Source organism: Epargyreus clarus, unplaced genomic scaffold, assembly GCF_041222505.1.
Source record: "Epargyreus clarus isolate Ecla_fem2 unplaced genomic scaffold, WU_Ecla_fem_2.2 ptg000010l, whole genome shotgun sequence".
In the NCBI taxonomy this organism is placed as follows: Eukaryota; Metazoa; Arthropoda; class Insecta; order Lepidoptera; family Hesperiidae; genus Epargyreus; species Epargyreus clarus.
This window is the reverse complement of record NW_027332218.1, coordinates 12,280,980-12,525,249: the sequence shown is the minus strand read 5'-3', so window position 1 is coordinate 12,525,249 and position 244,270 is coordinate 12,280,980. Positions and strand designations below refer to the sequence as shown.

The 244,270-nt window shown below is 35.3% G+C and overlaps 8 protein-coding genes across 16 annotated transcripts; 7 read left to right on the top strand and 1 right to left on the bottom strand.

Annotated features, from left to right (window-relative positions):
- Positions 1–10,980: 10,980 nt before the first annotated feature.
- On the top strand, positions 10,981–14,133 carry LOC140745231 (transient receptor potential channel pyrexia). Its single transcript, XM_073076966.1, has one exon. It carries the CDS (start codon positions 10,981–10,983, stop codon positions 13,948–13,950), a length of 2,970 nt encoding a protein of 989 aa, XP_072933067.1. The 3' UTR covers positions 13,951–14,133.
- A 9,435-nt stretch (positions 14,134–23,568) lies between these two features.
- On the top strand, positions 23,569–24,801 carry LOC140745647 (trypsin, alkaline C-like). Its single transcript, XM_073077586.1, has 3 exons — positions 23,569–23,608; positions 24,156–24,303; positions 24,537–24,801. Exons 1-3 carry the CDS (start codon positions 23,569–23,571, stop codon positions 24,799–24,801), a joined length of 453 nt encoding a protein of 150 aa, XP_072933687.1.
- A 503-nt stretch (positions 24,802–25,304) lies between these two features.
- On the top strand, positions 25,305–47,640 carry LOC140745646 (transmembrane protease serine 9-like). Its single transcript, XM_073077585.1, has 9 exons — positions 25,305–25,518; positions 37,245–37,329; positions 37,783–37,960; positions 38,441–38,696; positions 39,104–39,400; positions 45,331–45,446; positions 45,949–46,213; positions 47,058–47,196; positions 47,477–47,640. Exons 1-9 carry the CDS (start codon positions 25,345–25,347, stop codon positions 47,638–47,640), a joined length of 1,674 nt encoding a protein of 557 aa, XP_072933686.1. The 5' UTR covers positions 25,305–25,344.
- Positions 47,641–48,694: 1,054 nt separating this feature from the next.
- On the top strand, positions 48,695–49,887 carry LOC140745230 (uncharacterized). Its single transcript, XM_073076965.1, has 2 exons — positions 48,695–48,790; positions 49,348–49,887. The coding sequence occupies exons 1-2, from the start codon at positions 48,766–48,768 to the stop codon at positions 49,623–49,625; spliced, it is 303 nt and encodes a 100-aa protein (XP_072933066.1). The 5' UTR covers positions 48,695–48,765; the 3' UTR covers positions 49,626–49,887.
- A 9,753-nt stretch (positions 49,888–59,640) lies between these two features.
- LOC140745565 (IDLSRF-like peptide) lies at positions 59,641–164,856 on the top strand. The gene is made up of 5 exons (XM_073077502.1): positions 59,641–59,779; positions 147,267–147,386; positions 157,196–157,324; positions 162,131–162,283; positions 162,547–164,856. The coding sequence occupies exons 2-5, from the start codon at positions 147,269–147,271 to the stop codon at positions 162,738–162,740; spliced, it is 594 nt and encodes a 197-aa protein (XP_072933603.1). The 5' UTR covers positions 59,641–59,779; positions 147,267–147,268; the 3' UTR covers positions 162,741–164,856.
- Positions 164,857–165,790: 934 nt separating this feature from the next.
- On the bottom strand, positions 165,791–173,014 carry LOC140745564 (uncharacterized). Its single transcript, XM_073077501.1, has 2 exons — positions 172,488–173,014; positions 165,791–170,218 (listed from the first exon to the last, which is right to left on the bottom strand). The coding sequence occupies exons 1-2, from the start codon at positions 172,728–172,730 to the stop codon at positions 168,278–168,280; spliced, it is 2,184 nt and encodes a 727-aa protein (XP_072933602.1). The 5' UTR covers positions 172,731–173,014; the 3' UTR covers positions 165,791–168,277.
- Positions 173,015–173,479: 465 nt separating this feature from the next.
- Positions 173,480–218,985, top strand: lap (phosphatidylinositol-binding clathrin assembly protein lap). Of its 9 annotated transcripts, XM_073077486.1 has the most exons (17): positions 173,480–173,765; positions 185,138–185,280; positions 194,958–195,033; positions 203,021–203,041; positions 205,487–205,589; positions 205,983–206,150; positions 206,970–207,108; positions 207,285–207,430; positions 208,471–208,645; positions 209,128–209,184; positions 210,569–210,746; positions 211,955–212,113; positions 213,118–213,429; positions 214,072–214,180; positions 216,669–216,759; positions 217,930–218,001; positions 218,718–218,985. In XM_073077486.1, the coding sequence occupies exons 1-17, from the start codon at positions 173,636–173,638 to the stop codon at positions 218,826–218,828; spliced, it is 2,190 nt and encodes a 729-aa protein (XP_072933587.1). In that variant the 5' UTR covers positions 173,480–173,635; the 3' UTR covers positions 218,829–218,985. The 9 variants fall into 9 exon arrangements, with proteins under 9 accessions (XP_072933587.1, XP_072933588.1, XP_072933590.1 ...); XM_073077487.1 differs by lacking the exon at positions 203,021–203,041; XM_073077489.1 differs by lacking the exon at positions 217,930–218,001.
- Positions 218,986–225,461: 6,476 nt separating this feature from the next.
- On the top strand, positions 225,462–241,145 carry alphaSnap (Alpha-soluble NSF attachment protein). The gene is made up of 6 exons (XM_073077485.1): positions 225,462–225,698; positions 230,958–231,154; positions 235,906–235,985; positions 237,016–237,201; positions 238,550–238,723; positions 239,706–241,145. Exons 1-6 carry the CDS (start codon positions 225,607–225,609, stop codon positions 239,853–239,855), a joined length of 879 nt encoding a protein of 292 aa, XP_072933586.1. The 5' UTR covers positions 225,462–225,606; the 3' UTR covers positions 239,856–241,145.
- Positions 241,146–244,270: the final 3,125 nt, after the last annotated feature.

The window sequence follows — 244,270 nt, the reverse complement described above, 5'->3', positions numbered from 1 at the left end:
CCTCTCAGAATGAGAAGGATTTGGCCATAGTCCACCGCGCTGGCCAAGTGCGTATTGGTAGACTTCACATACCTTTTGATTTTTTTTAATCTCTCAAGTATGCAGGTTTCCTCACGATGTTTTCCTTCACCGTTTAGCAAGTGATAATTATTTTTTAGTACGCACATAACTTTGAAAAATCAGAGGCCTGGGATTTGAACCTCAGCCCCATCGATCGATAGGCCGAGTTTCTTAACCACTAGGCTATCATTGCTTAAAAGTCGATTTGAATTTTCAAAATTACAGATGTCTCAGAGAGACTTATTCGCAGACAAATATGTCAGTAATAGTGGAGAGTGATAGTGATGTAACTATGTCAGTGATAGTGATAGTGATGAGTGATAGTGATAGTGATGTAACTATGTCAGTGATAGTGGTGAGTCCAGCGAACTTTATTTTTGCGGATTTACACACATTTCACAGACTGTTTGGTTCTGACGACCTTCTTTTTGCTAATAGCACATTACGTACAAAATATTTCCTAATGTCTAGTTTAACCACTAGGCACTAACTTAAGTGGTACCTTTACCTAAACAGTTAAATTATTAAAATACCTGTATAAAGTTAAACTAATGTACGACCCAGTTCGTCTGAGTTCCCGCTATTTATAGACAGATCGTGATCGAAATCTTGTAATTAATTCTATTTCTAGACCGCAGGGTGTCTATATGTCAGCAATTTCAATCTTCGTTAGGGCCTAATAAAAGTTGCTACTGGAATCTATTTAGAATTCCTATTACCATAGATCAAACATAGATTAGAAATGGTATGAAGGTGGATATGTCAGTGGTGACAAATCTCTGCATGCATAGAGTTTCTATTTTAAGAGATAGTTCTCGATATTACGAGATATTACGACAATTTCAATTGTCAAAAATGATTAAATTTTCTTGTTAGGAGTGAGTTATCTTTACTAATCTATGCATGAAGCTATCAATGTAAAAATCGTTATTTCGATTCATCATCATCATCAATCCATTACTGTCCCACTGCTGGGCACGGGTCTCCTCTCAGAATGAAAAGGATTAGGCCATAGTCCATCGCGCTGGTCAAGTGCGTATTGGTAGGATTCACATACTTTTGAAATTTAAGATTTCTCGGGTATGCAGATTGCAGGTTTCCTCATGATGTTTTCCTTCGCCGTCTAAAGTGATAATTAATTTTGATTTAGATAATTTATTTCGTTGACGAATGCCATTTCTATTCCTTACACAGTCTGTGGTAATTACCTTAACGAGGCCTACCTCGTGGCCTGATTAACTCTCCGCATTCATTCTACTTGTACCAAATTGTTGCAGTAAAAAGATATGGCTCTGACAGCGTTATTAGGGTTTATTAAAGATAAATGGATTATTCATTTGCTCTGTAATGATTTTATAACAGACCTTATCGACCCTTGAGTATTCCACTATGGTTCCCGCGCTAAATGCATTGTTTTTTATAATATAGGAGTAGCAGACGAGCATGCAGTCCACCTGATGGTAAGTGGCTACTGCCGCCAAGGACATCCGTAATCAACCCCAGATAGGATTAGAAATTCCTACCTGAGGTCGGCCACAGATGCGCCGCTACCCTCGAGGACTAAGCTGGAACGCCTCTGAAAAGTATGTCTCCCTTAAATATTGCATTATAAATAAGCATTGTGGCTTACACGCAGTGGCGGGCTCAGGTCGTCGGAGGCCCGGGGGGCCCTTTGAATGGAGATACCCAGTGTAAAAAGTTGTTTTGATTTTACAAAATCACAAATGTATTTATATTCGCCTGTGATTCGATGACGTTTTCTTCTCGCTATACACATTTCATAGATTGTTTCGTTCTGACGACCTTTTATTTACCAAATGTGTTTGGGGGCCCCCCAGGATCAGAGGCCCGGGGCGGACCTCCTTCCGCCCGACCCTTAATTCGTTAGAGCTTACACGGTCCAACAGTCTAAGTGCACATATACAGTAGTATACGTGCCTCTGTGAAAGAGTGATAGAGTAGTGGTTAAAACTTGACCTTTCGATCGATTAGTCCAAGGTTCGAATCCCAGGCTCCCATTTTTCAAGTAATGTGTCAGTCAAAAAAAAAAACAATATCCCCGTTTCAAGATTCAAAAGTTGTTTTTTTTTTTTAAAAAGTAGCCTGTAACTTTCTTTGTTGATTAAACTTTCTCCAAATTAAAAACAGCAGATCACTTCTAAAAACTGTCAGAGTTACTTCCGCTATTAGGTACATAGTGGATTGTTCAGTCTGCTGCAAGTAAAAACATGTCCTGTTAACCAAATCGTAATATGTTTGATTTGATGACAAATCTGTCGTTTTGTCAATAATCTTGTTTTACGGTGCGCCAGCTTAGCCGACTGAAATAGGGATGTGACTTGAAGAAATCATCGATATAATTATCGATATATTGGTCGTCTGAAATATCAATGTACCGATAATGTCGAACATTTAAACGAGATATTGTCGATGGATGACCTTTGTTGCTAACGAAACAAACATATTTTTATACAAAGCAAAGCCTAGACCTAGTCATATTAGGTACATATTACAATTTAACATATTACAACATATAAAAATAACAACATCATATCGGGTGAGAATATATGTTCTAGGCAAGAGAATACGTTCGAGATCGGTAAATCACCGATAATTCAGGTTCGACATTATGACATATATCGTCACATCCCTGGTCCGAAAACACTTTACCGTTGCAGTATTTGCTTCCGTATATATGAACGTTATTTCTGGCGCGAACCCGATCAGAACGTTGACCTTGGCGCCAGTATGCTATGCTCTTCAAATTTGGTGTTTCATGTCTTAAAAAGAACATAATTTCGATTTAATGATGCTTAATCATATCGACATATTGGTAAAAAATCAAGAGTATGGAAAAGATATGATCGTTGTTAAATTGTTTGTCTGTCTGTCTGCAAGGCTCCATTTTAGATACAAATGCATTAACCATAATGAAACTTTTACGCATGCTTTTATCTAGAAAGTACATATATAGGTTAAGAATGGAATTTGAAAAATATGATACTTAATATAATCTAGATATTATAAGGTTCTTAGTTCCTAGTTCCAATATGTTAGTATTCAATAGTTCCAATATATTCTAGTTCCAATATGTTCTATAGCCATTCCATATGTTCATATGTAATTTAACAAATTGAGGAAGCCATGTATGGGTTCATACAAGTTGACATAGTTTCTGACTGTGACTAGGTTGGAACGCCTCACATACCATAATAGCACATATTATTCTGTGTAATAGTCTTATCATACATTCCACACTTAAAAACAACACCGCAGGCGTACCTAGTTTTAAAACTAACTATCATACTTGATTGCTATTCTGTTTTAAAATTATACATAATTTTATATAATACTAGCTGACAAATAAAATTTGCCATATTTAAAAATGTTAATGGTGAACAACCCTTATCACTTAGGGGTATGCAAAATAGATAGTAGCCGATTCTCAGACCTACTGAATATGCATAATTATAAAATTTGGTGAAAATCGGTAAAGCCGTTTCGGAGGAGTACGGTAACTAACATTGTGACACGAGAATTTTATATATAAGATAAGAATAGCACACGAGCATACAGTACACTTGTTGGTAAGTGGCTACGGCAGTCCATGGACATCTGCAGTCAACCCCGGATAGGATTAGATATTCCTACCTGAGGTCGGCAACAGCTTAGTCCCTAAGGACTAAGCTGGAACGCCTCGGAAAAGTATGTTTCCCTTGGCACGCACTTCAAACCAGAACACAGAAGCGCTAAATACTGCTGTTATAAGGTAGAAATAGATGTGGCGGGGGTGCTGCCGGAGTCGAACCAAAAAGGCTTCTACCACCTTTAAAAATACTATTTTTAGTATGTAGGTCGTCGAATTCCGTTTGTTTTCCACAGGTTCCAAAATAAAAATAACGCGTAAGCATTTTGATTGACAGTTGATTGCATTCATTTTATTTGTTTTTTTTTTTGTCAAAATAAAATCGCATTATGATTTATGATTTCCGTGTCTTGATAATGACTCAGTTCTTTTAAATATTTATTTGATCGAGTCGATTAATCACGGCATCGCCCCACTTCATTATTTCAATTTTAAATAAAAGATTTAGGGCTAAACATAATGTAATAAGATTTACTTATAGCGCAAGTTATTTTAATTATTACTTGCAGTCGTCAATGCCATTTGCTATTTTATATTTAAAGGCACTAAAGTATTTTATAAGTAGAACAAGGTATACTTTTTTATTAATTTTAATTCATAGAAAATAACCATATAATGCGATAAACATCAACTGTTTCTTTTTAGTTCCTTACCCAAATAGTAAAAATGGGACGTAGTTACTAAATCTCCAATATTCGCGCGGCGTTTTGTCTTGAAGCATAATAAATTGATTCAGATTTGTTTCAGATTTGCTACAGCCGCAAGAAATATGAATAAAATGATCTTATAGAAGAAACTGATAATTTTCGGCGTTAAACAGTGTTATAACGTAATAAGTAATGCTCAAACAATAAAAATACTGTTTTAAAAATGTGTCAAGTTAAATATTTTATCGTGGTACAGGGCCTTCCTCATGCGAGTTCAATTCGCACTTTCTCGATTATTTCTAGTCGAACTAAATAAAATTTTATAGGCAAATGCACTATAAAATCAAATCGAATCTCAACTTGCATTTGTTTGCACAGCACAAATAATTACAGATCGCTATCAAACATGGTTTAACGGATCGAATGGACGCATCACTAACCGACCTATTTATCACTTCACACGTTATAATCAGAGATCACACTTCCGGCGAAGAAATCTTTATCCTTTATCTATTGGAGTTTAATTAAAATCAGCCACAGTTAAACGGATGGGCAGATACCATCGCGTTTTTAATAAATAGATTAATGAATGATTGCATTTTTGTTTGGTTTACATTGCGTGCTACATGTTACATTTAAATTATAAATTATTAAGGTTACCGGCCATGGGCACCTGTAACAGTCGCCACTACTTGACGTCGATCAAATGGTCATTAATATTTAGGGGAGCCCTCTAAATACTAAGTTGGAACGTCTTACATTCATTTTTAATTATAAACATATAAAGTATGGATATACCGACATTATGCACATGCGTAAAAAGCTATCCTTCTTTGGCGAAATAAATAAAATAATATAATGTGTTACACTTACATCGGCGTGTGTAACTTCGTCCCACGCTAAAAGTACACTCTGATTGGTTATTTCAATTTATGTGTTACATTGGGTCGCGTAACTTCGTTCTACGCTAATGTATTTTTCGAATCTCGCCATCTACATCACTATAATTATTGTTCTACAACTTAGAAGTGGCGACAAAATATGAAAATAAGGCAGAATCGTAGTCGAGCAATTAGATTTTTTGCCTACATTCGTGTCTGAAGAATTTTGATATTATGCATATATACCATTATACAATATTTAACGCCCTGAACGTAAATTTTAATATGTTTTCGAAACATATATTTCACTTGCCTTAATTCGACACTGTAACGTAACGAGATTCGAATTCGTGTTACTATACAGAATAGCTACATTTATCAGTATCCTGTTCTTACCGAGCGATGTATTACAGCCACAATAAATTATAAATCTCGCGTTAAAGACGTTTAAAGGAAATAATTGATCACGGGAGTGTCTGGGAAGTATTACGTGTTAAATATAATAAGATATTACAGTAAAGTATGCGAGAATTTGGCAGGAGTCCGTTATAATCGTAAATTGTAATTCGCTTGTTTTAAATGCGTAAAGTATCAGTAATTTGCCAGTCAATTTACATGATTATATGTAATTAAAGAAAATCAAGTTGAATTCATTCGTATTAAGAGTATTTTTAGGTGTTTTATACAATATGTTGTTATCTTAACAACAATATATTTTTCTTATAGTCGTTCCGTGGGTCCATGACTTTTAGAATTACTTATTTTATATGAAGCGTTGTTATGTTTTTCCAATTTGGTTATCGCGGTAGTAGCCAATATGTATACAGTTTTAAATGGACCCGTGGTGTCTGCAGTCATTCATATATCTTGCTCTACCTATTACATAAAAACGTAAAATTATGGATACAAATTAAATACCTCTTCAATAATTTATTTTTGATGTAAGATTTTTCTTGGTTCCATTTTGAAAGCATAATGTCACATTATGTATATATTTCTTATAAAAGTAAACATCTTTATTCACTAATATATAATTCTTATAAAAGTAATGTTCTATTGAAGGGTGAGGTGAGAGATCATTAGGCATTTCAGTTCAGTCGTCAGGAGTAGCAACATATCTGTAGCCGACTTCATTGTAGAGACCAGTCCTATTTGGCGTAGATAACAGATGTCCATGAGAATCGGGACCACATACTCAGGTGGATTACTCTCGTCGCTACTTCAATAAAAAATAAAAAAAACTAAAGTACTCATAGTAATTAACTGTAAACCGGTGTTTACATTTGGAAGTTGTCCAAATGTCGGTTGGGTTGCCACCAACTGGTAGTAATGTGGCGGAAAATGGTTGCGTTACGCGCCATTAATACTTTAATGTGTTCCTTTGAATTAATTACGAATTATTGCTTCGGTAATGCACTTTGTTCGTGCTACTATTTTAGCACGGTGTACTTATATTGATGAGATATGCAACTTTGAGAATATACAGCAAACGTTCAATAAAATGTTTTATCTGTTACTAAATGTGTAGTAAAATATTCGTCGTCAATCCATGTCCCACAGCTGGGCACGGGCCTCCTCTGTGAGTGCGAGTTAGGCCATAAATCACGGTGGCCAAATGCGAAAGGGTAGACTTCATTCAGCCTTTAAGATATTTTTAAGAAGTTTCAAGCGTCATAGTTTCCCAACAATGATTTTTTTCGCATTTCAAGAAGTAATGATATATTTGTAATACGCGCATAACTTTGAAAAAGCGGAGATGCGTAATAATTTAAATCCTGGAATTCAATTTGAAAAATCAGCAATTCAAAGCCTGGTACTTAGTTAAAGAATAGTCGTAAATTACGATTATAAAGCCTTCTGTACTGCAAATGTACCTAAGCTACGATCTAGCACGTAATGGTCGCGTTGATCCCGGTTCGTCACGTCGGGTCGGATGACTCCTATCGGCACGACGTAACGGCACGCGACGCTGCCAGTCCGATGTGACAGTCTTAGGTCTACATCGTAATAACTGCATACGAATGTATGATTTTATCGCATAGGTATTTATGCAATTAGGCAAGTATGTGATTTGAAGTGAGATATAAAAGTCCTGCTATATTAAGTTATAATAAGTTTTGCATTCGAAAACGCTAGTCTACGCAAACGCATATTTTATAGGTAGTCACTACTTGTTGCTCGTATGCGACATAGACGCAGAGCCGCGACTTATGCACGTGGCGCATCTAGTCGCTTCTTATGAGACCAGTCGGGAATCGCGACTAGTTCCCTATACATGGCTATGTACCTATAGCGAACTAGTCGCGTATATTACGGCTGTATTATCCATGTTATAACGGTCGCGTCGATCCCGATCGGTCACGTCGGGTCGGTTGACACCCATCGCGTCGTAACGGCACGCGACGCTGCCGGCACGACGCGATCATCTGACGTTGACGTAAATAACCTGAATCATATGATCTGACATTAGTTGGACTCTGTTGATATATGATTTAAGACGAACATTATCGTGAAATTCAGACATTTTAATATGTAACGAGTACTCGCGATCTGAGATTATTTTTTTACTGCCTTTACTAATAAAATATCACAAGCAAGGAAGTTGAAATCACATAGTGTGAGTACCTGTTGCATACTAAAATGTTTTTTAAGACTTAAGTCATATTTAGATTTACAACATTTTGAAATTACTTGCCGCGTTAAGTGATAACTTCTAAAGTGTGTTTTCAGCTATTTGTACCAATGTAATGATATTATTTTTTTACAAGTATTTTTTGTAACTAGCAAAACTTATCTATGCTAGCAAATATACATAATGTTTTTATCAAAATATCAAATATCTTTTAAAATAATAGTGATATCATCCTTATACAAACACATAGAAAATTGACACCCAAACATAATTATGATTCTTGACGAAAAATCCCCATACAAATGAATGATCGTATATATACTCCAGCGCGAAACACACTAAAGATGTAAATGCACTTGTCTACTGCTCTCGTCGTAAAATATCCCTTATTACGTGTCGAAACCTAACCCGTGGACATAGCAGATAGTATCCTTCGATAGCATTTTGTAGGCTGGTGTTAGGTTATTTTATTGTCGCGATTACGTATGGAAAGTTAGCGGATAGAATTAAATAGAGCCTATCTGATTTTAGTCTCGAAAACAGGTGTGTAATTTTACTATTTGCTATTGAAATAAATTTAAACGTACTAATATTATAATGTGTTTTAGAAACTAAGATTTTACGATATAAATAGATATTTTGCTGTGGAATGGTGTATTCCTAATAAAGGTTATAGCAGCGAGGTCTAACAAAATAAAGTTCTGTTCTTTAAGCTCGCAATGTATTCACGGCTTTTCTGGTAGTGCATACACATCTGAAACCTCACGATTTTAACAGAGAGTACTCATGATTGTAGTGTTATCTTTATTATTGGTTATAATAACCTTGGCTACCTTGGAAATTTACCTTCTTACGACAGTAAATAATTTGACTTATTAAAAAAATATGGTATACTAACTTATGGTCTATACAAATTGCATATCGGAGAAACTAATCGTACTAAAATTTCGGTCACAGAAAAGATTTTTCTTTTTTTATTTTAACAGGCATCGAACTTCAGCCTTAATCATAGTTACCACGTCTCTGCACGCGTCGTCAATCATCACAATGAAAATGTTATTATGAATTCGTCCTTAGTTCATCACACTGACAAACAGTGGTACAGTCAACAGCGTGACAGACAAAGACACGGGGACAAACAAATGCACGTGTTTACAGTGTCAGTGTGTATGTAGGTTGACGGCCTGTCGTAACTACACATAGGCACGACACCAAATAATACCATTTCAATTAAGAAAACCATGTTTTACTACTTATGTACTAATATGGTAGAGAATGCTCAAAGCATTAAGTTCTACCAGATTTAGGTAAATAAAGAATAAATAAATAAATAAAAAATAATATGGCACAAGTATAATTATACGATTTTTGAAATGAAATTTTTTTTATCGGCGTTGCGCACATTTTGTGATAGGTATAAAATGTTACACTCGTGTCAGGACACGTGGCCTGATGGAAAATTCGTAAGACGGCAAAGTAAACTGCAAAATTCAAGATGTCTTCCGGTGTCAGCATAGAAAAATATGCCAATGAATGTCAGTTTCCTATGAGCAAGAAAAAAACGTATTTTTATTTCCAATCCAGAAAGGGATGCAATATGAGACAAAACTTATAAGAAAAAAAATGTTTTTTTTTTTTTATAAATTAGCCTTTTAGGTAATTTAGTTTGTCATTATTCGTTTTATTTATCCTTTCCTTCCCAGAATGATATCCTTATAAGCGACACGATGGAGGGATAAAACAAGGTGCACCCGTTTTTCAAAATCAACTCGTTCGATTCCCGAGTAGAGAAAGAGATTTAAAAAAAAAAACGAATGATGCAGTTTTAATTTTTATCAAAAATTGGCCTCGTAAATCCTTTCAGCATTTTTCGCTAATCCTTATAGTTTCGGATTTAGCCCTGAAGGCCCATTTGAAAAATTCACCCTGTTTACATACATACTGTATACATGATGTATTGTATCTGTATTGTGTTTTTACGGTCGATTCTCGAGAATAGTGCGACGGATATTTATAAACATGATATTACGTACTAATAATTTTCTAAGAAATTACTTAATGTAGATATGACATGATGCAGTATCTTATTAAAATTCCGATAATTAATGTAAATTTATCTTAGGAAAGTACCTATTTGAGTATATTTGAATATCATTAGAAAGATATATTTTCCTTTACACTTATAATAAGAAAAACGTTATGTATGTATATATTTATACAGAATAGTGATATGTAGGTATGTAGGGTAGGGTTGTTGAGTGACCGTTTGGTTTAAAATTATAAGTGCTATGGTGCATCGGAGATATCGGAGTATATGTGAATATAAATATTGCCGAAAGCTTAAATGTCGTTTGAAAACCGAATGGGCTGTCTAAATACTTGAAACTACCATGTATGGTTCACTTCAGGTCTTATCTAATTAAAAAAATCTGGTAAAAATTACTATTGAAGTATATTACGAATATATTAAAAGTATTACTTTCAGCAAACATTTTCTATTTACCAAGATAAGGTAATTACCGTACCTGCATTGCACGAAACTGCTTTATCAGCTTTTTCAAGATTATTTTTAGGTATGCCTAAGCAAATTCGCACGTAATTTCGTAGGAGTATTCGAATAGGCTAGTATGTGCTAGTATCTTTTACTTTGTCGTCAAGCTGTTACATTCCCACTGCTGGGCACGGTTCTCTCAAAGTGAGTTTAGGCTTTACTTCACCGTGCTAAGTGTAAATTGATAGTACCTACCATCTACACACCGCCTAAAACTCCAGTACAAAATTGATACAAGTTATAATTCTAAGTAATATAGTTAATAAATATGTCATTCAAGATGAGATTTTAAGCGCTACGTAATGATAAGCATAAGAATACGTACGCAGTAGTGAATGATAATATAACAATACTTCTATATATAACAATACCAAACAACAATGGAGCCATCTATAGTTCTAAAATATTTTGTTACGCATATAATAAAAACTGCTTATTTAATTAATATATACTGAGCAAAAATAGCATCATAAATCACAAAGTCAAACAAACGTCTTGTTGTTAGAGCTGATGTAAAAATCTGATAAGATAACGCCCAACTTGCAATCAGTCACTCTCCGGCCATGGACAACTTTGGATACCGCGAGATGGGGTGGCCGTCCCCTCTCCAGACACCCTCGCAAACCCCCTCGCGTAGCCGTCTCATCAGCAGCTTCACCACGAGCTCCGGCAGGACAAGGGATCCCGAAGAATTTCCTCTAAGAAACAGCTTCAGACATGTCCGGAACATTGATTTACTCGAATCAGCACAAGACCCGAATAAAGCCAAGGAGTATTTATTTGTGGGCCCCTCACCTCCAGCAGACGATGCACCCAACATGTATCACAGTTTCGACATTCTCGCCCCAGACCCCGAGGCCCGACTTACTGAGGACATGGTCCGAAGAGCTCTATGTGAAAGGGCACTTACTTTGGGAGCAGGAAGATTTTTTGACGACCTTGAGTGTGGACTGATTACGGCAGACAACATCGAGGAACACATTTGCTCCGCACCAGTGGTGGTTGTGAATCTTACGCTTTTGTGGGCCGCATTTCTAACTCGTGACGAGTTATTGCCTCTAATTTTAGAATCGGGTGCTGATATACATAATTCGGAACCGATTGGGTTGACAGCCTTACACGTCGCTGCATTCAGTGGTGCTAGCAGATCCGTGAGCTACTTACTCTCCATGGGCGCTGATGTCGATTATATTCCCAAGTATTTCAGTCCTTTACATTGCGCTGCATTTGGGAACTCACTAGAGTGTGCTGAAATATTAATTGCAAGTGGAGCTTCGTTGCATGCAGTAGTTCAAAGGGCTGGTTGCGAAGACAACCTCGTTCATTGTGCCGTGAGAAATGATGCTTTAGAGTGTATGGAATTGTTTATAAATAAGGGCGTAGATCCCGCTTACATAACCTCAGGTGGACTTAACGCGTTGCATTTAGCCGCAGAACTAAGCGCAGTGCGTTGTCTAGGATATCTTTTGAAAGAAACTAAAATAAGTGTGAACGGTGGTACTAAGCAAAGAGATAAGGAATGCACAGCATTGCATCTGGCAGCAACTAGAGGTTATGCTGAGTGTGTTGAACTTCTATTAGCAGAAGGTGCAAAAGCTAATACGAAAAATTATAGAGGTTTTACTGCCCTTCACCTCGCTGCAAGGTGTTCGAGTATAGAAACTGTTGAGGTGCTATTAAGAGATGGAAACGCAGATCCGAATGCAGAAGATTCTGATAAAAGGACACCTTTACATGCTGCTGTGTGTCGCTCGGAACAGGCGGTCGATATTATAGACATGATGGTCAGTTGGGGAGCGCAAGTGAATAAAAAAGACGAATACGGTTATTCACCTTTGCATCTCGCAGCTATGGACGGACTAACACAATGCGTCGAAACATTGATTTTCCTGGGAGCAGATGTGACATCCAAATCAAAAAAAGGTCACACGGCATTAAGCGTCATAGTTAGGAAAACACCAAAATCATTAGCAATCTTGAAACACAATTTAGACAGTGGGATATCCATAAGTTCTGCGGAAGGAAATGAGGAGGTGCAAATTGAGTTTAATTTCGGAAAAATTCTGAAATATTCCTATCCGCGCGAGATCACGTATTTAAATAGTTTGATTGATGAAGGCCAAAAAGATGTTTTGCAACACCCATTGTGTTCAGCATTCTTGTTTATGAAGTGGAAAAAGATAAGAAAGTTTTACCTAGCGAGACTCATCTTTTGTTTTCTGTTTGTTACTTTCTTGTCAACCTATGTATTAACAACAGTGGTGAAGACATGCAAAGGTGAACATTCAAAGAAATACGGTGTTCTAAACGAATTATGTCAACAACAATCGATACTAGGAGATTTTCTGCAGAACAGTCCTATAGAATTTGAACGATGGCTTCTTATAGCTATTACTTCCTTTGAAATTGTTAGAAAATTAACTGGGATTACGGGATATTCAAGCCTATATCAATACTTTACAACTTTTGAGAACTTGATGGAATGGTTTGTTTTATTGTCAGTGTTTTCACTTTATAACATACGACGTGATTACAGTTGGCAGAATCACGTTGGTGGTTATGCTGTGTTAGGTGCTTGGACCAACTTAATGTTGATGATGGGCCAACTTCCAATGTTCGGCGACTACGTGGCCATGTATCAAAAGGTACTAAAGGAATTTCTGAAGCTTTTATTAGCGTATGTTTGCCTCCTGCTTGGATTCGCGATATGTTTTTGTGTAGTTTTTCCTAATGAGGAGATGTTTTCAAATCCTCTAACGGGATTGATAAGTATACTGTCTATGATGGTCGGTGAACTCAATTTGAACATTGTTCTAAACGATCCGACGAAGGATGATCCTCCATTAATATTCGAATTATCATCACAGATCATATTTATTTTGTTTCTTATGTTTGTAACGATTATATTAATGAATCTACTCGTCGGTATTGCGGTACACGATATTCAGGGTCTAAGAAAAACTGCCGGCTTGTCAAAGCTAGTGCGTCAAACAAAGTTGATTCTATTCGTTGAAATGGGGATGTTCAGTGCATGGCTACCGAATTGTCTACACAAATATGTTTACAGAACTGCGCTGGTGTCTCCGGAAGCTGGTAAAGTTATATTGAGCGTAAAACCGTTAAATCCACATGAGAAACGATTGCCAACGGATATAATGATGGCAGCGTACGAATTAGCGCAACTAAATAAATTAAAATCAGGACGATCTGTTAAAGAGATGTTGCACAAGAGTAACTATGTGTCGAAGATGAAGAACGAAGGGCAATCGAACGAACAAAATTTTAACATTGAAATTCGAGGTATGCAGGAGAAAATCGATCAAACGACATTCAGTTTAAAGAAGATAGATCAGGAGATGAGGCATTTGAAGATGTTGTTGATAGAACAGCACAGTTTGATGCAAAGCTTGTTCAAATCAAACGACAGAGCGTATTTACATTCAAATTCATACTATCCGGAATCTCCAGTCTTCTTTCAAAGTAAATCAGATCTCACAAGTATCACGAAATGCTCAGAATATAAAGGAAATTGATAATTAATTTTTAATACTTCAAGACGACTTTTTAAAATGTTATACGTATCTTATAAGCATATAACAAATGTTTTGTTTGAAATAATAATTCTCCGTAAAATGTTATCTTAAAGATTATGTCGTGGGTTTTTGTATGTTTATTTTTCTGTTTGATGCAGGGTAGTATATTGAGGAGAGATTAGTTGTTATAATAAGGTTAATGTTTTTTTTATAATAAACTTCACTAAAGTGACACGTATTGTTTTATTTTCCTCTTTCTCACTTACATTTCACAGTTAGGATTCTCTATATTACATAACATTTTGGTATTTACGTGTAAAGTTTATGTGCAAAGTGTAAATTTATTTTAATTTAAAACATAATTGAAATATCTCTTATATTGTCCTAGTAATACAGTAGCAGTGTCGCAAACATTTTTAATTTACACTTCATAGTGATATCAAGGCTAGATTTCTATATAAGGTATTTGTAGACTTACACAAAACATTTCAAAGTAATACTTAATCAATTGTACTTAATTTTATGTAACTATATATTTGATCAAGATAGAGCGGTCACCATAAATAGCTTGTCGCGCAAATAACAATTTGGGTTCTATCCCCGCCTAGGCGGATCATCCGGGTTCTATCCCCGCCAGAGAGATATCTAATAATGAATTTAGATATCTAGTATACCAAATTGATGGGTACTTGTCCAACTGTGGGACAATAACGTGCATAAGCACGTGAAGTAGCGCCATCCGCAATATTTGCGCAGCACTAAGCCGTAAGATAAGATCTTGATTACATTAGATTTTTGTGGGCAAAATACGAGATTGTTTATACAAACTGACGCAGTTTCACGATCAAGGCAAGTGTTGTTCTTGTGATAATTCTGTAACATAAAACGTGATATTTAATTTTTTATGAGAATTTCATTCAACGTTTGTCTACATTTTCAGTTAAAAACGCTTTCTACACTCACAGCATTCTACGCTCAAAGCCCCACACTAGGATTCCCTGTGTCGTGGGCGCTATGGACACACAAACGAATAGAAAGTGTATGAACACTTTCCTAATCCTTTTTCATCAACGAAATGTATATTATATTTATGTGTGTATATTCAGATCAAGGTTCTTCAATTGTCAGATTATTTTGTCGTGATATTAACAAATAATAGTTGTTTATAATTAGATAACAAATTCTCTCCTTACATTGTTGTGTCTGATTTACTGCGGGATCACAAAATGCAGTGTAAGATACAACGAATCACCGCAATATGAATGACATCTTGGTGAATTTATTTTTGATAAGTTCAAATAGTCTCAGGCTAATAAGTATTGCGATGGTGTTAGAACCTTTTGCGTTTCGATTTTACAGGCACCACTGCCACAACAATTTCTACCTAATAGCAACAGTGTTAAATGCAGCAGTAGCTACTTACCATCAAGAAGACTCTTAGTTTATCCCTCGAGCAGTGTCTTATGTCACGCATACCATTGTCTACCGCTTTCAAAATACTATACCTATCTATAATGCGTTCCAGCATATGATCACCTGGTCAGCTGAGTGTGAGCGCGGCCGCACGCGTCGCGCCCGTGCGCCGGGGGGACAAGTCAACCATAACACACGCGTAACGCATGTGTTGCTTACGTTATAAATAACGGGAACTTGGGTTGTATCGTAATTTGAATATCAGTTTTTCTTTATTGTAACCTTTTTTTTGTTAGAAATAGTACTTAATATCAGTTTATATTTATTTGTCTTCATAAGGTCATTATTTTACAGAATAATATGTATGTATACATTTATGTACGTTTTCTTTGGCACGTCTTTCTTAATATAGATACTAAAGCCAATAATATAATATTTTTCACCAGATTCCTGGGTGTGAGTGCGGCCGCACGCGTCGCGTCCGCGTGCCGGTACCACTCAACCTTAACGCACGTCATATTATAACTTGTCACTTATGTTATAAAATAGCGGGAGTTGAAGTAGTGTCGTAAAATGACGATACTACTTCAACTTTACAACTCTACAATAACACTTTTTCCTTACCTTCTTCCGCTAGAAGTGGTAATATTAATGTAACAAATTATTTTCAAGATGATCATGTTTTTTTACCTGACTGCGGACGGTAATGTTTTTCGAGCGTATGTTTGTATGAATTTATGTATTTATGTATATCTCATTCTTTGGCACGTCTTAATTAAAATACTAGGGATGTAACATTTTCCAGCAGATGGTCAACTGGGAGCGCGACCGCACGCGTCGCGCCCGCGTGCCCCGACCACTCAACCTTAACGCACGTCATATTATAACGTGTCGCTTACATTATAAAATAGCGGAAAACGGGATTTATCGCTTTATACTTTATAATAAATTAGTTTAACAAAAGTTTTTCCTCTTATTATACCGTTAGAAATGGTAATATCCGTTTATCCCTTTTTCTTAGCGAAAGTTTTAAAAAAATATAAGAATTCGCCTTCGTTTTTAATGTCCGATCAGTCCACCTATTGCTTATAATTAACCCTTTGACTCCGGCAGCACCACCGCCACACCTATTTCTGCCTCATAAAAGCAGTGTTAAACGCTGCTATGTTCTGGTTTAATGGGTGTGGTAAGGGAGACTTACTTTTCCGAATCGATCCAGCTTAGTCCTTAGGGGTAGCGGTGCATCTGAGGCCGACTTCAGATAGGAATATCTAATCCTATCTGGGGTTGGTTACAGATGTCCATGGTACTTGGGCGTGTTAAACTGTAAGCCGTCATGACGATTTTTGATAATATACTGAATAGTGGAAATTACTAAGGTAAGGGTACTTTATTCAGTGTAGTGGATATACTGTGTAAACACATAATTCATATTATAAAATGAGTACACTAATAGAATTCCCACAGCTACCAGAGCAAGTAATATGAAGTGGCAGCGACCCGGTCATATTGTTCAAGAATCTGACATGCATTGGCTGAGAAAGGCTCTCAAGTGGCAATCATTTCTACGTAAAATGAGCGCAGGGCGCCCCTGACTATTAACCGTTGACTTAAGAACAGTCGCAAACCTACTGTAAAGATAAATTATCTTGGTTTTCTATAAGATTAAGTATGCAATCCACCTGATGGTGAGTACCAACTGCTGCCCGTGGCGATCCATAATCGACTCTAGAAGTGGGGTTCGATCTGAAACCGATCACTGATACTTTGCCATTCCAAAAGACAATCATGGTTACCTCACGTGGTACTACCTTTCATGTATTATATAATATATCTACGTATACTTTCATACACCTGTAGTATCACATATGAGAAGATAATTTAGGTATGCACATAACTTAAGATAGTACCTAAAGGAGTTATGAAGAACTAAATTATAATTCTAAAATAAATACTGTATTCCTTTTACGATAAAAATGTTACTTATGTTTTGTACGTCGTATTTTAATGGCGTTTAACACAAGTCGTTATAATTCTTTATCTAATTATATCAATAGATATTATGATATGTTTGTATCACTGGACCCACTATCTTCATAACTTTTTCTTATAATATAGAAGCAGCAAACGAGCATGCAGTTCATGTGGTGGTAAGCGGCCACAGTAATCGCCAGATATGATCAGACAAACCAAAAATCGGCTGGTAATGTCGCTACACCTGACGACTTAGTTGTCTCGTATAAGCATTCCCTAACCAAACCCTTCTTATTTTTCGCGAGATTGCGGCTACTTAATCATTACACCCAGTTGACTGCACCGGCCAGGTGGCCATGCTGCGCCGGAACGAAAGCTGATACTAATTGGTAAGCTCCTATCGCAAAATTCCTTTCCTCAACTACTTAAGTGATGAGCAATAACTTGTATAATGTCTCATTTTATTTTTATATCCAAGGAGCAAATATGTTAGTAATTTGGAAAGATTTTTGTGTTTTTCTTGTGTGTAAAAACAATAACAACGTAATGATTTAAAACGGGTCTTTCGATCCCAGTACGAATCAAAACCTCTGATTTAAAAAAAGTGTGATTCGATCTTGATATTTTCTTTAAACAGTAATTAAGATTTATATATCTTGTATTTTTATATTTTGTAAATATTTTTTGTGTACATATTTAATTAGTTATTTAATTTTATAAAAGATTTATTTTTAGGTTATTGGAATACATAACCTATTATCTAACTCTAATCTATCTAAATCTAAACTTAGATTTGTTCTCGAGTTACCTGTTCTCAACAAAGTTGTATAAAAGCTAAAGAAATCGCCTGGCATCTTTATTTATGGTCTATAAATAAGGTCTAACGAGTAATATTCTCCATGCTTAGATCGAAGATTGCGTTTTCCGGAATCGGTCGGCGTTTGCAGAAGTAAAGCAGGCCCGATGACAATTAAACTAAAATGCGGTTGGTGCGGCTTCGTATACAGCCGACCTTAGATATGTAGGTACAGACGTTAGCAAAAGTGCCGTATTAATTAGAAAAATAAACAGACTGATAAAATATAAAGCATCCCTCGTCAGATTCTAATTCCTGATATTTGTACTAAGTGTACATGAAGTTCCTCGAGTTCTCTAGGTAGCGTTAAAACATAGGTAAACTATAGGTGGCTAGGGTTTTTTGTGGATAAAAGTCCCACATAATGTAGTGTCACTCCCGCGCCATCCGATGTCATTTGAAGGTTCAAGGGCATCCGGAGACGTAGAAGGTCAACAATAAATGTAACTCACCAAATGGCTTAGGACAGCTTACTCCTCAAAACGTATAACTAAACGCAGGACTCTAACTTTACTTTGGATTGTTTACAGGCCTACATAGTGCTATACATGAGCGGCAGTGAAAACATACCCTCAGATGGACTACAAGCTTCTTTGCAACTTTTATAGATATTATAAAAAATAGACAGTGAAATAATTCACTCCACACATGGATGTGTCGTGGAGTGTCCAGCCAGTAATTAAGCGAGCGTGGCGCCGCCCCGCGCGCTTCAAACGCGCCGCAAGGTGCCGGCGAACTACCCCCATTCCTGCGATTGTTGCATTCTAGTCCCTTATTATCACATAGCTTTGCTTTTATTCTATTAATCTACGAACGTGGCTACATAGTACGTATTCATACAATATAATGGCTACATACTGTGTGTTTTTTTTTGTTTCCAAAATAAACTAAATAAATAAAAATAAACCGTAATAATCATAAAAGTTTTGAGCAGTTGTAGCGCTGGTAAGTTCTGGTTTGTTCTGGTTTGTCCAAACGTATTTAAAATATACCTCATTAGAAACTATGAAACATAATTCAATTCGTTTATATTAGACATATTCGACAATGTGTATAACATCCAACTTGAAATAGGTAATTAAACTATGTTATGTATATTAAAGTGTTACTTTTATAACAATAAGTTCTCATATATATATATATATATAGTCACTGGCTGGTACAATTGTATGAGTAAGCCATAGATTAGTAAAGATTACTCACTCCTAACAAGAAAATGTACCCAGTTTTGAGAATTGAAATAGTTGCGTAAAAAAGTTTTGCCACGTCTCCTTGCTAAAATGTCCCTAAAATATTTGAAATAATTATTTGTTTATTATGTTAATTACGCAGTATTAGTTATTTATTCGTAAATTTTCTCTAAAAATGATTTTATTTGTCAAGAATTCAAAAAAAGAACTTACTAATAAGCCGTTTTTGGCTTCATTCAATTTCAAGGCGACGAAGTATCCTTACTAATCTATGGAGTAAGCATAAAAAATAAAAAATAACGCTCTTGACGTTTGAGTTGTAATTTGAGCGGGAATAATAAAAGTTGTAAATTGCTCAAAGAAGTAGTTTTAATCTTTAACTAGAAACAGATATATTATCACATATACTCATATGAATCACTGAGTTATTGACTCCAGCGTATGTAACTACATCTGTAAATCGTATGTCGGATTGATTAATGTCTCTAAGCGACCTGCATACCCGAGAATTATCTCAGGAAGCATGCCAAAGCTATGTTGACGAGAATCCTCATAAACATACGCGAACGTCACTTCGTCTTCTGTACTGTATATTTCATTGACCTAAGAGTAGTTATAAATTGTCAGTTAGAATTTATTTGTTGTACTACTTAGGCATTGATTTTCTGTGGACTGATGATCGATGACCTAAGAGGACGGTAGGAAATCGCTGGATTCACACGGCTCAAGATTGGTTGGAGAGACGTAGAGTAGGGGAGGCCTATGTCCAGCAGTGGATTTTAAAAAAACTGATGGATGGATTTGGGATCTTTATTAATATGTCCTATTAAGATTCTTTGAGGGAGTTTTCTTTTACATTGAGACGATGGAGGCCAGGCAGATTTATAGATGTATCGCTCCAAATTTCTCAGTTCTTTGTAGGTGTTTCTATACTCGTCTATTTATGTGTCAAGTATTGCTGTGCTTTAGTTTAAAGGGTGTGGTACGAAAAAAAAACTAACACGAAACATTCAATTTTACCCTTGAAGCGTAACAAGTGTAGCAAATATCAGTTACCCACCTCGAGTCGGTAACTTATCCATATTTTGGGTACATTACAGATCGTATTCGGCAGTGACATTGCTACCAATGGACTACAAGCAAGTTTGCCACTTTAAGAACACGGAAATCCAAATTATATGGAAAAATGTCAAATACAGAAGTAACTATGATTTACAATACATACTCGTAAGGTATGCAAAAACGTTGACAGCAACAGCTTCACCCGACGCGTGCGATCAAACACATTCTGTACACGACGCGAGATATAATCTAATTAGCGCTCACCTGGCTTATTAGCTAACGTAAATACCCGGGAATGCGGGATTGACGGTCGGCGGGACATGTGCGGAACGGAATTAGATTGTATAATTATATAAATGGCCCGCCAGGCGCCGGTTTAGGCGGCATTGGCTGCTCTACTGTACTGGAGTCTAGTTAGCTTATAATAGTGCGCTATGACATGGGGCTCCTCAAGAGGGGTGCAATAAGAGCTCTGCTACAAAGCCGGCGATGCATTGCCGACTCTTCTGGTGTTGCAATAGTCCACAGGCTACGTTGACTGCTTTCCATCATGTAGCCCGTCTGCCTTTTCTTTAGTTTTAAATATAATAAAATATACAGAGATAGCAAGTGAGCATGTTTTATAAAATCATCTGAGACCAGTGCCCAGCAATGGGACAGTAATTGACGACGAACCAAGCAAGCAGTTCAAGTGATGGTGATGTTATTGCCGTCAGTTGACATCTTTAACCAGAGATAGAATAAGAATCCTTTCTGAAGTATCTCAAAGATTGGCCGCTTTCGGGCTAAGTTGAAATGCATTTGCCTTAAAACAATAGTATTAAAATTGTTGGGTATAGCATGTTTTTGCCTTATAACAGCAGTGTTAAGTGTAGCTATGTTCCGCTTTGAAGGTTGTGGTAAGGGAGACATACTAATACGAGGCTACTATTACCTAATTGTAATCTGGCAAATAAGCTTGCTTTCATCTTTAGTTACATTGTAAAATATAAATGGCTCGTCAGATGCCGGCTTAGGTGGCATTATAAAGTTATCCATGGTTTCTCAATTCAAACAGTATTTTACAAGATTCTATTTGACTTATCAATTGACTTGTGACATTTGTGTTTCTTTTGAACATCAGCTAATTACAATCTCTCCATAAACGGCTCTACAAAGAAAGGGCACAAGATACGAGTAACAAACGAATTATAAACGTCTATAAATAAAATAATCCATCTTATTATAATTCCAGATACTGCACGATGCAATAATAATTAGAATTAGGCGCGTGTGTATAAATAATTAATCAGTGGCTCGTCACCGCGATCTATAAATACAGCGCAACTGATTCAGGGAGCGCAAATAGATGCGCGTACGCATCCCGTAGCGCACATGCCATTTTTAGTCACCGCCGTTTACTGATGTTGACTATGAGAAATTAACTAAAATAGCAGTTTATATAATCGAATGTAAGCTTTGTCTTATTTGAGAAAGAGATTATTTTTGTAAACAGTACATAAGCACCGGATTTGTTTAGAAAATAGGTCAGTAATAAGTATATACGAGTAGTAGTACTTAAAAACACATATTAAAATATACAAACACACGAAAAGTAAAGTTAAAAAATCAAATGCAGCGTATAATAGACTATTCCGCTAATTTAGAGAGACTTTACTTATCATATATACTAGATTTCAGGCACCTGCATTTTTTTTTATATTATAGGAGTAGCAGACGAGCATGCAGTCCTCCTGATGGTAAGTGGCTACTGCCGCCCATGGACATTTGTCCTCCCTGAGGTCGGCACAGATGCGCCGCTACCCCTGAGGACTAAGCTGGAACGCCTCGGAAAAGTCTGTCTCCCTTACCACACCCCTCAAACCGGAACACAGCAGCGCCTAACACTGCTCTTATTAGGTAGAAATAGGTGTGGCGGTGGTGCCGCCGGAATCGAACCACAAAGAGTTCTACCACCTTCAAAATCATATGCTCGAAAATCTGCATTTTATTTTGGTAGCCTCAAAACCTCCTTCACACAAATGCATATCCGTGTATAACATCAAACATATAAACGATTTGAAAAGACTCAAAAGTCAATATCTCGTTGAGCAACGAATCTGTAAATGAAGAGCCTTTTCATTAAGGATTGGTAAAGATTATTTGATAACACATGCGATTTTTGGAAGACTTTAGACAAGACTAAAGAGATATATCCAACGATAACAAATGGAATAAATCCAGCTAATCCAGTTGTATAATGATAATCTTTGTGAATTAATTTTGTGTTAATTAGAAAGCAAATAACCCTAAAAGTTTTAAAATTAGGTTCCGTTACGAATAATAATAATGAAAAATAGGATAGATTATATCCCTTTTTTGGCTACCAAATATTGAAGTTTGAAGTTTGGAAATGTCAAGTAGGCCGTAAATATGTATCAGATCTTTTGAAGGCAAAACATCGGATAGATCGATTATTAATAACGATTTATCGTCATCAATTTGAACCACTGTCTTTTCATAGCTATGTCATTTTCTGCATTAAAATTTGACGCAAAAGAACATGATGCTAGTCAAGTGCGGGTTGGGCCACCTCATACAGTTTAGGGGACATTGTATAACTCTGAGACAAGGTTTTCATTATAATATAGTAGTAGCAGACGAGCATGCATTCCATTTTATAGTTAGTAAATACTAACTACTGCCACCCATGAATATTTGTAATAAGCCCCAGAAAGGATTGGTCTCCTGAGGTCGGCCACAGATGTGCCGCTGCCCGTAAGCACTAAGCAGGAACGCCTCGGAAAAGTGTGTCTTCTTTACCACATTAAACCATTAAACCGTTAAACCAGAGCACAGCAGCGCTTAAAACGGCTGTTATAAATTAGAAATAGGTGTAGTGGTGCCGTCGAAGTCGAACCACAAAAAGGTCTACCACCGTCATACAAGATAAGAACAAAATAACTTCTTTCCTCGAATGACGGTCTTAGTAGATAATGTATTCGCAAACGGCTTATGTTACTTGCGGACAGAAACATAAATATTAAAATGACATGATAATAGCATAGATAATAATTAATTGTGCATATACGAGTATAAAACCGATATAACGTATTTTATACCCAGTGGTGGTAATTAAGACAAATGACTGCCATGTGGTTCCTAGTTCTTACTCTTTTAGGAGGTAATTTTATATAATACTAGCTGACCCGGCAAACTTTGTACCGCCTCAAAATCTATTTATCAAATATATTTCATATAAAATATAGCCTATGTTACTCGTGGATAATGTAGCTTTCGAATGGTGACAGAATTTTTAAAATCGGTCCAGTAGTTTTTGCGCCTATTCATTACAACCAAACAAACAAATAAAGTTTTCCTCTTTATAATATTAGTGTAGAAAATATGCGATTTTTATATAATTTAGAAATAACAGACAGACCTACGTAGTTTTATTAGATCGTCCACGGACAAAATGCCAACGGTCAGATAGCAAAGGAGTCCTGCATGACATCAGCTATAGATACGTTGCTATCCCTATGGACTAAATTGGAATGTCTTGTGTGTCGCTTGTCACTCAAACAAAAAAAAAACTTTTTTTTGCTGTTATATGGAAGAAATTTTGACGGTGTTACCCCCGGAATTATGCTATAATTGGTCGTGTAACATTCACATTTTTAAAGTGAGACCAAGTAGGCTATATCAATATAGTATGTGATACGATTTTTCAGGTGCTTCGGCATCTAGCAACCACAGGATCGTAGGTGGCAATCCTACGACAATCGAGAAGTATCCCGCGCTCGTGCAAGTGGAAGTGTTCTTCATCCATTTCTGGTCCCAAGCCTGCGCGGCTAACATCCTCACACCTCGCTATGTCCTGTCTGCTGCTCACTGCTTCTATGGGGTCTAAGTGTTAGTAGTTAGTACTAAGTATAAATCTTAAAGATGAGTGAAGTATATTAATTCGCACTTAATTCCACAAAGAACACTCCAAGCCCAATCCATTTGATGACGATTGTTATATTTGAAACTGGTAGAATTTTTTAAGACTTTGTGATGACGTCTTAGTATGTTCAATATTTATTTAAATCATATAAATTCTTAAATTTCAGGACGTATCTCCCAAGGTTCCGTCGAATCAGAGCCGGTAGCACTTACCGCAATATCGATGGCATAGTCAGCTACGTGGATATAGAGTTCAACCACCCCTCTTATGGCCAATACGGTTTTGATGGCGATATTAGTGTCATAAGGCTATTGACTCCATTGGTCTACTCTCCTGTGATCCAGCAAGGAACTATCATCGCTCAGGGATATAATGTTCCTGATAACTCTCCTGTAGTTCAAGTTGGATGGGGGAACACTTCAGTAAGTTGATATAGCTCAAAGAGATTTAATAAAAGGATATAGAGCAGACATTGTCACGATTTTTTATACTTTTTATTTCGCATTGACACCATCTTGGATTGACTGACGTTAGAAATAAAATGTTTAAAATTGTTACCAATTGGTAGTAATATATAAAATTTGCTTACCATGTCAGGTTTACTGCTGATGTATGACTTCGATGTAGCTTTTATAATTTAGGATGTGTATAAAATCCTGGAATAATGTAATATTTGCATCCGTCAGTTGTTCTGTAAGGTTTTGAAGTGCATACACAAAAAGATTCTGTCGAATTAAGATTTTCGTCCTATTTTTAAAGTTAGTTAAACTCGTTAACTCATTTATTTTATTAATTAACATAAAAAATTCAAACAACTTACGTAATTAGTCCTTAACCGAGAACATCTTAATAATTTACAGGAAGGTGGCACTCCCTCTGACATTCTTCTCGACATAAACGTCTACACCATCAACAATGAGCTTTGCAGGCGACGGTACCTGCAGCTGCCCATACCAGGCACTGTGACCCGGAACATGATCTGCGTGGGTCTCCTCGACGTCGGCGGTACAGGCACTTGCCAGGGCGACTCCGGCGGTCCGCTGTACTATCGGAACATCATCGTGGGCATCACGTCCTGGGGCCGGGGCTGTGCAAACGCCACTTTCCCCGGCGTCACCGCCGCCGTTTCTCCTTACACTAACTGGATTGTAGCCCAAGTTGTTTAATTTGAAGACTTTTGGAATGTAAATAAATAAAAATATGAAGCGTCAATTATAATTAATGGAAATCTGGTTTTTTTCCTCGAAGATATATTAGTATTATGATATATTTTCAATGTTAAGAAGAATTGAGGGTGAGACCCCTGTATACAGTATCAACTTTTCCATACTTTGCTTGTTATTCATGAGCAATCCGAGAGATAAGGATACCTAAGAGATATCTAAATAACGTTGGATTTGTAATTTGTAAGTGAGCAGTGATAGCCTAGTGGTTAAGAAACTCGGCCTCTCAATCGAGGGGTCCGAGGTTCGAATCCCAGGCACGCCTGGCACCAGGCCAGGCACCTCTGATTTTTCAAAGTTATGTGCGTATTAGAAATTAATTATCACTTGCTAAACGGTGAAGGAAAACATCGTGAGGAAACCTGCATACCTGAGAGATGTATAAAAAAAAAAAAAAACAATCTCAAAGGTATGTGAAGTCTACCAATACGCACTTGGCCAGCGCGGTGGACTATGGCCTAATCCTTCTCATTATGAGAAGAGACCCGTGCCCAGCAGTGGGACAGTAATGGGTTGATGATGATGATGATGATGAATTCATTCAGATAATATCTTCAAAACTTTGGATAGCAATTATGAGATCGTATTTAACCACCACACACAGAGCAGACTCAGGAAGTGCAAATAGATGCGCGTACGCATTTGGTTACGTATATGCCATTTTTGTCATCGATGTTTACTGACAGTTTACTACTACTAGTTTTTTAATTAAACAAAACATTTGAATGCATTTCTTTGAGGTAATTTTGAACAGTTAAAATAAGGTATTATCGCAGTATCCAAATCCTAAACACAACGTATAATAATATATTAAGTCAAGAAGGCAAACTAAGGATATTATCCTTAGTAGTAGTAGTGTAGATTTTATTTATGAAGTTTTATTTTATGTTATAATAGTAGCAAATAAGCATGGTGTCAAGGTAAACTTACCATCTTAGTGGTAATTGCCTTTATGTGCAAAGTAGAGTCAGTCTTCAATATCGATTATTGGTAAGGATACCTCGATAGTTAAGTTGCTACATCTAACTAATATAACAACCTGTGTAATGTCTCATCGCAAAATGGTATTTCCGTTAAATCAATAACGTGGCGATGAGTCGTGATAGTCGCTAAATAAATGTGAGGTAAAACTAAAAAATCATTACTTTAACAGTGTTAAGCGCTGCTGTTACGACTTAAACTCAAGGGTAGCAATGCAACTATTGCTTTCTTTTTTGTAAATATCCATGGTTGCAACTATATCCTAAAGAAAATGATATACGTACCACAACTTTAAAAAAAAATACGAAAATGCTAAGTGAAATTCTAAGCTCACCAGCTCATAATACGGATAAACTTCCGAAAAGCGCATACCGCCGATCAATCTGAAATTTGGTAGACTAACGTATTTTGACCTATTCAAAATAACTTCATTGAACCGATTCGTCGAATATTTTAAATCTCATTGATTAACTTTAACACTTTAACACGCACACACACACACACCCTTTCTGGGGAAAGCTAAAAAAAATAGTCTAAATCGGTTAGGAATGCGCGATCACGCACACCGAACTGTTATATTCAATATTCCTTAGCAATATACTGCCGACCTCATCATTTTAATTAATATATAACGCCTTCCAACCATGTGGCCGGCAGTTGCACCTAATCCGCGTTCGCGAAACATTTAAATTCAATATTATAAAAGAAAAGTGAGGGGATATTTTTTCTGTAGTTTTTCGAGACATTAAACCAGTAGCGACATCAGTGTGTGTGTGTTTTTTTTTGTCTTTTTAAAAAGACAATCGGGGGCTGCCGCGCAACAGAACGAAAAGAGGTTCTCCTTCGTTTTTCTTATTCAAAATGGCGTTTGCGCCAATTTTCGTTACGATATTTGTGATCAGGAGGTCAAAATACATTAGTCTACCAAATTTTAGGTCGATCGGCGGTATGCGCTTTTCGGAAGTACACTCCATAATAAATACCAGCTTATATGCCATATAACGTTGGCAAACTACTCGTCTTGAAATATTATCTATCACTTAAACAGCAACACAAAATGGAAACATGAATCGAAATATAATTTTAAACAAGATAAACGTATTTATGACATCCTGTATAAAGATAATGAGGATAAAAGAGATAAGATAAAGGAACGGTGGAATTTGATTGTTATTATTTTATAACTAAAGTTATTGAGTAATGTACCCAATATTATTTATCAGATATATTTATTTAAATAGAAATAAATTAGAAGTCCTAAACATAGATTATGTAAGGTCGCTAGATCTTTCATGGGTAACTGTATCCGCTACTACAATAAAATACCTGACCACATTTTGCATCTCACAGAAAAAAAGTTCTAACATGTCGTTAAACAAACGCTATGTAAGAAAGCGTACTATAAACTAAGTGATAATTTGACTGACAAAACGGTGTGGTCTGAAGTAGTTCCAGCTCCACATGTACCATTCATCATCAACCCATTAACGTCCCACTGCTGGGCACGGGTCTCCTCTCATAATGAGAAGGATTATGCCATAATCTACTGCGCTGGCCTAGTGCGTATTGGTAGACTTCACATACCTTTGAGATTTTCTTGTTTTTTTTTTTTAATAAATCTCTCAGGTATGCAGGTTTCCTCACGATGTTTTCCTTCGCCGTTTAGCGAGTGATAATTAATTTCTAATACGCACATAACTTTGAAAAATCAGAGGTGCATGCCTGGGATTTGAACCTCGGACCGCTCGATCGAGAGTCCGAGTTTCTTAACCACTAGGCTATCACTGCCTTGTACATGTACCATTAGGTGAAGTTTAACATTGTAAAAAACATATATATTTTTTAAAAGATGTGTGTTATGGAGTTTCTTTCGCCGCTTCTTCTCCATAACAAAAAACCTTGTGAAGTGGTGGTAGTTGTACTGACATTCAAAAAGTGCTCTGTAAAGAAACTATTTTGAATAAAAAAATTTGATTGGAAAAAAAAAAATAAAAAATGTTGCTTAAAGATTTAAATTTGGCCATTTCTAGTTCAAAAGACTGCCGATCTCTGTTTACGTACCTATTTTAAGAAGTTGGATAGTTAAAAAAAGATCCTGACATAAACGGAAAAATTAGAACAAAAACGCTTAAATTTTTGAAACCATACTTATATATATTAAACATACGATTTTTTGTTACATTGATTTAACGCCGATCATCATTATGCCACTGTGTAGCTGCTACGAAATGTTATAGTTGCCACTGGAAAGTCACTTGTTTAGATATAAAATCCGTTGGATAAAAATTAATAAATAAAATTCTAGGAAATCAACTTTTCGTTGATTTCTAAGAATTTTATACGATTGTTACTTAACATGTTTTTTTTTAATTTCTTTACCCCAATAGTTTTTTAGTTATTAACGAATATCTAGTATTTTTATTTTCTAATAATTTTAACCTCCTGGGTACATTTGTACTTTCCATAGTACGCAAGAAATAAAAAAATATTTTGTACGTTTTTTAAATTGAAACAATGTAATATTACCACCACGACATCTATTGGCCTCTTGAGGTATGTTTTAGAATTCAAACGTCAAATGTTAACTTATCTGTTTTTTTTTTAAATACGACGGAAATGAGACGTAGAGCGTGCGCCCGCGCAAAAGAAAGTTAATATGTATTTATCTCATTATTTCTCAAATAAATATTTAATAATATGTTATAATTAACTATATAACAGTTCAATCTCATAGTTTAGAACTTTAGAGTATTTTTACTCAAAATATGTCAAACCTTTCTGACGTCGCGTTTCATTGTTATGTTCTGTATAAAGTACAACAGAATGTAGTAATGTTTATTTGTATCTGTATCCTGCTGTACTATATATAGTACATTGTGTGATTTCCTCTTGATTTTACCACTACGGGTGGCAGAAATCTTTCTAAGCTTACAAGAGTCAGAGTTAGATTAATCTGGTGACGATTCCGAGTAAGTTCCGGAATATATTCCGCTGCGATTATCCTCTAGATATAATAACCATCTTAATATTATATCGCTATCTTAAATCGGAAAGCTTTGATTTAATGACAGGACATCTTTCTCACCATCAAGACCGCATAACTACGAGCGCGCGTTCGTCGTTAACTTGGCCGTGGCCGTGGTCAGCCTTGAGTAGCACAACCGACAGACAGACTAGTCGACAGATTGACATAAGAAATCGACAGAATAATGCTAAGTTCCAAAACGCCTTTTTTTCTTTACGAGGGGGAACCTTCGAAATGTAACCGACGACGTGGGGGCCACGGCGGGTTATTTGGGATTTTTACCACACTAAAACAGGGTTTGACCGTCCTCATCACTTGTTGAAGAACGACGGGATCTCCAACGGAACACAGGACACCGGAGTCCTCAAGTGCTCCAAAATCGCTCCAAATCAGGCTTTGAACGTTGTTTACGACGGTATGCGACCACACATACCGTCGTCCTTCGCGGGCTCGCTTACTGCAAGGTTCGAACTCCCACTCTTGCCGACCGCAACCCCGAAAGTACACTTTTAGTCGCTCCTTACGACAGGCAGGGCGTACCGTAACCCTATTCTAGTCCTGGAACTAACTTCCAACACACCTGGAAACATGATACGCTTAATACGTAAGTTAATTATTTAATGCAACCGGCTTATATCCAGAAGAAAATTGATGAATGGGAGTAGTTCCAATTTTTTGATCAATACTTTTTTGTAATACTTTTAGAAAGATGTATATTTTGCGTTGATTTTAAAGATTATAATAAAAAATAATGAATACAAGCCTAAATGTATTTTAATTTAATTTAAGTGACACAATTTAAACCAAAATATTCTTATTTACTTTACAGAAAACATATAAAATACATTCCCTTGTTCTTTATAAAGGACATAGGTGAAAATCCAGATTTTCCGGAAAAATATTTTAATCGATGCTAAGCAATTGTTAGCTGTTCAGTCGTGGGTTATGCACAATGAAACGCAGAGTTGATTCTTAGACACACCGTATATTGCTCGGGCAGAGTAACGTCCTACACAATGATCGTATCTCGAATGTTCTGTAATAATCTTCTACCCTATTTATATAATTTCATCATTGAGTCAAATATCGACTAATTAGATTTAAAAATACAAAATAAATATAAAATGCCAATTACAATGACTAAATAACTTAAAAAATAATTAAGAATGCTAATCAATAATTATAGTAATAATCACAATGTAAATATTTAATTATTAATAAACAGATCAACTATAATACGACATATCCGTTGTAACTCTATTGAGTAGTTGGTAACATTCGGCCATCCTGTGTAGGCCGTGTCCCTCGGCTCGCATTCTGCTGTGTTTCAGAGCTGACACCAAAGACCTGAAATGGAAATAAGATTCAGCAGTAACTTATTACGTGACGAATATTTTAAAGACTTAATTAATAGATAGATTGTTCATTTGTAGTTTTATTTTCTTTTTATTTCTGCAGCAGGTATGTAATGATATTCATGTAAGCCACTGAGATTTATTCAATTCAGTTATTTTCATCTTTCTAAAGTCTTGTATATATAATAAAGAATGAATTGTATAATTGCATTAGTCTTTGTATCAAATATGTCAAGCAGTCTGTCTACTAAAACACACAGTCTACATGTTTAATAATATAATCACACCCTATTTACATAGACTTTTGATCCCCTAGCCGTCTCTATATAGAAAATATAATCACACAGAGACTTGATCACACAGCCGTCTTTATATAGAAAATATATTCACACAGATAGACTTGATCACACAGCCGTCTATATAGAAAATATATTCACACAGATAGACTTGATCACACAGCCGTCTATATAGAAAATATATTCACACAGATAGACTTGATCACACAGCCGTCTTTATATAGAAAATATATTCACACAGATAGACTTGATCACACAGCCGTCTATATAGAAAATATATTCACACAGATAGACTTGATCACACAGCCGTCTATATAGAAAATATATTCACACAGATAGACTTGATCACATAGCCATCTATATTCATGTAAACTGGTTCACATAGCTGTTCATACGAGGATTTAAGGACTCGAACACTCAGCTTTCCTTACTTACATAAACTTGATCACTTAGCTGTCTTTACTAATATTAACACAAAAATAAAAGTGTATACATGTAAATTTTGTAAATAAGTTATTTTATAGTTATAGTTTAATTTATTATTTTTAATTTAATGTAAATTTAATTATAATCAACTCATTTCGTCTTGGTCAAACATATAGCTAATTTATAATGAAACCAGTTATTAGGTATGTTATATAAGTTATCATTTTTTTAAATTATAATTGTAAATATTTTCAGTAATAAAGTAAAATATATTTAATAAAAGTGTTATTTAATTATGTTTATAAGTAGGATATGGAGAAACAGTTATTTACAATTTTATAATGTAGTAACTTAAATGCATACTATACTTCATTGACAATACTTAATTAAGAATCACACATCTGTAACGATCACGTTATTTATCGAATATAATTGTGAAATCAAACACTGATAAATGTATATCAATTAACTTTCAAGAAGATCAATCAGATCATCCCTATCTACCTCTCGGTCACTGTCTGAACTATCATCCTCTGACATAGTAGGTTTGTATGGCCGTAGAGTCTCACCACGTACTATGGCATCGAACCTTTTGTACCCTTTCATGCCCTTTATACTCGTGATTGTGTATCGGTCTATTGAGCTATCTGCCTTACATATTCTGTAGGGACCTGTGTATAATCCGTTTAATTTTTTAGTGACACCAGTAACTGCATCCCTAGCTACACCACCTTTCCAAAGGACTAATTGACCTATAGTATATTTAATACACTTTTTATGCTTTTTATCGAATTGTCTTTTCATGGTAGTCATATTTCTATCAATCCGAAGCTTAGCAGTTTCCCTATTAGCCTGTAGTTCTTTTAGCTGAGTCTCAGAGACAGAAGGTGCATCTGAAGGAAAGGACGGATATCTAGAATTTTTATGACCGAACATAAGATTGAATGGCGAGAACCCAGTAGTGGCGTTGGGTGCGTTATTAATTCCCCAAACTATATCATCTAGATTATTGTCCCACGTACATTCGCTTTCGGACATAGTGTTAAGACCATTTAACAATGTGCGATTAACTCGTTCTACTTGACCATTCGAGCGAGGGCTGGCTATTGCATTTAAAATGTGTTTAAATTGATTTTCTTCAGAAAATTGCTTAAAATATCTACTCGTAAAAGCTTTACCTCTATCTGTTATTATTCTAACCGGATAACCAAACTGCATGATAATTTCCTTTAGCAACCGAATAGTCTCTACCGAACTGCAATTTTTAGCAGGACGAGCGAATACAAATTTAGTAAAAGCGTCGATTATGACAAGAATATAGGTGTTTCCCTTACGGGTTTTAGCAAAAGGACCTAAATGATCTACGTGCAACGTATGCATAGGTACTCCAGGCTTGTTAATTGGATGTAATTCGCCTTCCAACCTACCATAATTGCCCTTATTAAATGCACATTGTAAGCATGAATTAACATATTTCCTTATAAATCGTGTCATCCCTTCAAACCAAAATTGACTTTTAATAGAACTTTCACATTTTTCAAATCCGGGATGTCCTATTTGATCGTGAAGTTTTTGCAATAGACCATATTTAGCTAACTTTGGGATCACAAAACGTTCACCAGCAACAGTTTTTCTAAAAAGTATATTATCTTTAACAATGTAATTTGCAGATAAATTTGAATCTGATTTATCGCGTAGTCTAGTAATAATGTTTTGTATATTGTCATCTTGTAACTGCAAAGTTATTAGCCAATCGGAATTGTCAATCATGAGTATAGTACTAGTCGCGGGGTTTCTACTTAATGCATCTACGTGCTTCATGCGTTCGCCCGGCCTATATTCAATATCAATATCAAATTCCTGAATAGTGAGCCACCAACGAGCTATTCGAGGAACTAAATCACGTTTCACAAGGGTGGCTCTTAAGGCCGAACAATCAGTAATAACTCTAACTTTAATGCCTGTAAAATAAATTCGGAAACGTTTGAGGGATTCAACGACAGCAAGTGTTTCGAGCTCGTAACTATGATAATGTTTTTCTTCGTTAGTAGTTACCCTACTGAAATAAGCCACGGGTTTTAAGCTACCATCGCTCTGATATTGTAAAAAGATACCACCTAAGCCTACTTTACTGGCGTCAGTATGCAATTCTGTTCTAGCATCGGCGTTGTAAATGGCTAAGACTGGTTTTTCAATTAAACGCTGCTTGAGGGTTTTAAAAGCATTTTCTTGGTCAGAGCCCCAATACCATTTTACATCGTTTTTAGTAAGTAAGGTAAGAGGGCGAGCAATTTGAGCAAAATTTCGAACGAATTTTCTGAAATACGACGTTAATCCAATAAATTGCCTAATTTCGTGTACGTTTCGTGGTCTATTATATTCAGCAACACATTTAACCTTAGCCTGGCCTGGTTGTATCGTTCCAGCTGAGATTTCATGGCCTAGATAAGTTGCAGTTTGCTTTAGAAAAGAACATTTATTCAGATTTAATTTTAAATTTGCCTGTGTCAGTAATTGTAAGACTTTTTCTAACAACACTAAACCTTCCTGCACAGTTGTTGTAGGCAACATTACGTCATCCAAATACAAAGCGATGTTTTGATCGATTCTACCTAGTGTCATCTGTATTAACCGTGAAAAAACAGCCGGACCGTTAGCCAACCCGAAGGGCATTTTTAAAAACTCATATTGACCTGATGGAGTTACGAATGCAGTTTTAGGTATTGAATCTTCATCAAGACTAATCTGATAATAACCTTGAGCGAGATCAAGGGTTGTAAAGAAGAATTTACCTGATAGCTTATTGACCTGATCCTCAATGTGTGGCAAAGGATACCTATCTTTTACAGTTTTAGAATTTAAAGCCCTATAATCAACACAGAGTCTAAAGTCCCCACCCTTTTTCTTAACCAAAACTACAGGACTAGCATAATCGGACATGGATTCCCTGATTATACCTGCCTCTAATAAGTCTTTGATTTTTCCGTTTACTATTTCGTTTTCTTTATGTGATAATCTATAAGGTTTGCAATAAACAGGCTGGTTATTAAATGTTCGAATGTGCATTTTTATAAGATCAGTGCAACCTAAGTCCTTGGTACTTCTAGCAAATGAGTGACCGTATTTGTTTAAAAGTAATAATAGTTGTTTGTTTTCCGAATCACTAAGTTGACCCTTCTCAATGTCAGTTAAGTTTATGCTAATATTCTCCCTTTCCGAACTATCTATAGTTAGTATTCTAGACTCATTATTGCACACCGGTATTGTCACTAATTCTGCCCTAGCTATTAACCTATGAGCCCCCCATACTACATCTGTACAGCCCAAATTAATAACTTTCAAATGAGAATGATATTTGTTAATAGTAGCCGAGGGTATGAAATAGGTTATGTTTCCTAACTGTACCCATACTGTATTCGTTAAAAATGTGTGCTCCTTTACACTAATTCCCTGACAGTCAACATAGACCTCTACATATACTTGACTTTGTTTAGGTATTATAACTTTATTTTTTAAATAAACTGGAAACTTTATAAGAAAATCAGATCCCTCTAGATTCAAGTCTGTAAATACATTCTGTACATCTTGGCTTTGAACAAAACGTGTAGCAGATGCCGATGTCACTAAACTAACATTTTTACTATTAATCATTGTTTGTCCAATTAATAAATCGATATCAGATGCTATATAATTAGTTAATTCAACAATACCGTTTAGTTGTACATCATCTATCAAAATATTTAAGCGACACGAACCCAGTGAATTTACGTGTGCTCCACCAAAACCTTTCATAATAACAACGCTAGGCTCAATTTTAAGTTGTAAGTTCTCAACTTGCGACACACAGAGTACATTAATTTTACTGCCAGTATCTATATATGCTCTAAGTCGATGTCCATTTACTATCACTGTTCTTTTGTATATATCAGCATAAATATCGTAGGTAATGCATAATATTTGACTAACCTTATGTGGTTGGTGTCGCGATGTCCCGGTACTCCCGGCGCCAAACCAGCAAGCCGCAGTGGTGTGCCCGCTGCGTCGGCAATTGTCACAGCGCTCCTTTTGTCTGCAGTCCCGCGCCTCGTGACCCGGCCGCCGACACATGTAACATATCTTCGACTGCAGCTGTTGGGTTGTCGTTGAAGTTGGTGTACTATTGCTGGCTCCTCTTCTCCACACGGATTTTCGGCTAGTATATGGTTCCAATCGTTTGTAATTTTCCAAGGAGGACAGATAGCCATAATAAAGTTGTTCAGGAGTTTCACAACTGTAGGCTTTAGCGTTGGCTATCAATTCAGAAGGCAGTCCCCGGATTATACATGAAATGGCGTCCTCACCGGTGATGTCGCATTTCTTCAACAAGGATAATTTTTCGTGATAGTACTTCGTCATAGTTTCCTTATCTTCTTTAGTCCTCGCCAGCATACGTTCCAATTTGTCGGCGTAGTCAGTAGATCGTGGAAATGCGGTTCGTAACATCTGCTTCCACTCATCCCATGTTAGATCGTAGTTTTCGAGATCGTCGTACCATTCTCGAGCGGAGCCACGTAGACGCAGTTGCATTATAAATGTGCGATCAATGGGGTCCCAGCCGTAAACGTCGCCGAGCTGGTCAATTTTGTGAAGCCACGCTATTACGTTGCTGTTGCTGTCTTCCGGCCGAAATTTAGGAATTACTTCGGCATCGCTGGGGGCCACGTGTCGTTTCTTCTTTTTATTCGTTTGTCGTGCTTCCGAGAAAAAATTAGCACTATTTTCATCTTCCGGGCTTGAGCTTGAGTAGCACTGTTTGCGTTTGCGTCGTCCCAAACCGCCAAGATATGGTCCAGACATTGTGAGCAAATCCCACTTCTGAAATTGTTAGCTGTTCAGTCGTGGGTTATGCACAATGAAACGCAGAGTTGATTCTTAGACACACCGTATATTGCTCGGGCAGAGTAACGTCCTACACAATGATCGTATCTCGAATGTTCTGTAATAATCTTCTACCCTATTTATATAATTTCATCATTGAGTCAAATATCGACTAATTAGATTTAAAAATACAAAATAAATATAAAATGCCAATTACAATGACTAAATAACTTAAAAAATAATTAAGAATGCTAATCAATAATTATAGTAATAATCACAATGTAAATATTTAATTATTAATAAACAGATCAACTATAATACGACATATCCGTTGTAACTCTATTGAGTAGTTGGTAACACCTTACTAAAGAAATGCACTATAAAAGTTTCAATCAAAATCACGCAAAAAAGTTTGTCTGGAACTCAGGAGGTTAAAGAGCTTAATCGCAATTTTTACGTTTTTTGAACTTGTTAACTACACTACGAACTCAATATATTATAATAACGTAATTATAAGACAGATACAGGTATCTAATATGTAGATATAGATCGATACAGCTATCTAATATTTAAGCTCTCAATGACGATTTCTAGTCGGTGTTTCTAGTAGTTAAACAATTAAAGGATTTAGATAGGTTTTCAGTGGCCGGAAACCTTAATCATTTGAATATTACTACAATAAAACCGATAATAATATCTTTATATATAAAGACGATAAAACTTATTTTTTATGGTTTAGCGCTGGCTGTGGCAAATATGGTGACCATGTGGATCTTAGCCCTTACGTTGTTTGCAGGTAATTTAAGAAAATTTTTGAACATATACTTAGTAAAATCCATTGATTAATTGCAATTTTATCGGATTAGTTTATATATCTAGAAATCCAGACTTTAAATTGATAATATTGCCAGTGTAGTGATAGCACATTTGTTGAAACCCTGCTTCTGTATCATGGGCTTGAGGTTCAAATCTCAGGCACGTATCTTTGAGTTTTCAAAATTATATATCTATATTTATATAGGAATTAATTACTTCTTGCTGTAACTTGGTAGAAAAACATGCAAGGGGAAAACTACAAGTCATAGTCTGAGTTTTTTTTTAATTTTGAAATGTGTACCTACTATGCCTATCCATCCTCACTTGACGGACTAAATTCCACTCTATTTTAAAGGCGATTCGAACCCAGTAATGGAACAATATTTTAAAGACATTAAATCCTAATACCTAGTCCTATTCTGATATTCCTCAGGTGCTTCGGCAGGCAGCAACAGAATCGTAGGTGGCAATCCTACGACAATCGAGCAGTACCCGTCCATCGTCCAGGTGGAGTCCCTGGGTGTGTTCACCCAGGTGTGGTCGCAATCCTGCGCAGCTAACATCCTCACGCGATACTATGTTCTCACCGCTGCTCATTGCTTCGATGGCCCGTGAGCAAATTACTAGTATTGTTTTATAATAGCTATAAAGTCAATTTGATAAAAATATTTAAGTAGCAATCGAAAATGCAGTCCACCTGATAATAAATGGCTTTTTTTAATCAATCAATGAACCCCAAAAAGATTGAATTTCAAATTAAGGTCAACCATAGATGCGTTGCATGTTGCTACCGCAGAGGACTGAGTTGGGCACTCCTGGAGTTCTCAAACTTGACTTTTGTCTAAATTCTTTTTTAAATGATCGTTGCGTTTCTGGTCCTTAAAATAAACGCTAAACGATTCCCTGTGTCGTGGCTGCCTTGGACACACCCATGCAAATACACAAACACCCAGACCCAGCAACAGAAATCTAAATTCATCATTTAGATATCTGTCTGGCCGGGGATCGAACCCGGGACCGGGTATGGTGACCTTTCCGCCACGCGGTATTCTGAGAAAATTCAAGCCTGAGTGTTTTCCTCTATTTTTCAGACTCTACAACCCTCGCAACCGTCGTATACGCGGGGGTACCACCCAGCGCAGCTACGGTGGTATTGTCAGCTACGTGCAACAAGAGTTCAATCATCCATCGTACGGCGTTCTTGGCTTTGACGGCGACATCTCCGTGATCAGGCTTTTGAACCCGCTGATCTACTCTCCCGTGGTCCAGCAAGGAACCATTGTCGCTCAAAGCACAAGGATCCCTGACAACTCTCCCGTGGTCCACGCTGGTTGGGGTGCGATTTCGGTAAGTTTATGCTGTTTATACTTAACTTTTTCGATGAAACTAGAACGTTTTGGCGTTTGCCTGAAACGGCACTACCAACAAACGAAAGTACTTCCGCTTAATATATATTGTGTAGTGGTGCTGTGTATTGGTGTTAAAGGTGTAAACATATTCTCCTTTTCTAGACACGTTATGGATATCTTCAGGGGTAGTAAAGCATTTATGTTAATTATCAGATAGTACTCATGTCTTTCACATCAAGCACTCATATGCTCATTTTTTACTCCTGGTGCATAAAGAACTCTTGTATTTTGCAATTTGCTGTTTCGATGCAGCAGATAATAAAGGTACTTTTCTGGAGCATGCACAAACGTATACTAGACAACATGAAGTCGCTGTTACGTAATCTTTGTATCTTTAACTTGCAGCAAGGTGGCCCTGCGTCTCCTATCCTCCTCGACACGACCATCTACACCATCAACAATGAGCTCTGCGCCCAACGCTACCTGGAGCTGCCCAGACCAGGCATTGTGACTCCTAACATGATCTGCGCTGGTCTCCTCGACATCGGTGGTCGTGACGCCTGCCAGGGTGACTCTGGCGGTCCCTTGTACTACGGCACCATTATCATCGGCGTCGTGTCCTGGGGTCACGGCTGCGCCAATGCCACCTTCCCTGGAATCAGCACCGCCGTTTCACCTTACACTGACTGGATCGTGTCCAAAGTTGTTTAAGCTTAAGTTTTTAGTATAGTGACCTTTGTAATCTGTGAGATAAAGCATCTTTATACTTAGTATAGTCTAAGCGAACGAACTTTTGTCGGTCGGCTTTACCGCATTAAATTATAAAAATGCCATACGAATATCTACAGCAGTAAATGAATGCATATTTTATAGAATTATTGTTTTTTTATTATCATTCCCTCGTCCTGAAATCTATTCCAATTCACGGATTAAGAGAGATGGCGTTAGAGAATCTTGAAAACTCTAAATTTACTAAACATCTTGTATTACATAAAAAGATCAGAACTAAAACTAGCACGGATTGCCTAGCATATAATATATTATGACAAAATCTAAGTTATAAATGAATAATATTAACTAAATTTATTTATAAAATCACACAATACAATTATAAAAATATCTTAAAATTAACAATGAGCAAAAGGAAGTCACTGAACTTTTGCTGACGAAGATTGTGACCTTATCCAGTGCTGATTGGCAGTCATCTGCTTCTGAATCTGAACCCAAACACAAATACATGCCACCCTAGCAGATTAAGCAAATTATCGTCTCATTTCATATGAGCCGGCACCCCATTATACATTACATATGGTTTTGGAGGTGGTAGAACCCTTTGAGGTTCGACTCCGGCGGCACCACTGCCACACCTATTTCTGCCTAATAACAACAGTGTTAGATGCTGCTGTGTTCCGTTTTGAAGGGTGTGTTAAGGGAGACACACTTTTTCGAGGCGTTCCAGCTTAGTCCTCAGGGGTAGCGGCGCATCTGTGGCCGAACTCAGGTAAGAATATCTAATCCTATCTGGGGTTGACAGACGTCAATGGGCGGCAGTAGCCACTTACCATCAGGTGGAGTGCATGCTCGTCTGCTACTCCTATATTATACAAAAACACCCCTCCACCGAAACGCAGAAGTGCTTATCCCTCGAAATATGTGTGGCGGTGGTAACTTCACGACCATTCCCGTTTTACCACTTCCCACTAAGATATGTTAAAATTCGTTTTCACATAAATAATTAAAACAATTTTGCGGTATTACAAACTAACCAACGCTATCTCGAGTTATCAGTGTGATATTAGCTGTATTACAACATTAGATAACTACATAATGTCAAGACAAGACGAATTAGGTATTTATCAATTTCAGTTGAGGTTTGGGCACTACTTAGTCATCTAGCTATTTCAAGTTTACATAAAATGTCCCACCCAGGGCTTTTCCCTTAATACGAGCCATTTAGATGGAGAGAGTTTCTCGCACACTTCGGCTCGAAAAATCGTAAGCAACTATCCAAGTAATAATCGCCATAACATAATCGTATCAAAATGATTACACACGGGCAGCAACAAAAACACGCCAACGATTATGTCCATGGAAGAGAAAAGCATTTTATGTTCCATGATATCGACCACGCCAGTGCACATATAATTATTTTGGTAGGGAAGAGGTTTGAAGGGCTAAACTGGCCAAACTTCATCCTGACTACGGCCATGCCATCATGAAGTCCAATAGTTGGTTTAATCTCTTAATCAGACAAATAAAACAGTTATTTCTTGTGTAATATAGCGCCATCTCTGGAAATAATTCTAAACTCTTTAGACGAGCTAGCTCTAAGCTCTTTAGACGACAAACAGCTACGTGTAATATAGCAAGCGTAATGTTGTAAAAGTGTCAGCAGGAATAATAGATGTCGCTGTTTTCCATACATAGATTGAAACTGAATTATTGTACTCGTTTGTATAATTACTTCCATAATGTTTAATTTTACAAGTATGTTATGATTTTTTAAATTATTTTAATTGATAGACATAAAAAATATTGGTCACTGTCACATATAACTAATCGATTAAATAGAGTATACAATAATAGTGTCCAGTCATAGATTAGTAAAGATTACTCACTCCTAACAAGAAAATGTACCCAGTTTTGAATTGAAATAGTTGCCTAAAAAAACTTTTGCCACGTCTCCGTGCTAAAATGTCTCTAAAATATTTGAAATAATTATTTATTTATTACGTAAATTACGCAGTTTTAGTTATTTATTCGTAAATTTTCTCTAAAAAATGTTTTTATTTGTCAAGAATTAAAAAAAAAGAACTTACAAATAAGCCGTTTCTGGCTTTCTGGCTTCATTCAATTTCACGGCGGCGAAGTATCTTTACTAATCTATGTGTCCAATATACAATGCATTATACAATAATGTTTTTTTTGTAATATTAAAAATTCAATCATTGTGTTATTTTGTTACGTTAATTTTGCTTTCATCTGTTTTTTACATTTTAATATTGGAAACTATTCCTTTGTGTAACCTATATTAGGTGGCGGAATTGCTCTTTTATCCTTACTTCCCAGAATTTGATCCTTATAAGCGATACTATCCAATGATGGAATAATACCGGATGTGATAATTTTTGTTTTTCAAAATGAACTCGTCCAATTTCCGGCTAGGGAAAAAGATATTTAAAAAAACGAATCATTTAGTTTTTATCAAAATCGGCCTCGTATAAACTCCTTTCAGCATTTTTCGCTAATACTTATAATTTTGGATGAAGGCCCATTTGAAAAATTCACCCGTATATCGTGAATTGTTTGAATAACTTTTAAATAAGCATAAAACATCTACTACCAATTTCGGATATATTTTATTTATTTTATGAATGCTTACCTGACGTGAGTCACAGATATATTGCTGCCGCTAAGGACTACATTAAAATATTCATATTAAGTACCTTTAAATCGTACTGTAGATCCTTAAAACCAGTGTTCTCGAACGTTATTATACGAAATCGGTACAGATGCCCACTGAATCGGTATATTTGTATTTCGTACCCAAAATTAGTATTTGACAAAATATTCCATTTTTGCGAACTTTATTTTTATAATTCACAAATTGTTTCTTAACTGATTGATGACTATCTATCTATTTAGAAAACTGACTTCATCCCAAAATAGTTCTAAATTGTCGTTTCTTAATAAGCACCACTCTGTATCAAAAGTCGGTAATAATATAGGTATAATTTCCATTCTCTGAAATCGTGGAATATTCAATGCATTTCGGACCAATATCTAGAAATGCTGAAATATCGGTAGTTTCGAGACCACAGCTGAAACTAGTGTCTTAAAACAAGTCCTCAAATCCAGAATACAAATACGCAAGCACGAAAATCTTTTAAATTTCCTTAAAAACTAACTTTCTAGATACAACAGTTACCAAAGTTTAGTACCTACATATATTTTATAGCAAAGTAGGTCGTTTATTGTACAAGATAACCATATCTGGGTCATTAAAGTGGTGCCAGATAAAGAACAATAAAATAAATCGCGTATTAATCAGATAAGTGAAGCGTAGCTACCTTACTTACCTATATTCCACGGTAGTAAATCCCTTATATCATGTGGGGTAATTTGAGAGAAATTTACTTATCAAGAAAGTTGGAGTTCCGCAACATATATTTTTATCTTTTTTTTTATAATATTGTAGTAGTAACGAGCATGCAGTCCACCTAAGTGGCTACTGCCGCCCATGGACATTTGTAATCAACCCCAGATAGGATTAGATATTCCTACCTGAGGTCGGCCACAGATGCGCTGACTAAGCCGTCACGCCTCGTTAAAATATGTCTCCCTTACCACACCTTTCAAACCAGAATACAGCAGCGCTTAACACTGCTGTTTGAGACAGAAATAGGTGTGGCGGCTGGTGGTGCCGCCGGAGTCACAAAGGGTTCTACCACTTTCAAAGGGTGCTATGCTATTAACCCCATTTATGTCTTTTTCTGTTTTTTTTAGGTTTATTTTGACAATGATGTAGCATTACATATTCGTCATTTGTTTAATCCTAAGATTTGTTAAACTAATCCGTATTTATTGATCACCTTATCAATGAGTTTAATTGTAATAGTTGATAAGCTTTTTATCAATAAGTGTTAGTTATTAAATCTATCGCTGTAACATAGCTTCGATAATAGAAACGATAGGTAACCATAAAAATGTTACTATTTTGATGGCAAGGTTGTTTACAACAATAAATATAGAAACACAATTGTTGATAATTCAATTTGAGACTGTAATTGTTGTAACATTTTGTGTGAGACCAATACTTTGCCTGATAAAGGGTAAACCCTTTTTCAAGTTGGCAGCCGAGAGTCAACAGTTGCGACGCCACTAAGTAGGAATTTTACACTAACTGCCCCGTGACTCCTTTTGTCCTCTGACAATTGCAACCAAAATTTAAAATTTCAATGGACTATTACTTCAATTTTTAATGCAGTATGATCGTGCTTCAAATCTTCTTATAGTACCGAGGACTACTTAATCTAATACCTACAGTATTTTTAAAATTATGGAAAGCGATCTCTTGGGTGGTCATAAAGTCTTTACAGTGGACCCATGGGAAGTCGCGAAATTACTAATAAAATGCCTTTGGCGATATAATCAACGTATATTTTTTTAGTACTTAATTATGTATTTAACTGATACTTTTGAAATTAAAATAAGGCTGTTAGATAATGAAATATGTACATGAAAGAAATGACAAAGCATGGAGGGGTTCTGGGTCGTCATGACAAATGTTGAAAACCACTTTATTTTAATTGATTTGAATTGAGCGGTTGTCGGAACTACTAGAAACATTTTATTCGTTGTAAATTAAATATAGCTACTTATCTGAGTAACATATAACACTTCGGGAAGTTCGGTATATAGAATAGTTATATTTTAGGATCATTGCTTAGAATCTCGTTCGTTCATTATTTTACAGGAATCTTCTGTTGTCACTTAGGAAATAATTGCATTTAAAGGGTTCAGATCTCATAAATACAGAAAACAAATAATATGGTTACGTATATAGTTTAGTTAAAATTATTAATTAAAATTGCATTTTATTAATTACGGATTCCTAAGATTATGTAATATCCGCAGGTGTACGTCATATCATTGATTTAAGGATGTTTGACGTAAATGGAGACAATTATAGAGTATTAGTATTATAAGTTTTATCGGATAAGACTTCATATAAAAGAGTGAGGAAGTGTCGGAAAAGTATCCAGAAAACAATTCGGAAGCAAAATGGTGCGACTGGCTTGTGCTCTTCTGCTTGTAGCAGGTAATTATTGCTATTTTGTGTTATGGTGTTTCTTCCGCCGCTTCTTCTCCATAACGGAACACCTTGTGAAGTGTACTGACATTCAAAAAGTGCTCCGTAAAGAATCTATTTTGAATAATAAAAATGATTTGATTTTGATATTTGTATTCAACTGCGGGGATAACATTTTCAGAGTGTACCTATATATGCCTCATGCCTATATGTCTCATTTTTTTCTAATTTTTTTGTACGTCCTGCAGCCTTAGATGAGTAAAATACATAGATCGATCGCTCCTAACAGAAAAGTGAAACCAGTTTTGAGAATTGAAATTGTTGCGTAAATAAAGTTTTGCCACGTCTCCGTACTAAACCCTAAAATGTTTATTTATTACGTGCATTGCGTAGTATTCGTTATTTATACACACATTTTCTCAAAAATAATTGTCAAATCGGGTTGATTTTGTGGCTTTCTTCAATTTTAAGGCGATGAAGTATCTTTCTATTTTACTTATCAAAGTCTGCAGCCCAAAAGGCTTAACAGAATTTAACAAACCTATGAGATGTTGTTGGACTCGTCTATATCGTGGTAACATAGACTATATTTTCAAGGAATTTTTAGTTGTTAAAGTAATTACTGACAAGTAGCGTCTGACAATTATAATTATTTTTCATATTGTCTTTAACTACTTCAATCTTATAAAAAAAGTTAATCAGGGTCGGCGGGTCGCGAAAAATGGACGTACTATTTAAGTTTCCACTTAAAATGAAGGCCTAAAATTAAATTAAGCCGCTCATTGAAAATATATTTTAATAACAAATTGTTTTCTTCCAGTGGCTACTTGCTCTGCATCTCAGAGCAGGATCGTGGGTGGGGAATCCACCACGGTGGAGCAGTACCCCTCGGTCGTGCAGATTCAAGCCCGACTGGTTCCCGGTGTGTGGACCCAGGTTTGCGGCGGTACGATTCTCACTCGCCTGCACGTCTTGTCTGCTTGCACCTGCTTCACGCTCCCGTGAGTTATTTTTTTGGGTTAAAGTGAGAATAAGGATGGAGGTAAACAGTCCATCGACCATCTTAGTGCTAAGGTTTGAAGTAGCGAACGAGCAAGCCATCTGACCGTCTTTCCGACAGATGGCTTGCTCGTTTCTTACTTTCAGTATCCAATTCAGTAGTATGTCGGTAACTAACGACGCTTAAAATAAGGTATCTTAAGCAAGCTACTTCAAGTTTATAAAGTTTAGTTCGAAGGAGTAAGAAATCTTTGCGGGTCGATTCTGATGGCAACAGCTCAAATTCAAACTAGAGTATATGTCTGAGTAGGTTAAATAGAACTGCAATCCCATCGGGAGTTGATAAGAGATTAATTTGCGCCAATGGACCACCATCAGCTGGATTGGTATTTCGATTAAATAAACGATAAAATTGAAACAAATATTTCGTTTACTACAGTCGTGTGTCCACTCGTCGCCGCCGCATTATAGCTGGCAGCAGCTACCGTAACACCGGTGGTATCAGAAGCAACGTCGTGCGTATTGCCTGCCATCCTTCCTTCAACGAGGACCGTGGCTACGATGGTAACATCGCTGTCGTTCAGCTCGAGTATCCCCTGGCTTTCTCCAACATCATCCAACAGGGCACCATTATCGGCCAGGGAGTCGCTGTTCCTGACAACATGCGCGTCGTCCAGGTTGGATACGGTGTGACACTTGAAGAGGTTAGTCTTTCGAATTTTATTTAAAGTAAACATTAACAATTGCACCTAGACAGAAACTTGAGTTTATTACTTTACGGATTAATCAGCCGCGATTTCCCGGAAAGCCGAGAAAAATATATTTTTTTCTAATCCACGTAGATTCAAAATAGAATTCTTTAACGTTAACACCCTGCCAACACTTCAGTATTATTAGCACCGGTTTATCATTTCATGTAAAATTGACAAAGACTTTACTCAAGCGTCAGTAACCAACACTGACGAATCTGTACTCCAAGCACGAATTTTAGTTTCGTCCAAATATTCGGGCATTTCCTATTCCTGCCCGTTCTTAATATTAATAAAACAATTGTTTCATCGGCTAAGGTACTTTGCGAGTCTGTAGTTCCGGGAGTAGAATAGGACTACGGTATCTCCTGCCTGTCGTAAGAGGCAACTAAAAGGGGGCTTCTGGGGTTGCGGGTGGCAAGAGTGGGAGCTCGAACCGCCGGTCAGCGACCCCGGGAAGGACGGCTGTATGTGTGGTCGCATACCGTTGTACACACCAGACGCTGTGGCGAGCGACAAGCTCACCTGGGCGGAGCCCGACGGCTATGCGCTAAGAGGACCCCGGTTGCGTTCCTTTGGAGATCCCGTAGTCCTCTACGCAGCGCCGAGGACGGCCACCGGGTGGTTTTAGTGCGGTAAAAGTCCCACATAACCCAGCGTCACTCCCATAACGTCGGGTACCTTTTGAAGGTTTCCCCCTCTTAAAAAAAAAGGTACTTTGGGAGTACCCATTCAGAATTTTGTGTTTATAATACACCTCCTGTTTCTATGAAGATTGTAAACCCTTTTTCCTTGTCAGGTGCCCGATATCCGCGCAGACCAGCTGCAAGCCGTCAGCGTCTACACCGTCAACAACGCTGTATGCGCCGCCAACTACGCCGGTCTTCTCATCCCTCGTGAAGTCACCTCCAACATGATCTGCGCTGGTCATCCTGAGGGTACGTGTTAAGTAACTTCCACCATCAGATGGAATCATCGTTGCAGTGATTCGAGGTTTTGTTAAGTGGTCGTAGTAGTAGTAGTAACTATATTAGTTAGCGAAAAAACGGATCAGTCAAATACCGTTAAAACTTAACCTTATAACTACTTAACAACCTAATAATATTATCACACTGGCCAAAATACAGCAAACCTATTGCATAAAAGAGAAATAAATTTCCTGATTTCATATACTCCTAACACCAGATGATGCTGATTTTCATGTTTCTACTTTCCTAGGTGGTGTCGGCGCGTGCGTCGGTGACACCGGTGGTCCTCTCTACTTCAGCAACATCGTTGTGGGCGTCATCTCCTTCGGTTTTGGCTGCACCAACGCCACCTTCCCCCGTGTCCACACCGCTGTATCTCCCTACACCAACTGGATCGTACAAACCGCTGTGTAATATGTTCCTAGGGCTATTGTCTTGTAGAAATATGTTTCACAATAAATTGTTCGTAAGTTATATTGTTTCTCCATTAACCACCAAACCTGTTTTGAAAAATGTTAATACTTTCTGAAGCAGTTATATCGCAGGCTTATTTTTTCACCACTTGTTCATAAAAAAAGACTTAACGAAGACAATTGATGTTCGGAGGACACAGAATAGTGTGAAGGATCCACTACTTTTTGATTTATATAGACAAAAATGTCAAATCCCTATATTGACATAACAAATCTATGATAATGGAAAAACGAAAATGAGGTACTCAATAGTAGTTTTTGTTTGCAATATGCTTATATTTGTGTATATCTACTACAATTTTATTTGGCGATCAATTCTTGTATATATTGTATATCTCTGCATGAATTCAAGCAAGCTACATGACCCATATTCTTTTCATTTTAAACTCAGGATCAGTATTCTATTTGTTTATTTTTTTAAGTAAATTGTCTAATCTACGATTAGTCTGCAATTGGTCACAATGAAATCAACGAATTGAAGTCAATAATATGATCTATTGCCGTATATTTTTTATTTAATGGATTATAGATACCTTTTATGATAGTACATTTTGTACAACCACAATAAAAGGTTAATAAAATAAACTTCTGTAAACTTCTGTTTGTAATCTTAGAATACGCCTATTCATCATATCGCCATATTCATAGATAAGCATAGAAAAACAAGATTATCTAAATACATAATAAGTTTTGTCACATAATACTAATCCTCATAAACATTTAAGGAAATATGTTTTTCTGTGTTTCCTTATTCAGCGTAGTTAGTTTTGACCGGATGTTCATTTTATATTTTATAGTTATATTAATTAAAAAAGTATATTCAAGTCAATATTTTGAGGAAAGTGTGCGCTAATAAAAGCTTCGTAAAGCTGTAAAAAGATATTACAATTTCGATAAATAAAATGAACAGCATCAAACGAGTCATTTGGGGGCAAATGAATCAATCTAGACATTACGGCTATCCCGAGCTAGGTCCCGAGTCGATCGATAAGAGCTGCTCACAGCGCATGCTCGGCGGCCATTTGCATTCGCAAGGATTGCCGTACAAGAGTAAATATTCGAAAACATGAGCCCGGAGCGAGAATTTCAAGGTATTTATCTATTTATCAATCAATTAGTGCAATTAAGTGCATCTATACTGAATGAATTGTGTTGGTTCTGTTGTGAATTGTTGTTTGTTGTTGTTTCCTTTATTGGTGTTGTTGATGATCGAACAGATGACTGACGAGTAATTTTGAGGTTCAGTTTTCATTTGTTATTCCTGTTTAGTGCTTCATCTTTTTGTATTAATATTTTTTTAAAAACAAGTGTGTTGTTACCTAGTGACATTCTGCACTTATTATTAATTGATTATACCGGTGACTATAACTTATTGTGTTGTTACGATCATATGTGTGATGACAGTGATTAAAAACAAGCCCAATAAGCTGTTTTATAAAAAAGTGCCGTCTAAATAAGAATAACTTAAAAATAACACTTTGTCGTAATATTTCAAGATATTTTTAAGCTATAAAATAGCATCATGTTGATGAAAAAATAAAATTTGTTTTTAGGAATTGTTTGCTTTAATTCAACATACCTTCTAGTCTTTTCAGTAGTATATAGTATCTTTGAACAAGTGCTTATAGAAAATATTGATCAATTTCAGAAACCGAAGATGTGATGGAATCGATAGACGAGCTCAAAGAGCGTCTATCTTCCATGAAGAGGCTGATGGAGGAACGCAAGTCTGCAGGATCAGGGACGAAGGACCTGTTCCAAGGGCAGGCGAGGAGTCTCCAAGGCACCAACATGATTGATGGCAACTTCCTAAGCTTCGTATTCGGCGGCTCTCTAATCGTGATCCTGAGTGTCTCTGCATATGCCTTCTACAACCTGTACCATGCTGTTTTAAAGAAGTTCCCATCGAGTCACACTGAGTTGTAATCTCCTTTTTTAATATAACGTGCCAACTGACCGTGAAAACTAATTAATCAGTTAATGACGAAGACAATACTCGTATATCGAATATTAAAGATATTTGCCCTTTTTTGTTAAGTAAATAATCCGCGGTGAAGGCGTTTGTAAATCTAAGGATTGATGCCCTGTATTCCTGTTGTACTAGATATCATATAAATATGGGCAACGGGTCAATATAATCTCACTCTGAAGTTACGTTATTTAGTTTAAATACATAGTTTTAAGTATATGTCTTGTTTTATTTACCTTGTTTGTTTTTAATAATATATTTTTTTTTATAATGTTAGAGTAGCAGATGAGCACGCAGTCCACCTGATGGTAAGTGGCTACTGTCGCATGGACATCTGTAATCAACCTCAGATAAGATAAGATATTCCTACCAGAGGTCGGCCACAGATGCGCCGCTACCCCTGAGGACTAAGCTGGAACGCCTTGGAAAAGTGTATCTCCCTTTGATAATAGTTAATTTATTTGGTACAAAATTATCTTACTTAAAACTACCTATCTTAAAACTATCTTACTTACTACTTATTCTTACTTACTTCATAAGTAATAATTAAGTTTACCAGGTAGATACAATATTTATAAAATTGAAAATAAACTTTTACATTACCTATTTAATAATAATTTTCAGGCCACATTTAAATCATTAATAATGTTTAAAAACAATAATTAATATTAATAAAAAAAATTGATTATCTATAGTTAATAGAATTTTATTCAGGAATTCTGATAACCCAACACTTTTGCATTTTAACACTTTACTCTTACATGTTTTATACAAGTATGTAATAATATAATTTGTAGATATCACTTTGTTATGTTATCACCAAGTTAATAGCTAATATATATTAAAATGACGGAATAAAATTATTCATTTATTTCTCACAAGAAATAAATGAATAATTTTATTCCGTCATTTTAATTTCATGTTTAATTAGCTGTTTCTATTAGGTTTTATAATTCTGTCATAAACAAGTCTAATACATTTTAATTCCTATAAAATGTTAATATATATTAGCTATTAACTTGGTGGTGGTCACAACCACTGCTCAGTTAAACATAGATCATTCTCCATTAGGACTAAATTGTGATGTTGTAGAAATAGGTCGTCCCTGTAGTCTCGGGACTAGAATAGGGCTACGGTATCCCCTGCCTGTCGGAAGAGGCGACTAAAAGGGGGCTTCTGGGGTTGCGGGCAGCAAGAGTGGGAGCTCGAACCGTCCAGCAAGTAACCCAGGGAAGGACGATGGTTTGTATGGCAGTATCCATACCCTTGTAAACACCAGGTGTGTGGGAGGAGCGTAAACTGCTCCCCCAGGGAAAAGCTCGATTGGGGCATTGCGTTCGGAGGACTCCGGTTGTGTTCCATCGGAGATCCCGGAATTCTCCACCAGCGCTGAGGACGGCCACCTTGGGGGTTTACGAGTAGTGCGGTAAAAATCCCACATAACCCGGCGTCGCTCCCACGTCGTCGGATACTTTTTGAAGGTATCTCCCTCGTAAACAAAAAAACAAAGTATCAAAGCAAAAATCGAACCACAATATGTTCCACCTTCAAATTCTATGTAATCAACCCTAGATAAGATTAGAATCCTTACTCCTACCTAGTTGACTAAAGATGCGATGCTCTCATGCCTAAGTCGGAACGCCTCAGACAAGTGTATCTTCTTTACATACCTTTCAAAGCGGAACACAGCTTCACTTAAAACTGTTATTATAAGGCAAAAATAGATATGGTATTGGTGCCTCTGGAGTTGAACCACAAAGGGTTCTACCACCTTCAATGCTACTTAGCTGTAATACCAATTACACAGTCATAATTATCTTTGAATAATTTGATTATATTCTATAAAAAGCAATGAAGTAAGAAAGATAACTAGAAAGGCTATAAATGTTATATTGCCCACATCTGAACCTTGACTGATAAAACGAAGGCCTTTTATTATCAGATATAAATAAGCTGGCAACAGTTTAGAACAGATTATAAAGTAATCTTAATGCATAACTTTATGGTTATCGATGAGAGGGATTACGGAAGATTTTAAATAAATAAAAAAACGATATAAATAAATAAAAATAAGATATGGTAGTTTCTATCGTATCGTATCTTTATATGTGGAATGTTCCATATAATTTTACGAACGGCAGTCAGCTATTTACATAATGTTAGTACATGGAAATATAGTCCATCCATTTCGTGAAGAGTGGACGATGTTAGGATATAACATAGATTAGTAAAGATTACTCACTCCTAACAAGAAAACGTAACCAGTTTTGACAATTGAAATAGTTGCGTAACAAACCACATTTTGCCACGTCTCCGTGCTAAAATGTCCCTAAAATATTTGAAATAATTATTTATTTATTATGTAAATTACGCAGTATTCGTTATTTATTCGTAAATTTTCTCTAAAAATGTTTTTATTTGTCAAGAATTCAAAAAAAGAACTTACGAATAAGCCGTTTGTGGCTTCATTCAATTTCAAGGCGGCGAAGTATCTTTACTAATCTATGGGATACAACGTAAATTTTGTAATGTCTGTGCGGACTTTATCTATACTAATATTATAAAGAGGAAAACTTTGTTTGTTTGTTTGATTGTATTGAAAAACTACTGGACCGATTTTAAAAATTCTTTCACCATTCGAAAGCTACATTATCCACGAGTAACATAGGCTATATTTTATGTGAAATATATTTGATAAATAGGTTTTGAGGCAGTACAAAGTTTGCCGGGTCAGCTAGTTGGTTATATAGTAATAATTCGTTTTGTAAGTAGTAAGCGAATGGATTAACTAATTATAAACTGGCAACTGTTCCGACTTGGCTTCTCGATCGAGGGGTCCGAGGTTCGAAATCCCGGCCTTAAAAACTGATGTGCATATTATAAATTATCACTTGTTTTAACGTTGAAAGAAAACATCGTGAGAAAACCTACTTAGAGAGATTAAAAAAGTTCTCAAGGGTATGTGCAATCTATCAATACGCAGTTGGCCGGCGCGGTGGACTTAACGAAACGAAACAAACGCTTTCTACACTCACAGCCCACACTAGGATTCCCTGTGTCGTGGGTGCCATGGACACACACATAGACGAATACACAAACACCCAGACCCAGAAACAGAAATCTAAATTCATCATTTAGATATCTGTTTGGTCGGGGATCGAACCCGGGACCCTTTGCGCGTCAGACCGGTATGGTGACCGCTCCGCCACGCGGGTTGTCGTATACGAACAGTCGCCCGTATATGAGCTTATTGTATAGTGTAGCTGACCATCACTGACTGGCTTTAATTTTTAAATCAGTGACAATGAGGACAACACGCGATGAATTGGAGTTCCAGTGGTAAATAGTTCTGCCGTCTACGGATATCAGTAGGTTACCCGCACAAATACTGGTCACAGATATCAACCACAAATACGATGCTACCTTTTAGGACTTAGTTGACTCGTTTATATTAGTGTCACTGACTTACCATGCTCTTAAAACCAGAATACATAAGGTTATCTCTTAAAGGAAATTAATTGGTAGCTCCGCGGTCGTCCCACGAATTGATCTACCACAACTGAACCTTTAGATAATAAGTAGTTCGTAAAGGAAAATGAACTTTCCACCTTTCCATTTCCACCAGTTTTCTGTAAATCTAAAATGTCGTATAACAGGTGTTCAGGCATTAAATTACAAAGAACCGTACCGCCTTTGACCTTTCCTCGACATAAAACAAAGTACTGCTTGCAACTTAGGCTCCGTCCGCACTTGAGATTTTTAATCACGTTTTTATTTTTTGTCTTCAATGTGACTTGGTATTCTATAGCAAGATTTTATTTTTGTTCTATTTTAATAATTTAGTAATTGTTTATCTTAGTTTCGTAATTTATTGATATTCTTTTCATATCTCCTCAATAGAAATTATTTAATACTAAAATACATAGACTTAGTGAAACTAAAATGTCGAATTTACAGGAACGGGAAAATATGATTCACATTTTCCTAGCGGTGGGAGCCTGAGCTCAGCAGCGGGGCATAAAGCTATCATATAATTACAATTGCTACAATATTACATATAATTACATTAATAAGATTTTTATTAAATGATTATCGTCAGTAGTATAGTCCGCGCCAAACTGCTAGTCCGTTCTGAAGTTGTTGCGAGTAGGTGTAGTTATACAATTTACTATGGCGATGCGATTCATTTCTATATTCAGAGTGGACTAGCAGTTTTACGCGAACACATAACATGTTATTTATATTATGACGACTCTTCGCCACTCCGTCAAGAGATGGCGCCACAAGTATGTTGAATTGCTATAGAAGTTTTCTAAATATCGAATATTTTAAACTAATATCTCTGATCCAAGACACGTTCGACATTACATTTACATTACATTCGCCATTACATTAGACACGGTAACTTGACACATTTTGTCATAGTATAGAAAATATTTTACATAAAAAATCTCTGGTATTAGAGCACGATATAAACACGCCTTTAGTTCCGTTCCTACAATACACCTACGTGTAAGCAAACTTGATAATGCCGCGTACTATACGTGTAAAGGTTGTATTACGTATTTCGGGGGCGGTTATGTTGGATTTATTCAAGGAATATTTTTACATTTTCGTTTGTGTTTTTAAAGTAGAATGAAAGTAGGTAATAATGGCGATATTTTGGGGTGTAGTTCCGAAAAGCGCATACCGCCGATCGACCAAAAATTTGGTAGACTAACGTATTTTGACCTCCTGATTACGAATATCATAACGAAAATTGGCGCAAACGAATCATTAATTTTAAGAGGTTCTCCTTCGTTTTTCTTATTCAAAATGGCGTTTGCGCCAATTTTCGTTATGATATTCGTGATCAGGAGGTCAAAACACGTTAGTCTACCAAATTTCAGATTGATCGGCGGTATGCGCTTTTCGGAAGTTTATCCTTAAATTGTTAATAAGAACATTTCCTAACAGTGTATACGAGCTTATTTTGGTATGTTCTTCTTATTCGTAAGTTCTTTGTAAATATGAAAGGAAGCTCGTTTTTGCTTCTATTTCACATACCAAAAATGTTATACTACGATATAATATTAACTTTTCATGACATTAAAATAGGAAACATGAACAGTGGAAAGGTGAGGTACATACCTAATAATGAACACTCATTGTTGCCCATAGATTTGTCGACACTAAAATTAAATGCTAAAAACGATGTTTGAGATAATGTTCCTAATGTAAAGTAACGAAAGTATACATATAACGGCAATATCAGTAAAGCCGTAACATTAAATGATTTTGATCCGTCATTAATTTATTATTCATTAAAATTTAATGATTTGTTGAAATTTTATTTGATCTGTCAAATACACAAAATTAATTGGATGAATGAAAAACGTATAATCCCTCAGAAAATATGTTACAGAGACTCTACCACAGTGCACGTTAATATCATTGTAAAGGCACGGCTAACATTCAACTAAATCTAGCGAAACAAGCAATTCTAAACCGCTGTTTAAAATTCCTGTAATTTGATACATACAGATGGAAAATCTAAACGGTTCAACACATAAAAGGCTTTCGCTCAAAGTCGTAAGGTTGCTTTGAGCGAACCATTTCCATCAGAGGTAGGGCTATAATAAATGCATAATGCAATTTGCAAATTGCCCTAATGCTTTGAATACAGAACGCGGTGGCTTTGTTAATATTACATCAGCTTCAGAAATTTCCACTTAATTATATTCAGTGAGCGAGTACGTTAATGTTCAATGTACGTTAATAGCGTGCAGTTCAGTACCCTTACCATGAGTTTTTAAAATATCCCACAATTTTACGTTACGTTTACTCAATCCAATATTCTGTTCCGTTTGCTTAGTAGACTGAGTAAACGTAACAATAAGTAAGTGCTCAAGTCTTTCTGTCTGCCTCACATGTTCGCAAAAAAGAGAGACAAAACATAAAGCGCCATTTTGTCAATTTAGACATTTAATGTTACGTTACTGACACTATAGTCCTGATACAATCTTACTACAGTTCAGTCCTCGACAAATATTTTGTTAAGTTCCGTTTAATATTTCATAGTTTTCATCGGTCGTCGAGTATTATTTCTACCTACATATTTTAATTTCAAAGCGGGTTTATTTTGTACTAGCTCATGTTTTTCGTTAATTCTTGTGTTGAAAATTAAGTTCACTTACTTGAACTTAAGGGTGAACGTAAACATACTATGTAATAAATCTATCCCTAAAAGTTTTCTGAAAAGAAGTTCTCATAGGTATACAACAGTGCATTTGTTGTGTGGTCAAAACCCTTTTCACTCTGAGACAATAGCCGCGGTCATAGATTTTATCTAACTTAGTCGTTAATTAATTAAAAATGTTTTAGATACTTATGTTTCTTAACTGCCTTCAAAATACAAGCCTAGAAGGTTAACATTTTGGCTCGCAACTGTCATATATATCATAATTCGAATTTTGCAATATTCATATATGACATCTTCTGAACAAATACAACTTTTACTAGCTGACCCGGCAAAAGTTGTGTTGCCATATAAATAAAAAATGTTAAGGGTTAACAACCCTTATTACTTAGGGGTATGAAAAATAGATAGTAGCCGATTCTCAGTCCAAAAAAGTATGCATATAAAATTTGGTGAAAATCGGTAAAGCCGTTTCGGAGGAGTACGGTAACTAACATTGTGACACGAGAATTTTATACATAAGATATGCTTGGCCATTTATTTTTCATAAAGTGAACTAGTGTTACTATTACGTCATGACACTCATAAAGGTAAAATGAAATATTCATCAGGAGCTTATACTTAATGTCATCATGTCTCTGATTCAGAAAACCGTCATTAAGTAATTCTCACATTATATTTGCAAATAAAACATGAGGACCTGAAATATCCTCATAAACTCATAAAAGTGCACGCCATAATAGTAATTGCTACCTACACAATAAGCCCCAATTTCGTATGCACTGTAAATGATATCATAGAACCTATTTTGACATTCGTACTCTACGTATTCCAGAAAATCAACATATTCCCGTAACGAAGACTCTCAGTCCATTCATTAACGTGAATCAGACAGCTAGCCGTCCCTCTCACACTCATTGAAATATCCATTCATAACCTATGTGCGAAAGAGACGAAGGGTGGATGCGTCACAGGCACAGGGCGGGAAAATGTTAACGTGAAATATGGCTCCGGCAAAGATTATGAATGCCAGAAGGATTATTTGAAGGAAATAGGAGAAATACAAACTAGGGAGCAATGCAATTTGTATAATACAATATATCTATTCTTTATGAAACAAGAATATACGAGAGATGAGTTTTTAGCCCACAGCCTATGTACATATTTAATCAATTACCAATAAAACAAATGTTCTACTTATGGTTGGCCACAGATGGATCACCCCTGTGGACTAAAGGAGGAAGTAAGCCTCGTGTAACTTGTATATTCCGTACCACTCTCATACCCAGACCAAAACAGCAATTCCTGGATTGAATCAAAAGGGCTCTATCACCTTTAGTTAACTTTTTTACACATGATCGTCGTCATCATATTCCATTTTTGGGGTTAAATGCAGTGGCGGACTAAGGTCTAAAAGTGTAAAAAGTCTATTTTTTGATTTTACAAAATGAGTCATAGAATCAAATCAAAAAATCATATCAAAAAAGGTCATAGAATTATTCGCCTGTGATTCGGTAACCTTTTTTTTCGCTGAGTGATACACATTTCATAGATTGTTTGGTTCTGACGTCCTCTGTTTTAGCAACTGTGTTTAGAGGCCCCCGAGGATCGGAGGCCCAGCTCGGACCACCCCTTCCGCCCCCCCTTTAAGCCGCTAGAGCTTAAATGCACACTTGCACGACATATTAGACGACTATCTTAGTCCTTAGAAGGAAACGCATCTAAGATTGGTTCCAGTAGAATATGTTTTAGTTGGTATAGCTGTCCTTGATTAGCAGAGTCAACTTACCATTAGGTGGAGTGCAAGCTCATTAGCAACATTTTTATAAAAAATATGGTTGGTACAATCTTGCAACGCATGCCAGACGCATACCTATAACATACGTGATTATGGTTATATACCTTAAAATACATACATTTCATTTAATTAAAAATTGTTGAGACATATAGCCATATAGGATTATTTTTTTCGGGGAGAAATTCTCATGGATTCTTTCCCGCCCGGGGAGCAGAAAGGGTATGTTGTCGCGGGGCGCTGTGTTCGGCGGTGTGGTGGTATGCCACGCCGCCACCTAACCTGCGACCGTATAGGGGTGCGGGCGTGATGTTGTACGGACGGCCTTCTTCCGTCCGGCGCCGGAAGCCCGCTCGTGGTGATAGTCGTCGCGTCGGGGAGTTGCGCCTGTCCCGTGCCGTAGAGAGGGTAGGTGCGGGGAAGGGGTGACGTGCAATAGAAACAATAATTGACGTGCAATAGAAACAAGAGTGTAGGCCAGCCAAAGCCTCTTCCCTATCCCGACCTAACCCCTACTTCCTCTTCTTGCGCAGGAACGCTTCCGTCTTCAGATTTTCCTTCTTCTTCCCCAGGAGTCTTCTTCTTCTCCAGGAGTCTTCTTCTTCTCCAGGAGTCTTCTTCTTCTTCAGGAGTCTTCTTCTTCTTCGGGAGTCTTCTTCTTCTTCAAGAGTCTTCTTCGTATTCTTCTCTGCTGAGACCATGCTTAAGCCGGAAAACTGGTTTTCTGAGCTACCCCAGAGCAATACCGTAAAGAGAGCCGCGCTTCTTTAGGCCCATTTTCGTGTCATTTTCACTTTGGCTGACCTAGTTTTCACCCTTTCTTTATTTAATTCCCAAAATTTACACATATGTATTATACATCGTTGGAATCCTCATAATTAGCCCTATTTAGCTACATAAGTTACATTATCATACCTTAATTAGTTATAAAGTTATTCGTAAAAATATTCCAAAAATGTACATCTTACGTAATTTCACATGTCAATATTCCTAATTATCTCGAAATTATCACAATTGATTCTTACTATTCTTACATCAATACGAAGCTAGAAACATATTCTAGGAGATAACATTAACTTTAGAAATATAAAACATGTATAAAACTGAAAAACTTAACCCATAATACAATTTTCATAAAAATACCTGAAAACTCTAATAAATTACAAGAAATGCGACCGATAGCGCCATCTACCGTGTCTTATCCCTAAACTTAAAACTTACGTAATGTATTTTCTTATTAAACTTATATAAACATATTCAGTCAGACTTAAAACACAAGTTAATTACAATTATTCATAAAATATTCTTAGTCAGTCGCCGACAGGGTATGTCGGACTCCTACCGACTAAAACATATAGGAATGGAACAACTGTCTAGTTTTTATAATCTGTGACAGGATACATGATGGCGATTGGTGTGGTGGGAACACGACGCTAATTAATAGAATACATGATAATTAATATCACTATCCAGATTTCGTCCACAATGAAAAACAAAATAGAAAATATTTCTTTGTGTTAAGAATTACTTTGATACTTATTACTTATTACTATTATTACTGGCATATTATGCACTTTTCTATTTAGTTAAAAACATTGGATGACTTCAAGTTCTTTTTTCTGAAAACTATATTAAAAATAACCGAATATATTATTATTAAAATATTTAATAAAAAATCTACATTGAGGAATACAATGTTTCTCAATTCACATATACTATTTGTTTATTATTGTTAACAATTTTCATTAAAACGTACGATTTGTCATTATTTCTTAATTTTCCATTACATATTGACATTTATTTTACCATCATACTGTTACTTTGTTCGTTATTGATTCCAGAATTACATATAACGAGAACTTAAAACTCAACAGTTTTCGATAACTCAGACTGAAAAAAGCTCTCGAAAGCCCTAAAAGCTGCACTAGAGACAAAAGGGTAACAGAATAAAGATTTCCTGCTTTTTCAGTGACAATCAGGTCATCAAAGCGCCCAACCCCACCCAACGAGTAACAGGTAACGCTGGGGTCTTTCAGTGTGGCCGAAGCCGCCCTACCGAGCGGTCGTTTCAGAAACCACCCTTGAATGTTTCTAAACCTTTCACTGTGAATCTACCTACGAGCGATCAACAATTTAAGGTAAGATTTTCTTACTTACTAAAAATTTTCTGTGTAACTTATTTTATAGGGATCAACAATGAATGTCATTGAAAATAAATTAAGTTGATTGGTGGTAATAACAGCGGTATATAATTATTTTTTAATCGGGTAAAAGCCGCAGTTCCCGACAACAAAGGAAATCCAAACTGTTGCGCGTTCAACAAGTAAACAGCCGATGTTTTTCGCTATAGGTAAAGATAAAAATTAAATAAAATGTAGGTTATTTACTAAGATTATGTGCAAATTGTTATATTGTTATTATTATGTATGTACCCCGCGGCGAAACGCGTGACACCTACCCCTCTTGGACCCATTTGCACGGTTTTGCATTTTTGTTCATTTAAATGTATTTTTTATTTCAAAATCATTTACTTTTACGATTACTATCGGATAAAATCGTTAAAGGCGGTTCGGAGATAAAATAACCAGAAAAAAATATAGATTCCGGTTTTAACCTTGTTAAAATTATAACTTTATTTATTTGTACATGTGATATTTTTTGTAATCTCCTGTTCAAGCGATAATGATACATACCCGTTATAAATACTCAACCTATCGAAGTTTTGATTACCAAATATCGAAATAAACAATGTCTAGTAAGCAGACCTTGTCAAATGACGAACTTTGGTAATGAAAATAATGGATAAATTATTGATAACGTTAGGGTGATAATGGTATATCTGTGAACAAAGTCTAGTAAGCACAAATTGTCAAACGGTTAATGATATATCTGTGTAACCAAGATAAAAATTGTTCAAAGAAATTTCAAAATTCTACACTATTTATTTTTTATAAAACTCACCGTAAAAGTGACATGTGAAAAATGTAAAAAAAATACGGAAAGTTTATTACCAACCTGCTGATGGTATCAACGCAATATTTCTTTTTGCCGCGCAACGTTACACCATTATTCTTTCGTTGGGAATAAAAGTATGTGTTTTCTACTTAACCTTTATTTAAATATTCGAGTGATACGGTGAATAAGTGGAAGAAAAATATAGCGTAGGGACTTTTATGAGTAATGCGAATTTAATGGTGATTAGAAAAAACTATAAAGTTATTTTTAAGATCAGTTCAGCTAATAGCGATATTTAGGGATATTTGTTTTTTTTAAAGATTAATATCGTTATAAGTGTAATATCCTAAAGACGTGCTCGAGCCCAGTTAATAGAACGCTATGTGGCTCGCCTCCGGTGGCACCACCGCCACACCTATTTCTGCTTATTAGGTAATCTGCTTGTTATGCTTATACGAGACGTTCTAACGTAGTCCTCTGAGGTTAAAATGGATCCGTGGGCAACCTCAAATGGGAATCTAATCTCATGTGGGTTGATTATAGATGTCCATGGGCGGCAGTAGCCACTTGCCATCAGGTGGACTGGATACTCGTTCCTCCTTTAATATTATATATAAAGAACAATAGGATTGCTTGCTTTTCATTTAACGATTTTTCATAGAATGCATATCAAATAAATAAAAAAGCCGATTTACCAAGTATAGCTTAAGTACTGCATAAATTTCTCTTAAAAAGGCACCCTTACTCCTCAATAATTTTAACAAAGTACAATAAAACATTTTTTGCATTTTGGTAAAAGAGTAGATGCTGGCTGACTTACATATGAGGCGACTCTCTTAGTCCTCAGACCAAAACATCTTATTTCTAACTAGGGAGTGATCCTTAGTTTGAATAGCAACAAAGGATGTTTCCCTTATCTTTAGTAATTTAAAAAAAAAATCAAGATGAAAATTCCTTTGGACTAATCCCAACGGACAAGTCGAGGTCCGACATAGCCAAAATTCGTGACCAAATTTACTAAAAGTAAAAAAATTCCCAACGTTATGAAAAAAAATATTTTTGTCATTTATATTATTTGCCTAAATGTCGGGTACATAAAAATAAAGTAGTAACAGAATAATCTCGCAGAATCCTAACATTTGTTCGTTTATCTTTAACGTGTACATTGTACAGTAACAATACATTCATTACACTAATTAGAGAACATACGAGATATGAAAGTAATTAATTATTTTTACCCAATTTAATAAAATGAACACCGAATTACACACAACAACCAATTCTAACTAAGCACAACTTGAAAATTTTAAACTTATATATGAAATACGCTATGAATGTATTTTTTTAAATTTTACCCCTGAGGGGCTCAATTTTTAAATTGCAAACTCATTTCAGTCCCATCGAATAATTAAAAATAAAAGAACAGTTTACATACGATGTTTGACCTCAATCCTATGTACATTGTACATGAATAAGAGCACACATAAGTACCTACATTTATTCTAGTTAAACAGAAATGTTACGCAAGATACTTCAATTACACTGATTAGAGACATGTTCCTCCTACGTACACGAAATATTATGATACAGTTTTATTGGTATACAACTTCAGGATAATAATATATTTTTGCTAACAAAATAAAAAAGCTGCTGTCTTCTGGTTTCAAAAGTGTGTTGAAATAGAAACAGGAGTCTTTTCAATTTAATTCTCAACGCATTAATTAGCAACGTATCTGAGATTATAGATGTCCATGAAATAAACTATTTGATTTGATTTGATTTGATGCGCAGCAGTAGCCACTTTCAACTTTTGCTATTTCTCTAGTTTTGTTTATAATATAGGAGTAGCAGACGAGCATGCAGTCCATCTGATGGTACTCTACTGCCGCCCATGGACGTTTTTTTTTATAATGTAGGAGTAGCAGACGAGCATGCAGTCCACCTGATGGTAAGTGGCTACTGCCGCTCGTGGACATCTGTAATCAACCCCAGATAGGGTTAGATATTCCTGCCTGAGGTCGGCCACAGATGCGCCAGTACCCCTGAGGACTAAGCTGAAACGCCTCGGAAAATATGTACGGAAAGTATGTCTCCCTTACCACACCTTTCAAAACGGAACACAGCAGCGCCTGCTGTTATTAGGCAGAAATTGGTGTAGCGGTGGTTCCGCCAGAGTTGAACCACAAAGGGTTCTACCACCTTTGCTTCGTTTGCTAATTCGGTATAAAAATACACATTTTTAAACAAAGCATTTCAACTTAGTCTTCATAAGTAACAATAAATCAGCGAACAACCCGAGATAGAACCATAACTATTTTTTGTGATCATAAAATAATAGTCAAAATCTTGTTTTCCAAACATGTTATTTACATCACAAATAAATCTAACACCAAATCGAGTTACGCAAATTTATTCGCCTTCAATTTACCTTTTACCTGAAAATCGGAAAACATACAAAGAATTCCCATTAGCAATTCCTAGACGGAATTTTCGCCAACTGGCGATGCGGTAACGAACCTGCGCATATTTAATGGCTGTTGGCTGAAGGTGTATTGGATTTGGCTTGGAAACTTATCTTCAAGTCTTGTTTAAATCTTAATATTTATAAACATACGATATGTGTTATTGTCTTTGAAGATAAGCTACAAGTTTATCAAAGCGCTTAACCGATATCAATTATTCTTTTTTTGTGAAATATGTTTAGATTTTGAAGCGAAATATGATTAGATTTTAAGGTCACGGTAAGCTCTGTAAGGTCTGAATATAATAGGATTAGAGTTTCTTATTTAATGTTAATGAGCACGAATAAATATTTTTTTGCTATAATAGAATAAAATAATTTATTTGCATAGAATAGGTACATAATCAGGTGTTACAAAATTTAGGTTCGCTTATTCTGCTAACAATACAGTAGCGTGCTAATTAAATAGCTTAGTTTAACCCCAGAGGGGACAAAACTTATATTTCACGAAACAAAACCAAATTTGGAACCCACAATAAAGAAGCTCTTTTTACAAGAACATGAACGCTGTAGGTAAAATAAAAAATCAACCGAAAAGCCTACTAAGGGAAATCCCAATTCTACCGCACTGTACTTAACCGCAAAGCAATTATAGTGGGAGACACTACAGATGGATACAATTGGGATTCAGTTAACTGTGTTGCGGTTAATGCCAGCGCCACTGCCGACACTGCAGCAATGAGCTGAGTTGTGGTAGTTTATCAAGTATCAGGTCAAATGTTTGACTAAATTCTGATTGAGATTTAAAAAATGAAACTCTGATTTGAGTCTATCTGATAGATACCTAGATAGAGTTGAGGTCGGTGAAAAGTTTGAGTCTTATCTGACTTCGGTTACTTCTGTAGACAATTTGACCTCATGGAACAAAGTTGAAACGTCATTTGTAATCATATGTAGCATATATGATGAAAAATCTACTTTTTCTGGAATTACATTTATTTAATAAATATTTTTTTCTATAAAATTTTGTGCGGACCGCGATGGTCATTTCATTTATCAAAACGGACTCCGAAAATGGAATTGGCACCCCTGACATATACCTTCAAACTAGTACTTGTATATAGCATCGCTTATCTGTCATCATCAACCCATTACTGTACCATTGCTGGGCACGGGTCTCCTCTCATAATGAGAAGGATAAGGCCATAGTCCAGCGCGCTGGCCAAGTTGGTAGACTTCACATACCTTTTTTTTTTATAAATCTCTCAGTATACAGGTTTCCTCACGATGTTTGTATGTATAATAAGTATATTAATAAACAAAAATAGGTATAACCACGAAAGATTCTACTATATTTTCGAATGACTACCCTTTAAATCGCCTTTCGCTACATAACAGTACCCGTATATAAGTATGTTAACCTTATAAATGACCTATAACATTGTATTAACCCTTTCACTGCGGATCACCCAGAATAGGCCCGATGCAAAATACTAGATAAAAATAATTTTCGGTCATGCGGAATAATTTTCCTGGACATTTTTAGGGGTATGCCAAAGATAAATATAGTTTTCGAGTTGTTGACGAAAATATAAATAAATTGTATAAAAATATCGCCACAATTTTAGGCCACCACTGTACGCACCTCTGATTTTTGAAAGATTTCATTAGAAATTAATTACCAGTTTCTACCATCAAATGTGTTCCATCATACAGACAGTGTACATACCCTAGGGTTTTTAAACAAAGCTCAAAAATGTATGAAGTCTTCCAATCAGCACTTGCACAGTACGGTAAATTATGGCCTAAGCTTAGAGAAGAGGCCTTTGTTCAGAATTGAGACAGTAATGGGTAGACGCCGTTATGGCAGGCCTTGGCCTTAGCTTAGAGAAGAGACTTGTGTCCAGAATAGGATCGCGACGGCAGGCCTCTTTTGGTAGATGACCGCCAACGACCCATCGTAAAATTTACTGATATTTTACTGCCGTGAACGTGTTAACCGTTAGTAACTCAGCCGTAAACAAGCGGGTCCTCAAGAATCGATACCCTCGCGTGAGTGCCTCTCATTTGCATGCAGACACTGGATGAGACCTGCTTTTGTTGTGAGGAAGTGGAAATATATTATGCTGTTCAGTCACTGTATTTGATGATAAATTATGGTTTAAAACAGATGTATCCACATATACTTACTAAGGCAGTAAAATTAAACTTTAACCGTTCTTTTGGCTTTGTGACAGCCGGTTAATTAAAATGTACAAAGTAGGAAGCGACACGCTTTTTTAATAGAAGATGAGCATTTTTTTTATAATATGAGAGTAGCAGAACATGCAGTCCACCTGATGGTAAGTTGCTACTGCCGCCCATGGACATCTGTTATCAACCCCAAATAGGATTACATATTCCTACCTAGAGTCGGTCACAGGTGCTCCGCTACCCCTGAGGACTAAGCTGGAACGCCTCGGAAAAGTATGTTTCCCTTACCACACCCTTCAAACCAGAGTAATTAACCGGAATAATTTATCTCAAAACTGCTGTTATGAGGCAGAAATTAGTGTGGCGGTGGTGCTACCGGAGTCGAACCACTAAGGGTTCTACCATCTTCAAGACTACTTAACTTCAGCTACTACTTGATTATAGGATTATGCATTGACGATTTTGAGGTCTAACACACTATAAGGTATAAGTAGCTCATTATACCTACTATACCATTGGTGTTTCTGTCTTATCATTCCTTCGTTGCCTTATAATGTGTAAGTCAGTCGGTTAATGACAGTAATTTCGCAATTGCTATCATAAGCATCAAATTTACTATTTTATATAACTACTTATTTTTATAATGCCTACTACATAACTACAACAATTTTATAACTGTGTAGTTTGGCGAATGACGTGGCAAACCAAATAAACACAATTTTAACACACAAATTAACAATTTCCAGCTACGAGTTGATCGATGGAGCTTTGATATCATAGCAGCGTGTCCCCACAATGAATAATGCATAACGCACTAATTAATTTGACGAGCACGTGATATTGCCGTACATAATACATGTAGGTAATAATGTGCATAAAGTAATATTGTAATTAACATATTTCCATAATTATAATAAACATATTGATACTATATTTTTAATTTATTTACAACATTAAATTTATTTTATTTACAATATTTGTTAAGATAATTATTGCTGCCTTTAGGTATTTTAGTGTCTATAGTATATTTATAGTATCTATAGTAGTCCTTTAAGTAATTAGGTAACTTTGACTTCAAAAAATAGCGAAACAGACAGACAGACTGGAGGTTTTGAATATGGTAGAACCCTTTGTGGTTCGACTCCGGCGGCACCACCGCCACACCTATTTCTGCCTAATAACAGCAGTGTTAAGCGTTGCTGTGTTCCGTTTTGAAGGGTGTGGTAAGGGAGACATACTTTTTCGAGGGGTTCCAGCTTAGTCCTCAGGAGTAGCGGCGCATCTGGCTGACCTCAAGTAGGAATATCTAATCCCATCTGGGGTTGTTTACAAATGTCCATGGGCGGCAGTAGCCACTTACCATCAGGTGGACTGCATGCTCGTCTGCTACTCGTATACTATAAAAAAGACTGATGAATAGAAAACAAACAAAAACATATAACAAATAGACAAAGAAATAAAAAAGACAGAATAAAACAGACAAACAATCAAGCAAACAAACAGATAAAAAGACGACACGTAGACACATCCCAAGACAAAATTAAAAAACGGAAATATGAAAAGTACCAATATACGCTACAATTTTATACATTTGTAACCATAAAGTATAGTGTATTACCTGAAACTTGGCCGTCTATAAAATTGGTTAACTGAGTGAGTAGGGGTAAAGAGGGTTAACTCAAGAAGGGTGACATTCCTACGATCGATTTTTATTATACCCATTTGTAGGTAGATTTAGGGAGAATTCATAAAGGGATCCTTTCAAAGGTGAAGGTTAAGCCTCGCTATTTTAAACTGTTCTTAGGTTCATACCTACTCCACTTTTCATATATACTTTTTTTTTGTAAGCTTTCAGAAACTCGTTTGCGTTAAGAACATTCTGCTCCTCATAACGGTACTAATACTGCTAAAGGTATTAGAACTTTTTACCCGATTGTGGAGGGTAATGTTCTTCGAACATATGTATGTATGTCTCTTTGTCTGATGACCTGTATCTTTCACGGATTTTAAAAAGTGAGGCGTCGATGTATTCTTCAAAATTGTGGGAGTGGCATAGGCCATATTTTTAAGCCGTCGGGTTTTTTTTATATAATAATTCTCGAGTTATAAGTATTTTTAAAAATACTTCAAGTGACAATCTAAATATATATAACTCAAAGGTGACTGACTGACATAGTGATCTATCAACGCAAAGCCCAAACCACTGAATAGATCGGGGTGAAATTTGGCATGCAGGTAGATGTTATGACGTAGGCATCCGCTAAGAAAGGATTTTGATCAATTCTACCCCCAAGGGGATAAAATAGGGGATGAAAATATTACTTCGTAACGCGGGCTCGTCAACAATAAAATTAGATTAATCATCATCGTGATTAATCTAATACTATTATTTAAAATTATTCTTAGTAATCTTACATTAATCTGTGTTAATTCCACAAATAATTCAAATAATGCTGGTGTCACAAGCGAATTTATTTAAATTAAACTAGCCGTTCAAATCTGTCAAAAGATTGAAGATTAGAAGTTTTATTTATCGCTTTGTTTAACCACAAGAGATAAACGATTTTCTAGTTTGACAAAAAATGGTTATGGTAATGTAGACAAACTTTCCCGAAGCATTCCAGCTTGGTACTCAGAGAGTAGCCGCTCTTGTGTGGCCGACCTCAGGTGGGAATCTTTATCTTATCTAGGGTTGATTATAAGTGTCCATGGGCGGCAGTAGCCACTTACCATCAACAAGTTAAAAAGCGCTCTTCCGAACTAGTTCGTTCGCGATCTTCACAAGACTAATAGTGACACAAAAGCCAATAACCAAATGAATCTTCATTGTATCGTTATTCCTCGGTGGTGGTGAAACAAATCCTTTAATCCGGACTTTAGTGAAATCCGCGGATATCCGTGTATTTTATTCGGAGCTATAAATTCGGTTAATCTTGACGGAGTGACGGGAAAATCGATTTTCCGATTAACAAGGAAATGTTTTAGCGTATTTTACAAGTCATACAGTGTGTATCGGTAATTTCTTACACATTCGTCTACGTAAATATTTTGATACCCCAGAGGACTAAACTGGAACGCCACGGATTAGTATTCCTCCCTTACAACACCAAGCAAACCCGAACACAACAGCGCTTAACACTGCCGTTATTAGAACCACAAAGGGTTCCACAAGAAGTACCTTAAAGTTATCGAAGGACGAGAAATATTCCTAAATATTAGTGAGTAACTAACTTAGTAATAGTAATAATAGTAGTAATAATAATAATAGCAATCATCATAGTTTAGATGATGTTTATACAAATTTTAAATATAAAAATTGATAACTGTTCTTTTACTTCAAGTACGGAATCCTTCATGTGTGATCCGACTTGCACTTAACACTCTTTTCTCAATGCAAATTTCTTTGATTGAAGGGTGAATGTTCATTTCTGGTCTGAGGTTTCCGGGTCACCGCTAAACGCAGGACATAATTAATTGACTTCAAGTCATTTACAACAATTTTCTTTTGTTCTGCCATGACAAAACACTTTTCTTACAAATGTTTTTGTAATTTGTTTTTAATTAGTCCGTGGCTACTTTAATTTTTGTTCTTTGTTTTCGGCTACAACTTTTTCTTTGTCTAAATTGTAATAGGCGTTGTAAATTAATTATAAAGTTTTTGAGTGGCGTAGGGTGTAAATATCTTTTTTGTTTTTGTAGAAGCTATTGTTAAAATACTTTTGGTTATTCCATTTAGTGATTATTTTTAAAAATGGAGTTGACGATAATTTCCTTAAATTAAATTGTATACCTGCCATACTTTTTATTGGACTATATATAATATAGGGGAAGCAGAAAATGTAAAAATAGCTACTGTAAATACATTTATCATCGCGTGCGTTCTCTTACACATTACATTTGTGTTTTAACATATTTCATTATTCTAGTACTCGTTTTTCTCTACTCAATTAATTGTTTTTAAGCGGTCTAGTTTTTCGTGTTTTTAATTTTTTGTTTTTTATTAAAGATAAAGATAAATATTTCTTCTATTTCGTAAAAGTAACGATTTTTCCGTGGAACGTGTTTTACACAAAGTAGGGGTCTTAAAGGTAAGCAAGTTACTCTCGAATGAAAAACACACTTACGGTAATGGAAACGTGACGAAACGTCGCTTCCCGGAATTTTCTGAACCAATAAAGTTTTCGTCGAAATTAGATACCTTGTCTACCATCCACTTTGTCTCTGTTTTAGTTAGTTTATAAGCACTAGGCTTTACCTGCTTTGTGTATCGAAATAAGGTTCCGTATTACCCTTAAATTAAATTTACTTAATAAAGTAATTTTCGATAGATTAAGAATTAATAATGGGCGTGTATCTACATACACATACGTGGCTAGGCACGGGGCCGTGGCAGAAAAAATATATTTTTCAATACCTACAATATAGAAATTCCAATAAATGTTTTATTTGCTTAGTGACGTCATTCTAAATTACTTACCATTACAATACTTACCATGAGTTTTTACGTTTTGACAAATATTTTGTTTTTGACAAATATGACTGTTTTGGTATTTATTTACGTATTTGCCCATACAATTTCCAATCAGCACCCCTAGCGGATTGTATCAGAACTATAGTGTCAGTAACGTAACATTAAATGTCTAAATTGACAAAATCGCGCTTTATATTTTATCTCTTTTTTGCGAACATATTAGGTAAACAAAAAGGACTTGAGCACTTACTTATTATTACGTTTACTCAGTCTACTAAGCAAACGGAACAGAATAATGGATTGAGTAAACGTACCGTAAAATTGTGGGATGTTTTGAAAACTCATGGTAAGGGTAAAGCGGACGCCACAAGATGGTGGACCATGAAGTTTTTGAGAATAATATAATAAAATTGTTTAATATGAATTTTCTTTTCTAGATAATATAATATAGTATTTGTAGTGTCTGATAAAACAAGTATTAAAATGTAAGCAAACAAACGTCTATATTTAAACCATTGTAGACGACCAAATTAACCCTACATCTGTATACTTAGTACGAGTTTTCTCAAAACAACCCACATTTTTACGTTCTATTTGCTCAATACATTCTGTAACCGTAAAAAATGGGTAGGTACTTCGACCTTTATTGTGATAAAACGACTGACTGTAGCCTTTTCTTAAAATAAATCACACCAATCCATCACCCTTGAACAAATATATTATTATAATGTCGCGTAGAATCCAACTTCGCAAAAATGTCGCGTCTTAGCGCCAACAGAACTATAAATCTTCATTTTCTTACTAAAACTGTTATGTATTTCGGGAATGTGTTGTATGTGGCTTTTGTGCCTTCAATATTAACCTTGTTTTCCTTCTAACCAAAAGCCTTACGCGTAAGTAATTCAAAGTCAAGATGACTGAACATTAGATGAATGGAAATAAACATTGGTATAATATAAAAACTGAAGCTTTTAAAGTACTTATATTATTTTGACTTTACAGCATAGAAACGGTTCTAGACTTTTTTTATAATATAAGAATAGCATACGAGCATGCAGTCCACCTGATGGTAAGTGGCTACTGCCGCCCATGGACATCTGTAATCAACCCCAGATAGGATTAGATATTTGTAACTGAAGTCGGCCACAGATGCGCCGTTACCCCTGAGGACTAAGCTGGAACGCCTCGGAAAAGTCTGCCTCCCTTACCACACCCTTCAAACCGGAACACACCAGCGCCTAACACTGCTGTTATTAGGTAGAAATAGGTGTGGCGGTGGTGACGCCGGAGTCGAACCACAAAGGGTTCTACCACCTTCGAAATAATGATGACAATGACTAATTTGTGTTTAGACCCAGAAAACGCATTTTCGTATGTGTAATTATGTATGCATGTTCAATTTAAAATTTAATTAATACCAATTGAAACCATTTATACATCATAACTATTTATTAAATATAAATTAGTACATAGATATGTTATGTAATGACGATGAATTATTCACTTATGAAAATGATGCAAATAAACTGCACTAAAATGCAGTAATTGTACATCCGCAATTTCTAACCAAAATCCGTAAGTCCGTTTTAAAATTCCTCTCAAAAATGTTCTCGAAATATATGTAATTATGTATATGCTTCTATATAAATCTCTGGAACTTTCGACACCAACCGGCACGGGTCGATACGAGACAATACGAAATATGAGCGTGTTGTATTTATACCCCGCCCGCACGAGTTGAATATTTGATGTGATCTAATACTGGAGCCAGATCGATGAAGCACGCTAGGTCATGCTGTGAAATTCTATACTGATGAATAGACTTGACTCGTATTCAAATAATACACTAAAATGTTTATTAATCACACTTTATCGTACTTGGCCTAAACTACTACTTAATAATATTTTATGCACTATTTCTTATGAAATTTATAAAGAAATACACTGCTGTTCATGGACATCAGGAGTTAACCCTAGATAAGATTAGATTTCTACCTGAGTTCTGTCTCAGATGCGCCGCGTCCTGTTATGACTAAGCTACAACGTTAAATCCAGAAAGCTTCGGAAGATTATGTTTCCCTTACTACACCCTAGCGAAGAGTCAGAACTAGAACACAATACACACAATACACAATTTGAAGGTGGTAGAACCCTTTGTGGTTCAACTCCGGCAGCACCACCGCCACACCTATTTCTACCTAATAACAGCAGTGTTCCGGTTTGAAGGGTGTGGTAAGGGAGACAGACTTTTCCGAGGCGTTCCAGCTTAGTCCTCAGGGGTAGCGGCGCATCTGTGGCCGACCTCGGGTAGGAATATCTAATCCTATCTGGGGTTGATTACAGATGTCCATGGGCGGCAGTAGCCACTTACTATCAGGTGGACTGCATGCTCGTCTGCTACTCTTATATTATAAATAAAAAATAAAAATACAATAGCGCTGAACACTACTGATGGTATGCAGGAGAATAGGTGTGACGATTGTAACGGCAGAGTCGAACCACAAAGGGTTCCATATAAGGGTCATTCTTTAGATCACCGTCGACCACATAGTGCTACGTCACTCTTGCCATGAATCCGCGACGACCCGCGTGGCGGAGCGGTCACCATACCGGTCTGACGCGCAAAGGGTCCCGGGTTCGATCCCCGGTCAGACAGATATCTTAATGATGAATTTAGATTTCTGTTTCTGGGTCTGGGTGTTTGTGTATTCGTCTATGTGTGTGTCCATGGCACCCACGGCACAGGGAATCCTAGTGTGGGGCTGTGAGTGTAAAAAGCGTTTGTTTGTTTGTTATAATCGGTATCTTTAAAGGTGTGTTGCGACTTCTCATTTTGCAACTCATTAATGTAGCATATATTGCCAATGGCTTCACATGACCGACATGCATCATTGGAAGAGCATTAGTACGGAGTGACTGTCCGTGATCATCCGCCTTCGTGGAAAATCGATAAATCTACGAACCGTGGATAGCAATCATTACGAATAACAGATAGTTTCCTTATCCAGTTTACAAAAATATCTAGTACAAAGTTTACGAAACCTTTTTGCTCTACCAATACTAGGTGTATTGGTAGAGCAAAAAGGTCAGGTGCCAATCAATCACTTAGCCGAGACGGTGCCGCTAATCAAGCCGTCAATTTCAATTTGACAATATACTTTATTTATTATTCATCCCACGGTCCGTTATATTATTATAGATGAAGGCCAGCTGGTCCAGAAGACCAGCTCACACCTGCACACGGTTTTTATAATATAGGAGTAGCAGATGAGTATGCAGCATAACTGATGGCAAGATGGCTACTGCTGACCATGGACATCTGTAATCAATCACAGATAAGATTATCTCAGGATAGGACTCTAGTTCTCAGTTCTCAGTTCTGTTGCCGACTCAGGTCGGCTACAGATGCGCTATCACTAAGAACGAAGTTACAATACCTTGGAAAAGTATATTGTCTCCCATCGAACCAGTATACAACAACACTTTCTTTTTATAATAATAATATAGGAGTAGTAGATGAGCGTCAGTCCATCTGATGGTAAGTGTTTTTTGCTGACCATGGACATCTGTAATCAAACACAGATAAGGTTAGAATCCTATCTCAGGTCGGCTATGCGCTATCACTGAGAACTTAGCTAGAGTATGTCTCCCTTCGAACCAGTACCCAACAGCATTTAACACTAGCGGTATTAGAAAATAATGGGTGTGGCGATGGCAACGTCGGAATAGTCTAGATCTAGGTCACAACATATATTGTAGGTACAACGTTTTCGAAAGCTTTACCATTACGCCTTGTCAGCTGCCAATCAATCACTAAGGCGAGACGGTGTCGCTAATCAAGCCGTCAATTTCAATTTGGAGTATTATTTTTATATTTGTATTTCAATACTTTGTTTATAAAACACAAAAATTGGTTCAGTTGGCTTGTTACTAAGACATTTATTTTGAAGTTCAGTTGTTATTCAAGACTCATGTGAGAAACTGAGAAAATGCTAGGAAGTTCTTCATTCTTCAGGACTTATACGAATATTAAATTGTAGAGTAGGAGAAGGAGACGCAGTGGACTATAACTTTTTAATTTAAGTTTTTATGTAAGAAAAATAGGAGTATGCAGCACACCAGCATAGCCATCAAGTGTTAAGTGACAATTGCTGCCCTTTGAAGTCTGTAACTACCTTCAAAAGAACCAGAACCTACCAGAAATTCAGCACAGATGCGTTGCTACCCTCGAGGATAAAAATTCCTAAGATACCTTCCAAACATCCAAAATCGAACACAACCGCGCTTCAATACTCGTATAAGACAAAAATAAAGGTTATAACCTTCTACAGCAGTATAACCTTCACTTACAACGTAATTATGTATTACATATTTATTTATCTAAAACCAATATTTGTTCACTCACGTAACATAATTTTCTAATTACACTGCCAATGCTTACCTAATTTGCCAATTTATGCTCCATTTAATTCAGCCCCGAGTTATTCCCAAGGGCTACAGTTTTCAGACAACCTAACAATTTGTATTAGTCAATATGTACAGTCAGCTTCGTTAGTAGATGAACAGATCGAAATCCCAAAAATATCTATACACCCAATCGTTCCTAAATAGCTCTAAGTACACCCTTATTACGTAGTATTTTAATTAGATGAACATTAATGCGTCAAAAGTAGCTGAACACCGTATGTGCGAAATGGCTAACGTCACTAACATGATACGTTACTATTCAGATACTTTTCACTTTATAATGTTCATCTAATTTTGAAACTTTACGATGTTCCTCCAATTATGTCAGAAATGTTTAGCTACTTAGGAAAGCTTGAGTGTATAGGTGTTCAGTATTTAGAACTGGTCCAAATACTGATGATAAATAAAAGGAGTAAATTCAAAATTTAAAAGGTTGACGTTTCTGTCATAACACACATTGTACAAAAGTCGGTATTCGGATTTCGTCATGGGACATATATAATTATATGTAGTATATTACGGCGGTCCTGGGGACCTATTTGGGAGTCGCGAGTGTGTGTGCATCACTGACGACCGGTCGCCGAAGGGAGTACCGCACCACTCTACGGTATTTATACATTTATTCTCCTACACTATCGTCACTAGCGCACAAGGATTCCAAATTATATTTCGGATCAACCAGCGACCTAAAACTCTACAATATGTATATTTGAAACCGTAATCTGTTCATCTACTTTTGGAGCTGACTGTACCGTTGACGTAGCATTACTAAGCTGAAGTTAGAAACTTTGTTTTAGTTTCGCTTATTCATCAGTATTCGTAAATCATTCATCAGTGTTCATCATGTTATTCATAAATCATAAATATTTATCAGTATTGTTGGTTACTTCATATCCAAGTGAAGTAAGTTTATTTTGTACAAAAGTTGGCTAAAGTTGTAAGCTTGTTTGTTATCTTTTAACTTGGATGAATATTAGAATAACAAGATATTATTCAAGAGTAACACTAAAATGTAATAGAATATTTTGTAAAATGTGTAAAGGTGATATTAGATCAATACTTTAGTATTGATCTTGTTGTTCATAGATGCTTAATTTGTAATAGGTATTAAAATTTAGCGTTGTTTCACATGGTATTTAATTTACAGGAAAATTAAATTTACTTAAAATTATTATTCTCATTAAAGAACATGTTATTCACAAATGAAATAAATACAGAGTAATAAAGTAGTTGGTCGTCAACTTTTGAAGCCTCTATTAAGCTCGAATCTTCAGATAAGAATCTTCATATAAAAACCAAGCCAATGGTTCCAGTATGAATTTTTGAATAATATACATTCAAACGCAAAACTTTAATTGTTATAACAACAGTGTTGTCCGAGGCGTTCTGACGTAGCCCTCGGGAGTGTAATACATGCTATACAGTAATTATCAACACCCACAAAGTTTCCCCAGAGCTAGTTCATTATACATGAACTAGTCTGATATAATTGAATGCAACCTCCTTGCCTAGTTAGGGACGTAGTTGCCGAGTACTCCGCCTAATGGAGTTCTCTCTGCGCTTGACTTTGTATCTTCGCCTGCTAAAGATATTTGCTGGTTGCGGCAAACTTCTTGAATACATTAACGGTTAAATTCTCTATAGTTTAGTAAAAGTTAAAAGGTGGTAGAACCCTTTGTGGTTCGACTCCGGCTGCACAACCGCCACACCTATTTCTGCCCCATAACAGCAGTGTTACATGCTGCTGTGTTTTTGTTTGAAGGGTGTGGTAGAGACATACTTATCCAAGGCATTCCAGCTTAGTTCTCAGGGGTAGAGGTGCAACTATAGGCGACCTCAGGTAGGAATCTAATCTTATCTGGGGTTGATTACAGACGTCCATGGGCGGCAGTAGCCAATAGCCACTTACCATCAGGTGGACTGCTTACTCGTTTGCTCCCTCCATATTATAAAAAAAGTTTTTCATTGTCTGTGGTAAGGCATCCTCATTTATTATACAATATATGTAATATAATATGTACTACATGCTATACCGTAATCGTCAACACCCACAAAGCTTCCCCGCAGCTACTTCATTATACATAAACTAGTCTAAGATAATTGAATCCAGCCTCCTCGCCTAGTTAGTGATGTAGTTGCCGAGTACTTCGTCTAATGGAATTCTCTGCGTTTGACTTTGTATCTTCGCCTGCTAAAGATATTTGCTGGTTGCGGCAAACTTCGTGAATACATTAACGGTTAAAGTCTCTATAGTTCAGTAAAATGTGTGTAAATATAAAATTGGTCCGAACGAGCACGCAGTCGACCTGATGGAAAGCCACCGCCACACCTATTTCTACTTAATAAGAGCTGCATTAAGCGCTGCTATATTCTGCTTTGAAAGGTGTGGTAAAGAAGAGGCTATACTTATCCGAGGTGTTCCAACGCAGGACTAAGGGGTAGCAACACGTGCAGCATTTTTCTGGGGTTTATTATAAAATGTGACGTTGATTACATGTCTATGGGGGGTAGAAGGCACTAGATGCTAGTTCGATATTAAGTATTATAGAAAAAGATTTTTCCATGTCACCACTGGGTAAGGCACTTTGATTAATTATACAACATATAAAATATTACATGCTCTACCATAATTGTCAACACCCACAAAGTTTCCCTGCAGCTACTTCATTATACATAAACTAGTCTAAGATAATTGAATCCAGCCTCCTCGCCTAGTTAGTGATGTAGTTGCCGAGTACTTCGCCTAATGGAATTCTCTGCGTTTGACTTTGTATCTTCGCCTGCTAAAGATATTTGCTGGTTGCGGCAAAGTTCGTGAATACATTAATGGTTAAATTCTCTATAGTTCAGTAAAATGTGTGTAAATATAATCACTAAATATTATTATATAAAATTGGTCCGAACGAGCACGCAGTCGACCTGATGGAAAGCCACCGCCACACCTTTTTCTACTTAATAAGAGCGGCATTAAGCGCTGCTATATTCTGCTTTGAAGGGTGTGGTAAAGAAGAGGCTATCCTTATCCGAGGTGTTCCAACGCAGGCCTAAGGGGTAGCAACACGTCTAGCATTTTTCTGGGGTTGATTACAAAATGTGATGTTGATTACATGTCTATGGGGGGTAGAAGGCACTAGATGCTAGTTGAATATTAAGTATTATAGAAAAAGATTTTTCCATGTCACCACTGGGTAAGGCACTTTGATTTATATACAACATATAAAATATTACATGCTCTATCGTAATTGTCAACACCCACAAAGCTTACCCGCAGCTACTTCATTATACATGAACTAGTCTGAGATAATTGAATCCAGCCTCCTCGCCTAGTTAGTGATGTAGTTGCCGAGTACTTCGCCTAATGGAATTCTCTCTGCGCTTGACTTTGTATCTTCGCCTGCTAAAGATATTTGCTGGTTGCGGCAAACTTCGTGAATACATTAACGGTTAAATTCTCTATAGTTCAGTAAAATTTGTGTATATATAAAATTGGTCCAAGAGACCACGCAGTCGACCTGATGGAAAGTCACCACCACACCTATTTCTACCTAATAACAGCGGTGTTAAGCCCTTCTGTGTTCTGCTTTGAAGGGTGTGGTAAAGGAGAGACTGTAACCTATCCGAGGGGTTCCAGCTTAGTCCTCAGGGGTAGCGGCGCATCTGTGGGCGTTCTCAGGTAGAAATCTAATCTTATCTGGGGTTGACTACAGATGTCCATGGGTGGCAGTATTCACTAACCATCAGGTGGACTGCATGATCATCTGCTGCTTCTATGTTATAAAAAATGTGTCGCAGTCGACTTGATGGAAAGTGGTTACTGCAGTTCATGGACATCCTTTACCAATTCAATATAAACAGATTCTAACTCAAGCCAATCACAGATGCGTTATCACTTCTGAGGTCTAAGATAGCCTCATAGATATGTCAGCCGATACCCATACCCTTCCACTGGACCCGAGAACTGGTTGACCAATGTCAATTATAATTAAATAAGTGTGACCGTAAATAGGTGAAACCATAGTGGCTACACTATCTTTTTAAATTACTCGTATTGTATTACATTATACTATTTTAACTTATTTATATTCGTTCAAAATATTTAACTAAATTCCTAACATTAAAAACCAAAAGCTGTGATTCTGCGATTTTTTCTATTTTCGAATATCAAAACACAATATCCAAAAGCTTTTTCATCGCAGACGTATTACCCTGAATTGAACCCCGGCCTCTAACGTAGGAGACTGGGCCACTGGGCCAAGGGCGCTTCGACGTTCGAATTCGAGCGGTCGATAGGTCATCACATGCTAGGTACCATACATATTTATAACATCACATATATTAAAGGTATTCGTAGGTCAGCACTATAAAGTAGTTCACATCTATTAGATGTATTCGAAGGTCACTATAAGAAAGTGTGTAAGGTCCAGGTTCGATTCCTAATCGGGAACAACAATTTTACTTGTTTGTCCTTGTAGATTTTAGATTTTTTATATAATAAATGAGGAGGAGCATACAGTCCGCCGGACGGTAAGTGGCTACTGCCGCACACATTTATAATCAACCCCCGATAACATTAAAATCCTATCTGAGATCGGAAATGCGTTGCTACCCTAAGGACTAAGTCGGAACGCCTCAGAGTTGTTATCGCCTTTACGCCTCAACTGTACTCGAGTAACATTTCCAATATTAGTCATAAACATTGACTATCTAACTATGAATAACACGAAGTTCGTACCGAACCGTGTTGAATTGGAAATTATTTCCTCGATAACCTGCCAGCTTTGAAGTTTAACTTACACTAGGGTTGCCACTAACCACAAAATTGTCATAGTAACATAGAAATAAAACATATTGACATACTAGGACTAGGTACTATTTTTTTAATAAAAATAGCAAGCTAGCTTGCAATATTTTTGTATAAGGAGTGGTCACTGTCACATTTAGACATGTAACTAGCAAAGTAGTGCTGTGTTCTCATAGTCGGAAGTCAGCTACAGATACATTGCCCTTCAGACTAATTTAGAACGTCCCATGTGCCATTTTCATATAAAAAGAAACATGTATTTTAAAACTTCACAAGGTAGTTTCGTTTCATTCATGTTATCTTGGTCATCGTCTGGTAATATATGATAATATACCGAATACATATCACTATGCATATTTCTGGAAAACTTCAATATTATTTAAGGAAGTAACTTCAGACTGGCAGCCCTGTGTATCGGAAAATCTCGTAAAATGAAGCTAATTTTGAAACTGTCACGAACAGTCCTTCCGCGCGGCAAAACGTGAGACCTGAACTACCGTTATCCAATATTGCTCCGACCGAACTTTAATTCAAAGCCACATTATATTTTATAAACAGTTATCTTTAGATAATACAAAGTTCTATTATTAGATTATATTTTTACCCGACTGGCGCAGGGTTTGGCATTGCAGCTCTAACGGTTGGACGGATTTTGACATACTCATATAAGGTTTCCTTGGGATTCATCTAAATTATGGGAGTAACAAAACTTTTTCAATTGTGGTAATGGAATCGTAGGTACTTTTCCGAGGTACTCCAGCATAGTTATCAGGGATAGCGGCGCATCTGATTAGAGTCATTTAGGAATCTAATCTTATCTGACGTTGATTACAGTAGCACTACCATGAGATGGCATAGAAACGCCACTATAGAAATTGTAAATAGAAAACTATTGTCATTTTGCTAGTGAATAACATAACTACTATCGTTACGGTATTTCTTGACAACGTCTGTCAAATTAATGACTCATGGGACCGAATTTGTATGGCAATAGATCATAATGACATTCGCTAGCGATTTGATTTCGATAGGTTTTTTACGTATCGAGTTACGCCACTACGGATTTTAGTTCTACGAGTAACCACCAGAGGCGCTGTACAATTTTTCATACATTTATTTTACGCAGTCGCTAGCGAGTAATACTTTTGTAAACTCATGGTAGTGCTACAGTACCCTTACCATGAGTTTTTACGTTTTGACAAATATGACTGTTTTGGTATTTGTTTACGTATTTGCCCATATAAATTTCAACCAGCGCCTCTATCGGATTGTATCAGAACTACAGTGTCAGTAACGTAACATTAAATGTCTAAATTGACAAAATGGCGCTTTATGTTTTGTCTCTCTTTTTTGCGAACATGTGAGGCAGACAAAAATATTTGAACACTTACTTATTGTTACGTTTACGCAGTCTACTGAAGCAAACGGAGCAGAATATAGTTATCGCAACCATAAAGACAAATATTGCTTTTCAATAAGTGCCTAAATATAATAAAAGCTTGTATTAAAATACACAGCAACTGACAGTCCATACTGGTATGAAATAATTTAATACAAATTATGAACGTCCATTATGAACCCAACAGAGCCTCAGGAAATACAGCAAAAGCTTTTGTATTTGTTGGTAATTTATGGATATAATTTGCCAATAAATTACATTTTTGCAAATTGCTTTCATCCTCGTTTTAATATAGCGTTAAATTTTAGGGGTTGTAATTTATTTCAATGGGGAATTTTATTTTACTTGTGGAGAAATTAGATTGTGCTAAAATTGAAACATACAGATAAAACAAATTTTTATCTTATATTACTTTTTGCGTTCGGGTAAATATGAACTCTCAATTGTGTTCTACGCTGACGTTTACTAAATACTTTTTATGAAGTTGATAGTCAATAAGTTTCCAATCCACCTGATGGCAAGTGGTCACTGCTGCCTATTACTTCAATAACTACTTTTCAACTAATTCTTACTAAGGCCATCAATATGTTAATATAAGTTCTCTTATGTAGAATGGCTTATTTATTAACTTGATCATTACAATATGTAGCGTATAACTTATTTTTATAATAATATAGGAGTAGATGCGCCGCTACCCTTGAGGACTAAGCTGGAATGCCTCAGAAAAGTATGTCTCCCTTACCACACCCTTCGAAACGGAACACAGCAGCGCCTAGCACTGCTGCTATTAGGTAGAAATAAAAATCTACTCGCGATATGCGGTTTTTCATTTCCTTATTGCCGATTTTTCGCGAGTATTCGTAACATATTAAAGTGTCTCAATTCCACGATAATATCCCTCTATAATCATAAACTTGATCGTTAACTTTCGATATATACGAGATATTCCCGAAATATATTTAAAAACACGTCACCCATGAAAATGGGATAAAAGTAACAAAAAATAATGTCTACAGAGGGACGAACAGAAGTGAAATATGTGATACATTAATACGATTACAGAATCCTACCCTTACGTGGTCGGGCTCGCAAATAGCCAATTTTTTTCTATTGCGAAAGCCCTTTTGCGCAAAAGATTTTATACGACACATTCGGTGCCTACTTTGTGTAATCAAACTTTTATATCGGTTTCCCTTCTGACCGTGTTTCGGCTTATTATAATATCGGGAAAATATATTTCGAATCAAATCGAAGCGTTTTATTCAAAGATTCTTTACAGAACTCTTTTTGAATGTTAATAACCTCTACTTCGTAAGGTCTTGTGAAGGTAAGAAGTTGTGAAAAAACTCCATAACACATGTTTTTTCAAAAAGTTTCATATGCAATCTCAATTTATGCTAATAGAGCATATACAGCAGAACCATACAATTTTATCATTTACAAATATCATTATTTGAACTAGAACACATCAGCGCTTAACACTGCCATTATTATTATGCAGATAAAGGTGTGACGGTGGTGCTGCCGGAGTCAAACCACAGAGGGTTCTACCTTATAAAACCGTCTTACCAGGGCTTCTTTTACCGTTAATGCAAGTGAAAATTTATTAATCGTACCACTACATATTTTGAATTTAATACTACTAGAATTACTAGATTATCGCGATTAAAATTGATAACATAGTGAAGGGTATATTTTCATTACAATATTTTGTAGTTAATTTATGTTAATTAGTCTATTTAATTGCTGATGAGTAGCTATGTAGCGGGAAACTATATAAAAAGAAAGAAGGATGTTATATGTTTTTAGAAAATAAGAGACATCTTATTTTCATATATCCATGACAATGGATCGTCATAGAAAATTAATAATGTAGTTGTAATAGGATATTTTATTATATAAAATAGTATTTCAGGAATAATGAGCTTACAATCTAGTCTGAAATGTAATAAAGCTTTGTATTCTTTGATAAAAATAGTACTGAAATGAACCTCTGCAATTTCATACTGGAATAATATTCGAGAACTCCGAAGTTTTACTACCTGGGTGCACAGGAGAATTTCATAAAGTAGTAAGAAATTTATTACTTACTGAAATTTTATTCTCTCTGGAGCAGATTTTGCAAAATTTATATTAAAAAGTTGGCTAGGATTCTCTATGAATATAAAAGAAGTATTGACGGAACATGCAGTGCACTTGATTCGTGAATTTATACTTCTTTGGGGAATTCTTTAGGGAATTTTTATATCAGAAGGTATTTTCCGGGGGAAGGTGGTAATGACGCCAATTTACGCCATTTACTTCTGATAGTGTGACGGCTAATAGTTTTCTTTTGGTCATCAAGTCTTAGTTCCCATTCACATGTACAACTATCATATCACTGTACAGTGTACAACCACACCACAACGGCAGCTACTGGTTAGACGCAAAATAAAAATGCATATTTTTTGTGATTCGGTTCTGACGGCACCACCGCTGCATCTTTTTTTTTTATAATATAGGAGTAGCCGACGAGCATGCAGTCCACCTGATGGTAAGTGGCTACTGCCGCCCATGGACATCTGTAATCAACCCCAGATAGGATTAGATATTCCTACCTGAGGTCGGCCACAGATGCGCCGCTACCCTGAGGACTAAGTTGGAACGCCTCGGAAAAGTTTGTCTACCTTACCACACCCTTCAAACCGGAACACAGCAGCTCTTAAAACTGCTGTTATTAGGTAGAAAAAGGTGTGGCGGTGGTGCCACCGGTGTCGAACCACAAAGGGTTCTACTACCTTCAAATATGTCATAATGTCACCATCAACTTCAATTACATTCTGACAATAAATAATTTTCATTTCATTCCATTACCGATAATGTCGCATTATTTTATATGTGTCGCCTTTTTCCTTAGAAATATTATAAAAAGACCAAGTATTTTCAAAACCTGCAATTCCAACTGCGCAGTTGAATATCATGTAAAATGCAAGAACTCTCTGAAAATATTTCCTTGAACATTCTCGCATGTTTGTTGGTAGAGTCAACTTTTCTCTACTCTCTGTTTATAGAGTCATTCAACGTTTTATTTGCAGACGGTTCTAAAATAAATTCTCATGTTTAAGTATTTATTTAAGCCGCTTTGGGATTAATTGTGATGTAAGCATAAAGGACACGTCATCATTGACCTTTTCCCACGTCCACTGCTGGGCACAAATCTCCTCTAAGACTGAGAGCAAATTGGTATCCTTCACTTCACTTCACTTCGGTCGAAGGTGGTAGAACCCTTTGTGGTTCAACTCCGGCGGCACCACCGCCAAACCTATTTCTACCTAATAACAGCAGTGTTAGGCTCTGCTGTGTTACGTTTTGAAGGATGTGGTAAGGGAGACAGACTTTTCCGAGGCATTACAGCTTAGTCCTCAGGCGTAGCGGCGCATCTGTGGCCGACCTCAGGTAGGATATCTAATCCTATATGGAGTTGATTACAGATGTCCATGGGCGGTAGTAGCCACTTACCATCAGGTGGACTGCATGCTTGTCTGCTACTCCTATATTATAAAAAAAAAATTTCGTTACACACAACTTCGTTTTTTTTTGGACTCTCAGGCGTGTAGATCTCCTCGCAATGTTTTACTACGTTTGAGCAAGTGCTGATTATCAATTACTTACACGCATTTAATTTAAGAAATCAGTGGTGAACACCTGAGACTCGAACCTCGGACCTCCGGATTGAGAGGCCGTGCTTTTAACCAATCTATCTACTACTACTACGACTATCACTGATTCTGCTTAATATATTTTTTTATTTTATATGTGGTAATAAATACTTTATGAATTTTTCAATCTGTGTTCGTAATTTTAAAGTCTTTAAAATATATTACGTCGTTTTTTAGTACAAAAGCCATCTCGTGTATTTTCGGCTTAAAACTGCCAGTAATCACGCCGCTTATCTGGAAACTGAAATCTTGACTTACTTCCAAATGTTACAAGTAAATTTTAAAGGCACGTTATTATTAAAGAGCTTAGAAATATTGATTTTCTCCTTCAATGAAATAATATTGATCGTTTGTACACAAGCAATGGTTTAAGGTAATGATTTAAAGTTTGTAAGGTAAATGGTTTAAGACTTTTGTTTTAATTACAAAACCTTATTGTAGCTTAATGTAATTGAGGACGCTAGAACCAGAGTAGCCTAACTACAAAAAACATGATTTACAATATGGCGAAAAGTAAAAGTGTGCAACATTCGAAAATACAGACAGATCAAAAATCATTGCAGATCAAAATGCAGTTAGGCCATCCTGGTTCTAACAGCCTCAATTTATATAAGTAGCAACCCAACATGTAGCCCAGCTGAAGGTAAGTGACCACTGCCGCCCATTGAGTTCAGTCTAGCACAGATAGGATTGAAGTCACACTTACGGTTAGTCGGTTAGGGCTGCGTTTCTACGAGCGAGGACTAAGTTGGAATGTTTCGTGTGCCTTTCCATTAACACAACCTTCAAGTCAGAACATAACAGCACTAGACAACTGTTATAATTCAGAATTAAGTGTGTTAGTTCTATCACCTTATAAATACTGTTCTAGTACAGTGTTTCTCAAAGTGCCAATAAGCCCCTTCTGTCGGCACTAGACACATACAGGGTAAAGAAAAAAAGAAAGAAAAGGAAATGGGGGAATAAACTATTTATCATAGTCCCCTATGTCTAATATATGATTGTAATGTTTTTTTTCTTCGAATTATTTTAGAGATACGATTAGATTGTAATAGGATACATTTTAATCAACCTATTCCCAAAGAGTGGACATTAACAATTTCGATGTGACGAAAATAATTGATTCCAAAAGTGGACATTAATTTCTAAATAACTTTGAGAACCTCTGGTAGCCTTACGTTACCTAAAAAAATACGCCCAAAAGCGCCACATTTTGTTTCTAACTTTACACCGACCGTATTTGAATAATTAAGCCTACGCATACATTTCCCGTGTTTCATTTTCATGTTTGCTTTCAGGTACGTACTTTGGAAGGACGAGAACCAAATAGCGTGAGTGACATTTTATTTAAATTTACGATTTCAAAACTTTATATAACCTGTTTCAATAATAGTAATTTTTAATCCGCCCAAGTGGGAGCTGGTGTTGTTTATTAATGGATCCGTACTATCGTGAGATTATTGTACGATGGCTGTAAATAACGAGTAAACACAACGAAAAACGCGAATAACAAAAACAAAAAAATATGTGAGTTAAAACCGCCTATATATTTATACATACATAGTTATTTATTTATTAATTGTATAGACTAAGCGTAGTTTCAGAAGCATAGTTGGCGTTGTCTAGAAATTATCTGACAGTGCCACCGAATGTCCAGGCACCGTTGTAGGTCAAAATCTTTATTAATGCACTTACAGCCCCACACTAGGATTCCCTATATCGTGCATAACATGGAAACAAACACAGACTAATATACGCACACCCAGGCAGAAATTTAAAATCATCATTTAGATATCTGTCTGGCCGGGGATCAAACCCGGATCCCTCTGCGCGTCATACCGGTATACTAACCGCACAGGTCGCCACCATACCGGACAGACATTAAACATGATATAAAATTAAATTATACTTATTTTACTTTAAGCTTTAAAAAAGGTTCGCAACTAATGTACTTAGATTATAATTTATTACATGGATTAACAAAAATTAAGTATTAAAATGTACAAGTTAAAATATTTAGCTATTTCATTACATTAAGTATTTTATAGGAACTATTCTGAAAATGTTGAACGTATGTACGCATTTGATCCTGTCGTTAATAACTATATAATCAGCGACCCCCATGGCGGAGTGGTTACGGTACCAGTGAAACTTCTTTTTTTTATAATATAGGAGTAACACACGAGCATACAGTCCACCTGCTGGTAAGTGACTACTGCCGCCTATGGACATCTGTAATCAACCCCAGATAGGATTAGATATTCCCACCTGAGGTCGGCCACAGATGCGCCGCTAGACCAGAGGACTAAGCTGTAACGCCTCGGAAAAGTCTGTCTCCCTTACCACACCCTTCAAACCGGAACACAGCAGCGCCTAACACTGCTGTTATTAGGTAGAAATAGGTGTGGCGGTGGTGCCGCCGGAGTCGAACTACAAAGGGTTCTACCACCTTCAACTTGCACAGTGTACCGGCTTCTATATTATATTTTGAAGTGAAAACTTCTTTAGATGCGTTTTTTGCGCGAGAATTATTAAGGAATTTAAAAAAATAGATAATTATTTCCTGACGATTCAAATACACACGTAAATGTTAAAGTTATCACTTCTGTTCTCACTCCGGGAGTGCCATTGTTTTCTTCTGTGGTAATGGGTCTCACATAACAAGAAATTCTAGTAGTGGATTATGTGCTGCGGATTATTGTAATGTGTTAATAATAATAACGCCCAGATCAGCAGTGTGATTGTAATGTTAATGACGATACTCAACGCTTACCTGAAAACAACAAAAGCCTACAAAAGATACATAAACAAGATTTTCTAAAGAACCGCCCCAAAGGTCTCCACAACTGCGGTAAACTTGTATAATAAATATGGAAATAGCAAAAATTATTCCTCGCCCGTTACGCTACAGCTTTGCATACGAATGGTATTTGTACACCTCTCGTTGTGGAAATATTGAAAATAGAAAATGTATAATGTTTTTGTAACCAGTATAAGTGGAAAACTTTAAGCTGTCCACCTGACACTAAAAGCCACCTACAAGATACCTATCATTTTTTTATATAATATAGCAGTAGCAGACGAGCATGCAGTCCTCCTGATGGTAAGTGGCACTACCGCTTATTGACGTCTGTAATCAACCCTAGATAAGATTAGATCCTACCCGAGGTTGACTACAGAGGCGCCACTACCTCTGAGTACTAAACTGGAATGCCTCGAAAAATATGTATTCCTTACCACACCCTTCAAACCACAACACAGCAGCATTGATCATTGCTGTTATTAGGCAGAAATACATTAATACAAAACTACTTATTTATTATATTTATTAATAAAAATACTACTACTTATATTATAAGAATGCCAATGAGTTAATATGGGAATTCAATACATCGAAACGATACAACTATATTCCACAAAACTTTATATTAGTAAGAAGAGCAATACCACGAAACTTTGTAATAAATATGTTAATGACGATTCTTGTAGACGGTAATGGCTTCGCATACGAAATGCTATTGATTTTGTACGTGCCTTGTTTCTATGATGTTGTTTGGACGTCATTTCGCGTCTAATGTTCTAAGTTTTGGCTTAAAGATACATTTTGGTAAGAAAAAATAATTATAATTTTGTTTTAAGTCAAAGTGATCTTTATTCCAACTATTTGAAAAAGTTTGAAGATTATACATTCATTGTCCATAAGATATCATGTGTTGTGGTGTTGTAAATAAGAATAGAAGTCTGACAAAAATAAATATTTCATTGTTTTATTTTTTTTTGGTCCGAAAATGACCCTGACACTTTTTGTGTGTCAGATCGCTATTTTGATTGGAATTTTTCGTTGATCGTATGGTCGTCGCGGTCTGAAATTCTAATCTCCATTACTTTTATAAACTATTTATCATTGTAATTATACATTGCTAAATAGCTCAACAGTAGTGATCTGTTTAATTTTATTTGAGGTTAGTTGCAATAATCCGTGAGCGGCAATAATCATATTACCATAATTATAACGAAACTCACCAACAGGTGATGGTGGGTTGGCTACCTCAATTTGATAAAAGACCAGTACCCTTAGTATGAGATTTTACGTTTTTACAAAAATGACTGTTTTTGTATCTGTTTACGTATTTCCCATACATTTCCAATCCGTTCTAATCTAATCTAATGGTACAGGCTACATAGATTCTCCCTAAAAATTCGTCGAAAATTGTAAATATCATTGAAAAACAGTCTATTGAAACGAAAATCTGACGCTTTCAATTTCGTAATAAAATAAACATAATAAAAGTATTGAGCTTTCGGCAATAAATAATCCCATTCTATTCTAACATGTTTCAGTTTATTCAAAGCACGTAACAATGATTTACAACATTTTTCACGTTGAAAATATGAATGAAAAGAGTTTTACTTCGTTTTGAATGTGAAATATTTACAAAGGGACCTCCAAAAATTGAAAAAACGTAGCGTAGGTCTGGCTTTGTATTTCGAAACGAGTTTTTAATAAAGTATTTTTAGAAATTAAAAAAGTTAAAAAAAATATGTATGGAATTGACGTATGAAATAAAAAGCGTAATGGTTTTTTACTGCCTGGCGACAAATATGATTGAGCTTCACCAGAGATCGGGTACGGATTCGTTTCTATCCCTGAGGTCTTTCCTGATCGCCTCAAATAATGAGAAATACGTGTAGTGGTGGCGTCGTGCAAATCACACTAAAGGTGAAATAAAAGGTTATGACGTAATAATTCACACAACAAATTACATGTGCGATGCTACCTCTTGCTCTTAGCTCTAGGGTACCCATAAATAAATCTAGCTTAAAGCTCTCTAAAATCAACGACACTATCTCGCTCCTTATGCCAGAAGAAAGTGCCTGCCTGTCAGTCCTAAGTTCTACCTATCTCAGTATTATATTGTCTCACAAAATATTTAAGGGTTACATGAGTAAAATACATAGATTGATCAGTCCTATCAAGAAAGTATAACCAGTTTTGAGAATGAAATTCTTGCGCACATAAAGTTTTCATTTATTTATTTCGTAAATTACGTAGTATTAGTTATTTATACGTATTTTTTCTCTAAAAATGTATTTTAATTGTCAAGAATTAAAAAAAAAAATGATAAACTCACCCGTTTGTGGCTTCATTCAATTTCAATGCGGTGAAGTATCTTTCTATTTTACTTATCAAAGATTTAAGGTAAGACAAAAACTAAAGGAACCCGCGCTATTTGAAACAATTCTATTCCTACATATCTTAGCCGGGAATATTCCTGACAGGGGTTTTAAATTGCTGTCCATTTGGGAATATTCATTGCGTAGTTGTTATAAAGGGAAACCTGATCAAAAAGGTTGCGAAGCCGTGTCTTCACGGGATTTTGTATCTATTCTGTCGATATTACTTTTATAAGTTGAATACAAAGTATTCAGTTACAATGCTACAAAAATATATGGCCGTTTTATATGGCCATATTTTAGGCTTTCTGTAATAATGTCGACAATCTACGTATAGACCTTTTGACGATAAGTAGTGTATCGAAAATGTAGAGCCTAGTAAAGTTAATACAAGTACTTTTAAAGGTAAACAAGTCACTTATATTTTATCAATTTGCATAGCGCAATTTATTATAAAGTAGAAAGTAGATAAAAGGTTGATGGGTCTACTGATGTTCACGGGTCCCTTCACAGAGTTCAACAGGTTTAGACCACACCCCATGGCGATGGTCAAGTACAAATTGGTAGATTTCACACAATTTTGAGTACTTTTTTTAAACAACTTTCACGCATGTCCTCACGATATGGTCCTCCGAGCGATGTGGCCGGCCCATTGCTACTTCAGCCTGCTAATTTTGAGAGCTATGTCGGTAATCTTAGTTCGTCTACGGATTTCATCATTGCGAATCATTTCTCGTAGCGAAATACCAAGCATAGCCCTCTCCATAGCACGCTGAGCGACTCTCGATCTTTCGAACGAGGCCTACAGTAAAAGACCACGTTTCGGCGCCGTAGGTCATCACTGGCAAAACACATTGCTCAAATAGTTTCGACTTCAAGCACTGAGGCATTTTGGACGAGAAGATACTCCGTAATTCCCGAACGCAGTCCATGTTCCTAATAAATCTATTTTTAATGTGCCCCCAGAAATAGTTATGAAATTACTGAGTTTTCTGAGAAGAATAGCGTTCCTAAAAACTTATTTTTAAAGACATTGATGATAATAAAAATGTACTTAGTTATACCAATTTATTCCCTGAAGTAGATAAAAAGCTCTCGTTTTGATTTTGTTAATAAAAGCTCCGTATCCAAATAAGCCTAGGGCGCAATCAAGCTTAAATCGATCTCGGCGCTTTAAGAATATTAGGTTTACGCTTCGATATAAAAGTTCGCACACTTCATCCCGAATACGTAATCTCGATCAACTTTTGATCAAAAAACCAATCAAGTTACTGATTGCAAAACATAGTCTAGTACAGCGGTTTTCAACCTTTCTGAAAATATTTAATGACCCCCTACCGTATTAATTCTAACGTGTATTTTAAAGTACAAATATCGAAGAAGTAAAAAATATTTATTCAAATTCATAACTATGCATCGGTTATATACGTAATTAAGTAACTTCAATATCTTACTAAAACATATTTTTAAACTTTATTTATCTTTTTCGTTGCCACTTTGGGGTTCGTAATCTACACTCTGGAAAACCCATGGCCATAACCCTCACTATTATAAAACATTTAAAAACTTGATATAGATAACGTAGCACTTGTAGTTTCAAATAAATAGAAGTCCTTTGTAAGGTACATATGTATTGCTACGTAAAGCTATATAAGACTAAGTTACGATCCCTCGAACTTATAAGTATACTTCACTGCACTTTCCAACTAGAATATGGACGCTGGCAGTTAAAAATGGATGTACTTTAAAAGAACTTTGCCACCGCAAAGCAAAAGATATATTTTTATTTCCAAAAATAGAAAAGAATTACATAAATATTTTTTCGTAAAAAATGTTTCCTACTAAAATACTACCTATTCTTTTCACCTTTTAACAGCACGTACTGAAAGAAAAACAGAAATGTACCAACAAGCTAGTTCTTTGAGCTAAACACACTTTGTACTTTGTGCAGAACAAATTTCCCGAGTACCTATTTGTTTATTCTTTCCACTCTAATTAGACGCTTTAGCTTTTAACTTTCTGAGAGCTTTCCAAGTTCTTGCCACGAACACTTTGTAGATAAAAATAACTACTTTACACTTTGAGAAAGTGCGCAGACACTTTCAAAGTGTTTTTAATTTAAATCCACCTGTCAAGTGCAAGATTACGAAGTTTTAATTAAACCGTTATAAATGTTTGCGCTTGGGTAAAAATCTGCAACAACTTGCTCTAATGAGAATTAATGGTGTATTAATATTTCAGGCCAAGACACGGCTCTCCCCTAAGAAAATGGAGGCATAGAATTTAATCCACGCTATTCTAGACTTTTTTACTGATGGAAGTAGTAAATGGGAATCTGCCTGATGTTATTTGGACCCTAGCTCTCATAGGCACTTGGTAGAAAATAGACAATATGTCCTGCTTAAAGTACTAACTAGGTGTGGCGGTGGTCTCCACAGTCGAACCAAAAAAGGGTCTACAATATTCAAAATACTCTATAGAAATATGTGTATAGTCCGCGCCAAATTTCTAATCCGCTCTGGAGTTGTTGCGCGCAGATGTAGTTAAAAAGCAAGTGCGGCCAAACACAACTACAAGCACGTACTCCATAGCAACAGTAAGGGCACACTAACGCAGCTATGTACACGCGGGCGAGAGCGGTAGCATTACCATGAGTTGGCATAGAAACGCCACTATAGAAATTGTAAATAGAAAACTATTGTCATATTGTTAGTGAATAACATAACTACTATCGTTACGGTATTTCTTGACAACGTCTGTCAAATTAATGACTCATGGGACCGAATTTGTATGGCAATAGATCATAATGACATTCGCTAGCGATTTGATTTCGATCGGTCTTTTACGGTACGAGTGGCTCACACTACGGAATTTAGTTCTACGAGTAACCACCAGAGGCGCTGTACAATTTTTCATACATTTATTTTACGCAGTCGCTAGCGAGTAATACTTTTGCATACTCATGGTAGTGCTACGGGTAGCGGAGGGTACCGGGGGTAGACCCGCGCTGTCTTCGTCACGCTGATATCTACAATTTTCTGTTGCGACGCCACTCGTTTCTATACTCAGAGCGAATTAGAAATCTACCAGTTACTGATTGTTAAAAAAAATCAGCCAGTTTTTAAAAATGTTAGCTCAATTCAGCACCACGCTACGATCGCCTTTATACAGGATTAAGAAGTTTTCATTAAGCCACGATGAAATGCGGGCGCGATAAAAATCTTCATAACAGACTTTAATGAGAAATGTACTAATGGCTTTTACAAAATTGCTGTTGTACTTTGAAATTAATGTTTTTTTTATTATTTCTTCATTAACTATGTTCCTCGGGTGTACTTGTGTTCAATTATTTTTTACTCTCTTCAAAAAAGTGACAATGACTTTTTAACACTTTTACAATACCTAATTATGCTTTTTTAAAATTGTATCTGTCATCAACCGCGCATAGGACATTTTTATTCGTCTTTCTCTATTTTACTTGAGTTCGGCAGATAAAGTTTGTAGCGATGGGATGCAAGTGGCATACGTGCGCGTTGGTCGCGAGTGCGCATGTAAACAGCGTCAGGAAAAGCGATCTTAGTATATGTACATCTTACCACATGCTCCAAACAAACATGAAATTGGTGGTGGTAAAACTTGAACTTGAACAAAATTGAAGGTGGTAGAACCCTTTGTGGTTCGACTCCGGCAGCACCACCGCCACACCTATTTCTACCTAATAATAGCAGTGTTAGGCGCTGCTGTGTTCCGGTTTGAAGGGTGTGGTAAGGGAGACAGACTTTTCCGAGGCGTTCCAGCTTAGTCCTCAGGGGTAGCAGCGCATCTGTGGGCGACCTCAGGTAGGAATACCTAATCCTATCTGGGGTTGATTACAAATGTACATGGGTGGCAGTAGCCGCTTACCATCAGGTGGACTGCATGCTCGTCTGCTACTCTTATATTATAAAAAAAAAAAAACAAAGCAGGGCTTGACCCTATATTTTTATAATATAGCAGATTAGAATGCAGTACACCTTAAGTAAGTAAGTAACACTTAATAAAATAACACTTTAAATATGTAAGTGGTTATTACCGTCCATGGTCATTTACAGTCACTGCCAGATAAGATAATATTCCTATCTAAGAGCCACTAAACCGCTAACCGAGAACTAAGCTGAAATTCCTCTGAAAAGTACGTCGCCCTAACCCCACTGCTATGATAATAATAGAACTACAAAGGGTTCCACCATGTTAAAAACTTCAAGTATATATTACCAAGCCAAGTTACCAAAAGTTTCACAACTCAGCCCCAAGTCTTAGAACTACTCGGCTCGCATGTTAAGTAATTAGTTGGAACACATTAGACTGATTAAGTTTGCTTAATTGAATTACTAAGAAAGCTCACCTTCAAGACTTGGAGGACAAACGGAATAAAGAAGTAGATTTCGGTGCTCAATTACGTTTTCTAATTATCCATGATGAGATAGTAATGTGAGGTGTTCTATTAGTCTTTACAACAGTGACGCACCTATGACTGACCTATTAGGAATATTACTTACCCACGATACTAGAAGTATCCTAGGGTAAAGATATTAACTTTAAGTGAATTAAATTTATTTATTTTGGATAATCAGGATCTAGAGAGAATGTACCAAGTGTTATTTATTTAGGATTTCTGTATTAAAAAATGTCAACGTATAGCAGTGACCACATAGTGCATCATACCGAACGCACCGTTCAGGGCCACAAAATGTAACAAGCTCATGTGCACATGTGAAATCATACTTCATTTTCCATTTACCTACGCTAACAAGATGATTGTGATTATGCATGACGTCATGGCGTATGGTCAGTTCGGTCCTGCGATGTAAACAAAATTTGAATCTGAATAGAATAGCAGAACACAGCGTAACAATCGTTCAAAGTCAACGGCTTATATGAACGAAGCCTTAATAAAACCACAAAATAATTAGTTTTTATTTTGTGATAAAACTCTACGCTGACTGTACAGCTCACCATCTTAACCGTTGAATCTAGAAACATAATATTTAGTTCAAATTAATTTAAACATAAAGTTCAGGAAACTAATAAAGAATATTTCAAAATACGTACATAAATAAATTAGATAACATAAATCATAATAACTTTGTTTATTAGATGTTAAACCGAGATAGGTTTTAGATTATAGCGACCGTATTTCAGCAGAACTAATATAATATTTTGGCTCGTAAGCGTAACTAATAAATAGAGGGGTTGACACCCAAAAACCCTCGTAAACCAAACAAAAGATTTAGATTTAGGTTTATATCCAGGGCCTTCGTTATTATCTATCTAACTTCATCTTATGCTGAATATTATCGCATTATAAAGTACCTATACCTTACTGATGTTAGAAACCTTTGTGGTTTTATAGCGACAAGTATTTCTGCTTTATATTTGGTAAGCGTTTTGTTTAGTCTGGAAGTTACTGTACGATATAGTCTTAACGAGGCGTTCCAACTTAATTCCTAAAGGCTCTGCTTCTGTAACCGACCTTAGGGAGAGCTCCAATGTTATATTAAGTTGATCACAATATCCATACGCAGTCACTCATCGTCAGATAGACTGCATGTATTTGGACTACTGCTATATATACAAAAAACAACATTTTTACGTTATCCTTACATACTTGACAAGACTTTTACCCAAGAAATTAATAAAAATGCGACATCAAATCTAACCGCATTGATAAAATCCCTCATTTGAATAACAGATACAGTAAATACTGTCGAAATTCACAGAATCATCGTCAGAATCCACAATGGAATTCAATATCCAAGACTTGTAACAGGAGCCACCAGTAGGGAACTGGTAACAAACTTGTACATTTCAATTTCAAACTCCCCGTAATGTTGTCTTTCGAAATAATTGAATCAGGGACGCTGTTTGTGGATTTATGATTTCTCACTGGAATAACTAACAATTCACATGAAGAAGTTATTTAAAATAAATGATTTTTGGTTATTACTAAGTATAAATTATTACTTGTTTTAACTAATTTCTTGCTATCCGTAGATCGTAAGTAATCGGGAAAGTTAGACAATATTTATTACTAGAAACTAGATACATACTTCCACCACTAATCCGAATTAGGACAGCAGGGTGAAATATTATTCCTCTATATGAAGAACGATATCTGTGCTTAACAGAGATGTATTTTATCTTCTTTTAGAGACGCTTTCTTGTCACGCGAGTATCTTACCCCACGTGTGACTTTAGCTCGCTTAATTTTCTTAGTGACCCGCGTGCGTTACAAGAAAAGTATAACAACATATATAAAATAATAAATGATAGTTTCGTGCTTCAAATGCGTATAGCTTACGTAACAGAAAAAATATGTATGACAAGATAGGATGCCAGTAACACGACAAAAGAGAACGACACGCGGGCACAAACCCGCGTGACAGGAAAAAGCCCCAAGCAGATGAAACTTGTTTCTTTTTACTTTATAACCTTTTTCTTCTTTTTCGGTTAGCGACAGTGTTCAATTCACTTTGATACTCACTTAAAACATAAATTACCATTGAAATTAGTTCTTTCAATTTATTCCGCAGACAGATAATAGAAAACGAATACTTCAACGTTTCAAAGCGTCGCGAAGCAAAAATAAAGTCCAATATAACTTTTTCAATAAAACCTTCAGAATTCTCCCTCAAATTATCTGTAACGTTCCTTTATAAAGTTATAACAACAGTAATTTCACGTCTGGAGAAAACGATACTCTTTAAGATCTAATCAAGCGAATTGTTATACCTATAGGAACAAATAATTTATAAGTCTGTACTTTCAAAATACAAAAATTTTCTAATTATAACTTGCTAACTTTGTACCACGGTTTTATCTGCGTTTACAAACAAAATCTCGTAACGTAAGACACATAATGATTACTAACGCACAGTTTATATTTGCATCAATAAATACCACTTTACTAGACCTCCCTTAATTATAACGCTCTAATACCTTAATTATAAGCTTAACACTTAATTATAAGCTCTATAGTTCAGAGAGGTCAAACCAGATCTACGTTTCCAAATTACCGAATCTTATAAACGCGCTTATAAAGAATTTTGGATAAAACATAATTAAAGCATACATTTATACAAACGAAATTCCTAAAAGCAATTCGCCTATAAATATGAAAAAAAAAACGTACATTTTGGAAAATAATCATACAATGGAGTCATACATACATCAATTAACAACTTAAACATTTTCTTACTTAAAACACAAACAATCAAACACTTGAATTATATTTTTCTATCTTTCTTACAACACCAATAACTTACGAAATGATCCAAAAACAATATTAATTAGACCCTTAACAGGAAAAATAACAAGTTGACATACGCAATTTACGCACAACACCACTTATAGTAATGAACTATGTTTTAGGCTGTTACGCTTCTATTTACTTTTCATTACGCTGAGTGGCACGAGAATGTTCGCTTCGCTATAAAAACTTCGTTACCAATCCTAAAACGCTTGTCGCATATTTCTTTGCCACCCTTTAAACGTCACGTTCAGATGTTTCCTTTTCATTTATAAAACACGCAAAATATAAAGAATTACAAAACGGCCTACTTACTTACCATTTAAATTGAAATTGAGCACCAAGAATATTTTTTTGTAATTAACTAGATGCTTTATTCATATTTTCGACGGACTTAAAAAAAAGAGGATTTGTATTCGACCGCTATTTCGCTACGTATGTTTGTACGTGTGTTTGTATGTCCGCGAGTTTCTCAAAAACTATTGATACAATTTCCATGGCGTTTTGGTTATTACAGTGTAATGTTTTTCGTGCAAATGTATATATGTCTCATTCTTTAGCACGGCTTGCAGCCCAAACTGTTTGACGGTATTTAAAATATCTGTGGTGTTTATGGATCTTTCTAGATTCTTGAAGTGACATAATCTATATTTGAACCAATTGCGATTTTTGTTTCTATAAAGTCATCGTCATCCCTTTGTAGAACGGGTAAGGTTAGATAAGATAATAGATTTTACTAAGCCAAGTCATCAAGGCATTACTGTCAATACGGTAATTCCTAGATGTAAACAAATAATGTACTAATTAAGAAAACATCATTTATATTAAAAGCTTAACGTAAATCTAGATAGATATTTTTTTTTCGTATTGTTTCGGACCAGAATACGATCGTCTAAGATGATCAACAAAAAATCTTTCTTTTCTATTTAAACTTTTCTTTTTTTCGATTTTAAATTTGAGCGCGTATTTTAACTGAAAGGTATATCCTGTAACTTCTATTCGGAGGGTTATTAATGTACCGCTTAAATTTAACGATGCGTTACGGGGTCGGGTGCGTGGGCAAGGGAATTTGTGACTCGTCCAAGATAACATAAAAATGTAAATGTCTCTTTATATTTTGGTTATGGAATTAGATACTTAATTTTTTTACATAGAGTCGAAATTAAACCATAGTGTTCAATCAGATTGCGTCTGAAGGAGGGTAATGTTTGTGGTGTTCCGGACTCAAAGGGTAAAAATGGGATCCCAAAAACGTTACTAAGCCTTCGCTGTCTGTCTGTGTGTCTGTCTTAGGGCTCTTTCTGTTGAACGGTATTAGATAGACACTTGTATTTTTATAGAGTATGCGTAATGCGGGCCGCTTTAACAAAAATATAAAAATAAACCAGCTTAAAATAAATGGGGGTCCCCATACAGTTAAACACAATTTTCTACGTTTTCGCTTTATCTATTGAACCATAATAGATTTCATTGCTAATCGTCACAAAAAAGATAATTGAAAATTTCTCTGTGAATTTCCCACGTGCGAGTTCGACTAGCACTGAGCCAATTATTAATTGTTGGTCACGTTCTTCAACCGAAAATATAATATACATTCACATATCACATCAAAATGGGTATCGTAGGAAGTAGAGGTGAGGCGTATATAGTGAAACAGGTTCAGGACACGGTATTTCACCGTACTAGGTAACACCAGTTACAACTTTTGAAATACTCGATCCACCTAGTCTCTTCTTCTCCTACTACGGGTAGCGGTACTTGCGCCCAGTTACACCTAGTCACTGTCGGATCAAACTATCTGTTTGCTCCGACAAACAGAAAAACGAACTAGCTCCCTAGTCCAAGACTAAGTACCTAGTGAATCACTAGGTACTTAGTCTTGGACTAGGTACTTAGTGACCAGATTGTACGCGTGTCGCGTACGCGAATCATAAATAATGAGACTTTATGAAACTAGGTGGAACAGGTATTTGGATCACGTATTTTTAATTACTAAGAACAGGTGTCCCAAATTTACCTAGTACAACCCATCTCTAGTAGGAAGTATAATACAAAAATATCCTGCACTTTTAAATTAGCAAAAAATATACTGGCACGGATGACAGTTACACATTTTTCTTATGAATAATTCTTCATCGTTATGAGGACATAAAAACAGGTGAAGCCATGAAAAGCCTGTTAGGGCTTTCCCATAAATGGTTTGTTAATTACGTAGATACTGTGCATGCGATCCTTGTGTAACGAGGGTTTATGGGAAAATGAAAGTGGGTTTTTGTTTCAATTTATAAAGTGTCAACATTACTTTATGCTTTGTTATTGAGTGGTGCAAAGTTATTTTTTTAACGAGGTGGAAACCGCCAAAAGGTACCCAATACCGTGGGAGCGTCACGGGATTATGTGGGATTCTTACCGCACTAAAACTCCCCGGTGGCCGTCCACGGCGCTGCGTAGAGGACTCCGGGATCTCCAAAGGAACGCAAGCGGAGTCCTCTTAGCGCGTTGCCCCGTTGGGCTCCAACCAGATGACCATGACGCCAACCACAACGTCTGGTGGGTACGACGGTATGCGACACATACAGCCGTCCTTCCCGGAGTCGCTAGCTGAGCCGTTTGAGCTACCACTCTTGCCGTCCGCAACCCCGGAAGCCCCCTTTTAGTCGCCTCTTAAGACAGGCAGGAGATACCGTAGTCCTATTCTACTCCCGGAACAACAGGGACGTAAGCTTAAACATACCTAATAATCTGTATTTGCTCAACTTATTACCTTCATTAGGAGTATAAAGTAGAAATGTTATGAAGTTGAAGCGATTATAATTTTGGATGTATTTCCATCCAAAATTCGACCGTAAATTAAGATTTCGATTTCTTTCAAGTAGAAAATATTTATGACTTGTCTAACCTAGACATAACTAAACATAACGCTTTCTACACTCACAGCCCCACATTAGGATTCCCTGTGTCGTGGGTGCCATGAGCACACACATAGACAAATAGGTTAGGTTAGACCCAGAAACAGATATCTAAATTCATCATTTAGATCATCATCTGTCTGGCCGGGAATCGAACCCGGGACCCCTTGCGTGTCAGACCGGTATGGTGGCCGTTACGCCACGCGGGTCGTCAACTAACTAAACTATTATGAACACATTGTCATATGAAAGTCCACTATACAAAATGTGGTGAACTTAGGTTTAAATTGTGCCCAATACTGGGACAGTAATGTATAAATTTAATGGCAAAAGTATTCGTACGAAATTACAGTATTGCTAATTATATTATGTGATAATAATTATACAAACAATTATTTGGAGTATTAAATCAGGAACATTAATAGAATCGAGTTAAATTATAAACAAACACAAAATATAACAATCGCTAATCAAATAAAACAGTACACAGATTGAAAACTGTGTGTAAATACTCGTATTTACTTAATTAAATTCCCCCGATACTGGAAAACTGCACACTGGATAATTTATAATAAATGTAAACAATACCGGTTTATGTAAACAGATTGCCCAATGGTCCCAATTTGACAATAATAATTTTCTTTTTTAAGGTCTGTTCCCAAAGGGTAAAAACGGAACCCTGTTACTAGGTCCGCCTGTCACAGGGCTGTGTCTCTTTAACCGTTATATAGATAGACTCTTGATTTTTTTATGCGTGATTGGTATGGCTGCTACAGGAACAAAATCTAAAAATAAAAAAAAATATATAATAAAAGGGGGTAAAGATTGAACAACGTAACAAATACATTACAATATAGACGTAATAAACCAGACAAGTAAAAGGTGACATCCTTATTACCAATTGGTAATAAAGTGTTCTGAAATATGTTGCAAACGTCAAATCCGACCGTGATTATTTTCGTATAAAAATTTTGTCAATGTCCATTCTATAGCACTATGAAATTTAATCATTTATTCTCTTTAGAATAAAATAAATGTAAAATATATTGGTAACATTATCATTTCAATCATGTTTAGATTTTTGACATATAACGTTTTCCATGACCTTTTCTTTTTTTTGGTTTCAAAATTCGACATAATTTGTTTGTAACTACAATAAGTAACTTAATCAAAAGATAAAGAAAATTAAGTAATAATTGAAAATCTGATATTTTTACCAAACGTAATTTTCACCGGCACGGAACCCATACTTCTGGCATGACACTTTCATACAACGTGTTCTGAATATTTTACGCTCAAGTAACTTTACAAATGAAATAAAAACAACATTATACATCACGTTACGAATAAATACTTTCCTCATTTCTTCTTTGAAATGAGCGCTAAAAAATTGAGTTCAAGCTGAATTAAAAAAACAAAACGTGACGTTTGCATAGGAATGTTTTATTTGCCATGTAAATGTACTTTCTGTTTTCTTATTACGTGACTTATTTCTTGCTTAATAAGCGTGGAATAAAGAATTATCGTTTCAATGTGCTTTGAAAAAGTTATTATTGCTACAGTGACGTGTACACTACGTACGTAATAATATTCATAGAGTTTAACTGTTTAATTTTTTGTGTTTTCTTTTTCTGCGTTTTGCCGGTATTATTGTAAGGAAAAGCGTAATACGAGCGTAGCAAACATGCCTACGATTTCCCTCATTTTAAATGCTATGTATGATACATATATTACACATACAAGGTAAGTGAGCGAGCATGTAGCGTGACATACATGCCATATTAGACTTGGAACTCACGGAACGTTTCTCTTTTGCCGCTGCACACGAACGCAGAATACCTGCTTTTTATTTTGGCAATGACAACTATCTTTTATCTTCATTATCATCTTAAGTGTGGGCCTTTTTTAAAACAAAAGACTGGCCATGCACATTTATAATAAACCTCAGGAAATAATGGAACTATTGCATTTTTTTTTTTTACAAATACCGAAAAAAGTATAACTTGTAAGGTACAGGTGCACTTAACACATACTTTTATTTTATTTTCCCATCTATTAATTGATGTTGTAAGAAGTGATGCCCATAAAACTAATTTTACGGATATTACTGTCATAAAGAGTTTATGACACCTGATACAGGTGCTAAGCGGAGTGTGTAAAGGTGGCTTAATTCATATACGAAGCCGTAAAATTCTCATAAAATTGTATGACACATGAAAATAACATTACGTCCTGTTATCGATTAACTATTAATAACATATCAATATTAATATTATTCATACGTGCCAAATGCTGTTATTCAACAGCATTTGCAATAAAATAAGTGATAAATAAATATCAATACGCACATAATGTAAAAAAATAAGAACGTGTCTGAAATTTAAACCTCGGACCCCTAGATTGAGAGATCGTATTTAAGACCATCATGCTACTATTTCACTAGAGATCACTTATTATGAGGCACTCGTCTACACTAATATTATAAAGAGGAAAACTTTGTTTGTATGTTTGTTTGTAATGAATAGGCTCAAAAACTACTATACCGATTTAAAAAATTCTTTCATCATTCGATAGCTACGAGTACATTATCCATGTGTAACATAGGCTATATTTTATATGAAATATATTTGATAAATAGATTTTGAGACGGTACAAAGTTTGCCGAGTCAGCTAGTGTTAGATATAAAATTATGCAAAAGGACAGGATTTGACTTTTAATGTTATTATAACTAAGTGGAATACAGTATTATCCCGTATTCAATCTGGCAAAGCTGTCATAACAATTCAACTTTGAGTTAGGTTGCTATCTGGGACATTAGGGGAGAAACTTTGAGAATGTTTGGGACATTTTAAATGTAATTATTAGCTTACGCTCTGGATATACAAAGTTTAAATTCTAGAAAATTATTAAAGTAGAAATTATCTGTCACGTACAGCTGTGAAGGAATATGTGGCAGGAGAATATACTGTGAAAAGTGTTAGCAAAGTAAAATTTATTGTGCCCAAGTCAAGTATTATTATAATACAGTAATACTAAACAATTAATATAGAATCACCTGTATTAACATTATATAATATCATACCTTTAATTACAATTAACGTAAACATAAATATACACTAACTTGCTCCGACAACTTTGTAGTGATATGCAAGTTCCACAGAAGACGCTCCGAGCACGGACTTATTGTCACAAGCGTTATCAACTTTTGTACAAATGGAAACAGCGCGGTATAAAACATGCAGAGACGGTGGAGCGCACGCCTCGCCATGCGTCTCTTCTGCGGCATTACTGCTACGGCGTGGCGTAGGGTGGGTTGCACCGAAGGCCTGTTAAAAGTAAGCGTCAACCATAACAATAACTTTAGCAACAGCCATTGAATATAACAATTATTATTCTGTGTTGCTTTAAGTCATTTGTCGTTAATGTCACTTGTATCACTGTCACCACAATTTTTAGTCGACGTTGACAAATAGGGAAGTTGACAGAGACAATAATTTTAATCGACCGAAATCGATCGGTTAACGGTAAGTGTTAGTTATACCATGTTAACTCTAATTAAAATGGTGCAATCTGGAATTGCTGAGCCGTAGGTTTGGCGATGCTTAACTATAAATTTGACATCTGGTTAGAGTTTTGTTAGCGTTAAAGTTCCATGGTGCAACATACCCTTGTGTTTTAATAAATTGTGTGTGTCACGTCGGCTGTGAGTGAGATCGCAACTTTTGCTATTACCCGGGGACGGATTACGTTTGTTTGTTTTACATTCTCTTTGGACATTTAGCACAACATATATGTGCTCTTATCACAGAGATCGTACTTCTGCGGTTTTTAAAATAGTTTCGGCCCTTTGTGTTCGTCACTAAGCTAATTTTATGAAGTAAGTGAAAATGTATAATAATTAGAGACTAAAAAAAAGACTGGTGACTTCATATAAATAATTAATTAAACGCTTTCTACACTCACAGCCCCACACTAGGATTCTCTGTGTCGTGGGTGCCATGGACACACACATAGACGAATACACAAACACCCAGACCCAGAAACAGAAATCTAAATTCATCATTTAAATATCTGTCTGGCCGGGGATCAAACCCGGGCCCTTTGCGCGTCAGACCGGTATGGTGACCGCTCCGCCACGCGGGTCGTCAAAGCGTTTTGGCGGAGCTTTTTGGCTGCCTTTTCCAAACACATCATAGAAAATATATGTTAGGCGATACTATGCATATAATTATGTAACATTTTAATAAATATAATACACGCTGCAACGAATGGTCATACAGACGAGGTTCAGCTCAAACAGATGGATCTGGAGTTTATAAATTTTTCCCAGAAAATTCATATATCTTACACGAGTGATTTTTGAAAAATATAGGTGAAGTAGGGAGTGAAAACAACCATAAATTTAAATACATAAATCAAAAATATGAAAATATTACAAGTATAAAGTGCATTTCCTTTAACATTACTGTAAGTAAACCTGGTAGGAACGATCATAAATATGTGTTACGTCATGACTTAGTAAAGCGATGATGGCATAATTCAAAACTCCATTAACCAAACGATGTAAAGTGCAAACACTGGTAATACCTGTAAGGGATGGAACTACCCCGCTGGGAAACAAGATATATGCATGATTGTACCGTATGTGAGGTTGAAAGGGTGTTTTGTGTAAAATCTGATTTAAAAACATCGGTTTGCGGATTTTAGATTATATTCAATATATTTTATTGTCATGACTCCTAGGGCCATAAGACCATTGTTGTGTATTACCTATATTGCGTTTCATGCTAGCACGCAAAGACCAGTAATGTAGAGATAGACTTTACGACGAAACAAATGATGATGATAAAATAATCTTATTTTTTAAATTAAATAAAACGGAACGGAAAAACGGGTTTCAAACAGGATTAATAAAATTTAAAAAATTAACGGAAGTGCTACACATTTATCACTATTATAATCAACTAATTTCTGTTTGTAGATTGGAATGGGAATTTACTTGATGAATATGTGTTGTTAAATCTTTACAAATCCTTTTTTCAAATCCCTCGCGCATTTAAGTTTCCTTACAATGTTTTTTCGCCGTTAAAGCAATTTATAATGAATTTCTAATGAGCACATAACTTCAAAATCTTTGAGGGCAGGCTGCATTTAAAAACGTTATACTGCTTAAATATTTTTTAATTTAAATGCCACCGATAAGGAGATAATTATTAAACATTTTATTTACCCTTAAGCCTTATTTTGAGGATTCAAGAGTCAACAGCAGTCTAAGTTCTGTTCAATTAAACCAGTTGTCTGTTAATTGTTAACTCAATTAGCGCAGAATATTAACTGTACGTAACTTTACTAATTAGCGAGTCTTGGTACCCGAAGTCTGGGGAAGTTTTGCTTGGGAGCTACGTTTTACAGTTCATAGCAATACGCGGTTAGGATAACTTCAGTGTTTAGAATATTAATAAAGACAAATGAAAATGCGAGATATTTTTGAAATACATTTCTAAGATAAAATAGGCGTGTAAAATGAAAATCTGACGACCCGCGTGGCGGAGCGGTCACCATACTGGTCTGACGCGTAAAGGGTCCCGGGTTCGATCCCCGGTCAGTCAGATATCTAAATGATGAATTTAGATTTCTGTTTATGGGTCTGGGTGTTTGTGTGTTTGTCTATGTGTGTATTCATGGCACCCACGACACAGGGAATCCTAGTGTGGGGCTGTGAGTGTAGAAAGCGTTTATTTATTTATAATGTTTGATTTTATAAGATTATTTCAATACTTTGCGTGCGGTATCCAAGGGGTAAAAGCGAACCCTATTACCTCTACCTCTACCTCTACCTCTGATGTATGTCTGTCACAGAGCCCTACTCCTTGAACTTAATAGAAAGATGCTTGACATTTTTACAGGGTTATAGCGACCATTGTAATGCAAATAGTCGCTCTAACAACACATACTACAAATAAAAGTAGTAAGTCTCATACAAGAACATGGTACTTAAATTACAACCCTTTTGAGTTTATCTATTTAACTGTGTACATTTTAAATTATCGCAATGCATGTACGTTTGCAGTTGCTGTGATAAATGTGTAATAAAAAATAAAATTTGATTTGTACTGAACCCTTCATGTGCGAGTTCGTATCTCACTTGGCCAATTATTACTTTCTTAAAATATGCATATACGATTACTGAAAGTATAATTTGGGAAACATTTGTAAGATAATTATTGTATTACTTAAACAAACATATCATTATTATTCTTATGTTTAATTATTGTATATAATTAATTTTAAACTACGTACAGTGACAAAATCAAACGAAATACCGTATTCAATCAATTCCAAAATGGAAAATGTAAAACGGATTTTCGCACACGTACGGCTCTTAATTAAATAACTGGATAGCAAAATAAAGGTCAGCTCCCAATTATGCACCGATGTTGAAATTTTTATACGTACCCGTAAACAACAGTTCGTTTAAAATAAACGGAAAACGCCGCTTCAATTTAAATATGTATATTTTTAATTTTAAATTACTATTGCTCGTCGTCAATCCATTATTAACCCACTTCTGGGAACGGGTTTCCTCTCAGAATGAGAAGGAGTAGGCCATAGTCCATAGCGTTGGCCAAGTGCGTATTGGTAGACTTCAGTTATCTTAGATTTTTTTAACATTTCTCAGGTATACAGGTTTCCTCACGAACGTCCTTCACCGTTTAAGCAAGTGATAATTAATGTGTAAAACGCAAATAATTTCAAAAAATCAAAGGTGCCTGGAATTTGAATCTCGGACTCCACGATCGAAAGGCCGAGTTTCTTAACAACTAGAATCATGCATACGCTCGAAAAACATTAGACACCCACGTCATGGAGGTTACAAAATAAATAATTGATCCGCCATCTTAATGCGTCCGGCATATTGGTTTTAGAATGACGTCACAATAAATATACATTGTCATCAAAACCAATTTTATGCAACATTTCCCTTCAATTGGGGTGAACAGGGTACTGTTACCAGGAGTTTTTACGTTTCGACAAATATGACTGTTTTGGTATTTGTTTACGTATTTGCCCATACAAATTCCAATCAGCGCCCCTAGCGGATTGTGTCAGAACTAGTAAATCGTGTGGGCCAATACGTAAACAAATACCAAAACAGTCATATTTGTCAAAACTTAAAAACTCATGGTAAGGATACAGGTCTAAAATTGAGTTGCAAAATTAGACCCTCACGTACGAGAAACTCGTACATACGAACTTACAAGACAAGTTAAATAAAAACTTGTAAAAATACGAAACTAACGAAGGAGCTCGAGAAATCATTACTTTTTAATGTTTGAGAAACGGATCCTTAGTACCAAAACAACAAAACATTTTACTGAATGTTGGAAAGAATTTTAGATTGGAAACAGAAGCCATTATCTTTCCACTTTTATCTGCAACTTTATCATGACTTTGAAATGTTTTGTGAGGCAGGGCTGTGAAATAATAGATTAGTCATAAGATATTATTGTAATGAATTATATTAAGTAGTCACTGCCACCTATGAATATCTGTAACTAAATCTTTATAAGTAGTGATAGAAGGGGATCGAGATTCAAATCCCAGGCATACACGTCAGGTTTTTCAATGTTATGTGTGTATTATAAATTACTTGTCACTTGCTCTAAGGAAAACATCGTGAGTAAATCTGCATACCGGAGAAATCTAAAAAAAAAATTCAAAGGTATATAAATTTTACACGTGCGGTCTGTGGATCGACTATACGCGGCGGGCTTACAGAGCCCTACGTGTTCAATACAATAATGTGCTGAGGGCGGTGCTAGGGAAGCCGCGATACTGTAGCGCGTCAGCAATGTTTGCGGACGCCCGTGTCGACGACTTCTACGCGATCGTTCGCAAGCGTACGGCTTCCCTGTTGTGCAGGCTAGTGAGCAGCGCCAACACTCTCCTCGGCACATTGGCGTATAAGCTGGATAGCCCTCTCTGGAGGGCCTGGAATGGTGCACACATTGGTACCAATAGACCTTAGAGTTATTTTCTTTTTTGTGTCTTATTTTTATTTTTATTGTTATACGTGTGTGTGTTTTCTGTGTATACTAACATAGGTTAAGCTTAAACTGTATACTAACATTAAATATGGACAACCCTAGTCTGAAATAAAATTTTATTATTTATTATTATTATTATGTATACTTCTTATATTAGGCTCGGCATTACGCATCCGGTATATTGGCATTCACGGGCCTAAGCCAAGTGAGTGCCAGTTACAGCTAAGAAACTTAGTAGTCGTCCTGGTCGTAGTATTCGAATCCGCGCTATTCAACTCTTTTCAACCTGTAAAAACTTTCTAACAATTCTGCACGTGTTTAAAATGACAGCTTTCTGTAGACTTGCAAATGTGTATACTGGTAAGTTTAATGTATTAAGCGATTGTTTTAATTGTGTGGGTATTAAGCCAGTAGTGGAGATAACAATCGGTACAATTATAGCTTTCTTTAACTGCCACATTCGAGTTACCTCATCTTTAAGGTCGGTGTATTTGCATATTTTTTCTGATATTGTATTTTGAACATTATGGGAATTAGGAATAGCAATATCTATAATGTAGGCTAATTTATTGATTTTGTCTATAAGAGTTATATCTGGTCTATTGTAGTGGATAGTTTTATCGGTTAAAATTGCTCTGTCAAAATAAAGTTTGTGAGTGCTATTGTCTAATATGGATTCAGGGTTATATTCATAATAAGGTTTGAGTGGTTGTTGTATTAAATTGTACTTATTTGCCAGTTTTTGGTGGATGATTTTAGCTACTTGATCGTGGCGATGTTTGTAGTCCGACTGAACAATTGCCTTACATGCCCCGGTGATGTGTTGGATGGTTTCAGATGAACTATTGCACCGTCTGCATAAATCTGTAGGGATGGGACTTTTCATTATATACTTCTGATAATTACGTGTTTCTACTACTTGGTCCTGGATAGCTATCATAAATCCCTCAGTCTCCGGGAATAGATCACCACGCCTTAGCCACTCGTTCGACGCTTTTTTGTCTACATTAACTTGGCATAAGTCATGGCGATGTCTCCCATGAAGTGACTTTTGAGTCCATTCAGAGATTTTTGTTTTAGCGTCAGTCAGCTCTTCATTTTTCTGGGATGTTCTTACACTTAAATTAAGAGGAGTTAACTTAAAATCATTCTGAACTATAGCCTTGTGAAGATTTGATGTTTTTGTTTTAAGATGAAAATATGTACGAAGATTTTTGATTTGTTTGTTGTGTAAATTTATGATTTCTATGAACCCCCTACCCCCTTCTTTACGCGGTAGAGTCATACGCTGTACACATGACCTAGGATGATGTTTACGGTGTTTGGTGAGCAATGTATTTATATTACGTTGAAGGCACTTTAATTCGGTTTTTGTCCAATTTATAATTCCGAATGAATAAGTCAAAATAGGTATGGCAAATGTGTTAACTGCTTTAACTATGTTTTTTGAGTTCAACTGTGATTTTAGGATTGTGCTTATTCTGTGTTTGAATTGTGTTGTTAACGTTGCTTTTGTTTCTTTGTGATGTATGATTTTAGATTGTGTATATCCAAGATATTTATAACCACTATTTTGGTCTAAGGGATCTATATATTCTCCGGATTCCAACTGATATCTTTGTTGCTCTGTTTTCCCGGCTTGTACTGAATTTACTTTACATTTATCAATCCCAAATTGCATGCGTATATCGTGTGAAAAGTTTTCTGTTATATTAGCTAAATAGTGTAAATCATCTTTTGTTTCAGCGTACAACTTTATATCGTCCATATAAAGCAAATGGTTCACTCTCATTTCTCGTATGTCTGTTTGATCGTCACGTTCGTTGTCCAAGTACTTTAGTATATAACCAGCATTAGTTAAGTTTAACATTTTAGATAACGGGTTAAGTGCAAGACAGAACCATAATGGACTCAGAGCATCCCCTTGGTAGATTCCACGCTTAATATTAATAGATGGTGTTTCGATGGTACTATTTGTTGTTGTCAGTTTTAGTCGTGTGGTCCAATTGTTCATGATGTTACAAAGAAAACTAATAATCTGAGGGTGTATTTTATATATATGTAACACTTCTATCAACCAAGAATGGGGAACTGAATCATACGCTTTCTGATAGTCAATAAACATACTGTAAAGATCTTTCCTTTTTTCCTGAACTTGATTTATTATGACTGAATCTATAGTTAACTGCTCTTTACATCCTTGACTTAATCTTCTACATCCTTTTTGTTCCTCCGTTAAAATATTGTTTTTGTTTAAGTGTTCGTAAATATTATCAGCCAAACATGACGTAATAATTTTATAAATGGTCTGGAGACAAGTAATAGGCCTATACTTTGCTGGATTAATTTGATCTTGTGTGTCTTTTGGAATCATATAAGTAATTCCTGCCATTATATATTTAGGTACTAATTGTGGATTATGTATAAAACTATTTATATATTTATGAAGATAGAAATGTGTGTGCGTAAATTTTTTGTACCAGAAATTTTGAATGCAGTCAGAACCCGGCGCTTTCCAGTTCTGAAGTTTATTAAGGACATTTTGTAACGTTTCCATGGAAATTTCCTGAAACTCCATTTCTCCACTTGTGATATTTCTTAACTTCTCGCCTTTAATCCATTCCGCATCTGCGTTATGGTTAACTTCATTATCCCATATTGAAGACCAAAACCTATAAACATCTTCTGATTTAGGTGTATTTTGACTACATTTACTATTTGCAACATTATGATTAGAAGTCTCATTATTACCTGTTTGTCTTAGACCCCTATAAAACTGTTTTTCATTTGTGATGAAGTGTTTATTTTGAGTTTTGCGAAGTGTACAAGTTCTATACCGTTTCAGTCTACTACTTACTACTATTAATTTCTGTTTTAAAGTGTCAAGAAAATGGGATAATTGTGTGTTTTCTTCTTCGTGAACTGAGTGTAACTTATATGTGTCTATTATGTAATTTATATGTTGCTCCAGTTTTTTACTTCTATTTCCATTCATAAATTGAGTAAGTCTGCCAATCTTTCTTCGTAGATCTTTTATCTTTTCTTCTAACCTAATCTGCCACTTTGGTTTTCGTCTACTTCTATTTTGGTATAGATTTTGTTTAAACGGTATACTAATTTTGGCCCCATTGGTTTTTGCAGCTGTCCATGCTGCACTATATAGTACAGTTTGGAATGTTTCAAAAGACGTAGCTTCAGATAAGTGTTCCGGTAGTGTAATGTTATTAATATAATGTATTATACTAGCAAACTTTTTGGATGATTTTTGTTTAGGAATGTGCTGTCTTTTAGTTGGATCTGTGCTAGTGAAATGTGTTAGTATTTCCTGAAAAGTTTCATCTATCTCAGGGTTTCTTACATTACTGCTGGGTTCTGGTTGTTCATGATCATCGAGGCAATTTACATCGATGACATTTAAGAAGTTTTCATTGCTATTGATTCCACTATTCATTACAGATGTTTCAATACTATTATAATTCAAATCATTTTTTTGTGAAATTTGTAATTCTGCAGTAATTTCTTTTTTGAGAATTTCCAACCGTTCTTCTGAGATTAGTTTGTTGTTAATTATGACCCTTCTCTGGTCAGCTACTCTTTGTACTGTGATATGTGAAAGATGAGGGAACTGAGTAATGAAATCAAGATGTAATAATGTTCTGTAAGCTGTCATGTCAGTTTCCAGTTTTGTTATCTTTAAATAAGAGCGTATTATACATTCATTGTGTTCAGAGGTCCATCTCATACGTTGGCCTGTCGTTATATTTTGATTTGTAGCAACTCTTTCATTTTTAAATTCTACTTGTACTTCTGCATATATATTATCTATTTCCTGTTGATTTAGTAGCTTATTGCGAATTATCGCCCTTCTCTGATCTCCAACCCGTTGACGACTAACTTGCATATGTGGGAACTTCTCAGCAAAATGAGTGTAAAGTATTGGAAGGTAACTATTTTTGTTTTCAGTTTCTAATTTTGTAATCTGAAGGTAAGTGCGCAATATATACTTATTCATATCTTTACTCCATTTATTGCGCTTGCGTGATACATTGGATATGGGTACAGGTTTTTCGCCATGAATAGCGTCCTGTACAACATTTCCCCGCAACATACGTTCCGTGGTACGCACAGGGCCTACATACGCTTCCTGTGCACACTCACTTGACACAGGTGTTAAGGTGTTGGATCTGTGTGAAGATGTTTGGTATGAATATGGTGATGAACTGGGTGATGGGAACAGGCTATGTGTTGATGAAATGGGTGATGAAGGATGTGAAATGATATGAGATATATTATCGACTACAGCAGTATGATTCTGGGTAGTCATATGCGAAGCGGTGCCCCCCCCAGAATACGTGGGGCAGCCCGAACCAGAAGGCCCGGGGCGGGATTCTCCCTCGCGGGTACCCGCCTGGGGTATTTGCCTACTTCTTAGTCGCATCGCATAATTTCTGACTACTATCGCTCCGTTAGTCATTGGTATTGAAGCTAAAGCTGCCAATGTCCGCCCCTCACGTGGTAACAGATGGTCGTACCGGACGTGGAGTTAGATTTATGAGGGGCTTATTATTATTATTATTATATGAATTCTACCAATACGCACTTGGCTAGCACAGTGGACTGTGGCCTAATTTTTCTCATTCTGAGAGAAGATCCGTGCCCAGCACAGCAGTGATGGTATGATGATGAAACCTTTATAGGGCAGGAGTTTTTTCCGAGGTAGATCACAGATGGGTTTCGGCCCCAGAGGATTAAGGAACGTCTCATATACTGTCTTACAGTTTTCGAAGCAGAACAAAAACTTACACCACTGTTTTAAGATGATTTTTTTTGCAGTACCATCGGTGTCTACCACCTTAAATCCTAACATTGTTAATTAAGTAAAGAGGTTTCGATGATTGTTATTGTTTTTCAAAATTAACTCGCTCGATTTCTCATTAAGGATTTATTTTTGCACAAATCTTTATAGTATGAATTGACCTATTTACGCACATTTCAAACAAAATACATGTCTGTGTTTCAAACATTTAAATGTATGTGTATTATACAAAATGAAATTTATGGAAATATTCCCAAAGATTCCATTTCAGTAAACAATAAATAATACGAATAGCACAATGTATCAACCCTAGTATCACTTTGAAATGGATACAAAGGTATCGTTTTCCAGTTGTATTACTTTCGACATTTCTTAAACGTCTTCAAACAACGATTGAAATGGTTTGCTGGGAATACCCACTATTCACTTTCAATCAAATAGCACTTTGTGATATTCGCTGAATTGCTTTTTACCCGATGGCATAGGGTAATGTGTTTCGAGTGTATGTTACATTCTTTGGCACGCCCTGCACCCCAAATTTCATGACGGATTTTAACATAATTATGATATGTCGTTATAGAAAGATGTTAGATCCCATGTAACAATGTTAGATCCCCTGTAACGACTTCCCACTACTCGTCAAGAGATGACGCTACATGTATTCTGAATCACACTATCGAAGTTTTCTCAACATCTTTCATACATACGAGTATGCACCTACAAGCTCCCAACTGAGACTGTCGGAGCACGGCCGCTCCCGGGCATGAATACTTAGTGCAGCAGGAGATCTCCCTTTGCCAAACCTTTAACTGTTTCTCCTAAAAAATATATTATGCATTTAAGATTATTTTCTAATTATTTTAATTAGTAGAAAAAATCGAAGATGTGTGAGTACTCCTAAAAAATATGCAGTTAAGATTATTTTCTTATTTCATTACTTAGTGAAAAAATTCAAAGGCGTGTGAAGTTTAACTATTCTCACTTAACCAGCGCGGTAGACTACGGCATATACTACTCTATTAGGAGAGATTAGTGCCCAGCAGTGGGATAGTAAGGGACTGTAGACTATGTTCAAAGGCAGACGGTGTTCAAATATGTGTTCTAGCTAGCCAAACAAGGGCACGTTGGGAATTAAATATAACCAAGGCCGTATCAATATCGGGGCGTAAGATATTGACGTTCCTAACACAAGGTCGGTTATTGTGTATCAAATATCTTTACGTACTAGTTTCACGGTGTGTATAAATATGTTGCCTCTAATGATCAAAGGCAGAGGGTGTCTGAGATAATATATTATGATATAATTTGGTCTTGTAAGCAACACTTATGTTCTAAGGTCCGAATTAGACCCATCCGTTTACCGGAAACCAATTTTATATCATTTCTTTCTATTTATTTTTTATATTATATTAGATTTAGTACGTTAAAATATATTATAAGTTGATTGTCTAAATTATTCCCCATTTCATTAAAACTTTCAGAATTATCAATATTCGACATATATAAAAAAATATATTTTCATAAAAATATGCTTTTTCTTTTAGTCTGTCATATAAAATGACTTCATAGAGTTTGATTCGTATAAACAGAGTAATAATACAGGTATGACATTTTTTTTAAAGTGACTTAATTTCGAAAAGGTGTGAAAGAAGGTAATACCCATATGTGACGAGTGAATATATGAATAAATAGAGGAATGTCAGCATTAATGCATACATGAATGAATGAATAGTGAGTAAAAGAATGATTGAGGAAATGAATGAATGAATAAGGAATTCAATTCGTGAGATAGAACAGCATACTGCGAAATTAAACATCAACTGTAATTACTACGTCAAGAACATTTCTGGGCTTTTCAGAAATTAACTTCCAAGTAGAATGGAATGTTTATGAATGTTGTAATGCATTTAAAGTGAGTTTTCTCTCCGCCTATGGACATCTGTACCCTTACCATGAGTTTTTACGTTTTGACAAATATGACTGGTTTGACTGGTTGACTGGTTTGAATTTTACTGGTGCTTAGTGTATGCTATATTTTATTTTAGTCCTATAATTATATTTATTATTATTATTTGAACCCTACCTATTTTTCTATTCATCCCTACTATAACTCCTTACCTAAAGGTTGTCTGGAAGAGATCGCTGGTTAGCGATAAGACCGCCTTTTGTATTGTCTTTTAATTTAGTTGTTTATTTTTTATATGTATCTTCTTTTATTGGGTACAATAAAGAGTATTGATTTGATTTGATTTGATTTGACTGTTTTGGTATTTGTTTACGTATTTGCCCATACAAATTCCAATCAGCGCCTCTAGCGGATAGAGTCAGTAACGTAATATTACATGTCTAAATTGACAAAATGGCGCTTTATGTTTTGTCTCTCTTTTTTCCGAACATGTGTGGTAGACAAAAAGTTCATCATCACTTGAGCCCTTACTTATTGTTATAAATAATAGATTGAGTAAACGTAACGTAAATTGTGTTTTGAAACTCATGGTAAGGGTACAGGTCCTGCAAACTAAACCAGAACACAACATGTGTTGCGCTGCATTGTTTGACGACCCTTATGGTGACATACCTAAATAATGAAGTGTTTTGTCTTTGTGCGTACCAATGGCAACTACAATACAGGAAAATTCTGAAAGCTATGAGAGTAGAAGTCGTTAACTATTTATTTTATAAGCTGCCATTGAGTAAAAGACTTATTTATATGAAATAAACGCTTTCTACACTCACAGCCCCATACTAGGATTCCCTGTATCGTGGGTGCTATGGACACACACAGAGACAAATACACAAACACCCAGACCCAGGAACAGAAATCTAAATTCATCATTTAGAAATCTGTCTGGCCGGGGATCGAACCCGGGACCCTCTGCGCGTTAGACCGGCATGGTGACCGCTCCGCCACGCGGGTCGTCAAATCGATCGGGAAATCGGGATGAAATCGATGATCTTTAATAATTCAGGCGGTATTCCGGAAGAACATCCGTTTCCGGAACCACAAATACTCGAAGTTCCGATGTATCCAATGTTCTGTTGGGATCATTTGCTCATATCCGGTGCGGTTCCGAAAACGCGAGCTGTAATAATTAATGGCTGCTTGATTGTGATTCTACTAGTAGGGGAGATAATATACAACGTACTACATGAGCGAATATATAAGCTAACACTAAGTTAACATAAGCGAATATATAACTGACAGCTTTCGCTTTCTATTGTCACCGTCTGTCGCTGACGACATTCAGCAGCGATTGCCGGCGATGACTTGCGATACTCTGCAACCGTCGTCGATTACCAAGAAATGTCGTCGGCGGCAAAAGTAAACAATATTATATACTTAGTAGTAAATAACTTAGTGACCAATCTTTTACTGTTTAACCCAACTATTTTATACACATACTAGCTGAACCGGCAAACTTTATGTTGCCATATAAATAAAAAAATGTTAAGGGTGAACCCTTATCACGTAGGGTATGAAAAATAGATAGTAGCCGATTCTCAGACTTACTGAATATGCATATAAAATTTGGTGAAAATCGGTAAAGCCGTTTCGGAGTACGGTAACTAACATTGTGACACGAGAACTTTATATATAAGATGTCACACTTAAACACACACATCGCTGACACTAATTCTGTTATATTATTCGAAATTGAAAAATCAGAGTCGATAAATTAAAAAAACATTCGTTATTTTTCAGCGCATAAGAAAGCGGGCGTTTTAGTTATTTTAACACTTGAAGGTGGTAGAACCCTTTGTGGTTCGACTCCGGCGGCACCACCGCCACACCTATTTCTACCTAATAACAGCAGTGTTAGGCGCTGCTGTGTTCCGGTTTGAAGGGTGTGGTAAGGGACACAGACTTTTCCGAGGTGTTCCAGCTTAATCCTCAGGGGTAGCAGCGCATCTGTGGCCGACCTCAGGTAGGAATATCTAATCCTATCTGGGCTTGATTGCAGATGTCCATGTGCGGCAGTAGCCACTTACCATCAGGTGGACTGCATGCTCGTCTGCTACTCTTATATTATAAAAAAAAAAAAAAAAAAAAAACACCTTAATTGACGTGCCTGTACCTTTACCAGGAGTTTTTACGTTTCGACAAATATAACTGTTTTGGTATTGTTTTACGTATTTGCCCATACAAATTCCGATTAGCGCCCCTAGCGGATTGTGTCAGAACTAGGAAATCGTATTGGCCCATTCGTAAACAAATACCAAAACAGTCATATTTGTCGAAACGTAAAGACTCCTGGTAAGGGTACTGGTTAGTTAAACCAGTTAACCCCATTCGATGAGCAGAACATTTTCATACACGTTTGGTTTGGATAACAATGTATAACAAGTATGACGTCATTCCAATTACAACGCAGGAGATACGAAAAAGTTTTTTAAACTTTTTTAAATTAAATATTTATTCTTTTAATGTTCATTTATTATTTTTTATCTGTCTGATAATATACCCCACTAATCTTAAAAGCGGCTAAACCCAGTTTGAAAAGGTTTCCAGGACAAGGTTATACTATGATTTTAATGTTACTTTCTTACTTGCTTTTAACGTATCTTTAAACTTAGTAAAATGCCATTTGTAATCGTATAGGTAACCGATAGATTTCCAAATCAAATATCTTTTCATATCCATCCAATCTTATCTATAATTCCATACTGATGGGTTTGAGTGGGCATATAAGTTTGTGCTCTCACAAATTGTATTTGACTGTGACCCCAAGAGCATAACAACTTGATTGAATTTGTTTTCGAAATTGAAAGGTCAACCTTTTACAAATATATCGTTAAACCCCGTAAGAAAACAGAAACTATTGGATATGTAAAGGTTGATCTGTATTTCTTCGGGACCAGTGGGATATATCAATCTAATTGAAAACAGATCATTGAGATCCCTAAGGATGAAGGAGCATCTTAAATAAGAATTGTATTAAATATTTCACATTTTAGGAGCTACATTTCGTTAACATTTCTGAGCTTCTGAGGCAAACTAAGCAAAATTATCAAGCCTGGTCGGGCAGTCTTACGAACGGTTAGAAAATATCTTGTAAATGGTTGGTTATCCTTACAATAGAAAAACAACTAATTCTCATTGAAAGAACATGATTGAATTTGCTATAGACCTTCACCAGTTGTAGGAATAGCAACGAGCCTAAAAAGGCTAAAAAGGCCAACGAGGCTAAAAAGATTAAGTCTGCCACGCAACCCATCAATTCAATAAATAACAAAGATACATACTGCATGGTTTATGAAGAAAAAACAATTTTAACCACGATTGTTACTTTTAGAAGTTTAAGTTTAGTTTAAGTTACTTAATAAACACAAAAAGCACGATTCATGAAAAGTGTTGTATTTTCTTGCAAGATGTTTTCAAATGATTTGTTTTCAAAGTAACTTAAAATAAGAAAAGGTATGCGGTGTAAAGTACAAACAGGTTTATTTTACCTCCAGCTTATTCTACAATACTTTTTGTTAGCATAACGCAAGCATTTGCAACAATACCAATCGTTTCGCTCTCGGAGAGAGTATGAATATTTTAGAATATCTTTCAAACGTTTATCTTTTAAAGTTAAGTAACTTTGTTTGATGATAAGTCGTTGCAGTCTCATACGATTCACCGTAACCAAAATATATTAAATTTAATAAAATATGCAGTTTTTCCTTATCTATATACCTTACATTATTTCTGGAACGAGACAATATTATATTCTTTTTAAGATTTTTTCAAATTTAAGGCTTTATCAACTTTCGAGAATTGTGAAAAATAATATTTTATGGTATCAGAGAATACTTAAGTGTGTAGTGATGTCCAGAACAAAACATTGTTTGATATATGGTATAGTAGGAATACTTCTTCTTTCTTTTTCGTCGTTTCTTCATTCCTGAAGGTCGTGCTCGTTCTGGTAAGCCTCTGTGGATGATCTGACGAGCTGCTTCCATGCTACCCTGTCTTCCGCTTGTCTGAGAGCAGTTGTAACTGGAAGTCTCATTATTTCTTTTATGGAGTCCGACCATCGGCTAGGTGATCGGCCTCTAGGTCTTCTTCCATCTACCTTGCCCACCACAACCAGCTTTTCAAGGTTGTCTTGCTGTCTTCGTGCTATGTGGCCAAAGTAGGTCAGAATGCGTTGGTAGCATAGCGTGTATAACCTGGTTTTAATTTTAAGCTGTTGGAGAATCGACTTGTTGGTTCTTTTAGCCGTCCACGGTATTCCTAACATTCTCCTCCAGCACCACATTTCGAAGGCATCGATCTTCCTTCTGTCTATAGCTCGGATCGTCCAGGACTCAGATACGTATAAGAACACCGAGAAGACTAAAGTCCGTACAATTCTCATTTTGGTGGCAGTAGGAATACATGATGTCTAAATTAGAAATACTCGTATGTAGCTGCTACAAAGTAGAAATATAGGAATGTGCTGCTGCACTCAAATCATCAGAACTTATCAATAAAAATGTTACTTAACAGATTTGAAATTTTACACACGTACACTGTACACACACAAATTATTCACAAACATATTGAAGAAATTTCCGATAATCCGGTTCATTCCGGTAATCACTCACGCAGCTATAACCTATTTCATTACCATTCAAAGAGCCTTACACCCACATTTTTCAGGCCGTTACACAAATCAATTAATACACCGAAACCATTTATATTCACGTAGCGTACTTGATACAGTACTGCGAGTCGGTGGGCGATAAGCGATAAACGATGAGTTAACTAAAAACATTGTATAATGATGCATGCACGCATGCATTTCGAAGGTTCGAACCCTTTGTGGTTCGACTCCGGCGGCACCACCGCCACACCTATTTCTACTTAATAACAGCAGTATTAGGCGCTGCTGTGTTCCGGTTTGAAGGGTGTGGTAAGGGAGACAGACTGTTCTGAGGCGTTCCAGCTTAATCCTCAGGGGTAGCGGCGCATCTGTACCCGACTTCAGGTAGGAATATCTAATCCGATCTGGGGTTGATTACAGATGTTCATGGGCGGCAGTTGCCACTTACCATCAGGTGGACTGCATGCTCGTCTCCTACGCCTATATTATAAAAAAATGCACAATTCTTGGCCGTAGTTGGTTTCAAAGTGATTTAAGTTAGCAGTGTTAAGCGGTGTCGTAAGTTGGGCGGGTAATTAAATGTTAGCGCAAAAAAATAATTATGCACTTCTTCTTAGAGCTTCTCTAATTATTATTGGTAAATCATGTTACAGCCTGAATAGTATGAGTAGTTTAAAAACATCCATATGTGGACGATGATTTAAATACCTAATGTAAAATAATCTGTATTAGTGGTGAGGTATCCTGGAGTTTATGAATGGTCTAGGTTAGGACATAATGAAGTATTAAAGTACATTTTCAGTACTTTCTGAAAATCTGTGAGAACAGTAAGTGCTCCTATGTCACTTTTTTCACAATTTACGTAAATAATTAATAATCAATAACTTTTAAAAATCAGATGAAACCAGTCAGAATTGGAAGTTAAGACTTTTTATATTATATTCGCTTACCTGTACGTAGTGAAACATGTTCTTTACTCCAAGTACCCACATTTTCGTTTACGTACTTCAAAATGGCGGCATATTCGATCTGTTTGTATAAGGTTTTATTAAACGTACATTTATATTCAACATTCCGAGGGTTGAAGATTTTATGGTCCGTAAAAATGTTATGTTGTGATATTTTCAATACAAAATAGAAAAATGTAACATGTATTATACATACTATGATTTCTGAGTACAAATGGTACCACTACCCGAGATTCTACATTACTTTTGACAACGATTAAATTATTATAATAATTTTGGAGTTACTTCACATATAGAAGTGCAAAATAAAATAAATATGTCATTCACTACTAGGACTGCTAAACTTGTTTCATAGAGAATGCTTCCAGTATTTAATTTGCCTATTATTCATTAAATAGGTGAAATCTAGTCAGACATTGTGAAGACTGGAGCGCCTATGAAGGACATACATTGAATGTTTTTATTTGGTTATATAATGCTAAACAATTACTCGAATCTTCTCCATATTTATAGCAATTTAAATTGTTTTTAATACGCTTTTATTAGCTTCAGACGTATGTATGTTAGTATGTAACGGAATCTTTGAACATGATTTTAACCCCCTTCAAAACGTCGGATTAACTTGAAATTTGGCATACTTATTAAGGACCGATGACAATTCAATATTTTAAACATTCTGACCCGTTATCCTTACTAGGATAATCAGGATCAGCGATTTTTGTTTTCCTGAGACACGGAAGGTCTGCGTTAAGACCAATAAAGGAATCTACCAGGCGCGCCGCTAACCTAACCTAACCTGACCTGACCTGACCTGACCTGACCTGACCTGACCTGACCTGACCTGACCTGACCTGACCTGACCTGACCTGACCTGACCTGACCCCAACTTCGACGCGTCCGTTGTTAATAGCATCATGAAGCGGTGTCTCATCATCCTTATTCATTCAGCACTTCAACATCTGCACCTTCCTTTAACAAGATTTCCACTATTTCATTGTTCCCATTTCTTGCTGTCAAATGTAAAGGCATATATGATTTCAGCTCATCGTCATAGTCACAACTTATATTATTAACTCGAGCTGTAAAATTAATTAAACTACTAACAGTTTTAAAATCTCTGCAGGCAGCAGCAACACAAAGAGAAGAAATTCTATAATTATTTTTGATATTAACATCATCATGCTGTAATATTAAATCGATGATTGGACGACGTCCTTTTGAAATGGCTAGATGTAAAGCAGTTGACCGTTTTTCTCTTGATAATTGTCATCAGCGCCTGTTTTTAAAAGATGCTCTATCATCGTTTTTCCGTGATTACTTTTATCCAAGATAGAGGACCTGGGATATGGTATAAATTATGAAAGAAAGCAGTTAGCATTGGCAATTCGGATGTCATTCAACAACTCCTCTGGGATTTTCACGTTAACAATAAAAATAAACACCAATGTAAAACACCACTTCATACAGCTGTGTTAAACAATGACCCAATATTCATTTTTGCACTGCTAAGCAAAGGTGCTGATGGTGATTCGAAAGATAAACTTGATAATACGCTACGTAATAATCGTTAAAATAATCGCTAAAATAATCACTAAAAAATGAAAAATAAATAATAGTTAAAAAAAAACTAAAAAATACGCTTTTATAAAAAATTCGACCAAAAAATGAAAAATAAATAATAGTTTAAAAAAACTAAAAAAATACACTTTTTATAGAAAATCCAACTAAAAAATAGAAAATATTTTTTTTAAAATTTGAATTAAGAATAGTGTAAATAAGATAAAAATATTTTTTATTGTAAAAAAAGCGTGGGGTGCTTTTTAAGATATTATCAAAATGATAATCCTTCTACTCAATATCTATCAATAAAATATTTATAACTATTGACACCATGCACCCCACGCTTTTTTTACAATAAAAAATATTTTTATCTTATTTACACTATTCTTAATTCAAATTTAAAAAAAAATATTTTCTATTTTTTAGTTGGATTTTCTATAAAAAGTGTATTTTTTTAGTTTTTTTAAACTATTATTTATTTACTGGATGAAATATGACGTAAAGATTTGAATATCGATATATATATATATATCGATATTCAAATCTTTACGCATAATATAATATATATATATATATATATTATGTGAAAAAACCTTTTGGATTGTATATGATTCATTCAAGGTCTGACCGTTTGGATACAAATAATTCCAAATACGACAGCACCACAAAACTATGAGCACGTCATAACATGTATTTTATATAATTCAATAAAAATGTTCGCTACGAACATCTGTTGCTACGCCATAAAAGCGCTACGAGTCTACGACTCTCGTAGCAGGCCTACGTATAAGAATATTACGTAAAATGTATTACAAAACAACTCAATCTCGCTTTCGTTTACATGTTTTATTTTTCTCGAGGAATTTCATACTATTTCTGGTAAAGTATGAAATAGAATCTTCAAATCTTAAATATCAATTTTTGGCGAATCTGTATTTACGAAGTGTTGTAAGGATATTGAATAAAAGATTAAATAACGTTTAAACGTAGCAGGACCATTTGTGCTATATGTTTGAGACACTACCACCGTTTCTATTTTTGCCTACGTATAACTGCTGCTCGCTGCTATGTTCTGGTTTGAAAGGTTCATGGTTAGACTTCCTTTTTACACTTACATGAGACATGTCAATGGCCAACCTCGTCCTCAGAGCTTACACATCTGTGGGCAAGCTCTGGTAGAACTTGTGTTATCTTGGATTTATTATAGGTGGTCATAAGCGCCAATGGTCATCTTGCTACATTTTAAGCTTTAAGCATATTATATAAAGCATAAGCTCTGAATTGTTCTGAAATGTTAAACCAAGTAAATCAGGTACCGCTACGCTCTAGAAATCAGTTATCTATAAATAAATTGCTACGTTGCTACGAAGCTACGAAGCTACGGTTCTACGAATATCATAAAGATAATAAACGGAACTTGATATTGTTGATATTGATAGGAAAGTTGAGCAATGTCTTCGTTTATTTTTTTATAGTGGATAATGGGGTATGAATTGTATTTTATTTTTATTGGGGAAAAATAATATCAAAATATATTATTTTCACTGACTGACAACTTGTTTACACCCTACTCCTCGCTATCTCCCTGATAAGGGAGAGATATACGTTCGTTATTAATAATTAAGCTATCCAGTGTTCTGCGTACATCGACATTTGACAATTTCTCTATACTAGATATTGCAATTTTCCGATCTTTAGTAGGCAAAATTTAGAAATTAGTTAATAATGGACATTAATAATATATTATTTGGAAAGTTTGGTTATAAATAGCGGGTAATAATTAGAACCTATATGTTTCCACCACGCATTCGAAATACATATAATATAAATTCATTCGCGTAAACAAAATAAATCAAATAGTACAATCCTATACTTCTATTAAGTTTAGTCTTGAACGTAAGGAATTATTATGCGGACTAAATTAGTATTCTTGGCTGCAACCCTTTTCATATCCCACAGTTAGGCATGGACAGTAAAACAATGCAAAATTTAATTAAAAACTACATAACGAATACTCGGACTACTAAGTAATAAAAGTTAACGGTATAACTAGTATTAAGTACAAGATATCATTGGTAGTTAGTAAAACTACTCTTATTATGGCCTTTTAAAGTAAAGTACGAGTACTTAAGCGTTTAATAGCACATCTAAACTTAATCTAACCTAAAGGCTTCATTTAAACATAAACTTGGGGCTTACCACCATCCTTTAAAAACTATAACAGGAAAGTTTTATATCAATATTGCATCAACATATTTTTTTGTACAACGACGTCCTTAAAACAGTTTTGTTTTATTCTTGTCGAGTGATATAAAATAATAGCTAAGGAGATGTTTCAAAATGTATGGGCTCCCGGCCACCTTTTGTACACTATACTAAAAACTAAGAAAATTCCTTATCCAAGAGGAAACGAGACGTCGAAACTAGTGTCATATATTTCGCAACACAGTCTTGATTGTGTTCCGTCATACGCAGTTGAAAAAATTTAAACCCTTATTCATTTGTCTGAAATTATCATATTTACCTTAAAAAAAACATTCCTGCAAAATTTAAATTTTTTTGACCAACACTACACAAAACTTCAATATTGTAATATTGTGAAAACAATCCTACATCAACGTGGTAGTGGTACGAAATTTCAACGTATGATCAAAATAATATTACTTTAAGAGATGGTAGTAACCCCCTGCACTGTATCGTAATATCTAATACCTCCCGTAAAGCGAGATTAAGTGTTATGTTCTAAGCGGGGATTATAAGGCTTTAACTGAATATCCGGCGTCTTACTACCGTTAATATTAAACATTTAAGGCTGGCTATATTGTGGTACAATCTTATGCATTAAATTTTACGGAATAAACGGTTTCGCATGCCGCAATGATAAGCTAATCGGTCCGAAATTTATAATGTTCCGAGTTCGACCCTGGTCATTCTGGGAATCCTTGGAATTCAGACACATATTTAAATTATGACATATATTCTATCTAGGCAATATTGATCAAACGTGGGTATAATAAGGCTGCCAATGAAATATATTATGTATAGAATTGTAACAGATATGACACATATTATGACATTTTTATCCTAACAGATGAGTAGATAAAACCACTAACCTTGCTTCCACGTCGATCTGCAGACTTTGGTGCAGGGCGCTATCACGTCGCAATGAAGACACGACCTGGTCTTCCTGATAAGCAATCTATGCACTTCACAAAACACACGCGGTAGCACGGCTATTTCACGTGGAAATTAAGAACGAAAGGACAAAACAAAGGGCTGCATAACCTCATCGAGCACAAGACTATGACTGGTTGCGTGAAGTGACATTGAAAGATAATTTTGTTGAAATTTACACCCACATTTAAGTTGCCAAGGATTGAACGTTTATTGTTCATTGACATTCATTGAAAGCTCGGAGTAATGACTATAGCATGTTATTCTATGATTGAAAGAAATTGAGGTGAAAATGTTGTTAATAAAGATTATACAAAAAACCTTCTTATATAGAAACGCTACGCTGTTTTAATGTTTCAAATAAATTCGGTGACTATTTTTGTGAACACAAATGTCGAAAAGTAATTACAGAATTGCGGAACCTAAACTTTATAAGAATAAGAGGATCATACATGAGTTTGTATTTACCAGTATCACGAACATCTTCAACAGAAAGATTCATTCGTAACTACAGACATTGAAGGTGCCAGACACGGGCCGTGGCACACAACACCATATTTTGATGTGCAATATTTTGACAGGCATGGACCCTGCAGGTATTACGTTAGACATACATTCATTAACACATTATAGATGTAGGTGCAGGTGTACGTCTTGTAATATACATTAATACACGATAATACTTTTGTCTGTCATATTAGACACGCTGTTTACATTGCTATTGCTATTGAGCGCCGACTTCAGAAATATGTACTAAACCAACATTTATTTCAATTATTTTTTTCTTTGTAGTGACATAGAAGTCGGTTGTATTTTTTGTTAATTTTTTTTTTACCTACTCCCATTAAAATAATATCAAATAAACGAAGAATACGAAAAACAATAGTTACTTTTAGGACATGATAAAATATAAATTTTATACACTCTACCATACTACGATGATACATCGAAGCGGGTAGCTACGCTTGCAGGTCACTGAGTCAGCAACAAACCGACACGTCCGGCTCTGACACGTTAGTTAAACAATTTCCACTGCCCGGGCACGGCACGTGTCTCGCATTCGAGAGTTACTCGATTATAACTACCGGACATATAGTGGCATCGTAGACACAACGAAATTTGATTAATTGTACTATGTATATACATTAATAGGCTAAAAGGAACTATAAATGTAGTGCTGGATTCTTAGACACAAGTGACACAAAAGAGTTATCTAAATGTATTATACTATATATGTATATATATATATACATGAGGAGGGGGGATGTGTATGTACACATACATACTAAAAGGGAATGAACCTTATTTATGTCCAAAAATAGATAAAAATAAAATTGGAACAAAAATTAAAAAAGTGATTATCAGTAGGACTACCAAACGGATAAGAAATATTAAAATGAACCTCCATCAATGCCAAAAAAAGATCACTTTTCCTAAACAGATATTTTCAAATATCTGATTTTTAAACATTAAATACACACTCAAACCAATTAAGCTATTTTTCATTCACGAAGAAACACACACACAAACAAGCGGACAGACAAGAACCCACTAGTAGTCTCCCATCCAACGTCCTACCAGCTTTGTATAGGTTTCGATCTACACGAACTGTGAGGCTATATGCGCTTCAGTGACATACAAATACAGCCATCACATACATAAATAAACACGTTACGTGCACTACACACATAAACACGTTTGAGCTAGTGTGTAGCGGTGCATAACGCACGGCGTTCACCCACTCAATTAGAGCTCGTATCCTCCCGTGAATATATCTCGTTAACATGATTATGTGTGACATGGTTTATATTTTATTAAAGTGGCAAACGAGCATGCGTCCATTTGATGGTTAGTGGCAACTGCCGCCCATTGACATCTATAATTAACGCCCGATACGTTAGTTAGCGATTGTTGTTAAAAAAAACAATCGAATAAATCGATAATCGACGGAATCAACAATCGATTGTCGATTTATTCGTAGTTAAAAAACAATCGAATAACAATCGACGTTGTTTTGAATTGTTTGCGTGACGTGGAGTGTCGGCAATAGAGTTGTCCTGAGGACTACATTGAAACGGCTCGTTCTAATGTGGACAGACATTACCATGACCTTCAAAATGTAAACAGCAACACTTAACACAAAATTAAATCAAACATATTTAATTCAAAGTAAATTATTTACAGAACTGCTGTAGTCGTGCCCTTATAAAACTTTGCCCTGAACAAAAACAAAATTAGGGTATCAATTTTTCAATCGAATAGGCTTTTACCTAAAAACCAATGAAAGCAAAATTTTACTTAAGTCTTATTTAAACAACGTAATTTGAATTTTTCTTAGAAACATTAGCATTATGATATTTAAACCTAAATGCCAGAATAAATGTGAACCTGAATAAGCGAAAATTCATTTAGTAAAATCAGACCTAATAAATTTAAGAGCGGCTCCACCGTACTTTGAAAATGATTAAAGGCCTCTATGAACAGACTTCGTTTCAATAGATGGAAAAATTCACAGAATTTTAAACGAAATATTTTTAGGTACCTACAGTCTAATACCGAGCATTTTTTATTCAAAGAAAAATTAAAATAAATTTCTAAAATGTGAGCGTATTTTATGTTGTGAAAAAAGTGAATGGTTATGAAATGGTAACTGCTACCCATTATTATATTAGACCATATTAGAAATTAATTATCACTTGATAAACGGTGAAGGAAAACATCGTGAGGAAACCTGCATACCTGAGAGATGTATAAAATAAATATAGTTTAAAAAACTAAAAAACACGCTTTTATGTTAAAATCAACTAAAAAGCAAAAAATAATCTTCAATCTAGGAATCAATTAAGGAACAGTAAATAGTATCATTGTGGAAAAAGTGTGGGGTGCTCCATTTATCAGGTTCGAAAAGCGCCCCACACTTTTTCCACAATTATACTATTTACTGTTCCTTAATTGATTCCTAGATTGAAGATTATTTTTTGCTTTTTAGTTGATTTTAACATAAAAGCGTGTTTTTTAGTTTTTTAAACTATATTTATTTTATTATTTTTAGTATTTGTTGTTATAGCGACCACCATCATGCATCGTTTGTAAAAAAATCAAGTGTCTATCTATTACGGTTTAAGAGATAAAGCCCTGTGACTCGAGAACAGACAGCGGAGGCTTTCGTTTTATCCTTTGAGTACGGAATCCTAAAAATCATTCTACAAGATGGCATTATAGATATGTTTCAGTACATTTGAGTTATAGGGAAATAATATTATTATTTTTTTTCCAAAGCTAAAAATCAATCTAGTAACTTTGCCTGAACGCTCCATAAGGCGCTTTCTCTCGCCTCGAAAATCGTTAATCCTGAGGATATTGATAAGGACAATGGTACAAAATTATTAAAATCGTGTATTTTCATCGGTCCTCAATAAATCTACAAAGTTTGAACGAAATCTGGCCGTTTAAAGTGGGTCAAAATCGCGCCCAAAGAAGTCGGTTACAAACATACAAACAAACATACAAACAAACATACAAACATACAGGTGAAGCTAATAAAAAAGCGTGTAAAAAATGTGAAGTCTACCAATACGCGCTTGGCCAGCGCGGTGGACTATGGCCTAATCCTTCTCATTCTGAGAGGAGACCCGTGCCCAGCAGTGGGACAGTAATGGGTTGATGATGAACTGCTACCCATGGATATCTATGCTAAATTACAGGTACAATTAGATTCCTACCTAATAAAATGGGCTATAAATGCGTTGTTGTGATTGATGTGGCTTATGGTAAAAAAGCTACCCGTATTTTCAAAGTCTAAGTTCAACGTTGGACACGGTCATGGTTTGGATGGGTGACCACTGGTAACATACTGTTTCATCTACATCAAATAAAAATAATCAACATAATAAATGTATGATCCCTACTTGTTATTCACTTACAAAAGACTATGTTAAACCACTTTAAATGAAGCCCAAAATACTCGTAACAATAGAATAATTGAACCAAAATTATTACCAATAACAAAGGCTGGCTACATATTCAAATCCTTTATCGGCGGAGCAACAAACACTGTTTTCATCGCAGTTACGTTTCAAAGAGGGTCTCAAAGGCCCTTCAGTTGAAAATTGAACGTTCATTTACACAGCATTTGGTATGTAAAGTGTTTCGAGTGCTGAGTGACTAAGGGTTAAAACACATACATACGATACGACACGATGTTGCGTGACACGTTGCGACGTAGTGTCGTGAAGCGTGAAACCACATACAGGATCGTACTGTCTGTTCATGCATCTTAATGTCACCAAGAAGGAGACAAATCTGTAGCGATTTGTTTTTTCCAGATTTTTATATCCGTAATATTTTTTTTTAATATCAACAACATCGTATTGAATCTGTACCCTTAGTATGAGTTTTTACGTTTTTACAAAAAGGACTGTTTTTGTATTTACGTATTTGCTCATTTCCAATCAGCGCTCCTACCGGACTGTTTTAGAACTGATTGGAAATGTATGGGAAATACGTAAACAAATACAAAAACTGTCATTTTTATAAAAACGTAAAAACTCATACTAACGCTGTTTGTCCACCAACCACCGATACCGAGCCGATACCAATAATAATTAATGACGCCGCCGAAGTAGCGTACATACATTTACTATAGCAGCTTGTCCACCGAACGTCCGTCACCCGAGCACCGTCATCCCATAGTAAATGTATGTGTACGCTACTTCGGCGCCGTGATTAATTATCGGTATCGGCTCGGTGACGGTGCAGTGGACAAACAGCGTAAGGGTACAGGATGCGATGTCGTGTCGTGATTTTTTATCATGTACGTAGACCTACAAGGCAATATCGTCGATCATATCGCCGACACGACTTTGCAACGTGTCACGATGCGACGTCGTGTCGTATCGTAAGCCCGAAAGCCTACAAGCGCTACGATCAACTCCAAATTAAATAGGCCCAATGGAAGGAATACTACGACACATTCGGTATATTTATTTTCTACCTTTATTACCCGCCTGTTTCAACCCTTTTAGTAAGCGAAACGCAAGTATTAAAATAATAACTTCTACATGCCTAGTCCCGCATTAAATACTGTGCCTTGGGAGCTATGGACCCATACCTACCTATAAAGAGAAGATAATATAATATACTAGTGGTGCCCGCGGCTTCGCCCGCATTTTAAAGAAATAAAATGACATACATAAAACGGAAAATTTTGTACCTGACAGTGGTGCCATCTGTCGAAAATTGGTCTTACCAACTCCCAAACCCTCGTGTGCTCTTGGACAACAACTTTGCTAAAGATCATCACTTGATCAAATGCATAGTTTCCGATTCTATAACTACTTACGAATTAAAAATTAATTAAAAAAACCTTTTCCCACGGACTAAATTGTGAATCTAAACCATTCTCAAGTCCCCTTGAACACAAACAATAAATTTCATCAAAGTCAGTCCAGTCGTTAAGGAGGAGTTCAGGGACATACACACGCACATAAGAATAGGAACACCCAGACCAGAAGGGAAATGTAAATTCATTTAGCGTTTAACTGTTAGCAATCAAAACTGGAAACGGTCGCGTGGTACTAGATCGCCTGGTACTCGTATTTGTCGTTAAATTATAAATTTTGGTGAGAAATGTCTGTTTGTACTAGTCCCTATGATTATATATGACTTGCCTGAGATTCGAACCTCGGACCCCTTCGATCGAGAGGCTGAGTTTCAACCACTAGACTATTACTTCTTTGTAAAGTCTCTATTACGACATTATAAATAAAGGTCTTTAGTAAGCCCTCAAATACTTTTAAATCGCCATGCTTTACAGAAAGCCACAAACGAAAATTCAACGTTCATTTCATGAAATGTGGCCAGACCTGAATTAATTTTGGAACACAACCTAAAGCAACAACCTAAAATAACTGAGCGCGGCTTATAATTTAGACGGCGCAGTTTGTATTAGCCGCTTGTTGTACAAACATGAAACAAGCGAGAAAACTATTTTATATCATGCGCTAAAGTTATAATTCTAAGAAAATAACGCTTTCCACTCATAGTCTCAACATAAAATTCCATATGTCGTGGGTGTCATGGACACACACAAAGACCAATACACTAGGACCCTAACTCAGAACAGAAACATGACTTGTTTACCTTTTTATTGGACTGAACTCACAAACCAAACCGACAAGTGAGTTTAATATTTACAAACATTCTATAAGTTCTCATTGACGGAACCTGTGAAAGCACATAGTATAGGTTTTCATAACCTAGCTATAAGACAGACGGGCTACTTGATGAAAAGTAGTATGTAGTCATCGTCCTCTATAGATATTAGCAATACTAAAATATATAGTTGAAAATGCATCGCCGGGTTTGAAAGAGATTTCTTTTTGCTCCTTTGTGAAAAGCGCTACAGGACTAACTCAAGAGGAAGATCACAATCGCTTATCGCTTAACGTAGGCACTAGCAGTGCCTTAATATCCCCTAGTGTTTGTTGTGTGGTAACGCGAAACTCCTTTGTCTAAAGGTAAGGTCTTAATAAATCCCGGTATTGTTTTGTAGAGGTAAGGAATTTGCGCTATATTAATAAAAGGGGATAAAAGGGGAAACGTTGTAAGATAATTATGATTCAAGTACCTACAAGAACTGCCTATATATAGTTAATGAGTTTTGGTATGTAAATAAAATTAGATACATATTTATTATTATTACTTATTAAAAGCCAACATCTCTTAGTATGTATTTCGATTTATGCGCTTATAAGTGAAGAATTATTAATCAGAGTACTTTGAAGCTGGTGAAACACTCTGTGGTTCGACTCCGGCGGTACCACTTTCACACCTGATCTACCTAATAACAGCAGTGTGAAGCGCTGCTGTTTTCTGGCTCGAAAGGTGTAGTAAGGGAGACATACTTTTTCGAGGCATTCCAGTTTAGTCCTCAGAGGTAGGGACGACTCTATGGAAGACCTCCGGTATGCAACTAATGTTATCTGGGATTGATAACAGGTGTAATGAGAAAGTAACTACTTACGATGGAATGAATTGCATGCTCGTCTGCTTATATATTATAAAACAAAACTACATTTTTTAGTTATTTAAAAATTGCACACGAATACGCACTTCAGGTAACATTTATATTTGACATCAAGTACGGATGCATTGCTTTTATTAAGGAATAAGTTAGAATGTATTGTTTAAGTGTATTTTCTATATGATTTATAAGGATGCTGTTATTTTCTAGAAGACAAAAGAAGATTGTTCTAAGTTACTTAAAGTTGGTCGAAGCGATAAAATCTGTTTGAACGCACACTCTCCCGAGGGCAAATCTGTGGATTTTTGTTCACAAAGTATAATAAAACTTTGTAAAAGTTCCCTACAACTTTATCGCTCTGGTAGCAACTTCGCAGATTTGCCAGACAGATAACGTTTGAAATTTTAATGCTGTATCGTAACTGTAACATAAACTTTGTACTTACAAACTGTAACAAATAAATTACTCGTGTTGTAACTTCGCACCACCGTCATACCTATTTCTGCCTAAAACAACAGTGATATTAGTAATAATAAACGCTTTCTCACTCACAGCCCTACACTAGGATTCCTTGTGGCATGGGTGCCATGGACACACACATAGACAAATACACAAACACCCAGACCCAGAAACAGAAATTTAAATTCATCATTTAAATATCTGTCTGGCCGGGGATTGAACCCGGGACCCTTTGTGCGTCAGACCAGTATGGTGACCGCTCCGCCACGCGGGTCGTCGCGGGTCGGGATAAGCGCTGCTGTGTTCTCGCGAGAAGCAATGCATCTGTAGCTATGGCATGTGGTTTACAGTCCGATCTCAGGTATTCCAGTCCTATCTAGGTTTTGACGACCTGCCTGGCGGAACGGTCACCATATCGGTCTGACACCCTTTGCGTGTCAGACCGGTATGGTGTCCGTTTCCGGGTTCAATCCCGGGCCAGACATATCTGAATGATGAATTTGGATATCTGTTCTGTGTCTGGGTGTTTGTGTATTCGTCTCTGTGTGTGTCCATGGCACGATACAAGGAATTCTAGTGTGGAGCTGTGAGTGTGTAAGCTTTTATTTATTTATTTGACTATGGATGTCAGGTCAGGCGGATTTAATTCCCGTTTGATACTTTTTGCCAAAAATAACTTCTATATTATCAAACCAACTACTACTTACTTATGAGGCGGCCTTTTTAAGCCCAAGAGCGGAAAACTGGCACCGCATTTTTTATCGGCTTCAGGTAGAAACCCTGTTTTAATATATATGGAGTTTGTTATAGACCATATACGGCAGTCCTTATCATCATAGTAGTTATGTTCAGATGAACTGATTGCTCATTTTCTTCAATCCCACAAAAAGTAATGTTTCTCTAGGGCTCTTCAAGCATTTTCGTGAGATAAAAGCCTTTGTATTCAAGAACAATACTGGCAGATCCTTATCGGTGCCGGCTGTTGAAATGTCAGCAGGACGTGACCTGCGGCTGGTAGGTTCGCAGTCTTGAAGCGATGACAATTTTATTTGAAAACGTGTCTCGAATAAGGTACTTAGGAAGGACTGATTTTCGAGATAAAAATACGTTAGATGTATCTGAAATGATGTTTGTTTTTAACACCTTGAAGTTTGTGTCTTCGAATTACAATATACTATTCATGAATTTAAATTTTGGAATTATTAATTTAACCTTAATTTTATTTTGATTTTTAATTTCAATTTTGTGTTTAATTTTTTTATAGCACTGAAAAGCCTTGCTTATAAAAATGTAACTTATGGATCGTTTATAATAGACAGTTAAGCGGTTAAATAGACAATAAAGCATGTTTATAAATATTTAGAGGAAATAAATGGAACAAAATTAATAGTAATCATTAACATTGCATTTTACTGTAAAATAACAATAATATGAATTACATTGTTAGCACAGTATTAACAGAAACATAAAGCGTTCTAACTTATTCCGCAATGAACTTATTCACTCAGTAACTTATCTAAAGTTTAGGTAGGAACTCCATGCATATTGAATTTCAAAGTTTCTTGATTTGTGATTTGTATTGTAGACTGCAGAGGATCTGCAGAGGATATATTCAAGGAACTACTTTCAATATTCTTACTCTATTTGAAAATATTCCTTAAAATGAAAAGCTTTCTAGCCAGTACACTAGGGTTAGATAAAATCTCTTACGATCTATTTTTCATATACTTAAATATCGTTGAAAAAAAACAATTTACTAATTTTATTTATTATTCTATGAGTATCTTAACAAATCTGTTCTGAATATTGGAGATTAGCAATCTACCAAAAAACTATTTAAAAAGACGTTGTTTTAGAATCTTTTGCCAAGAGAATGATAAATCACAAAATGAAGGAAAATTTCTAGGAAAAGAATCCTATAAACGTATATTACGTGAAGAACACTTTAGTCTAAAGAATCAGGTTTCCCTGGGAGTAAATAGACTAAAAATAACCAAGTACATTAGGAGAGCGCCGGCTTGCCTGGGCTATGCATTTAAATGCCCTATTTCACGCTATCTAGGAACGGTTGTTAAAGAATATGCGAGGACTCTCAACAAAAAATACAACGGAACTAAAAAGTAGACAAGCGTTATTAACATAATAGTATGTGTTACCAAGTACTCAATAGAGCTACAACGGATATGGCGTATTATAGTTGATCTGTACATTATAATAACATATTTACATTGTGAGTATTACTATAATTATTAATTAGCAATCTTAATATATTTTTTAAATTATTTAGTAATTGTAAATGTAATTAGTTGATATTTGACTCTGAATGATAAAATTATATAAATAGGGTAGAAGATTATTAAAGGACATTCGAGATACGATCATTGTGTAGGACGTTACTCTGCCCGTGCAATATACGGTGTGTGTAAAACTCATCTCTACGTTTCATTTTGCAAATCTCACGATTGAACAGTTAACATAAGTATGTGTTTACGATCAATAAGAATATAATGAAATAGATAGTAGCGTTAATACTTATCGACCATCAAAGACAAGTTGGTGCCCACTAGTTGCTATATTTTATGAAGGTATATTTTTATGTCTCAGTTAAGACGGCGAATCTTATTGGAAACCAATAAAATACAGTCTAAATGTAATTAGCTACATTGGGCCAACGTGGTACATTCCAGGCCCCAATTATGAGAAAAGCTCCTTGTCCAGTAGGACACAAACATATTAGACATAAATACATTCATAAATAGCAGTGATAGCCTTTTACCCGGTGCCGTGGGAGCGACACAGGGTTATGTGGGATTTTTACCGCACTAAAACCCCCCCGGTGGCCTTCCTCTACGTTGCCAAGAGGACTCCGGGATCTCCTACGGAACGCAACCGGAGTCCTCTGAACGCGTCGCCCCTTCGGGCTCCACCCAGGTAAGCTCCAGGACTCGCCACACGGTCTGGTGTTTACGACGGTATGCGACCACACACACCGCCGTCCTTCCCGGAGTTGCTTACCGGGCGGCTCGACCTCCCAATCTTGCCACCCGCAACCCCGGAAGCCCCCTTTTAGTCGCCTCTTACGACAGGCAGGGGATACCGTAGCCCTATTCTAGTCCCGGGACTACAGGGACAAGCAGTGATAGCCTAGTGGTTAAGAAGCTCGGCATCTTGATTGACCTCTGATTTTTCAAAGTTATGTGCGTATTGGCAATTAATTACCACGTGCTTAAACAGTGAAGGAAAACATCGTGAGGAAACATGCAAACCTGAGAAAACTCTAAAAAAAGATTTCAAAGGTATGTGAAGTCTACCAATACAAACTTGGCCAGCGCGGTGGACTATCGGCTAAACCTTCTCATTCCGAGTGGAGACCCGTGCCCAGCAGTGGGACAGTGATGATGACATTCATAGATAGCCATTTCATTAAACTAAAACACACATGAAACTACCTTTTAGGTAGTACCATTATTTTACCATTACCTTAGTTTTGAAAGCCTCTCGTAAAAATAATATTTCAATAGTGCCTCGTTAGCCAAGTAGACCATTAACTGTCCGACGATTTTAGTTCTCGAAAATACATAAAAAGTTTTTCGCTATCGCAGAGAAATGTTATACGAACTGTTTTTTAAAAATAAAATGTCATCGTTGGAGACTAACTTTTCTTTTAATATTTACTGTAATGGACACATACTTACATTTTAAAGGGAAAGTTTTTTTAAGAGTAAATCCGCAGTGTCTGACCGATGCTATTTATGTTTTGATATCTTGATAATGTTACTTCTTTTAAGTTAGTAATAATAGACAATAGTAAATAAATAATAGTTTAGAAAACTAAAAAAACACGCTTTTATTTCTAATCGGATTAAACACTAGGAAATATTTATAATAAAATTTAAGTTATTAAAATATTAATTCAATTCAGAGTAAAAAGCATGGGGTGTTTGATTATTTAAATGTTACAATCATTCTATTGGCATTATCTATGAGGTAATAATTATGAACTGCAGTAAAATGGTTTAAGCCACAATCCAACAAATGAACCGTTAAAGCAATGTTAATTAAATTCTCATATGTTCATAACTTTGAAAAATTAGAAGTGCGTGCCTATAATCTATTAGAACCTCAAATCCCCTGATTAAAAACCGAATTACAGACTACTAGACTATTGCTACTTGTATAATGGCGGCTCTTATACCTCTTTATTATATGTATGTAACTCTACAATTAGCGTATCCTATAGTCTGATTCATAATTAGGTGTCCAAAATGTAAAAAAAAGTGTTGACCTATTAAGAAAATACGTTTCAAATGGTAGTTTCCTATTTTTGACAATATTAAATTAATACAAAAATAATAAAATAATAATCTGAATAAATTAAGATCAATTCACATTTTCTAACATTTATATTACCTCAATTTCTTTCCATAAAGTAATAATAATAAAAAACAAGGTTTATGGTAGAAAATTAAAATGTGATAATGGTAACACAATCGGAACCCAAAACATTTCTTGTGCCGTCACTTTTAAGTTTCGTAGCTGATATTATTCATTTTCGTGATTTTAATCGAACTCGAATGTATTATCATTTTCATAGCGCGTTTGTTAAATTGTGAATAATTGTACAGTTTTAGTTTTTTGTTGAGTTTGTTAAAGTTTTTGTTTCTTGTTAATTTTGACAGTGACATTTTGTACACCTAATTATGAATCAGACTATATATTAAAGGGACTTCACGCTTCTTTGTAAAAAAACGTGGGTTCGGTTACACAGCATTCAAACCTTACGTGGGCATGGTAGAAAGAAAACATTCATTTCAAATTCCAAGAAAATACATCATCTGAAAATACTCGTATATTTTATCTAGAAATCAATCGGTATTAGTTACCTACGTGTTTCAGAAAGAAAACCTTTTCGTTAGTGAAACCAACGCCAGCGATACGTGTCTGGCGTATTGATACGGGGATATATCGAACATAACACGAATTTATGTCTTCACTGCTAAATGTGGTTAAATAAAACATGAGATATATAAAAACCGTTACTTTTGAAATAAGAAAAAGTTCATCATAGATACAATATATTCGACTACTCGTATTATATTTCAAATACAATATTTTGATAGGCACGGGCTGCGTTCTTAACTTCATTGTACAGAACTTTTTTTATAATATAGAAGTAAAGACAAGCATTCAGTCCACCTGATGGCAAGTGACTACTGTCGACCCTGGACACCCGAAATTAAACCTAGATAAGACCACATTCTTACCTGACGTCGAAAATATTTACATCCCCACCACCCAGAACTATAAGCTGGATAGCCTCGGAAATGTATGTCCTTTACCACACGCTTCAAACCAGAACATAGCACTTAACACTACTGTTATTAGACAGAAATAAGTGGGATGGTGCCGCCGGAGTCGAACCACAGAGTATTCTACCACCTTCCCAACTCTTTGTACTTTACTCGCTTCATTTGTATTAACTAGAAAATTCTGATATTTCAAAATTTTCTATTCAAAAATTAGTTAATATTTATTATTACTTAAAGACGTAAGCGACTCAAGTATCAAACTTATCAAGAAACCTCGTAAGCTCTTTAAACTTAGATAGTGTCGAGCAGTCCAGTCCCACAATACTCAATACACCCTCTCAATTTATCCTTTTATACATAAAAGCGACACGTATCCCTGAAAAGGGTCAGTTTATAACCCAGTTTTATTGTCCGGAACTTTCCGGCCTAAGGTAAAATTCAGATTGACCACAGTAGAATCGCAAATGAAGTATTTTGTGAGTTATATAAAATTTACTTGTCAGTATTTACCTTCGTAAAACCTTATGAACACTTTAGTTTATTATAAATATAACCACTTTAAAGTAATAAATTATATATCGGATTTGTTATGACAAATGGGTGAAATAATTTTCATTTCATGTTTTCACAACGGGTAGAGGGGAAAAGCTTTGGTGGACTGCACACTTGCTTGCCACTCAATTATTTAAAAAAAAACACATAACAAACATATATTAAGAGTTAAACATGCCATGCCAAGCGATCACCCATCCAAATCCGCCGCAAGTAACATTGTCTAACTTTGTAAACTCATACATATAAGGCGTGATTTTATAAAATGAAAAATCAATAATATAGTTGAAGGTGGTAGAACCCTTTGTGGTTCGACTCCGGTGGCACCACCGCCGCACCTATTTCTGCCTAATAACAGCAGTGTTACGCGCTGCTGTGTTCCGTTTTGAAGGGTGTGGTAAGGGAGACATACTTTTCCGAGGCGTTCCACAGCTTAGTCCTCAGGGGTAGCGTCGCATCTGTGGCCGACCTCAGGTAGGAATATCTATCCTATCTGGGGTGGATTACAGATGTCCATGGGCGGCAGGAGCCACTTACCATCAGGTGGACTGCATGCTCGTCTGCTACTCCTATATTATAAAAAAAATGTAATATTACTACAAGTGCCCTAAAATAAAAAAGCCCCTTGAAAGCTCTGTCAACAATTTAAAGCAGCGAGGGATGAAAAAGGACCCACAAATTAAATGTTTAGTTCCCTTATTAATTTTATTGCGCAAAAAAGTAAACAATAAAGCCGTAATGAGCTTTGTTTGTAAATTTTGTTAATTAACAAAGGCTGTATAAAATGACGCACATGTACCAGAGATACTAATCTAGTTTTCTGGAAAACTTCATTTCAATTCAAGCAGTGGTGCCTCTCACGCAAAAGTCCAAGGTTCATCAGAGACATTCACCTCAGTTTTTAAAATGAAAGTTAAACCCATTCCCTGATGATAATTTGTGAAAAAGATTGGTATATAATTTCTGAAAAAAATTGGTTCGAAAGATCGGGATTCGGTGCCCTTAGCATCACGGCAACACCTGTTTCTTTACATTGTTCAATCCCAAAAACTCAAAAAGAAAATTAAACCGTTTAAGGGGTATGGGAATACCCTTAAAGTAAAAGTCTAGTCTATATTTTAGTTCTAATAAATCAACAAAGAACGTATAATCTATCAAGCCTTGACGCCGAAATGACTGTAATTCTACTCCCCGGCGAAATTAAAGTACCTAGCGTAATGTTTTTCGTGAAACAAAAGCATTTTTCATACGTCACATCGCTGAAAAAGCTGAAAAGGGCTTTTGGGCTGAAAAACTGTCAGTGGCGGCCGACAGGCGACAAGTTAGGCTAAATAGAAAAAGTTATCCCTGGAGCTATCTATTTTTGATAATTTAGCTTGATTTATAAGTCTGGCGTTTAACGAGCCATTGAGTTTGTACAAATAGAAGGCGGTTTCTTTTTTACGTATGTAATATAATACAATTTTCCCTTTTGCTATTGCTTTAGCCACGAACGTGCAAGATGTGGAATTAGTTTATTCTTAAGGTATACCTGGAACGCTATGAGCTATCTGATGTTCTCCAATGGTGTTGCAAATGTCAATATTCACAGGTGACTACTTTTCTTCAAGTAGTTATAATAAAGAAAACAGTTGTACTTTAACTAAACAATTCAGATTTCTTATGAAAATTCGATAACGCGTAGGAATACTAACTTCAGCTATTGAATATTTTTGTAACTCAATTGCCTTATTAGCCTACCAAATAGATGTCGGGCCGGTTTTCAAACAGGGTGTTCAACATTTCTACAAAACCAAAAGTATTACTACTAGTCTTCTAGTACCAAACTCCTTTCTTGTCAATACAAGCCAATCGAAGATATTGTATTTATTTTATTACTCTGTGCTTTCCAAACAATAGAATAAAAATCAAACAAGTCGATCCAACTACAAAGAGTTATCTCGTTATTTCAGCATCGTTATAAAAACGGTTTTGGTAACGAGCTGAGTTTCCAACCTGCCCGGAATATGAAGGGTTATTTGTTTATTTTTGTTACGTTTGATGTTTTTTTGTTACGCTGACAATTGATTTTAGTAACATGATATCAAAAGTGGCTTTATTGTTATCCATGTGTATTAACAAGTCATAAATGCGACTTGGTTCGTGTATTTTAAAGGAAAATATTAGTATTTATCTGATATTAACGTACAATACATATCCAAAGTGATTTGGCTTTTATAACCATAGTAATATAATAAACTATAGATGCTTATAACTTCAAAAGCATAAGAATACCATGTAAAATGTCAATACAATATCTTGAAGGTGGTAGAACCCTTAGTGGTTCGACTCCAGCAGCACCACCGCCACACCTATTTCTGCCTAATAGCAAGAGTGTTAGGCGCTGCTGTGTTCCGTTATGAAGGGTGTGATAAGGGAGACATACTTTTCCGAGGCGTTCCAGCTTAGCCCTCAGCGGTAGCGGCGCATCTGTGGCTGACCTCATATCTGATCCTATCTGGGGTTGATTACAGATGTCCATGGGCGGCAGTAGCCACTTACCATCAGGTGGACGGCATGCTCGTCTGCTACTCCTATATTATAAAAAAACAATTTCACTCCCTCAAGAGATTATTTTTGAAAATTTGTTCTGTGGTTTGACCCTAGAAACGCAATAAAAACACATGCACCATTTACGAGTTACAATAACAATATACATTAACAAATGACGTATATTTAAGAAAAATACATACCATATACAAACAGTTCTTCCTATTCTCTTGGTCCCGTCTGTATTTTTCCTTTCCATTAACTAAAGTAAATATTTTCGTGAGCGGGAAAATTTGTCGTTATCTTAGGAGGTGTTATTTTTGTTAGCCCAATGCCCACAAGGTAACTAGGAATAACAGTGAACAACATTAACAAGATACAACACCTACGTGTTTATACATTGTAATTTAATGTTTTTTCTACTGTTTTGTTCTACTTCACAGTTTTCGAGTTGTTATGATAATTTGTTACTGAAGCTATATTGTAACATATTGTACCTATATTATATTTCACTTTCTCTGACATATTCTTAATCAATGTACACCAGGACACACCTTATCTCTTTATTGTGTTGTTTTTTAGGTTATTTTATGTTATTTTCCTTTGTTTATTATTTAATAGGATTACTTTATTTTGCACATCATTTAAAAGTGTAACGCTTAACAGCTATAACATGATATCACAAAATTTTAGAGGATGATAGGACCGTGGAGACCCTAGTGCCACGCTTAACTCTTGACTCTTCTTTGTTGTTCTTGTGTTTGTTGACTCTTGTTTGTTCTTGTGTTGCACTGGAAGGGTGTGAATAACAGTTCTTTTTCATATGCTGCGACCATCTTATTCCTCCTAATACTTCAGGTGGCACCCCGGTTATATATCAAGTTGTACTTAAGTTTTAGGTATAGGTATATAAGGTACATAAAGCCAACGGGATAGTGTCACTAGATGGAGGTTGTTGAAGGTCTCGTTAAAAGCCTGTTTTATAAGGACCGTTGGGATAGGGACCAAGGGATAAATATCCCAGACATCTAGCAGTAAATATTCATAAGTACAACAACTTTTGGACGATCTAATTGGGCCTGTTACTTGTCTATTTGTCTCACTTTTGGTTTTTGGTGCTCTACTTTACTATTAGTGCTCTTGCAGGTGCTTTCCAAGAATACTTCTATTAGCGCTAGTATACTAAAGAATACTTCCAAAATTCATTTGGAAATGGTTTGTAAATTCAATATTACGTAAAACAGCATATAAACAATATTTGGAATGTAGTAGAAACCTCTGTGTTTAATAACAGCAGTGTTAAGCGCTGCTGTGTTCTGCTTTGAAGGGTGTAGTAAGGTAGACATACTTTTCCGAGGCATTCCAGCTTAATCCTCGGGGGTAGTGGCACATATTTTCCCGACCGCAGGTATGAAATCATATCTGAGGTTGATTACAGATGTCAAAGAGCGGCAGTGGCCACTTACCATTAGGTGGATGCTCGTCTCCTTCCCCTTAATTATAAAAAAGGTTGGTACCGGATTGCTACGAAATAATATGATCAATAATAATAAAGTCATTTTCTATGTGAATGTTCGTAACTACGAAATTGTATTTTAACTTCAACATTTGCTTTGGATTTAATTGAATTGAAGTTTGTGTAGAACTCCCACGTGTACTGCCCACGTGTAGGTACCATGACGTTTAACCTTTACCGAGAATCGCATAACAGTTAACTAGAAACTACATTATTACCGTGACTGTATCGCATTCATAAATGTCTCTAGTCATTTATATGTAAAAATATGGCCACTACGTAGCACTTCCCAGGAAATGTTTTTTCATGAACATGACACGTCACTAATATACAGCCAAGGATCATGCTCACCAACCCATTATTGTCTCACTGCTGGGCACGGGTCTCCTCTCATAAGTAGAAGGATTAGGCCGTAGTCCACCGCGCTGGCCAAGTGCATATCGGTAGACTTTAAATACCTTTGAGATTTTTTTTATAAATCTCTCAGATATGCAGGATACCTCACGATGTTTTCGTTTACCGTTTAGAAAGTGATAATTAATTTTTAATACGCACATAACTTTGATAAATCAGAGGTGTGTGCCTGGTATTTGAACCTCGGGCCCTTCGATCGATAGGCCGAGTTTCTTAACCACTAGGCTGTCACTGCCTATCAAACCATTATTGTATCACTGCTGGGCATGGGTCTCCCCTATGAATTGAAAGAACTCAAATCAAAAAAAGTGCAGTTTTTTATATTATATTGAAGTAGCTTAGCAAGCTTGCTGTCCACCTGACGGTAAGTGGTCACTGCTGTCCATGGACATCTGTAACCAACATATAGAACATAGGTTTTATCTGAAACCGATCCCAGATGCCACTCCTAAGCACAAATATTCTGGCCTCATATGTTAATTAGCCGGCACAAATAAAATATTCCCGTTTTAGTCCCAGGTTCATTTACAATTTTACATACATGTATTATCTGTGTTATTATGTCACGGTCCGTATTAATGGACCACGTACGCTCTCGAATAATTAGGCGTTTTCAAAATGTTACAAAGTAAAAAGATAAACTCTTACCTAACGATGATAAAGCAAAATAGCTTACAGCTTGCTATATCGATGCAAGAAGTATTTCATAAGATACCACTATCACATCTTTTTCTACGTAATGACAGCAGTGTTAAGCGCTACTGTGTTCCAGTTTGAAGGGCATTGATTACATGTCCATTGTCCATGGCAGCAGCCACTTACCATTAGACGGATTGCATGCTCGTTCGCCTCTGCAAAATTATGTAAAAAAAAAACTACTAATGTATGTTTTTTTTTATAATATTTAAGTAGCAAAAGAGCATGATGTCCACCTGATGGACCACTATCGCTTATGGCTATAAACTCCAATAATTATTCCTACCGTAGGTTTATATAACGAATTTCCCCTAATTTTCCCTAAATACTCCAGAGTTATTATTTTGTCAAAGGTCTATTCAGCTCATTTGGCAAGCGCACCTCGTAGCCCACGCCCTACACCTACAAGTTCCCCTTTCAAAAAAATGGATTAATACCAACAATATCTCGTATCATGCTCCACCGTTGCCCCAACTTTACCGTCATGACACGTAGCCGCCCACACAGTCAAGTTCAGCTTTCCAAGAACGCATTAGTATCGATCGGTTCTCGGTAAAGTATGTTTAAGCTGGTCACGCACTAATGTGAACTAATTAAGGATTTCCACAAACTAGTTTTATTTCTAGAAACTCGATATACGTATAATGTATAAATTATGGTGATACATAACAGGGTGCTACAACGCATTTCACTCTTGAATCGTGTAAAATCAGTACACTCCCTAATTCTGTATTTAATTATGGTAACAAACATATTTGTTTGACATGTCACTCCCTTCGTAATGTTCAAAAGGTACATTCGTTTTTAAGCATTTGCATAAAATAATTTCTGCGCTTATATTTTTTACTTTATAAGCAGGAATGATTTTTCATATAACAGGACATGTGCCTTACTGTTTTTGACTTCCCTAAAACACTAGCATCCAATCATGAATGATACAAATACATTTTATTATCTTTATCCAGACTAATTTTAAATAATAATAAAATTACATTTAGCGTATTTTTAGGGAAAAGCCGCGCAGCTGGCAACACTAAAGTTGTTACTGTCATCTACTTGTATATCCAGATTCCAGACACTATTTTGTTATGCAAATCCTCTACAGCCAATCCGCTCTGCATAAGCCACGTACGAAACATGTGCTTGTTATTTGTTTTATTTGCCTTTATATGCCTTTATTTGCACGCTGTGACTGCGGCGGATAAACTCACATGACTAAAGGGATTAGCTTTTTGTTTCGGATTTTATTCGTGAACGTTCAAAGTGAATTTTTAAATCCACGTAACAGAGTTATCTATTGGTTGTATATTTTTAGTAAATCGAGCAACTAAATAATGATAAACAATGATTTATTTCGAGAAAAAAGAAGATAATAAAAGGCAGATTGATAAACATTTTCTCTTAATATGTTATCATTAAAGAACTAATTACATATGTATAACATTAATAAATTAAATATGTATTTTTACTAAGTAAGTATACATACTTGTTTTTAAAGTTATGTATTTTTTAATTTATTTATCGCTTCAATATAGAGATCATTTAACATTTAGGTCTTTGTCTGGGCTTATAAATCTGAAAATAACATCTTTATTACACCTCAACACCGCTGAGTAGACAATTTTGTGACCTTTATGTGAAATTCGCCAAAAATAAGGCTTTCCGAAGGTCAGTTTCTCCAGCGAACCGACCAGACGGATAATATTTCTATGTCAATAACGGCTTAATAAATCTTCGGTTTGTTGGTATATTTATTACTTTTCTTTCTGTTATAATAATAAATCAATTTTGACGTTTAGCCGTGTAGTAATTTTGCGAAGAGTTCCCAAAAACCAATGTCCGTCGGATAGTTTTTAGGTCGCCGGATAGGCCGGATATCATTGCATCTCTAATTATAGTATCCACCCTGGCTATTAAGAAACATTTTCTATTTATTTTGATTTTGAAATTTACGTAAATTTCTATATAATTTAATTGGTTTAAAATATTCTGATAAACATGAACAATATCGAATAATATCACATAATTAACAGATCTGTTAATATTTAAACTAGTTAGTAATAACTAGTGTATGAAATTGACAATAATTCTATCGCTACTTATATACTCTAAGAACAGTAATCACAGTTCCGTTATTATCGTTTTAAATATTAAATATCATAAGATTTATTACAAAATCAACGTCCATTTGCAATAGAATTATATTCCTCATTGAATTTTAAATGGAAGCGTTGATTACGAATTTATGAAGCTTTATTTATAAAAGCGCTTAATGAATTGTGTACGTATAAAAGCCGTAGATTAATAATAAATTAGGTTTAAATAAATCGTGTTTTTTTTCTTTTCCTAAATTTTTCATTTCTGTTATCAGATTATTTTTAAGACAACTTGAACTCGTTATTTAAAAAGGGCTGTTTGAAAGGAGGTTAGATAGTAGTGGTTAAACCTTGGTGGAGACCTTATTGTCTAACCTAAACTAACTTATACTCTGTGTGATGAAATCTTCCTTTATTATTTTATGTTCCATAATTTAACAAGCGAAGATTTAACGTATGAACGTATGTATTCGGAGTACACCAACACCTCACTACTTAACACAGAAAAAAAAACGTAAAGTTCAAATAAAAATGAAATTCCACTCATATACATAAAATAACTATACCGCTCTTCACCAAACCACATGAGAACATGGAGTATGTTCCATGGAGGCCAGTTCCAAAGAGAACCGTACTCAACGAGATAAAAAGGGATGCACCCATAGTAGTAAAATACTAAACTCATGTCCATCAAGGAAATATGACGTCACTTAACGGTCCACAGGCGGATAGTTTGTCGCCCGGGAACTATTTAACGATGGCACGTATTGCCATACCCATGAAGTTCACATTGCAGCAATAAAAATAGCAGCAGCGCTAGGGAAATTGTCTTAACGAGCCCACTGTGACGTATTTCACGCTTGGATGGTGAAAATTCTACTCCAGAATGAAATAACATTTCTTTACTGCCTATATCTTAAGTATATTGAAGGTAGAACCCTTCGTGGTTCGACTCCAGCGGCACCATGACCACACCTATTTCTGCCTCATAACAGCAGCGTTAAACGCTGCTGTGTTCTGATTTGAAGGGTGTCGTAAGGGAAACATACTTTTCCGATGTTAGTAAAGTAAATTAAATAAAGCTTGGAAATAATTTAAAATAAATTAATGTGGCGATTCAAACGTCAAACTTTTCAAAAACTGACCAACTTCCTACGTTAAATCAACAGTACGTTTTGCTCAGTTTTTAGAAATTTATTAGTGCATTTTAAGCAAGTTATCAATATTAATATTCTGGAACATTTTCAACAGCAATTCGACTAACTACAGTTAACAATTATGACAAAAGCTCAACATTGTCGTTACAACTTTATGCTACGTTAGTTAATTTAGTTCAACTTTGCTGTGCACAAACTACAAAGTAACTGTCTTGTTCTATGCCTGAAGAGTTTTTGAACACTATAACTTGTGCTAGTTATTTTAAAATACACTATAATTTGTTAATAATTTGTTTTATATATGGATTTCTCTAACCTGTGCGCGGAGGAGCTACTTTTAGTTAGTTATTTATTAGCGAATTTAGATCATATTTTTAGTTGTAGTTGTAGTTCATGTTACACCTATTTAAAGTAACGAAATGTCAGGGAAGCAGCATGCTACCTAATGTTAAGTTACTGACATTCATATATAACCGTATTAGCTAGGTTCATGACTGGACATGAAATGAAACCCAAACATTAGAGAGGCTAAATTTGCAACGTTACAACCGGCCCCAATAGAACGATACGTCAGTTTCTGTCCCAGGATTAAGTTTGCATGTCTCATATTAGTATCTCTACTTAACTCTTAAGTTGGGGTGCCTCATACCAGTATCTCTACTTAACCCTTTAAACAAAAATAGCAGTTTTACACCACTGTTAAAAGACATTTTGTGATGTTGAGATAAGACACTTTAAGTTTCTTATAATATATTTAGTAGTAATAAAACTTTTTTAACAAAGACATCTTTTCAAACTCTATCTACATACATCAATTTGAAACGGTTAAAGCCTCAGGCAAACCCCCTGTAATTTTAAGATTTAAAAAATAAAGTATATTTTAATTCTCTATTAATAAAAATGTTTTTTTGTTGCAGACATGTCGTCCTGTCGACTAGCGGCGTGTATAGCCGCGCTGGCTGCGATCAGCTGGACGCTGCCCGGCACGCTCTCCCTCGACCTCAACCGGCTCTATGGGCACCATACTAAACGCTCTGGTAAGTGTATGCAGTATAAACTTTTAAATAAATAAGATTTAGTTGTTACGCTGACGTATGTCAACGCGTCGACAGATGGCGCGACAAGGTCCTGAATCACGCTATCGAAGTTTCTTAATAGCTTGCTGTCACAAGATATTATGAAGTGTCTTGTCGAATTGTGCTAAATACATGTTGAATATGGTTTCGATGTGCAAACAATTCTTTAAGCAAAGTATTTAAACTCTGTTAACAAAGTTAGCAATGTATTTATTAACGCTACGGCACGGTACGCTACGCTACGGTATCCTCTGACTGTCGTAAGAGGCGACTAAAAGGGGCTTCTGGGGTTGCGGGCGGCAAGAGTGGGAGTTCAAACCGTCCAGCAAGCGACCCCGAGAAGGACAGCGGTTTGTGTGGTCGCATATCGCTGTAATCACCAGGGGATGTGATAGGGGCGTAAATTGCTCCCCTTAGGGCAGAGCCCGATAAAAGGGCATCGCGTTAGGAGGACTCCGGTTGTTTACCTACCGTTGGAGATCCCGGAGATCTCCACCAAACGCCGAGGACGGCCACCGGGGGGGTTTTGGTGCGGTAAAAGTCCCACATAACCCGGCGTCACTCCCATGTCGTCAGGTACCTTTTGAACGTTTCCCCCACGTCAACAGAAAAATAAGGACTGAAATCCTATTTGGTGCTGATTTACTTACCAGGTTCACTAAATTCTTGATTGTTACTTACATTTCATAAAAATGCCTAATAAAATGGAACTTCAACGTTACTTATTTCAGATACAAATTGGATTACCGCTTATTGGATTATCAATTGTAAATGACCTACCACCAATCATAATAACCGTAACTTAGTTAATTGTCTGCATAGATTTACGATATCACAAGCTTAGCAAGGGAATGAGAATAAATGGGACTGTATTGTTTTGAATTATTTATTTATTTTAAAACATTTCATTTTGCTATCCATAAAATGATTTATTGAGAAATACCCAGTAGAGAAAGAAATCCAATAAGAATATACTTTGAGTAACACACACACGTTCTCACACACACATACCGCAACCTCTCTTAATATTGTTGTACTTTCGTTTTTTATTAACATTTATTATTCATCATATTGTTTATGCCTACCAACATGCATAACATTAGTTTTCAAAAATATCTACAACCAAACACGTATTGCGAACAAGTATCGCGTGAATCTTAAAATAACCACAAACAATCTAAAATATAAGGAACTCCGCTAAATTGAACAAAATAAAGCAGCGTAAAACAATGGGATGCTTTCATCTGGTGGTTTATGGCGGGCGCAAATTCTAATACATCTCACGGAATATTCCGACGAGCAATTTGCGCTAGATTGCCAAGTATGGCGTAATTCCCGCTCCAATGTAAAATTCATGTTTGGCGTATTCTTGTAAATGGGGATTTCCTTTCGTCGAATTAGGTAAGCCCGTAGGCTGTTAGAAGCAATTACATGTGTTAGCATTTGAATGATATTTTGTAGGTAATTGGGAGTTTATTATTTTTTATATAAACTGTATGTAAGTATACTGTATAAATTCTAGGCAGAAATCAATAACAACATTTGGTTTAAACTCTTTCAATGTTACAAAGACTCAGTCATTACCATAACATTTCTTCTAAAGGAATCTTGCCTGAGTTCGATCACTAATGTGTTGTTCTCTTGCAGACTAAGTTTGAAAGCTTTAAATACACACAAGATTCAGGCCAAAATATTTGTTTATTAGATAGATAAATAAATATCTTACATTTCAATTATAGGGAATGTCTGGATAATATACGAGTATTACTCGTAAGTATATCAGAAGGTCAAATTAGACCTGTATGTGAATTTATATTACTTATTACGTTATGGACTATAAATCAATGATAAAACTATTTCACTAATTCATATTCTATATTCCATTGTTGTAATAACAAGCTAATATTCATTTTATTAATTACTTTCCAACAACAAACACAAATCATTAATTTTAGTTGTTATCGAATATAATGGACGCGCGTAGCTTTGTTCAAAATTATTCGTGACGCGAATTTAATGCTATGTCTATGTATAGACCACGGATCCTCGTTTTATCTATACATATAAATAAAATCTGTTTTTAATATTGAAATAATCGCTTTTTACTACATGCATATGAACATACAACATATACGGTACATATACCAAAATATCATTTTTTACATTTGTTGTCTGTCTGTCTGTTTGTTCTGGCTAATCTCTGAAATGGCTAAACCGATTTTGACGGGACTTTTATTGGTAGGTAGCTGATATAATAAGGAGTAACTAAGGCTACTTATATTTTAGAACTAGCTGTGCCCCGCGGTTTTACCCGCGTTATTTCTTTTTAACACGGGTGAAACCGCGGGGCACAGCTAGTCAACAATAAGATGAAACTACGTAAGTTTTTTTATCGAGGCGTACTCTATGCAAACAAAAGCTCGGAAAAGTTTGAAAGAATAAATCGGATTAATTTAAATTCACTGTTCTTAACATAGGAAAATCTTAAAGGTTAACTGATATAAATATTCATGATTTAAACATGTAGTATTAGCAACTTGCGGCGCTTTGGTATAGCATATACCCTCAAAATCAGAATAATCTACCCACACCCCCAATTTACGAGTAATCAGAGTAAATTACATCAAATTGTCAAGTTAAACAAAATTTGCGTCAGATTGCCAAGTAGAACATAATTCACTGATCTAAAATTTACGTTCAGTAATGGTATTTACATAATAAATCAAGTTACTATCGTTTTGTCCCTTAGAAATGCCTATCTTGCCATTAGATAGCTTTTAAAGATAACACTGAATCGTAAATTTGTAAAGTGCTTCGGAGAAATCAAATTGAACATTACGGATATTTTTTCACAATGGTATCGCACGTACCCCCTAGGATGTCAAATTATACGGCGACCCCCTGTTTTAAAGTTATCTTCAGTATGATACAGTTATAAATTTCGTATAATAGGTACTTTATTTATTTATATAACTAGGTATCGATCAAATACTAAACATTTTTCTGAGGCCTCACAATTCCTTCCTCCTACGCCGAATACGCGTCCCACACTTTGAACAACATTGCCCCAATTAATCCATTTACTGAACTCCACAATGTACTTAAATTAATGAAGTTACTTCACTCTGAAAGTCAACAACAAAAACCTATTTTGCTAAAATATCTCCCATCTTAAGACCTACGTAAGTCTAGCCATTAATCCACCCCGAAGTTCTATCTGGGACAAGGGAAAATTAAAAGGGCCGAGGGGTGCTAAACAAAAGTGTGAAAAAACTAGAGATGGAGCATTACGATCTTGTCTCACTGCTAGCGAGCAAACTCATGCCCTCCAAGAGCTAATTGTGAACTTAGGAGAAATTATAATAATCTAAGTTATAATCTGAAATCCAATCCTGTAAATCGGGGATTGGTACACATCCCACATCATTTTTACAGAACTCTTAAACATGTTCCCTTCACCGTTGATGCAAGATAATAATATAATTTATTTCTAATAAACATAACTTCAAAAAAGTAGAGGTGCACAGACACATATCTAAGCCTGGGATTGGTCCCTAGCTTGAGAGTCCCCATTTCAAATCACTAACTCACTGCATACCCTCAATTCTCACTTCTTTAGCTCTGAGACCAATACCTAAAAAGAACAATACAGCCTCCCTGTTTCATTATTACTATTGTCACAAGGGAAAGCCTATTATCCTGCTGCGGCGAGGCGTCCAGTTAATTTCTTTCTTTTGTGAAGTCTCCGAGAAGTAAGGTCTCTGAAACAATGCGTTGTGTTTGACAAAATTTAATCTGTTAAATAGATTTTGTTTATTCATAATGACTTTGGGGAATTAAATGTCAAGTATAAAAGTTAATGAATAAATTAATTTCGGCTCTCAAACTCATTTATTTGCCGAAAATACAATTTACAGAACTTATTATTACGAGATATTATTAAGTAGATCATGTTGAGGTCTAAAATGTAAACACGTAATTATACAAAAAAAATATGTAGGTTTGTTTGATGCTATTGAATAGAATTTCAAGTGCCCAAGAATACATTGGGTCAAGTATAATATAATAAGACGGGCTTTTGCCCGCGGCTTTGCTCGCGTTACGAAGTAATATTTTCATTCCCTATTTTATCCCCTTGGGGGTATAATTGATCAAAATCCTTTCTTAGCGCATGCCTATGTCATAACATCTATCTGCATGCCAAACTTCAGCCCGATCCATCCAGTGGTTTAGGATGTGCGTTGATAGATCACTACGTCAGTCAGTCACCTTTGAGTTATATATATTTAGATATCAACGTAACTTTTATTGCATTGAAGTAGCAAGAATGCTTGTATATAAGTCAGATTTTATTCTAAGTGATCACTGCCACCTATGGACTATTGTCGTTCTTCTATTACTGCTCCACTGCTGGGCAGATAGGCAATGGGAGAGTTTGCGCCATGTACCACGTTTTCTCTCTTTAAGGTTTCCTCATGATGATTTTCTCCACCATTTAAAGTAATAATTTTATAATAGACACTTGACTTTGAAATGTGATTGCGTGGCTGGGACTCGAACTTCGGATCTCCGATTAAATACCCCAATGGGTATTCACCCTCTCTATTCTTTAGATTTTCCATTCTTCAGATCTGTAATCAACCGCAAACAGCATTAAAGTCGTCCATTAGAACGCTTTGCTACTATCCAGTATACTCGGCGCCAAACTGCTAGTCCGCTCTGAAGTTGTTGCGAGCAGGTGTAGTCATACAATTTGCTATGGTGACGCGATTCATTTCTATATTCAGAGCGAACCAGCAGTTTTAGTATACAAAGTATTAAATATTTAGATAGATCGTTGTAACTGGATGTTTATTTATTTAATTACCTCGTCTGCTAATGTAGATTTCTACGCTACACTCTTTAAACAGTAGAAAACTAAATTATTCTGTTAAAAGTGCAACGATACTTATTGCCATTTTAGGACGTTGACGGTAAAAAACTCTTCAAAATTAATGAGACAAAACTCTAGAGGATCTCGTTTAAGAGTGAAATTAAAGTTTAAAAGGGAGCTAAGAATAACTAATGAATGTAACAAAGACTCGCTTCAATTTTATTAAATTCTTCTAAGTACTTAGGGTTTGTTAAGATAAACTAGGTTTTAACTAGGTTTTAGGTGAGTGCGACGTGAGATGGATTGGGATGGGACTTACTTAAATAAGTATACTTTCTGGAGTCTTTTCTGATTATAAAGAATTGTTAGAAGTTAAAAATCTGTGATATTTTTTCACGACGACACTGTCACACGTTTCGGCCTTACACAAAACCTGTATATATGTTTTTGTATAAAGAGTTGTGGTAAGGAAGATTATTTTTTTCCAGGAATTCCAAATTCGTCCTCCGGTTAAGTAACATTATTATGTTATTATCTGATCTGATATTTGATTGTAGATGTCCTAAAGCTATAGATATCACCTATAATACGTAGTATACTTAATATACACCTAATAAATAAACACATAAAAGTGAAGTAACAGCTTTTATAAGTACGAGCAACTCACAATAAATGACAGGGTCCATCGCATGTATCCATAATTAGACCCTAATTAAAAAAATATATCGTTTGCATAAAAAGTTATATTTAAAGACAAACAAAAACAGGAAAAGACTATTTGAAACAAGAATAACCTATTATGTTAAATGTAGTTTGCAAATTAAAATTAAATTTTCGGAAAATTAACCATGTAGCACCCCTAACTAACACCCACACGAGCACTTCATAATTACTTATCGTCAAGCTCGGAACTTTTAGAGTAATTAGAAACGTTATGACGTGAAATTCTGAGATGGCTAACATCAAAACGACGTTATTCCATTAGACCTCGTTTAATTAGAGATATTCAGCATTTAATATCAGAATATTTAATACTAGAACTAGAATTATAAAGGACTGAGTGTGTGTAGTAAGTTGAATATTATACTTATAAAAAATTTTGCACCCTTTTCTGTCTAATAATAGCAATGTTCAGGGGGGTTACTACCATCTTTTAAAACAATATTATTTTAACCATATTTTTACTTTTTTTGCAGTAAATTTTTACTTTTTCAGCAAAATAGGACAATCTCAGTTGATTTTATACAATTGATAAGCGAAAAATTAATAAGGGTTTAAGTTTGTTCAACTGTGTATGACGGAATATTTTACTGTTTTAAGGATGAAATAAAACTTCTTCTGAACTATGATGGTTTTTAAAACATGGTGGTAGGCTCCCAGCACTGCTGTTTTCCCGTTTGAAGGTGTGGTAAGGACATACATTCTGAGGCTTTTCATAATATCTTTCTGTAATTATTATTTGTCCTGTTATTTATCTTGACTATTAGATCACTATTAGATCTCACTGGTACGAAAACCGTCCCTAGCAGTAGCTACAAAGATGATCATAATAATGATAATTCCATGAAAGTACCAAATATTTATTATTAGCAACGACTTCATAGCCTTTTGGCTGTAATAACATGAAGATGTAATAACACTCATTTTTCCACGAAATTAGTGAGAAACCATGTAATATCGGGATCCCTAGAGGACTTGCTTCACCTCAAAAGATTGATAAGGTTTATCGTTATCGTAAAAAATACTACGTAAATAATTTGAAGGTGGTAGAACCCTTTGTGGTTCGACTCCGGCGGCACCACCGCCGCACCTTTTTCTACCTAATAACTGCAGTGTTAGGTGCTGCTGTGTTCCGGTTTGAAGGGTGTGGTAAGGGAGAAAGTCTTTTCCGAGGCATTCCAGCTTAGTCCTCAGGGGTAGCGGCGCATCTCTGGCCGACCTCAGGTAGGAATATCTAATCCTATCTGGGGTTTATTACAGATGTCCATGGGCGGCAGTAGCCACTTACCATCAGGTGGACTGCATGCTCGTCTGCTACTCTTATATTATAAAAAAAAAATACATTTACGAACTTGTTCGTCTATTTACTTGTCATTTTTATAACAACAATAACCCGACAGCTTAAACATTTAGCCTACGATCACTCCCGCAATTAAGACGAATCTAACACCTCGTAATATATATTAAATCAAACATTACCCTCCGCTGTCGGGAAAAACCTTTGTTTAACTGTTTGAAATATAATAAAATACTGATTATCCTTTAGGATGTGTATAAAGATTAGGTACCAACATTTTGGCCGTAATTAATTTTTAGTGTTAGAGGGTTGTTTGGTAGAGATGCTCTTAACTATCCCGCCTTTTGAATACATTTCTGAATTATCTATTTAGTTTAACTATTTGTTTTAATTATTGTTTTATCACTTTTTATATACTATAGAAGATACTGTATTTATTTATTTAATAAGTTTTTGTACACAAAAAGAGGATACATATTAAACAGATGACATAGAGATGAAGTACAAAGGATTGCTTATTCCAGTATGGAATTTCTTCCAGCAACCCTGGGACAGGAGTGTGCATACGAAAGGCAAAATTAGTGTGCACAAAAAAAATGATAATAATAATAAAAAACAAATCACAAAATAAAAACTAAATGATAATAACACATGTACACATATACATATCTACCATACATACAGATATATATATATATATATATATATATTACTCTACTTCTTACATATACATATCTACCATACATACAGATATATATATATATATATATATATATATATATATATATATATATATATATTACTCTACTTCTTATATAACTACGATTACCGCTTCTCGTTAGAGCTGAAACACGTCTCTGACACCCACTTGAACGTCTGAAAGTATTTTCATACTAATTGCCGCCTCACGTTCAAATTAGGCCGGAAAGGTCTGATTACATCCCAAAAAACATTAGTGGGTAATGGAATAATTGAAGGGACGTGAATAGAACGCAATTTCTATAATTTGAAAACGTAATTCGCTCACGAGCTTGTTTGCGTCCGAAAATTGGTTTGTGGTTGAATGGTTCTTGAATAGGTTTAAATGGACCCATTTCATTTAGTATTACCACAGTATTATGGTATTCATTAATGTTGATGACGCTTTAATTTATGCTTGTTAACTAAGCGGTGTATTTTAGGGTTGCTTTAAGGCTGTTCACATAAATAATCGAAGTGGGCACATTTACAAAATATAATTGTTTATAAGTAATTGAACGTTGACCGCAAGTTTTTATAACCAAAAGAGCTAGAACCTGCTAACATATGAATAATGAAAGTCGGTATTAAATGTAATTATCTGTACACCTATGTTAATACACGAATAAGCTAGTAATCTACTTTTTTCGTGTGAGCTCAGATTTTGAGTACCTATCGTTTTACCTATTGGTAGGTAGGTTTTTAAATTTACAATGGTATATCTGTTCTTTTAATGACTACCATTTAAAACCACATTTCACTTGTTTAGGTACACCGTAGGTTATAATAATAATAATAATAATATGCTTTATTGTACCCATAAAAGAAATATACACAAGCTAAATTATAATTTTAAAAATACAATAGGCGATCTTATCGCTAATCAGCGATCTCTTCCAAGCAACCTACAGGGTGCGGAGTTAAAGTAACAAGAAATAGAATAAGAGGTAGGGTGCAAATAACAGTTGTAAGGAATAAAATACAAATTTTGGAACAAATGAATGAAAGACATATGTATTAAAAAGAAAGGAGCTAGATTTAACAGAGTTGTGACAGATAAAACAAACAAAGAAATAAAATTACACATAGCAAAAGCATATGGGAGAGAAACGAAACAGAGATAGAGTTAGAGCTGACGATAGTAACATTTTACTAGATTTTTGAAGCAGCATAGGGATTGAGCATTGCGAATAGATACAGGAAGAGAGTTCCATAGACGGATAGCTGAAACTGTGAAGGATTTCTTATAGTAAGATGTTGAGTGGAATGGAGTAAGGAGAGCATGGTTTTCGGTGGAGCGAAGGGATCGGTCATGGGACAGATGGAGAAACGGAAATCGCTGCTTGAGGTATGGAGGAGAAGTCGGATTAAATAGTACACAATATAGAAGAGATAAAATGTGAGCATTACGGCGAAGGCGAATTGGGAGCCACTTGAGCTTAGCACGATATTCTGAAACATGATCATATTTACGTAACCCAAATATGAACCGTATACATAAATTTTGAAGACGCTCAAGCTTATTTAGTTGCTCCTCAGTAATGTCAGGATAGCACACATCGGCATAGTCAAGTATAGGTAAAAGTAGTGACTGCGCAAGCGTAATTTTAGTGGGAATAGGTAACACATTTTTCAATCTACGAAGAGAGCCCACTGCAGCAAAGAGCTTCTTGCTGACTTCAGTTATCTGTGGTGTCCACGAAAGATGCTGGTCTATGACGATACCTAAATTTCTAACCACGTTACTGTAAGGGATGACGTTGTTATAATAATTTAATAAGGTTAATTAGTCAAAAACAAATATTAGTGTGTTACTATGTGATTGAGAAAAATATAACGTTTTGTGAGTAATTCATTGTTTACCGTCATGGCTCTGATCTACAACCTTTTTACATCCTACTGCTGGGCATATAACTATACTGGAACATAACTGGAGAATCGGAATATGCCACTGTACTAACTCTACTATGTCATACCATTCGATTGTGCCATGTAACTCGTACTCTACATAAGTCTCAATTGTTAATCATTCTCACTTAGAGAGAAAACCCTATCAGTAACATTACAATAGGGAAATGAAAAAATATTATTATATCCACACCAATCCAATTTTGGTCATTAACAGTTTGCTCCCTATTTCAGAATACTGCCACCCCTACGAGCCGTTCAAGTGCCCGGTGGACGGCAACTGCATCTCGATCCAGTACCTCTGTGACGGTGCGCCTGACTGCATCGACGGGTACGATGAGGACTCGAAGCTCTGCACTGCAGGTTTGTATCTATTATCGAAGGTGGTAGAACCCTTTGTAGTTCGACTCCGGCGGCACCACCGCCACACCAATTTCTGCCTCGTAACAGTAGTGTTAAACGCTGATGTGATCTGGTTTGAAGGGTGTGGTAAGGTAGACATACTTTTCCGAAGCTTTCCAGCTTAGTCCTCAGGAGTAGCGGCGCATCTGTGGCCAGCATTAGGTAGGAATACCTAATCCTATTAATTACAGATGTCCATGGGCGGCAGTAACCACTTACCATCAGCTTTTGATATTGAACGCCAACCACCGGGCCACTTAGGATCGGAATCTTTGCATGTTTTTAGTTTATACCGACATGGAATTTTTATATAACATAGTAGGTATATTTAACTTGGGCCCCTGAATTTATTTGTCCTACTGCATAACCATACTAAGTACTATTTACCATAGTACTATTTATAACTCATAACTATGTTCTCGTAAGCTAAATTAATGTAATAAATTAAGCAATAACTATTATACCACTTAAACCGTCTCTATGTTTCGAAAGGTATGTAAGTGAATACTCACTTACACCTATATTTTGAAGGTGGTAGAACCCTTTGTGGTTCGACTCCGGCGGCACCACCGCCTCACCTATTTCTACCTAATAACAGCAGTGTTAGGCGCTGCTGTATTCCGGTTTGAAGGGTGTGGTAAGGGAGACAGACTTTTCCGAGGCGTTCCAGCTTAGTCCTCAGGGGTAGCGGCGCATCTGTGGCCGACCTCAGGTAGGAATATCTAATCCTATATGGGGTTCATTACAGATGTCCATGGGCGGCAGTAGCCACTTACCATCAGGTGGACTGCATGCTCGTCTGCTACTCTCATATTATAAAAAAAAAAAAAAAAAATATATAATAATACCTTATTGTTATTCGCATATTTAAATATTCATCTTTAAAATTTTCCTCTTTGCATATTTGATTGGCTACGTCGAGTCCAGTTTTGAAACGAACAATTTGTCAGACAAACGAAAAAAGCCAAAACATGAAAGCGAGCTCAAGTAATCCCTTAAGAATTTTAGTATTCTTGAAAGAGGCCACAGAGAATTTTAGGACCACAAACGGCGTAATCTCGTACGAATATAAAGTGTAGTACCTAATAACTAAATATGGTTGGTAATTGTTAGGGAACGTTCACCCTTCGCTGGATTTTTGACCTCTCTCGCGTGCCAAGATTCGCCTTAAGCACCACACTAAAATCTCAAGTTTCAGTATATTAATTACACTTTATAAGGTCTTATTCTGACTGGTGACGAGTAACGACAGGTAAGAAGAACTAGTCGGGTGTAATAAACTGTAAAAAATGTACCTATACAACAATAAATAAATATTTTTTATTTAACGATATAATTAATTGTTGATATACTTATCCTGGAGATACATAGATTATTTTTATGTGCGTTATACATAGACATGTTACTTCATGACCTCCATAGGTTTCAGCGGAAAGGAAGTACTTATTCAAATATCATTCGCAAAAGACCGCCAAACACATTATTTCTGATTAATGTAAGTGTCTACTACAGCAATCAAAACAACATTATTTTATCATGTTTTCTATCTGTCGTTAATACATCCAAAATATTAACCTAACGCCGTTAGAGCATTGAAGTTTCTGAAAATCCAACACGGTAGACTATATGAAACTTTATTTAGTAAAACTGTCTATTACTGCTAAGGGAGCAGGTTACAGAGTTGGGTTTAAAAATATGAAACATGCAAATTCTTCCCAATTTCTCAGTATGCCGATGACTACAACGGAATATTCTTTTAATTCATCCACTAAAAGATCAAATTAATGAATATTACTCGTTTCATAATAACGGTCGCATAATCGCTAAAAGTGGTACCCTTACTACGCCCTTATTGTAATCAAGTTATGACTTACGTTAGCAAAATGAGTGTTTTTAAGACAAAGATTTTACGAGCCCTTTCAGCCAATGTACATTTCCAAGTTGACATTAAAGAAGAGGTTTCATAAGAATTACACCCAGTCTGGCTATGTAAAGTTTATTACCTTTCTAAGAGGATACTAAAAGAAAATCATAATTACTATGAGATACTTATAATACAGTCTTTTTAAGTTAAGTAAAGTATAAATAGCTTTTTCTCGGTTTAGAAGTCAAAGTAAAATTTTCTTTAGTTATTCTTCGGAATATTTTTGCGCATTTTCTCAAATTTTGTGGGTACAGAATTTTCTTAGTAGCTGCAAACTTTTCATTTTAATAGATAGTAAACTAGTAAAGTAAGATAAATAAAAGGTGATTTTTAATGGACATCTGCATAAAATCGAGAATCTCTCTGGACACCTTACTTGTAGCTTGCTAAAGCGTCCGGAAATTTGCTTTGATACGATGTACATTAATTTAAAAAAAAGATTTATTTAAATTTTTAATAGATCGGAATTTCCTAAGACCTTTCGCATAGAGAAATCCTATTGTCATCTGGTTATTTTTAATTAATCCCTCCAAATTGCCTTTGGGCAGTTTTGATACATAAACTGGGACAAACCTGAGAAACCAAGATTGATAGCAACCCTACTCAAACCAGTAACATAGCTGTAGGCAGCTTATGAAGCAAGATACGCCATCCAAATGATACCTTGGGGCAGTCAGTTAACTCGTAATGAATTATTTATGGAGGACTCAGTCCGGGATAATTGCTAATCCAAGATACGAGCCATAGGAGACCCATTCTTGTAAAGTTTGTAAATGATTCGCATTACGTGGAAATGGGTTTCCTTTACGTTTGACTAACTGATGATTCTGATTTTGCTTGCATTTTTAAAGAAAGATTGTAAGTAAACCCAATTCAGGTAAGTAGTATGCACTAGTATGTAGTCAGATTCCTATAAAGTTTAATTTAAGTAAGAGTTTTAATAAGAGCTTATTGAGCGCTCTAGTAAACATTATATTTAATATTTTAAATAAAATAAAATATATATTTAAAAAAATTGTGATCAGGTAGGTACGTTAATGCAACCTGAAAACTAAATCAAAAAACATGGTTGATAAGTGAAGTACCGTATTAATACTAATCATGGCGGTAAGATAATGGCATATTAATAAAGCATTTCCATCATGCAAATGACTAATTACGTATTCCCATTTACATGAAATAGGTATATTAACACAACACGGTTTCTATCCTGATCAGCTTAGTTGTCGTAATAACGTCTTAATGCTGGTTTAAAGATGTTAATATCCCTTATTAGACACTGATGGCAGCAATGTTTCCACCTCATAACAGCAATATTAAGCGTATTAGAAATTAATTATCACTTGCCAGCGCGGTGGACTATGGCCTAATCCTTCTCATTATGAGAGGATACCCGTGCCCAGCAGTGGGTTGATGATGAGGTATCTACAAGAGGGTTTTCAGCACAGTCCAGTATAGTGTAGCGACAAATTAGGTATCCTATCCTATCTGTTTATTGACGTTAACGGGCGGCAGTGACGACATACCATCAAATAGACTGTGAGAATTACTAAATTTTATAAGAAAACAAGAATCATTTTTCTCTACATTCGCTTTGGTACATTATATTAGATAAAAATAAATTCTGCTACGCTGCTACAAATATCTAATCTTCAAGTCATTACTACAATGAGGCAGTACAATTATCATCAAAAACCGTTTACTTAAAACCCCAGACAAAAACCGTAGATTTTAAATGGAGCACTAATGTAAGGACATTTATTATCCACTACAAAAACTCGATTCAGGTTAATGGCAACATTCCGTTGAAATATCTCCTATCCTAAGTATCCTGTCTTTTAAACTGCACTAGGTAACTCCCTCCTACAATTTCCATGGAAATAAGGATTACAAGTACCTAATTCAGATTTCTGTTCTAGATTTAAGTCTAGACGTCTATAATTCTACCTACGTACAAAAGCAAATACGAGTAAGTAGGTAGGTACCTAATTTCCTAATTTCGTGAAAGGTTTACATTGCCTACTTACCTATAGGCATCTTTTGCGAATTAGCCATCCAAATTCATTACATCATACAGCGTAAACAAGACAGTTTACCCGTAAACGACGTACTAACCTGCAAAGGCAGGGGTTGTTATTCGACACATATAATTAGACCCACCTACGTTCGATCTGTTTGTTCACCGCTTTAGCTATCCAATCAATAGACTGTAATTGAAACTCAGGCACGCCATTTTAACCTTTAATACCTGTACGCTACAGCCTACTATGGCTTCGACAATAACGCTCAGGTATTCTGCTTTGATGTAGCAATATGCCATTAAATTAATTATCTAATTAAGCCCGTACGTAAACATGTTATAGGTTCAAGCTTAGGTACCTACCTACTACCTACGTATCAATAACACGATTATATACGTTTATGATACACAGTAGGTATACCTAAACGCGTTGTCATGCTCACAATTACACGTTATTACCGTAACAATAATTGACATCGAGTTAAGATTGATGATGCGAAATAAAGGTTAACTTTCAATGTTGTACTTTATTGTTCCGGTTAAACAAAGACAATTATGAATAATTGTAATTAAAAAACACATGACCGGCATTCAAACGACAGCTGCTCGTCTTTTTTTTATAGTTCGAGGATGAATAAAATGGAACGACCTTTCAAAAACCTTCCGTAGGTTTTATACATATATAAAGATTCTTATATGTATCTAGCTACTGAAAAACTAACAGCCTCTACTAAAACAAAAGTCATATAAGACGAGGCTTAGCCATTTTGTCGATTACATACAAAGCCCCTTGGTGAATACAATGTTTTTCTTCTTATTCCAGCTAAAAGACCACCGGTGGAAGAAACGGCTTCTTTCCTGCAATCGCTGCTAGCGTCCCACGGACCGAACTACCTGGAGAAATTGTTTGGAAACAAGGCCAGAGATGCCCTGGAGCCTTTGGGAGGTGTGGAGAAAGTGGCTATCGCTTTATCCGGTAAGATCTTGTTTTGCATTTATATGAAGAAAACAAAACATATTAGAAGACCATTAGATTTCTGTAAATTCACAGTTTTTTCTGTTGCATTTACAATAAAATGGATCAAAGCCATTTATTATTGCACTGTGCTGTTTGGTAGGCTTCACAGGCAATTACGGCGAACGATTACAATATTTTTGTCTTCATGTACCTACCTCTCGATAGTATAATTAAGCTTCATAAACATGTCCCTAATATTTTGTTTACCTTTTATTTCACAGAGTCCCAAACCATCGAGGATTTCGGAGCAGCTCTTCATCTCATGCGATCTGACTTGGAGCATCTGCGTTCCGTCTTCATGGCTGTGGAGAATGGCGATCTCGGCATGCTGAAATCCCTCGGCATCAAGGACAGCGAGCTCGGCGACGTCAAATTCTTTCTGGAGAAGCTGGTGAACACCGGCTTCCTCGACTGAATAGCGCCGGAGTCGGCCTCTGAATATTACCACGTCGTCCCATTTGCTCCTATAAGCTCCGCATTCTATAGCTACCTTCCCTACGAAGTCAAGTATAAGAGGTATTGATATCTCGATCCCCTTTCCTTCCCCGTGAGATTGATGAGTGATTGAACGACCGTATTTCTTGGTATTCGTTTGTTTCTTGTCGATTTCCACACCCGGCCACGTGGACTCGACTTGCTTCAAACGAATCTTCTTATCATAATAATAGATATTATTAAACGATCCACAATTTCCATAATATCAAGATTCGTTTTCGCAACTTTAGAATAGTAGAGTATTGATTTTCCGGGCGCTGTAGGCTAGGTATATTTTTATAAGCTTTGTTAGTTTAATACTTTGTCAGGTTTTTGAAACGATTGACAAATCGACAAGTTATATCTGGGAAAAATACTCGCGTCTGTCCTGGGGATGTGTTAGCTGGAAATATTTTACATGACGACATCGGCGGTTTATTTCAATTATTTATTACGATTTCTTATCGTTATCCAAATCACTGAACAAGGAAATTATTTTACTTTGAACTCTGGCTGGGAGGACCATTTTATAAATAATCCTTTTTATTTAACCGATTTTTATCCAACATCAGCCGCTGATGTTAGAATAAAATATGTTCAGCTCGGTAACGCTTACCCCAGGACCCCATTCATAACTTGTATTCGAATGAGTGATTGAATGTCGCCCCCCCTGGTATCTTACCTGTTTCAATCTACGACGAATATGCGATCAGAGGCGACTCCGTAAAAGAAGTGTCCGTTCTAAGCGAGATATAAAGCTAAAGTAGGTCGATTTCTCCTAGAAATTGTCCCTTATTAGGTAGAAAACTAATGTGTTAAGAGACATTTAAAGAATGCATGCGCTTTATATCTGGCTTTTGGAAAAATCCAGAGTAGGACCATGGATACATATCATTGTAACTTAGATATATTATATGAATACATTATTATTATAGATTATTGTAACCTGTAGCGGATAAAGTACAATTATTTTAATATCGGTATTGTAGTGTTTATGAAACATTTTTAGACCCTTTTAGTGACTAAGGCGTCTTCGGAACATATCAGCACGGGTGCTCCGTGGTAATCCAAACATATCAAAATTATGTGATTAATAAATAGTAGATTATGTGTGTTGTTTATTATATCATAGTTTAATCGTAGAGCTGAAACATTCTAGTCATTTTACCTTATTATAATAGAATTTAAGACCATTGTCTATCTCACCTTTTTGAAATTTTAGATGGTTATTCTATGAGTACTTTGAGTCAAAATCATGACCGCATTAAGTAATTTCATAAAACATCAAATCAATTGCTGTTTTATACACTTTCCTCTTCGGTGTTGTATATGTGTTTGTATAAATAACTTTTGTCAAATGCAGGCAGTACAACGAATGTTATACATTTCAACCAATGTATTGATGTAAATACACTGCTTGGCATTATAATATGCTTAACGTAAACGTATGAAACGTATTTTATTGTAAAGACGAGTATCTAAGTAACATGCGGGTGAGCATACAATAACATGTACATGTTATAAGTATTGAAAAATGCTTAAAACAAATTTATTTTATGAGAATGTTGGTTATTATCAAGAAAGGTATAAAAAGAAAGGAATAAAGAAAGACATGCATTTAAATGATAAAAAGACATTACGATGGAGTAAGAAAACCTAGGACTCTAACAAGACGAGTGAGGAATGACTAAATTCAGAAGCCTGTATTTGTCAGAAGTTGTGAATTAGTCCCTTTCTAGTGTTTCAATCTCCAAATCTCTAATAACACCTGACTAATATTTACGTGTATCCGTAGACAAGTACATGTTAGGTCATTAGAGAATAGTCCAGTAGAAGTAATTCCTGCTATTACTGTTTCACCCGTAGTTTAAGAGATTTTAAGGGTAATATCTATACTATTATAGAATTTTAACTTGCGTCAGATCTAATATTATAAGTGTGAAATCTAAAGTGTAATGTCTACAGGCGATCTTTGAACTCTGTTAGTTGACATGTGTTTTGATCTAAGTATTTGGCTTATCTATTCTTAAAAGAAGATCAATAAAGGAATCATGAAATTTGCGTTTTATTTAAAACTTTTCCTCCCTTTTAAATTACATGTTATGAGTATCTATATGTGACATGAACAATATTTGTACACAGTAGGATACATGCATGTTGGAAATAAAAGAAACAAAGAAATCGTAATAGTAAGGTGTATTTAAAGTTTTAAATATATACAATTTTTTAAACATAAACTCTAACTTAAATGTTCCTAAAATAAGTATACCTACAATTATTCAGTATTTACATATCAATAACATAATCATTAGTTTACTTATATATTTTATGAGCTTGGTGGTACAAAACAAAATAGCATAAGAATAGCTAAAGAATTTGCTTATTAAACGAATATGCTAAAAATGTAAATAGACACCTTCATATTTTGAAGTTACTCATGTTAGTGGTGTTCCATTAACCTGTTCCTAAACCTTTTCATTCACTTATATGGTCAGATTTATGTGTCCATTATAATGTGTGTGTATAGTTTTTTTTAATAATATAAGGTACCACAATAATAAAGTAAGAAATCACAGGTGACAAGTGGACATGACGCCTATAAATCTGTATAATCAATCCCAGAATATGTTGGATTGCATCACTATCAAAACATAACTATGTATTCAAATTATCTGCTGTAACGAATACATAAAGGCATATTCAAATGAATGGAAATATCTGTCGGTAATCTGTTTCTATCATTATTGTTTAAAAAAACATAAAACAGTATTTTTGGAATAAGTTTTGAAAGAAGTTAACAAAGCCTAGCATATGATAATGAATATGACAATGTAATTGTTAATATAAATATTTAGTAATTTTGTTTCGGAGGCTTTGTGGCAATCAATCCACGGCAATCTATTATTCCATTAATAGCAATATAATACCCAATTAAAAATCAATACAATAAATGAACAACTTTTTTGTATTTATTCTACGTTCCTAACACTAAACATAAAATAACAAAAAAACAATGGTAGATTTTTTTTTGCGGTAAAATTATTGAATTACAATAATTATTTATTTTATATATATCTCATACAGGGCAAAAAATAAAGTATTGTTAAGACTTGACAGAATAAGCGACAATGTATGATGGGTTATTTTTTTAAGCGGTATAATTTTATTTCACTATTTCACTCACCATATTGCGGTTTTTATTCTTGTAACTGTAGCATGTGTAATTTGAATTATTAAACGACGAGAAGGCTTCTTCATTTTAGTTTCTTAGTTACTCAGTTTGACATTTTTTTCCACTTCCCTACATTAGTCTATATAATGTAATTTTAGAATAACAAGTTTGAAAAATGTATAAAAACAAATATCCATTTTTCATAAAAAAATAATGTGATCACTCATTTAAACGAATAATTTTTTTCGTGTCCTCGTTTTGACGTTTTGCAAATTGAAAAAATTAACAAATTACATTATGTACGAATATCAGCTTAAGAGTTACGTAATTAAATATATTTAATTAATAAAAAGTTAAAAAGGGACCACAAACTTTAAATACATGAAACCTATGCTCTACGGGAATTATTGAAGATAATTCTAAAAATCAACATAACGTATGGCCAACAGACCTAATTTTCTTGTAGTAATGTTATGCTGATAGGATTGATATTCGGATTAATCCTTACATGGAATTTACCACAATCATCTATATGGTAAGAATCATGAAAATATTCAATGCAATTTAAGTTGGAACAAAATAAATTATAATAAACAAAAAAATATAATAAAAATATTAATTCTCTTAGGAATAAATCTCAATCTTTATTGAAACACTGATATCTCGCACGATGACAAGTAGTGCATAAAAATAAAACGGACATATTCATTCTTGTAACGCCTTTCAGGGCGTACGCTACAATACGCCGGTACGACGCGGGCTCCCGCTGCTTTCGACCCTCCATACGCAGCAGTGCCAGTCAATAGATTAGGAGAAACAAGTCTGTGAGAGGACAATAGCGCTACTCATAAAAAAAATCAATACGAACTCGCTAGCGCGTACCTGCGTCAATTTTAGGGTATGCCCTGAAAGGTTAATGCGCTTCTTCTGTCACGGATGTTTACGCCAGAACTCGTTCTACTTCCATCTATTAGTTTTATATGCACACGCACACTGGCCAAGAAGTGACTGCATCGAGTAAATTTATGTGTGCGGTTGGGACACGTAAATGAACTTACACACGCGCGACAGGAAAAGGGCATTTAGTGAACATAACAAAAAATAAAAAATACAACATAAAATAACATAAAGACTTTCTTTATAAATAACATGTAATTTCAAGGAATTTTCATAATAACATTTGTTAGCACTTTTTTATTCGCACGTTTTTACCAATATTCACAACATCACAAAATCAATAACAATATAATTAAAGTGGTCCAATAATTTTAAATATAACACATGAATTACAAACTTACACAAATCATACAGCTAGGACGACAAGCAAAACAAAAAAATCTAGATACTTAATCGCTTTTCATCGTAAAACTATAACCTTAGCACACCAAGCACGTCATACTTTCTCCAAACGCAACATTTGTACTGACTTTTCCTTTTCTGAATATACTAAGACATAAAACATATCTTAAGATGACTGAATGTGGCGTTTTTCAATGAGGCACCAGCGCCACAGCTTTTTCTGCCTTATAATGAAATGTTAAGTGCTGCTGCCTTGAACAGCATGGCAAGGGACACTTGTTAGACGCATTTCACCTTTATCCTTAGAGGTAGCAACGTGGCCATTCTAAAGGATGATTAAAGATGTCGATGGGCTGCAGTTAACACTCACGATCAGCTGGACTGCATACTCTTTACTTCCATATTTTTTTCCATAACAAAAAAGAACTTAAGTTTACTTAAGTGTGTAATGTGTATTAGACGTGCAAGTGTGTGCATTATAAGATCTGGGGCGGTAATAAAAGGCTTGTAGTTCGTACGATACATCTTTTGTTACACACAGTACACAGTACAAGTGTCACACACTTGCATGTCTAACACACAGTACACAGTACAAGTGTCAGGAATCTATATCCATTTTCAAGGACTGCTAGGCTGCAGTAACTCCAAAATATTCGATGTTATAAAACAGCAGTACTTTTTCATACCAAATAGTTATGACTCACTTTCATACACTTTGTACGAAAGTGTTTCTCCAGTTTTACAGGCATATGTTACATAATAAAATGTTTATTATAATTAATGTATAGTTTATGGCAGTGGCAGACCATGACAATATAAAAAAACTTATAAAAATAATTTACGTTTCTAATTGTGTTTCTTCAATTTAACACTAAGAACATAACATGTAACAAAATAACCTACTTCTACTTACAATAATTGTATTTATCACTCATACTTTACATTTAGATTCGTGGAACGCATTTTTAAATGATTAATGCACTAATCTTAACAAAACATACAAGATTCTAGGACTTTCTTGTCCGTTTTTTGGTTTTCTGTCTTAACTGATCTTCCTCATCCATTTTATTGTAGTGCGAATGAATGTGGGTTAGTAACTTTTTCTCTCTGGAGAAACTTTCACCACACATATTACATGTGTACTTATTGACATCCTTGTCTTTATTTTGTACAACTACACTGTTATTGATTGGTGTTGATGTAGATATTTGTGACTCCTGAATAATATTATCGGTTGGAAGAACATATGATGGTTGGAGCAATGGATCTACATTTATGAACGTAAAGAATCCGGGGTCTTTTGGAGGTGTAGCATCTTCTAACGTGACTGAAAAGGGTTGTTCATTAGCATCCTTTACATCGTGACGTCCCTTCCTAGCCTTTTTCTTTGGAATCTCATCTGAAACTTGTTGTGGTTTTGTGGATATCAGAAGTTTACTAGGATTGCCAGTCTGAACTATTGTATATGACTGTTTTTTCATTGCAGGAGTCGTAAATGCCATAGGCTCAGATATATGTTGTGCAAAATCATTTGAATGGTGACCTACTTTCTTGATTAGACCAACTGGATATGGCTTTTCTGGAGGTACATCTTTTTTTTCAGGAAGTTTTTGTTGTGTAGAGTTTGTATTAGTTTTATGTTTTTTAGAACTTGTAGAAGATTCGCTTTGTTTAGATTTTGACTCAACTTGTTTCTTTTCACTATCAATTTTATGACCCTCTGAATTAGAATCATCACTGGATAGACAAAGTGTGCTGTCAGACACCTTTTCTTCTACTAGAGTAAACGTGTTATTTGGTCCAGGTACCAATTTGTATCTACTGTTTAGGCTGGGTACATTGGGGAATTGAACAGTTGGAGCTTCAGATTTTGAAGAAGGGTTTGGAATTACTTTAATTGAAGTACTAGAGTTAGAATCGTCAGTTTCAGAGTTAGAATTATCTCGTTTAACCTTGCTAGCTGGACCTGCTTTAGGTTTCCGTTTAGTAGGAGCAGGAGGGGCTTGTTCATCATCCAAAACAATAGGTTTATTATTTACAATTGCTGGTTTAGACGGCAAACTGTCTGTTTTAGTATTAATATATTTTACTGTTGTTAATTTAGGCGGCGGTGGTGGCGGCACATAATTTGGAACTGCTTCTTGTTTCGGACCTCCATTTTTTGCACAAGCGTGTGACATGACTATATCCTTCTTCAGAAAATTTCTATTACATAACTTACATTGAAACAGTACACCCACACCAGTTACTTTAATCATGCTAATATGATCCATAATGTTAAATGATTTTTTGTCATCACTATTCTCTACTGGTTTCTCTTTCTCTTTTTGCACCTCGGGTTCTGGCGATTCTTCTAATTGAGTAGCTTTTCTTTTAGTTCCACTTTCAGGTTTTGAAACACTTGTATCATCTTTCTGATTTCCTAACACAGACTGTCTTGTTTCCTTGCTTCTTAATGAAACACTTTCATTCAGTGGTTCAACATTAGAAGATGTTGTTTTTGTAGTTGCTATTTTTTGATCTATTTTCTCAACCTCCACTTTGCTTTGTTTTGTAGGTAGTTCTGGCTCTTTTTTTTTAAGATCAATTTCCTTCTTGCTTCCTGTCTCTTTTTCTTTGCTGGGACCTCCATTTTTTATTTCCTTATATGAAGGGGGCTCTTCATTTTTTTCAATAGGCGTTGGATCTATCGGTATATCTTTAATACCTTCCATAGCCTTCTTTATTAAAGCATTACAAATATCATCATTGGATATGTTAGATCTGTTCAATTTCTCCTCCCAAAGGGTGCGATTTATAGTTTTAGTTGCCAGCGGTCCCACCACACCGATTGCTTTTCGTAAGCTCTGTTGCGTTCTAATACATTTCTGTACAAATTCATAAAGCTCCTCCACCTTTGCTGAACATCGAAAACAAATTTTATGCGGCAGCTCATCATTCTCTTCAATCTGTAAAAAAACAGGGGATTACATTATTAGTAGGTAAAACAAAAATGTACAAGTATAATAAAACCTTATACAAGTGTCATCATCATCATCATCAACCCATTATTGTCCCACTGCTGGGCACGGGTCTCCTCTCAGAATGAGAAGGATTAGGCCATAGTCCACCGCGCCGGCCAAGTGCGTATTGGTAGACTTCACATACCTTTAAGATTTTTTATAAATCTCTCAGGTATGCAGGTTTCCTCACGATGTTTTCCTTCACCGTTTAAGCAAGTGATAATTAATTTCTAATACACACATAAATTTGAAAATCAGAGGTGCGTGCCTGGGATTTGAACCTTGGACCCCTCGATCGAGAGGCCGCGTTTCTTAACCACTAGGCTATCACTGCTTCTGCTATACAAGTGTAAGACCATCAAACTGAAGCAATATGCAAGGTACATGAAAGCATAAATTAATAAAAAACAGACACAATTCCGTCAGTTATTTATGCATTTATGTTTCAAAAGATATACATAAGAATGAGTGCACAAATACTAACAAAAAAATATGAACACAAGAAACTTTGCGTTACAAATTAAAATTTTCTTATTCAAATTCTGAATTTGCAGACATTGAGATAGAATTGAAGATTTAGCTTCAAGGTCATATTCTCTTTGCTGTAAACTATTCTAAAAGTGAAGGTCAAGTGGTAAATTAGATGATCAATGGTATTTTTATCCCCAACATCCCGTAACAGTCATATACAAAAACCAACAACACATCCATTTTAGTTAGAAAAAAAACTAGGTGTACTATCACACCTACTCCAAGGTTCCACAAGTACTCTTGGAGATTCTGTCTCATTAAAACCACTGCATAAGTAAAAATATCTTTTAGCTACACAGTTTGAACCAGACCTGCCGGTCTAGATGAATATATTGATATTTTGGTGAGTAGACCAAAATGTCAATATATTTCTTTGTCCTTCGGGTGAAATAGTTGTGGTCCAATAGTAAAAAATTGGATACAGGATGAAAGGTATTTTATGTATTCATATTTTCAATTTATCTTTTAAAGAGTTCTTCCAGCATCTTTAAATTACAATTTACATTACTTCATCGAGTTACAATGGCTATCAAACTGTTTTGAACATGATTTGTCTACATGAAAATGTTAACAACTTTAATTTAATTCTACTGGTGGCATTAGTAAACAACATGACCATTAACTAGATATAACTGCATAAAAGCCATCATATTATAAATCTGCATAAAAACAATTAGATAGAGTAGAGTCCAGGCATTCTCCAGTATGGAGGGACTGTTGCCTAGAAAATAGTGTTACAGAGTAATGGCCTTTAGTGGCTGACAAAGTGGTGAAACCTAATCAGTATGAGAGGAGACTCGTGACTCGAGAAATTGGTGAAACCCATGGTTAATAGTAGTATTTAAAAAAGAGGTAGACATATAACCTGAAATGACTAATCAATGTATTGTATTAGCAATACACAGTAGATCTTGGTAAGAGTATATCAGGGTGTTAGAGTCAGATGAATGTATCTACAAAAAATCAAAAATCTTTTTTTTTACAAAACAATTCACAATGTAGTCCTTTATGAAATGGCAAAATGACGTAACGCTATATTTAATATTTCACAAGTTCCAAAAAAAGAAATAACGGAAGAACCACTTTCGTTTCAACCAGTATAACATATTATGAGTACCGTTAAATTAGTTTTATCATGTTAGCCGTTAGACCTAAAACAATGTATTTGCAAAAAATACGTTTTTAATCATAGAATATTGTTTGTTCACAATATTATCACTTAATCAATCTCAATTATGAACCATTTTAATGTAATGTTGCAAAAGTTGTTGGCAAAGTTTGAAGTGGTGAATTGTCAGACTATTTTTGCTCTCCTGTAAAATTGACAAAATGTAGATACGTTCATCTGACTCTTACACCGCGATATATTTTGCTAAAATATAATTTGACACCTTTGGGGACATGTGAAACTACTTCAGCTGACATTATGAATCAATTCTTATCAAGTAATATAGATACAACAGCTACAATCATCAGCTGTAGAGCCAGTAATGTTTACCAAAATATTTTAGAGCAAAGAAATAGAAAGTTACGAATGCTATAACTTTTCGTGAAACTGGATTATATTCAGTGTTCAATGTACATGTAGCATCAACATATCGGTAATATTTTACGCAGGTAATGAAGATTGTAAGATGTTTTGACCATCAAACATGAAGCATTAATTATTGTTATATATACTAACCCCAAACGGCAGTAGATCGTCTATTTTTTTCGCAATCACTTTATCAGCCTCGAAAATATTGAGAAAGGGGCCATCTTTACTTTCACAAAGCCTGCACAACTTGAGTAGGACAGGCTGGTTTACAGAGCTTAGGGCCTGGGCTATTACTTCGGTATTTATTGAGTCCGTAATGGAGGCTGATTTGGTGGCCTGCGAAACTGTATTTGTTACACCGCCTTTTTTACCACCTTTCTTCTTTGCCATTTTTATTTTTATCCTCTAAATACCACACGAAACAATATACAAATGCTTCACGATATCACTCAATCGAAGTTTCTATGTCGTACAAGTTAGAAAAAACAATTTTACATGGCGTTTTTCCACGTTTGGATTTTTGCATACTATACTTCCGTCATAAAAGGGCATGTAAACTAACATCGGGTTTTCGCGAAAAAAATGTAATTTAGAAAAACTTTCAGATTTCCCTATAAATAAATTGCAATAAGCCGCGAGCGCAGTCAGCGCAGCAAAAGACGAACCATAGATAATACAATACATAAATAAAAATATAGCAAACACAGATGTATTGTATTTCTCTAGTATCTATGGTTAATTGATCAGCCAGGATAAAATATATTCATTCAGTTAGGATACGATGTATTCATTCAATAAAAAATACCAATTTAATGGCTTTTTCATGATTCACTAGACGATAAACTGAAAATGTATCTAAAACATTAACTAAATCGTTAAAATTAGTGATTATTTTCGACATTATTTTTTAAATATTTTACTTTCATTTGTATTATTTTGTAATAAACCTAAAGTTCACATTTATAAAAAAAATATAATTACACATATTCAATATAATCTGTTTTATTTATCCATTTGTACTCTGGTACCTTTTTAAAAAATATCGATTTATTTATGTCAATAGGTATTTATAATATTCGATTAAAAGTTTTAATATGGCAAGCTGCAATACATCGTTCAAGGGGCAACATTTTGCCAACCGTAGTCAGCCATCTTGAATTTAGTATTGTGCCAGTCGGGGGGGCGGTGACATATTTTACCCGTCATCGTCCTACTTCTTTTAGTGATTTTGATAAAAGGCAAAAATAAGTGTTTTGGAGTGTATATAAGTATTTTTGTCAGGACTGTTCGAGAGGATGGCGGGGCAAACAATTAACGACAGGCTCCTTGCCGCTCGCCATAGTATCGCGGGGCAGGGATTAGCGAAATCAGTATGTAAAGCAACTACCGAAGAAATGATTGCACCCAAAAAGAAACACTTAGATTGTGAGTATTGTTTTATGCCATATAAATCGCGTTATCAGCGATAGTATGTATGTCCCCTTTCTTTCGAAGCAGCTCGTGACATTGCAGAATTACGACTCGAGTATCTTAGGTCGATAAATCTGGATTGTAACTTACGTTCTGATTTGGATAGCCGCTCAATTTCACACCGCATTACACCGCTTCATAATATCTGTGTTGTAAAGATGACACGTTTTACATAATTTTTGTCCCACGATATGGCAATCTGACACACATATCTATATTATGTCATATTATGAATAGATTGGAGGGTCGGCTGTATGTGTAAAGAGAAAAATGTACCCACTTTTTTCTGTTTATGTAAGAATTGATTACACGATGTTTGCTGATCTAACCAGTGTGTGAAGTAATAGATCAAAGATGCTATTTTGCAATATAACTAAGAGATTGAACATTACTGATGTTTTGATTTTTTTGTCTGTATAGGTACTAACCATACCTTATAATACATAATATACATGTTACACTAAGAACATGTGCTAATGACCACATTTAGGCTGTAGTACAAATTATTTATATGTTCAGAAATGTGTCTGTAATATTATCTATATAGTCCAATTAAAAAAAGGGGTACAAAAATAGGATATACAAAAAAATTAAAACAATTGATAAAAATACTTCCTACAACAGTACATAATTCCAATATTCTAATAGGAATATAATTTGACTAATTAGTTAGTGGCAGAAATCACTAAATTAAACATAATAGACTATATTTTTAATGTAAATAATTTCCTTAATAACTGGTATTACACTAAAATAGAGTGCCTAAAAGGATAATTTATATGAATCAATAAAATGTGTAATAACAATATTATTTTTAAAGTATTCCTGCTTAACCCAATATGGTTTTAACTGCAATTTAAAAGGCAAAACCTCTCCATGCCACATGGATATTTACACACATGTTAAGACTCATTCTTAAAGTGTCCCTTATTATTCTGTTATAATTATATCCAGTCCCATGGATTGATCTCCTTAGAAACACTCTTAAATAAGTGCCCTAGTAATTAAATCTACTACTGTTACAGATACCTGATTTAATCTTTAAATGATAATAATAAGTAAAGTGAATAATAATAATGGCTGAAAAATATATATAAAACCAGCTGTATTATTTTAATGTTAAAGACCTTTGCAAGTATTCATTAAAGACTTTTTGCATTCTAAGCACTAATCAGTGCATTTATATACAAAGTATTTAATAAAAATCGAATTAACAGACCAAACAACTCTTGGCTATTATTATTTTTAGATGTTAGAACTCTTTGTGGTTCAACTCCAGAGGGACGTCTCCCACACCCCTTTTACTGAATAATAACAGCAATTTTAAGCACAATACATACAGCATAATTATCCGAGTCATTCAAACTTAGATTTAAAAAAAAGCTCTAATTAGCATAATAAAAACGAAGAGAACCAACTTTAAATATGTTGAACTCTCTGGTAATAATTGTTTTAATAATTAGTTTAGAATGGCCAAAACATTTATCATGAACATTATAGCAAGATTTTCATTAAATTAAACAAATTTTATTAAAAATAGTATTATACCTACTTGATATTTCCTGCAATTAAATAATTCAATTTAAACATTCAACTATTTTAACATAACGCAGAATTTTAATGGGTAGTATTATTTTAAAATTTCGTATGCTACTTCAGACTATAAAAAAAATAAAAATTGATATATTGCTATAATATTCATAGTGAAGCACAGAAAAGTTAATACAGAATTATCAGAATTCAGAACTCAGCTTAACATATACCATACGTAAAATCAGCTCAGCAACACAACATATCAATATTTACACTTTGTAAATGTAATACACGCATTATATAACATGACAACAAATTTACATTATACATAACACTTTTATCTGCAACTAAAGTGACCTCTAAATATACAAGTGGAGTGGCCTGTTGAGATGACTCATAACAAATTTAAATGTCTGCCAGCCTGTTATTTGACAACCAAATTTTATTTGCACAACATAATTTTGTATCTGTGCTACAAATTTCTAATGAAATTGATAGGATTGTTGTAATAAGTAAATGTAAAGTAGAAAAATAAAATAATTGTCGCCCATGAGGCTTTGATATAGAAGTAGCGTGTGCCCCTGAAGGTATGTGGCCACTGCTGCCCATACACATCTGTTATTAAACACAAAATAGGATTGGAGTCCTACCCTACCTGAGGTCGGCCACAGTTGCATTGTTACCTGAAGAGTAAGTAAGAATGCCTCATGTAATTATCCCTTCCTGATCTTAACTTTGAAACAAGTCCACAGCAGCGCTTAGTGCTGCTGTTTATGTAGTAAGTCAGAGTTAGCATAAAATTAAGCTATCACTATCTGAATGGTTGGCCATAGTCGATGCTACTACTCGTACCATTCTAATCTCATAAACAAATGTATTAAAAAAAGTTTAGTCAAATACAATTCATGCTGAATCATTGTTAAACTTAAAGCTTAATTTCAAAGCTTTATCTCCAGCCTTAGCTGCAACTGTAAATGTGCCGAAATGCGTAATTCCCATGAAAAATAAAAATGTGTTATCTATGAGGAAAATTATTTATAAATTAATTTGTATTAATATAAGTGAATAAGTATTGTTAATGCGTATGATATGCACGCAGTACTGTTATTATATTTGTTAAAAGTAAATACCTAATTGAACACTCTGGTATTAGTAACAAAGTATAATGATGATAATCTAAAGCTAATATTACGTATTATTGCTCTTATAGTTTCAAGTTTTGCTTGAAATTTATTTAAATACTTTGAAGCACTGCCACACCTATTTCTGCCTCATAACAGCAATGTTAAATGCTGCTGTGCTCTGGTTTGAAGTGTTTGGTAAGGGAAACATACTTTTCTGAAGCGTTCCAGCTTAGTCCTGAGGACTAACCTCAGGGTGACTAACCTCAGGTAGGAATATCTAATCCTATCTGGTGTTGATTACAGATGTCCATGATGATGGTAAGTGGCTATTGCCGCAATAGCTACTTACCATCAGGTAAACTGCATACTCGTCTTCTACTTCTATATTATAAGAAAAAAATAACCTAATCAAGACTAGCATAGTGGCTGATAAAGTTTAATAAGCTTTTTAGTAATCTGATGGTAGGATGAAGATATTAGCTAGCGAGTATCAAGTCATAATGCTCTTTATAGATCCATGATTTAATTATTGGGTCTACACTGCGTCACCTCGTATATCTGTCTCAATGGGGGTGGATATTCTTATGTCTGGCCACGCGATATTAGACGATCTGCATACAATGCGATATTCTACTTAGATTACGTAAATAATAAAAGGTTCATAAGTATTTCATCCATACGTATTACCCAACATCTATTAAAGGTTTACTTTGACTTTTTTCGAAATAAAAATTCTAATTCTATTGGAAAACAAACACTTGTGCATGCTTCTAAAATGATAATCAAACCATTTAAGACCAAAATTCTGGTAATAATAATGTTAAATCCGTTTTAAGGGAAGTCGCATACGGAAATGTGTTGTAAATAAAAACGAAAGTAATAATTTTGACACGACGTGTCGACACGGCCATGTGTTTTGGACATCCGATCTGATAAAAATACCATACACATAATAATTACGTTTTTGTCTGTTTATACAACGGATTACGATATTGGATGGACCATGTTATATGACTGTATCGTCTGTATTTTTTGGCTGCACTAATATTTAACGTAGTACTTAGGTGGTCGACCTAATGTTGTTTACGTTCTTTGGAATTGTCTTAAATAAGAAATACAGACTGCTATGACATCTACATCGGTCGAGAGACCACCACATCACCGTCACTTCCATCTCTACCCTATAGCGGCAGTATGCAACCACTTAAAACTCAAAAGCTTATATCAGCGATGCAAAACATTGTTGAAGGGGGTAATGAGGCAAAGGCGGGCTTTCCAACTTTTCCTCAGGGGAAGCGATGAAATCGATCTGTAAGTAGAGTCCTGTTTTAGTTTGGTTTAGTGACAGGTTTTCACGAGCTGCAAGAAACTTAACGTCACCAATTAAGTCACCTTGAAACTGGACTGAAAATTTTGGCAACAATTCATTTGTTTGATACATATTATTTACACTGATAAAAACGTAATCTGACACAAATCCGAAATTTATATTTTGGACACGTGTCGTTTAATACACATGTTTTTGACATCCAATCTGTTAGAGACATATGCTTATTGTTTGTTGCGATTGTAGCGAAACACGATAAACGGGCGGACAGCGCCGCTTCCTGTGTTATCTGTGTGATAGCTCCGCCGGCAGGGCTGCCGGAAGAGAAATTATAACTTTGTAATCTGCCTTTGGTCGGACACAGCGCGTTGTTTCTTTGCGATCAAATGATTTCGGAGTCTGTAAACGGAATAGACTGAGAATTAGGGCGACTATGGGTAAAATTTTCGAAGTCTACGGTTTCGTAAATCAGTGGTAAAAATAAAGTATAGATTCGTCTATACGAAAATTAATACTCGGAGACTGCTCGTACTATAGATATGTTTCTTTTTTAAATAGGTCTAATGAATTGAAACTTTAGGGATATCACATTTATTTAACAGAGTTATGAAAAAAATCGGTGCACATGTATGCATGGGAACCTAAATAATATTTGCGTAGCGAAATTTTCAAAAATGTCAAGGTTTCCAAAATACACTTCTATAAAGAAGTATCGTAAATCGTAATCATATAAGTTAATAGTCGATGAGATATGCGCTTTAAAATTCGTTTTATTGGAATTAATTAAACGATTTTAAATTGAAGGTTACATAAAATATAAGAGGTAAGGAATGTCGCGAGAGAAAAAATACTACGCTTAAATAATTGCTTAAATTATAAGAAAAAATGTAGCTCGTGTACTTCTTGGCAACTCTAGTTGGCAAGAAGCTGAGCGCATTAGGCCGTTTCCGAGGGGTGCTGACGTGGCGGGGAAACCCGGCGCCAAGTCTAGTCATAGCTGGGGTCACCTAAAGTGTTACATAGTTTGAAACAGTGTTTCTCAAAGTGGGCAATAATGCTCCCTCGTGAACGCTATAGCGAACGGTATCGTTGAAGTTTTGAGGCAATGGTTAATTTGTGTTTTATTAAATATACGAAGTTTTGGAGGTTGGCGAATTGCGAGGCCTCTTTTTCCAGGCAGAAATATAAACTTTCTTATTTAAGAGACAGGATATTGGTATAATATTGTTTTTCGCCGACCTTACAGTGGCTTTAGAAAATCATTAATACCAAAAGAGGGCGATACGAAATAAGTTTGAGAATCCTTAGTTTAAAAGGACTTTACCACATGGTAAAGCCCTTTTAAAGGTAAAGAATGAACAGTCATTTCCTGTTAATTTATTATAGCTGTCCTCTATGTACCTAATGACAGTAGTCTATAATCATTTGTATTGTAGGTAGTTTTACGTAACTATTCTTCGGCTAAAATTGCAGTTTCTCAACTTTATCTCCCTTGGGACATGAAATACAGCTTAGCCTAGTTTCGAATTTAACTTATCGCTTTGGAAATTATTATTATTGTCGTAATAAAATATTTTATTTTTAGTCACATAAGGGGTTGCAATACTTTTTATATTGCGGAGAATCCGTTATATTATCCCACAAATAGGGGAGCCTTAAAATATACAACAACCTTCCTTGGGAATTGATACAGAGTTACAGACGGATACAAAGACGTCAACTAATAACGACACTCAATAAAATAATACAACGAATTCATTATATTTTTATGGACGGACAAAATACTATGTTCTAGGTAACATACAACAAAATATTTACTCTGTTTCCTCGCAAGATTTATGCTAACTACTCAGACCTGGCCGCAAGCTAACTGAAGTTAACTAAGTGCGGTTAGATCGCCTAAACTTTGTTATATTGTCGGGGAGTGTAATAGCAGGGGGATTAATCAGATCTGTCGTGTTTAGTTTCTCTACTTTATCTCACTATCTACACTTACCTTTTATAACAATTACTTAATCTATATTGAGTACACAACTGACAATTTACTGTAGAATACGATGAGCTTTAAATTTTATCATAAACCTTTCACATGTCCACACTACACACTATAAGTCGAAAATAGTATTATTATTAGTTTATTACCTTTGATAGTCTCTGCTATCAAAGGAAAAAAATGAAATTAAAAATAATATTTATCTGCTATGAATAATCTGTATTTACATGATAGACACTTGTATTTAAATAGTGATCTGTATTAAATCAATCAATTTAATTAAATCATTATTTCCTTCATTACGTGGTATACGTATAATCAGTAATTGCGATGATAAATTAGAATGTCGCTTTCCTTGCACACAAGATGAGTGAGATTGTCGCATTATCCATGCTTTCCATATAATGACACTAAGAAAGTCACCAAAACTAAGGCTCTATCTTACTAGAGGTCATAGCGACTAGAGCCACTAAATAATATTACTGTGGGCTTGAACTTGATCCAATTGACGGATAATGGTCATTGCGGTTTATTGTAATAGTTGTTTTATTTGTGCCATAATGTCATCATGCTGTGAGCATAATGGTCCATGTTCTATGACGTTTATAGCCTCGTTTTCACTTCGCTCTATGTTAGGATAACGATGCAAGCGTGGCTCGCGGACGCGAAAATTAGGCAGAGAGTTTAAAGTTAAAATAAAGAATAATTTATAAAATATGTAGTAAGATTTTTGAGCTCTCATTTTTACATATTGTACCAAAATGACGGGGTAAATCCAACAAGCATAAATACTATGAATAAAAAGGTACCTATCATCAGATTACCTAAATAATATAATTCAATAGCAAAAATCGACTGCTTAAAAATATAACCTCCCCCACGATAAAGATGAATCCAAAGAAAACTCATTTTAAAATCCGTAAAGCCGTTAAGGCTGTATGGTGTGCCAAATAATGAGACATACATTTATAGGTATCATCAGTCTCCCTTACAGCTTCAAACCAGAACACAGAAGCGCTTAGCACGTTATTAGGCAGAAATAGGTGTGGCAGTGGTGCCGCCGGATTCGAACCACAAAGGGTTCTACCACATTCAAAAGGGTGTAACGACGTATCAATCGTGGACTTTAAATTGTAATCTTCTTTTTTAATGCCCATCTTTACTCAATTTAGTCGCTCCTTCAATATAAAGTTTGATCAGAAATATCGGAAAACCCAGGCGTCCATTGGGAATTCCTCGCCGAATTTATATCCTTGCGACTTTGCGACGTGATCCTTCAATTTGTATTCATAAGTATCTTCTTGCTAGTCGCCATTTACAATAACTGTTTATTTAACATCTTCTATTTAGACAGGCTAAAAATACTAAATCGTACCTACGGCTAATATATTATTTTCTTACGTTTTTACGTCGATAAGTATTTAAAACTTGTTGAGGACGTTCTGGACGGTTTGATAACACATGTTGGCTACTATCTTTCTTATAACTTCCTCATTGGAATAAGGAGGTATGGGGTATGCTCAAGAGCCAAGACCTTCAATTGTGGAAAGATACTCGAGGAGTGGAACACAAATATGACAATCTATAAGTTAGGGTGCTTTCAAAGTATTATTGAACCGTTCGGAGTTTTAATTGTGATTTATTTGCTTTCATGGAGTATATAACGTGTATATGTTTGTGTAGCAGAAATACAGTTTTCAGTATCTTAGGTCTCTACGTCAAACCCAGTAAGTATATGTTCTTCATTAGACACCACAAACTTTACGTATTTCATATTCTTAAATAGAAATTGTAAGATCTGTGAGACATTTTTTTGTAAATAATAAAGTGTGTATGTGTCAGTCAATGTCTAGTTGCTAAGTTTATTTTAGATACAAAATTACACGAATACGAAAATTGTCACTTTAAAATTCTCGATCGTCCTGTTTTTATAATGAAAGAAGGGGAGAAGCTAAGAAGGGGACATGTTTTTATAATAATGGAGGGAAAAATGCCAGAGAGGGAAATGTTCCAGACGCATAATTCGATTTTAATTTTCAAACGAAACGCTAAGTTATTGCATGTTGTGTACTTTTTTTTAAATTCGTAGTACTTAGAAATATTAAAAAAAATGTACAGACATTTACTGATATGCATAGATGTCGTAAATATGTAGAAAAAATAAATTGAGTGAAGCCGTTTTCGAAATTCGTAATTTTGTTTGTCCTTATTTCATACGCTGTTAACGATATATCATGTATAGTTGCAAAACATTGGCCATAAAAATGTATAAGGAGTTATTTATAGATATGGAAATCCCAAATTGGCGTTGCCTAATCATTTTTTATGTAATTCTAATTTATTCTGCACAGTACCTCTACTATTCAATATACTAAGTGAAGAATGTGTGAGAATGTGTTTATTATAATTTTTTGCTTGTCAACTTTCCTACTTAGAATTTCTCTATTAAACTTGGGCTGTTCTTTACGACTATTTGCATTTATTTATGCAATATCTATTTATTACGTCTCCATTGTAAGTATTGTATTGTTACAAATACCGTTTTATGTAAGGGACATTTTTGATCTTACCTTAAGGGTCAAATTTATATCGAGGGTCCAGATGAAAAGTATTACTTTCCGTTCGTAAGCAAGATTGAACCCTTTTGCTCTTAGACCTTCGACGGCAGTCAACGTTTTTCATTGGGAAAAGGAATTTCCTAGTCTACCCTGTAAATCTGATAACGAAAATTCGGATTTAGTCTGAAAGTTCTTGGAAATAGTTTGACATTATGACCCGATAAATTCAATGTGAAATTGAATTGATCTGAAGGACTTAAGGCTATATAATTTAAGGTTTAGCTGTCAAATCATTCTTCGTCAGGCTCATCCAAGAGAAAATAGATGAAAAGGTACCAAAGCCTGAAATTTTAGATGAAACGAGTAATTTCTTGCATAAAGCATAACATGCCATATCAGGCCATCTGGAGTCACAGAATAGTCTTTACGTGCCTACTTATGAGACTAAATAGCAGTGATAGCCTATTTTATTCATTGGTAAAGTCGGTCTCTCAATTAAAGGGTACGAAGTTCAAATCTCACGCACGCACCTGATTTTCAATTAATGTACTTTCTTAAATAGAAGGAATGTTGGAATATTTTGTAGGCCTGGAAGTTGTTAAAAAAGTCTGCCAATTCGCACTTGGCAAACGCAGTCCAATATGACCTAAACCGCTCTCACCCGAGGAGACCCGTCCTTAGCTGTGAAACAGTAATGGATTAACGAATACTAGACATTAAAGTCTATGAACCATAGAAAGCTTCTGTATTTACTAATACAAAATATAGGTACTAAATCATATCCGGAACTCGCAGCCGTTTTTCATTGAAGGACGAATATTTTAAGACCATTGTATTGATTACACAGGCACTGCTTCAACGACGCGTACATTCGCACTGTTTTTATGGTCGTTATAACCATGTTCTCGTTTTGGGTGGTTATAGCCTTGATGATGAACCCTAAAGACAATACTATCGCTTTACATACTCTATATCTGGAGTTCTGGATACCATCCTTTTACATTATGTATATCTGGAATTCTGGATGCATCTAACAATAGTTACATCGACTTACTTTTTTTTTCCAATGGCGGTTATCGTTAAATTTAATAAAATAAACTGAAATGTATTAGAATTGTAGTGCAAGTTATTGGTGCAATGCCTACTTCTTCTGGATAAAAAATAAAATATTCATGAAAAAAGAAAAAGCAATTAACGAGTGCCAATCAAAAAATAATCTAAATAATTATCTAAAGAAAAAAATATACGCTTTTAAAACAAACTTAAAAGTAGAAAATAATGGTAACGAAAATCGTGTGGCATTATCTATATAGAAAGAGGGAGTACTTCGCGATATAAATAATTTTAGTGTGATTGACCCAGTCTTGTACGAAGGATACTTTCAATTTAAGATATTTGACCTGCAGTTATCATGTGGAGGTGTCTCGTAATTCAATAACAAGTGAAACCAGAGGGTTCAGTAACCTATAATTTGTTCAACTCCGTACATATTGATAACTTGCAAGGTGTTCAACGAATTGTTTTTACAATCTAAGGTTAAATAAAGTAAATATCAGAGTGCAAAGCCAGTTCATTATAAAGATTACGACTTTTTATATACTGGATGCAAATTTGGTTTGTTTTTTTAAGATCTTCTATAAGTTACGTTAAAACTAGTTTGTAGATTTTCGATAGTATGGTTTTTTTGTACGTTCTTAGTAACCTTTTGCCTATATATGTGTGAGGTTATCATGATGTTCTTATGCTTAAGTTTTAGTAGAATTTTGGATAAGACTTTATTTTGATGCTATGTTAGAAGTTATACTTATATACTATGTACAAACTTAGTCCCTTAGAGAGGTAAATGCAAGTTTGATTAGCTTTCGGTAGATATACATTTACCCAGGCGACAGTTATTACTGAATGCAGTCGGCCTTCCTCTATTACTTACATAATTATGAGGACAATTCTAATTATTTAAAGTCACAGATTTTTTTTCCCATTTTAACTCCCTATTTTGTGTCACATTTTATCCCCTATTTTTCGTATTTAATCAAAATCAAATATTACATACCTATTTTGATTAATTTATTTTAGTTTAAAAAAACTTATGCTGGCATTGATAAACTCAAAGTACAATTTAGATTTTAGTACAATATAATTTTAAAATTTTCTTGTCTTAGGAGACTTCAAGTATAAATCATTGTAAACACTAGGATTCTTTAAATCGTTTAGTCATCATGCCTACATAACTTATATGCCATCGGATCCGTTTATTTAAATAACGAATTCATAATTCCTAGTATTTAGTTTGGATAAGATGATTCAGTACATTCTCTCACACGTCATGTTTCTCCACCCGTATACGATCCGAAGATGCCTGGACGTGCGGGTTAGTGGCCAACAATAATGTGGATAAAGTCACCCGAATACTTTCAAAATGAGTCATCGCCAAAGCACCGATACTCCTAAGAGTCGAGTAAATCTTAATCAAAAGATGATTCGATAGCAAAACACTTCAATTAAATGCCGAGTACGTGATAGTAAAACTAGTTTTTTGCGAAGTGAAATCGAAATTCGACCATATTCGTTATAGAAAATTCCGGGATCATTTATTGATAGCGTAGCTCTTATCTCTGTTCCTTTATGTCTCGGAAACAATAAACAAATTATTATAATAATAAAGTAATTTCAATTGCGTAATGAAAAACGTAATTTTAGTAGCTCTAATTTTTTGTGAATTTGTAATTCGCCGCTACCACACGTTGGTCAAAATATTATTTGTCTTATTAACGTAAAATATTATTTTCCAGATCTAGTCCACTGCACAAACGAGCCGAACGTGTCGATACCACAGCTGGCCAACCTCCTGGTGGAGAGGACGCAGAACACCAACTGGGTGGTGGTGTATAAGGCCCTGATCACAGTACACCATCTACTAGCGTACGGGAACGAGGTGAGTTGCGTGTCACTTGTTGTCATCACTGTACGAATGTTGTAACTGTTAACTTTTCTTTAGGATCGCGGCAGACATGTTACTTTTAGTATAGGCGATCGACAATTTAGCTAGATGCAGCAATCAAATGCTATTCCCGGCCATGTTTGAACGCCAGTCGCGCCTGAACGCGAAAAACGCAACAGTCGCTAAAATGCGCGTTTTCGTTAGTGTGACGCAGATAATTACCAAAACGTAAGGCAGCTCGATGCAATTGCGACTAAATGAGAAACGCGGATTGCAGATACTGAAAGTAGCTAGTCTACTAAAGCTCTTACATAACTTTAATGGTAATGAAGAACCAATGTATTGATCAAACTCATTTTGCATTTGAAATTAAATATTTGATTGCTAAAGTTCCCATGCAATTATGATGCAGTCGATATATCTTAATTCATTGAAGTCGTGTACATTAACTGCAATATTGATTAAGTAGTGCATTTAGACTGCAAAACGCAGACGGTCTGCAGAGAGTTGTATATACGTCCACGCATGAGTGCGCCCACACGGGCTTCCTAATAGTACATTACAATACGAGGACGAAAAATTTTTTTCTGACAAGTGTGAGTTTGCAGGCCGAGCCGCAGGCGAGGACTGCAATCACACGAGTCAGAAAAACATTTTTCGTCCGCGTGTTGTATAAAATTTTATATTACGGGGTCGGAAATGGGGGTTTTGCGCACGCGAAGCGTGCGTAAAACGTCAATTTACGCACGCCGTGATATAAATGAATTACGAGGCATTTCAATTAGTCCTTTAATAATAGCTGTCCAAAATAGACCTACATTACTGCCGCATATGCTTGCATTGCTATTTTGGTCTGTGATTACACTCTGGTAGAATTCTTCGTAAAGTCCATTGGCAATAATGACAATTTCATTTCAATGCACCCTATTGTTAATGCTTGTAGGTGGTAGAACCCTCTGTGGTCCTACTTCAGCGGCCCCACCGCCACACCTATTTCTGCTTAATAACAGTTCTAAGCACTTCTGTTTTCCGCTTTGAATGGTGTAGTAAGGGAGATACTTTTCCGAAGCATTTTTAACTTAATCCTCGGGGGTTACCGGGATATCGGCGCATCTGTGGCCAGCCTCAAGTAGAAATTTAATATTGTGTGGGGTTGATTACACATGTTCATGGGCAGTAGTAACTTACCATCACGTAGACTGCATGCTCGTCTGCTACTCCTATATCATATAAAAATGCATTTGATCGAATTTAGTTAGATTTCGACTCATTCGTACGAGTCAACTGCAGCATTAAAATTCAGTCTTAGAAAAAATAATTTGTGGAGTTACGTAGAGCTTCTCAACTACTGATAACTCATGTTAATAATATGTTAAAAATAGGCTTTACATATTTGAAGGCCGCAATTTAAATTCTACATATAAAACACCTATTGTCTAACCTTCCGGCGTCCGGTGTTGCCTACAGATGCCTGACGATTAAACCACGTAGTAACAAATCTAGGTATCTATCTAATACAAGCTTCGTCACCACCAACCCATTACTGTCCCACTGCTGGGCACAGGTCTCCTCTCAGACTGAGAAGGATTAGGCCATAATCCACCGCGCTGGCCAAGTACGTATTGGTAGAAAAGTTTTTACAGATTTCTCAGGTATGCAGGTTTCAGCAAGTGATAATTGATTTCAAATAAGCACATAACTTTTGAAAAATCGGAGGTGTTTGAACCAGAGCCGGGAGTTGGAACCTCGGAGCCCTCGATCAAGAAGCCAAGTTTCCTAACCACTAGGCTATCACTGCTATAATACAAGCTTATTTCCGCGATTCGCTTAAGTTTTTGTGACTTTTCTATTGATGATGGCAATACAAAGAATAGGCTGTAAATAAGAGTTTTTATAGCACTCTGTGACCTAAACCCGCATTTTAGCCACGCATTTCTGTGTCCAAAGTAGCCGATTTTTACACCGTACGAATATTAATACACTACCCTCACAGTTGAAAAAAATAAACATAGCTATGAACGTTTCATACTTTTAAATGCCATTTAAAAATTAAAAGTGAGTAATGAGTATTTGGTTTAAAGCTATAATTATTTTAATATTTTATTTTGGACGTATTTATAAATATTTTTGCCATTGTGTACATACTAAGCAATAGCATCACTATAAGACTAACTATTGGGCTTTATCGAATTTTATTGTTTGTTATGACAGTGTTTGTTTTATTTTCGCTACACACCATAGTAGGAGATATTTAAATTAGGAATCGTTATCAAAATTAGGCATAATACTACTCCAGTAGAATCTGGACTAAGCGACCTATTTGGTGTCGTATTTGTGGCATTCGGATTATCTAAAATTTGGACAATTGAGTTTATGAAGAAAAGCTATTTAAACCGATTTAGGAAGGTGATGTTTTTCGACTATATGTTTGTTACGTATGTATTTTTCATTCTTTGGCAAACTCAAACGACTTCATTAATTTTGATACATGATGTGTCGCTGAATTCGTCTAAATTGTGGCGATAACATAGGTTATATTTTTAGCAACCGGGTTTTTGTTTTTTATAGTAACTATTTTGTTGCGATTTGGCGACTTTCCGCAATTTAAATGCACAAGTCACACAAAATGTGGCTGATCTGTAAGGGTTATTACAAAGTTACTTGTTCACGTTTCACAATCCGAACAATCGCGAATATTTATAACTAAGGTCCGGATAATCGATTTTCTACTGTATCACTAGTATTTTTTATGTATTAGTACATTATGTGATTGCTTATCATATGTTTCTTTAATACGCCTGTATGTAGCCTAAATGGCTTGATAGATTTCGACGTATGTGTGGTGTTAGATTTGTCTTTATCACAAGTGCAGAATAATTACTAAATTTTCTAAATTTCAATGGTTTTGGTTGTGTCACATTTTTATTGCTTTTTTAGTTCATAATTTTTAGTTTCAATCATTTATAAGTTTCAAAATAATTATCATATTTTTTCATATTTCTTCAAAAGTATAAGCGGGTTTATGTCACACGAGCTATAAAATAGTATACGATACTTGTGACAAAAGTAGCCTATTATCTGCACGGCGTTTAGCACCCTCGCTGCGCTCGGGCGCTAACTTCACGCCGTGCAAAAATAGGCTACTTTGGCCACGCGTATCGTAATGTACTATTATACTTATTCTAAATATTTTATTTATTTTCATTCTAACTGTTCTGTTATTGAAGCCTTATATCTCAGACTAGCCTAGTTCCAAGATCCGTGAAGATAAAAACTCGCTTCCAATATCTATTGTTAAGCTAATAGTACATAGAAAATGAAAAATATGTGAAATAAAATTTTATGTAGAGTTAAAATAAAGGAAATGCTTGCTTTAATAAATTCTCCTTCTTTGTCGTTGCACTCTTACCATAGCGGTTGTGGTCATCATGTTTCTTGTGTCATCTTTCCTCAGGGCCTGATGTAGTTCGCCTCACGATGACTCGCTATTTCTCGCGGCTAGTAGATTTTCTGGTGCACTCATGCAATGCCGCCCACAGCTGATTTGATTTGGTCAGTCCGTCTCGTGGGTGACCTTCCTAGTGCTCATTAAAATCTACATATTTTTTTATGTAGAGTTTATTAAAGCCTATGTCTGAATTACGACCTCAACATAGAAGTTCTATTATAGATATGTGTTATTCAAAAATATTTTCAATCTTCGTGTTAGGCATTGAGAGCATCGTGAGGAACTTAACTTATTCATAAATTTCTCCAAGTAATATTTATGAAGTCTCGGATCATCAAGCATTTAGTTTTAGGCCTAAATTCTCATTCTGAGCAGTGACCCGTAAAATAGTAGATTTTAATGGGTTGAATGATGACATGATACAATTAAGGACTTGAGTAATTAATTATGCTCCTATTGTCATCTCAGTATTTTTGCCATTCCAATGAAAGCCTTCACATATTTCTGTGGTACTTTAGGTATATAAGGTTTGCTGAGGTAATGCTTGAGTTAAATCGTACGACTGAAATATAAGACTTATTGGGCCATGTTTTTAAAAGTGGCAATACACTTTAATTATTTTCAACGAATGGTTTTGATCTTGCTTATTTTAAAAATAGTGGCAAATTTAGCCAACAATTTCAGTCTTACAGTTTTACTTCATAAAGTATCCGAAATAGCAAGAATCATCATCATCATCATCATCAATAAATTACTATCTCACTGCTCGGCACGTGTCTCCCGTCAGCGTGAGAAGGATTAGTCCACCGTACTATCCGAGTGCTAATTAACACAATTTGAGGACTTCTTATTTTAAGATCTCTCAGGTATGCAGGTGTCGTCACATTATTTCTTTCACCGTTACCTAAAGAGGAGATATATTACAAAGTGGTCTCCAAGAGCCACACCCGTACCTTCACGAACCAATTGATATATTTTCAAACATATCGATTGCATATAATCTTCGCGCACATTCATCCCAATAGGTTTCCCTCACGCCAACCAATCGTGGCACACCGAAATAGTCCCTCATGTGAGGTGATACTATCGGTAATAGCGTGACCAGTCCTTATAGATAAACTATCTTGCCGTATGTACAAAAATAGCAATCCTTTATTGACACAAGTGGCTACATTGATGGCATATATCTACGATGTATATACGATTGTTTTATATCAACCATAAAGTAAATACATTTTCATACATATGACACTTGAAATGAAAATGGAATACGTTGACGCTATTGTAGTAGATTCTCTTTTAGACCTTGAAATACATAGGACAGAAAACTTCATTCATGTAGGTCACATACATAACAACTTTCAGTCGAAGTAAAGTAATTGAATAATATCAATTTTAATCTTAATGATCTTCAGTATAGATTTGGTATAAGTAGTACCCAACAGGGTTTTCAGATAGTATAAATGGATAAAAACATTGTGTTGTATCATCTGCCACCCTTTTTTGTCCCACTGCTGGGAACGGATCTCCGTTCAACGTACCAGGGTTTCGGCCATCCACCGCGCTGGCCATGTACAAATTGTTAGGTTTAACTTACCCCTTGTTGCGGGCAGCAAGAGTGGGAGCTCGAACCGTCCAGTAAGCGACCCCGGGAAGGACGGCGGTGTGTGTGGTTGCATACCGTCGTGAACACCAGATGGTATGGGAGGAGCGAAAAATGCTCTCCCAGGGCAGAATCCGATCGGGGCATCGCGCTTGGAGGACTGGTTGTGTTCCGTCGGAGATCCCGGAGTTCTCCAACAAGCGTTGAGGACGGTTACCGAACGGGTTTTAGTGCGATAAAAAATCCCACATAACCCGGGGTCGCTCCCACGTCGTCCACCTTGTGAAGTTTTCCCCTTCAAAAGGTACCCGACGACCCTCGTAAAGAAAAAAAAAGGTTTAACTCACCCTTGAGATCGTTTGTTTTAAAGATCTCTCAGGCGTGTTACTTCCCCCACGAGGTTTTTCTTTAATTGTATAATTTCTTTTCGTACTGGCAACCCTGAGGTCTAATGCGGAACTTATACTTAGAGGTCAGGTTATCATTGTTTTTGTCAAAATACCACAAAAACATGTTTATCTTTAGTGATTTAAGTTAAATCTGTATAGAGGATAGCCAAACCTTGTTGGATTTGGCCATGGTAGTATTGAATTTAAAAATATCGATTTCTAGCTTAATCTAGTTTCAGTTGCGAATGACGAACGCAGTAGTTTTGATATTCAGATTCAACACCAAATAGGATCAGTGTCCTCGGCATGAGATCGGCAACAACTGCTTTTCTACCTTTGAGGACTATGTCCGAACCCTTATGATATGTATAGTCTCTCTACACCCTTGAAACCGCAACACTTCTGTTATAGGACAGAAACAGGGGTAGCGATGGTGTCTCTTTGGTTAAAAAAGAAGGGATCAGAATCAGGTAGTCTGCAAGCTCGTTTGCTACATCTATACTATAAATAATTATAGTTTAAAAACTAAAAACCACGCTAAAATAGCACAAGAAAAATCGTTAATCCTGATTCCTGACGATCCTGATGAGCAGAATGGAATAAAATCATTAAAATCGTGTATTTTCATCGGTTCTTGATAATTGTTCAAAATTTTAAATTAATCGGACTGTTCAAAGTGGGTTGAAATGGAGTTCAAAGATTCCGTTACATACATTCATACATATATAGATACAACTCAAGCAAATAAAAGCGTGTTGAAAATGAAAACTATTTTCAATATGATATGATTTATCAAAACCATCCCAGTGGTATGTTTCTGTTTGCATCCACCCACGCGAGATACGTGACGTGAACGGCGAACCGCGCCGCCTCCAGTTAGGCTTATTGATTTTTTTATTTTTAGTAATAACCATTACGTTCTGGGTAAAGAGAAAATACTGTTGATCAGAGAATTAGGCAATCGTTTCGGTGCTTACGAGTTTGTATTACATTTAAGGCAACTTATGTGTTTAGATAACGTTTTCCATACTTATATCTATAAACTTGCCAATTCGCTTTGAGAGGAGACCTGTGCCTAGCAGTGGGACAGTAATGGGTTGACGATGATACTTAATATCTCTACACTAAGATTCTCGTTGTTATGGTTACACTCAAAGACGAATACACACATACACACACAGAGATCCGTAACAGAAGTCTAAATTTATCATTTGGATTTCTGTCTAGCCGGGGATCGAACCCGGTAACCACTGCGTGTCAGACCGGTAGGGCGATTGATCCGGTTACCGATATGCGGAGCGTCAAAAAAAAAATGGTATATATGTGATGTGAACATTATTATGTCATGACATTTTACCCATTACGACACACAGAATAACTTTTTTCCAAGCATCAAATGTCGTAATACAATGTAACGACATACCCGAGATTTTTTGGGCTGAACTAAATCGGCCTTATTTGTATATTATGTCACGCAAAAATTCGTTTGCTTTCGTTTATTATTATTAATCCTCAATGTTGCCAAATTTTGACTACCATTTGATTGAAGTTTCATGTACGCAGGAATTAACAAATGCCGGTACGTGGTAGGCAGAACATTAGTAAGATAAATCAATCTTTTTGTTTAGAGATACGAAGTCAGATTTTTTTGTCTGAGGTCCTCAGTAATAAGATTTCATTCCGCGCAGAGAATTAATCAGCAACAATTAATGCGCCGCTTTATTGCCGACCACATTTAATTAATATTTGATAAGGAAAACGAATTGGTAACTATGTTTGGTAAATATTTCATATTTAAATACGTATATGGTTATGTACTACATTTCGCGTCCTAAGGGCCTACCACCTTCATTTAAAAACCATCATAGTTCAGGAAAGTTTTATTTTCTCCTTAAAACAGTAAAATATTCCGTCATACACAGTTCAACAAATTTAAACCCTTCTAAATTTTTCGCTTATCCATTGTATAAAACCAACTGAAATTGTCATATTTTGCTTGAAAAGTTATTTTCTGCAAAAAAAGTAAAAGTATGATTAAAATAATATTGTTTCAAGTGATGGTAGTAACCCCCCTGATTATTTTATTTAAAGGCATATTAAAGACGAAAATGCTATCATATTTGTTATTATTTAATGCCGCGTCCACACGCTTGCTTAAATCATCGCAAATTAAAACGTGTGGATAGAGCACTTGACTTGGTTTGTGTAAGTTTGCAAGCACTTTTGATGAAGGCAAACATTTGTGGAGGTTTGTGAGTTTGCGGCAAATGCCAATATGCGAACGCGGCGTAATCAAATTAAAATGTTTTCTGCATGTATGTCAGTTGGTCAGAACTTAAGTTAGATTACTTGATATCAGGTGGTCATGGTCGCATGCGGATATTAGTTAATTTAAAAAGCTTTTTGCGCCTTTTTTGACCCAATTCCCCATGTACCTAATCAGTTCTCCCAGAATATGTCAGAAATCTGCTCATTCTGTCGTGACCATGTTTTGTTCGCCATACTGGTCTGGGATGACCCAGGCTCAATCCCGAATAATATGTTTAAATGGCGCATTCATAATTCTGTTCAAAGTTTGAATTAAAACAATACCGGTCACCACGCGATAGGTTTCAAGTTAAGATTCCCGCCCTAGGGTGGATATAGTGATATAGATTGATTTAAATTAATTTTTATTTTATTCTGGGTCTGGGTGTTTATACAGTAGTGTTGTAACACGTACGCAAACAGCCACGTAGTTTGGTGATACGCGGTATTTCTGCTTCAAAGCTGCGTATTGGTGCTATGATGGATGTGTGAATATAATCCATTTAAAGTTTAACATACGTGAATAAAGTGTTTTATTTATAGCGTGTTTGTTACGGGTAAAGTGGAAACCTATACGCATAATGTTAGATAACACTCAGTTTGCTATTACGTCATGATCGATCGTGCGTAGACAGATTCCCTTTCTTCCCGTGGGTGCCTTAAGGGGATCACCCTATATAAGGCCTCTACACCATAAAGGTCTTTTATCGACAAGATGGTAATTCCGATCAGTACATAACGTACATATTTCCAGTCTTCTCATACACGTGTTAAGATGACATCGGCTAATTTAAACGCTAGTTTAAATAATACAGTAGGAATATAGAAAAGCTCAGATACAAAACAGAATTCTAAATTCATTTTTCTTATATCAGTCTGAGCCAGGAGTGTACCCACTGCGTGTTACAGTGGTATGTTGACTACTCCGCCGCGCGGGTCCTCACGTTATAGGTGTAGGATACACTTATTGGTGGAACCAACAGAAAAATATAACTCGTTTCAATGAAAAAAAATCGAAAATGGCATTTGCCTATCACTCGTTTTCATAATGTGCGTGAGAAACATAAAGAAATGCGTACCTTTTGAATTACATTATTTATCGAATAAAATCATATGTAAATGACAGTCCGTAATTGGTTAAACCTAAAAAAATGTTTCTTACATCTTAGTGAAAAAAGTTGCCATCCTCCAAACAGTCCATTTATATCATTTGGAACGCAAGTTCATTATACCCGACGTGACGGTGCCGACGCGACGCCGAGACGAATGCTAATTGAATCGTGGTTATTGCTTTCGTAATACTATTACATACATTAGGATGTAAAGAGCAGTCCATATTTACCATCATATTGGCAGTAAGAGCTTTATGAAGTAAAAGTAATGATTAATAAATTATTATAATCAAGAGTTTTCTAGACCAGTGTGTATTTCTGCCCGATATCAAAAATATTGCATTGCTTTATTCTGGTTTTGTATGGTTTGGTAAGACAGAAACATTTATACTATGCGTTTTGAAGAGTCCTGAGAGGTAGCAATAAGGATATATTAAAAAAGATGAACGACCTCAATTGGGAAACCAATCCAATTTGGAGGTGAACACAGACGTTTATGGCCGGCAGTGGCCAGTGGCCAGTTACCAGCGGACAGTGTTCATGTTTGTTTGCGACTTAATATTATAAAAGTGTAGATAGTATGAAAGATTAAAACTATTATTTATTTAAAAGTTCCAACACCAAAAGAGAATTGGATTGAAAAACTATCTTTATTAAAGTGATGTGCTAGAGTCACCACTAAACACGAGGTGGACTGCATGCACGTTTTCTATTTCTATTTTATAAAGAAAATAGAGTGCACGTCTATTTGTCATTTTCTACTTATAAGCTTCCATTCTAAGCTTTAATATTGTATTTTTCATCTTTTCCAGAGGTTCACACAATACCTAGCGTCGAGTAATTCGACGTTTCAACTAAGTAATTTCCTAGATAAGAGCGGGGTGCAAGGTATGTATTGTTGAGCTTTTATACTTGAATGTCACGGAAAACACAATGCTGCGAATAAAATGTTTATTGGTGCCATAAAATCGTAACAATGCCGGTATTTCTTTCTATAAGGGTCGCCAACACTAAATAATTTATAACGTTTACTATTAAGATTAAGCATCGCATAAATCGTGTTATCGTTTTTTTTCTTATTAGTACGTTTTTATAGCGTTATAACGTCGTTTAATTAAAATGTGGTTTCTTTGTAATGATACTATTTATGTACCGCGTTGATACCTGAACGGATGATCGCTACTGTCAAATGGGGTTTTGTTAAAATCTTGTAGGATTTGTTTGACTATTTATCGTGTCAACGACGTGTTCTTGTCGTAAGGTATTTAATGGACTTAAAATGTCTGATATTTGGTTTCACCTCCATGCTGGTTGGGCATACGCGAAGTTTCTTCGTCACTAGCTTCTGCAATACCTATAATCGCTAGGGAAATATTCATACCCAATAGTGGGATAACGTACGATAAATGTCAAATATATGTAATGTACCAAGTCCACATATTCATTACAGTGATACGACTATCCCCAAGTCGTGTATACTTTCGCGACAACTGTAACAAGCTTTGTCCCTACGGCCATTTAAGATCTTGAAATACAATTCCATAAACGATGACCTACTTTCTGTTTTCTTGCACTCTTGCAGCATTATTATATGCAAGAGCACCTATTATAAAAATACTGTACGTTTTTAGCAATTAAAATCTATATATAGTATGAATGGAATAATTTGGCACATATTGAACACACGCAATAATCCGAAGTAAATAATACGTTGTAAACAAACACTTAGAGTGACGCGTCTGTAGTTTTCTACACACTCTTCTTTTGAAGGTGGTAGAACCATTTGTGGTTCGTCTCCGGCGGCACCACCGCCACACCTATTTCTGTCTCATAACAGCAGCGTTAAGCGCTACTGTGTTCTGTCTTGAAAGGTGTGGTAAGAGAGACATACTTTTCCGAGGCGTTCCAGCTTAGTCCTCAGGGGTAGCGGCGCATCTGTAGCCGACCTCAGGTAGGTATATCTAATCCTATCTGGGGTTGATAACAAATGTCCATGAGCGGCAATAACCACTTACCATCAGATGGACTGTATGCTCATCTGCTACTCCTATACCTATTATATAATAAAAAATAAAAAAAAAACACACCTCACACCGGGCGTTCCAACTTAGTCATCTGTCACAGGCCATAAGGTGTCGTAAGGTTACGTAACGCCGCATGGTAAAACACGTGTCGTTCGCCGAGTAAATCGTTAAGCCACTATATATATGCAGTTGCAGCCATAGTTGTCAAATATAATGCCTAGGGGGAAATTCATTACAGTTCTCAGTATCGAACATATGGGGTATCGTATCGTAGTAGTTACGTAACGCGGCGTGGTAGAACACGCGACGCCAAGTAAAGCGCTAAGCCCAGCCAAGCATAGCACACGCAGTCATTGTGCGGTTTAAGTTGTCAAATCTATTATATGAAGGGAAGAATGTTGACGGATTTACTTAATTGCTTTTCGCGTGGACTCAAATGTATAGTAAGGTGAAGATATATTTTTGGATAATAAAATTTTTTAAAGGTGAGTTATGAGATATTGTGATAGAAACTTAGAAAAAGATTAATTTTAGGCTGCACTTCAAGCTCTCCGTTGAGCCAGGTAACTTGTATAAGTAACAATTCTTAGAATTTCAAAAGTAAACATTCGAAATCGCTACTCCAAGTATACGAACAAAATAAGAGATATACAATACTATAATAGTTCAGTAGTGGCACAGTAAAGTAATATCCCTAAGTGAATTTGATCCTGACTTACATTACAGAAGCGGTTACGTAACACCACGTGCGCGAACTCGTTACACTATCCTTGCCAAACCAAGCGCTTGCCAAGTATATGAAACAATGATATGGACAATAATGTGAATTATCCGCCATTTCTGGCATAATATTTTGTGTATGAATATTCATATTGCCGATGACAAATGATAATAGATGTTTCGTCCCTAACACGAAGACAAGATTGTTATCATTGACATGATTCTCACATAACGACATAAAATTTAAATTTATACATGTTACTTGGTAAAATATACATAACTTGGTAATAACTTTTTCCCTAGCCGGGAATCGAACGAGTTCATTTTGAAAAAAAATGCACTCTCTATATTATTCCACTATCTGATAGTGTTGCTTATAAGGATCAAAATCTGGAAAGTAATGATAAATGAAAACTAAAGGAAAATCCTCAATTTTAAGAAAATACATATTTGAAAAAGTTATTTTAAAAAAGTAATGATGCAATATTAGTTTTTATCAAAATCGGCCTCGTAACTCCTTTCAGCATTTTTCGCTAATCCTTATAGTTTCGGATTTGGCCCTGAAGGCTCGTTTTAAAAATTCACCCTGTATATATGTTATAGGCAAACTCCGAAGCTCCGGCGCTCCTAGGTTGGACTGGTCAATCCTCAGGTCAGACTGAATGACTTAGTCAAAGCCCAAACAAATGTAAATTTTCGGCCTTTGACTAAACAATTTTCGTCAAACCTGGGAGAGACTAATTTGGTCAGGCAAACGTCAAAACACAATTTTATTAAATCGGGGTTTGACGAGTCAAACTCCGATATAGGTATGAAGTGTATCTTATCTTCGTATATTTGGAAGCATTTTATCATTTAAGCAGCTTTCAAGTCTTAAGAACCGCTTAACTCTGCCAGTTCTGACACCTGATTGGTCAGCTTACGTGATTTTCACTTTTATATTTGAGATGCTTTGAGAGAATGCCGTGTGGCATTAGGCCCACCTTTTGTACGATGTGCAATAAAGTATAAAATAAATAAATAAATGCTTTGGAATATACGGAGGTTAGTTTGTAAGATTAGGTATAAAAAAATAACATTTTTAAAATTTTGATGTTTATTGTTTTAATAATTTAAAAAAACCTAACCTAACCTATATATATATATGTTATAGGCAAACTCCGAAGCTCCGGCGCTCCTAGGTTGGACTGGTCAATCCTCAGGTCAGACTGAATGACTTAGTCAAAGCCCAAACAAATGTAAATTTTCGGCCTTTGACTAAACAATTTTCGTCAAACCTGGGAGAGACTAATTTGGTCAGGCAAACGTCAAAACACAATTTTATTAAATCGGGGTTTGACGAGTCAAACTCCGATATAGGTATGAAGTGTATCTTATCTTCGTATATTTGGAAGCATTTTATCATTTAAGCAGCTTTCAAGTCTTAAGAACCGCTTAACTCTGCCAGTTCTGACACCTGATTGGTCAGCTTACGTGATTTTCACTTTTATATTTGAGATGCTTTGAGAGAATGCCGTGTGGCATTAGGCCCACCTTTTGTACGATGTGCAATAAAGTATAAAATAAATAAATAAATGCTTTGGAATATACGGAGGTTAGTTTGTAAGATTAGGTATAAAAAAATAACATTTTTAAAATTTTGATGTTTATTGTTTTAATAATTTAAAAAAACCTAACCTAACCTATATATATATACATATTATATATCTTTCTCACAAATCAGAATCAATTTTTAAATTGTCTTAAAACATTTTTGCTTATTAATAGCTTTAATTAAAAAATCCTGCTTGGGGCCGCCCGTATAAAATTGCGAGGACCTCTCAGCAGTATAATCTTGTAAATCCGCCTTCAGCGGAAAAAAAAAAAACCTAACCTAACCTAACCTCACTCATCTTCAATTTTACACAATTACACGCCCGCACGCTCAATGAACGAACATGAAATGACAAAACAATCGGTCGGAACACCGCGAGAGACACTATGAACCTGTTTAAACATGTTCAGATCAACGTTTGACCGAGTTTTGCAGTCGCTTCTAGGATTGACTAGGCCAAAACCGAAACAGAATAATTTACTTTCGACGTTTGACTGAAAAGTTAGGAGCTCCTGGGTTTGACTAAAAATACTTCAGGCAAAGGGCGAAATTGAAATGTATTTCGGGGATTGCCTGATGGCTTTGGCCAAACCTAGGATAAACCAGTCCTTCCGCGAAGAGACTGTGTATCGGACTTTGACTATAACATATATATTAAACTATGCGTAGGTACACACTCGTATAAATATAATAACCTAATAACTATGTCATAATCGCGCAAAATTATTTGCATTTAACAAGATTTTATCAAGGATTAAATTTAGCTTTAATTTAGTTAGTTATTATTTTACAACTAGATAAGTAATGTATGTTTAAGCTTAGCGTAGTACATATAAGAGTATAGTAGAAGTTTATAGGAAATTAAATTAAATTTTATTTTATTTCTTAACACAAATAGACCGAACCAAGTACGTAAAGTTATTAATCATCTCATAGTACTCGTATGCGATCAAAGCGCTTACGTGAAACTTGGCGGCACATATAATACATGCCAAGTGTTAGTAATGTATAGTGTATTGTCCACGCGTAATACACGCGGTTATTGTGTTGTGTGTGCCAAGTATAGAACAAAGTATGGAGAATAGTAATAAATTTTATTCGCGAGTTCAATGTATACGAATGATAATTTTTATTAACCCAAGGTTAGAAATATCAATATGTGAATTGCAGATACATTTGATGTCCCTGTCCGGCTATGCCCAGGAGGAGCATGTTTACGCTACTCCCATACCTTCGAGTATCTACGATAGTATGCATAAGCATATACTATCGTCCTTCCATTTTCACTCTTACCTCTCATAACCCGGAAGCCCCCGTTTAGTCGCCTCTTACGACGTCAGGGGATATCGTAGCCCTATTTTAGCCCTGAGCTACAGAGACAATACTGATTTGAACTACGAAAAATATGAATTCAGAATTTGGGTTTCACCTTAGTCATCTGAGTTAGCACGGTACTTATGACAGAACTGAAGCATATAGTTAACTACGTTGAATTTGGTACTTATAAAAAGACTAAATGTCTTGAAATAATTGCAACTAATTAGTGTAATCACCTAAATTATGGAGCACAATAAATTATCATCTTCTCCAAAATATCTAGATTTTTTATCGGTGGCAACCCTGCGAAATAATCGTTCATATGCAATGACCGATGTCCTTTGAGGTCGACGACTCGCCCTCTGAACTACCGCATTCCACTATTTACGACCCTAATACTGTAACCGCAATCGTATAGACCGTTTGTATTAGAATTATTATGATTATGTTATGCAATGAGCTTAATTAGATTTGTAGGAAATCTATACGTGCTAAAAAGCGTATGTGTCTTCTTAAAGATCGTGTGAACTCATTTTGACTATTTCCAACGAAACGTTTCAATTAATTGTCATCAAAGCAACGGAAATGCTTGCTGTAACGCTGAATTTCTATCTTATTTAGGTTGATCATAGACGAATGATTCTGAACACTTTTCATCAGATGAACTGCATCCTCCTTTCCTTCTATTTAAAGAAAAACAATGACCACTAATACATCCGCAAATCGTGTCCTTAGAACACTTCTCACGATAAATCGTAAAGGTCAATTACGATCCACCGAAATCTGGGTCACAGTGACTTCATCGAAGGTCCATTAGTATACGATGGAACGAGTTGAAAGATCAACAGCTCGTTATAGGTCAATAGAAGCATCGTAAATGATCCTTAGAACTAATTGCTGGATCCTCGTAAGTGGTCCGCGGTGGGATAGGGCGGCGAGTCGACGACCTCGAAGGTCGTGGATCGATAGCGCACCAATCTTCAATTAGCCGATTAGAGATGGCGACACGCGCGCTCTGGACTATATCGATCTTTGAGGCCGTTTGTGAAGATGCAACTGATCTCTTACCAAATTTAGCTGTTTGTAGCGAATAGGAAGAAATTGGACATCCATTAATTACATAAGAGCGTGGCATAGCGTGGTGGGCAGAGCGGGCTAAGACAATAATATGAGGCATTAAGGAAGAGAAAGGCTTCGAGCTTTATCTCTGCTAAACTCACGTGAAAGAGACCGCTCTCTTCCACGCGAGGATTTAAAGACAAATTTCATAATACAGAGGCGAAAATTGACGCTTTGTAAGACTATAAAGTCGGTTATAGAAACGTCTGCCTCTTAGGAGTGAATAAGGATACATTACATCTGTGGCTCTAACAAGTAGATTTTTACTTTTACTATAACTTTACACTATGATAGTGGTGGCGCCACAATTGAACCGCGAAAGATTCTACCACCAACAATGTTTGAAACTTTTAACAAGATCTCAGAAGTGCAATCATTCATTTCGCATCGCAGTTCTTGGAATTGTGAAACAAAGAAACTTTAGAAAGTTTCCATTCTGCTTCTACTATGGATGCAAAGGGCGAATAATGAGTAAAATTGTGGAATTCTTCATTTTGACTAGACGTTCATAAAATGTATCTTATTAAATTCTTTCCACACTGATAGCTCTATCATTTAGATCATTATCGTGATTTTATTATGATTATTTAAATACATAAATAATAGGTATAATTTATATGTGATGTAAATATGTGATATTGTTAGATCAACTGTATTTTGTATATTTGACCTTATTCACATTAAATCATTTATAAAACTCAGTCTGTGTAAGTTAATTATGGAAACCACTGATTTCTGTAAGAAGACTATTCAAAAAATAAAAATATATCCGCCTGTATGACAAAGCGTATGATTTTTGTATGATGACAATTATTTTGTAATAATAACGTTGAACTCCTATTAATGAAAAAATGCCCTTGAAAATTTAGGTAACACACCAAACTGTTAACCAGTTTTCAAAACGAGATTTGGTTTTTGTGTTGACTATTTTATGTTTTGTTGACTTACGTCTCAATGTGTGTATTTAACAAATTAAAACGCACATCTTTATTTTTCACCATTTGCAAAAATTGCAATGCAATTTTACATCCGTAATTGCAATCCTCAAAATTGTAAATCCGTAAGAAGTATTGTACGAGAAATGTAGCTACATAATATTAAGTGATGTTAATTTGATATAAATAAATAAATTATCGATTCACATCGTATGAGTGTCGATGCAAATCGCTGATTGATGGTAATTTCATGCGATGCGTCGTACGCACGCACCAGAATTTCTATAATGAGACATCACATCACAGTTTTGTGTTGAGACCCTTATATTTTTATGTGTGAACAGAAAACGCTTATGAGATGCTTAATAGTTGTGTAGTCGACGATATGAACGTATGAACGAATATATTGTGTTAGTGTTGGCGTAACATTGAAAATATGTGCCATAAGCATAATTAACGTTTCATTTGCAGCATTAAATCTTAATTATGTACGTACATTAATATTTATCTGTGCAATTGCGAATAATAATATTGTTGGTGTTTTATTAATTATTACCGATAAGGTTTCATTGATCGGACGCCGTATCTCCAACCGAGTACAGTTCGCAGCAAAATATTGCCTCATTTTGTTTATTAAAAAATATGAATAGAGATTTATCTATGTCGCCGGGTGTTCGAGCAGATATCAAAAGTTTTCTATACAATGTTGCAAAGTATTAATCATAGTTTACAATGTAATTATGAATACAATCATTGCGTTATCTTTGTGCTTGGAAACCAGTAATAGTTTTGTTTGTGTTTATTAAAATGCTATGATTACATTTATGACTGTTATGTGCAATCATAATTAACTAAGGTCAATGAAAATATTTTTTATTTATTTAGTCTCTGTAGAAAGTTTCTTACATTGACCTCAATGATATACCAATTTGAAATCTTGCAAATTCTCGTAATTTATAAGAAAAAGACTTGATGCTCATCCAATTTACATACGGTATAAATGTACGTTGTTGTAATATCGTATTATGTTATAATATACATCACTTAACTGGTTTCCAAACACAATTTGAAACTACAAATATCCACCATTCAAATATAACATAAAACCACTATATGAAAATGGAATTTAACTGAGAAATTTCTAATTTCCTATCGCTTACGGGCAGGCGCCGCTGGTGCACGGATTGGTGAGTCTATATACTATGCCGGCTTGTTGTGTTTGTACATTCCGTCCGTCTGTCTGTCCGCCAGTAGAGAGCAGGGACACGCTTTTGGGTGGGGGTGCATATAGTTTTTTTTCCTATGCACTTTGCACCAATTTTGTTTTTGTTGCTGTGTTTTTTTGTTGCTGACATTACTTTTGTGATGTTTCATCGTAAAAATGACGATTTTTTGTTCAACTCGAGAAGATTGCTTGTAACGCATGCGTTTAAGTGAAAACAATTCATTATAATTAAAACCAATTTAACGATAGGTTACAAACAAAGTTGTCAAGTAGACGGAGACTACAGGAGAGTATAGTATAGATTTAGTTACAAAATTTAGGGATGTGATCACGAACATCAAAAAAAGGCTAAAAAATTGCAGTTAAAAGTTCTAGGTTGTTTTTTTTAACTGTATCAATATTCTAGGGATGTACGTGCTTGTCGTATCTTTTCTTGGTAACGGTATGACGAGAAAACAAGATACTGATGAGTGGGGTTAGATGTTATAATATGTTTTATTTTAATTTAATTTAATTTTAGTTTGAACTATGGAATATTGCAAAATTCTCAAATATTAAATGTATTTTATCTCAACATTCAATTTGTGTATGAAAACAAATCTCTGCTAATTTTCAAGCACATGTATAATATAAAAACTTACTTAATAACAAAACAAACATGAGGCGACCAGATTAGTCCTCGGGGGTAGCAACGCCTCTGTGATCGGTTTCAGGTTCAGAAACCCTGTTCTATATGGATTTGTTTACGGATGTCCATGCGTGGCAGTGATCACTTACCATCAGGTGGACTGCATACTCGTTTAGTACCTCAATCTTTTAAAAAATATTGAGTAGATGACACACAGCACAGGCTTAAACTTAGGAACCTGAAATTTTACACACTACTCCTTTATATAAAATACACCAATAATAAAGTAATTCTGAAACTTCATCTCCCAAGGGGGCTTCTAAAAACCCCAGCTTCAAAAGACAGCTATTAAAAAATAAAAGACAAGTGTACAAAACTTTTTCTTCAACTTAGCAAATATTTTGTCTGAGTACATTTTGCAATATTCCCAACAGACTGTCGAGTCCATTGTTCAAGTATCAGATAATTGAAGATTTATTTGTAGGTATTATATTACAGCACAATGTTAGAATTGATCATTAGTATTGTTGTGAAAACATACTTGTAGGTCATGGTACTGTTAATTACAAAGTAACTGTAAAACGAAATATAACGTTTGTTTGTAACTATAAAAACTATACATATAGTTCTTTACATATGTAAAGAGGGGCTCTGACCGAATAATCGTCTTATCGGCTGAAGATGTCAAATGAGCTGAATAGTTAATCAATTAAGTGGGTTTAATTGGATCTGCAGAATTTATGCTGAATAAGCTGAGTAAGGAAAGAAGCGTGTGTGTATTTATGCACGTAAGAAGTTATACTTCTTTGGTGTATTTTATAAAAAAACTGCATGTATACATTTGGGTGCAGGGAGTGAAACTATACCAAACAAAGTAATATTGTAATACCAATCATGGTATGTATCATCATTTATTTATTAATAGTGCCGTTTTTAGATGTTTGATAAAATCATTCTTATATTTTTTTCCCAAAAGAAGTGTAACTTCGAAAAGATGTTGAGTCAGGAAATTAAGTTAAAAAAATACCGCTTAGTTTTTTGGTGCCGCGGACTGTTAGGAGGGAGGATCGTGGGACGCACATTGCCAATCCCTACCCTAGAGTATGGTCTACAAACAAACGTTCAGAAATATGTAAATGTCTTGCTATTAGTTTGTTAAAAATAACTAGTTCCAAACTATCATTGCACTTTTATTTAGTCTGAAAATATTGATTTGTTTCTACCCTCGTGTATAGTTTGCAAACAAAAGTTCGGAAAATGTAAATTATTTGGACACTTCTTAGACAGTATCATTGCACATTTTTAATTGTCGTGTCGTTTTTGCACCCGCTTCTTAGTATCATCCTGTGTCCTATCACCACACTTAGAAAAACTTTTTGATCATAGTCGTTTAAAATTAGATCATTTAAGTATGATCTTATTTTAAATGGTTAGTTATCTTGAACATCACTCTTTTTTAATTGTTTGACTCTTTTAAAAAATAACTTAATTTCTTCTAAAAAAAATTAAGTTATTTTTTACATTTAAATGAAAATTTCAATGACCAATTTGCATTTAAATACAAAAATACATTTTAATAAGATCTTAAAACAGTTAATTTCAAAAGAAAACTAGTTAATATAGCAAATTAAAAAAAGATTAAGTAAAGATAAATTCACTGTCATTTTCAAAATCATTGCAAGCATGCATCTTAACGCTTGTACCCATGCTGTTTTTGTGAAAGTTGATATCTCACATGCAAATAATTTGGTCATTCCATTGAAAATTTGTTGTGTACAGGATATGACATGTCCCCGTTCATCCGGCGGTATGCCAAGTACCTCAACGAGAAGGCGCTGTCCTACAGGACTGTCGCCTTCGACTTCTGCAAGGTCAAGAGGGGGTAAGTTAAAAGAAGGAAAGAAAGATAGAAAGTATAATAGAACTATGAATAGTTCTGTAAGAGGTTTTAAAATTAATATATGTATCACATAAGTACTTAATGCACAGCAAGTATATAACAAGGCGTGGTGCCCATGGTGGACCGGTCAACACACAGTCATGACACGCAAAGGGCCCGGGTTCAATCCCTGGGCAGATGTATACGTAGTTTATTTAGAATTGTAATCGGATGTCATTATTTATGTACACATCATGGCTTTTATAGCATCCATAGCAACATTTTAAGAAGCATCACAATTCAATAATAACATTATTTTGTTGCATAACGCACATCTGGTATGGCATCCATTTAATACTTCAAAATTCTACAATAAAATACATTTCTCCTCTACAGTAAGGAGGAGGGTTCCCTGCGGATGATGAATGCAGAAATGCTGCTCAAGACCCTGCCAGTGCTGCAGTCGCAGTTGGATGCCCTGCTGGAGTTCGACTGCACCGCCAACGATCTCACCAACGGCGTGATCAATATGTGCTTCATGTTACTCTTCAGGGATCTCATCAGGTAGAATTTTCATAGTGTACATAACTATTTAAGGTGGACTCTTGAAGGTGGTAGATCCCTATGTGGTTCGGCTCCAGCGGCACCACCGCCGTACCTATTTCTCCCTAATAACAGCAGCGTTAAGCACTGCTGTGTTCTGGTTTGAAGTGTGGTATATATACTATATATGGCATACTTTTAAGAGGCGTTCCAGCTTAGTCCTCAGGGGTAGCGGCGCATCTGTGGCCGACCTCAGGTAGGAATATGTAATCTTATCTGTGTATGATTGCAGATGTCTATGGGCGACAGTATAAAAAAATCTGTCTATTGAAGATCAGGTTCCTTTAGATACTTGGTACATAGGGACTACAGCCTACCTATTTGTACCTTAAAATATATAGCATTGAGTTTTGCTGTGTTCTAGTTGGAAGACAGTTATAGACTAGAGGTTATGATATACAAATGTTCTGCACAGGACCGATATTAAAAAAAATATATGGTAGTTATTATTATGTTATAATAACTATTTAACTATATTCATGCAATAAATGATTTGATTCGATATTCTACTTTACAGGCGACATTATTACTCTTAAGTCACGTAGGCATGTATTCCACCTGATGGAAAGTGGCTACTGTCGAACATCTGTAATCAACCTCAAATTAACATTAGATTTCTTAATTAGGTTTCGTAGATGCGTTGCTACTCTTGAAGAGTAAATTTGATCCTCTCAGATAAGTATGACTCTCTTACCACACCCTTCAAAACGGAACACAGCTTCTAACGGTCAACTCTTTAGTAACTCTCCATATTAACAGTTTGAAATATTCCGTTTACAGATTATTCGCGTGCTACAACGATGGCATCATCAATCTACTGGAGAAGTACTTCGATATGAACAAGAAGAACTGCCGCGAGGCTCTCGATCTCTATAAAAAGTTCCTCATCAGGATGGATAGGGTCGGAGAGTTCTTAAAGGTCAGTTGTAAATAACACTGACTTTTTTTAAACTAGATAATTGTCATAAAACAGAATTGTGGCAGCAACCCAGCAGAACAATGATTAGCAAATTGCTAACAGACACTAATATGAGTTAAAATGTTTCCATTTTTAGTACATTTTTAAGTGCACCCCTAACTATAACTGTTTTACAGGTGGCGGAAAATGTCGGTATAGACAAAGGTGACATCCCTGATCTGACCAAGGCACCCAGCAGCCTCTTGGACGCTCTAGAGGGTCACCTCGCCACGTTGGAGGGCAAGAAGGGATCTGCCGCTAACACTCCTACTCAGACTGCCAGGTTTGTAGTTTATGTATAATACGGGCGCCACTGCGCCCTTCAATAAATTCTAGTGCGCCCTTAAATTATTATTAATTTAGACAAGAAATTCAGAACGTAAATTTTAAAATTCCTAGAATTTACAGGACGTCAATCAACAAGGTGGTAGAACCCTTTATGTTCGACTCCGGTCGCACCACCGCCACACCTATTTCTACCTAATAACAGCAGTGTTAAGTGCTTGTCTGCTACTAAAAAACTACTACTACTACTAAATAAAAACCTGAACTGTGACGCGCTTACTTTATGTTGTGTTTTATATACAGGGTGAATTTTTCAAATCGGCCTTCAGGGTCAAATCCGAAACTATAAAGATTAGCGAAAAATGCTGAAAGGAGTTACGAGGCCGATTTTGCATAAAAACTAAAACTGCATCATTAGTTTTTTAAAATATCTTTTTCCCTAGCCAGGAATCGAACGAGTTCATTTTGAAAAAAATACACCCTCTATATTATTCCACTTTTTGATAGTGTCGCTTACAAGGATAAAATTCTGGGAAGTAATTATAAATGGCAATCTAAAGGAAAAATTCACTCTGTATACGAATTTTATTTTTATATATTTGTTAGGTCAAAAAATAGTTGGCGCCCGCCATGATATTTAAATTTAATATTTCACTCTTTACATTAAAAAAATGTGAGCCGTCACGGGACGCCTGGCAGATGTGAAACATCGACATTATTTTGTAAAAGTAATATGCAGAAAAGAACATATTGTGATAGGAACTAAATATGTCATAATGATAAAATAAAATATTACGACTTTTTTTCCAGATAACGATGACTATTTATTGAATTCGATTGCGCATGGCGACGCGTCGCCACACCGTACACACTACTGCATATAGACTGTATATATATACCAGCATGCGTCGCCACGCCAGAAATCGGTTTTACGTGCGGCTATAGATGTTTCACATCAAAACGTTGTCGACCTCTGACCTACACTATAAATAAAATACATACATCTTATAAACTTCACATTCATACGTTCTTCCCCAGCGCCCAGAAGAACGTAGCGAGCGTGATGGGCGCTCTATCGTCGACGTCGTCGTCGTTCGGCAACGCCGCCGCCTCGGCGCGGCTGGACTCGCAAGCGAACGGCTCGCTGTTCATCGACGACTCACTGCGACAACAGGCGCTCGCGGAGGAGGAGGCGGCTATGAATCAGTATAAGGTGAGACACGCCCCTTTTTGTGTATGAGACTCAGACGCATTCAACAATCACACTTACAGCCCCACATTAGAAGTCCGGTGTCATGGGTGCCCTGGACACAACGACGAATGCACAAACACCCAGAATCGAAAAGAGATTATCCAAATTCCTCATTCAGATATCTCTCTGACCGGGGATAGATCCCGAAACCCTTTGCGCTCCGCCACGCCGGTCGTCAAAACGAATACACAAACACTTGGAGAAAATACACAATTTAAACTCTTGGAAGATTATATGTGTAAAATAAAAATATGGCTAATGAGATTTTTCTCTTTATTTTGAAATTTCTTACTCAGATATTACATTTCTGTATAAATTATATGACAATTAAATACAAAAATATCTAAAAAATTTTTTTGAAATATAAAATAAGGAATATATTTCCTACAATTTGCCCTCAAAACGTACACAAACACGGCAAAATAATAGCCATAAATTTCCAGGTGCAATTGTTTCAAGGAACTGAGTGGACGGGCGAGGAAGACATATCAGAGATAATAGTAAGACTATGTTGGGAATTGGATGAGGGTTATGTCTTTTGGGAATACGTTGGGATATTGTGCCATTGTTTCTCATGTCATATCATTTATTGTGAGCTTGCGTTTACAGCGTTGTGGTTCATTTAGTAATTTGGGAACAGGATATATTTATATGGTTGAGTACAGAATTTTGAAGGTGGTAGGACCCTTTGTGGTTCGACACCGGCGGCACCACTGCGACACCTATTCCTACCTAATAAAACCAGCGTTAAGCCCTGCTGTGGTTGTGCCCTGTTGTGTTTATGGGTAAGGGAGACATACTTTATCGAGATGGTCCAGCTTAGTCTTCAGGGGTAGCGGCGCATCTGTGACTGGTCTTAGGTAGGAATCTTATCCTATCTGGGGTTGATTATAGATACGCATGGACGGCAGTATCCACTAACCATCGGGAACTACGTACTCGTCTGATACTTTTATATTATACAGGGTGAATTTTTCAAACGGGCCTTCGGGGCCAAATCCGAAACTTTCAGCATTTCTCGCTAATCCCTATAGTTTCGGATTTGGCCCTGAAGGAAAAATTCACCCTGTATACTGTAGGTAATAAAAAATCTAAACGCCTGCAGGAGTCTTTCGGGAACTTTTCAGGAGTCTTACTCTTATTCTATATGGGATTGATTAGAACTATCCATGGGCTGCAATTAACATCAGGTGGACTGCATAGCGGCTACTCATAAAAAACATACCGAGGCATCACATCGTTATTTGGGTCGCTTTTAAAGGGAAACAAGTGATACTAATAAATAAATAATAAAATGCTGCTGGAAAAATTGCTTCACCGCTAAAACATTGTTTTGTTTTGTTGTGTCGTTCACACTTCACAGCTTTGTCAAAGGGTGTTTTGTCTATGGTCACCACATTATCATTGTATGTTTATTGTGCATTGAATAAAAGAAAGGGATATCACATCATAGTTTATTGAAAGAACCACAATTTGGATTAAAATTACCAGAAAATAAGGCTCATATAATATTTTTAATAGTTCCTTACAATAAATTCATTGTTGATGTTATGATGATCTATTGTTGAATATTACTAGCCATTTATAACAATTAAAATCAATTCATATTAAACAAACAAAAATATTGTTCTACTTAATTTCCAAAATCTGCATTCAAAAATCAACGTGCAGTCTGCAGCAATACACCACAGAAAAAAATAGCCCTAAGGTTAATTTTCCTCTCGCGCGTTACACACACACGCACGCGATCAATGTGCGTGTGTGTGTGTGACACGATATAATGCTAAGAGCCATGCGTGTGGAGCTACACTTGCATGACAGGAAAAGCTCCTAAATACCCACCACATTATTCAACCGGTCCACTCAACACCAATTATCTTACAGAACAAAGTACAGTCACCTACCAACTCGGCGGCGAATAACCCGTTCCTGTCCGGGCCGCCGGCGAGCCAGTCGCAGAGCATCGTGGACCTGTTCGGGCCGCCGGAGACCACCGCGGCCCCCAGTAAGGCCTCCGACGACCTCCTGTCGCTCGGGAACCCCTTCGCTGATATGTTTGGAGGTATGTTGCTGTATAGAATAGTTCTTAATATATGATGATAAAATCAATTACAGCAAAATATTATGAGATAGTTCTTTCTTTTTTAAAAAGGACAGAATTTTTATTTTCATTTACTTCATTGCAATTTTAAAACATATTTTAAGGGCGGCTTAACAAAAGATTATTGTTTTGACGATTTTTGAAATGTCAAAAGTATTGAAAGTAGAGTTAGTAAGGCAGGATTTAAAAGTTGATTTACAACAATATTTGTAAAACAATACAATTAGCTGGCGTCTATATTTAAATTGGTAATAGAATTACAATATTTCGTGATTTTATGTGTAAGATGTTGATCGTATATGATAAGTCAAGATACGTAAATCTATAAACACATTACATTTCTTTGTTGAATAAATCTGTAGAAATAAATCTGGTGATGGTAAAGAGTTTATTAATAAATTGAAATGTAGATACTTTAATACAGATAAACACTTCGTAACACTCACAATGGTTAAAAATCTTTAAATTTTGTTAAAAACGAATAAGCAATTTTAACCACATTGTTAATAAGTATAAACTATACAAATTAGTGCGGTAAAGAAGATATGCTTTTCCGAGGAATTCCAGCCTAGTCTTCTGGGGCAGCGGCGCATATACATGCCATACGGCCGACCGCAGGTAGGAATCTAATCTTATCTGAAGTTAGTCAAAGATGTCTATGGCAGTAGCCATTTACCATCAGATGGACTGCATGCTAGTCTGCTACTCTTATATTACAAAAAAATGCTTATTCGGTTTTGACATGTAGTACTCACTGTAAAAATGGCACATCCCTCGCTTTTGGGGATGGTATAGCACGATGTACAATAAATACACATTCTATAACACATTTCTAGCAGGAGTTTAAATTAACATGCTAAATATCGACGCAGTACATATCTTTGTCTCTCTCTTTTTAACTTTGAAATTGTTAAAAAATAAATAAACGATATTTAATTTTATATTATTTAATTAAAGAAATAAATTAAATTAAATATGTACATGATATATGACATATAATATTTATATGGTACAAACATTAAGATTTGAAAATTATTTTTAAATAGGGCACTTACATCTAAACACTACAATCGAATTAATACAATATAATTTAAAATAACATTTCAAACTAGTAATGTTAGTATTTCATACGAAAAGTACTGCCTCGCTATTAACCCGCCCCCTTGTAGCGCCGGCGCCGGCCCCGCCCTCCGCCCCGCCCTCGGCCCCGCCCACCGGCGCCGCCCCCTGGCCGCAGCAGAGCAACGGCTTCGGCAGTTTCCCGCAGAACAACACCTTCGTCACCGACGCCAGCTTCTCTAATGTCTTCAGCTCTAGCGACACCACAGGTGAGGGTTACAACACCAGTTGGTTATTTCTGCCTCATACCAACAGTTAGGAGAGCAGCAGTTTTCAAATTATTTCGGTTTCGTGACAACAGTGGAGCTTTGGTTCACTGGTTTGAAGGGTGTGAATAAGTTAAACCTGCATCGGGAGTTGACGTAAAAATTGCAGTAAGAAAATTACACAAGGCTCTCCAACTTACCTCTCGAGTTTTACAGGTTAGTGTAAAATAAAATATAATAAATATAATATTATTATATTAAGATGTGTATGAACTGATCTTAAATATATCTATACAACTCTGGATATTCATCGAGTAGATATGTATAAAGTGAAGAATTTATTACCTTAGAATAAATATGCATCTTGTATAATAAATAGTAGATGAGAGGAAATGTAATCAACAAAATGCAGGGGCCAATATAGCTACATAAGTGGTATGTAAACACTCAGTATCCAGGTTTCTATTTAATAATTTTAATTTTCATTATAGCAACCAATTTTACTCATAGATATAGGCCGCGTCAATCTTCTTGTCCGCTCTGAAGTTGATGCGCGCAGGTGTAGTCAGAGAGCCAATGCGGTTGAACACAGCTACAAGCATATACTTCGTAGCAACGTAAGGGCACACTAACGCAGCTATGCACCAACGGGATATGGGCGAGAGCAGGCAGCTTCCCGCGCTGTCTTCGTACCGCTAATATCTACAATTTGATATTTCGACGCGACCCGTTTAGTGATAATAGTAATAATATACTTTATTGTATCCATAAACAATAAAAACACATGGAAAATTTATAATTTTAAAAATACAATAGGCGGCCTGATCGCTAACCAGCGATCTCTTCCAGGCAACCTTTAGGTGCAGAGTTAAAGTGAAAAGAAATAGAATGATAGGTAGGGTATTTCCATATTCAAAACTGACTAGAAATTTGGCGCGGACTCTACAATGTAACTAGTCTGTATAACATGTGTACAAGGTATTATAAACGTGTAATTTCTATGCAAGCTGCCGCGAACCCGTTCATGGGCATGGGCGACCCGACGCAGCCGATGACCGCGTCGCCCGCGCGCCCGCCTCCCCCCCACCCCCCACAGCCCAAGTCCGCGTTCGACGACCTCGAGGACGTCATGCGCATGTCCCTCGGCGGCTCGCCCGCGAAGCAACAACCGCAACCGCAGCAGCCGCAACCGCCGCAACCGCAACCGATCACGCAACAACCGCAACCGATGCAGCAACCGTTCATGGACATGCAGATGCCCCAGCCGATGATGTTCGGCTCGCCGGCCCGACAACCGATGATGCCGATGGCCGCTATGGGTTCGCTGACGGAATGCGTGTTCGCTTGAGACGTGCTTGTTTTTAATTTAATTTTGTTGTTTTTTCTTTTTTACAGAACACGCTTGGCGTTTTTTTAATTGATGTTGTATATGTAGTTACGTTCCCTGCACAGCGTTTCCCGTTACACGTTTTTTGTTATTAATCTCCTGTAAATATTTAGTGTACAGATAGATTTTAATAATCCATTGTTGTTTATATGTGTATTATATTATATGCATCCTTTATTTAACCGTCAATTTTTTTGATGTTGCTATATTTTATGTTAGTAATTTTTACAATTTTTTGCCCGCTATATTTTCTTAAATAACCGCTATTTATATTTCAATACAAATGCAAAATATAATAAAATAGCATTGTTTATGAATAACATATAGATGTGCTATTTAGAATAGAATATTAATTTCTGTGATTCATCAATTGCTCACTTATAATAATAATTATTTATTTATTCATACATATAACATGTTTATTATATATATTATTTGTATTATACTTTAGGTACATGACTAGTTTTATTATTTTCAATACTTTTATCAATCATCAAAATTTTCTAAAATATTTTTCATATTTTTTTCTTATACATAATATCATTATTGCTATAAATATGCCTCATTTCCCCAGGCCAACAGCCACAGCAGCAACCCGGTAAAGTCCTAACGGGAGATCTGGATTCCTCCCTTGCTCAGCTCGCTAACAACCTCACGATCAACAAAAGCGCTGCGGCCCAGAAGTGAGTACTGTACCTTATGCTACCATATGCTGGTTTTTATTTGGAAGTTATGCGAGTTTAAAGTTGCTAGAGTAATAGGTAGGGGTAGTTAGTCACACTTTATGTTAACTGAATCCTGAGATTATAACCCTTTCCCTACGAAAAAATATAAATTAAGTAAAAAAATCATATTTAAAAATAATTGCTTTTTTACTTTGATATATTGTGTAAATATAGTACGATGAAAAAATGAGATCTACTCTTGTACAGTCCATACATAGACATCCGTCAGTCTGTTTGGAATTTCAAGTATCACTATTTCGATGCAATATAGCTTGCAGATATCCGTTTATTTAAATTTATTGTTTTCTTTGCTTAGGCTTTAAGAAGAATAAAATTAATAGTTTAACTGAAACCTATGATTATTATGACTATTGGTTTTAAAAATTGATGCAATTTCAATTGAAAAATTTATTTCATACAGAATCATTATTTTATTTACTTTTGTAAATTGTAGGGAAATGGTTAAATACAATCAGTTAACATTGTCTCGAAAAAAGAATTTAAAAATAAATTTTAATAAAAAAAATATTAATGACAAGTTCAAAAAGTTGCTAGGCTAATGAGATTTTATTTTTAATTTTAGATTTTTTAAATTAGACTAAGGAGTTTTGCTACTGTTTTTAAAGATTTTGAGTAGATAGGGTTTTGGATTTTTGGATTTCGTTTAGAAATATATTTTTTTCAATATTTACTGTAACCATTTTTTACCTTATATATTGGGGTTTCAAGTTAAAATAGAGAGTATTCATTTTTCTAATCAAAATCCAAAATTAACATTGTCAAGTGAAGTGAAAGTGATATCATTTAGTTAGATCTGATTTTTACCATGAGTTTGGTTATGAGAGAACATTCATACATACATTGTATTAAAGTATAATATAGGGTAAATAAAGGAAAACTGATATGGGGGCGATTTCATCAAAACAAAATATGTATATATTTTTTTAAATAAATGTATGTATGAATGCGATTTTCATGACAATTATTGAATGGAAGCATCTACATTTTGAACAAATATTTCCAACACATTTTTACACCATCACCACATAGCTTGATATCAATTTTTCAAAATTACGATACGCTAGCTTAGATCCGAGCAGACACTACACGCATGTTACGTTTTGGTAGATTTCATATGAAATTTTTGATTGAGGAAGGTATGTAGATGCTTTCAATAGTTTACTTGTTCAGTTGTTTTGAAGGCAAATATTTATGGATTATCTATACAGAGATACATTATTGCATATTCAAACAAGATAATGATGACAAAAGCAAAAATCCCGACTGACTGAAAACATAACATGACCTTAAGTCGTCAGGGCGTGTCAAAGAATCAGGCACACATTCATATTACATATTCTCTAAAAAATATTATTAACGTGGATTGATTTTGATCCACAAACAGCTTATATATGAGATATTAAATTATATAGTACTACTATTATGTAGAATCAATACAAGAACATATTTTACTTCAACCTGTCGTACATTCTTAAGCAAATGCTAACTCATTATTGTGCTAATAAATGTGTATTGTATAATTTTATTAATGAATATTAATTAAATTAATACAACTAATAATAAAATTGTTTAACACTACACCACATTATATGTACGCTTTTCCGAATACCCAAGACAACTGAACAACTCTCACATAATGTTACAAACACAGAAATACTTTGAGCGAAACGGCGAAGCGGGCGGATTATTATACATCTAGTTATGGATTGAGTCTTAAGTTCCCATATGATTATGTCAGGGATAGACCAGACGATAGGAGTTATAAAGACGTAGAGATACACGGCGCCAATTTTATTATTCATAAGTAATGTGGTGAAGCGAAAGAGGCAGCGTTGATGTCTTCTGTATTTACGCTTTATGATGCCTCTATGTAGATTGGATGTATTCATAAGTGATCATATTTTCATTACATTACAAACCGGCTTCGAATCAAGCTATGTATTAACGAAGCGCCGGTTGTATCAAACATTAGCTCAACTAGGTTTTTTTAAGGTGAAAGGTTTACCTATCTATCTCTTACACTTTAAAAACCATAACCAAGCTAGATTACTATTGTTATTAATCCATCTTTCCAATGTTTTTCTAACCACAGAGTGACATTTGACAATGTCTGTGTGCTATAAATTGTCAATTTTCGATCTTTGCTAAGAAAAAACAAGATATTTATTACTAAATAATATTATTATTAAATAAAAAAAAATAAGTACTAATAAGGGGCTTAAAGCCAAACGGCAACGATATCCGAAATCTATAAACCGTATCGTCCATCGTCAAACTTAAAAAAAAAACAACCAAAGTCCTCAATCCACCAAAAACGCCATCTAATAACAATCGTAATAAAAAAATAACGCCGCCTTCGCCGTTCCGCCCAACGTACACGGCCGTTCACTGCGCGCATGGCAACTTACCCCGTACGGTGTGCTAGACCGATGCAGTGGAGCTCGCCGAAGAACGCCAAGCCGGCCTGGACCCCGCAGCCCATGCAGGCGACCACCGGCGCGGGATACCGGCCCATGGTAAGGGAAAATTGGGAGGGATTGTACCTTCAACTGGGGAATGGGTGATATAAGAAAGATACAGTGAAATGCTAGGGAAAATGGGGAGGGTGTCTCGAACTAGGGACGGGATATAAGAGAGTGAATGATGAGGATTTTAAGAGAGACGACTTGATAGGCTGATAGATGTTCTAAAAAGTGTAGGTTGGATTTTTTTGACAGCCACAGCTTTACATTGTAATTGAAATATGTAGCTTGAAAAGAAAGAGATATACATAAATTGGGGAGGAGTGTAAGGGTATAACGATACACTCAGAACGGTAATTAAAATCTTACAAAACGACTTGATAAGTATATTCATGGGTGTTGTAATTAGTGAAAGTTAAATTTTTAGACAGAACTTAAAATTGTAATTGAAATATAATACATTTTAAAAAGAGATATAAAAAATGTGTATGCGTTGTGTGTATACGACATAACATGAAGTTGCATCGGAAAAATTCGCAATCGAAGCATAGCAATGTCAAGACTGCGAATATTTGCTCATTTAAATTTTTTAATTCAATCGTACGATTTAAAATTATTTAAGTGAATATTTGTTACATTTAAAAAATAATATTTCGTTTTAATTACCGATGTAATATCTAAGTTTATGGTTTATGGTAAGTTTATGAAAGGAAACACCAACTTAAGTGTAAGAAATATATTTGGATAGGCATGCAGTATTATTATAAAAAATCTTCAAGCTCTCGGAAAGAATACTTTCAAGTATACACATGTATATGTGTACTACAAATTAAATACGAAGAGGATTTAAGTAGTATCTATATCAATAGAGAATATTTTTAGGATTTTTGTGTACAATATAATTATTTTGTATTGATATTAATATTCTGATAATTTATTTGTCTAACGAGCTAATTGCACAGCATTAATACGGGTACCACCTAGGTTTATACTCTAAAGCAAAGCTTCACACTCTAATGGCGAATCACCAGCGACCTCTATCTATCGCTTTCGTTGTTACATAACCGACGATCTCTAGTTCAACGCTATCTTGAAGCTCTTATTCCCTCGACTTATGCTCATTTTACTATTTTTATTTTTTTTATTTTTTATTACTTTGAGCATTATATTTCTTTTGTTTTCTTCCCGTAGCATGCCAGCATCCCTTTATTTTGCGTTTTTCAGGGCCCAGGCATGACTCTCCCACCACTGCCCCATACATTACCCCATACGTACCACCCCCCGCATTTATATATGGTAAGTTGCTGTTTTTATTGTTTTTTTTTTATTTATTTACTTTTTGCTTTGGTTTTTAGTTAGATGTCCCTTCCCGATTCTGCTTATATGAGCAAAATATTATATTGTGAAGAGCTTTTTATGTAAATAAATGTACAGGAATAAATGAAATCTATTTACGGTAACCAAAACTTTCAGAAACAACAAAAAAAAATTTTTTTTTTTCAAAATATTTGACTAGCAGTTTTGGCTGATTTCAGGTAAAGTATACGAAAGTAAGAGTAAAGTTATCATTGCACGTGTGTGATACGCATGGCTAGTGTTTTACCACTGTGTTTTGATTCGTGCTGACAAACTGATCATACTCATCCGAATACTTCAATAACATTATATTACTTCTGTTATTTCACTGTGTGCGAAATTAACTATTTAGTAGGATGTAGGTTTTTTTAATAATTGAGGTTGTAAGATTTTTTTTAAACGTTTCCTAACAAACATAAAAATCCTCAAAACGAGGCCTTAAACCTTAAATCTAAAAATTACATTTCAAATATTAGTAATAAAATATAATAAACGATCTATAATCATTAATAAAATTTCAGTATGTATTCAGTACAATTATCAATATCAAAAACTTAAAATAATATTTACTTGGTATATTTCTAATTTACAACAGCACGTGTATTATAACAATTCTCAATATATAATTAATTTATAACAATTGTATAATATTCCAGCAACAACCGGGCATGGTAATGGGTATGAACGCGTCACCCATGATGCCCATGGGAGCCATGCCGCCCATGCGGCCGCCGGTACCGCCGCAACCCACCAACCAGTTCAGTTAAACATCACATCGAGAAATATCCAAGGATATTAACTTGGGAGATTGGATCTAGTTTGCTTAGGGATGCTGTTCTATGAATATGTAACAGATAAATCGATTTTACGAAGCCAAAAAATCAATTTTGAATGAATTTGCAGGGCATTGAATGGATTTTGGAATTAATGGATTATAAAAAAAATACTGCAGCTAACATTTTGAGTGTTTATTTTAGAAAATAAGTCGTCAGAAATAGATTTCTTATTGTATACGAATTTTTCAAATCGATGTTATATTTTATTTTTGAATCGAGTTTGAATCGCCATCCCTATTTTTCGAACACTAGTAGACTTGATATGAAGAGAAAATGTATGTTCAAAATACTAGTACTTACTCTTTTAGCTAAGTAGCTAAGACTCAAACATAGATGTATAGATCCAATCTCTTCTAGTTCAGAGTACGGGTCCTTGCTGAGTTAGCATCGATCCGTCAATCCTACCACACCAAGCTATACTTAAGTCACTGAAATGTGACGTCAGTAGTGTTATTTATGTACTCATAAACGATGACGTTATGTGTAATCTGAGAAAGTCACTAATTAAAAGATGAAAAAGTATATGAAATCATTATGAGTCTTCTTGTATGTTAATTCTTTAAATTGAATTGCTTATGGGGACGATTAAAGTGAGCCTGAACACAGTATAGGTACTCTTAACTATTGAGGAGTTCCCTTTATATGGCTCCGATACCAACCAACTTGGTAAAACCAACTTACAAATTAAAATGTTTTTTCTTTGAATACAATAACAGTGCTATTGTAATTATTTTACGAACTATGTCTTTTTCATATTATACATAACGTAATCGCTCGTAATCCAATGTATATACGATGTTTATCTTAAGATAATGGTACGCGCAAGGACAGATTGTGCCATCTTAAAAGCTGACTAAGGCAGGTAGGTGGCTCCACATTCGATGTTTTGCATTATTCTTTGTTGAAAGTGTTACCAGAGTGTTTTAAATTTTCCTTTCGGGAGAAATATGTGCGGAAGAGCCCTAATGATGTTAACCGATCAGGCCACGATTCATATTACTTTGGTATATCTGACTGTAGACCAAACAGTTTAATAACTCTATGGATTATTAAATCTGAAGAGAATGGGTCGATTTGAGAGCAAAGGTCTATGGATTAACTTATAAACATAAGTCCATAGACAAATCATGTAATCTATAGAGTCACAATAGTGTCTATGGTCAGATACGACCAAAGACTTATTTGGTTTGATCGGCGGTCGTGCATTTGCCACTTAAAGTTGCACGTTTAAAAAACTTAATTTTGAATTAGCAAGCTTAGCTTAAATGTCAATGTCTGAGGGCAAAGATTTTTAGTATTAGTTCGATCTTATGATAGAAGAATTGATAGAGATTTTTTTACATTTGTAGCGAAATCCAGTCACGATCTTATGCCGTTTTTGATGAAACTTTCTTATGAAATGGTGCGCAGAGTGCAATGCTTATTTATTTGCGAGAACACTATCAGCGGACATCACATTCCATATTGTACAAAAAAAAAAGAGAAAAACATAATTTTAGCGTCGCGTTTTGAATCGTCTATTTTTTGATACGTAGTCACTTTTCATTCCTACCTTTGGAAGTAGTCAGCATTTACGGAAAGGAATTGGTGGATTAAAACGCTACCGTCTGGGGCAAAGCTTCTTAAAAAACAATAGACAGTTAATATATTTTTCTCTTAATTTTCTGTCTCTTTTATCTGTATTCATATGTGAACTATTTCAAACTACCTTCCTGTGGCTTTGCTTTTGACGGTAAAATAAAAATGTATTGATAATGTTTCAAATCTTACGTAGTTCATGTAGAAATCAAATACCCGTATTGTTATTGAAATATAATATCAGATATGCTATATATTATGTGTATAAATGATAATAAAACTGTGTAGTCATATTTAGATATAGAAAAGTGACTTTTGAATGTCGAAAGTAGCTTTTTTGATATTATGTTTAAAATGTTGTCTCTATATTCTCACGTAATCTTGTAAAGGAGCTAAGGGTGTTACAGACTAAGATATTTTCCAAAAATATATCGAAAAAAACTAAAATAATAAACATTTTTAATATGTCATATATTCGTTAAATTAGCGGGAAACGTATAACAGACGCCATCTTGAAAAAATATTACAGATTATAGCAAACCTTTTTTATCTGTGACGCTCTTAGCGAATACCAATATAATTATTACATATGTATAGGAGTTATCGCATTAGATTGTTATGAAACTAGATGTTACTTACGGGTGTATGTATATTTTTCTGTGCGGCAGTTATGAATATATGGACTAGGTGCTTACTGTGTGGCCGACATTTTGTTTTAGATCAATGGATTTCTTATCTGTGAAAATTGTTTAGACCGATTGCCATAGACATATCGAATCTTTTGAATTCACTCTTCCGTTGCTAAAACCATAGGGAAATCTTATTATGGTTATTATATTCAATTATCTTAGGAAAAAATATTTACTTATGAAGTTATAATATATTTAATGGATATGATTTGGCAAATGTTAATACTTTACAATTTACAGAATTCCGTAATAATATCTACCAGTATTTTGTCGTGCATATATTAGACATATTTTTTATGAGATAATTATTGATATTCGGAATTATTCCTTGCTCAATGCTTTGCTAACAAAGCAATTATTATTTAATTATTATTAATTGACGAAACTGAATTAATAATTACTTTAATGCATTAATTTCCCGTTGCAAAGTATATAAGCAGTCGGTCTGATTTAAATGAAATAAATTAATACTGGCAATTATTTATATATGTAATATACAAAAAATAATAAATTGAAAATCTTTTATGAATTAATAATACCCTGGTGGTTAATTTCGAAATAAAATATTATTTTTTGCTTCATAGAAACGTGTGTTAAGTATCAATGCCATAATCATTGTATTAATTCTTTAAATACAATAAGGGCGCGTTCAAATGCTAGATTTATTAAATGTTTCGTTTGATGTGATATTATGCTTTAAAACACAATTTAAAGTATTACTACATGTTTTGAGACTTGGAAAGTGAGCATTTGAACAGAGTATTACTTAAAAATGTTGCCACTACTATATAGTTTTTTAACTTTGTTTTAAAGGCTTGGTATGTAATATTTGTAAGTTTTATAAAAAATATTTGAAAAACAGCATGGTCTCCATTGTAACTTTCGGAGCATAGTATAATGTTTTCTGTAGATGCCAGGTCTTAATTAAATAAATATTCTGTGTAAACGCCTATTATGAATAAGCCGACGCTATAAGATATCACAGTTCAATAAAGCTGCGAATAAATACGTGTAAATAACGTTTGTTAGATGTTTACATAGCATAATTATAAAGCTGTTTTATTCAATAGTAGTGGTCTCGAATTTTATTAGACACAAAAATATGGGAGTTCCATCAATCCAGATATTACTGAAATTATTTAATAACTTAAGATTAAACTGTTCTTACAACTGAGAGTTAAGAAATATTTGGTCCCATACATATCTCGTATTTGACATTGGTTCTCTTAGAAAAGCATAATATGAACTTTGATAAAATAAATGCGTCGTGTCTAATAAAAATCGATCTCATAATATGTAACGTTACGTCGATTATATAGCTTACATGAATGTTGTAGGATCGGTTCTAATTCAAATTAATGGTATTTGATATCATTTGCTAAAGTGTATGAGATCTGATAAAGATTTTTCGTTCCAGTTGATCTTCTGATGTATTTTTGTGCAATATTTTTACTGGGAAATATCTAAGGGACACACACAGACGGACAGGACAGACGATTTTTAATAGGCACTTTATCATTGTAGCTTTTAACTTTGTAACATCTAAAACTTAATTAACAGAATCGCGAATGACTCGTTTGTGCACACCCTAAGTCGCATGTTCAGATAAAACCTATTCCGTTCGTTTTATGTTTAGTTTAGGTCCGGATACTTGTCCTTTGACCTAATGCTTTCGTCCTTCTATGAATTCGGAGTTGCCAGTTGCCCGACTTCAATTAACTACATTTTATGAATTAGCCATAGTGTGTTTTTCAATGCTGTGATTTGAAGCAAATTCGGCTGGCATATGTTTTACATGTCAGAATTTTCTTATTTGATTTTTGGTATTGAGTTTTTGTATAAGTTAAAATGTTAGATATTCATTTTTTGAATTTATTTTACTTATTATTTCAAATTTATAAGTTGTACATTTTATTCAAGTATTGCGTAATCAATGTGCGTTATTATTATTAATAATGGTTCCCTTTTATGTAAATATCCATTGCTTTGTTATTTGCTAGCTCTGTCGTGCCTAGAAATTTGATTTAGTTTATTTATGAGAGAAATAAAAAATTAAGGAGTATTTTTATTTTGTTTTATTTTTGTTTGTCGCTTTCACCCAAGGGTCCAGTTTAAGCCTTTTTCCAAATGTTCAAAAATTTCATTTGTAGGATTACCACTTAACAATTGTAATCTATAAATGTATCTCTCTATTGCAATGACAATACTTTTATTACGTATGACTATGTAGTAGATCTTTTATACACTGGAGAATTAAGTCCATATACTTAATGTACTTCGTAAGGTCCAGTGCACACAAGGTCAAAGAGAAGTCATCGGGACATAGTATTATATAGCTTTGGCCTGTCTTAGGAGTCTTTCTATTGTCTGTTTGAAAGTTTCCAATTTTTCCCGTATATTTACGTATATGTTTACATATCCGTTAGTACAGGCGTATCATATGATATGAGTAATTTTTGAACCACTACACTTTTCAAAATTGTTGCTATCTAAACCTGAATATTGAAAAATTCGCTACTCCTAAGACAGCTCAACATTAAATGTAGAACCTAGTCATATATTCAACTAATTTATATGTAAGTAGTTCTTCACTAGGTGTCTAAATATATTGTATAGCTGTTACAACATATTATAAAAGCTCTATTTATATGTGGTTGTATTCTGCATATTTTAATGCTTGAGGGAAATTACTAAGCATATGCATATCTGATAGATATTATTATTTAATTGGAATTTAAAATAATTTATATGAATTTGTGAACACAGTATTAAATTAACGGTATTGATGTCGTAAAAATATAACCACATATAGGTACTAAAATATATTTTTGTTAGGAGTGGGCTGTTTTTTGTCTAAATAATTATGTGTCTACTATTTCTAAAGTTCTAACTTCAGCCAGAAAATATTTCAACTGAAGCTTTCAAAGTTGTGTATGTGTGTTGTTAAATCGCAAATAGTAGCGATACATTATCTATGAACAAACAATAAATAAAATGAGTTATTACGGTGTTTTATTGCAGTCTTCATACCCTCAGAAATTTTGGTCATAATTTAAAGAAAATGTTTCACTTGTTCTACCCATTAAATTATCATTGTATGTCATTTAGTGATTAGTAAGTCAGTGAAACTGTTAAAAAGGCATATTTGAATGTATAGTTACTTCGATAAGCGTTTGAAAGAAAGTTATTGGAGGATGAAATTTTACCATGATAGAAAGACAAATATCGTATTTTTTGGTAAAAAAATATGTTTTGTGTGGATGTGTATGTGAGCGTTAGGTATACGGACCTGTGCGAGTATTTCTGACTGGATTATTATATATTTTTAACAAACGTTTTATGAAAGTCGGGACCGTTTATTTACTACATGAGGGCGCAAATAAGGAAAAATAACATATTATACAAGCATGGCGTTATTAATTGCTTTATTAAATTGGAAAACGAATATCGACTGCCCACTATTGTAAATTTTTTGACCTGAAATTAAAGTCATCTCGAAGGTATTGAAGTCATGTAATAATATAGTCACATAAACTGTACAGAGTAACGATAATTATACGTAAGTAAGTTCACACTAGTGATAAGAAGTATTATAACTACACAAGCATCTCCGTTATTCGACTGTTCTTGCTGAAGTCTCCGACCAGAATGTTGCTCACTGTTAACTCGAGCGCCGCCATGGTGTCGTCCCCACTTCACATACCCGCATCTGTGTTTAAAATGTAATATCAAATCCAATAATAACAGTAATATTGTAATCCAAGCTTCTTATTAACGACGATAACAGACCAATCTTCGTAATATAATCCCTGATACAATCAATACAATCCTAGGATCTCTTGGTAAACCTAGGTATAAATAGAAATGGTCATTTGAACTTTTATCTACTAATTTTTAAATGACTTAAAATAGGGAGGTTCTGTATTACTATCATAGATAAGTAGTTATAGTATATTATTATAATGTATGTTCGGAAATAAACGATTATGTTTGTATATTTACTACTAATGCGATCTGATGGGGGTATGTGTAACAATATCTATAGTGTTGCTATAATTTATTATTAACCATTGCTTTATTAACCGACTTTAAAAAAGGAGGAGGTTTCTAAATTCGACAGTATATATCGATACCTTAATTCGCAAATCGGCTAACTCCACTATTTTTTAAAATACGTTTTTATGGTTACGTAATCCAAATCGAACAAGGTGACCTCTGTTGGTCAATTTTTACATTCCATCTACCATATTTCTGGGGCTTAATTGTGAACGCATTCTTCGTTTTATTTCTCCTCTGGTCAGACATAAATCAATCGATGACAGCGAGTGAGTGATTTTTGCACTTGCATGCAGTTAGGAGTGACGACATTTTGTCAATAAATTGTTAATTTCCCTAGGAAATATAGTTGAATAACTGTAGTGTTTAGTGTAAAAGCCACAAGGATGGCGGACAACGAACAAAAAGCGATGCAGCTTATTGCAGAGGCGGAGAAAAAATTGAGTTCGTCGAAATCTTTCCTCGGCTCACTTTTCGGGTGAGGACAATGACTGATCCATTATTTTGATGATGTTATCTTTATTAACCCGTTAATTACACATTACAGTACGTTTACATGCATTATCCAGGTGTGTGGGTTAAGTTTTTGGAGGCTTTTCGCATTTCTTTGTGTACGCCTCGAATTTTACGTGTCTAATTAGATTCGATGCGACCAAAGTTTTTTTGATAAAAAAGCTGGACTTAATATTGATTTCGAATAACAGATTGTGTGGTGTAATTGTAACGATATATTTTTTATTATTATAACAATAAACCAGCATGGCCTTGGTTAAAGTATTATGAATCACAGATGATCTAAATCTAGTAAGTAAGCACTATGTCAACATGTGAAAAAAATATGTTCCCAATATGCAATTACATCGTGTAATTATTAGCAATAGTCAGTACACAAGTTAGACTATCAATGTAAATTTCAGTAACTTATGATAAAATAAAAAAAGGTTACAAGGTTTTAAAAAAAAGGTAATGATATATCTAAATTTTGAACTGAAATACAGGGATAAGTGTAATAAAAAAGAATTTGCCATAGAGAAAAAATATAAAATATGTATATCTACAAATTGTACCTCTGAGGTTCTGTTACTCAATAGTTAAGCTCCTTAGACCTTATTAACTACATTATATTAGTGTGCTAGTTAATAACTGCATTTGTAGGTGTAATCTCTTTTGTAATGTAAATCCTTTTGTTACTTCCTACAAAATAAATGAGAAGTGAGGAGTGCTACATTCAAGTGACATAATATAGCATATATGTTTTTTGTGTCTATGGTTGGCAGAATCATTTTTCTGATGAAGTAATTAACTCTATGAAGGATTGTAGTCTTAGCTAAAAGTGACAGTAAAAATCTCTGAAATGTATATAAATAAATATATATATATATATATATATATATATATATATATATATATATATATATATATATATATATATATATACATCCCACAAACATTCCTGCGTCCTTCTATTGCCAACTTATCATTTAATGTTGCGTCCACCGCGTTTCTGCTTCCGTATACGGACGCAGTTTTGCAATCGCCGTGAGTTTTTGGTAACGTACTGTGCTGACATCTATGCTACTAAATTTCAATTTTTGTTCGGACGCACTTTTGTTCTAAGAGTGAAATTTTAATTCGCAACTCAGCCGCACCTCGTTGGAGGCGCTGGATGCGCCTGCGTATATCTTCGCCCCTCTGTACCTCACCCCTTAAACGTATATTTTGAACCATCTGAACGACTGTTCCGCGTCCTAAGGATTTTATGGATAAACTGGTTCTAACCGGTTATTCTCACCTGTGCTACTTAACGGTGCCTCTTTGCTAGGAATCTATGTCTCGATGGAAAGTATAATCTTCATAACAGAAATAAATTATCAATTAATTTCGTAGGTATTTAGGCACTTCTGCGAAACGTGTATTTGTTTCGCATTTCATAAAAAACAATATTATAATTACTAATTAATAGGAACCTAAACAAACAAAAAAATAAGATGAAGTTCGTTCGCGCAATTTTAGATGTTTGTAGTTTTTTTTATTGTTTTTTTCACAAGTGCAGTAAATATAAACAAAAGAGCCTTTATGAGCTAGAATAAATAATAAATTATATTAAATTTATTCGCAAGTATATTCAGGCACCTAAAGCATTAAAGTCGGTCATGTCCACTTGAAATACCACAAGACCAACCGAACATCAAGATTTTCAGTATATTATGAAATGTCTTTTTATTAAGTACTACGCAACATCAAAATCTTGGTTAGCATGTTTTTTCAATGGTTGCTTTATAATAGGTTCTACGGCGCTGCGTTTGCGCGATAGCATATGATGCTTATATGAGTTTGTGTCTTCATCAGTAGCAGCTATATTCTGTCTTCCCATGATTCTGATTACTGAAATCTTTGGTTTTACAGTTTTTGTTCTTTCGGTTAAAATGTGAATGGAAATATTTTCTAATCTTGAAACACTTTTCGCAGTAATTATAATTAGGGATGCTGTTATGTCTTCCCCAAAGAGCGCACTTTATAAAATAGTGAAAAATAATTTCTGAGTCACTACTTTCTGAATTCGTCATGTCTGAATCCACCAAGCTGAACTTTCCTGGTGACATCGAATTCTTACCAGTCAAGAGCTCTGACTCGCTATAACTGTCGTTACTCAAAGATGTTTCAGTATCGCTGCATACTCCAGAGACTATCGACAAAAGAGCTACGACCCCGGGATCGCTCTGATCTAGCACTCATCCTTCAATTATCAATAGGGAATATGCACATTTTTAACCGACTTCAAAAAGGAGGTGGTTATCAATTCGGCCGGTATCTTTTTTTTTTATGTATGTACACAAATTACTCCGCCGTTAGTGGACCGATTTTAATAATTCTTTTTTATTGTATAGAGACGAGCTGGAAGTTGGTCCCATTTAAATATGGTTAGGATCCATCGATGGATTCTAGAGAAAATGAGGGGAACACTTCCACCCATGTAAATATAATAGCCATAACTTCGCCGTTTATGAACCTATTTTAATGCCTTTAATTTCCTGTGTGGACAATTGCTAAAGTTGGTCCCATTTAATTATGATGAGGATCAGAGTGGGTTCTGGAGACAAAATATGTAACTCCTTAACGGATGGGTATAATTGAGTTTTGTTTGAAGATATTTGGTGTAGGTTCTAATGAAATTGCAAAGCCAGTTCATCATTGACTATTTAAGGGTCTGATAATGTGGCTCGGAGACAAAATATGTAACTCCTCAACCGATGGGAATAATTGAGTTGTATTTGAAGATATTAGGGGTAGGTTCGAATGAAATTGCAAAGCCAGTTCATCATTGACTATTTAATTAGGTTAGGTTGGAATATATAAGACAATATAAAACTAAGCGAGCAGGGCGCGGCAGCGCCCTGCGAGCGGGCGGTTCCGATCAATGTAAACTCAGAGGTTACTTTCATGATCACGTTAATACAATTTTATATTGTATTAATATAAATGTTAGAATATAATCACTAAAAAGGGTGAAAAAAAATCTTAACAAAAAAATACAACCGACTTCTATGTCACTAAAAAGTAAAAAATAAATGAAATAAATGTTGGTTTTGTTCATATTTCTGAAGTCGGCGCTCATATTAGACACGCTGTTTACATCATTATCCAACGAAATATATTGAGAGAAAAGATAATTGAAATAATTCAATTATCTTTTACTTTGTAGTGACATAGAAGTCGGTTTTATTTTTTTGTTATTTTTTTTATTTTATTATTTTAAACTTATCACTTCGCCTTAATGTAGTAAAAAATATAAACAATGTTATTAGTGTTTCAAATATTTTTTTAAAAATTATTTAATGTATCGGTACAATTTGACAGGTTTGAACGCCGCAATTTTTCCCGCTCTTTGAATGACGTCACGGAACGTGTTTTTTGTTGCTAGCTATATGCACATAATATTATTATTTAAAGTTTTCAGGCTACATCGCTATTTACATCACGAGAAAGGCTAAATAACCACTTTATAGATGTTTCCTAGAGTAATTGTACATAAACACTACTATAAACAAATTACATTGTTTTTTTTTCTGTTTCAAAATATGTGAAAATACGAAAAAGATGGTGTAAGATAGGAAACAGATAAAGTATCTCTAAAATCGCATTAACATTTGCATTTACTGTAACAAACAATAATTTTAGGTAAATAATTTTAAAATATTGCATTCATCATCTACTTTGTTTGGTACTTATTGACATCTATATGATACACTATCATTTGAAACACACAAAATGCATTAAAATCTATTAGAATATTATAAAGATTAAGATAGGCGAATGTTAACAACATTTAAGTTATGATCAGTTAAATATTTCTGAATTGACCTAAGCATAAAAACTCGTTTATCCATTTTTGCATGTTTTTGGTAAATAGTCCGATTGTGCTTTGACAAAACTAGTTTCAATCATTGTTCTTGATTATTTCTTATATAGAAAAATCGCACTAGGTAATAGTAAACACTGCAGGAATCTTAATAAAAACATTTTTTATCTCAAACAGTATGAATATCGACGCCGCCGTGCGTGACGTCATGTTTCGATTCGACCAATGGCAATGCGTTTTGCAAATTTGAATTTCGCTCGCATAATTTACGATTTTTGATTAAAGTTTTAATCAATTTTATACAAAATAAATAAAAAAAAATTGTTGAGATGTCACTTCAGGACCATAAAGTACCGAGGAAAAAAAATAACAAGAAAATCTAAATCACATGCATATTCCCTATTATAAATTAAAACAAAAAACTGAAGATGGAAAGTAAATGTTTAGACATTCCTAATAACAAAGAGGTCGTCTGTTTTTAAGGGATGCCTTTAATGAATAAAGACAATATACAAGTTTTCAAACATCCGTTCCCTAAAAATTTTACCGGAGTTTATTTCGTACGTACTTAGGTAGTTCTTCAAGGACACTTTGGCTGTATACCTACATTTTCGAAGCATTGACCTCTAATGGAGGCAACATTGGCGGCGGAGTATTTGGATGTAATATGGAGGGCGAAATGAAAAATGTGTATAATGTCATTTTTGTCAGTTATGTCTAAGTAATTGTGAGTAATGTCATCTATGTAATGTATTAAAGAATATACACAGCAACTATAAGCAAAAAAGAGAAAATAAATAGATGACGCAGAAATGCTGGTCTTTGGAAGGACGCAGAAATGATACCGGGATTTAAATATATATATATATATATATATATATATATATATATATATATATATATATATATATATATATATATATATATATATATATATATATATATATATATATATATATATATATATATATTATTTGAATATCGTTAGAGGTACACGTATGAAAATCACAAAATCTATATTCAGTATTTGTCAGAAAAAAATACATGAGACTTTTATAAAATTCAAATACAATATGATGATTTTTTCTTAGTGCCCCATGTAATGAACTTGCCACGAATCTCATATGGTATAATTATGCCACTGTCTCACTAAAGTCAGCCCTAGATGTGGTGTTATCTCGTTGACTAACTTTGAATGCCTTGTGCAAGTGTATGTTTCCTACCACACCCTTCAAACCAGAACACAACAGCTCTTGATATTGTTATGACATTGGATTGAAACCATGATGATTTTTCTATCACCTTAAAATAAAATTTCTTCATCACCTATGTTCATAGAAATTTTTGTCAAATTATAATACCATTATGTCAAAATAGGGGCTCGTCCAAAGTAGAAGAAGCAGTTGACTGCTACCTCCGAGCGGCGAACCTGTTCAAGATGGCCAAGAAGTGGCCTCAAGCGGGCCAGGCCTTCTGCAACGCAGCCCAGCTCCACCTGAAGGCTGGTGTGCGTCACGACGCCGCAACCAACTTCGTAGACGCATCAAATTGCTACAAGAAATGTGATCCTAATGGTGAGTAATCAAGATTAATCATTAAACGGGATGTGATGAGATTAGCATGTGTGTATACAGTGACATGTGTTACTTCATGCTAATCTTCAATACTGCTCAGATGATTTTATGAAATTTTGTAAATGGGAATAGTTGGTTCCAGTTTGAAAGATTGGATACTTTTTCCTGGTATGATGGTATCAAAAAGTATTTTTTGTGGTATTTCTGCCTAAATTGTCATACAAGTAAACTGAAAATAGTAAAAAAAATGTTTCAAAGGTATGTAAAGTCAACTAATTTGCAATTGGCCAGAGCGGTGGACTATGGCCTAATCCTCATTCAGAGAGATAACCCGTGTCCAACACCGGGACAGGACTGGGTTAATGGTGATGAGATCTCTACCAAATTGTAGTGTGTTAAAATTCTAAATTGCTGCTCCAAAGTTGTGGTGGAGATTGTGTTTTTTTATTTCTCTAGGTTTATTATTTTTATCAAATTATAACATGGTAACTTAGTGAAAATGCCCTTTTTTAAAACCTCTGAAATCCATGCTTAATAGGTTTTTCTGAGTCCCATTAAAATATATTTGTAACTATGTATAGAAAATAACAGATAATATTAATAGAATGTGTGCTAGAAAACTTCTAGTGAAAGTATGTCAGTATGTTTTGTTGGGTGCATAAAAGTGCTAATATTGATATTTCCAAGGTAAATATGTATGCCAATTTGTACACTGACTGTATAAAAAAATATTGTGATTATGCAATAGAAAAAATATAAAAATCCAGTTTTTTTTTATATATCGATCTATATCCATTAAATGACTAAACTCATTTTTTCACGACTTATACTTAAGGATAAACAAATTTCTTACCCCAAAAATATTTACGAAATAGAAAAACAGCGCGGGGATACCCCATATTGTAATCGCGCGGAGAAGAATCTATCAGTCGTAATCTAACAGAGATTTATTACATTCATAAATAACTAAGATAGTGACAAATTGGCTACACAAGTGGTCTATAAACAAATTTGCAGACAACATGAAGCAGCTCAAAAATGAATGAGCCAACAAACGTGGCCCACATTTCTAAAAAGCCTTTTCATGTTAATGAAGCTATATTTTCTTTGCCTTTTCCGTGTTGTGAAATATAGCACCCAGGCGCGTTATTATGCTGTTTCTAGTTTTTATTTTTCTTCGTCCTATTCGCGGAGTCTACTCTACTCTCATTGTGATCTAAGGCCACAGTCCACCATGATGGAAAATTGAGGATACGTGGACTCCATGCTACAAAGCTAAAATAACGTCGTAAAATCCATTATTAAAAATTCACACAATCCGTCGTGAATTAAAAAAAATATCTAGTTTTTTTAATTGAAAAACCCTTAGGTGTCAACAGAACTTGTTTCTTATGCTTTACAAATATAGAGCAAAAAATAATCCCAAACGTAAGTGACTGACGTAACATTTTACGAATTTATGTATCTAAAATTGTGTATGTTTTATTCTATTTTAATCAAAATTGTGTATTTTCCCTAATCATCATTATTATTTTACGTTATCTCAGTGTGTTGGTTATCATAAGCAATAAATGTAATGGCTTTTAAAGCTTCCTTAAACTAATAAAATGGCTGCTGTGGCCCTTTGCCAAAAGGTTATTGGCCTCTAACGCAGTTAAAACCTCATAACTACAAACAGACCTTATCTCGTATCCAAGTGTAACCCTTTTGTTTAATATAAAGGGTGTTGTTTTAATGTTAAATATACAAATATAATCTACGTAGAAATCTGTCTGTTATTGGAAGAAGCCTTATGGGCCGTTTAAAAGTCCGACCCTTTTTCCATTAATCCGCATTAGTGCCTATTACTTATGCCTACAATGCAGCGGGCCTCAGTTTTGAAGAGAGCCTTGCTCAGTATTGGAATATAAAAAAGGTTTCAGTCATTCTTATTGATTGTTAGTTATACTTGTTGGTTGCGGGTTGAACCACTGGTGCGTTTAAGTTGACTTGCATGTAAGGCGACCATTTTAGTCCTCGTGAGTGGTAACAGGTCGGTTTCAGGTAGAATCCGCTCTGTATGGAGTTGGTCACATATGTGTATAGACGCAGTGGCCACTTTCCATCAAATACTTTCCATAGTTTGGTAGGAATGTAAGAATGGAGTAGCAAATTCCCATCTTATAACATACGGAGTAGTTTTAATCCTAAAGTTAATCCAATTCCGTTGCAACAAACTTAGGCATACTGAACTATCGTCTGGACATGAGTTCGATCGGCTCGAACTATATCCGGCAGACAATGCCGCAGTGCCGGCGCTAGTGTTCCGGTATGTTATTTCAGGCACGATAATGGATTAATCAATGTGGTTAGGCACGCTGAGAGCTGGGATGCCCTAGTGAGGAAAATGTTGGAATTTGAGTATTTTGTTAGTTATTTTTGTGGTGGAGGAAAATATAATATAAGCCAATAGCAATAATATAATTTAATCCCGAGCCTAGTAGAATATGATCTTAGCCCTTTATACCCGACTAAGAGGGTAATGTTTTTCGAGCGTATTTATGTCTGTTTCGTTCTTTGGCACGCCCTACCATGCCTTTAGTTTTGTCTAAGTAGTGAGAGTAACATAATTTAAAGCAGTTGGGTTTTATTTTTATTTTTTTAGTAGTTCTCTATTTTATTTAGCGATTGATCCGTGCCTCCCATTAGTATGATGAATTACAAAGCCGTTTTATCTAATCGTCTTTAAACGGTCAAAATCCAGTGTTTTGTATATCATACAACGTCAAAAAACCTTATATATTAGGACTCAAACGTTAGTTAACCTTTTAGTAACTTAAAAAGATAAGTTTACAATAAAACTCTACACAGAATTAAATATATCTGCAATTGATTCTGCATTCTACATAATTTATACAATCACTAGCATTTTCGATCTAATAAGCAATTATGTGGGGAATTGCGGTTGTCTGCGGTAAACTATACGCCTCCACGTAATCGTATTACTTAGGTCTGCTTTTCAAATATACTGAGTGAGTGGGCGTTCTTTTGTGGAAAGGAAATATTTACTTAAAACTTTTGCTTCTTGTTATCTTAAGTTTATGAAGCTTTCTTTCATATAACTCAATACAAGAATCCTATTTATTTTGCGTTTTCTAGATAAAAACATAGGGAGTTATAGTTAGACTTATCTCTAGAAAATAAATGTAGATTCGTCGTTTAAGTGGCTAGGCGTCGAACCTGGGATTTTGTATTTGTCGAACTTTAATTGTTAAATCATGCCGAGTGGGTTTAATTAGAACTTGTTAAAAAACTTACAGAGTGTTTTTTATGCTAGACAATGTAAGGATATTGACGTACCGTCAGAAGGTAATAAGGGTTTCTTCTCTGTAGGAAAACGAAGCACCTAGAAGAAAGATAAGAGAAATAAGAAAGATAAAGTGTTATTAATATGTTTTTCTTAATCACTTACAGTCTATAACGCCTGTAAATAATGTAGCTTGCTTGTCAGTTATATTAATATTGAGTTGACCACTATTTAAATAGATAATAAGTGTTAATATCGTCTGTCTGTCGCATCGCTGATAGCTATTGTAATGGTAATAGAACCAAGTATGGAGTAATGCCAAGGTTCAAGCAACTATTCAAGTCGCCCTATATACATTTAAATGCTATACCTACTATATACCTACTTGGCATATTTATTTAGTTCGTCAGGCTTTCATATAAGCCTACGAGATTCTACGAATGTGCTTAATAATTCAGTTTTATTTTGGTACACCACATAATGACCACGACCACGTAACGCTTAAGAAGAAGAAGAAGAATAGGAGTAGAAAACGAGCATGCAGTCCACCTGATGGTACAGTCCGCGCCAAACTGCTAGTCAATTCTTAAGTTGTCGCGAGCAGGTGTAGTCATACAATTCATTCGCGACTCACTTCTATATTCAGAGCGGACTAGCAGTTTTACGCGGACTATAAATGGCTACTGCCGCTCATGGACATCTGTAATCAACCTCAGTTATGGTTAGGACTACCAAAGATCGCCTACAGTGGCGCTGCTACCCCTAAGTAGAAACGCCTCGGATAAGAAGTCTCCCTTACCACACCCTTAAAAGTAGAAAACAGCAGCGCTTAAAACTGCTGTTATTAGGCAGAAATTGCAAGTACGTGGCGTAGGTACGTGGTTAGGCAAAATAGTTTTCCATTACCTCATCCGCAACGGAAAGGAGATAAATGAGTAACGTTACGTTCACTTAACGTAACACCGATAACGCGCCCCGAGGTCGTTTTATCGGATTTCACGGTATCTTAAAAATGTTTACTGAATTGTTTGCAATATGATGAACTAATAATATACTGTTTGTAAGGAAATCACTGTTTATAAAAAAAATTGCGCCCTTATTTGGTATCTTTCACTTATTAGGTCTTTTTTCCGCAGTGTAAAGTTGAGTTATCTTTATATCATAAAAAGATTACAACCAAACGTAACTAAAAAATATTACTTTTTTACTCAACTGCAGAGTAATGTTTTTCGAGTATGTATGTCTTATTCTATAGCACGCCCTGCGGCCTATACCGCTAGACGAATTTTAACATTATTATGAGGTGTCATTGAATACGTCTTGGAGTGATAGCCCTTCGAGGCTTCGAGGCCATATTTTTCCTACTTAACTCTGTAGCTACGTTGCTACCCCTGATGACTGAATTGGAACGCTGTAAGTTTATTATGACTATCATTAAATTTATATATTTCTTTATCTTTTACAGAGGCAGTGTCATGTCTATTGAAGGCCATAGAAATCTACACCGACATGGGGCGGTTCACCGTAGCGGCTAAACACCACCAGGTAACTATATTTTCATAATACCTTATATTACCCTGAGTTAACTAAGGTGAGGTAAGTAACTATTCTTGACTATTCCCTGCGTCCGCGCGGGCACGTTGCATAGTTGGGTATTATTATTGGATAGGAGTCTAACACAGATATATCTAACACAGATTGTCATTAAAAATATGTACCTGTACTCCACTAATCCAAATGAACGTTATAAATTATTGAATATTGAGTAAATGACGATACAGGGTGTGCCTACTCATTTAGCTTCGATAAAGTTTAACTATCTGCAAAAACATAATCGACATAATTTTAAATGTAGATAAAGAGATTAAGTTGTTTTGTGCATCATCTTTATTTTATTAATAAAATAATTAGATAGACTTATCAGTATCAAGATAAATAGTGTGAGGCGTTGCAACTTAATAGTGACGATCAGTTTGGGATAACATTTAGATCTTTAATTTTAGAAAATTAAGAAAACTTTTATTTTGAAATATGCGCTTTACAAGTTATGTTTTTTGGCATATTTAATAAAAAGCAAAAAGACACGACGCGACATATATCGTAACATAATGTATTTTTTTAAATGAACGTGCACAATGGTAAGTGACTATTTCCGCCCGTGGACATCTGTGTGCCCATGGCAATCAACCCCAGTTAAGATTACATTCCTGCATGAGGTCGGCCACATGCGCCGCTACCCTTGAGGAGTAAGCTGGAATGCCTCGGAAAAGTATGTCTCCCTTACCACACCTCTTTAAACTAGAACACAGCAGTAGTTGACACTACAGAAATAGGCGTGGAGGTGTCGTCAGAGTTGAATTACAGAGTTCTACCACTTTCAAGTTCTACGAAACGGTATGATATATGTACGACATAATATATATATTTTTTGGAAAAAGTTAGCCACTTTGATGCTGTCGATTTTAATTGAAACAAAAATCACTGACCATCATCATTTCTTCTAAACGCAGCAAAAATAAAATATTTTTTTTCGTAAATAACAATTCGTAGCTCAATACAAATATGCTCTTCACAGAACATAGCCGAGCTCTACGAGACCGAGTGCGTGGACCTCGCGCGCGCGATGCAACACTACGAGCAAGCGGCGGACTACTTCAGGGGCGAGGAGTCCACCTCCTCGGCGAACAAGTGTATGCTCAAGCTCGCCCAGTACGCCGCGCAGCTCGAGCATTACGACAAGGCTATACAGATTTATGAGCAGGTCAGTTGGGTTCGGTTAGGTTATATTAGCTGATTAATTAAGGTAGATATATTTGGCGCAAGATGTGTAAATAAATAAAATTGTTTCAAAGGACAATGCCCATTCTTGGTACTGATTTTTCTCATGCGTCATAATGAAAGTAATATTAAAATTATTTTTTCATTTTTTTTACATAATTTGTCGATTAGAATAGTTTCTTTGAACAGGGGATTCCATTTAAGATAAAATAAGACGGAATGTTGATTGTTGTTTTTAAAAATTAAAATGGCGGAATTTTATACTCGGAATTCAATAAGATCTATTAGTGTTTTGATTAATGATTTTTCTTATGCATCAAAATGAAAATAATATTAAAATTATTTTTTGATTTTTTTACATAGTTTGTCGATCAGAATAGTTTCTATGAATAAGGGGGTTCCATTTAAGAAAAAATAAGACGAAATGTTGATTGTTGTTCTTAAAAATTAAAATGGCGGTATTTCATACTCGGAATTCATTATTTTAGGTTTTTAGGATTATTTTAGGTTTTTTTTACCTACTACCTTTAAAAGTAAATGGAATATGTTAGTCGAACTACATTATAGATACCTACTATCAGTTAAAACCGACCATCAATCTATCGTCGGATATTTTCGATTTTGAGGTTGTGTAACATTTCGGTAAATAACTTCAGAACTCGAGTGCTGATCTAAAAAATAATTATTGGTTCAATTTGATGCAACTCTGGACGGCGGTCCATACTTTCATGGGCATTGTCCTTTATCTTCACTTTACTCTTATAGTAATAAAATCTGAAAATATTCACTACATATAACGTCTATTAACAAATGATGTCTATGATTTAGAACTAAATGTAATTAAAAAATGTAGAAGTCAACTAGACTCGTTCTTGTTTAGTCCAGCTATTAATGGAAAGGATGGACCAGTTAATAAGAGGTCGATTTCTCGCTCAATTGTTGCGATTTAGTCAAGGCCCTTGGTGTGAAATCTCACAGTGTAAAATATTGTACAATTTGATTACCTTTTCCTTTATTTGCCATCCTTCAAATTAAGCACGTAATATACAAGAACTGTCATAAATAAAAACTCAACTTTATCATTTAGAATGTTATTTAATATTCTGAAGTCTTGAAAAAATTGTAGAGCTAATACTTCCAAACTGATTTTTTTTTATCATCAATACATGTTGTAAGGAACATTGACATTACATTTCTAATTATAGTCGTCTTGTCCCGGCTGTGTTTTAGGCTCGCCGGATCGCTAGGGTCACTTGCAAATGCACTATTCGAAAAACAAAACATTTTCCAGTTTTTCGGTGAGGTTCACTGAAGTAAATTGGTGTCCCCAGATCGCGAAGTCCTCCCTGGACAACAGCCTGCTGAAGTACAGCGCGAAGGAGTACATGTTCCGCGCGGCGCTGTGCCACCTCTGCGTGGACATCCTCAACGCGCAGCACGCGGTCGAGCGCTACTGCGGCCTCTACCCCGCCTTCGCAGACACCAGGGAGTGCAAGCTGGTCAAGGTGGGTGCTCGAACAACTAGTTGAAGTGGAGGTAGGATCAGTATAGATCGTACCCAACTGTTAGTTGAAACGGTGGTAGAATAAGGACAGATCGTTTTTTTTTTTATCTAAAAATATAGGAGTAGCAGACGAGCATGCAGTCCACCTGATGGTAAGTGGCTACTGCCGCCCATGGACATCTGTAATCAACCCCAGATAGAATTAGATACTCCTACCTGAGGTCGGCTACAGATGCGCCGCTACCCCCTGAGGACTAAGCTGGAACGCCTCGGAAAAGTCTGTCTCCCTTACCACACCCTTCAAAACGGAACACAGTAGCGCCTATCACTGCTGTTATTAGATAGAAATAGGTGTGGCGGTGGTGCCGCCGGAGTCGAATTGGTATTGAATTGGGTACCAATGTTACACCTATTTCTGCTTAATATCAGCAGTGTTAAGCGCTGCTGTGTTCTGATTTGAAGGGTGTGGTAAGGGAGACATACTTCTCCTAAGCATTCCAGCTTAGTCTTCAGGGGTAGCGTGGCCGTCCTCAGGTAGGAATCTGACATATGCGACCCTCTAAGTCCTCAGGAGTGGTAATGCATCTGTGATTGGCTTCAGGTACATATGGCATGTTCTATATGGTCCTATACATCATGGTCATGATCGACAGTGCGAGTAAACACATACCATCATATGATCTGCATGTTTTGTTTGTTACAAGAATCAATCTCAATCAAGTCAATCTTAGAAAAAAAATCTTTTAATATAGGTAGTGTAGTCATTTAAATTTGATCCCTTACTCTTCCTATCCCAAGTTTGATTTGTACATGTCCATGGCTTATGTAATGCAATTGTTATTGGTTACATACCATTCCAATTTGATCACTAGTTTCTATCAGCATAACAAGAGTCTCCAGTTGTTTCACAGTGTGTCTATAACCTGTTTGCATTTAAGTCAAAAAAGGGTTACTGAAGTTAATATCCACTATTTTGTCATCAGGAGCTGATCGAACACCTGGAGGAGCAGAACGTTGACGCGTTCACCGAGGCGGTGAAGACATACGACAGCATATCCCGCCTCGACCAGTGGTATACCACCATGTTGGTGCGCATCAAGAAGCAGATCAACGACAACCCCGACCTGCGCTGAACGCCCCGATACCATATCGACGTCGCCGTGTTGTGTTGTTGAGCAGTGTTGTGCTGGGGCGAGCAGTGTTGAGTTATTAGGCAATGTTGAGTTATTGAGCAGTGTTGAGTTATTGAACAGTGTTGAGTTATTAAGCAATGTTGAGTTATTGAGCAGTGTTTTGCTTAAAAGGGTAATTGGAAGTAATAACACCTTTTCAAAATATTCCGACCCTATAATGAATCATGTACCAATCAACTAGGCATTGTGATTTTTTTAATTACATGTAAACATTCAAAGAAATTAACATATACTAAAGTTTAACAGCTGGATTATTTATACAATAAATTATTAATTGCTCTTAATTAAAAGAATTGTGATTGGTAAGGTCAAGTGTACTGCTCAAGTGGAGAGGCGACGTCGACGCAACATTTTTTATCTTAACTTTGTAGCATATTCATAACGCCTACTCATATTTCATTATCTGGCGTTTCTCGCCATCCTAGGTAATACTGTAGGCCAAACGTTAATTTCTCTATATTTTTAGTTTATTTTTAGATTTTTTAACAACGATTTTATTTCTGTGTTGACTTTTGTATAACGCATTTATCAATTGTGTTCAGAGGGGAGTTGAGAGTCACTTTTAATTATGTTATTAGGATATAACTAAAATGACAACACTGAATAACGAATATTACACAATGTTACTTATATTAGGCTTTACAACTTAGTTCTCAGTTGGACGACCTAAGTAAGGGAATCTTTCCTCCAAACATGTGCAAGGTAGCTGTGGATATGTATTAAATTCACCTATAGGATTATTTAATACGATTCTAGTGGCACCCATAGACTCGAATCATCTGGGGTTGATTACACGTGTTCTTTAGCGACAGTGTCTACTTACCAGTAGGTAGGCTGCATACTCGATTACTACTTCATTTCATTAAAAAATAACGACATTTTTATTTATGGTCTACAGTGTTACCCAGAGACAATTTTTAGTATTCAAGATATAGCAATTACGAGTCTAGTTGTTAAGTCGGGTGGTTTTCTAAGGATCAAGATGTATGGGATGCACCGATAGTTTCGTAAATATAAGTACACTTATATAACGCAGTGTGTTGCACCACTTTACTATCTGTATGTTGTCTATGGTCTGAAATAATGGTTTATCGTGTGACATTAATGTTTTGAGGTTAACCCATAGAGGTTAATATTCTGACAACATTCACAAAACTTAAAATTAGCATTCTAAAAATAAAAAGGAAGTGACTGATGAATGAAAATAAAGAACGAATGAATAAAAAAAAACAGTTGACCAAAATGTAACTGTTACATAAAAATACAGAAATGAGGGATAATTGCCAAATACAGACGTATATTCATTCACTTGACTCATTCCTAAATTTATCTTATTTCTCTCTAACTGATACAAATTACAGTGAATGAATGAAAGTTCAACAAACAGCATAGACAATTTTAACTTAACAGATGGTCAAGTGTAGCAACACCATTACGATGGCTTTGTTAATTTATCAGGCGAGTTAATTATTCCATTCGGTGATTCGATTTGTATCGTTTGAAGTTATGAATAATGTATATATACAGGTCGTGTCCGTTGAGTTACAAATATTAAAAAAAAATATATAGCACGAAATTCAAGGTTGCATAAATAAAATGGGCTAAATAGCAATGTCTGTAACCTTAAAGATGTTTTTCATACTTTGTTTTAAGTTGCAGTCATATAAATATGATACTGGTTGAGTCTTTTTTGCATATTTTAGATATTTGTGTTGTTATACCTTGATTAATTAACTTCATGTATTGTTTCCCTATAAATGATTTAGTGGCATCCTGTATTCTTACAGGTTTAAATGTTTTTTTTTTCCAATTAATGTTCCTATTTTATACAGAACAAATTCAGAATAATAAAAAGGTCTTTAGCTGCAATAAAAGACAATATGACGTAAGTGTAAAACATACTCATGGGCCCCGTATTTTAAAAATATTTGTCACTCAACAAACATGTCCTTTAATAATTAATCGTAATTGTATTTAGCTGTAGGTGATTTTATGTCCCCTTCCAATCGTAGTTTCAAACTCAGTTTATTGACTCTTAACATCGACTCATCATCTTATAACTTATAAGAAACAATTTTTATAACAGTTGAAATAGTCTGCTTATTGTTATATCATTTACTGTTATGACTGTACTTAATAGGGATGGTTTCTATTAGTCTCGATTATAGACTTAAATCGATGCGTCACTATAATTCGATTTTAGTATCGAGGTTTTAGCTCCGATCGATATTGATTTGGCGACTTTACCTATTAACTACTGTAGTGTTATGTGTCTTGTGTCGTACAGCGACACGTGTATGTGTCTTGTGTCGTACAGTGGACACTTGATATATACACAGTGGGTTGCTTACTAGTTTGCTGCAACCCTTACATAAAAATATGCTGTCATCGTTTATTAAAAGAGTTTGTATTAACTTACTTCCACAAAAATAAGTATAATTTTTGCCCCAACTTTTGGTACATTTAGAAATATACCATACTTTACATACTGTTAGTATATAAATAGGGGCCTATTCTCATTGAACTAAATATATTGTTTTATTTATTATAATAATTATATCACATTATTTATATTTCGTTGTTGTAAATAATTGATGTTACTTTATTAATACGTGATCGTTTCGTTATTAATAAAATATTTTTTTTATTTAGTTTTTTGTTTTTTTTTTGTTTCGTTGATTTGTTTTCTTTGTATTTTCGAGTATTATTTATAAATGCATGTTCATTATTGAAGGAACTTTGGTTTATAAAAGATTAACAAAATCATTAGTAATGAGTGTACCCCTCAGAGTATAATATACTCTGAAGTGTAATACCCCTTATCTTTTGATTTAACGATAGTGGTCCCACCACAATTAGTTCTGTCTTGTAAAAGACAATATTGTCACCTGATATGACGATCGAAAGTAGTCGTCAAAGGTAGCGACGCATAGGGAACTACCCTGAGATGAGTACACATCTTCAGGTTAAACTGTACCCCAATTTGAATTTGTTTACAAATCCAGTTTGTTGGAACATTTATCGTCAATTGAACATCATTCTGATTGTATTTCAATCTATTATTTTATTATAAAAGACATATGGAATTACCTCCTTACTTTTTATCATACATTAGTTATGCTTTTGGAATAATTCCTAAATGCATCAAATATCATAGTTTTATCAAGCAGTTTTATAAATATAGTTACTTCTGACGTCAATAAATTTTTTGTGCATAACATTTGCGATCCTGAAGATTGGTGAGTTTTGATAGTTTAGATTACTTATAATGTATTATGTATGGCTTATAATTACCTATATACTATAGTTAAGTAGTTAATTGAAGTTTTGATTATTGTAAGGTTACTTTTGAGTGACGTTACACAATCGTGTTTTCCATATGATTAGAAAGCGAAGAATATTAATCAGTGTATGCGATTCTTATTTATACGATTATGATATCAACGTTATTTAGTAGATAGTTATGTTACAATAATAAGGTTTGGATTAGAATCGTACTTTTGACAATTAAATAATAATCCGTGGTCACTGTTTCATCTAATTTAAAAAAACTTAATTTTACGCTTTGGTAGCCTGGTTATATTGGGTTATTTAATTGACTTTCCTATTTTATATTTGTAATAATATTACTGTTCTACCATGGTTCTACCTGAGAACATTACTATACCTACTTTTAATAAGTATGAAGGTAATTTATTATCGGATATGAATTATTATTTCTAATAACTTATTGTAAAAATTTACGACGTAATAAAAATAAGAATAAAATCAATTTATTGCCTCTGAAGTAGAAATATGTTGTATTATCGCTTATATACATTTGCTGACGGTATAGGTAGAATTGTAATTCGATTACCTACATCAGAACAAAAGACGGTAGGTATGTGCAGAAATTTTTTTATGGATTAAAAAAGAATAACCGTCTTCAAAAAAGGCGGTTTTACGACCGCTACGTATGTATGTAAGTCTGTATCGGCAATTTTCTTAAAACCTACTGATCCAATTTGGATGGGGTTTTGGAGGTGTCGTCAGTTTCGCTTTTGTAACGCAGTGACTGAAATCTGAATATCGACCGCTCTGATCCGTGAGCCTGACCTTAACATTCAACAAACCCATGCTAACAGCAATAAGGCCTTTTGTTTGCTATGTCGGACCATGAATGTGTTAAAGTTTGATCTGGCAAAACCAACGAAACTAAAGAATTTCTAACCCTAGGGAGCGAGAATGTCTTTACTGAATAAAAACTGAACATGTATTTTTGCCGGTTCGGACGATAAGTAATACAGGCATTCGGTAATGACTAAAGCTCCGGTCAAAATACCGGGATGTTTTTTTTCGGATCACACAAAACAAAC

Excerpts from the sequence above, each read along its gene's own strand:
- LOC140745565 (XM_073077502.1), top strand. The coding sequence starts at position 147,269 with ATGTCGTCCTGTCGACTAGCGGCGTGTATAGCCGCGCTGGCTGCGATC. Across the intron at positions 157,325-162,130 it reads CTCGAAGCTCTGCACTGCAG|CTAAAAGACCACCGGTGGAA; the intron begins GTTTGTATCTAT and ends TTCTTATTCCAG. Across the intron at positions 162,284-162,546 it reads AGTGGCTATCGCTTTATCCG|AGTCCCAAACCATCGAGGAT; the intron begins GTAAGATCTTGT and ends TTTATTTCACAG.
- LOC140745646 (XM_073077585.1), top strand. The coding sequence starts at position 25,345 with ATGATCTGCGTGGGTCTCCTCGACGTCGGCGGTACAGGCACTTGCCAG. Across the intron at positions 39,401-45,330 it reads CTGACTGGATCGTGTCCAAA|TGGCTACTTGCTCTGCATCT; the intron begins GTTGTTTAAGCT and ends GTTTTCTTCCAG. Across the intron at positions 45,447-45,948 it reads TTCCCGGTGTGTGGACCCAG|TCGTGTGTCCACTCGTCGCC; the intron begins GTTTGCGGCGGT and ends CGTTTACTACAG.
- alphaSnap (XM_073077485.1), top strand. The coding sequence starts at position 225,607 with ATGGCGGACAACGAACAAAAAGCGATGCAGCTTATTGCAGAGGCGGAG. Across the intron at positions 231,155-235,905 it reads CAAGAAATGTGATCCTAATG|AGGCAGTGTCATGTCTATTG; the intron begins GTGAGTAATCAA and ends TATCTTTTACAG. Across the intron at positions 238,724-239,705 it reads GGGAGTGCAAGCTGGTCAAG|GAGCTGATCGAACACCTGGA; the intron begins GTGGGTGCTCGA and ends TTTTGTCATCAG.
- lap (XM_073077486.1), top strand. The coding sequence starts at position 173,636 with ATGGCGGGGCAAACAATTAACGACAGGCTCCTTGCCGCTCGCCATAGT. Across the intron at positions 206,151-206,969 it reads CTCTTCAGGGATCTCATCAG|ATTATTCGCGTGCTACAACG; the intron begins GTAGAATTTTCA and ends TTCCGTTTACAG. Across the intron at positions 208,646-209,127 it reads CGGCTATGAATCAGTATAAG|GTGCAATTGTTTCAAGGAAC; the intron begins GTGAGACACGCC and ends ATAAATTTCCAG.
- LOC140745231 (XM_073076966.1), top strand. The coding sequence starts at position 10,981 with ATGGACAACTTTGGATACCGCGAGATGGGGTGGCCGTCCCCTCTCCAG.
- LOC140745230 (XM_073076965.1), top strand. The coding sequence starts at position 48,766 with ATGAGCCCGGAGCGAGAATTTCAAG. Across the intron at positions 48,791-49,347 it reads CCCGGAGCGAGAATTTCAAG|AAACCGAAGATGTGATGGAA; the intron begins GTATTTATCTAT and ends GATCAATTTCAG.
- LOC140745564 (XM_073077501.1), bottom strand. The coding sequence starts at position 172,730 with ATGGCAAAGAAGAAAGGTGGTAAAAAAGGCGGTGTAACAAATACAGTT. Across the intron at positions 170,219-172,487 it reads ACGATCTACTGCCGTTTGGG|ATTGAAGAGAATGATGAGCT; the intron begins GTTAGTATATAT and ends GTTTTTTTACAG.
- LOC140745647 (XM_073077586.1), top strand. The coding sequence starts at position 23,569 with ATGACTGCCATGTGGTTCCTAGTTCTTACTCTTTTAGGAG. Across the intron at positions 23,609-24,155 it reads AGTTCTTACTCTTTTAGGAG|GTGCTTCGGCATCTAGCAAC; the intron begins GTAATTTTATAT and ends ACGATTTTTCAG. Across the intron at positions 24,304-24,536 it reads CTCACACCTCGCTATGTCCT|GACGTATCTCCCAAGGTTCC; the intron begins GTCTGCTGCTCA and ends CTTAAATTTCAG.